The sequence below is a fragment of the Trichosurus vulpecula genome, chromosome 8 (genome assembly GCF_011100635.1).
Source record: "Trichosurus vulpecula isolate mTriVul1 chromosome 8, mTriVul1.pri, whole genome shotgun sequence".
NCBI lineage: Eukaryota > Metazoa > Chordata > Mammalia > Diprotodontia > Phalangeridae > Trichosurus > Trichosurus vulpecula.
The window spans coordinates 127,836,753-128,125,110 of NC_050580.1; the positions used below are offsets into that span (position 1 = coordinate 127,836,753).

At 38.7% G+C, this 288,358-nt stretch overlaps 1 protein-coding gene across 1 annotated transcript; it reads right to left on the minus strand.

Annotated features, from left to right (window-relative positions):
* Positions 1 to 13,601: 13,601 nt before the first annotated feature.
* AKAP13 (A-kinase anchoring protein 13) lies at positions 13,602 to 218,412 on the minus strand. Its single transcript, XM_036735444.1, has 33 exons — positions 218,332 to 218,412; positions 207,229 to 207,412; positions 181,164 to 181,356; positions 175,007 to 178,238; positions 170,812 to 170,933; positions 116,659 to 116,731; positions 110,920 to 111,059; positions 101,245 to 101,615; positions 92,857 to 93,052; positions 88,434 to 88,542; positions 77,818 to 77,860; positions 75,971 to 76,103; positions 67,076 to 67,250; positions 52,431 to 52,498; positions 50,818 to 50,884; positions 43,429 to 43,564; positions 41,884 to 41,996; positions 41,072 to 41,218; positions 39,632 to 39,882; positions 36,902 to 37,027; positions 36,666 to 36,783; positions 35,615 to 35,863; positions 32,731 to 32,807; positions 31,941 to 32,122; positions 31,741 to 31,823; positions 30,530 to 30,724; positions 29,618 to 29,782; positions 27,331 to 27,404; positions 26,765 to 26,809; positions 24,629 to 24,679; positions 23,309 to 23,758; positions 20,247 to 20,583; positions 13,602 to 19,321 (listed from the first exon to the last, which is right to left on the minus strand). The coding sequence occupies exons 2-33, from the start codon at positions 207,387 to 207,389 to the stop codon at positions 19,272 to 19,274; spliced, it is 7,932 nt and encodes a 2,643-aa protein (XP_036591339.1). The 5' UTR covers positions 207,390 to 207,412; positions 218,332 to 218,412; the 3' UTR covers positions 13,602 to 19,271.
* Positions 218,413 to 288,358: the final 69,946 nt, after the last annotated feature.

Genomic DNA, 288,358 nt, shown 5'->3' on the forward strand with positions numbered 1-288,358 from the left:
AGGTTAAATTTATCAAGTTCAGAGAGGGGGAGGTTGAGGTCTCCCATTATTATAGTTTTGCTGTCTATTTCTTCCTGTAACTCCCTTAACCTCTCCTCTAAGAATTTGCATTTCATACCACTTGGTGCATATATGTTAAACAATGATATTGCATCATTGTTTATGGTGCCTTTTAGCAGGATGTAGTGTCCTTCCTTATCTCTTTTAATTAGATCTATCTTTGCTTTTGCTTTGTCTGAGATTAGGATTGCTACCCCTGCTTTTTTTACTTTAGCTGAAGCACAATATATTCTACTCCAGCCTTTTACCTTTACCCTGTGTGTATCCCCGTTTCAAATGTGTTTCTTGTAAATAGCATATTGTAGGATTATGGTTTTTAATCCATTCTGCTATCTGCTTCTGTTTTATGGGAGAGTTCAACCCATTCACATTCACAGTTATGATTACTATGTGTGTCTTTTTCTCCATCCTATTTCCCCCCTGTTTATGCTTTTATTTCTCCCTTTCCCCTTCAACTCCTCAACAAAGTTTTGCTTTTGACCACTGCCTTCCTCAGTTTACCCTCCCTCTTGATTCCCCTCCCTTATTTTGCTGTTTTCCACTTGCTACTTCTTCCCTCCCTTCTGACCACCCCCCTCCCTTTTTTTCCCCTCCTACTGCCTGTAGGACAAGTTAGATTTCTATACTTATGAAGGTATAGAGAGTAAAGCTCAAATACTGCTCTTCTCCCTCCCTTCTTTCCCTCTACTACAATGTTTTTGTGCCTCTTCATGTGATATCATTTACTGTTTTCTACTACCTCCTTACCTCTTTTCCCAGAACCATCCCTTTATCTCTCTTAATTATATTTTTTATCATAATATTGGTTATTTTTTTACTGATATTCACAGTCTATGAATATCCCTTTCAATTGTCATAATTAGTATACTGTTCTCAAGATTGACATATATATGTGTGTGTGTGTGTGTGTGTGTGTATAAAATGTATATAAAACAAAATAATCCTATATAAGGATGTAATTAATTAGCCTTACTGATTAACTAGGGGTTCCCCCCGCCCCCCATTTACCTTTTTATGTCTCTCTTGAGTTTTGTATTTGGAGATCAAATTTTCCATTGAGCTCTGGCCTTTTCATCAGGAAGGTCTGGAATTCCCTTATTTCATTGGATGTCCATCTCCTTGCCTAGAAAATTATGCTCAGTTTTTCTGGGTGGTTGATCCTTGGTTGTAGTCCAAGCTCCTTTGCCTTTCAGAATATCATATTCCAATTTCTCCTGTCTTTTAATGTAGAAGCTGAAAGATCCTGCATGATCCTGACTGTAGTCCCTTGATATTTGAATTTTTTCTTTCTAGCTGCTTGCAGGATTTTCTCCTTGACCTGGTAGTTGTGAAATTTAGCTACAATATTTCTTGGAGTTTTCAATTTGGGATCTTTTTCAGGGGGTGATCTATGGATTCTTTCGATGACAATTTTACCCTCTGGTTCCAGGACCTCTGGGCAATTTTCCTTAAGGATTTCATGGAAGATACTGTCCAGGCTCTTTTTTTCATCATAGCTTTCATGTAGACCAGTAATTCTTAGATTGTCTCTCCTTGATCTATTTTCCAGGTTGGTTGTTTTTCCAATCAGATATTTCACATTTTCTTCTATTTTTTCATTTTTTAGATTTTGTTTGACTGATTCTTGATGTCTCATAGAGTCATTAGCTTCTACTTGCCCAATTCTAATTTTTAATGTTTGGTTTCTTCCTTTATCTTCTCTATCTCCTTTTCCATTTGGTTGATTTTACTTTTCAATGAGACATTTTCTCCAATTATATTCTGATTTTCCTTAACCAATTCCCTGATTTTACCTTTTAAAGATTTATTTTCCTCATTGAATTTTTTTTTTTGCCATTTTTTCTTTTACCTCCCTCATTAGGTTTTTAAAGTCCTCCTTGAGTTCTTCCAGTAATGCTTTTAGGTCTGGAGACCAGTTCACTTTCCCTTTTGAGGTTTCAGATGTGGGTGTAGTATCCATGCTGTCCTCTTCTGAATTGGCATTTTGATCATCCCTGTCTCCATAATATGAATCTATCATCTTTGAAAGCTTCTTGCTATTCTTTTTTCATGGTGTTTTTTTTTTCCTTCCTGGCTCTGCTTCTGGGGCTCAGGGGGCTCTGTGTTGGGATCTAGCTCTATGTGCTATGGCCTCTGGTTTCATGAGGTGTGGGAAAGGGCTGATCTGGCTGCTGGGGGGTCTCCTCTTCCCCAGGACTGTTCTACAGAATGGGTGGTCTCAGCTCTTGTCTGTGCTGGTATCTGTCCCTTCCCCTGGCTGTGCAAAGCCAAGTCTGGGGTCCTGGCGTTGATGTTAGTTAGCTCCACCCCCTGAGGCTCAGTTACTCTCTTTGTTCTGCTGAGGTGGGGCCTGCTGGGACACTTCTCTTCCTGCACTAGTCTCCTTCTGCCACCACAGGAAGGGCCCTCTCCCCCACTTCTGTCACTACTGAAGCCCCATTTCTGGCTCCTCTGTTTCTCCTGAGGTTTTATTCTCTGGGTTTATTCAAGGGAGGGATATGAGCTGTTTTACCTGTGCATCCTGGCTACCAGGAGTCCAAGAAGGTAAGTTTCAAACCTTTAGACTGTGGGTTGGAGGCTCCAGGCTAGTTGCTCCTGTGGCTGCAGGTTCTGTGCTCTTACAGACTCCCAATCTGGGCCGAGAGGCCTGGGGCTTGATCGCGGCTGTAGCCGGTACTTCCACCCTGGGCGTGTTCCTGCTCCTGATGTGGCGTGTCGCTCACCCAGCACTCTCCCAGAGGTGCAGGCTGGCTGGATTTCTCTGCTGTTCCTGGTTGATTTGGTCTGGTGCCAATCCGCATGCCCGGCACTCCTACCCCTCTAAGTCTACTAGTGGCTTCTAACTCTCTCAAATATGCTCAGATTCGCTTTTTAGATGTATCTGACAGAATTTGTGAGAAACCTCCAGCAGTTCCTTCCTTTCACAGCACCACCTTGGCTCTGCCCCCTTCTTTCTTCTTTCTACTTTGAGAAGCCTCTGAGTTTAATTTTCAGTGAAATTGCTGTCGCACACATCTGTAAAATGGGGGTGATAACAGTACCTACTTCCCAGGGTTGTTTTGAATTTCAAGGGAGATAATATTTGTAAAATGCTTTGCAAATCTTAAAATGCTATATAAATGGTAACCACCAGTATTACTGATAATCAGGGTTCGATAAACTCTACCTCTACTGTAACTTTTCTGGTACTTTCCCTCTTGTCCTACACTCTTCTTTGCTGACTTTGGACGACTGTGGAGGATGCAGATTTTTTTCTTCTATCCTACCTTATTCTCTAAAAACTGCAGTGTGTAGTATTTGGAGTCAGAAGAGCTGGGTTTGAATTCTGACTGCTATTTACTCCCTATGTGACCTTGGGCAAGTCACATCATGTTTTTGTGTCTCAGTTTTCTCATCTGCAAAATGGGGGGGGGGGGGTGGAGCAGGAGAGAAGGCTCAACTACATTGTCTCTAAGGTCACTTTCAGCTCCTAATCTATGACCTAAGAGGATACAAACCTTCTGGCAGTCTTTTTTTTTTTTTTTAAAAAGGATTTACTTCTAATGGGACAGGGAAACACACAGTGTTAAAATAACAAAAGGAAAGGTGACAAGAAGTATTAATTGTTTTCATTATTAGTAGTAGTAGTAGTTATTCCTGGACTTACAGATAATCATACCAGGAACTAGGCCTTAATCCTTTTCAGTATTCCTTCTTTTAATTTAATTCCTTCTGTATCTTGCCTTCTAATTCTCTGGGCCTGGTCCCCTCCTCCTGGTCTGACAAAGTTACTAGCTGTTTAGCCTTTCTTGAAGGAAATGAAAACAATCCTGCTGGCCTTCTGGCTAACTCCTAAATCACACAGTAGGAAAATGCCGCAATAATCTGGCCCAGGAGTGGGGAGCCTGAATCCAAACTGGATTCAAAGAACCACACTTGAGGACCTAGAGGGCCACATGTAGCCTCTAGGCCACAGGTTCCCCACCCCTGATCCAGCCTTTGGTTCCAGACATGGGAGCCCAGCCGGCAACAGTCCCCAATCCAGTAATTCCCCAACAAAAACTTTCCCTTCCCATCCAAGTTTTCCTCTGGGCTTCAGGCTTACAAAGCATTTATTTACAACTGCTTCTTTTAACTAATGGTTCTCACTGATTTCGGTCTCCTCAAAGCCCTAAACTTGTCTGGAACTGCAAAGACCCTTCCTAATCTGTACTCCAAGGCTTCGGGCCTTCTTGCACTAATTTTGCCATCATTTTCTTCTAATGTCTTGCATGATTTTACATTTATAATTGATATCACATTGCTTTTCTTCTCAATGGAGGGGGGAGGGATGGATAAGAGGGAGGGAGAGAATTTAGAACTGAAAGAATTTTAAATGAATATTAAAAATAGACGTATAATAAATGATAGTTTCCTTCTATCTTCCTGTAGTGATGACTCTGTTCCCTATAAATTGTCTCTTCTTGACATCTTGTCACTCTTGATGACTGGGTTTGTTTGAAGTGATGCTAGCTAACTGCTGCATTTCTGCTCTGACCCTTTGTGGGGAAGCCAACTCCCCACCTACTCCTTTAAACTTTAAAATTATTAAACAATTAATTAAATAATTAAACTTTAAAATTATTGATGCCTTCTAACATAGCCTAATATTCCCCTATACCTTTTCCCTCCCATATAACAAAAAACATTTTTTTAAAGAAAAAGAGGAATGAGAAATTAGTAAAACCAATCAATACATTTGAAAAAGTGAAAAATACTGTATATGTAATGCTTCCCCAACGTCGGCCTCCTGTTTCTGAAAAGAAGAGCTCCAGCCTTTCTACCCTACTGCTGCCCCTCTTCCTTAGTCTATCTTTCCACGATGTTCATTTGCAACTCACACCAGAATAACCTCTTTTGGGCATCAAAACTAGAGGCTCCTGGTGGACTTTCTAAGTAATCCCTCTTCCTGGAACTCCCTTGGTTCCCGACTGAGCCACACTGAGTACCATTACACCCATCATAGCTTTCTCTAGCTAGGGGTTTATTCCGTTCCCTTCCTTTTTACTCAGGTAGATGAGATAATACTTGTCTCCAATTACCTCCCTAGGGAATAGGTTTACTAGAACTACCCTCCAATATAGGTTTATTAGAAAAACAGAGTAATACAATTTCTCTTCCTAGTAAAGACAGAGTCTAGAAACTAAATCCCTTTTTTCCTAGTTCCTTACAAATTGCCCTATCCACTGAATAGAGTATATTTTCCATTCCTTTCTCTTTATCCCTCTCTCTGGCGAAATTGTGGCTATAGAGTAGGAAAGCAAAGAAGCTAGTAAATCAAACGGGAAAAAGCACGCCAAAGGCTCTAAATTAATCTAGGAAAGATCCATCAGCCCTGGGATCAGAGCTATAATATTGTACCTGGGGCAAAGGTGAGAAGTGGGCCCTCAGTTAGAAGGAGAAAACAGAGTGAGGAAGGCAGGCTCACCTTAGGGCCAAGAGCCCTTTGCTTTCTGCTTTAGCTATTTACCCTTGTAAAAAGGTACTCTGCTCTGCTGTTTTTACTGTCCTGAAGGGTTACTAGGGCTGTCAACATAGTCTAAAATCATAGCCCTCTCAATTGAGCATCTTGGAGGAAAGCCACAATGCTTCTACCCTGTAGGCCTCTGCTTGAGGTCACTGCAGTTCACTACTGCCTTTGGAGAGCAGTTTGAAAGTTAACTGGTCAAATTCCCACACCACCAGACCATTCTAGGCAATGGGACATCATTATCATTGTCTGTCCCTTAAACATTTCTCTTTTTCTCAAATTACAGACTTTGGCAACTTTTATTGTTTTTTTTCAAATAAAAATGCCATTTCTACTACTGGAAATGGGGTTGTGAGAGGAAGGGAACACCCCTCATTTTGTAAATGACACAATAATACATGACAGCTAGGTGTCAAAATGGATAGAGTGCTCACCCTGGAGTCAGGAAGACTCATCTTCCTGAGTTTAAATCTGGTCCCAGATACTTACTGGCAATGTGATCCTGGGCAAGTCACTTAACCCTGTTTACCACAGTTTCCTCATCTTTAAAATGAGCTGGAGAAGGAAATGGCAAACCACTCCAGAATCTTTGCCAAGAAAACCCCAAATGGAGTCACGAAGTGTCATATTCAACTAAACACCAAAATTAGTAAAACATGCAAGAAAGCCTTAAGCCCAGAAAACCAGATAGAGAAGGGATCTTATCATTCTGTCAGCAAGGACAGGCCTCAGTCCTTGAGATTCATTGATAAGAGAAGCAGCTGGAGTTCATGGGTAGGGGACTCACTTGTAAGGTCAGTGTAAAACTGGAAACTTTTGGGGTTGGAAGGCAGAATATAGAAGGGGATGTCTGCTGCAGGCCTGGCTTCTGCCATTTGGGACTAAAAGATGAAGAATCTGACTCAAGATGGTTTGGGTGAAGAGCAGTCTTCCAAAATCAAATCTACTTTGGCCAGAGATAAATGTTTTGCATTCCTTTATATCTTATACATTAGGCTGGGCGAGTTTCAATGGAAGCTATAAGGAAAGAGAAATTGAAAAGAGCAAGGAGAGTAAGAAATAGTAAGACAGACAGCTATCCAGAGAGCCCAAATGAGACAGTGAGTCGCACTTGCTAGTCAACATAAGGATAGCCAATCGGAGAAGGAAATGCTTAGGAGTACTCCCTTTACTCTTTCTGCTAATCTCACTCTTCCCCCTATTGGCACCAGTGTCCCCCAAGAGATTTCTGGTCATTTCAGTTGGAAAGGTGCTTATTCCCAAGGCCTGGTCCTGAGAAGCACCTGCTTCAAGGTATACAGCTGGGATGGAAAGCATCATGATGGGAGGGACCATCCTTTGCATTCAAGACTTTCTGTCCCACTAGTGATGGGGAGAAAGGTACGTTAGCATCCAGAGGATAGAGGCTCAGGGAGGTTACCCTAGCACCCTAAAAATTCCCAAGTGAGATTTAGGCATCATCAGATGTCAAAGTCAACCAGTAATCATTTATTAAGGGCTTACTATGTGCCAGGCACAAGAAAGGTAGAAACAAAACAACAGTACCTGTCTCCAAGAAGCTCACACACTAATTGGGCAAGACAAAATGTGAATGAAAAGGTACATTCACAATACACAGTACAAGGGAGATAACCTTAAAAGGGAAGGCTCACATGTTTGGGGGTTTGGGAAGGCATCATTTCAGTCTTGTAAGAAATTAGAGAATTCAGGGAGTGGGAGGTTAGGAGGGAAAGCATTCCAAGCATAGGGGTCAACCACTGCCAGGCAAAGAGACAGGAGATGAAGTGTCCTGTTCAAGCAGTAGCAAATATGCCTGGAATTCTACCAACAGTATTATTACTGGACCAACCTGGAGCACGTAGCAGAAAGTGAAGAGTAAGAAGATTGTCAAAGTAGTAAATGACCAGTTGTGAAGATCCTTAAATACCAAAGGACTTTATATTTGATTCTAGAGGCAACAGGGAGTTTATTGAATAGGAGATGACATGATCCAACCTGTTTTAGGTTAGTACCTTTGGCAGCTGTGTGAGGGTGGGATGGAGAGACCTGAGGCAGGGAGACCAATTGGAAGGCTGTTTGCACTAGTCCAGGAAAGAGGTGATGAAGGCCTGAACTAGGGAGGTGGCCATCTTCTAGAGATGTATAGGGGATGCTTTCAGAGAAGACTGGGAAGATTCCTGTGAACTGATGCAAAGTGAAGTGAGCAGAACTAGAACGATTTATACATTAGTTAAAGACAAATGACTCTTCAAGACTTAAGAACTCTAGTCAATGCGACGACCAATCACTCTTTCAAAGGACCCATGATGAACCACGCTAGCCACTTTGTGTGAGAGAAATGGAATGAGAGTACATGTTGGAACGTATCTTTTGGACATGGCCAATGCAGAAATCTGTTTTGACTATGTAAATATATTAAAGGATTATTGCTGTTGCTTGTTGTTTTTTCAATGGCGGGGGTGGGGAAGAAAATGGGAGAGAAAATAGATTTCTGTTCATTGAAAAAAACTTAATGAAAAAAATAGATGTACATGAGAGATGTGGAATTGGAAGTGACAAAGTCATTTCACCGGGCTTGAGCGGGCCCCATTGGTCAGTGGATTTAGAATCTATGTTTATGCTTCATTATCTTTTCCATTCAATTCAATAAGCATTTATTAATCGGTAAGCATTTGTTAAGCACAAATACAAATAGAACAATCTCTTCTTTCAAGCAGCTTATATTTTAATGAAGAAGACAAGTATAGGAGCATTTATTAAATACCAGGGGCTGTGGGTAATGAAAGTGAAGCAATCCTTGCTTTCGAGGAATTTAGGTTCTTCTGGGCAGAAGCTTGTATAAAGGTGTCAAGGCAAAATATAAACAAGGTAGTTTTTTTTGGGGGGGGGGAAGTTGGAACACTAAAGATTATGGGTATCTAGAAAAGCCTAATGTAGATAAGCGTTAAGCCACGAAAGGAGCTAGGGATTCCAAGAGGCCAACAGTGAGGAAGAAGAATACGGAGATCAGCCCATGCATAGGTGTGGAGGGAGGAGACTGAACACCATGTGTGAGCAAGAGCAAGTTGTCTAGTTTAGCTGGAACAAAGGATAAGGTAAAATCAGGCCAGAAAGGTAGGCTAGAGCCAGATTGTGAGTTCCTTTTAAATGACAAATCTAGGAGCTTGTATTTTATCTTAAGAGCAACAGAGCCACAGAAGCTTCCCAAAAATGGGACTAACCATACCTGTGCAATAGGAATCCTATCAGTACAGGGTGTTTGTAAAGTCTGGACACTTTGGAATTCTGGAAGTCTGGACATTGGAATATTAACAAAAAGCATCTTCCATATGATTTCCATTATTTGTGATGCAAAGGTTGATGAGCTTTGCAAGATTCACATGAACTCGATGCAATAATTCGATAACTCCACTTTGCCGTCAATTTTAGCACATTCACTCTTGGAATATGAATATGAAATCATATGATGTTATTTGAAGTGGAAGATGTTATTTGTTAATATTCCAATTAAATAAAATGTTGTTGAAAATTTCAATCATTTCATTTCCTGAAAATATGCATTTTTGCCTATGTGTCCAGATTTTAGGACACTATATTGCAGTGTGAGAAATGGTGGAAGCAGTTTTGTTTCCACAGAGTTGAAAGTATCTCCCCCTTTCCCCGGTTTTAGAGCACAGACCAGGCTTCTGATTGGGTTAAAGAGGCTTGTACGCATGCTTAAGGAGCTGTTTGATGGAGGCATGATGCAGGCAGTTCAGGGGGTTGCATCTGGCCTATGAAGAGCCAGGCAGGAGATTCCAGTTGGGAGCCAATAAAAGGACTGGCATGACTGGCATTTGTCTGAGTCCCTTGTACTTTCTCCTGTATTCTGTTCAGGGGACGTACCCATTTATTCAAGAGGAATAAATGTAAGATATAATTAAAACCTTCTTGGTCTTCCGAGTATTGCTTATTCCTAGACAATGTGAGTATGTTTCTAACAGTAGGAATCTCAATTTGGCAGCTGTGCGGAGAATGAATTGGAGAAGTGGGGAAGACTGTATAGACAGGGAGATCAGTTAGGAGGCTATTGCAATGATAGTTCAGGTGAAAGGTGATGGAGACTTGCACTGTGTACTAAGGTGGTGGCTAGAAGATGTTGTGAAGGTAGAATAGAACAAGGCTTGCCAACCAATTGGAAGTAGGGCATGAGACAGACTAAAGAGAAGATGTTATGTATAACCTATATTGAATTGCTTGCCTTCTCAAGGAGGGTGCAACTGGAAATATACAGGCAATGGGGTATAGAAATCTACCCCATATAGATGTTACTTCCAAGGTTGGCCAACCTGGATGACTGGAAGGGTGGTGGTGCCTGACAGAAATAGAGAAATTAGGAAAAGTGGCAGGTTTCAACAGAAAGAGAATGAGTTCCGTTTTGCATATCTTGGTTCCCTCTGGGGAAGACCAACCCCAAGGCATCTGTAGCCCGTTTTCTTCTAAGGAAAAGTTACTGACTCTTATTTCACTCTCCCCAAGATCTTCCGTGCAATACGGGAACCCGTGCAGGATAGTTTTGTGAGGCCCCATATTGCCTAAGGTATCTGACTGTATTTCAGTCCTGGTGGAGATGATCATTTTTCAGATTATCATTTAGAAAGAAGTATAGGGGACCCTGTCGCCAGGTTTGGAGCCTAGAGGCCAATCTCTATCAGTAGAGAGTCACAGGATTCCAAAGAACTAATATTATCCAAGCATCCAAAGTGTACTGAAATATTTTAAAAAGCTTAGCTGGAGAGATAAGCAACTGCCCCAGGAAAAATTGGGGCGGGGGGGGGGGGGGGGGGGGGGGGAGATGTAAAAGAAGTTAAAAGGCAGACCTGGAATTAAACTAATACCTCAGGAAGAACAATTTTAGGATGATGAGGCACGTAGACCTTCAGCTGATTCTCCCAAGGGGCTCTCAGGTCCCTAACCTACGACAAATTCAGATAATATTTCCTTGGAAAGATATCTCACCAGGCGCCAGGAGGAGGAGCAACAGCCCAAATTCTAGCCAGCTTCTATTTATAGCTGTGTTGAGCAAGGAATTACCATATGAAAGGAGGAGAGAGGCCAGCACTTGGGCCTGGGAGAAAGAGGCCAAGCCTGTAACTTAGACACAAAGCAACAGCAGCAGCTGGAGATTGGAGAATGAAGCCAGGCAGTGGGAGACCAAACTGGGGCAGAGGGTATCAGAGCAAAAGGGATTAGCCAGGTCACCTGTGAATGGTGCCATGCTCCTTCCTCCCAAGGCCATTTTCTTATTACCCAATGCAGATGACAACTGCCCCAGATGAATCCTCTTGTTCCTAAATGTAAGGGATTATACAGATGTGTTTTTATTTCACAGGGTTGTCCAGTAGATATAGTAGTTAAACCACTGGTTTCCAGGAAGCCTGGTCTCCCCAGATGCTAAAGCCTTTTCCTCTAAGTCAGGCGTTCTTCACCTGGGATCCACAGATCCCTTGTGGATAGATTTCAGGGGGGTATTTGTAAACTCGGATGGGAGAACAAAATTACAACTTTATTTCATCAACTTCTAACTGAAATTTAGAATTTCCTTCAATTATTTAAAAGATATTATTCTGCAAAGAGGCCGAATCAGGAGTCTGGAGACTAGAACTATGTTCCCAGTACTGCCACTTAATCATATGACCTTATACAAGTCATTTGATTACTTAACCTTTCTGGGGGGCTTGGAGATTATTTTCAAGGTCCTTTCTAGCTCTGAAATATGATTCTGGGTACTTGCACATGAATGTCATATTTAAACACTGAGAACAAGGAAACTAGCAGATTAGAATGAGAAACCAGTGCCATGTGGACAAGAGAAACAATGTGATGTTTTATACCTCAGTAGGTTTTCCAGCAGATATTTGGGATCCTGTGGAGTCACAAGAAAACAAGATTTTCTTTCCCCCAGAAAAATAGTTTTGAATAATGCTGATAGGAAAACAAAATCTTATCAGGGGGTAGAAGAGTGTTAAAAAGGCCTGACTTTGAGACTTTTAAAAATGTGTTATTATTTCATATTCAAATGCATAATATTTTATTCAGATATTAAAAACATATTTGTGATTTTGATTGAGGAGCTCCCTCTCACAATACCAAAGGCAACTCATCTACACCTGTCCCTTCTTTGGTCCTCTTGTCCATCCCTGACTTCCTAGAAGTTTGTCACAGAGAGTTTGCTGGATATTACCCGTGGAACACTGGCTATCGACCTGTCAGTTCTCATTCTTGAAATGTGACAAAGCCCATCTTCTCTAAAATAAAAATGTTAGGTCTGATAAAAAGATTGGTCAAAGGTTTAAAAAAAAATAACTGACTGGAATGTCTATTAACTGTGAGCATGACTGTAATACTTTGGGACCCTGCAGCCAGGATGTGCATTTCTGGCTTCAGAAATCTGCCAACAATCAATCCCCTTTGTAAGCCTGTGCTCGGTGGGCAGGAATCTATTTTTTGCTCTCTCTCTCAATTCTATAGATGGTCCAAATTTTACTGAATGGAAGCATGCTAGCAAAGGTCCTCTATACTGAAAGGCTTAAGAAAGAAGCCATCATTCATCTCCTCTCTCATTCATCTCCTAGCACAGGGGTTCTTAACCTAGGATCTGTGAACTTCACTGATCTCCTTGGTAATCCTAAGTATTTCATTTTATGCATTTAAAAATATTACTTGAAGAAGGTTTCACTATACCGTAAGAGAAGTTCAACGACACAAAATAGGTTAAGGAGCCCTGTCCCTGATGGGTTTTGTGGGAACTTGCCATTCCTTAGGACATACCTCCACACCTCCAAAATACCGCATGCAGCCTGCAGTGCGATTTTATGCAACCCACCTATGGGTTTTAATTTTCATGAGCAAAAAAATAAAATAATAATTTGCACGGAATGTGTATTAGATTTTTTAATTCCATCACTAATAAATAATCTTGTCGATGTTAATTTTCTTTGGTGTCACACGGAATTTTCAATTGATCTGTGGGATGCCTTCTGTCTGTAAGATGCAGACTAGTCAGTATGCACCTCCTTTATACTGTTGTGTTGCTGCTTTGTTGTTTTATGTTTGCTTTCGTGCTTCGCCTGCCATATTGATGATGCGCATTCCCCCACTTTCTATTAGTGCACTGTATTTTTATTCTGGGTGCAGCCCTGTTTCAACAATTCGGCTAGCAGCTGCTGTGCAGGTCTAAAACCGACAACAACCAGCTCACAGAATGCTGCAAGCCCAGGTTCTTTTGATCTACTTTGCTAAGGAAAGCAACGCTAAGGGGTTAACAATCTTACTTTAGTCCAGCATACAAATATCATTCACTTAGTTCAGGGGAAAAATCCAGCACCCTGAACTTCAGAGCAAATACAAACAAATTACAAACATCAACAGACAGACCTTGTCTGATTCAAATCTCAATGCATAGTTACCAGAGTTTAACAAAGTCCGAACATACGGGTTTACAAGCTGGAGGGCTCTTAACTACAGCTGCCCGGAATCTCCACATCAGCACACTGCCAAGGGTGAGAGCCATAAGCAAATAGCTCTGTCTTACCTTTTTATGCACTCTTTAGCCATCATCAAATGTCATCTGAGCAACCAGAACTTAAGCTCTTACCATTGGCTCTGGAGTTAGCAACTCCCCTTAGGACCCACATGACCTAAAATCATCACAAAAATGCGATGTAAACCCATGTGGTCTAAAAGTCTCTGTCACAAACATGTCACTCAAACCCATGCAAACTAGGCTTTCCCTTGAGGCAAGGTGGTCACCAAGGACTCCTAATTTAATCAAGGAAACAAAGGCCAAACTCTTCAAAGGCACTTGATTGATAAGTGCTAAGAGCCGATCTTGATTCCCAATACAAGCCCTCAAATAATTATTTTATTTTAATGTGGCCCTAAGATAACCTAAGGTTGGACAGCCCCTGCCTTAGGAGATCCTAGGGTTTCAAACTGCAAGAGACCTCCTCTTCTCTCTTCCCACACCTATCCCTCTCTCCTCAATAAGCAAGAATAATTCACCAGCAACAAGCAGACTCAAAAGAAAATTTTTATTTATTTATTTCTGAGGTGGGGGAGGGAGAACTTTACAAGAGTTTTTAAGCTGATAACTAGAAAGGAAGATAAATAAAAGCTTGTTACAAAGTCAGTGTACTTCAGCAAACCCCCAGAAGACACACTGAAAAAAAAAACCCCCAAAACTTTACATTTTTTACTGCTTTACTTTACAATAATTACAAATTAACATACAGCGAGTGGGTTTTAACCCGACTTTTTTTTTTAATAGAATCTAGCAAGGTAAATGCTTATATAAGCATTACAAAAAATAAACTGAAAGCAGAGGTATGAGGTGTATTACAGCTACCCTCTTGAACATTCGGTGGCATATGCTAGTGCACTCCATATCAGTAAAAGAAAACATAGGAAACCACAAGGCTAAACTTTAACCACAGACAAACTGAACTGGACATAGCCCTTTGTCAGTGCTTTATAACCACCATTACATAGTTGAAAAAAAGGCAGAGAATAGTAATAGTCACTACCACATAGCATCTTGGTATGGTATACCCACCTATTACCACATAGTGCCCACCTATTACAAAAAGATTAAAATTGGGCCCAAGATCTAGGAATGAAAGAATTTTAACAAGATTTTAAGGTATAAATTGATGTAGGGGTGGGCCTTTTTTTGAAGATGAAGATGATGAAAAATGCATTTTATGGGCTGGTTTTCAGTATTCAATTTTCTATAGAAGGCTTCTAATTTTTCCACAGCTGGAGAGGTTATAAGCCAGTTCAGTTTGCCTGTCCTTAGACTCAGCTACATTGATGGGGAAAAGAAGGAATCATGGCCTGTTCTTCTAGCAAGTGAAATAAGATCAGCACTTGGAAAAGTGCCTTTTTTTTTTTTAAATTTAAAGGCGGCATATTTTTTTTTTATTTTATAAACCTGGCCAGCAGGTGGCAGATTCCAGAGCTCTGGTTAACTAGGAATGTTATGCTACATTAAAAAACAAAAACAAAACCCTGAAACAAACACCTTACGATCCTTTCCACATAATGAACATAAATCAGAACAAATGTGCAGCCTTTGAAATAACTCGTTGAGAAACGGTGTATTTGATCAAATTCTACAACAGATTCCAAAATGGCCCTGCTAATTAAAGAAACCTCATACCTCCCTCACTTACTGTCACCCAACATTTTCCTTTATGTTAAAACTGTAATCTGAATGACTATTTCTGTGTTTACAGATTTCAAGGACTCTTAAGATTTAGGAGGTCAGACCATACAGATTGCAAACTGTTTCACTGGCACAGTGTATGGAATTTTGCCTTGGTGAAAATCTTTTTTTTTGGAAGGTGGCTTCTTGCTACATAGGAATGTAGAAAGGTTATTGAAGCTCACTAGAGAATAAAATAGAATTCTTTTAGTCTCTCCTTCCTCCAACCATTTGGTCCCTTCCCTGTTATCTTTCCACAACGTGCTCTGCAGTATTAATAATGGTTAGGTCTTGACTTGCCGCCTTCATCTACTAGGAAATGCAAAGTGTTTGGGGGATTAAAGATAACTTTTTAGGGGGCTTAAGTGCCCCCTTCTCAATCTAACTGCCTCTCCTTTTATTCACTTGTTTCATAGTATTTTTGCTCTAACACACATTAAGAATCCTTGGGAGGCAAGAGAAAGAATCTGAGGGGCCATAATCTAAAAGAAGATAAGATACAAAGTACTTCTACAGGTAATATAATCCCTGGAGCAAAGAATGTGCTCCTAGATCATCAGTCTTAACTCGTTTGATGGAGCACAGATTTAATTTTAATAACAAACAAAAACTACCTGGCCTTTATACCCTTCTTTAATACTATACTGAACTCCTGAAAAGGATCATGGATTGGGAGTGGGGTGTGGGGGTGGTGGGCAGGGAAGAAAGGACAGTTATCAAAGGGATAACTTGTCAGTGGTATTACCCCGAGACATGAAAGACAAAAAGTATGTAAGTTTACCTCTTCTTTCCTTTGGACTCAAACAGTGAATGGTTTTTTGAGACTGATTCTGTCCCCACAAGCTCACATAGGGGGCAGAGAGGGGTAAAAGTGTTGGCAAAAGTTGAATTGTCTGCAGCATTTCTGGCTTTGGCAGTTTCTAACCTTAATTTCAAAGAAAAAAATGATTATAAATCTGATTGTCTCATGATCAAGCTACTGACAAGAGATTTTAAAGTGCATATGGCATTATAAACTGTGATAAAAATTACCGAGATGATAATTTAATGTTTAACTGAAGGTAAAACCTGATTCCATGAAATCCACTTGATTCTGGAAAACTAGGCACTATTATCTGTAAGGTTACTATCCCAAATACTCTGACAATCTGATAACCAATCCCCCTTCGGCATCTTTGCTTTCTCCTAGTAGGGAAGTATTTCATCCTTTACCAGGGGCAAGGAAAACTGTAGAACCTCAAAACCAAGTCACCATAAAAACTAACCCTTGTCACAGCATAGGAAGCCAGATGGGGGTCAGTCCAACTTCCTTCCATTGTTTTTAACAACCAGGATCTGATCTCAAGGTCAATTTAACACCAAGTAAAAAAGAACATAAGCAGCAAATTCATTCTCTAAGCTCAGAGTGAAACCACTGAGAGTTCCATTTCAAAGGGCCTAAGAGATGACCAAGGCGCACAGAAGTGGATGCTCTGGGTAAGTGGACTTCCCTTAACACAGCAATTGGAATCATGTATGAAATTGGGTAACTCTGGGTAAAGTGCCGGGAGACTACATACCTGCGTCCTGGTTCTAAACCTATCTAACAAGAACCAAAATCAGTGGTTTTAAGTTTAAAAAAAAAAAAAGGCCCCATTGCCTAAATAAAAGAAATAAAATATTACAACTAGATGGGGACTTTCAAATCAAACTAGATCCAATTGTGCAGCAATGTATAATTTAAAAGCATTTCTGTTTAGAACAGTCCATTCGAGAAATTTGATCAGTACTAACACTTTTTTCGTTTTAAACCCAGATCTGCCTTGAGGAGTATGTGGGTGGGGGTGGGGGTATACGGACAGCTTACTATACATACACACCTTGATACAGAGGAGCTATAGAAATGTCAATTTCATTCAATATTGCACATACTGTAGTTGTATTTACATTGGGGCTGAAGCCGCCCAGTGGAGAACTGAGTTCTTTCTACTCTTCTGTCCTTCTCAGACCACACTATCCTATTTATGGGAGATCAAGATACTACGGGGCTAGGTAAACTGTTGGACTCATTTAGCTAGCAGGAAAAAAAAAAGAGACAAGTTCTGTAATAGTGGATTTGATAAGGGTTACTTTGTTGGGGCTCAAAAATCTCCCCTTAACAAATATTCTGTAACCTAAGGGTGCAAGGGGAATGAAGTACTTTGCTTTTTGGATTTTTTTTGGTGAATTCTTGTTGAAGAGATCACAGAACAGATTTGCTTTTATATCCCTGGGTCAGAAGGGCAGGAAAGCACAAGAAGTCAGAGTGAATAAACAGAGTTAAGAGGTGGCAAGTTTCTCGAATTCTTAACCCAAGAAACAAGATAGTCCTTTTTCTCTTCGTTTAGAAATGGAGAAGGGAGAGATGGGAAGGAAGAAGGAAAGGAGTACAAGTCTTCCCTTTTCCCTCTTCATTTTCATCTTCAGTTACTTGGCCTTAAAGGCAGCCCCAGGTGAAAGATTTACTCATTTTAAGTAGCACGCTGAGGAGTGAGAAGTGGTATCATCTCACTTTCTGCAATAGTGAGACAGAGTTCTAACCATTGGGATATTATGTATATCCTTAAAAAAAATAAAATAAATAAAACTAAACTAAAATTTTTTTAAACCAGACCTCTTTCAAAAAAACAGAAAGATAAATATCTCCAATCTGCAAGGCCAGCTTGCATTTCATTAACAAGCACCAAATAATAGTTTTGTTTAAAAAAGAAAAGAAAAAAAAAAGTACTTTCAAAGCCCCCATGCTCCTGAGGGAAAATGGGTGACAAGGACCTCACTTGAAGAACAGAATTATCTTGCAGGCCTCCTACATGACGGGACCACATACTTCGTGTGGAGCCTTCAAAGGCTACTGCTGTGGCTGATTTGGAGGGGAAAAAAAAAAGAAAAAAAAACATAGCCAATGAGCTGTCCTCAACAGAACAGCTAGTGGGAAAGCTTCAAGCAAATACAAATCAAAACACAGTGGAAAAAAAGCAGCAGGTATGATTATTTACTCCAAAGTAATAAGGAGACAACAGCCATTCATTTGTCCTCTACCTTCTTTTCCTCCTTTCTTTTTCATTCTTAACAATTTAAAATGTGCTGGAATCTCCTGAAGAACCCTGTGAAACATTGAGCTCAGAAACCACGTATTTTTTTTCTTTTTCTGTCAGCCCCTTTCTTATCTTTATTCATGAAATGCCAATACATGGGCTCACAAATGCCAATGTGTCTGTCTTTAGTTGCGAGGCCCAGAGCCCTCTGGTAGCCAGCTGATACTCATGGCGTGGGGCTGGGAGAGGAATACATACAGCTGGAACAAAGTACAGGTGGTGCCTGTCTTTGATGCTACTACACTTCATTGCAAAAGTCAGGCTTAGAGAGCAAGTGAGTGGCTGCTGATTTTGAATGCTGACAAGACAGTCATTATACTCTTTTGGAGCAAAAGACTGTCATCCGGTCCAGTTATACTTATTAGGATCGGAAACATTAGCTGCTTCGCTTGGAAGGTTCTCAGAAATAGTTTCAGGAGCTGTCAACCAGATTTGAATAATCAGTGACAAATAAACAAATGTCTTCTTGCTCAGAAAATTAAAGCTGACACAGGATGTGTTCCCTTGGTAGGTGAGAACTCTATGTGCCATCTGTGCAGACAAATGCTTTGGAAAGCCAACTGATGAGTTTTCATTTTTCTAAACCTCTCTGGAATATAAGGATGGAGGTGAATACCATCCTTTGGGGATCCCAGCAAACCGTTCATATCCAGGTGCTGCACAATACACCCCCCTTCAAATACAAGGCTCTTCCCCCTCTCTTTTCATACCATAGTCAGACCTCCCTCCTAAAATGAAGAAATGCATGCAAAACAGGAAGGATGCGCACAAGGAATGGGGAGAAAGGGCAAGCAAAGGGTGAGATATTTAATATCTACATGCTACCTGATAATCATCAGGTATCTTTCCCTTTGGGCTGAGCTAAGCTAACCCAACTTCTCTCTACATGGTATGCACAACTCACAGGTATATGTATATACACATGAAATCTATACATGTGTTCATACATACAGGACACACTGCAAGGACCAAATGGCATGCTCTGTTTGTCAGCTGTCTTCCCCAGACAAAATAAATTTAGAGGCATGTATGCTTCCATACTTCTAACATCCTCCTGACCTCCCAGGGTGCTGGTGATAGCTGTTTACACCCTGGGCAGAGTATGCCCACCCCCACCACCCTCAAGTCCTTGGTATTCACAAGTCACGGCCAAAGCAGACTGGGTCCCCTCCCTGCCCCCAAACTCAATTTATTTCCATCAGATCCAGGATCCAGGAGAGCACTGTCATGTGTTTCTTAACAACAAAGAGAAGGAAAGTTCCCATCGTGTAAAGCCCATGTGCTAGCAGTGGAGAAGGCAGAGCTGGTGATGATGGTGTGTCAGATTCCAATAGTTTCTATCTTGGTAGAATAAAAAATTCAACCATCAGCAGAAGATTTCTTCACCCTCTGCTGGCGTTTCAGGTGAATGGCCATCTGGAAAAAGGGCACCCAAAAAAGGAAAATTAATTGAAACGGAAAAGGAGGAAAAAAATCTGAAAATTTGCCTCTATTCACCACTACTACACTAAAATCTCTTATTAGTACAAGTATTTGAATGTACAGTTAAATTCTGTATTCCTAAAAAATGAGAAGTACACTTGTATTACCTCCCACCTCTTCCTATTTCATAAATGCAGTTCCTGAAGAAAGCTTTACTAGAGACTTCTCTCCAGTCTAGTGCAGTTTCTCACAAAAGCAATATCCTTTACCACTTACCACTTGTTAATTTTTGTTAAAACTAGGATATGTATGTATGTACATGTATATACACACACGCATACATACACACATAGGTATGGGCATGTATATGTGTGTGTGTCTATATAGCTATGTGAGCCAACACATAAAGTGTGATGAATCAAAATTACCTGGGCATTTCCTTCCTTCCTCATCTGCCTTCCCCGATGAAAGGAGAAATGAATTCCCCTTTTTAGGACCTCTGGAGCAGAGCTGTCCCTCTCTTTGACACTCCCCCCACAAAGTGTCTATTATAGCTACCATACATTTTGGAACTTTATTATATTCTATTGTCTTCTAAATGGCTGTATGTACGTAAGTCTTATCTCTCCAATTAGCCTCTAAGGCCCCTGAGGGTAAACACAAGGCACTCTATTTCTGGATTTCCTACAGTGTTTATAAGCTCACTTTGGGGTACACACAGTAGATGCTCAGAAACGCTTGTAGAATTTAAACACCCGGGTTAGCTCTCCATTGACCTCTGAGTTTAGCAGGCCAGGTAACAAGAGAAAACAAACTTTGCCTCCTCTGTTCTCTTCCTCTAATTTAACCAGTGGAAAAAAATAGGCCAAGGACAGCATAGATTTTTACTAGCAAAAGGACGCAGGGAGTTCTGACTCACCACCTGGCTGAGAACGGCCTCCCTTACTGCTCTTCTTCTTCTTCTCCTTCTTCTCCTTTGGCTTCGATAAACCAAAAAGGCGTGTGGAGGTGGAGGTGGAGACCGGGATTTGGCTCTGCCCCTCCGATACTTTACTTGCTTGGCTGGCGGAACTGAGTAAGTGGAATGGACCTTTGTCTTTGTGTGTCCGAGAGATGCTGTTCCTTTTGGGGGATATCGAAAGTTCTGAGTCCAAAGACCCTGACTGTGATATGGGAGACGCTGTTAGCTGGGAAGGCTCCTCCGGGTTGGGGAAGAAGGCTGGGATCCGCATCAATTTACCGTGTTGATGGGAAACCTGCACATGGCAAAATAATAATATTTTTAAATGAACACTCTAAGATAATCTTGGTACGAGATTTCAAGAAAAAATGACAAAGCCTCCCATTAAGTTGACCTAAAAATGGAGTGTTATTGATAGTATTCTAGTATACTGGGTTCACATGTAAAAGGAACTCCCAGTAAGAAAAAACTATCTACGAATGACGTAGCTGGTGGCACGGCGGAGAGAGCACTAGGCCCAGGATAAGGGAACCTGAGTTCAAATCTGGCCTCAGATACTTACTATCTGTGTGACCCTGGGCAACTCACCTAATCCCTGTTTGCCTCAGTTTACTCATCTGTAAAAGGGGATGATAATAGCCTCTACCTCCTAGGGTTGTTATGAGCATCCAAGTGCCTGGCACATATTAGTAAGTACTATAGTTAACGATTATTTTTATTCACACAGTTTTGCAACTTAGAGTTTTGTGGAGCACTTGGAGGCTACATGATTTTCCCAGGAGCACAGAGCTAGTACATTTCATAGTCAGTACTTGAACCCAGGGCTTCCTGACTACAAGGTCAGTTTTCCACCCATTATATACCATGCTGCTTCTTAGTGCAATACCTTCTCATACAAAAATGATATGTGTAATCTCCAAACCCCCACTTTGGCCTGGCTTTGGGGAAAAAAAGCCACACATGTGTATTTGCTAATTCTTAGGCAAATAGCCTGGCCCAGTCAACTGCCTAGTTCTAGATGGACTACAAATGTAAGGCAGCTGGTAGAGTTTTATACTGAAACTGGTAAAGGAAGTTGGACGTCCTAAGCTAGAGACCATAACTGACTTTGACTTCTCAGATGAACCTAAACACAGGGGTAACAAAGTAGAGGGACCCTCATCAGTGAATGTGGATGTCTTAAAATGTGTGTCTCTCCTCCCGGTGAAGGGACTTGTTAGCCACATGATTAAAAAAAAAATCACAAAAGAGGGCTAATAAGTCACATTCATCCACTCCCATCTGCTCCTCCATCAATCTTTGTGAAAAGGTTAGAAGCAGTCCACTGTTGTTATTATTCATAACAATGAAGTACATTTAGGGCTAGGTGAAGAGTCTGGCTCACTTGTTTAGGCATGGCACTAACTTATGCCCAGGCAAGTAAAACAATTTAATTTCATGGTAAAAGGTAGTAGGTTGTCAATCTGAAAACTCATTTACAGACAAGGCTGTAGATGAATAAAGAGAACAGGAAGGCTCATCGCCTGGATAGTGGCATCGGTCAAGAGGGCCCAGACTATGGTCCAGAATTTAATCTCTTGCCTATAGTTTTCTTAGTATTAAGGGTAATACCAGGGTTTTGGGGGTTTGTTTTAATTTGTGGTGGTAAAAAATGCAAATACATGAAGTGCATTTAATTTGTACCTTCTATGTTGCCACTAGAATTCTCCTTGATATAATATTAACGATGGTATTAGGGTTAAGGTAGATTTGCAAAAGAGCAAAGAAAGCAATATAGAAGAGTTCCAAGACCCCAAAACCACTGTACTTAGCCACAATAGCTTTTTTCTTTTTTAAAGAGCCATTTACTGGTTTGTCTTTTCTAATGTATTTGGAGGTCAGAACCATTAATCAAATCAAATGGCCACGTGAAATTGGATCTAACAAATCTGTAAACCTGCAAGTGAATGTGCTCTCCGCAGTCTCTACATGGACCACGAACAGAAGGTTCTAGAGACAATTTCAGAAGAACAAATCTTTTATAGAGACCAACATTTCTAAATAATTAGAAACCTTTCTACCAACGCAACAAAGACATAAAAGAGGATTGAACTGGCTTGTTAATGGCCAATTAGTAGCAAAGCAGGGGTCAGAATCAAGTAAATGTGGTTTTTTTTTCCAATTCCACCTAGCTATATCAATATGCATACTCCCGCCCAATCTCGCTGAGGCCTTTCCTTCCTGAAACAAACCTGACCCCACTTCTGATTCAACCAGTCACTTTAACAATGTTCTATCACTCACACTCACTACACAACAATAACTGATGTTTCTGTGTATCTTCTCTGATTGTTTTCCCTTCCCCATCAGGTGATACGCTACATAAAAGAGAAGGAGCATGTCTTATTTCCTCTGTAGTGCTTTTACTTAGTAGAGTTCCTGGAACGTGATGAGATTAATCTAGAAATACCGTTCGATCTAATTTTTAAAAAACTTGCTACACTTACATGAAAGTTTTATTGATGGCTCTTATTTTTATGGTCACTTTCCCATAAACTGTCTCCCTCAACTCCCCTCTTGTAATCAAAACCAACTAACAGAGAGACCACACGACAGCTTATGTGACATTTGCCATCCACAATCCCCTCCCTCTCCAGTGAGAAGAGGAAAGGGAGTTTTATCAGCTGGTCTCTGGAAACAAGGTTGCTGTAACTTCCGTTTTGGCAGAAATGCTGCTGCTACTTCAGACTGAGCTGATGGCTGGTAAGAAGGAAGAAAACAAAATAGAAACCCTTTTTTATGCAGGAAGTAAAACTTATCTGATTCCCAATCATTCCTAATAACAGCAAAAATGGTCCGTGATGTCACGGTTTTTTTTTTTTAAAAAAGGAAAAGAAAACTCCTTATTTTAATTGATCATGTCTTTCTGTGGATTGCAAACAAAATCAAGACTTCATGGACTGCACATAGCACCTAGCCAGGAAGAGAAAAGGAAGGCTTAGTTGCGGCACTCTCAGCTCCTGAGGGGAGCTCCAGATTACCTGGTTGGCATCATGCTCCACCTGCCTTTGGGTTAACCTCTCCATCTCCCTCTTCACTTGCTCTTGTTCCTTCTCGAGCTGCTTCTGGGCGGCTCGGAGCCGCTCCAGGTCAGACTGATATGCTGCTTTCTTTTGCTGGAGCTCTTCTCGATCCTTATCCAGGTCCTGCTGACCCCTCTGGACTTTGTCCTCCCACTGCGTCAGCCGTGTTTCCCGCTCCATCAGCTCTTTCTCACGGGCATCCCATTCTTTCTCCCGTCTGCGTTTCTCTTCCAGGTGCTGTGCCTGCTGCTTCTGCAGATTGGCCAGATCCTGTCGCTGCTTTTCTAGGCTCCTCTGCTTTTCTTGCTCAATCAGAGAGTTCGGTCTGGAAGAGCTTCGGGTTATTGCCCTCTCACTGAGCATCAACTTTTGGTCCTCAATGTAGCTATCCTGCTGTAACACCACACCCTGGAAGAAAAAGGGAGGAAAAATGAACTTATCCTGATGCAATACATCACGTTATGGTTTATTTAGTCTTTAGTTTTTTGTTGTCCACCCACCTATTACATCCATCCCTTTCAGTGGCTGCCTGTTAAGACTACATATTGTAAATACCCAAATTGGTACTAAGTTGGCACTGTAAATTTTCCACGCCATCACCTTTGACAATAATCACATAGGTGCATGTATGCCTTGCTGGGACAGCAAATTAATACGGAGCACCAAACCATGCTAAAAAACACACTTGTATGAAGCTCTTGTGTTGTCTGGTCAAATTTGTTATGAAGTAGTTCAGGTCACAGGCATTATTTGGGGGTAGGAGTTAGTAGTAACAGAAGACCAGAGTGAATGGATGGATACTGTAGTTTTTTTTCTTAGTGTATACTCTTAGAGGCAGCATTTAGTACTGCCTATTTTAAAGACTGACCACTCCCCTCCATCAAGTTAATGTGTAAAACTAGATAGAAGGTATACATATAGCACATGACAATTTAAAGATAACCAAGTAATTCCCAGGCTGAAATTAATATCTAATTTCCATCATTAAATGTAGGTTTCTATCACATAAGACTTTTGCAGATGTCATCCCAGAGTGTCTGTAGCCTCCCAATGAGGCTATATTTTTCATTATACTTGATTTATTTTCTTCCATTCCTTTTTACCACTTAAGGCTGATGGTGCTCAGTCCTCAGAGCTATTTTCCAGATAATTAACACTACTTACCTGTCTCAAAGCTGCTAAACTGAGTACGTTTTAAGCAAGCAATAAACCCAAGCCTAAAGCAAAACTGCAAAGCACCTAATAATGGACGGGATGATCTGTAAGTAAGGTACCTACCTGCAGAGCACTAAGAAGTTCATGCAGATGAACGATACTCTGGATAACTTGCTGCAGGGAAGACAAACAAAAATCAGAAACGCTGACTTTAAGAGTTTCTTGGTTCTCAGAACTCATCATAATACTGTGGTTATTTAAATGAGAAAACCATGTCCTTACAGTATTACGCAGTGCCTCTATATTTTGTGAAATCTCCTCAGATCTTGAGCATGAATTCTAATACAGACTTATTTTTCCTGGGAACACATTTCCATCTTTTATTTGACTTTACAACAGTTACCTGTGGGTGACTAATTTCTCCTTGTTCAACCTATGTTATAATAGTCAGTTCTGCTATCATGTATTTCAAAAAATATGAATTTGTTCCACGCAATTGATATATTAGGGAACATTTTGAGCATAACATGATTCTGAGGTTGCCTCCGCTCAATTTCCCCCTTCAGAAACATCATAATAAGTCACAAGTTGCATCTGTTCTGACACCACTTCTAAAAGCAAATTTCAGGTCTTTATCAAGGTAAAGGGCTGTATTTATTGCCTATCTCCCGGTATAGTAAGAGCTGTGAGCACAGCTAGGCTGGTCAACACTCCCTCACCCCTTCCATGGTCCCAAGGAGTTGCTGCCTGCCCAACTTGCTTATGTAGCTCAAAGAGCGGGTTCAAGCAGCAGCTTGGCTACAATTTACTGTAGTATTTATGTATTATTTTTTTCATCATTTAACATGTATCAAACTGCTGTTTTTATTAGATTCTCATCTTTTTCTTCTTAATGTGGCACTCACAAAGTTTTTGAGAGTTGTTTTCCTAACTTCATTTTCTCCATAAACTCTGGTTTTTATTGCACTATTTTGCATCGAGAGATGCTCTTTGTAATGTACCATTAGAGCAGAACTTCTGGTATACAGCTTACTCCTTAACTGCCCAGTGAATATACCCTGTACTTCTGTGTCTTATCTCAGTTGTGTCAAATGAATGTAAAAAGACAGGTTGATGAGAAGTTCTGTCTCTAGCAGACAGTCCCTCAGACAGTGAGTATAAGTGACCTATATATTCCAAGATTCATTCCATTTTGAAATAAAAAATTTAAAAGGGTTCCTCCTTCAGGCCCCTGCAGTTTTCATCTTTGTGGATGTACAGAAATCACCTACAGTACTCCTTACTGAGGAAAAGCCCATTTCTTTAAAATGGGGTTCACAAAATGGAAAACTCATCAAGTATTCCAGTAGAACATGCTTTAAGAACTTGAAACATACAGTATACTCCTCAAAAGCAAGCACATTCATGCGATGTAGTGGGAACAGCACTGGACTTGTAGGGAGGAGATCCGAATTTGAATCCCAGCTCTGCCACTTACTACGTTGTGACTCTAGGCTTCAGTTTCTGTACTGGGTGCTCTCCAAAGTCCTCCTCTGCACTGTCCCCAGCTCTAAATCCTGTAAAATACATCTCAATACTGTGCTGCTTCTCTTGAAGAGTCAAACGTTTATATGGAAAAATCAAGTCTGTAGAGTACCACTGCCTTGAAGGATCAAGAGAGCTTAGAGATCGTGATTAACCAGGATGAAAAGGAATAGTATCCAAATAAGAATTCTAACCTGAAAGTGGGGCTGCTTCATACTGATATGATTAATGAAAAAGAAGCATTAAAAGAACTCTTCCTTACTTCTCCCCCTTACCTTCAACATAGACACAAACCCTAAACAGGCTTTTTGTAGGATAAAAGGCTTAATTTAATTCAAACTCTATCTTAGATTTTCATTTCTAATAGCAGGCTAGCCTTTGGTCTGAGGAAAAACCATTAAATAAGCTTCATATACGTATCACTTAAAAAGATCTAATAACAAGTAACTGGCCTCTCTAGAACAGAGCTACCATTTTTCACCTTGGCTTCATGCTAGATGCCAATGGGGTATTACAGAGGCTAGGCTGAAAACAGGGAAGGGGTTGGTACAAAAGAGATAAAGTAAAATTAATTCATAGAATGACTACCTACATACTACAAATTTAAGAATTATAGCCAGGAATGTGTATTTATACATGGTAAATAAAACAACTAAAAAAAGAAGATACTTTTTAACGTAACAAAAAGGAAAAATGTATCCTGCTTCTAAAAAAAATAGTGCTGAATATCCTTACCTCGCTGTTTCTTTTCAACACAAATACCACATTGGCATTTCCACCCTATAAAAATATAAGAAAACAGAAAATGTACTTTTTTCCCCAAATGTACTTTTTTAATGAATTAGAGATAGAAAAATCCTGACCAACAGATTTTAAGGCTGATCAGATGATGGCTTTTACTTTCCTTTTGGCAAAGTGAGAATTACTATTGTCTCTATATGGGGAGAATACTTTCTGCTTAGAAGAAAATCTGGCATCACATCGAGGTTGAATTGAAACTGATCTGCAATGTTTAGAAGCGAGGGCTGCCACAGAAGATTTTAAATGTGCCTCTTCTTGATACACAGGTTCTGAGGAAAAACATAGGGCTTGGCACGGCTATCATCTGCGCCAAACCAGAAAAATGAGGGGACCAGAAAAATTATCTAAAAGCCGGGAGTAGTCAAAATGTTTATATTCAAAATGTATTTTACTCTTCAAAAAGGATTACTATTATGGTAAAAATAACTACAGCTTCTAAAATCCATCATTTCAAGGGGCAAAAGTCAAGGAAGAAATACAGTTTGGTTACATAAGAATACCTTTTTTAGACCACTGTCCGATTCTGTCCTCCGAAGATCTTGGCCATCATCTCCATCTTCCTTCTCACCACCACCTTAATAAATAAAATGACATTACTATCAAGGGGAATGAACTTGCCAATTCATGACAGGATGTAGAAAATATCAAAATGGAACTTTATCAATAACATGTAAGGGAAACCATTTAATGAAAGGTAGTCAATTTTAACATTATTCTTCCTAAAACCAATAAACTGGAAAGAGGAATTGAGGAACATATAAAAATACTAGCTCTTCCTCTCTAGCCCCTGACAGGCAGGAGACCTCCAAGAAAATCCCATTTATCCTGTGGCCAGATAGGACCTGACAAGAGGTACTAATTATGGTTAGGGATGGAGAGAGGGCAAGGGAGAGAAAAGGTTTTTTTAAACCTAGGTATATCTTAGATGAATATGTAATCCCCAAATATTCATGGTTCTCTCATCAGGCTGGAGTCTGAGCCTCACTCTCCCCTCTGTTACTCTTTAACTTAATATTTTAAAATGAGGCATCTCTTTCACAACTAAGTGTGCCATTTTATTTAGAAATATGAGAAGCTACAATTCCCCCAAAGGTACATCCTCCTCAAGGTATCAAAAATCATGTTGGCTTTAGGATACTTTGCAAATACCATGATATAAAATACTGATAGAGGTGGGCAGACTACTTCCTCTTTGATAGGTTTATGCTTGAATCAAATCAATGATGTTGCCTATATTTTTTTTTTTGCTCATGGGAACAAAAAAAGATGGGAATGTCTTAAGAGAAAGAAGTCCCAACAATATTCAGGAGTTGGCAAAGTACTTCCATCACATGCATCTTTGCAGCATTCCTAAAATCCAATCAGTGGTTCAAGCCACAGATGATAGAGATGGGGTGGATATATTGGTTGGAAAGCATGTACCTATTTGAGGTCAAGATAGTAACAGGACGGGTGGAAGATGAAGAGAACCGGGGTGGGGGTGGGGGGAAGAGGGAGGTAGAGAAATAAAGACAGAGGTGGAGGGAGGGGGAGAGGGAAGGAAGCAAGGAGGGAGTGAGGGAGGGGTCAGGACAAAGTAGGGGAATAGGCTTCATATACTAATCTCTGTCATCTAATCTGCATACAATTCAGATGCCTGAGATTTTAATCCAATATTAAGACCAGGATAAAAAGTGTCAGGGGAAGATACAACACAGAAATAAAAACCCATGTAATTGAAAGGACACATAGAGATAAGTGCATATGCACAGACATACATGTACATACTCTGTGTTTCTCTCCAGCATACACATGTACATACACACATACATACAGGCAGTCCCCAACTTATGACCAGGTTGTTGTGTTCTGAAAATTTCATTTGTAATTCAGCTGTTTAGGGCTCAGAACACAGCTTCCCACAGAAACAATGCTGAAGATGGTGGTTAGATTCCCAGACTAGCCCACAAAATCCTATTTAACCCGTAATGTAGCTGAACTATAGTGCTAACATAGTACTAGCCTGAATTCTGGGTCCTGGGAGCAGGGGGCCATGACAGTGCATTAGGAGGAGAAGGGCTTCCTCCCCCTTTCTCGGGTGCAGGACTGGCCCTAGGCAAAATTTTGAAATAGGCAAAGTTTGTTTTTGGCACCCTGCCATCTCTGTCTATACCCTCTCCTATCTCTTAAATGTCCCCTCTCTCCTCAGGCTCCCAGTGTTCAAATGCTACCTTAAGGCTCCCACTGTGGAATTTCCCCACCTCCCTAGGTCTGCCCCACAAAGCACTCTATTGCTCTATTGCTCTATAACTTTCTACCTTTCCTTCTTCCTCAAATCATAACTTATGCTCCTTCAGAAAGAGAACAGCTGGATCAAAGTAATTTATGCTACTATGTGAATGAAAGGCAGAAATGACCACCCCACCCCTCCTATTCAGAAATTTGTTCACCCAAATAAATATCTTTAATTGACAGAATTTCCACTTCTTGTAATAAAGTAAAATGAAAGAATATACAAGACACTTTATGGTAGAAGGGTCGTCCATTCTGTACTAGATCAGCAGCTCTAAACTGCCCCAGTTTTAATAGCTTTTCACCTTTTTCTGCTGCTGAGTTCTGAGTAGTATAATGATACTCTTTACAAGCATCAAGACTTTTGTTCCCATGTCACTAATAACAGGGGGTCCGGTCATGGGAAGGGAGCTATGGATGCAGAACAGGGCCCATTCCAACTGGTAAGAACTGTAAATTAGGTGTGTACTAGGTGGGGGACTGCCTGTATAGGAACACAAACTCAAACACACCTACCTTTTGAGGCATTCATCTGATGGCTGTCAAACCCTCCAAAGGTTTCTGCTCTCCTAGGTAAAGAAACTGGGCCAACTATTCCTCCTTCTTGCTCCAAGGTGCTGCTGACAGACTGTCCAAGTGAGCCCCCAAGGCTGCCACTCACCAGGCCCTGTAGCATCTCCACTAAAAAATGAAAAGGGACATGATAAATTTCATCACTGAGAGAGAAGTAAAACCACGGTAATTAATGAAGACAAGGGGCACAAAGAGGGGGTCTGATAGAGGGGTTTAAACAGACTGTTCTGCTTATACTCAAAGAATTTGCTGGACACTCCATACCTTCTCCATTCTCCACATCTGAATAGGCACTCCTTTTACAAGTCTGTCTCTTAGAATTCCCTCCCAGACTCAATTCAAATGCTACCTCTGCATGATGATTCTAAACCTGGGGGCCACGGATAAGTTGGCGGAGAGATTTCAGGGGTACATGAACTTGGATGGGAAAGAATAACATATTCATTTTTAGTAACTTCTAACTGAAACTTGGTATTTCCTTCAATTATGAATTTAAGCAACAAACGATTGAAGTATTAGACTTTACCGGACTGATGAGGGGGTAAGATTGAGAACTCTTGCTCTATATAAAGCCTGCTAGCACCTTCCCTACCAAAATTACTTTCTGTTTTGCAAATATATACATATACATGCATATATATATGCATATCAATATATTTGGTATCTGGTACTGAGTAGGTAACTGAGTAGGTACCTAACAAACACTTGTAGATTGATCTCTGGCCATGGGTTTTAGACCCTCCAGCCTAATTTATATGTAACTTAAGAAATTTGTGATAGAATACAGAACACAACATAAGCCATCAATGCCAGTGAGAATGAAGGGAAGGAGAATAATGAGTGTCTGTTACCTACCTTCATTTATTGCACTTTTCATGATGGGCCCTCCTTTGGGAACCTCTTCAGTGTTGGACCTGAACAGTACCCTGGAGCCATGAGTTGGTGAACTGTCTTCTGATAAAGGCGTACTGCAGTCTGTCATATCTCGGAAAATCATTTCCTTTTCCTCCAACAGAGTTAAGATCTGCTGATCTTTCTGTTGGAGTTGCTCTGCAGGGTGGACAAAGGGACCAATTCTGAGTAAAACCCGTATTTTGCAAACTGAAGTTTATTTGAGACGTGAGTGCCACCTGGTGGTACTTTGTGGAAAAGAAATGAACTAGTCAGGAACCTTAATCTATTCTTGAGCAACCAGGTCATCTTCAGTTACATGAAGTTGTAAGGTTGGAAGTCCATCCAGGCAGGTCACATAAGACTCCCCAGTTTCTCTTACATAAGGGTAAGCTTTTGACTATGGCCTTAGATGAAAACATAAATATTGCACAGGACTTTACTTTTTATTCTTTGCTTTTTGTACATCTCTTATTTTCTGATTTAAATAGGATGGCTTTATCTAAAACCTGTCTACATGGAGACTGTCACAAATGGTGCTTGGGTCTGTTTGACTCTGCACCCAATTTCCATCTGAAGCATCTTTCAAAGTCACTCAAGATATTGACTACCAATGTATAACCCTAGCACTGGCAGTAAACTACAAGTGATTCTGTTGAACGAGACTCTTTTATTCCCCCCGAAGCTTGCTCATTCTGGGTCTCTTGTGAGCCACCAATCCTGGCTAACCTCTCCATGACCTAAAACACCAAGACACTGACCACAGCATCAAATCCCACTACTGGTACTGCATGGATGGTGGTGTTTTCTGAACCAACAGTATTCCTTTGCTTTCCTTTCTTAGATCTGATTCAAGTATTTCTAATCCAGTTCCCCTTTCCATCACAGCTCCTTAACAACAATAAAAACCAAGAAACGTAGTGGCCCTGTCAGATAGAGGATACCAGCCCACTGCTGGCACAGTTCTTCAGAAGCCTTTCTTAATGTTTAAAGATCACGTTGCCTCCATCCTGGTTTCTCCATTTACTACTAAATGCACACCTCCCCACATTTAACTGCTGGCTGGGACATTACAGGCCAGTGACTGAACAGCTTCAGGCATCCATTGCATTCTTTTATGCCTTCGGAGGCCACACGGGACAAATGGTGGTCTTGACCACTCTCAATAGCTTTACCTTTTAATTCTCGGGCTTTCGCATCTAACAATTTCTTTTCTTCTTCATTTTCACTGGGGATTCCTTCATCTTCGTCTCTGTTCCTTTAAAAACAACAACAGGATCGTAAGCATCAGTTACCCTGGTTACTGCCAAGATGATCATAAAAGACCACAAAGCAGCATTATGAAGGACAGGAATGATACTATCTGATCTCTTACAGGGCATTGATAGTATCTTGAATGATTTGAATCCAACTGTTTCGCTCCTCCTTAGAGCTGGCGTGGACTTCAACCATCTCTGGATCCTTCATTCCCATACTGATTAGGAATAAGCCCTTCTCTTCGTGGGCTACTTCTCGTACAATCAACTTCTTTAATGAGATCACTGTTGATTTGTGGTCCTTGAAAAGGGGAGCAAAAAAAGGGGTAAGAAAAGGCATTCAAAGTACGACTTTTAGGTACAGTTGTGACTTAAAGTAAGACCTTATTGCTATCCTTAGTGTATTTATTTGGTTTCAGATACACACAAAATAGTTAGCATTTTCAAGAAAAGGTCTCTTACACATAAATTACAGTTTGACCAAACAGAAGAAAATCTTATCAATGGTGATATAATGTGGGATTAGAAAATTTTTAGTAATTTTTATATGACAAATCTTCCCAGGAAGATACACTGAACAATTTGCTGACTTTGGTCAGCAGTTTCATACGTGAACTTGATTTGTGTGGACAGGTGCGGAATAAATATTTCAGTGACAGGGCCCCCTCTATTCCCCAAGATGAAATTACCAAGCGCCCAAGACACAACACTAAAGTCAGGGACTGTAAAAGAATACTTTCAGATACATTTTTCACTAGAAAATTTGGTGAGTGTTTAAAAGCTAAATGAAAAGATCCATAAAATATGTCTGGGACAAATTAATTTGAAAGGGTGAGAAGCAATACAATGTGAACAGTCAATACCTAATGAGGTTGAAACAGCACATTAGAAAAAGTATTTTCAGCTTACCAGTGATGCAAAGACATACTTCTGGTCTTTTTCTTGAAGAAAAACCAGAATGTCAGTGAGTAGAACTGCCTGGACCTCTAAGATGAAGAGAAGGGAAAAAGAAAACAGCCATTTAAGAGCTGAGCATGGTCATTCTTCCATGTCTATGATGTATCATTTAGCAACATATTCCAGGGCTATGAATGATGACCTGAGATCATTAACGACTGAGCATTCTAGATCTAAGTTTCTCTAAGATACAGATTCAATACTTGCTTCCTTGGGACATATTTAAAAGATTTCGTTGGTTGGAAAGGCTCCAGGACTAGAGCAATTCTAGAAAGAGACACTGATAAGAGAATTCTAAAAAGGACTGTGATGGCATTCAACACATTTGAAATATCAGTAATGATCTACTAAATTCGTGTTGTTCTATACACTGCTCAAAGACAATATCTTACTAAGGTCTAGACTTTGGCAGCTGGGGAAAGGCGTGGGGCAGAGAAAGGGAATGCTGCCAAAAGGTGATGCATATGAATACCCAAGTCCAGTGAAAGGCATTCTGTTCTTTCACCCCTCTATGTGCAGTTAACAAGAATGAACAAAGCTCCTTCCAAGACTCCCGCAAATTGAACAAGATTGCAACGAGAATCACCATCCATTATATCCCTTGCCTCCACTCCAATACCCAGTAACTTAACCTCTGCACACTGTGAGCAGAGAATTCGCTTCTCCTTAGTTTAAAAAAAAGTGCATCTCAATCTCTCTAACTGGGACTGTACTTTTTGGGTGCAGTAGATTTCTAGAATAATTCCACAAATCCATTCTCAAATATTCATTCCATGGCAGGGCCAAAACCTTTAGACATTAGTTATCCAAAGTGGCCTAGTGGTTTGGCTCACTACAGACCATTATTGCTGGTAAAGGTAGAGAACTGCTTCTTTATGGAATAGAACTTAGGTAGCACATCCTCTCAAGATATAAATGACTCTTTCCCATGTCAGTATTATCCTACATGTCTGGAATCCTTTTTTCCTTTCCATGAAATTCAAATAGAAGCAGTAAAAAAAGAAGAGTCAAGACCTCTGGTTCCTAAACTCCTAGAGATCTAATTTTTCAGTCCAGAACACAGTAATTTTCCATGCGTAACATTAGTTACGACATAAATTGGTCTTTTTAAGAAACCAAGGTGCCAAAAAAATCTGAAATACAGGCCTCAACTCCACTGTGTCCTGAGGTTTATATCATCAGTGTCAATGGACTAGAAAAAAACAAACCCACCCTTTACTCTAGAGTACACAGTACTGGCTGTTCTTGGCATAAGTTGACTTGGGGAGGAGAATGACTACACATTGCTCTCTCCACTGGAAGTTTTTAGACCTGAAAACCTGTCGTCATCTTGCTATTGGCCTGGACATAACTGGAACTCCAGCAGCTGGGACTCCATTATTATTTTTTTTCCTCTTTAGCAAAGAAGAAATACCTTGTTTTAAAATGAGGAAGAATAAAGTCTTAGCTCCAAATGGCAACTCCAGGAAACTCTGAGATTTTAATAGTAGGGTGGGTATTTATAGGATAGCAAAGCTGCCTCCTAGATGGTCCTGAAGTACACAAACCCACACCAGAATGTCCTGGAAAGGACAGAGAACCAGGAGCAGGGAAACCTAGGTTCTAGTTTTGACTCTATGAACAATTTCCTGAGTGACCTTGGCGAATCTCTTACCCTCTCTGTGCCACAGTGGTACAATTACAACGAAGAGTTAGAGAAGACAGTCCCTTCCAGCTCTAAAATACAACTATTTCCTAATTCTAGGTTTTTTTTTCTCCCTGAGATCCTATCAGCAGAGCGTCCTAATGAATCGAAATGCTGTCAGGGAATCTATTACTGGCTTGATGACACTCTGTCTGTACAATTCTCCACAAAGAAATACTGATTGCCTTTGAAAATAAGAAAGGCACCAGCAACATCTGACATTTACAAAGCACTTCAAAACCTAAAGCACATTATCTCAATTGGACCTCACAACAGTCATTCAAGGTAGGTACTAGTTATCATCATCCCCACCTTACAGGTGAGACCACTGAAGCTCAGAGATACTAAGTCGCTGCCCAGGAGTCACACATGACCAATAAATGTCAGAGGCAGGATTTGAACCCAAGTCTTCTTGACTCTGACTCTATAAAGTTCAACTTTCAGTCACAACACTTTGGAACTTAAAAGTGCTCTGCAAATGTTGAGTTCTTTTATTATTACTGTTTAGTTATTTCCCACCGCTATGTCCACTGGAAAAATGCAGGTAAGGAGTTTCAGGAGTCCCTTTTTTATACTTGAGGTCAATGGATTTAGAGTTTCAGCCGGTCTATTTTATATTCTTTTTATTTTTAAGAAAATAAGTAAAAATCGAGTTTAATTTGCCTTAGCTATTTTCCCACTACACTTGCCACTTTGGCTAAAAAATGGGATATACCGACTGCTACTCCTGAAGCTTCTCTGAGCTAAGAGGCATACATTTCAAAGACTATATAAAAATCATCCACATAAAACTGTGATATATACACGTATTATTTAGTCTTTGAATATAGTCTCTCTCACACACACACACACACGATCAAGGGGAAAAAAAGGAAAAAAGTAGTCATCTCATAACATAATGACCTCCTATAGCTGAGAAAGCCAAAGACATTTTGGGGAGTAAAACAGCATAAGGTTACTACAAGTGAACTAAATCTGCTGCTTTGTTTTTCTCCGAATGCATTGGTGTCCATGCATGTCTACCAGATATGATCTACATCAAGGAAAAGAAGAAAAGACAGCAGAGGTCTCTAGAAAGGTGGGTTTGGGACGTCCCTCTCCTCTTAACACAATCCGGTTTTGTCAAACATACGAGCTTTCTGGACGTCTTACCTTTCAACCTCCCTGCTGAATTCCTCAGGAAAAGACTCCCATCTCGAACAAGCTTTTTTCGTTTCAAATCTTCCTTGGCAAACATCTGTCCACTCTTCATCCTCATGATCGACTTGCTGTCTGTCTTGGTGTAAATCTCATTGAGACGGACTTTCTTTTCATAATTTGCGACTTTGCTGTCCACTGCTCCAATCACATCTTTCACCAGGCTCAGGGATTGGGCCAGATCTTCCTGTTCTAAGTCATTTTCTTAGAAAGAGAAAAAAAAAGGAGGAGACTGATTTTCCTCCCTTCCTTTAGACTAAGTTAAAAAGGGGGAGAATCCTACCTTCTCAACCCACCATCCACACTCTGATACTGTTTTCTCTTTTTGCATTTGTGTTAACATAGAGTGATAATGATAATTATTTCACCTGAGGCAATCTAAGGCTCTTCTTATGCTTCAGTGAGTCACAAAACAATTAAAAGGTTTATATTACACTGAAAACAGTGAATTCTAAAATGGACTACATATAATAAATAATTTTAGGTGGCAAAAAAGGCCAGGTTTCATGTCCATATTTTTAAATTTATCTTTTAGCAAATCTTAAAATCATAACCTCCTTGAAGGTAAGAAAAGTGTCTTTATTTTTGTAACAGAGAGTAAATAACTGTAAGCATGTAATCAGTGATAGAGAACACGACAGCGCCTTCGAGCTTAGGATATAAACCTTTTAACTCTGTTGGAAAACATATTGGGGATCAATGACAGAAGATACCCCACAGGTTAATCACGTAGAGAGACAGAAGCTCTTCAGCTACCAAAAAAGCTCTGAATGAGAAAAAAGTGTATGAATATATGGTCTTTTTTTCTTTCTACCACCCACCTTCATACTCTAGGCAAACTTTTTAAGCATACCTAGCATTAAGTTATCTAGGACAAGACAAGACATAAGCTTCTCTTCTACAACCAGAGAGCTAAGTCACTATTTCAGTAGTTCATGGCTCTTACTGGACACCCTATACACAATGAACACAATCCTCAAGTACAAAAGACAAAGGAGAAAGTTACCTTTGGTACACTGTAATATTCTTTGTAACAAAACTGGATATTTGGTAATGCGCTGGGTTACAAGTAAAATGCATTCTGGGATACCCAACCTCCTGACAACTGCACTGCTCATCTTCTTCTGAAAAAGGAAAGAAAGCTATAGTGAAAACAATGACCAAAGATGGATTCTATTGCATGTTTTTGATCAATTGGATTTTATGCATTTGTGCCCATGTGAAGGAAAGGAAAGTACACACCTTTACAAAGGCCTGAAAACGTTTATCCTTAGTGTGAAGGTCTTTGAAATAGTTCACAGACTGGTTGTGCTGACCACAGAATTTGCCATACGTTTTCTTTAGGCGCTCTGCATTCTCACCTGAAAACTAAAAAGAGGAGAGGACAAATGTAGGTAAGGCACTGTAGTACACAACGCATGTTTCAACAACAGATATCAGAACAGAGAAGCACAATGCCTCCATCCCATAGACAGACATTGTAGTCCTCAGGTAAAAACCTTCCCATTTGCTTTTAGATATGGCTGTCTGAGAAAAAAGCTAGTTAGTTCTGCTGAAATATGGCAAACTATCAACAGCCATGGAAAGTCAACATACATTAACAGTAAACACTTAATTGATTTGGGAAACTACGACATTCACCAGGAGGAACTCTGGAGACATTCAGATTAAGCATTTAAACCAGTGAGTGTAGACATAACGCTAAAATAACTAATTCCTACTGACGAAAGCTTTGTTTATCCTGTCTATCTGAAGCCAACACTTTTAATGACTGTCCCAAATGTTTTTCTGAATTTGGACAGAATCAGATGCTCCGTTTGAAGACAGAAGCATGTGCTGGGCTAGTCTCTTGGAGGCAGGAGATCCAGATTTGGATCTAATACTTAATGGATGTGAAACCACAGGCAAATCACCTCCCTTCTCTGAACCTCAGTTTTCTTATCTGTAAAATGGGAATAAAATATTGCATTACCTACCTACTTCACAAAGGCTGTCATAAGGTAGCATCTGATAAATCTTTAAATTTGTAAATTGCTGTGAATATGAGCTATTAATAACAAAAGTTAACATAAGTTACTGTGTCACTTGTATCAGTCATGTTGCTTCCACAGTGTTCAGAACACTGCAGAAAAATTACATAACAGATTTCTACAACAAACTTTTCATAAAGGTAGAAGGTATGTTTTACAATCTCCATTTTACATATGGGTAAAGAGAGGCAAAAACAATTTAATCACTTTACTCAAAGTCACCTAAGGAAAAGAATTAAGAGTGAGTACTCCAGAGAGATAAAATAAGTAAAAGCACAGATTGGAAAGCATAAGGTGTACATGGGGGTCAAAGTGGGTAGACAAGTAACTGGAGAAGAGGGACAACCTGGCTATGGGAGGCTTAGGAAAAGGGAAGAGGGAAAGATAATTCCAAGATTTCAAAGCCTGCTTGGACACTAGTAAAAGTAGTAACAAAATTAGGGAATTGGGTAGAGTGAAAAAGTGTCTTAGGGAGATGGGAGAAGGAAATGAGCTCAGTTTTTTAGTTGAGTTTGAAACAACTGCTTGTTATCACCTGGAAATGTCTGACAATGAGAAAAGCAGAACTGAAGGTAAGGAGAAAGATTAGGTTGCTCAAGGTGTAGATGTGGACTTCTTTACAGAGGTGTAAGAACTGAAGTTAGGAGGGCAAGTGAAAGCTCAGAGAGAGAGGTCATGTTAAGAAGAAGAGTCAAAGACTGAATCTTGGTGAATATCCTGATAGTTAAGAGGGTAAGAGGGAAGGATGAAGAGTCAGCGAAGTGACAGAGGGAAGAACGGAGGTAAAAAGGAAACCAGGAGAACACTGTGAATAAAAACCAAGGAAGCCATGAAGGATGAGCAGGATTTCAACATGACATATGCATGGGAATATATAACAGTTGTTCAAGCATGTCCAACTCTTTGTGACCTCAATTTGGCAAAGATACTGGAGTGGTTTGCCATTTCCTTTTTCCTGTTCATTTTACAGATGAGGAAAGTGAAGCAAACAGGGTTAAGAGTTTCAAGGAGTCAATGGAGGGCAATGAATGATAAAATATCACTGGGTTTGGTGATCGGTAGTCTGTTAAGGACCTTTAAAAGCGAGGTTCCTATGGATTTGCAGGGTTGGAAGTTAGAGAACAAAGAGGAGGGATAAGCAAGAAAAAGGGCAGTTAGGTAAGAGCTCTTTCTTGAAAGGATATGACTGAAAAAGAGAGGAAGAAACAGAGGGCCCTGGGTGGGTCAAATGAAAACTTTTTTCCAACATGGGGAAACCTGTGACTAGGCAGATAGGGAGGAAGCAGTAGAGAGGCAGAAACTGAAGACAGGAGAACACAACTCCCTGTACACAGCTCATACTCAAGAAATGTCTACTCAATGACATAAGAAAGAGAGGTGACAGCTGAAGGGGGAAAAGACCCTGGAGGAGAGATTCCAATAAGATTGAAAGCGCACTGGCTACTAAATGAGCCATTCTCCATGATAAAAAGTCATGAGTATAGAACACGTAGAACGAGAAATACAGCTGGCTAAGTTCTAGGCATCCCTGTTAGGTGATGAGCATGTTCTTGCTCAAGCTGTACAAATATTTGTTTATGGAGAAGTACATGTTGAAGCAAGCCACTGAATGCATCCTGATGGCAAATAACTTGAAAGCATCAAACATGTTTTAGGCATTTTCCACATGAGGAAGAATGGGTGCTGAATTCACACTCTTAAAAATATTACCAGCAATATCATACACCTTGTGAGGCATTTTTGTAGACATTTTCTCACTTAGCTTTATGGTTGTGTATGTAAGGTTATAGGCAAATAAAGTTTTTGTGGTGGGGCAGAATGGGGAGTGAAAAACACCACTTAATTTTCCCCCAATTTCTACTTCCCTTTACTAGTCCCACATGACTAGCCTACTGAAGGTATGGGCCCTGAGGAGGAGCCTTATATACTTCCCACTACTTACCTGATTCACAAGGATATCTCCTATCCTTTTGATGAGAAAATTCTTTTCACTTTTTTCCACCAAGGATTCCTTCTTTCTTTCCAGAATTCTCTGAAAGAACTGGCTGTGGATACTGAGGAGCTCATCCAAACAAGGGAACAGCTTTTCCACCATTTGCTGCTCAAAGAGTAGGTCTGTCATCATTCCTCGGCTGTACACATCATTCATGATCTTCAGAGTGCGGAGGTGATGTAATTCTGTCTGCATCAACTCTAGGTAGGGGAAATCAATCTATTAGTCAATCAACAAACATTTAGTAATCACCTACTATGTGCCAGGCATACTATGCTAAGTGCTGGTAATGTCCTTTTGGGCGGGGGTGGGGTGGAGGGTGGAGTGTTGTTATAGTAATTAGGTTGGGACTTTGTTGTTTTCTCTTTTAGAATGCTAAAGTAATCAAGTACATATGTTGAGTCTTTGCCTTTCAAATGTAATGGCAAGCAAAGTGGACTTTTGTTGTCTTTTGTTTCTTTGATTGAATATGCTTAAGAAACAAGAAAGCCCCAGGCTCTAGAACCTTTTTGTTCAGGCCCTGAACAGGGTATAAGAGCTCAGAGGTTGGCATTTTGGGGCTCTCACTCACTGGAAGAGTGTTGTGTGATTTGATCAGATGAGATTCTGGGTAGCCGCTGGAGCCCCCCGGCTTTGAATACCCAGATGCTGGTGCCTCTCTCTCTGGTAACTATGTAATCCTTTGGTCTGGCAGCTAGAGGCCTGTCTGTTGATAACTGTGTGTTTGCTCTGTTTATATTGTCTCTGTTTGTATTTGCTCTGAAGTTCAGGGTGCTGGCTTTCCCCCCTGAACTAAGTGAATGATATATGTATGTCTGATTAAAGTGAGATTGTTAACCCCTTAAGGTTGTTTTCCTTAGAAAAGCAGATCAAAGAACCTGTGCTGGCAGCTCTTCTATGTGCTGGTCTTGTTGGGTCTTTCAACCCCACAACAGCCACTAACAACACTGTTGTTGGAGGTGTGTGTGGAAGGAACAGTTTTTCTGACTACTATTTGAACTCCAATTCAATCTTTTCAACTTAAGCCACATGGACCCCCTGTCTTCCTCACCTCTGTGTTCTCTGATCTCCCTTTTCGAACCGACAGTGGCTTCAGATGATAAGCCTGTACTGAACTAGAAGTCATTAGATATTCTCTCTATTGCTGGTTCTTAGCGTTAAGCAACCCCAGTTGTCTTGGCTGTTCCTGCAATCTCTCTCACTGTGGATTACTGTGTTTCCCGAGGTTCAGTGTTAACCTAAGTTGCTGAAGAATAGAAATTCCACTCCCAAAGCAGTTCTTTCCCTCTGTCTCTTGCATGAGAATAATAATGTGCTGTGAAGTTGCAGAAATATCACAAGGGTCTCTCAAATAAAATAAAAGTTGCATAGTATAATGAAGAGTCTCACCATAAATCACTTCTTGCCGCTTGACTATATCCTTCTTTTGTTGTTTCAAAAACTTGCTATCTACTACCCGGCTCCAGGATTCTGCCTCCAGCTGTTTGGAATCCATTTCAAAATCTCCCATGAGTTGTCCTTCATTCATATCAGTACCTACCCCACAAAACATTAAAATTCAATGACCACAATTAGTAGGCTAGGAATGTTTAAGAAGCCTATGCTTGTTTTCCCCCAATGTTAGGACTTCTTATCTCAAGCCCCTAACATTTTGGGTTTTCTTCATTGTTATAGAGAATTTTGGAATAAATTTCCTGGGACTAAAAGAGTATATTAATGCATTTCTTGGTTTAATTATAGTCATGGTGTAATCAGAACTTGATCCAAGGGAGGCAGCTTCATATAAGTGAACAGTAGTTAATCCATAATTTCCCTCCACTTATATTTAACTTTGTAAAATAGTAAAGAATAAAGGAAAGAGTCCTAGGTACTTCATATGTTGCTGGTAGCTGTTCTCAAATAGCTAAAACTATCTGAGGGAAGAAAAACATTTGCATTTTGTAGTATCCATAGGCTTAATTAATTACTTACATATGATGAATAGCTATCCAATAACTAGGAAGCTTCTGATCACCAGTGTAATACACATAGCTTAACATTTTATAGACACGGCTTCACAGGCCTCCTTGGAGTAAGGAGAAGGCAGGTTTCCTCTTTATCAACACTTAAGTCCACTCTCTGCTTTTGCAGAGTAGCTAACGGAACATGCTACTATGTCTCTGCAGATGAACAAACCATGAACGTAACTCATATCCTCTTACCCTCATCAGTGAGTGACTCTGTGGACTCATTGACCTTGCTGATTTTATTCAGAGAGTCTGTTGAATGGGACAGGAATTTCCAGGTGTTTGCCATGCTCTCATCATTGCCAACTCTGAGGATAAAAGGAAGCACATTATGTCAAATACTTTTGGAAAAACTGTAACTTGCTTTCAAAAGTGAGTACTCGAAAAATTAACTGTAAAATCATTTCAACTGGCCAAAAACGGCATCATGTCTCACTGAAGATGATAACTCACAAGTGACATTCACAGCAACATACAATGCCAGCTACAAACCAGAATGAAAAAAGTGACAAGACAGAAATGAGTCTTTCAACTATGTTCCACCCACAACTTTTAAGAGGCTCAAGAGTAATTTCCCCTCAGAGTAATACGAAATAATTCCTTTCCCTAAACTACATCAGAAATCATCTCTCTGCCTGGAACTCACCGTGAACCCGTTTCATCTTTGCTTTCCACTTCCCAACAACTAAATATTCTGAAACATTTGCTGTAAATGTGCCTCCTTTGTATTATTTCTAACCCAAACCAAATTACGGTCATCTGGAAAAGGCTCTATCTAAAGACATGTAAAAATAACTGCCCGACAAAGCAAATAAAACTTTAAGATTAGAACTTTGAAAAGAAGGCCTTTATGATGCTGAGACCACAAAGACTAGCTGGTTGCTTCTCCCTCACTCTTAAAAAGGCTGAGAAGACTACAAAGCATGGGTACATGAATAAGGGAAGTGGAGACTTAAAAAGAGGTTTTTTAATGCTTAAGTCAAGGAGTTGATCCAAGCCTAGGTTAGCCAAAATCATTACCCTGTGATGGATGTTTGAGCCCTGAATGTGAAATGGCTTATTTTCTTGGTGGGCAGACAGGTAAGCCCTACACATCACAACAACCACCATCATAATCAACCGTTTGCTAATTACTATGTAGCCAAGGCCTGAAATGTCAGTGGAGGCAAAGCCACCTCTGTAGAGGAGTGAGTGCAGCATTTTGTAAAGGGCCAAGCAAAGCGGGAAATTTGGCTGCAGGTAAGTTTTGAGATTTGGTGGTTACTAACTTGGAATCACACCTCTTCTCCCCCTCTCCCCCCACCCCCAATATTCATTTACAAAATGTAATTGATTTTTGTATGGATACTGCTTGGAAGAAAACTGCTAGTTATAAAAGTGAATTATTTTCAGATAAAATATGAATATGGCATTTCAGAATACTATCATACCATAGAATATAAAGCTCTCAGTTTTTTATTAGGCCTGGTTGCCCATATTTTATCCATTGTATCTTTTTAGAACACATGTTCATCAAAGGAAGTGGCTCTATTATCCTAGTACACCTAAAAAAACCAAAACTATAAACAAAACCAACCCTTGAGCAATTAAATAGCATCAATAACCTGGTATAATTTTTATTTCCCTCGTTACCACCACTCAGTAAACACAGCAAACACACACAACTTTAATCACAAAATTCATGGTAAAAACAGGGTGTGTCCACCAAGCTATCACTGATTACCAGAAATCTGAACTTACCCAGCAATATTCTGTATAGAGACACTTTTGGAAAGTGAGGCACACTGCTGCGACCGCCGGTTAGAGAACAATGGGGCCACAGAGGTCTCATCAGGCACAAGAATTGCAGAGCGAGGACGCTCTTTGGGTTGGGAGGCTGAAAGAAGAACGGGACACTGCCTCAGAAACATCATCTAAGCTCTGTACTAACTGACCAGAACTTTCTTTTCTAAATATTCCTTTTTAAATTTTGAGTTCCAAATTTTCTCCCTGCATCCAGCTCCTCCCCTCCCCATTGAGAAGGCAAGCAATATGATACCCATTATACACAGGAAGTCATGCAAAACTTTTCCATATTAGCCATGTTGCAAAAAAAAAAAAGCAAGAAAGATAAAGAACAGGAAGAAATATGCTTCAATCTACACTTAGGAGTTCATCGGTTCTCTCAGGGTGGATGGTATTTTTTCATCATGAGTCCTTTGGAATTGTCATGGATCATTATACTGATCTGAGTAGCTAAGTCTTTCAGTTGTTGACCAGAACAATTTAATGTCTACCAATGTCTTGCACACAGTAAGGGTGTTTTAAAACATTTGTTGAATGAATGATGATGACTCATATCAAACATCGAAGACAACCTAGCTGTATAGAGATTGCTAAGTTGTTCCCAAGTCAATAGTAATAAGTAGTAAACATTTTTCAAATATTCTATAAATTCATGTACTCTTGAAGCTGGAATGAACTTTAGTGCTACTAAGTCCAATCCTATCACTTTACAGATTAATCAATAAGCTTTTATTAGACACCTATTGTATGCCAGGCACATATTTTCCAAGCCATCTAGTCTTGAAATGTGGGAGTCATCTGTGATTTCTTCCTTACCTCTCACATACAATTAGCTGCAAAATCTTGTTGATTCTGTCTCCACCATGTCTCTCCTATCTACTTCTCTTTTCTACCACCACTATAACCACCCCAGCACCACCAGCTGGGCTATTATAATAGTCCCCTAACTGGTATCTTGCCTCCCAGTTTTTTACCTTTCCAATCCATCCTTCATAATGCTGCCTGAGTAATCTTAATAAAACTGATTATCCTCATCAAAAATCTGTAGTGGCACACTAGCATTTAAGAAATAAAACATAACACAGACTCCTTAATATGGTGTAAAAGACTACAATTAGTCTCTAGCCTACCTATCTCTACTGTTAACAGATAATGGTGCACCCTTCAGAGACTTACACTACAGACAAACTGTATCACAAATCATCTCCCATTCTCCATTCTCCCCTCTCACTTCCATTTGTTGACAGCTCTCCTTTCCTTCAAGGCCCAATTCAGATTCCAACTCATTTATGAATCCTTCTATGCGTCCCCTTCCTCCCTCAGCTGAAAATGACTTCCATAGCCTCACACAGTTTTTCTGGCTCTCTCTTCTTTGCTTATCACATTCTGCTGTACATTACAGTTATTTGTACATATGCCTCATCCCACCATTAGATTGTGCATTCCTTGAGTGTTGTGTCTATGTCTTATTTCATCCTTGTTTGCCCATAGCCTAGCACAGAGCTTGGGGACACAGTAGGCAGTTAGTTAATATTTCTCACAAGGATTCTGATTATAGAAGACCTTAAAAGCCAGAGGGAAGAATTTGGACTTGGTATGTTAGTACAGAAGGTCACTGAAGACATTTAAGCAGAGGAGTAACACGATAAAGAAGATTACTATGGCCTCCAGCAAGACAGATTCTCTATAGAGGATTTATGGAAGGACATGGACAAAAACCACACAGAATGAGAAAGCACAGATGGGCTGCTTTTTATTCTGCTAAGGACTGAGCAAACTAAGTGTGTATGGATTAGAGAAGTAGATGCAGGAATGGAGGATAGTTAGGATGATGTAGCAATAATCCAGGCACTAAATGAGGGCCTGGTTTAGGTGGTGGCAATAAGGATGGAAAGGACTCAAAAGATATGAGACATCTTAGAGGGAGATCTAGCATTACTGACTCTCCCTTTTACCAGTAACTAAATTTTATCTGGGTAAGCATATACGTGTCTATATGTCTGTTTTCAGTGCGTGTGCTGCAGTTTTTTCTAATTTTCACTCTCACAGGGAAGCAATTGTAAGATAGGTGTGTCTACTTGAAAAAGATCCTCTGAAGTAAGCTATAACGGGGATGAGAGAGAGAAAACCTGTGTACACTGTAAAGGGCCACCTGGGAAATTCGGGGTATTAAGGATATTCAGCTAAGAAACCCCAATTGCTTGGTAAGCCCTCAAAGTACCAGCAATACAGTCCGAATTTCTTGCAGGACTGGGGTTTCACAAAGGGAAATCCAGCAGGCCAATACTCAGAGAGAATCTCTAAGGCTGCAATCCTTGCTTTCGAAGCTCAGTGTGTGTGGAAGGAAAGCTTTAAGTAAAGGAAGAAACTAGGTATTTTTATTAAGACTGCCCAAGAGGACTTGAGAGAAGCCCAATTCTTAGTTCTGAGGCAGAGGTGTGTCAAAAGGATTCTTGCTGTCAGGTAAAGTGAGTAAACTAAGTAAGGTATTAAAGCAAAGAAAGTAGTTTTAATTTCAACTTTTCTCTTTCTCGGTCACTAAGGCTCTGTTCTGTTTGTCTCTGTCCGTTTGTACAAGGTTTTCTAAGATTTAGCTTGTTAAGTAATGGAACTGAAATAGCAGGGTGAGCCTCTTCCAGGAGTTAGTTTGGGGGTGGAATCAGAGAAGGGATTTCTCTGAGTAAAAAAACCAAGTTTTTCCTTTGTATGAAGCTCTAGTAGCAGTTTTATACTGATAAAGATACACCAAGCAGCCCGAAGATTGCAAGGGCTGATGAGGGAAACCTAAGAGAGATTTTTTGTGATGCCAAAGTTAGATGAATTTGGGTTTAATTAGATCCCAAAGCTAAAGTTTGTAGATGAGATTTCAGTGATCTGTTAAAATGTATATTAACACTGTAAAAGCTATATTTATTAGTAATACTGGTAAAGGGTATAAGAGAAATAGAGCTCTCTTAATTTGCAAATTATTAAGTGCTAACTCTCCAGATTCTAAAAGGTGAAGAGAAGCAGGACAAAAAGGAGGGTAAGATTTTTAATTTGGAAAACCGTGTTAAAGGTAGTCAAGCCTTTTGTAATCTGTTAATGGGGTTTCAGAGTAGCCAGAACCCCACTCTTATGTTTCAACAGAAACATAAGCCACCGCACGTCTCCTAAAAAGTTTTTGTAATCACTATAAACATCTTAATGGATTTTTTAAAGGATCTGTTCTACAAACTTCTTCCTATATTCGGACTAGGATTTGACAGTGCAAGTTTCTATCTCCTTTTGGGGGAATGAGAGATTTGGAGCTCTTTGATCTCCTAGAGAACACCTGAATTTTGTGATATTCAGATTAACGAAGAGAATCCCCTAGGCTGAAATTAACTCTATAACTTGGGGAAAGTAGGGCTTTAGTAAGACATTGGTTTAACAATAGTATGTGTAGTCTGGGACATGGTTGATATGTAGAGGAAAGTGGGATAGTCTGAGTTATGAGTTTGAAAGATTTGCAAAGAAATAAAGGTTTGAGGGAAAAAATAGATAAGGTTTGGGGACGAACGGGGGATGTACCCTGCACACAGCAGGTGGGCAGCAGCAAGCCCACATGCTTCAAGCCCCTCCTGTCTCTGGAGAGTTGCTCTGGGTGCCCTTGTGTCAGCTTTGTATGGCTTAAGCATCCTTCAGAAGGTCTGAGGAACTCTTACTTTGTTTTAAGTAAAAAGACTGAGAATGAAAACTGTGTAGCTTTATTTGAAAATCTATAGACAAAGTTATAGAGAGAAAGGAAGAGTGAAAATGGATGACGCCACATGTTTCAAGTCCTTCTTGTTATATACTATCACTTTAAAACCTCTGGTAGTAGATTAGCTGGAAACAGTGAATCCCACAATACAAAATGCTTGGAATAAATAACCCTTATGTAAAATATAGTACTAAATAACTGAAATTATAATTTGAGGTTCTATATGATAACATTTGGAAAACAGATCCAGGTGTAACTGAATTTATTCTAATCTCATTTTAAGTGAAACTTATAATTTATTATTATGGTATATCAGGAAACTTGTTAGCTATGTGGTTTTAAGCCATTACTCCAGTTATGTAATTTGTAATGTGTATAAAGATAATACCTAACACTAATTTGATAATTTACTGCATTAGAAAGATTGTTAGAAATGTTTAATTCTTTTGGGTTATGGATTTAATTGTTACAAGACTGATGTAAAAAAAAATAAGACATCAGTAGCAGCTTAGTAACTGAGTTAGGATATCAGTATTTTAAGATTTCAAGATTTAGCCCCATGCTTAAATGGTTAAAGCACAGTGTTTTGCCTTCAATTAAGAACTAGAAATTGCAAAGGAAAAAGTTTTTAGAAATCAGTCTGTAACCACCTATAGTCTAAGAGTAAGAGATAATCATATGGTTAATCATGTCCATTCACCTTTCAAGATAAATCTGTAGGAAGGCCTCATTAAATCTAACACTATGTAAATATGGATATGGTAAAGATATTGGTTACTGTGATTTGTGATTGTTATACAAAATCTTAAATGTTTCCTTGTACTATACAATTATTTAATTATTATTTATGTAACTCTGTGAAAACTTTTAAGGTTTCTGCCTGGGGAAACTGGCCACTCCCCACCAGGATTAAATCAAATTCCTTAGGTCTCTTTACCTGGGCCAAAAAGCATCAGAACAATTTAGAGTCTTAGGATATTTTAGCCCAGCATATTTTAAGCTAACTTGATGATAACAGGTGAGAATTTAAACTGTTTGTAAAACTTTATACGTATTTCCTAGTACAGGGCTGTCCAAAATGTGGCCAGGTGGGCCACAAGTGGCCCACGGTATGATTCATGTGGCCCACCTACAAGGAAAGAAATTTACATAAATGCTTTAGTAAAGGAAGCTGGGCTACTGAAGAGCTCTCACTAAAAAGGTAAATCAAAATATATTGTCTATTGTTTCAATAAAAACCTAAGGTTGGACAGCCCTGTCTTAGTATAAGCAGCTCAAAATTCCCCTGAGGGTGGGAATGGAGAGTAAGAATGCTCTTTATCTGATAAGTCTCAAAGGTAGAGGCAGGGATCCTAGGTCTTTTAAGGAAGCAGAGGAAAAGGTTATTCTGAGCCAGGAATTGTCTCCACATGTCTTTAAAAAAAAAGTGAAATAACTTATGGATCACAATCTTTTTCTTCTAAAGTGCTATGAGTATTGGGCCTTTGAAATTAAAATGTTACCATTAGCAATTATAAATCTGGATTTGATTTGGTTTAAGCCAATCTGTCCTGAAGGAAATAAGAACAGGCCTAAGAATTCTCTCCTCACTATTATTATTATTGTTGTTGTTATGGTAAATTACAACCTAATATGAAAATATATTTGTTATTTGACATTAAGAAATTTATTCACTATGGCCTGAAGAAAGTTCTGTTTACCTCGGTTTACCATTCTGTAAGGTGATAATAATAGAATCCCCCTCCCAGGATTATTGTGAAGATCACCTGATTGTAAAGGGCTTGGCATAGGGCAAATGCTATATGAATGCTAGCTGGTTTTATTATCTCTTTAGTTAGATGTAACTTCTTCATACTTGATAACTTTACATAGATTTTCAGATGTGACCAGCAGACAATGTCAATGGTGATGAGATAAATAATTTTCTATTCAAGGTAATTCGGAAGCATATTCACCTGAACTGGTAATGGGTTCATTTCAAGTTTTAAATATATACTATACATATATATATATACATAATACACATAATAACATTTTTTATTACACAATACATCAGCTATGTATATTGTTAGAAAAGCAATTCCTCTTATAATCTAGATGTTGTTAGATTAAGAATTGTACTTATTTTTAAAAGAAGAATGAATGTGTTAGGAAGCTGTTAGGTCATTCTATCAGTCCTGTTGACCGTGTGCTGTAATATTCCAAAGTATTGTAATTTAAGAAAATTATAAAGTTCTAAGTTTTGTCTATATTTAAAAGAGAATTTCACTTAAAATTACTTGGTTGTCCCTCATGAAAATTATGAGATTATTAACTAAGTTATCTGGAGTTACTGTTTTAATCAAGTATTTATGTAAGTATTTTAAAAGGAACTCCTACTGATTAAATGGGAATCCTTGCACAAAATGGGGGTGTGGTTTTCAATCCTGCTTATGTTAATATATATGTTAATTTGGAGGTTTGTTTTTTTTTCCCTAGGTGTTTAAGTGGTCTATCACATGTTTACTATCTATGTGAGATTCCAGAATATAATTATTTTCTTAATATCTAGTGATATATTTGAAGACAAAGGGAAGAAAAAAGATATTGAGTAAATATAATGAAAAGACTGGAGAAAGGAAAGGAAATAAGCATTTATGTACTACCTAGCATATGCTATGGCAGCTAGGTGGTATAGTGGATAGAGCTGCAGGGCCTGGAGTCTGGAAGACTCATCTTTGTGAGTTCAAATCTGGCTTCAGAAACTTGCTAGCTGTGTGAGCCTGGGCAAGTCACTTAACTCTGCTTGCCTCAGTTTTCTCATCTGTAAAATGAGCTGGAGAAAGAAATGGCGAACCACTCTAGTATCTCTGCCAAGAGACGGGAGCATGAAGAGTCAGATACAACTGAACACAACAGGCCAATCCAAAGAAAATTCTCTCTCAAACTAGGAAAATATCTTTTGCTATAAGTACTATGCAGTACTTATAGCATATATATACAAACACAAACACAAACACAAACACACACACACACACACACACACACACACACACACAGAGATAGTACATCAAGTACTAGCCAATGTATTTCTCTAACAGTTCACTCAAACTGCAGGGTTTTTGCTGGAGGTTAAAGCTTCTCCTGGATTCTGATAATGATTATGTAACTCTTTGAAGAATTTCAAAGTCTTGCTAACATTCAAAAGTTTAATGGTATTCTGAGAAATGCACAAAATGTCTAATGAATTGCCTTATGCTTTGTAAGAATTCCTGAAATAGCTTCTATAAATAGGCATGCTCCATGGGTTCCTGCACTATTAACACTGGGTCAGAGGTAAAAATTCATGGCAAGGGGTATCCACTGGAGGGTGGGAGAAACAGCCTGTAAAGGATATACAAATGCAGCCCAGCTAATACATGACATCACTTTGGAAATCCTGAGCACAGGGTTAGGAAGGAGGATCGAAGGATTTTAAAGGTAAGATGTGGCACACATAGTAGGAATGCAAAATCAAAACCCCCCCAAACTTGGTCGCTATAATAAATGAATGTTATTAATATAAGTAATAACTCAGGAACAGTTCATGAAAAAGACAAGGAAACATGAAGTAGGGGAGGGGCAAGCTATTTCTTACTTACGTTTATTCCTCATAATGACTGTGGGAAGCGATGAGGTGTCATGGGCCTGAAGGCTTCCTTTGGGTTGCTAGAAGAAGAAATAATGGAATTTAGTTTGACTAAAAGAGAAAGGAGAGAAAACTGTCCATCTGGGCTTTGCTGAACGGCAAGTTTCAAGGTGACTATCAACCAAATAGATTAATCCTTAAGAATCATTTTAAGGAATTCACAGTGACCATTTTCAGCAGTATGATACAACAAAAAGAACATAAGCAGCCAGCGATGGAAACAATACACCCGTCACACATCCCTGGGCAAAAAAGTGTGCTCACAACTAAAGAGAGTGTGCCTTTTTATCCCTGAGTATCAGTGTGGCAGCTAGGGGGTACAGTGGATAGAGTGCCAGGCCTGAAGTTAGGAAGATGGGAGTTCGAATCCAGCCTCAGACACTTACTAGTTGTGTGACCTTGGGCAAATCATTTACCTGTTTGCCTCAGTTTCCTCATCTGCAAAACGTGCCAGAGAAGGAAAGGGCCTTGGGTAACTTAACTTCTCTAGGACTCAGTTTCCTCATCCGTAAAATGAGGACATTGGACTACATGACCTCTAAGGTTCTTGACAACTCTGCATTTATGATTCTACGAGCCTTTTTCTTAGGTGTCTTCCATCTATGTGATCACATGCCAGGAAAACTTGATAGTAATTGCACCACAGGCAGGCCAAGCACTGATAAAATGCCTTAGCTACGAATCACCACATAGTGTTGCTGCTGCTGCTTGGGGGTGGGGAGAAGTGTATAGGTGACCGTATAGTGCTTTCCTACAAGGAGATAATAACATAAGGAAATATAATGCGGGTAAAGCCACAGGAAACATTATTTCCCAAACACCACCAAAACATACCACCTTGTACCAAATAAAATAAGCATACGTTAGCCTGTAAGAAGCAATATAACAGAGTGGATTGAGAGCTGGTGTTGGAACCAGGAGTATCCTTAACCTCCCAGTGATCCAGGAAACTCTCTAAGACTATAAATTGCAGAGAAGGTAATGACCTGCATTGGTAGAGGGAGTTTCCTACATCAATGAAATTCCTGGTCCTATTCATACATTTTTTTATAGGCCATGCAGAGTGCTAGTAGTTTTAGGTACTACCAGGTAATTGATATTTTTTTCTCTTCTTAATATGACCTAAACAATCGTACTCTAAGGAGAAGAGATCCCATTATAAACTAGAGGGATCCTAAACCACTCTCAAAAGTCCAAGGGACCTGATTTCTACTGGATCTCTCCTCTACCAGCGGTCAGGACAGCAGAGAAGCTGAGTATACAAACTAAAAACAAAACAAAAATCTATGTGAACCCTTCAGGCAGAAATATTAAACACAAGGATACGTATGTTTAAAATTCAAAGGTTTCTAGAACATTTTTTTTCTTTTTCAAAAGCTAAAACAATTCTGTTTAAGTCAGACAATCAATTAAAATAACTCATTTACCCTTTTGGGCAGTAATTTAAAAACAAGTGACGCTTCATCATATTTCCCCTCCTCCCCCCAAAGGAAAAAAAATAGCCTTCCTCCAAAACTATTTTTGTGATTTGACTGACCCCCTGTGTTTCAGTCACAAATGTCTTACCTTCATTTTTACCTTTGCACAAGAAGCCAGACTTTCTCTACAGCCTTTGTGGACAAAAGCACCGCAATCTGGAAGGAAAACAGGATCCAAGGTCACAAAGAATAAAAAAAAAAAAGCTCAGGTTCCCAGATCAATGCTTTCTATCACAAAGCTATTTTTATATATGTATATATGTGTGTGTATGTGTATATATATATGCATATATGTATATTCCTAAATGAAGTCTCCCACACTTTAGAGTGCTATCGTTTCAGCAATCCTCGAACTGTAGTTACAGATTGTATCCTTTGGATACACTGTCTCTTCCAGGAATTAGTCATATGACCTCACAAAGCTGTGAGAAACCAGAGCAGAAGGAACTCCTGAGCAACAAAGATTACAAGTCTGTAAGGTTACAGGCAAGAAGTTGAGGCGGGTCCAATTCTAAAGGCCAAAGATTCTGCGCTCAACTCAGATGTCTAGAGCATCAAATGGAGAGTCCCAAATAAAGAAGATGAAGACAAAGAATAAAACACCGTGTAATTTGCATGACTATGGCAGAGGCCTGGCAACCTACCTTCAGGTGTCCTTATGACTTTGCTTCTAGGCAAAGACCCAAAGAGGAGCCCTCAATGCACCAGACACTTTAAGGAAGTATGACTCAGAAAAGTGAGAGCTTCTTAATTAACAAAGAGTAGACAGACTGCCATTTACAATGGGAACGATTTTGATTTTTTGTTTTATTTCTCAGTCTCTCTTTACACATGAAGATTTCATTTCTGCTCCTCGGAGGAATCACCAGGTGTTGCTGTGGCTGTGATGCCATCAACAGCATTATGAAAAAAGGGCAGAAGGATAGGCAGACACAGCAGACACAGATAAAACTTCATCCCTGGGGACACACTACGTAAGTATCCCTCACAAAAGAGAAACATATTCAGGAAATAAGTAACAGACACTGATCATTAAGCAATGATTTCCAACTTATCTCAGAGGAACAAGTTTATTCACCAATTATGCTCAAGATGTTAAATGACCTTAGCAAGCTATTTTTTCTTGGGGGCAGGGACACATGAGATGGAGAAGGGAAAAACCATGCTTGCCAGATTCCAGCCCTAGAATCTGACCTCTTTTTGTCCCTGATGTTACTTCTGCAAATGTATCTGTAATACCAGCTTAATGTAGTACACAGATATGGGATTACAGATATGGCAAACTGAATTTTGGACTTGGCTCTTCTATTAACTATGCAACGGTAGGCAAATCACCCTTCCTAGACTTCAGTATTCTCATCTATAAAATAAGGGGTTTGATTAGATTCTCTCAGAGGTCCCTTTCACTTTAAAAACTCTGACTCTACCTTTTAGTCTTTTTTTGCTGGGTTTACACTAAGACAATGAATTATATCAGACAGTAAAATTATCAGGCAATCTCACTGAAGTGGGATACACAATGAATATTTAAAATGAGTTTTTAACTTCCTTTTCTGTTATCTGGATAAAACACTACAATAAAACGGTACTCTAAAGCTGAGGCGTCAAGCAGAGGCCTATAACATTCTTAAGGGCAGCCAGAACCAGATTAAAATGTAAATGGGATATAGTTAACAACATAAAAATACCATAAAACATAGATACTACATTTTAAAACTAGATCAATACGCAGCCCACGGGAACACTGCTGGAAGGATTAGTGGCCCCCATTTCTTTTTGGGTTGTCTTCTTCAAGGAATGTGGTAGACTCCGTAGCCATTACAATGACTGAGGTGACTTTGGGCTGAGACTGCCAATCTATTGATAGTGAGACAAAAGCCACCATAAATCCTCATACTTTTCAATGCTACTCTATTAGGTGTGGGTCACACCAGATAGGCTGGGAGGAGAACATGCTTTTGGAGGGCATTCTGCTTCTTCTAAGTCCTTCAGGGTCTCTTCAGATGCAGAATCACTGGTTCACAGACCAACCAGAATCTGAACAAGAATCCTTTTTAAAATACAGGGGTCATCTAGTCAAACGTCTTCATTTTACAGATGAGGAACTGAGGTGCACATACCCAATACAAAGCTATCTGGTCTTTGAAGACCTAAATTGAGAAGGAGTTCACCTTTCTTTCTGAGTTCCATTTTTGGATGATGTTTTTCCGAAATTTCTCCTTAGATGAAATTAAAATTTGCTATCTTGGCAATTGCTACACATTGCTTCTAGTTTTGCCCTTTGGTGTCATATGTGGAACTCATATAATTCCTCTTCCATATAACAACCCTTGACAATTTTCTCTTCGCCAGGATAAATATCTCCAGTTTTTTTTTTTTAAAAGATCCTCAGATGACACGAACCTGAGGCCCTTCCCCATTCTGGTTACCTCTTCTGAACACTCTCCAGCTTACTGACATCCTTACTGAAAGCCAGAACTGGACAAGCCACACTCCGGACATGGTCTAACCAGAGCAAAGTACAGTGGGACCATTACTGGAATACTATCTTAATGCAGCCCAAGATCCCATTAGGCCTCTTACTTAACATATCACATTGTGTTATCAAGCCTGCAGTCCACTTAAACCTCTCAAAATATCTTCTCCTTCCCTCCCTGCCCCCAAATCAGTAGAAGCAACTACTGTATTATTACATAAGTATCTTACTTGAATTTTGCTTCTGCTAAAGGGTTACAAAGGGTCATTTTTTTCATAGTGAAGTGGCCATACCAAACAAACAAACAAAATCCATCAAGGCAAAGGACTGAAGTGTTTCTTGGTGACCCAAACTCAAATTGAGCCAATCTGATCTGATATCTAATACTGAATAATTCTGGGACTTTCTAGTAAGAAATCTTTCAGAAGTCCTTCCTCAGCAGATTGAGGTGTTAGGATATAAAGAATGCATTTTGACTAACCAGTGAGGTAACTATGGTCTAATAATTTAAAGTGCACTGAAAATAGTTAAAAACTACATTTAAGGGAAAGTTGGCTGTACTTAAAGATTTCTGATTACCTTTCAGCTAAAGGGGATATACATATTAAAGAGGCTTTCCAGAGGAAATGTTTGTTCCTTTATTTATTTACTTCTTAAGTATACTGAAGAGACAAACAAAGTAATGATTTCTACATCAAGGGGGTGGGGGTGGGGAACAACCCACAGACAGGCACAGGACAGGCATGAGGTGGTTTGAACTTCCACCTCTGCAGGCAAAGCTAAGACAAATGACCCCAAACCTTCCAGTCTGTGGACTTCTTTAGTGGGTCAAAAGCAAAACCAATCAGATGGGTATGTATACCTTTATTTTTGCTGTCTTCTCCTTAAGAGACTTAATATGTTGATTGGAACCTAGGAGCTCCGTAGTGGACTCTGCTTATTAACATACTGTACTCCAAAACAATTCTTTGACCACTTTCTAGGTGAAAGATGGAAGAGATACAGACACTCATTCCCTAAGTTATGAACAACCATCTTGTGAATATCTTGTTTGCACAAATGACTGGGAAGGGAAAGGAATAAGCATTTATATACTGCCTACTCTGTGTGAGGAACTTTGCTAAGTGCTTTAAAAGTAACTTCTCATTTGATGGTTGGTTGCACACTACCCCTCCATCCACTCTCCAAAATTCTCTCTGCCTCCCTTTTCCCCCTACTCTTTAGGTCCTCTTAGTCTTGCAGCACACTGAGTAGATCAAAACCATCCAGATGGCTTAGGCAACATTTTCGTTCTATTAACAATTCCTTTCTTCCAACGGGCCTCATGCAGTGATGCTACTCATCCCCTTTTCTGTCTTCTATAGCTCAGTTCTTTTCACCCCAGATAAGCCCTCCCTAGTAGATATCCCATTAACCCCCTTTTTTGCCCCACTATCACTCTCAGATATATTAATTCTTGTTAATTGCACTGAATAAACTTAACCATAGCTGGTAATTGTAAGAGTAGTATCAATAATTCACGGAAAATTATATTTATAATAATTTACGGAAAAATTATGAGCTTCAAGGGAAATACAACATAATGAATGAGTGCCATCAACTTCTAAAATTATTGAAACGATCGATCTACAGTAGAAGCCTCCCCTTCCAAAAGCATCTTAGACCTTTAAGACAAATCTCTTCTCCCTCAAATTCTAATAGTTAAATAAATAAGCAATTGATAGTTTTCCTATTTTCTTTAATTACTGATATTTGCAATTTTTGCTGTTCTCTATTATGTCACACTACAAGTGTATAATATTTCAACTACATTATGAACTAGATAGACGTTTATGGGCTAACCTGGGGATTTAATCACTGTTTTAGCATTGTTTCTGTGGGAAAATAGATTCCAAGTTTCAAACAACCAATTTACAAATGGACATTTAGAACACAACCAGTTTCTAGGTTGGGGACTGCATGTACTTTCTTTCAGGGCTATTTCCAATGCTCTGCTGCAATCCATCTGGCAAAGCTGCTTTGTGAGGTAGAAAATTATCACTTTAACAGACAGTTCTGGCAACATTCAAAATCCCAAGTTAGGGGTATAAAGTAGCCTGATGAGTGTGAACTGTGACACCAACCGATTGAGTACAGAAAAGCAAAAAGGATGGTAAGAAGGTATTTTAAATAAACTGAAATATTTCTATGAAGTTGCTTTTCTAACTAAACTAAGATTCTCCCATTAAGGTGCCATTGAAATAAATTCACTGGCCTGTTGCTATACTGTGACCAGAAGCCTCAATTAAATAAATAGTGGAAATGGAGTCCGCTCAAAGACACTCAAGCACCCACTTGAAAAGCACTCAACTTGTTCCCAAGTTGTCCTGTGCCCAGCTTCGATGGGCAGTTTTAGTGCTCTGTGTGGGTGATGTAAAAATACCCACTTCACTGATATCAGGGTCACGTAGTTGAAATCTCTTACTCTTTTGGAAAAAAAAGACAATAGGCAAGAACAAAAGAATTAGAGGTAAGTCTAAACCATTTTCATATCCCTTGACGCAAACAAAGTGAGTTTTCAAAAGAGACCAAAGGAAAGTTGAGTGGCCAAAAATTTCAGATTTCCTAATAAAAGTGAGCATTATGTTTTTGTCTTTGAAAGGCCTTCTCAAGTAGTGTTTCAAAAGGGCGGTTTACAGGAACAGAGCAGGTCCCCACGGGACTTCTATAGGCTTTAAAGTAAACAGCCCAGCCCTCCATTCCTCTTACTTCCATTTCTCCATACAGAAATATAAGAGAGAACATACAGTAATTTTGACAACAAATTTTTAATCTTCCTGTCATAAAAAATGTAGTGAATATTATAGATCATGTGTTGCTGTTGTTCTCTAAAAAAACAGCTAAAACCAACTTAAGAGATCTGTTTAGGAAATAATCAACTTTATAAAGATCATACGAGACTTAGGTGAAGATGCACAAAAATTACATAGTGGAATCAACACTAAGGGGGTTCTCATGAGTCACACATTCAACGAGAAGTCTGAGGTGAGAAGAAGGGTTTTCCCATCCTTCAGGGGTCAATTTCTGACTGAGTCGGTTTAGATCACTGTTCTCTATAATGGGTGTGGTGAAAAGGTCCTTGCCACTGTTATTCCTGTTCATCAATTTGGGCATTAGAGTCTATCTTTAACACACTTTTTTTTTTTGGTTTCCCTTGCTTCTGGAGGACCTGGATAGTAAGCGAGGATGGAAATATACAACTTCCCCTCTCTTTCCTGTCATACTCAAAGAAATACAAATAAACAAAATGAATCCAATTCAGAATAAATATTGTAAAGCCAACAGAAATATATTTTCTACAAGGCTTCCTGCAATTCATTGTTTTAATATTATGGGAAGTGAGCAAGATTGCCCAAGTTTGGCTTGATATAGTGCAGATGCAGAGATATGAAAGAAGTTCCTGGTAGTGAGTGCAAATCGTTTCAGCTAAAGTACCCAGAAGAGCAGTCTTCTGCGTTGCATATGGAAAGAAATACTAAGATAGAATCCAAACAGCTCTCCTTGAATAATAAAATTTACTTTACTGTTTAGGTCAGAAATTTGAAGAGTCCTTCTAGACACCAATTTCCTAAATAACAAGCTTCCTTTCTTTGGAACCAATTAAATATATCTTGTTCTGATGCATAAGGAATAAATTCTCAATGCCAGGAATTCTCTTCCTAGGGAAAAAAAGGAAAACCCAACCAAAGTACAAGCCCCTCTTATATTTTCTGAATTTTAGCCAGTCAATTTTTAATCTAGAGAACCAATGGATCACAGAAGAACCCAGAAGCTGTTCATACAACATACAATAAATCAGCTGTAACCAGAGACCATTTTACTTCCGCTAAGGCAAACAACACAGAAACTACAGGGGAGAGTAAAAACAAAAACAACAACAACAAAAAACTACAGGGGAGAGTAAAAACAAAAACAACAACAAAAAAACAGAATGCAGCTAATCCACTGGTCTCAAGCCCATATCATGTTTTCCAAATGTAGAATATTTCAGAGCAGTGAGAAAGAACAGCTGATGTGACTCAAGGTAAGCTTTAAGCAGGGTAGAATTTAAGAAATGGATGAATTTTCCTAGGTCACCAAATTTTAAAGGAAGATTAGTCTTGACCCAAGCAAAGCTTCCTCCTTCAAGTCTGTTCTCTAGGTCTTTTGCCAAATTAAAATCTTACGGTATTCTGTTTTTTCCAATATGCATTATATTTTTGCTTCCTTTGTTCTTCATAGATAACTTCACAAGCCCTGGATTCTAATTTCTTAGTTCAAAGAACCTTGTTCCCTTCTGTATGGGTGTGTAGCCTGAGGCTCTTCTCTCTTTCTCTATACACCCTCTCTTTCACAGTACTCATCAGCTTTCGTGGTTTTAATTATTATCTTTATAAAGATGATTCACAGTTCTACTTATCTAGCCCTCAATTCTTTCCTGAGGTCTAGTCTTGCAACACTGAATACCTGCTGGACATAACCACCTTGATGTCCTACAGGCATCTCAAACTCAACATGTCCAAACTTTACTATGTTCCAAGAACCAACTCCTCTTCCTAGTTTCCCTATTTCTCTGGAGGGCACCAAGATCCTTCTGGACATCTGTGACTCTTTCCTCTCACCCAAGAACCTCACCATCTGGCCATAACTGTCAAGTTTGTTCAATTTTACCTCCATAGCATTCCTCATTTCTGCCCTCTTCTCTCCACTAACAGTCACTACACTAGTTCAGTTCTTCATTGGTTCTCATCTGTGATTAGCTTCTTAATTGAGATAGCTTTTTAATTGGCTCTCCTCCATGGAACATACTAACTTGACATTTCTAAAGCACAGGTGTGAAAATGTAAACCCTCTCCTTAAGAATCTTCAGTGATGCCCTATGGTCACTAGAATAAGAAAAAAACTCTTTGGTTTAGCAATTAAGGCTCTTCACAATCTGGCTTTCTATCTTTCTAGACTGATTTCACAAGATGAACCCCCCCCCCACCACCCCCATGCATTTTATACTTAAGCCAACCAACCTATATGCTGTTCCCTGGAAACAACATTCTCTCTCTCTTCTCTAAGCTTTTGTACAAGCTATCCTCCTTTCTTCCCCACAACCTCTCTTCCTCCAACATGAATACTCTTTCTCACATTTAAGAATCATTACTTTCTTTCAAGACATAGTTCAATTGACACTTTTCACATGAATCCTATATTGATGTACCTAATTGTGAATGTTTTCTCTTTCCCTGACCAAACTTCCTTTTATTTACTTCATATATATTTTGTACCTCCCTCCCTTTCTCTCTCTTCCCCTCTCCAAATCACATACATATGTGTATGTATGTAGGGGTATGTATATGTGTGTTTATGCATATGTATACATACATGCTCCTTATGGGTTGGGTCAGTTTTGTGTCTGTCCTTAGCACACAGCATAGTGCAAACAGTAGACATTTAATAAATACTTATTGAATTAAGAGTATCAGAGTTGGAGGCCATCTCCATGAACTTACAGCTGAACAAGAATGTCCTATACAATCTGGTCACCCAGAATTCACTTGCAGACCTTCTGCAGGGAGGGATTCTACGACCTCTTAAGGCAACCTATTCTATTCTGGGATGGTCCTGATTTCCTTAAGACAAACCCAGATTTACTTCTTTGAAATTTTCTTCCATTGTTCCTAGGTCTAACCTTAGGCTTTTAAAAATGTGACAACCCTTCAGACATCTGAATACAGTTATCTTGCCACTTCACGCCTTTCCTCTTTTCCAGCTCAAGACCCTTATTTCCTTCAACCAGCTCTTCCCTGGTAATGACTTGAGGTCTTTCACTCTTTAGGATATTCTCCACTTCGTTAACATCTTTCTTAAAACGTGGCACCCCAAACTGAATACAACATTCCAAGTGTGACCTGACTAGATAAGACAATGGAAGGCCCCATGTCCTGGATTCTGGTCCTCTCTTAATGAGGCCTACACAGTCTCTTGGCTAAGAGTTTCACAGTTTCAGTGGTGGAAGGTCCTTGTTTATCATTTAGTCCAATCCACACCCAAACAAGAATCTCCACAGTGATATGCCTGGTAGGTGATTTTTAGCCTTTATTTAAGAACTCCAATGAGGGGGGAAGGACAGGTCCTCTTCCAAAGCTGCCCATTACATGTCTGGATAGCACTAAGTGTTAGGAAGTTTTCCCTCCTATCAAATCTAATTCTTTGCCCTGAGACCAAATGAAGTCAGTCTAATTTCTCTTCATACTGGTGTTTCTTCAAATAGTTGAAGACAGCTATCATGTGCTCTTCCTAAAATTTCTCTTCTTTGGGCTTAACACCTCTCATTCCTTCAACTAATCCTCACATGACATGGCCTCAAGACCCTTTACCACCCTGGTTGTCTTCCTCTGAAAATCTCAGTTTATCAATACCAATCCTAAAATAAGATGCACACAATAGAATACAATACCCCAAATGTGGATCGATCAGGGAAGAGCACAATGGGACATTCACCTTCTTCTCCCTGTGAGTTGCTTATTGCAGTCTAAGGGAGCATTAGTTTTCCTGGCTGCCATTTATCATACTATTGACTCACACTGACTTGCAGTAAACCAAATCTCCAAAATCTTTTCAGATGTCTTTTACTTGTGAGTTTATTTTTTTAGACTCATGTATATGACCATATTGATATCTATTAGGTTTCTTTTCGGAGGTAACCCACCATTCTATTGGCATGATTCTGATTCTGTCATTCAGTGTTAGCTATTCCTTATTTGTGTTACCCATAAAACTGATAAGCACACCCTCTTTATATTCCTCCAAATCACTGATAAAATGTGACACAGCACAGAGCTGTGGGCATTCCAATTTCCTTTCAAGGTGACACTGAAGGGTTTCTATTCCAATATCTTCATTTTACAGATGGATAAACTACGGCTAAAAAGTTAAGTGACTTCCCCAAGGTTACACAGTGTCAGACCTGGGATTCAAGCCCAGGTTAGTTGACGCTAAGCCCTGTATTCTTTCCACTGTGTCACACAAGAGCATGAAAGGCTTTATCTAATGTGTAGCTAAAATTTAGGTAAACTATATGTATAGCAATACTTGATCTACTGGTTAAGCAATCTCATCCTCAAAGGAAATAAAGTCTTTCTTAAGCTGTTCTTGAAAAGCCTTGCCTACTTTCTTTGATAAATGCTTTCTTTTAAGGATATTTATTAGCCATCCTTTTAATAATGCATTCTGGTTGTACTTGATTCCTATTTACGTCTATCACGATCATTCCCACACAACCTAAGATTATGGTCTCAATTTGGCCCAGCAAAGATAAAAAGGGAAAAATAAATTATTTTTCATTAAAAAAAAAACACCTATTGCTTTTCTAAGAACTTATACTCATTTAAAGTAGCTAAAATCTTTGGGAAGAGAGATGCCATATGCAGCATTGTAATGCTGCCATCAAGATCAGACAAATGAGTTCAATGCATGAATTTAGCAAAGTCACAAAATGAGGCTATGCTAATTCAAAAGGGAAACTAATTTTTTTTTTAAATCCCAGAACAAATCATTTCCCCAGGAGGTAAACGGGTAATTAAAGGAAGAGTCAGTTTCTTGAGAATCTCAGGAAGATTTTGAGCACAATGAAAGGAATGAGGGGAAGTAACATAGAGTGAGTGGCCCATAATTACTCACATTTTCCACTTCCTGGCAGGATAACATAGACTATGCTCCATACAAACAAACTTACTGATTCTGTTCTTCAGAAAGCTAGAGAGAATCAGGCCAATTACTTCTGTCCCTTTGAGATTACTGTTTATGCTTCCTTTCTTTTCATGTTTTGGTCCCCTACCCCTTTTATTTTCTCCTTTCATTTTTACAAGAAGCACATTACACATTGCCATTCAGGGACCTTGCAGCCACTCTCATCATTGTTCCTAGGGAGCCTTGTGACTTTGAGTGACCTGCCAAGGATTGTACTCCAATGGATAACTATGTTTTATTTTCTGAACCACAGGTAACTTAACATAGAGATTCACGGAGGTTATTAAACTGCTATCTTTTGACTTGTCCGATGCCTTTTGGTTTCAATTTCAACATCCTGCACTCCATTTCCTTTCTCTGGTAAACCAGGGTAAATGAGGTGAACTGTTTTTAAATTTCTATTAAACTGTTTACTATAACAAACTATAAGCCAGAGAACAACTGGGAGAGGATGCATATGCTAACCTAAAATAAACAGATAAGGCTGGTAATAAAACATTTTTAATTCATGCAACTGTCTCCTTCCGGAGAAATTACTGAACCTTAGAATTCTCTCAGGTCACTTTTTTTTGGGGGGGGGGGGGCGCGGGGCAATCGAGGTTAAGTGACTTGACCAGGATCATACAGATAGTCTGTGGCTGGATTTGAACTCCAGTCCTCCTGACTCCAGAGATGGTGCTTAGATCACTTACGAAAATTGCATGCTTATGCATTTGTGACTAGTAATGTAAACATTTATTAGAAAAACCAAAGCTGATCAACAGCCTTATGTCATTAAAGTTATCACAAAAGAGATAGGGCATTACAAAATGATCTTTTTAAGATGTTAGCCTTAGGGGCAGCTAGGTAGTACAGCAGCTAGAGCACCAGCCCCAGAGTCAGGAGGATTGGAGTTCAAATTCAGCTGCAGAATAGCTACGTGACCCTGGGCAAGTCAACTCTGATTGACTCCAAAACCTTCCCCCAAAACAAACCAACCAACAAACAAAAACTAAAGCTTTAAAACACGATTTGCCTAGCTTTTCCCTACCAGAAGATTATAGGATTCAAAGCTAGAAGTAATCCTTGAGAAAGTCTAACATAGAGGAAAGGGTATGAGCCTTGGGGACAGAAGACCTTGTTTAAGTTCTGTTTCTGCTACTTACTAGCCATTTATCCTGGCTCTGTTTAGTGCTCTGCACTAAACCTCTCTGAGCCTGAGTATAAAATGAGGATGACAATTTCAGAGTTGGAAGGATCTCAAGAATCATATAATCTTACTCATTCCTGAAAAAGAATTTCTCCTCCATGTCCAGCAGTGCCCATCCACTTTTGCCTGAACACCTCCAAAGAGAGGGAGGTGACTAGTGCCTGAGGCAGATACTTTAGGTCAGTTCATATGGTCAGAAGGAAGTTTTAACTTGTGCAAGACCTAAATTTTTCTCTTTATGACTTTCATCCAGCTCTAAATTCTTTTCTCTGGTAACAAATAGAAAGAATCTAACACATTTTCCAGGTGACAGCTTTTCATATATTTGAAGAATGTTATGCCCCTCTGAGGTCTGGTCTTCTACAGGATAAATATCCCCAGTTCCTTAAACAATCTTTATAGGGCATGAACTTAAAGTATTATAATCATTACACGACCTGATAGGGTTGCCATAAGGAAAATAAACGGAAAACTAATTATTAGTATATAAATGTGTACTATTAATTCTTACTGTGATAACCATTATACAACCTGCACCAGTGGTTCCCAAGAGGGTGCTCTGGCATCTTTCGGTACCATGAAAATCTGCACAGGTTATTATGGATTCTCTTCTGGGAACTCTGCTACCCCTTGCTACAAAGAGCAAATGATCAACCCAGGAAAAAGATCATAGTTCTAAGAGCTAGAAGAGACCTAATAGTCATTTAATGTAATCCACTCATTTTACAGATGAGAAAACTGAAGTCTCTTTGGGCATGGGGCTCAAGTCATATTCCCAATTGGGACTGAACAGCTCAGAATTTCTATTTATGTTTTTTATAAGATAAATGTCCGAAAACCATTGAGAAACTAACATGGATTCAGGGTGCCTACATTCAAAAAGGTTTGGAAACCGGAGAAAGACATTACAGTACATCCCCTAGACTCTGACCAATTTTTTGTTACTATTTAATTAAACTGTATTTATTCAGCATATGGGCTAGAAAAGCCCCACAGAGTCTAACTTTTTTTACAAACAGTGAGATGTCCTGAAGCCTGGGAAAGAAGGTGGAAAAACTAAAGGGCTAAATGATGACTGTCTAAGAAAGTTCACCATTCACTGTATTTGACTGATCATTTAGCAGAAATTTACTTAGTATATCATACTGACATACAGTTTAAATACTTTAAGGTAATCTGATCTAGACCAATATCTGGTATTTCTTGGGGGTAAAGCAAAATCCACATATTTTTACTTAGAAATGATATATATCCAAAGTAAAGTCCATCTGTCGTCTTTAAATTAAATAATTAGTAATTCTGCCTGATAATAAGAGCTTTACATACATGACGTTATTTGATGATAACAATCTGGTGAGACAGGTAATACAAGTATTATTATCCAATAAAATAAGACAAGAGAAGGGACTTCCCCAAGGTCACAATGATATCACTGAACCAGATGATCCTTAGCTATAACCCTCTACAAGTCTGAGTAAGTGTTCAGATTAGAATTTTAACTAAGGCATTCTCATTTCAAATGTAAGCTTCTTTCCATGATGCCATATCTACTTTTTAAGAGCTCTAAACCAAGAACTAAGAAATCATGATAAAGCACATCAGTTACCTCTACCGATAAATAAACTGGTTCTTCTGAATGTGGACTGCTTTTTTTCTTGATTCAAAGATGGCTTCCTTCCATGGTCCCAACTTGTTATAGCATTTAAGTATCTCTTAAACTATGTGTTATAGCATAAAGTGAGCTGAGAAAGATAAGTGCAAAGAGGAGAGACGTAAGAAGAAATCAAGCCTAATGTATCTTGAAAGAGATTTGCCACAACCTCCCTCTCTGGATCTACAGAGAACGCACATCATAGTGCAAAAACGAAACCTGGTGGGATCCACCCCCACTCCTCCTTCTAAACAAGCTAAGAGTAGTCACTTCAAGAGCAACATCAGCATATTAACTCTCCTCAGTGCTGCTTTCAAGATGACTGTTGAACTTCTAGTGCTAACATGCAGCAGGTGGAAAAAAGTAACCTCTTGCCTTCTATTTTATTCCAATCCTAACCAGAACTTTTAATTCAGCTACCAGGGCATCTTATGTTCGTGCCAATGAATTAAGACCCCATTCCACCAAAATCACCAAAGGACCACACGTTGAAAACCAGTTTCAAGCCACTGGGTAAGGTCCAAAGGAACCAACTGTGTCTGGATAATGCTTCTTCGTATCTCTTACAGTTCCCAGCACCAGTAGACAGCACCTCAACAGGCATCTTTTAATGGACTCTCACTTCAATTGCTTGAGCCTTCACTGTGGCTAAATTTAAAGGTAAATTTAATTTGTCTGCAGCCACCCAAATCCCACTATCCTAGATAGCTACAATTTTAACCCTTAGTAAAAATAACAAAAAAGATTTGAAACCAACTTATACAGAAATTTCCAATAAGGCAAAAAAAAAAAAGCACATAAAGGGAAATGACTAAACATATGTATCCAAAGATCAGATGTTCCAGAAATCTTCAGCTCTGCACGTATTATCTATCTTATACTGTAGCATCTCCTTATCAAATAATGGATGTCTCCAACCATTGCTTACTCCAGACAACCAGCTTGATTTTTAACTCTAGTATTAGCTGGTGACCATATCAAGAGACAGAAAAAAGTAAATAGTAGACATTTCTCAGTTGTAAGTTCTACTGGAATCTGAGAGCTCTAAAATAAAATCTACCCTGGAGTCAGGAGTACCTGAGTTCAAATCCGGCCTCAGACACTTGACACATTTACTAGCTGTGTGACCTTGGGCAAGTCGCTTAACCCCAACTGCTCTGCTTTCCCCCCTGCAAAAAAAATAAAATAAAATCTATGTTGTCTTTTCCCAAGCTAGCCAGAAAAGTCTCTTTTTTCCTTTGGTAAAATTTTTTCAGGGGAAGAAAGGAAGACTTAATATCTTAGTGTATTACCTAAACACCTGGAATCACTCAACAGTCAATCTTAGCTTAAAGGTAGGTTTTAATACACAACTGGAAGCCAATGTGGTGCACACATGCTAGGGAAAGTATTATTAGAATTAACAAACCAGAGGAGACTGGTAGTTACAATTTGCTAATGGCAAATTAGTAGAAATGTGTACTTTTTCTTTTAAAGTTATTGAAGGAACAATTAGAATACATAGCTGCACCTAAGAAAATAAAGTATAAAGGGCTAAATCTTTATTTACATAATTTCTGAACAGATAAGAAACCAAAACAGGACACCTCTAAGAAGCCTTCCTCCCCAGGGGAAATCCCTTATGCAAGGACACTTCAGAAAGAGAAGAAAACTGCTTACTTGCACACGTGTAAGCATCTTTGTTGGTAAAAGCTTTCATACACTGGCTGCAATTGATTGGCCCCACAACAGGGATGGAAGCAAATGTATGTCCATTCAACGTCTTCTTGTCCTTCTCTTTCTCTTTGGAGTCTTTATCTTTCTCCTTAATCTTATCTTTGTCCTTCTCCTTCTCCTGCCAAAGGAAAGAGCCATTAGTTGTACATTAGGTGGCATTCTCAGTAACTTATACCTTACGATAACATATCATCACAAGTCTGGAAGGTATTTGTGGAGAGGTAAAAGGTAGCTTGGTGGTGCAGTGGACAGAATATCAGGCCTCAGACACTTATTAGCTGTGTGACCCTAGGCAAGTCACTTAACTCTGTCTGCCTCAATTTCCTAGCTGCCTGGCACACAGTAGGTGCTTAATAAGCATTTGTTGCTTAACTTATTCTACTTCAGCTACCGAACAGAGGGAAAGGCTTTACTTTCAAAGTAACAGCACAGAAGGTCAGCTTAAACATCCCATCTCTCGTGCACAGCACAGATTGCTACCATAAAGTTCTTGTACTCTACAAACCCTCTTCCCTCCTTCTAACCCATCCCTATCACTGTCTGCTGACTCCCTCCATCCTATGTCTCCTCATAGGCTCAAGGACCACCAGCTGTGCTATCAGTTGGCATTCTGAAGAATAAGGCACCTCCTATATCAGCATGCCTACACCAGGAGATTCCTACCTTTCTGCCTTACGGGTCCTGGGCATGAGAACTCCCAGTTGCAGTTTTCAAGGGGCAAATGTACTAGTCAGCTGCTACTCATCCAGCGAAGTGCCAAAGCTTATTTTTTCCCCCTCCTTAAAGCCCTCTGGCCAGAAAAGACCTGGGGTTAGGTCTACCTCATGAATCATAACCTAACCTTCATATGAATAAAAAATGCAAAATGGAGACTGATGCTAGAGTAGTACCTAATGAAAGGAGGGAAGAATAGGTAAGGCAATACCAAGAACATGTAAAGTATCAGTCTGATGTGACCTGCATCCTCTGCCCCTCCACCATCCCAATCACTCCCTACCAACTGGCAGGAAGTTCTACCAGAGATTCAATGGGAATAAGAGAAATTTTTAAATAAAGTATAAATATCTCAAGGACAACTTAGGAGGAGCTGTCATTTATATGTTAAAGTGAGTGAATTTAATTAGACTTATTTAACATTGTTGGGAGCAGGTTATAGGGTAGAAACAGGAGTTTTCATTTTGAGAGGAGATGAAGAGGTAAGCTTGGAGCATGAGGCAGAAGGCGTGGCCAAGTCAAGTGTGGGAATAGGAGTTATAGGCAATTAGAGGGTTCAGAAAAGTCCTATGTACCTGAATAGTCACTTAAAAGTATGTTAAGAGGATGCCTTAACAATGGTAGCTAGGTCGCAGGCCTGGAATCAGTAAGACTCATCTTCCTGAGTTCAAATCTGGCCTCAGACACTTACTAGCTGTGTGACCCTGGGCAAGTCACTTAATTTAACCCTATTGGCCTCGGTTTCCTCTTATGTGAAATGAGCTGGAGGAGGAAAAGGTAAACTACTCTGGTATCTTTGCCAAGAAAACCCCTAACGGGGTTCACAAAAAGTCAGACATGACTGAACAACAACAAAGAGGATGTTCAAAGGTGATATCACCTACCTAGTGGTTTTACATAGACCAACCTTTCCTTTTTAATTTTCCTTTCAACTGGGATTGGCCCCTTCCTTTGGAAAACAGGCCCAAGTTCTCTGGATCTGTCAAACGGGAGCTGCTGCTGTTCAGTCATATCCCAGTCTTTGTGACCCCTTTTGCGGTTTTTGTGGCAAAGATAACAGAATGGCTTGCCATTTCCCTCTCCAGCTCATTTTACAGATGGGGAACTGAGGCAAATAGGGACTTGGCCAGGGTCACACAGCCTGAGGTTAGATCTGAACTCAGGAAGATGTGTCTTCCTCATTCCAAGTCCAGTGCCTTATCCACTTCTTAAAGAGGCATTCTAAGTGAGTACAAGAAAAGGCCTTAGCCTAAAAGAGCCAGGGTCTCCCACTGCATCCTGGATCATCTCCAGTCATCCTGATGAATATCAGGCCACTGGACCCGGATGGGTCTGGAGGAGAAAGTGAGGCTGGTGACCTTGCAGAGCCTTCCCTCACTCAAATCAAAGTCAACTGCAAGTCATATCATCATTTCCCTGATGCCACAGTCCTCTTTGAAAACGAAGGAGAAACATGACAAGGTCCAAGTAGGGAAGGGAGACTTTCTTGCCCTTAGCATTCAATTGTAGTTGTAGGGAAAAAATGGAGGACAAGGAGATTAAATTTACTTCCTGAGTCTTAGGAGATTTTGGGCCATTCTCCAAACGTGCTGTTGATTACACTTGATATGGTCCCCATTTTTGATCCCTTGGTGGCCAGAATGAATGAATTCTTTGGCAGAGCAGGCAGTGCCTGGCCCAGGTGGCATGTAGCAAACTGAAGATGTGTATGGAATTGTTGCATCTGAACCTTTCACATAAGGTGCTATGTGGATTAGACTTGGAAAAGTTAAACTTGCAAAATTCTTTTGAGTTCCACTGAGGTTCAAAATAAAGACACAATTCCTTTCAATATAAAGACACAATAATCACATAACAAGGATCCGTTTTATGCATATGACTTCTTTGGCACTGATGCAATGGACTGTAAAGAAATCCACTAGATGCCAGGGCCAAATTCTCATTGAGAAATGGCTTTTATTAAAGTTGTACTAGTAAGGACATATATTTTCATTATAAGAAAAACTATCACTATGCTTTTGTGAATAATACTAGGTTTATGTTGCTGTCTTTTAGTTTTAATTGTGGCATATGACTGCCCTTTAAAAAATTTTCACTTGGAACCCCCTTAGTCCTTCCCTCCTTTTTTTTTCAGATCTCACTTATTGATAAAGATATTACAAAATGTCGGACATCATTAGGAGAGTTATTAATAACAAAACAATATTTTCTCCCTTTGCTTAAAACATGAAACAAATCTACACCTGGAGTATTTTGAATGGTGTTCTGTCCTTTCCACCTTAAGAATTTTCCTGGGAAGGGTCAGAAGAAAGGCAATTAAATGACTCATAGGAGTTGATGGTGCTTTACATGATCTTGAACTACAAGATTATGGATTTCGTCTGAAATGCTAAATACTGGGAGGCTACGTGACTAAGTTTTCATGATAACTTAGGATAACCTAGGAGGAAATATCTGATGGGTATTAGAGAAGAGAAATTAATAGAAAATAAACTTTTAACAGATTAATACAGGACAATAATCACTATAGTAATAGAAGTATAACCTTCTGAGGCTGACACCATGAAAGTCATCTGTACTCTAGAGACTAAATTTTCCTTGCTGCTATTGTTAGAGACAGAACACTCAACTAGATGAACCAATGATTTACCAATATATCACATTTCTTAGATAACAACTAAATTTGAGGGACTTGAGCTACATTGGTAGTTATATGGTAATTAATAGGAACTTAAAGATTATCTGTATGGTGCCATATGCTACAATAGAACTCCAAAGAGATGTATATGGACTTTCTTTTAACTTCTCCCCCCCACCCAAATTTACTGGAATTGTTGGGAGACTCTTTTTCTTTAGTATGGAGATTGTTGTATATATAAACCTAGGTACTGAAGTAGGTATTTTGCTAAAAGTGGATGTTAAAAACAACACATTTAAACACCAGAAAACTGGAGAAAGACTGTGAAGTATATGGTTTAGATAAATTTGTTTGCTGATTATTAGGGTATATTTAATATTTAATGGAAATTCAGTGACACTATGGAATAAAACTACACATAAGAATGCAATGTTAATTAAAAAAAAAAGATAAACTGCTTCAGTTACAAAACAGGAAACTGCTCTGAGGAGGAAAAAAAAGCAATTTCAACCTTACACATAAACGTAATAAAAATGAACAACTTTAGAAATGGTGTCACTTTAAAGAATTTCCCTCTTTTCCCAAAATTATACTTTTTAATGTTTCTCCAGATGCCAATATTGAAACAAAAAAGCATTCCCACATACTCTGTTCTCAAAAGCTATAGTGTATTTATAATTTAAAGAGTTGTAAGACATTTGCAATGGCAACTAGCTGTTCACATTCCTGTGATACAGCAGTGCTGTTCAAACTTTAAAAATTAGTTTCTTCACCGTCTGTTCTTCCCAATGCTCCCCAAAAAGGCTAGTTTTCTTCCAGGAATCGGAAAATCCAAGCTCCATGTCTTCCCTTTATGTGCTTGCTTATTAGATTTTTGTGTTTAAAAAAAAAGTCAGGCGCTTACCTCCCCATGTTTTGGTCCTATAAATCTCACTGTTATGAGAGGGACTTCATGAAACCGACCCCACTTTACCGACATAATTCTCCCCTAAGGACAGGAAATCTGCTCCCTAAGAAGGAGGAGCTCATGCCTACAGGGCGGAGAATATCTGCTTCAAGCTGCCATTAGAGAAAGTGTAAGAGGAAGCCAGAGACTGGTTGACAAAGACAGAGGGAGGGTTGATAACAGCCTGTTTCCTTGAAGACAATCTTAACTATTTGGATGCTGCTAGTAACAACGTTTAAAAATGATAAGGGAACTGAAACAAAACTAATTCTCTCCAAACATGTCTCAAGCTTGGAAAGACAACTGGGTCTGGGTTTTAAAACACTACTGTGCTGATAATCACTTTAAAAAAGTCTCTTTGAACCTAATGCTTCATTTTATAAAACCATTGATTCCCTTAGGAACACTCTTGGTGAATCATCTGGCTTTGGGAAAGGGGTAAACTTTTTTTTTTTCTAAGTGACTTTTCGTATGATTATTTAATTTTTTCAGCTGCCAAACCTCTATATTTTGAAATTTTAAAAAAAAATCTCTTCCCTAGGAAACAGTTAACAGTATTCGAAAAAGAGTTGAACAAAAGCCCACGAGGATGACAGTGGAGGAAGACAAATTTTTTCCTTTTTAAAAAACACAAATGATCATAATTATGAATAGGGAAAACTTAAAACCTCTTCCATTTGATTGTGATGAGCAATTCTGTCACACAGTGAACATAATAAATGAGAAAGCGAATGAGTGAACTTGTTACTACACTTAAATACTAGTTTACCAAGAGGTAGTGTGTTATACTGGGCAGAGTACTAGACTAACAGTCAAGAGATCTGGTTCTAGCCCTAGATCCTACATTAACTCACTGGGCAATATTGGATAAGTCATTTTAGATCTCTGAGATTTAATTTCTTCCTCTGTAAGATAAAGAGGTTGGACTGAATGATGTCTAAGGCTGCTTCTAGCATTGACAGTATGATTTTTACCATATCATTTTTCAAATACTCATCCTTCAGAATGACAACCTGATACCTACCTACCATCCATCCTTACCTGCCTTAATTTCTCTTTAGGAAAGCATGTGTTAGAAGAAATGAGTGACTTGCCTTAAAACTACCAAATGTTTCAGTGAGAGAGCTGGGATTGCAACTCTACTCCCAGGTGACTTGCTTGACCTCAACTAAAAATGTTTTTTCATAATTTTCATCTCTTTATCATTGGTGGGAGGGGAAAACTGATTTACCCAAAGTGAAATATGGTGAATGCAAAGATTTCTACGGTTTAAAAAACCAGCAACAAATGTTATAGGGCTTTTAAGTACTCTGAAATTGAATAAAAGCAGTCTGGAGGAAACTATACGTAGAATTCTTTCTCAAAGATAGCCTTCAGTGAACAGTGATACAGAAGCTGTAATTGGGTCTGCTTCCTGCTGTACTTCCTGTTTAGACTGCAATTTGCCTCTTTGAGATTTCATGCTTTTTCTAAAGACTTTTTTTTTTTTTTGCAGAGGGGGAAGGCAGGGCTATTGGGGTTAAGTGACTTGCCCAAGGTCACACAGCTGGTAAGTATGCCAAGTGTCTGAGGCCGGATTTGAACTCAGGTCCTCCTGACTCCAAGGCCGGTGCTCTACTCACTGTGCCACCTAGCTGACCCCTTCTAAAGACTTTTTATCAATTTTTGTTAATTCCCAAAGAAATATATCAGCAAATTAAGTTAGAGTAATAAATATGTGGTTACATATGAAAATATTTTTTTTAAAAGAGAAAACCAAATGATACTCTTCTAAGTAGAAATTCCCGAACAACCCCTAAAGATCTTTTTAAGCAATCTTAGTGAATACTATTTATGTTGATAAATTGTTTTAAGATGACTTTTAATATTCTTACTCATCACAAAAGGCTGTTAATACATGCTATTTTTTTTTTACTTATTTTACAGATGATGAAAGAAATCTCAAATAGACTAAAGATAAGGAAGACCACACAAGGCCATTTAAAAAGTGATTCAAATGAAGCGACCTTCCTTACATTCTAGAAAATTAGTGGCAGGCCCAGAAGTGGGATGTTTAGATACTGATTTTCTATTTCATTGCTTGAATTGGAAAAAGGCATGCTGTTTTTTTTTTTTTAATAATGTTGGAAATAAGAGTCACTACCGCTGGACAAACTTATTTAGAGAAATAACTTCTGAATGGGTGACCTCTGATCAAGATGCATAGAACCCAGATACTTATAAAAGCACAGTACTTACTTAGAATGCCCCCTATCTGCTCATCTATTCTTCCCACTACCAACTTCTGCTTGGGGAAAAAAGGCACCAGTGAGTTCCCTTGGCAGGCAGCACACCACTGACAACCCCTGAACCGGTCAATAAGTAACTACGGATCATTGTCTTGCAAATTTCTAAATTTACTTGGTGTACAGGGGACTATATAGAAGCCTGATAATACTGTGAAAGGGCCTGTAACCCTGAGCCAGATATTTCCTTTACAATTGTGTTTAAGACTTTCCATCGCTTGAGGCAGCCTGGCCTCTTTGATGACCACACTGTGAAGACACACACATCTCTAAGAGGAACAAGTCAATTGCACAATAGTGTTGTAACTTCCAGCAAGGCAACAGGTCAACCAATGTCTTATTTACTCAAATGGTTTCTGACAGAGATGATATAGACTGTGTTCTAGTGTAGTTCTTCGTCCTTCCCACCACTCTACCCTCTATTCTCAATCTACAATCTAACTACAATGCTTTTATGTAGATAACACAAGGCTTAACGGCAATGAGATTTTATCTTAAACGGAAACCAGGCTAAAGTACAAAGAGAACCGGGTTCTAGTCTTAGTTCTGCTACTGAATTAGCTGTAGAGGGCCAGGCTTGTCCCTTTGGCTCTCTAGAACTGTTTCCTCACTTATAAAATAAGGGAGTCATTAGAGTGGGGGAATCTCTCAAGTTCTTTTTAGCTCTAGAATCTGCCTTACATTGTTTGCTACTGTTCCACACATTTTAAGACTTTTTTTTTTTTACCAACTTCAAGGAGAAGGGCACCGTGACGAGAAAGAAGACACTCAATAGATAATTGTTAACTGACTGGAAAGTCACTGATCTCTCTTCACCTCCAGACCCCTTGGAAGGGCATTTTTGAGTTATATATTCAGGTCATTTGGCTATTAGGCTGAACAACAGGCCTTGTTCTCAGTTCTACTACCAGTTTTTCTATGAAAATCTATTCCCTTCTTTAGGCCTTACCCTTTTAAATGGAAAATTATAGCTAAGTATGTAAATAATATTTGATAATTCTGATTATCTAGGTTCTTTGCCCCGCCATTTCACCTGGTTTTCTAGGTGGTGTAGTAGATAAAGTACTAGGCCTAGAGTCAGGAAGACTCAGTCACTTTCTATTTGTATGACTCTGGACAAGTCATTTAACCTGTTTGCCTCAGTTTCCTCATCTGAAAAACGGGGGTCACAGCACCTACCTCCCACAGCTTTTGTGAGGATCAACTGAGATAATAATTATAAAGTGTTTAGCACAATGTCCAGCACATAGTAAGCACTTTATTAATGTTAGCTATTATCACCATCACCATCACCATCATTATTATCATTCATGTAGTCAGGAAAGAGGCATAAGGATGAAATTTCAATCATTTTCTTTTGTTCTTTATGAGCAAAAGATAGGCTATTCCTGGAGTACTGTATCTTTTCTTAGTAACTACTAAAAACAGGGCAGATGTGGTTGCTACATCTCCACAAATCCACCTGTTCAGGAGTATGAACCATTCAGTAGAGACTTAATGCATGCGTCCTTAAGTTAGTTCTTGCCTTCTGACTACAGTTTCATGTCACTGGGGGTCCCGTTTGTTTTGGAGGTCACTTCTCTCTCCAGGAAAGCTCAGATCAATAATTGAGCTGATTTAAGAACTTTTGCAAATAAATTTCCAAACTGGATTCTTTTGGGGGGAATCTGGAACAAGTGGAAGTGACAGAAATGCAGCAGAAATGTCAATAGTAACGTACCTTTCCCCACTGGTTATAGTAGCAGGGAAAATTGCAAGTAAATTAAATTACTCCTTATTTTTGGCTTTCAATATTTTGAAAACACTAAATTACTGGCATTGGCACTGTTTCCTTGGGAGCCAAGAGTAAAAGTAAAATAAATCACATTAAATGAGCCAGTTTTCATAGTCCTTGTGAATTCCTGAGGTATCACATTTCATGGGTGTAAATGCACAACTGAAGCACTGAATACCCTGCAGTGCTTACAAACTGCAGGAAATTGTCAAGTATCATTTTAAACCTGTGTCACTGATTTCATCACAATCCTTCTGACTCAACTCACGCACAAACCTATTCTGTTATCCATTTTGGAAAAAGAGCTTTCAGACAACATCTTTGAATTTTTTCCCATCCACATCCTTATATTACATAATCTGATTTAATTTGTATATTATAAGTATAATATTCTGATGCCTGTTTTAAGTGACCAGGTCACATGTCATCCCTGAGCAGGCCGATATAGAACACAAGGACAAATGAGACCAGATTCACTTACTTTGCTCTTCTTACTGCTGGACATTTTATTCTTGATGTAGCTGAAAGTGCGACTGACTTTTGTTACACTTTTCTCTTCAGGATATTTCTTGAAGGGGCTCTGTGGAGGAAACCTGAAGACCTGTTCAGTTACACTAAAAAAAAAAAAAAAAGTCCATTTTAAAAAGGGACATAATATGTGATGTGAACATCTAAATTTTTTTCCATATGATCCTATTCTGTCACTTATTATTTTAACCATACGTCAAATGATTCATAATCTTATATCAAAAAAGAAAAGGAAATAATCAGAGAGCAGAGAGGAGTTAGGGATATTTGCATAATATGTTTAAAAATTAAGATGGCACATATACTACAGTACCCTCTGCTGCTGACAAATGAATTCCTATTCTCTTAGGAGCAATTAATATTTTAGTACTACTGTACTACAATGGAATAACTATTGCATTTATGTGGTACAGGTTTTTCTTGTTTTCTTCTGCTTTCTTCTCTTTTCAATATGGCAATCATAGGTTCAGAGTCAAAAAATTAAACAAGTCATAAAACAAAGCTGTATTATTAAGTATCCTGGATTTTTCTTTGAGCTAATACTAATTAGGTACTAATTCTAAATATTATCTCTCAGATGAGTAAATGATAGTTTTTGTTGGGTTTTTATAGTTTATCCACAAGTATGATTACACATAAAATACCAAGTCTGGCTCCTTCTACTGGCTATGCTACAAGGAGTTAATTTTAGTTAACTATCAGCCAGAACTAAATCCAAAATCTGTAGTGAATGAATTAAGTCTTGATGATAAAGGCTGAACCAACTGTACAATAGATTATACAGTAAGCTTCTTGAGGGAAGGAATCAAAATCTGTATTACTGCTTTGTTTATAATGGCTGGTGCTGCTGACTGAAATTCTACGTGCAAGATTTTTTTCCCTCAGAGTGAGACAACAGCATGGTCCACGTCCAAAGAAATAAGGAATTAAAAGGCAGTTTTTACATGTAGCTGAAATTTTTATCTTTGGCATCATCACATCAGATCCATGTCTACCAATAAATGGACATTTTTACATCTCAGAGAAATTCACTTTGGTTATCCTCCAGTAGAGAATATGGAAAAAACAATACAAAGTAACAACTATTCTATTTTGAAGGGAAAAAAAAGTATAAGACCATTTGCCCAATATGTCCGAGGGGGAAAAAAAGCTGTCAGAGAAGATCAAATAGGAACACAAAGATTTTTATGTACCAGCAGTCTAGCAGTAAGTCATTAATGGAATCCTCTGTGAAAAGGAGATTCTTGCAAAAAAGTTATAGTTATGAAAATATTCTTAATTTTGTTGCATTCAAAACTATTAATCTCAGTAATTTAAAAATAAGGATTAAAAAGCAAGTGGAAAGAACAGAAATTTTCTATCTACTGAACAGTGCATACTGGTGTGTCATATCTGCCAGTGTATGGAAGCATAGCTATTAAAACTGAGAAATATACACATTACAAAGCAGTAGGACCACATATATTTACATACAATTATTACAGAACAAAAACCTGTCCGACAATTGCATGAATGCATGAATATTTCCTCACAACATCACAAAAGCAAAAGATAAAATTTTGAAGACACTCAGGTTCAAATGGCTCAGAGTAAATTTTTTTAAATAAAAAAAAGATTTAAGAAAAGGGGTAAATGTTGATGAGATTAACTTAATTATACTACTGTGAATTACCATCTAATAATACATGTGTCCTGATTAGACAGACAATTGCTTTGAGCTGCCAGTTCTTCACTGTGTGCCCCAAACTAATCTAATAACATCAGAGTTTCTGCAAACTTATTTCATGAAATATATAATACCTTTCAGTCAAATTAGCGCTGGTATTGTGGAAGGGTCGTGAATCTGAAAAAGACACAGGGAATAAGTTAGAATATAAGATTTCCTACAGTTAATATGACAGATAGAGCCAAAGCAATACTAGGAATTAGTATGCTGAAACTCAGTATCTGATGCCTTCTTGTTCTAAACGTGCAAGGGGATGGAACTAACCAAAGTAATTCAAGCTGATGGCAATGATGCGGCAATAATGAAGAGTGACTGCTGTGCATTGTCACCTGTGACAAATGAATGGCATGAAAAAAATACCTTATCAAGAAATGTTGTGATAACTTTACAATACAGACGTTAAAATATCTTCAGAAGCCATGAAAACTGTACCTTTTATTTTCTGTAACAAGAAGGATTTACTTCTCTGTTTTTATCGATATTGAGTTTCTTAAATGGCCATTTGCCAATATTACAACTTAATTAAAGTAGGAATTAAAGAAACATTTTCTAGTGATATCTATTTGCTTCTGCTCTGTTAATTTTGCCTTGGTAAGCCCTTATGTTGGAAATAACTTATCTTCTGAGCCTGTCAAGACCTGATAATTTTAGAAAACATGGACTGGAAAAAGAATTGGACTATAAGCCAGATGATCTGGTGGTTTTAGCCTTGCTCTGCCATCAATTAAGACATGTGACTATGGGGAAATCACAACCACTGAGTCTCAGTTGCCTCATCTATAAAATGGTTTTCCTTCCACCTTCAGAGGAGTAAACAAATTATTTTTCCCTTCTCTATAAATGAATCAGGCTACAGATCAAAGTAGGGCAAGGGAACTTCCTAAACTAACCAAATAAGAACACACAAAAATCACAGCAATTAAAATAAATATAAGCATTATTCCTATTAATGACATTTTCAGGGATGATAATGGCAGAAAGGCCATAGTCACACAATGGAAAGTATCATTTCAATGTTTAAATGTCTTGTTGTATCGATAATTTTTGTATATAATACACTTTAGTAGAGATAATATGCTGAGCCCACTTGTTGCAATAACACATAATAACACCTCTTAATTAGACTTCGAGTAAATTTTGCCAACTGATTCTTACCTCACTATGAATGAAATTACTTTTCAAAGATTACTTGGGGAAAATGACTACTAGAGTTTCGCCAGTCATAGTTCTAGTGTCTAACATGCTCTAGGAACTGGATGTAAAAAGAGAAATGTGGGAATGCGAAGAACCTGGACAAAAAACTTTTAAACCATTTCTAGACACACAAGAGGTTTTTGTGCACACATACCTCCTTCCTCCATGGAGGACCTTCCTATTTCAGTGATGCAAATCAGCATCAAACTATGTCATAGCTGGAAGTACAATGGTTGAAGAGAGATCTAGAGCCTACTCCTCCATTCCTCACCCCACCCCACCTCTGGCTTCACTGTCACCTCTCTGGCCCTCAGTTCCCTCGGTTATAAAATGAAGGGGGGGGTGGGGAAGGGGCAGACTGGATTACATCTAAGATCCTTTTCCAGTTCTACCGTCTTGTTGCCAGATAAGCTAAGTGTGCAACACTGTGGATTGGTTTATAATTTTATTTTGGAGGCATTAAGTAGCACTTAATATGCTGGTGGACCCTTTTTCTATTTCTGATAATGACATGATTGTGTGCCATAAAAGTATAGCTACTCTGGGGAAATCTTAGTTTCAAAAGATCTTGAAAATGAATGTTAACTAAATTCTCACAACTCCCTGTGCATGAGACATCTTTTTGATGTAGTGGGGAAGGATTTGCCTAAAGCTGTACAGTCATTAAGTGTGAAAGCTGGAATTCCAAACAGGGTCTAGAGAGGCAGAACAAAATGGTAATAGCAGGTATATAGCACTTCTAGCTTTACAAAGGGCTTTATATATATTTTCCCCATTAAGCCTCACAACAACTCTGTGAGGAAGGTACTATCAATGTTATTATCACAATTTTACAGATTAGGAAACTGAGACTTTCAGGGAATGTAAGTGATTTGCCCAAAATCACAATTGTTATTATTAAGTGTGAAAGTTAGGATTCCAAATAGAGTCTCCCCAAGTCTAGTGTTCTAGTGTCTAGCACAATAAGATGCTGTCTTTAGTAGAGAAGACTTATGGAATGACCACTGTTACCAACTCCTTTCATATATGCATCTTCACGAGCAATTTTTCAAACTCTAAACTCTCATTCACTAAACTCCCTAATTATAAGACTAAGTCAGTGATTATCGGAGAAAGAGAAACAAATTATCTTATAAGAAAGTTCTGTCGATAGAGAAATTTGGAAAAGTCTGGACGATATTTAAATAATGCTGAAATTTAGGGTGAAGGGCAAACAGATCATGTGACTCAAGGACATCAGTTATGAGAAACTGAAAGCCTTTTATTAAATTTCTTCAAGTCAGGAATGGGTCCTCCCAAAGAAAAGTAATTTTGGTATATTATAAACAAAATTTTGGCAATAGAGGAGATAACAATTTACACCTCTCTTCAACAATCTAAAATGAGACTCATATGGGCAGAGTGGATTCCTCCCAATTCACAAAGTCTGCTAACAATCTGAGGCCTTGTAAAATCTATCATAAACTAGGTACTATCAGGTAAAGATTTACCTATCTGTAAGCTACAGCTTACCCACAGGACTAAAAACAAAAACCAAACCAAACCAAAGGTTCGAGAGAGAAAAGAGCAGCAGGAGGAAAATAAAAATGTACATCTAGCAATTCATTGGTTTGATCCCAAAGGTAAGGTATTATTCTTGAAATGGTCTCATGATGGAAGGAAAAAAAAAGCCTATATTCTCACTATGGAAAAAATATGATAAGGGAATATTATTTTATATGGCTGAATAAACAACAACAACAATACCTTTGTGAGTTAGGATTTAGGATTGGAAATAAAACCCAAAGGATACTTAAAAGTTACTTCTTCCTCAATGTCTTTGGAGATGCTGGGGTTTAGGAAGGATCTTATTTCCCAGAACCTGGGAACGACATGAAATGCCATGAAATCAATGAGTTATGGGATGAGCACAAGGACTCTGTTTCATCTAATTCACAAAGTAAAGCATGAAAACAGGTGGCTTAGGTAAACCTCTGAGACTACATGCAAAGGACAGGGTAAAGGCTAGGAGAGCTCCTACTGTCTGCTAAGTAATACAACCTCTACAGCATTGACAAAGATGGCCAGTCCCTGCAGAAGAGCTGCTGCACATTAAAGCTGCTTACTTACTATGCAACTTCTCCTCTTCATCACTGGAAGAAGAGCCAAGAGAAAAGACAGTTTTAGACTTAAGGAGAAGTGGAGAGATGCTGATGGAGAAGGAAATCCGCCTTGCTGGCTGTATCTGCTCCTGGGCCTCTGAGGAGTGGGTTAACAGAAGATATTAGAGCATGTGTAAAAACATGCAAGCAAAGAAAGAGGTAACTAAAATGCACATCCAAAAAAAAAGTGCATGAAATCTGAAGTCCAGGTAGTTTCAAAAATGGAAGTGAAGGGCAAAGTGTGTGTGTATGTGTATGTTATGTTCTTTTTTTTTCTGAAATCCAAGACCAACCCTTTCTTAGGTAACATTATGAAGGGATGGACTCATATTGCCTGAGTTTTTTTTTTAATAGCTACACAGGGGTTCATAACCTGGGGGTCTATAAACTTTTTAAAAATTTTTTAATAGTTTGTAATGACACTTAAGATTTGAAGATCTTTCCCACCCATTAATAGGCCATGTCACCTCCTTACATCACAGGAAGCCTAAGTCACACGTGGTAGGAGGAACTTGCTGAGAGGAGAAGGAAAGTGTGTCACAGGAAATGCAGGGAGAGCAGTTAGAGCCGGGGGAGAGAGCCGACATGGCTGTGCTGTGAGTGACTGGGGCAAGGCCCCAGCAGGGGGCGGATGGCTTTGAGATGGAGTGGTTCTCTGCTGTGATACTGTGTACTGAATTCTTTGCTGCTGTGATGGATCAGGCTTACTGGTTTTGGGATCTGGTTCTCTGGTGTCTGAATAAATGGTTTACTTCTTCTGCGTTCTATACAGAGTCTCTTGTATGTTGCGATACAGAACTACATAAACATAATGACAGCTATTGTCTATATTGTGATTACTGCCTTGCTAATACATAGTTACATTTCAAAATAATTGGTTTCCTTTGTAATCCTATGTATTCTATGCAGTTAAAAACATTAGTCTGAGATAGAGGCTGTAGGTTTCACTAGATTGCCCAAACAAATCACTTGTTAGTTCACGATTTTAAAAGGTTAAGAACCTCTGAATTCCAGATCTCATTGCACATGGGGACATTTCTCTATTCTTCCATTTAAAATTCTGCCCAGCGGGGTGCTCTGTTATCCACTAGGCATTTGTAGGAGGGTGAGGAAGAAGTCAAGTCTTAAGGAAGAGAGATTTGTAAGGCTCTTTGGTGCCTAGTGAAGTTAGAAAATGTGACCGAAAATGCAAATCACACATAGGTTATATTAAAATTAAAAAGGAATTCTTATTTAATGGAACACTCAGCAGGCAGGACCAGCGTACTCATTTGTAGGCACATGGAGAGGTTAAAAAGCATTTTAAATAGTATTAATTTGAAAGAGGTTTGCTATATGGCACTCTTTAAATTGGACTTATCTCTTTCCTTCAGAAACTATTTATAAGGTCTATATGCATTTATTATATGTTTTCCATTCCTTTCCAAAAATGTATGTAGTTAGGCATAAATATATAATTTACATATACATACTACCGTTCTATATATACACGCATGTACATAAAGACATTTAATTTTATATATTCATGTAATATATATATATGCAAGTATATTTTGTTTATGCATGTATCAATACCTACATATATATACACACACACATATATAAAATCTTTCCTTAAAGAGTTTAAGGTGGGCAGCTAGGTGGTGCAGTGAGTAGAGCACCAGTCCTGGAGTTGGGAGGACCTGAGTTCAAATTTGACCTCAGACACTTAACACACTTACTAGCTGTGTGACCTTGGGCAACTCACTTAACCCCAATTGCCTTGCCTTTCCTCCTCCAAAAAAAAAAGTTTAAGAGCAAACACATTTATTTTTCGTTGCTTCTATCCACAGTTATCAAAGCCTACACCTTCCAATTCTTCATGTAACTAGGCTAAAATGGAATAATCTTATCATTGCATATACATGCATTTATAGATATAAAAGCAGAAAAAGAATGACATTAAATTTCTCATAAGATCTGATGTCTTTTTAAAAGGGCTCACTCTGATTTCTTGTCATAAAGGCTGCTATTTTTTTGTGTGTTTGTGTATGTGGGTGGCTGGCATATATTCTATATAAACAAGATGGTTAAGTTTTTGAGACAGATTTAACTGGATCAGCTAGCTTTCATAGCTTGATAATGGTGGTCCACACTATAGTTACCCACTAACGTACCCATCCATCAAAACACACAGGAGGAATTTTACAAGCACCCACCTACGATCAACTATATGAAAACAATCCCTCGATGCAAGCCCTGTGTGAAAACCATGCCTCATAAAAGGATAAACCAAAGATTATCAAAAAAGCAAGATAATGAGAGAGAATAAATCTGGTTAGGAAACAAACTGGAAAGATCTGTAGCAGCCGTAGTAGCAATTAATAATAACAATCACCAGCAGTAACGGAGACCTCTAAGTGCCTTACATGTTACCTTACCTGATGGTTGTGACAGCTGACAATCACACAGCGTATACCAAAATTCTTAAGACTTTTGGGACAACTTGTAGAACATTTTAAGGCTTGACAAGTGCTCTGTTTTCTCCTCAGATTCTCACAACAACCCTATGAGATAGGGGCTGTTATTCTTTTCCAAGTGATGGATAAAAAAACTGAGGGTAAGAGGTGAAGGAACTGGTCCAGGGTGGTCTGAGGCAAGATTTGAACCTGAGGCCAGTGCTTAATCCGCTTTGTTGCATCTTCTGAACGGATGACCAAGTATGATTGACAAGGTTCTCTTTTTAATGCTAAGCATGAGTGTGCGTAAGATCGCAGATCAAGAGATGGAAGAGAACTCAGAGTTCATCCTTTTACAGATGAGGAAACTGAGGCCCAGGGAGCTTACATAGCTTTCCCTAGGCCACACAAGTTATAAGTGTCAGGAGCAGGATTTGAACCCAGGTTGATTTGACTCAAAGGAAGGGCTCACAACACTGCCAGGGCCATAAAAAAAGTTACCAGCATATCTACTGCTTGGGAATGCATTCGCTGTGCTCAAGGATAAACAATGGGGAGTTTTATTATCACGGGCATAACCTGAAAGATCCCAGATGGAGGGCATGGGGCAGTAGTAAACAGGACTGCTAGACTTGGGAATCAGAACAGACCACAGTTAAATTCTTAACTCTGACAGGTACAAGTTCTGCTAGCTTGGTCAACCAACTCATTGAATGTCTTCGTTTTTCACTAATCTACACTCACTATGGACATCTCCATAGTGCCCTGGAAACCTCTTCATCCTGGAAGATCACTTCAGCCCTAGAACTCAGACCTCTTAAGGTACCTACACCCCTGTGGCCTCTCCCTCGGACAGAATGGCTCCTCCTGGAAATCCAATACAGAGAGTGTGCCCGGGCCAGTCATCTCACTGTTTCTCACTCTGGACTTCTATATCATGCCCCACAAACATGCTGGAAGACCCCACACCCCATATTCCCTGCCTCCTCCATCCCTGCCAGCCTTCCAACTTTCTTCTTATGTCTCCCCCACCCCCATTTGTAAGCTCCAGACTGTCTTTTTGATTGAATTTGCATTCCCAGGGCTTGGCTGGCACATAGTCAGTGTCTGATAAGTCTTTGTTGACTAACTTCTCAGTCTCAGTTTCCTTTTCTCAAAATGCAACACTGACCATCCATGCAGGGTTAGGAGGAAAATGTTTTCCAAATCTTAAAGCACTATATAGAAGGGTGAGTTGTTATTTTATTACCCTTCCCATGCCCAAGGTGAAACCTAAAAATTAATAACAGCTAACATTTATATAGTGCTTTAAGGTTTGCAAAGCACTTCGCACACAATGTCTCATTTGGCATCTGCCTGTCCAGGAATTTCTTTGAGTACTGAGAGACAAAAGCACTGTCTGATGAAAGAGAAAGAAATACTGAACACACTTCCTGAAGCAGTTTCTAGGTGGAAGCTCTCCAGGACATTATCCCACACAATTTAGGCAGCTTTGGTTCCAGAATGATTTCCTAGGAAATCTGTCTTTGGATAAACAAAATGAAATCATCCCGCTCTCCACAGAACAGCAGATTAAAGATCTGATTATGGGCTATCACTCTTTTCCTGTCTTTTATGGTTTCTTGGTAATCAGCCTGTTTTTTTCATGGCAAATCGTATAGAAATATTTTAGTCACCATATTTGCCCAGTATTTTCCTCTACATCAAGAACTTTTTGAAAGAGATCCTGGGCTTGAAATAATATGAGTCTGTGCTTTCCAGTCTGGCTGACTCTCTAACTAGACATTCCAGATAATAGCTCGGCTGAGACACACTAACTTTCAGAAGGGCTCAAGTGTTAACAGTTCTCAAAGAGCAGGGTGTGTGTCGGCCATTTTCTTCAGAAGGGAAGTAGACATGCTAAGGACAACAAATCAGAAGTCACTGATACAGGGGTAATTTTAGAAAGAATTCTGTTCCTAAACAATAGTGCTCATAATGAGACACAGTTGTTGGGAAAAAGCCTCTGGCCAACATTCTCATTTCTTTATAATTATTTAATGTGTGGTCAGAGAAAAATGAATCATACAGCATTGCAGCAATTAAGAAAATTATTTTTCACTGGGAATCAAGAGTCCAAATCATTCATACTGAATTTACTTGCAATAACCCATCCATCAAAACATCTGAAGTATCTATCGTTAACACTTAGTCCACTCAAGAACCCAATTTGCCCTCAGTCTTTAAAGGTAATTTAAAAATTTTAATTGTCACAAGCAGCTAGGTGGCACAGCGAAGAGATTGCTAGGCCTGGAATCAGGAAGACCTGAGTTCAAATCCAGCCTCAGACACTTATTGGCTACGTGGCCCTAGTCAAGTCACTTAACCCTATTTGTCTCAATTTCCTCATCTGTAAAATGAGCTGGAAAAGGACACTGCAAACTACTCTAGTATCTTTGCCAAGAAAACCCCCAAATGAGAGTTGGACACAACTGAACACCAAAACTATGTCACAAACACCCCCCCTAAAATATTATGATATGCCAAGAGATGCAGGTACAGAATGTTTAAGTGTTTTGGAAACGTGAGCTTCATGAGCCACTGGCAAACTAAAAAACAACAAAAAACTAATCTTTGGTCTTCTATTTTGGCCCATCACCCTTCAATTTGAGTTCTGTTGTTCTACTTAAAGTTTATTCTACTGAAAGTCAGAATTCTAACTGTCTCCACAAGGGCTTATCAATTTTTCAGATCAAAGCACAAAACATTGTAATAAGTCAGGAAAACAAGCCTGACAAGTAACTAAGTGTGTATATGTATGTGTGCTAAAGGGGAAAGGATGGAGGTGGGGGGGGATGAGAAGAGGGGAATGGGTTGGAGGGGTTAGGAGTGGAGGGATAGAGGAAGAGTACAGGAAGGGATGACCTATCATTTAATTATAGTAGCTAGTACAGGAATAATGACCAAAAAGAAACAGACTAGTCAAGACCTTTATGAGCTAATCATTCAAACCTGGGTAAAAGTGAGTAGTGTGGGCCACACGGCGGGAAGCAACTGTTGATAAAGTGATTAAAATCTTACTCGAAGCTCAGCTATTGATGGCGGTCTGCTACTCTTTCAATTCCCTTGGTGAGCCTGAGCAGAAAATTTCCCAGCAACAGGAAGAAAAGCTATATGTTGCCAGGAATTGCGGCACTCTGAGTGAGTCCGTTTTCTGGGAGTTAACTGTGTTATTTATAGTGGTTTGGTTAGCAACTGAAAACCTGGCCAAAAAATTGTTTTGCTTTTTTGGAAGAAAAATAATGAAGTGTTTCAGTTATGAAAGGAAGAAAGTGTCACATAATATAGGATAAAAGATCTTCTCCTTACTGGACATGTCCCAGTGTTGTTTCTGGTTGCTAAGGGGCCCTATCCATTAAGATCACATGCTTGTTAGTCATAGTGACAGCAAAGTGCTAAAAAATCTGACATACAGGGTTCTAACAATAAGGTTCTTTCTCCCTGGTTAAGCTCTAGCTATTCAAATCCACGAAAGCTGCTGTAAAATTATTCATTTATAACATTAGCTATGGTAAATGCCAAAATAAAGACCCCCTTCCCCCCCCCAGAAATTGTCTTTCTAATATAACTTGTGACATTATGTCTATACCTTTGAGTGGACATTTTTCGGTTTCTTGGATTTGCCACCAGAAACAGCAGGTCAAAAAGGTAAGACTAATGTCTGAGTTGTTATCTATTTGAAAATGAACAAAATGCCACCTCACTAGGAAATGTACTGCGGAAAGAAGGAACAGCTCTCCAACTGACTCATTCTTTTTCAAATTAATTTTCAGGTATTTATTGAGTGCCTGCTATAGGAAAGGCACCATGCTAAAAATGCTTCAGGGGACATATATGACATAGGTCTTGCTCTCAAAGAATTTACCATCTACTAAGGGAGTAAGACAAGAACAGAAATAACTATAAAGCATGTCAGCTAACATAAAGAGACTAGTTCTGTCACAGAAAGGTGAAGAAATTTTAATCCCTCACCAGTCTTGGTGCTACTTATTTCTTCCTTTTGGCTCAACTTGAGGAATTCCCCTCAGAAACCTGAAATTTCATTTACCTGGTACTCTCTCCACCTTTTATGGGATAAGTGGACACCATTCTGCATTGTAGAAAAATACCCCCTCTGGATTATCCATCTGTGAATTACTAAAACATAAGGGCCATGACTGTTTTGCTCTCACTAAAGGAATGCTGGAGTATACTAGTTTTACTCCAAGTATTATGTATGCACAAAGACTGTTCATTGTAAATGACTTTGAAAAAGGGATAGGAGACAGGGATTGGAGCTTTTACTTCACTAGTATGGGGAACTCCTGGATGAACAAGTACCTGCTACCAATGCAGGCCAGCACTTATCTGCAATTTAGAATCTGCGAGAAACAACCAGAGCAACTTGCCTCAAGTTACAGAGCCAGTATTTGCCACAGGTGGAGCTTGACAATTCATAATCTGCTATTCCATGCTTCCTCTCTTCAAAAAAGGGGGATAAAACTCAGCAGAGCTCCTCAAAGCTCAGGCTATCTTGTAGGTGATCTTAATACAATTTCATTGCTACTAAAATCCTGAAACTATACAGATCTAGACACAGAATTATTCTTATAATAACCACCTTCAAACACAACAATATAGAGATATCTTAACTGAGAAAAAACTATCTTAAAGCTTAATCACCAGCATTGGCTGCATTAGAATTAGAGGCAAGGGAATTCCTCAGTTTGGGTAGGAACTAGGCAGGCATGTATCTATAAAACAAGTGACACTTGAGAAAGTCAGCTCTTTTTAAAGAGAGAGTATCAGACAGAGAAAGGGAAAAACAAGAAGGTTTCAGAAGTTGATGCCATTATACTTTTAAAGAAACAAAAAGTGACTGAAAAACTGTATACTTACTGTCCAGTCCAGGATGACTAATTGTCATTAATGAGATGGATTTTGTCAGTGGAGAAGAAATGGCCGATGTACAATAATTAAACCCCTGTTGCTTGGATCTCTGGCGTGGCTGTGAAGCAGAGCACAACAGAATGTTCTGAGTACCAATGCTACCACCCTTGACAATTTCTGGTTCAAATGGGGCTACTCAAAATTATTATAGTCAGAATATACTATACCTGGAAAATGAAAATGTTTGAAAGGAAATAATTCTTAAATTTTTATTTATGTAAAAGGAAAAATAAAAATGTGATATTTAGAAATGTCCACTTTCTTTTCTCTCTCCTTTATCTGCTTTACCCTCTACTAGCCTATAATTTGCATAAGGAGTTATTTCTCATTTCTTAGAAAGAAGTTCTCTTAGGAAAAATCTTATTTCTCCTTTCCAATACCTAACGTAGTGTCTCAAAGCAGTAAACTGTTGAGTAGGAGTCAATCAATAATGAATGGCCAAGGAAAACACTGTACCCATTTTAACTCAGATGTAACCATGACATATTTTAAAAAAACTAACATATTTATTTATATGCTTTGATAGGCTATAAAGTAAAATTAACAAGCATTTACTAGGCACTTACTATAAGTCAAGGACGATGCTAAGTGCTGAGGGGCAAAAACAGCCCCTGCCCTGAAGGAACTAACAATCAAATGGGATGGTGGTGGTGGGGAGGTAACAAACAGACAGCTATGTACAAACAAGATATAGTAACAGATAAATTGGAGATAATCTCAGAGGGAATGTATTAAGATTAAGGAGGGAAGGCTTCTTGTATAAAGTAGGATTTTCATCTGAGAGTTGGAGCCTTACAGACTGTCATATGTTCTTAAAATATCTTATATGTGGAATAGGTTAAAGGCAAAGAACATCTTCATTTCATAGAAATTAAAAGTGAGGCACATGGAAGTTTAAAATGGCTTGAATCATCACAAAGTAAGCTGAATCGCAAAATAAAATCTGAATCTCTTAATTTCATCCGAAAATTAGGCTGTCCCATCATGAAATAAAGTTGACTATTTTGGTGAGTCTCCAACTCTCTGGCAGAATCAATGAACATTAGAATTGGAAAGTACCTCTGAAGTTGTCCAGTCCAAATTCTTACACTTAATGTAGGATTCTGTAGTATGACACCATAGACAAATTGTCATTCGGCCTCTGCTTATATTCCAGTAATGGAGAACTCACTGCTTTTTAAGACAGTCCATTCTATTGTTGGATGTTTCTAATTAAGGTAGGGTTCTTAGTCATTCTGGGCCAAAATCCGTCTCCTTGCAACTTCCTCCTATTAGCAATCTACTCAGTGCAACAGAAATAACAAAAATCCACTCTTTTCATTTCTCCTAAAAACAGAATACACCTCATCCTATTTATGTTATGAAGCCTACGACAAACTCAAACTATAGTTTAAATAATGCTCTGAAATTTGAGAGGTGATTTTAATGAAACAAAGTGAAACAAAGGTGTTATCAATACTGAACTTTTCTTAGAAGTGAGTCAACCAAATGCACAAGGAGAGGGTTTAAGTAGCATAAGCATCCTTTGATAGACAAGAAAAAGCTGTCTCCATTTGTAAATAGATTGGTAGAGAAGGCTACGCAAGCCAGTATCAATAATCCAATGTAATTTCAATTTTTTTTTTAACTAGGAGACCATGTCAGAAAGGGTTATACTTGAAGGATAACAGATATCCAGGGCTAACATAGTCCTTATTTGAAAAGAGATAGTCACTCATCAAATTCATAGAAACATCTGTCTTAGAAAAGGGATTGTAAGTAAAAGGGAGTCAAAATTTTCTAATTTCCCAACCCAATTATTTTCTTTCCCTTCATTTTTCTGTTTCTTATTCTCACTAGGTCAAGTAAATACAATAAACTGTTTCAAGTGCATCTACTCAGAACATAGCTTTTACAAATACAGCTTTCAAAAAAAAAATTAAGAGTGGGCCTGTAAAAGAACAGGCAGAATCTTGAAATTATTTTAAGTCTACAGATTGATTTTCAGTAGATCCACTCCAATTTCTCTAAGGTTCTGCACCTAACTGCATATTCTTTTTCTGAGGGCTGTATTTATGAAATGTAAATGCAGGACTAAAGAATTATGTGAATCCTTTGACGGTGGGCCTTTAAAAAATTTTTTAAAAAAAGAATCAAAAGTGCCACGCACAAAAATTCAGGCATGAAGAGAAAGAACAGGTATTATGACAGCCTATTATATGGCTTCTGATCTTACTACTCAGCCGAAACTTTTCTGTGCAAATGTGCCACTAATCTATAATAGTGAATCTGACGGTCCTTCCTCAGTCCTCAATCTTCTTGACCTCCCTACAGCATCTGGCACTGCTAAGCCCCTTCTCCTCTCTCTTCTCTGGGGTTCTGTGACTATTCTCTCCAGTTCTTCTCCGACATACCTAACGAAGGGTCTGTCCTGAATCTTCTTTTCTCCCTCTATACTTTCTTGGTGACCTTATTGGTTCCCATTTAATTATCATCTCTATGCAGATTAGCTCTCCTCAGCTCCAATCTCACATCACCAACTACCTGCTGAACATTTCAAACTCAACGTGTCTAAAATGGAACTCGCTATCTTTATCCTCTTTCACCTTCCCCTATTTCTGCTGAAGGCACCAATATCCCTCCAGGTTCTCAACCCCCTAATCTTGGCATCATTCTGGTCTCCTCACTTTCCCTCACTCCACACGTCCAACAGCTGCCAAATCACAAACTCAGCATGACTAAAACAGAAATCATTACACCCAACCCTGCTCCTCATCCCCCAACCCATACTGCTTCCTCATTTCGGCTGAGGACACCATTTTCAATTTCCTTCCTACAGCAGAGGCAGCCTCATTGTTTTCCTTGACTCTTCACTCTCCCTTACCCCACCCCCACATATGCAATCACCTGCCAAATCTTGCCATATCAACCTCCAGAGGAACTCTTGCATCTGCCCTCTTTTCACTATTCAAAAAATTATTTAGAGGCAGCTAGGTGGCACCATAGTGCACAGAGTGCTGCACCTGGAGTCCAGAAGACTCATCTTCCTGAGTTCAAATCTGCCTTCAGACACTTACTGGCTATGTGACCTTGGGCAAGTCACTTCATCTCACATTCTATATTCAAGCCAAACTGCCCTCTTTCTTGTTCCTGACAGATGACACTACGATTTCTATCTCTGTCCCTTTATACGTGCTATCCCTGTGGCTGGGATGAATTTTCTCTTCATCTCCAACTTGTAAAATCCCTTACTTCCTCCTGCAAGACTAGGAGAAGTCTTTCCCAATCCCTGCCCTTCCTGTTTATTTGTATATACTTTTATATGTACATACTGCTTCATCTGATATAAATTCCTTTAGAGAAGGGACTATTTCCTTTTTGTCTCTGTATCTTTGCCACCTGGCACCTAGTAGGTACTAAGTAAATGCTTGTAACTGAGTCTCTTATTTACATTAGTAATGTTTTATTGGTAGGGTGAGTGCCACAGACAGTCTCCATAATTCTTACACTAAAACAAAACTGTAGCTTTTCAAGCTGTGGAGAGTATAGTGGCATTAACTAAAAGCCAAGATGATCAAGAAAGGGGACTTTTTAAAAAAAAAAGACAACATCAAAAATTGTCTTTACATGTAATTGGGAAAAAAAATAATTAAAAAAGAGCTCCCAAGTCAGAAGCAAGTTGACACACATTTATTAAGCACTTACTATATTACAGGGGTATGCGAGAAGCTATGCACAGGTAAGATACACAGAGGATGAACTGGAGGTAATCTCAAAGGGAAGGTACCAGCATTCAGGGGGAAATGGAAAGGCTTCTTGCAGCAGGTAAGATTTCAGCCTAGACTTGAAGGAAGCCAGGGAAGCCAGGAGACGGAGAAGAGGATGGAGAGACTTTAGGTCCAGAACACAGCCAGTGAAAAAGTAGAGTCAGGAGATGGAAATACAAAGAGAGGCCTTGAACAAATGCTGTAGTACCTGTGTTTTTTTTTACCAGCTATTTGGGGGGAAAGTAATTATGGAATAATGAAAAACCAATAATGGTTTCTAAAGCGCTTGAAGGCAAAAGAAATTAGCTTCTGAGGTATAAAGAATTACTACCATATCTGGCAGTGAGGGAAGGCCTCCCAGAGCAAGAAGAAATAGCCTTAAAATCATAGCCACATTCCTAATTAAAGGAGACCATGACAGGCTACTCAACTCTATGTAAATCACAGCCTAGAGTTATCATAATTAGTAAGTTTTAATGTACTGGGTCCTATCCAGTAGAACAGAAAAAACTCTTATCCTCAGGCAGCAAGCCCCTTGTCTACTTTGATCACCACTATCAAGTCAGCTTTGGAGTAATAAAACACACATTCCTAAATTATCTCTGCAGAGCTAGAAAGAGTCTTACCTTATGGTCAAACATGCTGTGCTCTCTCTGGTCTAACTCTAGGTCCTCTTCGGTGAGTGACACCAAAGAGTCACCACGTTCCTCGCCACTGAAGGGACTTCGCCTCAGCTCTTTTGAGCTCGCGGAGTTGGCATCCAAAGCTGACGATGGCTTACTGTTGTCCCCAGCTCCTCCAGATAGGCCTTCTAAACTGAAACTTAAATGAGGGTCACAAAAGTTAATCTCTGAACTTCAAAAAAGAAGACATCTAAAATGAACGAGCTGTTTCAGGTGGCCACTACCAATTACCCTATCATTCTTTTGACGTCTGTTGGTATGTTAAACATGTAGCTAGACTGCAGAAGGTACCCCTCCAAAGCTCTGGATGGGTGCAAGACATCTCTCCACTCAAGTCTCTTAATTTCTTTTCTTCCTTTTCTAATCCATCCAAAGCCATAAATAAAGCACTTGAGAAGGGATGGTTGAATGAAGGAAGCCTAATTCACTAATTTTTTGTTCTGCCAATAGAATTTATCTTTTGGCTCATGAAGTAATAAGCATTGTAAAAGAAGTTCTGTGTGATTCAATGCATACCCTTTGATGGGATCTACTGCCCTGTTAGTAGGTAAGTTACCAAAGTGGACACCTGTGTCTGTAACCCTCAGGAGCCAAACATGGCAAGGTGACTTCGTATTCTAAATGTATAATACTTACAATCTAGAAATAACCTACTAATCTTTCAGACACAGCTCATCATTGAGAGGTTACAATCTATATCAATGAAGGGCATACACAGCAAAAATTTTTTTAAAAAAAATCAGAGCTATGCTGGAAATCAATATAGGTGATTTACACTCCACCTGACAAGCACTTGAACATAATAAACGCATTTTTGTGTTTCCTTCCCAAACAAAGACAGTATTGCTGAGGAATTTTTTAAAAAACCACACAGATTTGGCCAGCCAACACCAATGCTGTAGGCTTCCTGGGAACTGTTAGTTGCGGACAGACACATACCACCTTCAAAGCAAAAGCTGCTAATCACCTTTGGTAGAAAGTTATCACACTGGGGCTTTACTTTTGCATTTTACCATTGGCAAAGGAGAAGAAGGATATACTTAGGAGTTTTAATATTCTGAATAGGAGTCAGGAGCCAAATATTTTATCTTGGGAAGTCCAGGATAGTTTTTGTATCTAGAAAGTGTCTCATAGTTAGCTTATTCCAAACTTCTCTAGAATGGGGAGAAAAATATTTTTCCCCCTGGGGACTGACTAAACTAGAAAAACAAGAGAAACCCGCAAAAAATACAATGGAAACTTCATTAAGATAAATCACTATGTCTGATTTTGTAGTTAGTAACTGACCAAAAAGTTCTAGGTTAGAACTCATTGGATCTAGGTTTAATTTTGTCCAGGAGTACTTCTACTCAGGAACCAATATACTTAAACCGTATGTGTGTGTATATGTATGTATATGTTTACTTAGCTGAGAAGTATTTTTAAAATAAACCATTTATCTTGTTATATAGCCTCTACTATCTAGAACATGAACCAATTGATTTTCCTAAATACCAATATAATCATTACCAATGGCATTCTCAGTAATATTCAGAGAAATTTAAATAAGCTGAGAATAAAAGTGGAGATACTGAAGAATTCTGGTTCTTCACTGGATGGGAATTTTAAAAGCTTAGGAATCTGTGGTCACCAGAAAGTTTAATTATGAAGATATTTTGACAAATAGTTGGCTACTTATGAAGGAGAGAAATAGGTCAATGGACTAGAGGTAAGATTATATGAAATTAAATCCTCATAAAAGAAATCAATGAATTTGGGAACAAAATAGAATCACATTTCATTTCCTTTCTTGGCTCCTCTCATTGTTAATCTTTCAAACTCCTAAGGATCTTGGTGTTAGAACAAAGAAAAAAAAAGCATTCTACCATAGCCACACTGATAGATTTCTCTTAGGTAACACCAATTCTAAAGCCACTAAGGACACACAGATTGCATTTGACTAATGCTCCACTCCAGAGCCTTATACCTAAAACTAGGTCAGCAATGCCAGGAATAGAGGAACATACCCCCAAATGAATGCAAAATGTTCACAGAAAAAGCAGGCTTGCTTATACACATTCCAGCCATTGCAGAACTCCAAGCCAAAAGCCAAGACTTTGCCACACTTCACAGTGCCCCCATCTGGCTACTAGACATGTAATGATACCATACCTTCTACAATTAAAGTCAGCACTCAGGGCAGCAGAGTATTGTACACCAGAGGGACACCAGCTCATACTAGGGATATCAAAGACAGAAAAAGAGAAGTGGGGAAAGACCAAGGGTGTACAGACATTACTAAATTGCAAAAGGAAGGAGGATAGTTAGAGACAGGCTAACATTTAATTTTCAAAAAAGTTTGGGAAAGTTACATTATTTTAAAGATTTAGAAATGGGATAGACTGATAGACTTTGAGACTTAGCTTCTTTACTGATCGCCCAAAGAGACAGTGTTGGCAACAACTGTGTAAACACATACAAAGAAGTGTATCAACCTGAGCTATGGGGGAAGAGATTTCAGTTCTACAGCCATCACTTATGGCTAAGAAGCAGCCCAATGACACAAAATACGATTAGCGCTTGGTATGCTGCATCTCACAAGGCAGTCATATTGTTTTATAGGGTTTTATAAAGCTAAGACAGAATTTTTATTGTTGAGTAATAACTGACCATGCCACCACTCATTCTCATCAGTCTGACATGACATCTAAATCTCATGTAATATTTATAAGACTTTTAAAAAATTATGCCAATCTTTTCGTCAAAAGAAAAAAAGGAACCCTGTGTTTGAAATGTGCCTGCTAAGGCTCAAGGGTGTTTCTATGTCTTCCATGCAACCTTTCCCTAAAAATACTCTTTCTTTCTTTCACAAAGGTAAAAGAGAATCTGATAGTTAAGTTCCCATTCTGCTCCAAAGAGCAGGGACAGAAACATGCAGAATTCAAAGCAAACAGTAACAAGAATCAACGGCCAACTCAACAAATAAGTACTCAGTGAGAGGGCCAATTAATTCACAGTCTACCTGTCAAGTTTCCTTTAAAAGAGCAAACCTCAACAATTTTTTTTTTTACCTTGACGTTTCCAAGAGTAATTCAGGAAGCTGTTATTTTCAAAAAATAAACTGTTGCTGCCTGAGCTTTCAAAGGTCCTCTAAGTGACCTTCCTGTTTTGGAAGGTAGATAGTTATGGATAGCTCCCAAGTAATTGATCTTAAAGTTCATTTAAAGAAAGAATAGAGACATGAATATGACATATTCAGCCCAGACTTCTCACCTGAATCTAACAAAGGCAGGTGGGAAAGCTGGAAAATGCTAGGAGCTACTGTATAAGCTTCTAATCAAAAATGAATGACAGTGAATTTGTCTTGGGGAGTAATACTGAAGACAGGAAAAGGGTAGAGGCAGAAGAAGGCAATATTGGGAGGAAGAAGAGAGTAATTCTCCTCAAACTCTGTAAAATAATTAAACTGAAATACAGTATCTTTTAAATCAGATTAAATTTATAACAAAAAAAAAGCCTGAGACAACAAAAGTCTAAATTCTATCTAAAAGGGATTTTAAAAAATACCTAGACATAGGCTAACTTAGATAAAGGGCAGACCATAGATATCCATTATATAAGAATATGCAGGATCTAATATTTCCTCTATATACATAATAACTTAATCTCTGACATTACAAAGTGAATTTTCATCATCAAAACATGTTATCCCTGGAATTAGCTTATTCTTTTCAGGTACACCTCATCTAATGATAATAATACTCAATGACCTCAAAGGCTCCAGATATACAGATTTCAGAAAGCCTTGGCTATTTTAAACCTGAAAAAAATTATAATGCATGCCCTAACATGTCACATGTTACAAGCTGAACTTATATACAATGATTTCTTTGGTTTGTCTTTCTGCTATATACCAAATTCTTCCTCTCTTTCATGTCAACATATGATAGCTGGAGTTGCCACATTTGCAAAGACTATATTCATGGACCTGTCTCCTATGCTATAACCAAGTTCTTAATACACATTTAATGAGTGCATATTTATAGAGGGCTTCCCTGACTTACGAGTCAGACAGGACCAAAAGTATTTAAAATAGCACAAAAGTCTCTCAAAAAATAAACAAAAAAACAAACATCCCATGGGAAAAAAGGTCAAAGAAAAAGATGTGTGCTGATTAGCTCTAAGATAAACTACAAGAGAAATTACTATAACCCAAGGACAGTTTACTAGGAAATTTAAGCTTTACATATGAAAACAAACCTCATACATAAAACCTGGAATTAAAAGAAACTGTTGTTTGAAAAGCATGGGAAAACCTAAGTGTCAATCTCTAAAGATGACCTCAGCTGAGTTTTAGAACATTCCCTTAAAAATGTTGGCAAACAAGCTTATATACTAAGATCAATATAACCACTCCTTTTAGGGAGCTTAATGTTTACCAAACACTAGCGAGAAATTCAGTGAGTTTAAAAGTTAAAATGTTGTTACATCTCCCTTTTAATTCTGCAAAGCCAAATAAAGACTACCACCAACAAAATCCAAAGCAAAGCAAACCAAAACCTATTCCTCTATCCCTATTGCTGGAAATATGAGAAGGCTGAAAAAAAAAAAAAAAAACCTAAGACCCTGACAGTCTTTTCATTTTGCTTTCTTTTTACTGGGCTCCGGTGTTTGTTAAAGAAGGCAGGTGAAGAAGAAAGAACAAGAGAAGAAAAATGGACATGAAAAAACCACAGTGAAATAAAAACTCAAACAATGGTAGGCCTGGTGATTTCCTGGCAGAGAATTAAATGGAAAATTGGCCTAATGGGCTACCAGGAACAAACACAAGGTTGCCTATTCTCACAGGGTAGGTACTAGGTTTAACACCAATCTTCAAGCTATATATATCCTTTGGATTCAACAAGGGAAGCAAAGACCTCAATATAAAGTTATTTTCTATACTAATAACTCATAGTAAGAGATACACTTTTCATTTAGAAAAAAGATAAAATTAGAATGGAAAAAATTTTATGCTTAAAAAGCTATTTCACGCGGAGTGACCATCAGGAGTTATAAAGGAAAGGTTCTCTGTTCTCGTAAGAGGCGATTTGACTTTTAAACTCATTTCCTCTAAACCATAAGTAGAATGAGATGCTTGTTAGTACACACTCAAATGCAAAATGGTTAGTTAGTAAAGTTAGTGGACTCTGTACCTTCTCCTATGAATGGGAGGCCTCCTTACAACATCCCCAAGAACTCGCATTGAACTGAAAATGAATCATGTACAGAAGTCAGAGAATGAAGTGAAACAAAATGAATACAAATGCATGAAACATACACATACAAAACACAAACTGGGAAGGTAAACAACTCCAATAGAGAAGTAGTATATGAAACCTCAAAGGAAAAGGATGGGGATTGGGAAAGACATCCAAACCCCAGAAGCCTAACTTCTTTTTTTGAGAACTATTTCACTCTCTCCTCAGGAGGTACCTCTGAAAGGTAAATACATTCCAATAATACAAGATATGAAGTAGATAATAATCAATGAGGTATATTAAAATTCAAGGGTGAATGGTAAGAATGAAAAAATGCGTTCCACTGAGCTTTCCAATTTTTAAAAAGAATTAAAAATGCAAACTATAGCATGTGCATATAAATTTGTACCAATCAGGCAGCTAAGCTCATCATCTACTGATAGTTAGGACCCAATTCCTCTGTTGGAGGATTTTTTTTAAATGAACACATAATTTAATTATTTAGAAGTATTCTATCTTCTTACAAATTCAGGCATTCAGCTTCTACCAAATCACGTTTTGCAGATGTCTTAAAAATCCTCTTTGTTTAGCATTAGCCACGGCTTCCTTATTTTCTACTAGAGTATACTGTTCTTAGAAATCCTTTAACAGATTCTGTACCTTGAAAAAAAAAACCCTCTCAGTAAATGAGTTATGGACTTACCCTCAGTTACTCATAAATCTACTCTTATCTCTATGGTTTTTGTTGATTATCGAATAGATGTGATTATGTATATGCACACATGTACATGAATATAGATATGTGTATATTTATATATATGTGTGCTATGTGTGTATACACACATACACAATCTGGTTATAAGAAATTCCTACAGAACTGTGCATCACCAAAAGCTAGTAAGGGCACTAACATTCAGGAATCTGAGACTCATTTGGTTGTTGAAGTATATAGTGTTGGTACAATGCATTTAAAGAAAGACTAAATTAATTATTTTCTGTAAATATTTAGCTTTCTTCACAACTGAACAGAGTAAAATATAAAAATGAACATCATCATGTCTAAACATGGAAAACTAATTTATATAATAAAAATAATCTAGAACTATAACACTGAAATTACTACAGGTTGTTGCAATGTAAGAAGGATATTAAAAACCCTACAGAAAAACAAATAAAATGGTCAAGAAAATTGAAGGGCTACTATATGTGAAATACCTGCCCCCTTCCCCAATAGGATAAAATTTTTGGTTTTCAAAGGAGGGACTTGGAGGAGGAAGAGGGAATGATTATGATAAAGGTTCTGACTAGGATGGGCATGGCTTTCTTCAGGTCCTAGAGCTCCCCAAAGCTTAGGACAGATTAGGACATTTTGAAGGAAAAATTAAAGGAGATATCACTTCATACAATTCACAAAACATATCACACCTCCAATAGCTAACACTGGCTGAAATAGCAAATACTTTAAGAAGGATTCAAATATATATATATGAATAATAGATTCAGAAAATTTTTTCTAAGTTCATAGATAATTCATTCATATTAAAGTATGAGGGCAAGCAATGGATGTAAAAGGCAAAAATCCTTAGTTTGCTTAAGTTAATGTCATAGAAGAAAACTATGTCTTCCCATAGAATGATCTCTGAGAAGATAAAAAACATTAACCTTGATAGGTAACTTCTTATCTTAGAATCATAAAGTCATGGAACTTGAGACTTGAAAAAAATGTTCTTAATCAGCATATAAGTGTGTGTGTGTGTGTGTGTGTGTGTGTGTGTGTGTGTGTGTGTGTGTATAAGCAAGTTTCAGTAGGCAAGATATTGAGGATTTTTTTTTTTTTTTTGCAAAATTTAGGGTCAATCTCAAATGAACATAAACATTACTTGTCACACAAAATTTTCAAGAACTGCTAAGTGTAAAATATTAAAAATGGTAGTATCACAAGGCAGATAAGAAAAGAGGATCCTAACCGAGGGTCCTGCTTCTTCACTGACTACAGCTGTGTGGAGTGGACAGTCACTTCACCTGTCACAGAGTGAGTATCCTTATTTGTAAGATGGAGTAATAATGGGTTGGACTAGATGGCCATTAAAGTCCCTTCCAACTCTAAAATTCTGTGGGAAAGCCCTCTTGTTCCTCTCTCACATGAATGTAGAAAGGGATCAAATGAAAATGTTATGTGGGAACAACCTAAAAACGACCAAGCACCATAATAAATGTAAGCCACTGATGTTATATGAATAGATTAGCCACATAAACCGAAAGTTCTTGGAGATGCGATTCAGGAAACGAAAACTCCTTTACAGCTGGTACACACCGGTATATACAGCAGCAGGTAATCCTGAGCTACCAAAGAAGCAAAGGATCACAGACTTAGAACTGGAATGGATCTGAAAGACCATCTAGTCAAACCTGCACATTTCACAAAAGAAGAAAGTACGCCTTGAGACAGGTGAACTGATTTTCATCACACAAGCAAAGTGTCAGGGGCACAGTTTACTTTAACTGCTACAAACACTGTCAGTTGTGACATCTACTCCCATTAGTAAGTGGGGATATAGAGGACCTGGAAATTCAAGCTGTATCACAGTTCACCAGAACTATTAAAATGAAAAAAAAACTATAAAAAATCATTTGGCAAGATGGCATTATGAATCAAATCTGACTTCTCATAATCTACTCCATACCTGAAAAGAGTAGGCAGGACCTAATTTATGGAAGTCTCTCTGGTTATCTGATACCTTAATGATAAATACTAATCGGCTAAGACTAAATGCACTTACTTGGGGGTTTGGGGGTGCCTAGTAGTAACACTGACAAATTAGCCTTTACAAAAACTTATATGATATAAGAAACAGATGGTCATAATTTCCATCGGGCACTCTGAAAAGTCTGTGTTGGGGCTGCAAGTAGGTACGGGTTTTTGTGCGGTTTTTTTTTTAATTCCAAGTCTATGTAATTTTTTTCTTTCTTGCAATATATTTTATCACTTATTTAAAGTTCTTGGAAGAAACATGTCAGGAAGGTTAAACCACATTATCAACCAGATGCCCAAGGCAAAAATGTTCTAAACCAGTGAACAATGTGAAGAATGAGAGAAACACTGTTATCTCACCTTCGGTGATTCATCTCAGCATCACTGGCAGCATTTTTTCCTGGTCCCCAGCTGTGTCTCCGGAAAGGGGACAGAGAACGCATAGAGCTTCTCAGGACAGAGCAGTTTGTGGGCACTTCGGTGATGCTGTCCATCTCCTCTTCTTCCATTTCACCTGAGCCAGCAGGTTCACTCTCACTTTCCCGTCCCTCAATTCCTACCGTGTGGCTATAGAACCCATCGAGGCTCTGCCGATCCTTGGTCCTGTTTAGGTTCCGAATTTGGGGGAGGGAGATGTCACTGCCATGGGAAGAGTGCCGGTCCAGGGAGGCTGTGTCATCTGTGGAAGAGCTGGACCCAGTGATATCACAGACTGATTGCTCCTCTTCAGGCTGTAGTGGGACAGAAAGAATAATGATTAAAAGCACAGCAGAGTCTAGCAAATAACTTGGGGCAAAAACACTTAGACCACACACTAGATGGCTCTCAAAAAAAAAAAGCAGCTCAATATAAAACTCCAGTAGTCCTTCCAAAAGCATTCGTGGTCTTCTGGTGACCTAGATAACTCAACCCTAGATCACAAGCATACACATAAAGCAGAACATGCTCAACGCTACAGGGGCAGTATATATGCATTATGCTGGGGGAACAATGAGGAGAGAGAAGTTACTTCTGACTATAATGGATCAGCAAAGGCTTCATTAAAGAAGCAGCATCTGAGCTAGGTTAAGAAGGGTACTGAGAGTTTTGACAGAGACTCATCAGGAGGTGTACTGCAAGGATAAAAACAGCATGTCAAAGGTCTAAAGGCTACAAAAATAAAAAAATGTATTTGGGGGAAAAATCCAGTTTGGTTGAAATGATGAATGCATGAAGGAGAGTAACAGCCAGTTAAAGCTGGAAGGATGAATTGAAGCCAAAGCATGGAGGCCCTTGAATGTTTTATCAATAAATTTTTAGAACTGATTCCAAAAATGATAGAGTCATCAAATATTTTTGAGAAGGGCTTCACAGAAAAGGCTTATAATGAGCCGGAGGCATGAGTACCTCATTACAGTCTTCCAAACAATTAACAATTTTTGGCTTAACAAGAATCAGATTTGCACATCCTTAATCTAATTTCCTAGGCATGTGTTTTTTTAAAATCTCCCTTACAAGATTACAAGTGATCTTCTACACTGTTAATGAATCCCTGAAATACAGCAGTTTTCATAGTAAATGCTAAAAATAAGAGATTACAATTGTTTTTGCTTCTCCTGATCCTACACAAAGGGAAAAAACCCCTCCAACCATAAATAAAACTTCGGTTAAATATCTTTCAGCAGGGGGCGGAGCCAAGATGGCAGCTGGAAAGCAGGGACTTGCCTAGGGCTCTCCCTCAGGACACTCCAAACACGGATAAAAAATGGCTCTGAACAAATTCTAGAACTGCAGAACCCACAGAATAGCAGAGGGAAGCAGGGCTCCAGCCCAGCAAGCCTGGATACTCGCTAGGTAAGGTCTATTGCGCACGGAGCTAGAAGCAAAGCAGAGCCCAGCGTGGGCTTCCCCCATTCCAACCAGATGGGGAGCTGGGTGGAACAGGCCCTAGCTTACTGAATGACTGAGCTGTGGCAGTAACCAGACTTCTCAACCCACAAACACCAAAGACAACAGAGAAGGTTAGTGGGAAAAGCTGCGGGGAACAGTGAAAGGAGTTCGCAGTTCGGCCACCTCCCCTGGGGGCAGCTACAGAACTACAGCTGCAGTTGCTTCCAGCCCCAGGCCCTCCTGGTGGGAGGAATTAAGTGGTGGATCTGACCAGGAGTGCAGAGCCTGCTTAAGAGCTGAGTCAGGTCCTGGTTGGTGGTTCTTGGGGGAGGAGGAGCACTGGTGTGACAGGCACTGCTGTGAGAAATAGCTCTGAAAATAACAGCGCATCCCCTCAAGCTTGGAACAAAGTACTCTCTACTCTACAAGTAGTCATACCCCAACTAAAAACTTAAGGTCAAGTAGTTGGCTGGGAACATGGCCAGGCAGTGAAAACACACTCAGATTCAGACTCAGACGTTGGAATCTTTCTTTGGTAACAAAGAAGACCAAAACATACAGCCAGAAGAAGTCAACAAAGCCGAAGAGCCTACAACAAAAGCCTCCAAGAAAAACATAAACTGGTCTCAGGCCATGGAAGAGCTCGAAAAGGATTTGGAAAACCAAGTTAGAGAAGTAGAGGAAAAACTGGGAAGAGAAATGAGAAGGATGCAAGAAAATAATGAAAAACAAGTCAATGACTTGCTAAAGGAGACCCAAAAAAATACTGAAAAATATACTGAGGAAGACAACACCTTAAAAAATAGACTAACTCAAATGGCAAAAGAGCTCCAAAAAGCCAATAAGGAGAAGAACGCCTTGAAAGGCAGAATTAGCTGAATGGAAAAGGAGGTCCAAAAGACCACTGAAGAAAATACTACCTTAAAAATTAGATTGGAGCAAGTGGAAGCTAGGGACTTTATGAGAAATCGAGATATTATAAAATAGAACCAAAGGAATGAAAAATGGAAGACAATGTGAAATATCTCCTTGGAAAAACCACTGACCTGGAAAATAGATCCAGGAGAGATAATTTAAAAATTATTGGACTACCTGAAAGCCATGATCAAAAAAAGAGCCTAGATATCATCTTTCAAGAAATTATCAAGGAGACTGCCCTGATATTCTAGAACCAGAGGGTAAAATAGAAATTGAAAGAATCCACCGATTGCCTCCTGAAAAAGATCCCAAAAATAAAACTCCTAGGAATATTGTTGCCAAATTCCAGAGCTCCCAGATCAAGGAAAAAATACCGCAAGCAGCCAGAAAGAAACAATTTGAGTATTGTGGAAACACAATCAGAATAACACAAGATCTAGCAGCTTCTACATTAAGGGATCGAAGGGCTTGGAATATGATATTCCGTAGGTCAATGGAGCTAAGATTAAAACCAAGACTCACCTACCCAGCAAAACTGAGTATCATGCTCCAAGGCAAAATATGGATTTTCAATAAAATAGAAGACTTTCAAGCTTTCTCAGTGGAAAGATCAGAGCCGAATAGAAATTTTGACTTTCAAACACAAGAATCAAGAGAACCATGAAAAGGTAAACCAGAAAGAGAAATCATGAGGGACTTACTAACTGTTTTGTTTACATTCCTACATGGAAAGATGATGTGTATAATTCATGAGACCTCAGTATTGGGGTAGCTGAAGGGAATATATATATATATATATATATATATATATGTATGTAAGATAGACAGACAGAGGGCACAGGGTGAGTTGAATATGAAGGGATGATATCTAAAAAAAAAAAATCAAATTAAGGGATGAGAGAGGAATATATTGAGGAGGGAGAAAGGGAGAAACAGAAGGGGGTAAATTATCTCACATAAAAGTGGCAAGAAAAAGCAGTTCCAATGGAAGGGAAGAGGGGGCAGGTGAGAGGGAATGAGTGAATCTTGCTCTCATCAGATCTGACCTGAGGAGGAAATAACATACACACTCAATTGCGTATCTTACCCTGCTGGAAAGAAAGAGGAAGGAGATAAAAAAAAGGAGGGACGACAGAAGGGAGGGCAGATAGGGGGAGGAGGTAATCAAAAGCAAACACTTTTGAAAAGGGACAGAGTCAAGGGAGAAAATTGAATAAAGGGGGATATGATAGGAAGGAGCAAAATATAGTTAGTCTTTCACAACATGAGTACTGTGGAATGGTTTTGCATAATGATACATGTGTGGCCTATGTTGAATTGCTTGCCTTCTTAGGGAGGGTGGGTGCAGAGGGAAAAGGGGAAAGAATTTGGAACTCAAAGTTTTAAAAGATGATGTTCAAAAAAAAGTTTTTGTATGCAAGTAGGAAATAAGATATACAGGCAATGGGGCATAAACATCTATCTTGCCCTACAAGAAAGTAAGGGAAAAGAGGATGGGGGGGGAGTGGGGTGACAGAAGGGAGGACTGACTAGGGAATGGGGCAATCAGAATATATACCATCTTGGAGTGGGGGGGAGGGTAGAAATGGGGAGAAAATTTGTAATTCAAACTCCTGTGAAAATTAATGCTGAAAACTAAAAATATTAAATAAATAATGATTTAAACTCAGAAAAATTTAAATATCTTTCAGCATCTCAAAGCCAACTGAGATCAAATAAAGCATTGTGAAGTTCACATTATACACTTACTCTTGGTGCATATGATAATTTAGTTCTAATTTTCTTCAAAAGCTGTAACTAGAAACTAAGATGGTCCTTGGCTATAGAACATGCACCAATGTTAATAGCCCCAAAGGGATTCATTTTGTAGTTATGTTCCCAATGGCTATTATTAAAAATGCAGAACAGTTTATGATAGCACCTGCAGCTTATGTTAAAGAAAGAAATGGTCCCTGTGCTAAAGAGAAGTAGGAATAACTACTCCTTTTCCTCTCTTCCCTAAGGTGCTTTATTAAGTAAAACCATTACTTAGAACCGTCAGGCGAGTTAATGGATCTTTTGAGAAAGTAGCATGGATCTTTCACCAGCAGGCCACCTAGCGCCAAATAGGAATTACACACTCCGAGGGCTATGATCTGACATGCTGAGCCAGCTGAAAGACACGAGAAACCATAATTTGATGGGTGGGTGAATTCAATGAGATGATGAAGATAAATGCTAATATTGTGACCACATAGGCAATTATAAATATGGACACTGCTAGAGTGTACTAGTCTCTTCTTGCAAGTTAAGTGGAGAGGGAAAATGCCGGCTGGCACTTCTGTCCATCTTCAAAACAGTTTGATATAAATGCCAATCTAACCTCGCTTTAGTCAATAGTGCTAGATAGCCTCTGGGTTCCCTCCCTTCAGCACTAAAACTGTGATTTAGATTGTGAACAAAAGAAATGCTAGGTAGAATCTCTTTTGAAAACTGTTATTGTAAACTCCCCACCTTCTAAAAAAAACACCTAGAATTTCGCTAATTCACATGAAAGTTTCTCCCTCTCAGAAAGTCTGATAAAAAATTTTAAAAAGTACATTTCCCAAATTTCTTCAAACTAAACCTCCCAAGCAGTTTCATGAAAATAGTAATTGATAACTGTTACAGAAAAAAGGGAAGAAGATAAGATGGAAGGATAATTGAGTAGGTGGTGATAAATAGCTGACGGCTACTAAGGGGTCACTTTCAGTCTGATTCTAGGTATGATATGAAATGTGTGCGCGCGCGCGCACACACACACACACACACACACGGAGTCTTCTCCCCTTACTGAGCTCTAGTTCATATTTTAAGATGGACTGGGTGAATTTTCTTCCATAACCAGTTTTAATAACAAGGCATCCAAAAATATCTCTTACTAGCTTACTTGGGTTCCTGATACCAAAACCATCAAATTCACCTTCAAATCCAGCAGCTTTCAACGGTGACCTCAGGGGCGCTGTTCTCCTATCCCTTACTATCTCCCTACTGGTATCTAAACTAATCTCACATAATGACGATGCCTTGTATTTATGCAATAACTTTCTTTTTCAATCACTTAGTCTCTTGGAGCCTCAGTTTCCCTAACTATAAATGGGGACATATAGGTGTGTTATGTATGCACACATACATGTAGATACATGTGTGTAACATACATGGATAATAGCTGTAGACATGTGCATATACACATTCATCTAAAATTGTATGTACACACAAACATGACATTGACTTAATATGAGTATTGTACAAATGAAATATGTGAATGGTATTTCACTAAACTGCTCTGTGAGTGTAGAATAGTATTATTGTTGTTGTTAAGAAACTAAAAGAGCTTCAATCCTCCAATACTCCCATAACAAGGTCACGCAGTTAGCCAGAAATAAAAATAATAATGAGCTAATTTTTTATAGTTAACTTCACACTTTCTCTCACCCCACATATCTAATCAGTTGCCAAATTTTGCTTTTCTACCTTTATAACATCTTTCATCTGACCCCTTCTCTCCACTCAGACGGCTACCATATTAGTTGAGGCCTTCATCATGTTCTCGACTAGATTACTGCAGCAGCCTCTTAATGGGTCTCCCTGCCTCAGGGGATCTTATCTCCTTATGCTACTGAAACAGTTCTCCTTAAGCACTAACCTGACCGTAAGTTTCCCCTATCCAACCAACTCCAGTGGTTTCCTATTGGCTCTAGGAGAAACCCAGCCCCAGGCCTGGCATTCTATCTACTGTGCCCCACCTAACTGCCCCTAACATAGCATATCCAGACTGCTGGGAGAACTTCTGGGCACGACATTTTAGTAAGGGCACTGATAAACTGGCAAGCATCTAAAGGAGGTCATTCCAGAACAATAAAAAGCCTTAGGGATTAGAGTTATTTTGTTTGGCCCTAAAGGGTAGGAGTAGAAGTAATGAAGACTAGAAGATGCAAAGAGGTAGGAAGAAGCTTGAAGCCAGGAAAAAATGTGTAATTAGAGTTATCAAAAGTGGTATGAGCTGCTTCAGAATATAGTACCCTTGTCCTCTCTATGGGTCTTTAAGCAAATGACATGTTTCTACTTGTCATTCAGCCTTTGCTTTTGGTGTGACCACAGAGCAGATTCTATTAAGTCTTTTTCCAATATGGTTTAGACTAGGCAGCCTCTAAAGAACTTTCCATCACCACAATGAAGTACTGGACTTGTAGAGACAGTACCTGGGTCCTAGTTCTGCTCTAATCTGTGTGATTTTGGGCATATCGCTTAATTCTGAAAACCTCAATTTCCTCATTTTTAAACTGAAGAATTTTGGACTAGATGATTTCTGAATACCCTTTTCCAGCTTTAAATATTTGCAATAATTGTGCGAAAAGTTAAATATCTTGCTGACCTAAGTAAAAAAGAAAAACACTTCAATCCTAAAGGATTATGCTTGCCACTCAGGTTGATCGGGAATGAATGGTTAAAGTGAAAAAATCTGCCATACATCAGGGATTACTGTAAAACAAAAACAAAAACTAAACAAATACCACCCTCACTCTAATCTTTAAGGTCAGACTCACACAAATGTCTGTAGGAAGTGACCTAATGTGCCTTTCATGGTTCACAGAAGAGGATGTTGCAATGCCTCGTCTAGAGACTGTTCTTCAGGCAAGAAGGAAGATGACTGGATCATGGGAATAAGTCCTGCCAGAATCTTAGTGCTCATTGTTTAGACGAATTTAAAATGATTTCATCTCTGAAGAGGGCCTCTGAATAAGTAGCTGGTGATTTGTGTACTAGTGCACTGCCTTTACAAATCATTCAGGTTAAAACAAGGGTTACAAAGACAAAAGACAAACCAGAAGCCAGAAGTACAGAATACTTCCATTACTACTTAAACTTTTAAAATCTGAATGCCAGATAAAAGACCTATCATAAGAATGCTTCCTTTATGACTCGCATCCTATCCAATTTTGGGGTGACCTGGAAAAACAACAAAGGGATGGCTCATTTTGTACCTCTTCATATTATTTTGAATATAATGCCAAAAAGGGAGAGAGGGTCTACAAAATTTTAAATTTCGCCTATGTCATTTGATTCAACCTATGTAGAAAGTTCACATATTTTCACATTTTAAAAATTGCATCAGTTTATTTATCCCAATAAGCTTGCCAACAGCAGCAAATGCTATATAACTTCGGCAGCTGGCATAAAGGTTAATGAAAATCACATATGTATCTTCATCCAGGCCAAATGTACAGCTCGACAACCAGACTTCACTGTTAATCTATAGAGATTTGGGACTATGCAGAAACAAAAAGGCAATTTTAAAGAGCAGAACCCTGCAGTGGAAAGAGTACTAAGCTTAAAGTCAGAGGACTAGAGTACAAGTCTCAACTACATCACTTGTTCCCTATATGACCATAAGCAAGTCACTTAACATTACTCTTGAGCTTCAGTTTCTGACTATAAAGTAACACTATTTCACCAGGTTGCTATAAAGAAAGCACTATTAAATGAGTTATGATATTTTGGTGCCATGAATTGCAGACAGAATGAGAGTAGTTTCATTAAAAAACAATAAAAATCAGTCAAAATCAGCATCATTTCAGTGATGTACAGGGTGCTCCTAAAGTCTGGACACACAGGCAATTGACAGCAATGTGGAGTCATTGCATCGAGTTCACATGAATCTTGCAAAGCGTATCAACCTTTGCACCACAAATGATGGAAATCATATTGAAGATGTTATTTGTTAATATTCCAATTAAATAAAATTTTGTTGAAAATTTCATTCATTTCATTTCTTGAAAATATGCATTTTTGCCCATGTGTCCAGACTTAAGGAACACCCCGTATGTATCACTCAGAAAGGCATTCTCCTTAGGAATGAGAGTTCTTTTAGGAATTATTAGAGACCTTTCAAAGTCCCAGTATTTAGAAACTCAAAGCTATACTAGAAAAACACCAAGCCTTTGGATTTTGTTAAGTTTTCCTCTCCTCAAAAAGCAAGGGAGGAAAAAATTTCTGACATAAAAATTTTTGTTTCATAAGAGGAAAGTCAATTCTTGGGACAAGTCATTCCAGAAAATATTAATAATTATCCTGAAGTTTCCACTTCAAATCTTCTCCAGAACTCTTTAGAAATAGTGGGCTGAATCAAAGGAACAAAGTGGGGAGTAGGGTATAGGAAACAGGCTGTAAATATGGGAGCTGAACAAAACTAGGAGCAGAATAGACTGATGGGGAAAGTAAGTTCCCCAAAGGTCCAAATAAATTCTAGAACAGAACCTATGGAACTTGTTAAAGCCTTCCTTACTCCACAGTCTTCTTGACACATTGCCCAGAATAAGGATTAACTTAATAGCCCATATCAAGCAGTTATATTAGGCATCATAAAAGAGGGAGGCACCATTTCACATCTATTATGCACAGAGAAGCCAATTTTTTTTTATTTTTACACACACACACACACACACTCTCTCTCTCTCTCTCTCTCTCTCTCTCTCTCTCTCTCTCTCTCTCTCTCTCTCTCTCTGTACAAAACCAAAAACTACTGCCTTTTTCCTCCCATGGCTAGGGTTGCTATGTTCAGTGTGGGAAAGCCTTTGCTTAAGGTTCTCTCCTAACAAAACAAAATAGAACTCTTTTCAGCTAGATTCAGGCAAATGCAAGCAAACCACCCCTTTCATTAGATGAAGCCTCAAATTACATGTAAATACTGGTTTCATGATTCCTGTTAATACTGCACATGGGCTTTGCAGGGTAGCACTACCTTCTGCCTCTGCAATGGCAGACGGGCAAAGTTCCCCAGTGGTGATTCTGAAGGTTCCCATTAAGCAAGCGGGGTGAGGAAGGATGATATCACTAATGCCAGGAGGGAGCTCTGGGTCCAACCACATTCATCAGAAATGACACTAGAACCAATTTATAGTACATGACATCATTTAGTCTAGGCTGTGGTCTCTTCTTACCCACTGGAAAGAGTTCATTGTCATCTGACATGATTTAAGCAAAAGGAACTTCCATCTGTTTAAGGTTCAATGTATGTTTCAAAACCTGAAAGTGAGTAGCCATGAGTTTGTGCACAACAGAAGGGAGCAATGCCATTTGGCAAGCAATTTGAGCTTTAGTTTCTTCCTTTTAAGGGGAGTTTTCACATTCGAGTTTGGAGAAAGGGGCAAAAGAAGACTAAGTACAGTAGGGCTGAGCCAGTTACCAAAACGTGAGCAATCTTCACAAAGGGAGGGAACGCAAGTATACCTTTGTAAAGATAATGCTGTCGTCCATTTCATCACTGGGCGAAGGGAAGAGGTCAGAATCACTGCCAGATTGTCTTTTAAGTACATCCTGGGATGAGGCACACTCTCCACCCAGTCCAACTTCCAAGAAGTTCTCACATTCTGTAAAATAAATATTATGTATAATTTATTCAACACATCTTTTTGTTTTGAGTGGTAAAAATCAGGCTTTTTTTTGCATTCCAGCAGTCTGCCTGCACATGTTAGATATCCAGAAAGGCTATAAAGGAAATATAGGCAGAGTTGAAGCTTTCTGTTTTATAATCTTCTAGGCATCTGGACAGGAACTACAGCTGTTTCTGTTAATTCTCCCTGTTTACACCACTAGAGTCACTCTAGGACATTTAAGAGGCTACAGAAAACCTTTTGTCTATATTACCAAAGAGACAAATGTGACTTAAGACCTGTTAAACTTTTGAAAAACTACCTGCACACCAGTGCCTTCCTCCCCTGGAAGAGAGTAATCTCCTTGCATCCAAGGATAAAAATGGAATTATTACAGAGTTTAGCAATGAGTCGTGAACTGATTTGTATTAGTAATTCACATTTATACACTAATTTAAGATTTACAAAGACAATTATAAACTGATCCCTTGTTAGGATTCTCTGGATAAATGGAATATTAAAATGGAAGAATAAAGAAGAATCTTAAAAGTAAATTTTAATTGTAAAATATGATTACTAGTCTTTGTTAGCTAATAGAAGCATAGTGAATATTTCATTTTCCCTATGGTCTTACAGAAATAATACTTATGCCAAAGGAATAACAAGCAAATATGGAAAAATCTACTTGCCCCTTGAAAATGGTTGTCAAGCATTATGACTGGTCAAAGGATTTTGATAAATGGTCTACTGGCTTTTGATTTTGGTTAACAGACTGACAGATAAAGGAATGTCATAGGCATGTACCCGGATTTTAGCAACCTGTTTCAACAGTCTCTCTATGGACAAGACAGAGAAATGTAGGTTGAATGACAGTAAGGTTAGGTGTTTTCAGAGTTTGCTGCATAATTCCACAAAAAGGGAGTTAATGGATTGTTGTCGACTTAGTTATGGAGCTTTAAATAGAAGAAATGGCAAACTACAGATTATCTAGAAGTGAGTGACCAGGTTACTTTATAAGGGATCTAGGAATATGTCATATGCTATCTTGTAGAAGAGTGAGTAATCTCATTTTGTGGTGCTCCAGATGACAGAACTATCATCTAAAACAGAAAGAGCTGTTCCACAATAGAATGAGTTGCTTCACCTAGACTACTGCATTAGTCTCCTAATTTGTCTCTCCACATCATATCTAACCTTTCCTCACTGCAATACATCACTTGCAGAGTTGTCAATTCTTTGCTCAAGAAGATTCAGTGACTCCCAACTGCCACGGGATAACATACTACCAGCTCTACTTCCTCATGCTTATTATATATTATTCTCCATGAAATCTATGTTCCTGACAATTACTCATTGCATAAAACATTTGTTGTATAAAACATTTTATCACCTCCCTCTGTATTTTTATGCAGGCTACCTGCTTTTCCATCCCACGCTTCTTGGAAGGTCCCAGAGGGCAAGAGTTTTCTCATTTTGTATTTGTATACCCACAACTGGGGTGTAAGTGCCCGGCACATATTGGTAGTTTACAAATGCTTACTGATCAACAATTTTGCTCAATAGTTAACTTATTATCACTGATGTTCAAGCAAAAAATTTGATTTCTCAAGAGTGTTACTGAAGGGATGCCAACGTGGTGTTGAAATTAGGACTAGATACTGAAATAAGTTCCTTTTACATTTCAATTCAACAAACTTTTACTAAACCTGGCGTGTACAGTGTACTGAGTTAGATGAGGTACACATTTAAGTAAAACATGGCTTCCCCCATAAAGAAGATCTCACTCTTCTCACCACTAGAATTTACTTTATCTTGTGTATGTGTTGTACTCCTTCCAGAAGAATGTAAGTTCCATGAAGGCAAAGACTTCTGTTTTTGTCTTTGCACACCATGCACCTAGCACAGTGCTTTGCACAGAGTAGGTGCTTAATAAATGTCTTTTGAATTAAAATGATATGGCCTCTGCTTTCATGGACCTTATAGTCTAGGAGAGGGAAGTGATACATACAAAACTGCATAGATAAAGAGGAAGGCCTTAGAAAAGATGTTCATTTTCTATCTCCCTTCTGTGACGTGTCACAGGGAGGGGATAGAAAATTAATTCAGTTAAGTGATTACAGATCAACCTTGGGCTTTAGCATATAGCCTTGGGACTAGAATCTGTGCCCTGCTCTGCTCTGCCCTGCCCTTCCTTTCTTCCCCTCCCCAAACCACCTGCTTGCTATAAGCCTGTTGATGTCTGGAAAATACTGAGAGCTTGGGAAAAGCTAAAGGAAGCATGAACAGAGGCAAACTGAAAGAGAAGAATGAAATATGAAAGAGAATATTTCAAATTAGAACTAAAATTTCAGTTAAAAAAATTGAACCCCAAGTTCCCATCTAACTGCAAGCTATTTCTACATGATACCCCAAAAGGAACAGCTTTGCCTACTGTTGGCAGAAGGCTGACTGGAAACATTCATATTCAACAGATCATTCATGCCTCATAGGATCCAGACTGTGTACTGGATCAAGGCATATTAGTGGGTGTGGTCTTTCCACCCTTTTTCCCACTTGGAAAATCTGAACCTCTAGTCTGCAGTGCAGAGAAAATGAGAAGTGGGGGGGGAGCGGGGAGGGGGAGGGGGTAGAAAGGCCAAGAAAAAGAAAAAGCTGTAACAGCAACTATGCCTCGCTGCTCACAATCCTGCTGGCTGCCTAACAAACCACGTCCAAATTCCAGACTGAAACAAAAACCAGCTTAGTGACGTTCCAACGGAAAATTCACAAGGAAGTTCCAGATTCAAGGCTAGTAGAAGTTTCTCCCCCAGAAAATAAATCCAAGTAGGCATTAAAATGGACCATGAAGCCAAGTATGGGTCAAAAGGGGCACACTGAGTGGGACAGCACAATAGCAACAACCAAACTGAGAGGGTGGGAAAGAGGCAAAAGGAAAATCTACCCACACCCTAAATCACATAATAAAAGTTTCCAAAAATGAAAGAAAAGTTAACTAATCTTCCCTTCTTTTAAATGAGCACTCTTTCATGTCTGACACATAGAATCTGGAAATTTTCCAGTTATTGTGATCCAATATACATCTAGTATCACCAGTGAGACATGGCAGCGGAGAAAGCCATATTTGTGGCACTACCCTCAGGTAGGGAGACAGTTGTCCCACTTTACTGTGGACAGATTAGGCTATGGCTGGAATATGGCATTCAGTGCAGGGTGCCTCATTGTAAGAAGGACGCTGACAAAGATAGATAGTGTCCAAAGGAAGACAGCCAGGACAGGAAAGGTCCTTTATTTCCAATAAGGATTAACTGGAGAATGAGGAGTATTTAGTCTGAAGAAAAGTTTGCTTCTTGATCAGTCATAATCAGGTAACTAAGAGTTATCGAAAGAGGTAGAAAGAAGTTAGATTTATTCTGCATGGCCACAAAGCATAGAACTAAGGACGATGGGTGGAAGTTGTCAAAAAACAAACTTAGGTTTGATATAGGGAAAAATTTCCTAATAATCAGAGAGGTTCAAAAGTGGAATGGAGATTCTTAAGCAAAGGCTGCAAGACTACTTGTCAAGGAAAAACATAAGTGATTCTCAGGAATGGGCTGGTTTGACAAGACTGCCACTGAGATGCCTTTCAACTCTGAAATTTTGATTAATTTTATGATCATATGGATAGTACCTTGAGAGTGGCAACAGAAATGGTAATTCCCATTGCAGGACCACTATGTAACTATAACGACATCTTATATTTATCGTGCATTCAGTTATTTGATACCAGTGGTAGCGTGTCTTTTTCAAATTCTGTTGAGCAGATATGTTAAACTTATTGCCCACAAAACTCCCAAGTGAGGCCTGAACTTGATTAAAATTTAATTGGGAAATTAAATTTAGCCAAACAAATAAAAATACAGTACAGCATACATAAATGTTAATTTGTGGTTTTCTAAGTCAATATGCAGTCAGCAGGAATCATTTCTATTTTAGTTTGACATCACTTCTGTGGAGTCATTTGAGCCTGAATGATATTCACTAAAAACAAATTACAGTTGGGGAGAAGGGAAGGTGTAAACAATAGATGACAGATGGCTAAAAGTCACAATAATCCACTCTACTTGGGTGTTTGTCCATGAAGAAGAATACAAACTTTAACCCACAGAATTCAAGAAAAAATACCCTGGATTTATAATGGAGGGTGCCTAAGACCAGGCAACAAAATCCAGAAAAAAAAATTCACTTAAAATTTAGCTAAGCTGGAAGACAAATCTGAGAAAAAAATCAAGATTTGGTCCTATGAAGGATGATCAGCTTCCTTAAATACACGAATTAAACAAATGCTGAGATAATTCACAAAACTCAATTCTAGTGTTATGCATTATTTATCTATGCATATTCCCTCCAGAACCAGTATCATGTCTTTTATACAGTAATTGGTTAATCAGTATTTGTTGAAGGAATGCCTATATGGGAGGAATGTGCTTTATCCTTTGTACTGGGGCAGATTTTGCTGTTTTGTAACTAGAGGAGACAACTTCAAGGTTGGGGAGCCAGAAGGGAAGAGAAAGGAAGGGAACGAGAATTTATATAGCACTTACTATGTGCCAGGCACTGTGCTAAGGACATTACAGCGTTTATCCTCACAACAACCTTGAGAGGCAGCAGCTGTTATTTATTGACTGTACAGTTGAGGAAACTGAAGCAAACAGAGATTAATTGACTTGATCAGGGTTGCACAGCTAGTATGGGTCTGAGGCTGCATTTGAACTCAGGTCTTCCTGACTCCAGACTCAGAACTCTATCCACTGCATCACCTTAAGTACTTTTAGGATCATAACATTACCAAGTTGAAGACATTCACAAAGTCTCTGGAGATGGAGTATTTCAAGTAATCAATGCTCCCTTGTCCTTAAGAATGGCCCTCGCTAGTGGAGTTTCTCTGAGGACACTGTTTTGTAATTATTTTTATTTCAAGCTCACACTGCCCCTAATGAGTTAGGATAGTGACATCTCACAAATGGGGGGCACTGAATTTGAGGGATAGGGCCTACATCACGGAATGAGTCCATGGTTGAGTCGAGATTAGAAGCTAGCTTTCCTAACCATAAGTCATATGCTTAGTACACTAACATCTTGTGTCTCATATTAAAATACACTGTTGTAAGTCACTGGTCAGTTGCCAATATTTCAAATTATTAGGAGAAGGCTCAAGCTTAGACAGAGTCAGCATGGTTTTTAATCATTACATGGATTTATCTTTCTCTCTGCACCACCCCCCCACTAAAACTGTACACACCATGTATTTGTATCCCACAGCTGGCTTCAATAGCCTCTTAATGACTCACAAAAGACACGTGTGAAGTTTATTACTGTCGAAGTCAAGCTGAGTAATTATGTGTGCTCATCCTCAATTCCTCAAGCAGTGAGGATGAGCGCAAACACAACACCCCCAAATTACATAGGTGCACTCCTTTTTGTGGTAGGGATATGTAGAAGGAGAATATGATTCAGCATAAAATATTTTGCATTTAGAGAGATTTGGTTACCAAGTTATCTATTTCTTTGACTAGCTATTCAAGTTAAATCCATCCAACGTAGAAGTACTGCTTACCTGGGTTCTGTTTGGAAGCCAACAGTGATGGATCTGGGCATGGCTCTATCGTACACCAGCTTTCCCGGTTTATCTGACGGGAGAGAATGAGAGAAATTAAGCCCCAGGCAGTGAAGGAGATAACTATGCTGCTGCTTAAAATTCAACTCTTGACCAGTAACACCTTTCTTTTTGCTACAACCCAGAGTGAAATGATCTCAAGAAAATGAATTTCATTAAAATGATGTAATGTATGAAACTGATGAGCCTGTATTCAAGGAAGGCAAATATGACTACTGAGCCTCAGTAAAAGCCAAGCATATGAGCCAACAGGATGAAGCTGACATAGGAAGAGGGTCAAAATAGGAATGAACCAAACCACAGACTATGACAGCCAAACCCCAATTTAATGTCCTAAAGATCACTGCTAAAACATAAAGAAAAATAAAACAAAACAGAACAAAAACCTCCCAACAACCCACTGACTCATCTGCTCCCAAACAAAACCCCCAACATTTTGTCATACTGCTCTATCTCACTGTAGCTCAAACCCTTGCCCCTAAAAGATAAAAAGCATGGTCACTGAATGATGGAAAGAAATCAACACTTTTAATCTGTAAGCACTAAAAGCTACAAATAGCTCTAAATCGGAAGGAATAAACTCACTTATTTATTTTTTCATAATTAGAGCACTTATTAGTTGGAAAGCGTACTCACAAGACTTCTGGACTAAGTAACTACTGTGCTAATTAAGGGGAGGGAGCATTTTGTACTACTCACATTATACCTGTCTGTGGGACTGAACTACACATGCTAAGATAGAACAAGGCATCCAGAGGCCTTGGGTATGGCACTGTTGCCAACCCCTGACTGTGTAACAATGGGAAGATGCTGATTCAAAGCATATAATTAAACTCTTTACAATAATCTGCCAAAATCTCAAGAGCACATCATACCACCAGAAAAAGGTTTGTACACTATAGTCACCCCATCAGTAACAAAATGAAGACATTGGTACAGGTTTCACCAATGTTCCCTTTACTTCCTGTGTGTTGCAAATGTAAGTGGTTCAAAATAATACACTAGTCCTGGGGATATAGACAAGAATATAGGCCTCAGCAAAATTGAGTGCACACACACATAAAATGCACGTATGTGAAAGTAACCCCTATGTATCACAGGAGAATTTCTTTCTTAACCCAAAGCAGAAATGGTCAAGTTGGGGGCCAAAACTTCATCTGCCCACAAAGATATACAAAAGGACAACATGGATGCACACCTGCACGCAATCTAAGAGCCACACTTAGTACAGGCCAAGCTAGGATTCCATCTTGGGGACTGTTGTCAAAGCTAGCACTCTTTTCACCACATCATGAGCTTACAACTGTTTTGTCCCTAAACAGAAACTGCTGACAAAGTGCTACAAGGAATCTACAAAACTGACACTCTTCTCAAAAAAAATTTAAGACTTCACCTAGGTCGCAAAGCAGATAAAGAGTGCAGGGTCTGGAATCAAGAAGACTTGAGTTCAAATCTGGCCTCAGACACCAGCTGTGTTACCCTGGGCAAATCACTTAGCCTTTGTTTGCCACAGTTTCTTCATCCGCAAAATGAAGATAACAGCACTTACCTCTCGGCGTTATCGTGAGGACCAAGTGAGATATTATTTGAAATGTGTTTGACACAGGGCCTGGCACATAGTAGGTACTATATCAATGCTAGCTGTCATCACCATTTTTACTACAGGAGTTATGAGCCTTCTTTGTATCATGGACCTTGCTGGAAGCCTGGTAAGACCTTTTTCAAAATAATACTTTTAACAGCATAAAAAATATCTAGAAACACAAAGGAAAGCAATTATCCTAGAGTATTTACATATACTTATACATCTATTTATTATGAAATACGCCCATATTAGAGAGTAAACTTTTTTTCTCAGAAGAGCTAATATATTTTAAATGAAGACAAGATAAATATTATCTTACTTGATCCTCACAATAACCCTGAGAGGTAGGTGCTATTATTGTCACCTTCATTTTGCAGCTGAAGAAACGGAGGCAAACAGAGGTGAAGTGATTTGCCCAGTGTCACACGGCTAGTAAGTGTCCGAGGCCAGATGTGAACTCAGGTTTTCTTGACTTCAGACCCAGAAACTATCTCTCTCATCTACTGTAAAGTTAAATCTCAAAGTCACGTGAGTTTGGAGAATTCACAAGATGACCACCTTCCCCCTGCCCCTCCCACCAAGAGTCACCCAACTTAAAGAACATCACAAAACAACCCCTTTTTCTTGTCTCTTAAGTGCTTCCTGATTGTCTCCCAATCCCCTCCAGCCAACCCTCATTTTTCCCAATCTCATCCTCCAATAAGAAAACAGGCACCTTAACCCTTTCATCCTGCTTTTCACTACCTCAAAACTGAATATTAACTGGATAAAAAAACAAAAAAACAAAGTTCTGGGTCTTTGGCTCCTAAAAGCCTGGGTTCCAGCTTGTTATGCAACTAGCATGCTTTACATTTTAATAAACTGCTGTCTGGATGATACTGAGTTTCTTTATTTCAATGTAATAATGTATTCTTGAAAATTTGTGAACAATAGAGTAACAGCTAGCACAATGTCTTGTATGAAGTAGGGGACTCAAGACATTTGATGGATGAATTAATAGAAAATTAATTTTTAGAAAATCAGATCATCTTTTAGATGTATTGAGGAACCTTTCCGCACATGCTATAATAGAGCTTTCATACAGTTTTGTAAAGTGGATATTCCCTTTAATAGTTATTCTTTAATTATAATTTAAAGTTCTTGAATATCAAATTTTCTTTAACAACTACACTTGTATACCAATAAACTTAGCAATATTAATAGTGCAAATGTAATAATAATGAAATAATATTTATTTCCAGCAACATTAATTTTTTTAAAAAAGACTTATAATAACCAGGAGTGAAACTTCAACACAATTTTAGGGTTTTTTTTTTCTTTGTTTAAGTCACTGAATCTGTTATCTAGGAAAGGAGACTAAAGAAAGCTAATACTTTTCTTCCCTAGATGTAGTCTAGGAATTGGAACTATGCCAGCATACAACCAATACTTAAAATTCATTCCCCATCTATTTATCCATCCATCCAAACGTTTATTAAATGCCTACGACTACGTTAAGTACATTTACCAAAGGAGGTAAAGGAAATATAAGGGTAAGAAACACATGACCATTGCTCTAACGAAGCATATAATTTGGTAGGAAATGGGAAGGAAATCACAGGAGAATATTTGGGAACATCTGCTGGCATGCAAATTACTCAACAGGATTTAAAACAATACATGATTTATGGTAGGAGTTCCAAAGTAGAGTCTTCAATCATCTATACCACACACCAGAAAGGAAGAAGGGATCTTGCTCCATTCCGAGAGGACAAAAGACCCCAATCACTAAAGGTGTGTTACAAACTAAAGGTTTGTACTGGATCCTTGGTAGTCATACAAAGTAATCAAGGGTTCAGATGTGGAAATTTGGTCTGTATCAAGACTCAAGTAAAATTTTTTTTTCAGATTGAGTCAAATTTGAAGAAGAAGGGGGTTTTAAGACTGTAGTTCTGGGGAAACCCAGTGTTTCAAATTACTCCTAATTTATCTTGTGAGGTCAGTAGCATCATGCACATATATATACTTCCTCTGAAGAAGAGAGTATCCGCATATTACCAGTGCATAATTTCATTTGGCTCAATCACAGTAAGAGCAGGCAGCTCTAAAAAGAGGAACGGGAAACACTGGCCCCAAGGGGAAAATGTCCATCAAGAGTCATATTTTTAAAATTACTTTTGAGTGAGAAATATACTTTAAAAAATAATATGAGAATAGATACCTCAAAACATTAATCAAGAAGTACAATAAGTGCCATGGTGAAACACACACACAATGTGTATCACACATATATTTTGTGTATATATGTATTTCAGTTCTCTATGACAGCCAGTTGAAGGAGGGAGAAAAGAGAGAAGAAAAATGGGCAATGACAGAAAAGAAAGGAGTGAAAATACTGAGAGTGGATGAGAAGCATACAAATAGAAAAACAATAGAGGGAGAGGGATGCTGGGCAAGTATAGGAAGGAAGGGAGCAAAATAATGGAGAGGGAAGGAAAATGGGGGTAGAGACAGAAAGGACAAGTCAGTGGATTTTTCTTTTTTTGACACGAATTAGTTTTACATTTTGGTATTCACTAGTAGTGAATAAAAGACTTCAAAGTGTCATTAGTATCTAATGTCTTTTAAAATTAGTGGCTAGTAATGGTTCTTAGATAAGACTATTCTAACTTTTAAGCCAACATTTTCTAAACTCTGTTTTGGGGTCTTGAAATTCATAAATATAAGCAACAAGTGCTGGTTTAGACTCAGGTGTGGGGAACTAGTGGACTCGAGGCCACATGTGGCCCTCTAGGTCCTCAAATGCAGCCTTTGGACTGAATCTAAACTTCGCAGAACAAATCCCCTTAATAAAAGGCCCCACTTGAGCACCTACAGGGCTACATGTGGCCTTGAAGCCGCTGGCGTCCCACCCCTGGTAGAGCATTCAGGGGTATGGAGTACCTCCCGGGATTAAAAAAAAAATCATGGAAACTAAACCCATTTTCATAATAAAACATGCACCATAAAAAGTACTGTTGATATGCAATTTCATTATATTAAATTGGGCCACCTCTGACATGTACTGGCTGAGTGACTCTGGGTAAAAAAAAACCAACAAAACTCTGATAACTGCAGAAGCGTTGCAGATCCACATTTGTAGAGAAGTTTTTCTCACCAGGAGTTTTCTATAGGTCTACAGGTCTAGACCAAAAAATAATAATTTACATGTACTATTTCAGGGAGAAATAGAACAAGCACTGAAATCTCACAAAACTCTAGCTCATATCGTTTTAGGGAACACAGCTGGGGATATGCTGTCTTGAACCTCCAGAGGCTGCACTCTGAAGATGTGAGCAGATCAAAACCACTGATAAGAAGGTCAGATGAAACCAATCTATGTCTGGGGTGGAGATGGTGGAGGACAAAGGGCTTCCCCACCCTGATCTGAAAGATCAAAGAGGCTTCCTTGCTAACCCAGCAGGCTTCAACTTGAACAACAGCTAATAATACCTGATATTTATATAGCATTTTAAGGTTTGTAAAGCACTGTACATATGTTTGAACCTTACAACAACCCCATGGAGATAGGTAGGTGCTATAATCATCCCCATTTTACAGGTGAGGAAACTGAGGCTGAGAGCTAGTAAGTGACTTTCCAGGGTCACACAGCTAATAAGTATCTAAGGCAGAATTTGAACTCAGATCTTCCTGACTCCAAGACCCATACTCTACCTGGTGTAAGGATGTAAAATAGAGAGACCTGGACACCAATTCTTTTTGAGGCACAACTCTAGGTTCTCTGACATAGATGTGAGCAGATCAATGACACAGAACACTGGTGAGGAAAGAACTATGTCAACTATAAAGCTCTTCATAAGCAGGTAGTAGCATTATTAGAGGAAAAATACTCAGAATTTTATTATTTGACTTCATCTTGCTTTTCTTCATAAAAGTACTATACAGTGTGTGTGTGTGTGTGTGTGTGTGTGTGTGTGTGTAAAAGATAAACATAATTGTGTTTCGACTTTTTTCTTCTTTTCAAAATTCTGATGGGACATTAAGGCAATTAATTCATCATGGAAGCATGGGCTCATGCACTAAAACATCAGACTGGGGAGAAATGTGTATTTGAAGTACCAGAGTCTCTGGTATGAAGTCAAAATGCACTTCTCCTCAGGCTACATCTGTAGCACCACCACCACCTATGGCCTGAACATGGAAAGAATGGAGACCACTCTCTCCTCCACTGACCACAGATCCTCTTCGGTTTTCCCATCATCCCTAGAAGTTTCTAGAACAGTACTGCAGGGAGAGGAGGTACTGGATAAACACTGAGAGATAATCCCCACAAAAAGTAGCAGTGCTCTAGAAACCAGCGACAAGCCATGCTGTTAGGGGACACTTTCCATATCCCAGGCTAACTAACTCAAGGACTTTAACTGTAAAATGCCAGCGTAATTTCATACAGCATAGCAAAACAAAGGAAAAAATGTGCAAGGCAGTCCATGAGAAGAGGAGAGCTGCTCAGCTGCATTCTAGGCCACATGGGAACCATTAGTGGTGACCAGCTCTCATTTCCCTCTGTCAAATGCAAAGAACTCATCTCTGATAGATCTTTCTACTCCTTCCTATGACTCAGGGATTTGTGAGGAGAACCAGAAGAAACTTAGGGCTCACTGATTTCCCCCTTTAAAATAGTCTTCTCTTTTTCAGGAATGGCTAAATATCACTGTTTTATACTCCTAAGTCTTTAACCTTGCTTTCCTCCCTTCTGCCTCAGAGAGTACATGGTGGTGATACCTCTAATTGTAAAATACTCTCTACTCTCCACCCCCAATATTCATGTATACATACCCCTATCTATTTATATGTTGTACTCCCCAGTAGAATTTTATAAACTTGAGTGCTGGAACTGCCTCCCCTCCCCCTTTTATCCCTAGCAGATAGCATAGTAAGTTGAATATGGTACACCTTGTTGGACTGGATTTAGTGGAGGATTACCTTAAATCCTAAGAAAGTAAACATTTGAATTTAGATTCAGAAGGGGCTGTAGAAAATGGGAGCTTCTGAGAGAAAACTGTTGTTAAGCAGCAGGAGGCTGGCTCATGACTGGGTCTATAGGGCATCAGCTTCAATCATTCTAGATATTTTCCTTGGGGAGTTTTCCTTGGGGCTGGGTGTCAATATGTCTGAAACATAATGTAGCTTCCTAATAAGCCTCATTTTCCAGTTCTCTGGTTTTTTTGTTAAATGGAAACAGAAATCCTAGATAATTTACCTAAAAGGATTTGATTTCAGCTCCTTATGAGAAAAGTGAAAAGCAAAGCAAAAGGACAATGGGCATCTTCTGTGGATCCTGAGAAGGCATCCACTATTTAACAGGTTTGCAATCATTTGCTTTACTTGCCTTATCAGTAAAATCAAAGTTCTGAGCAATAATTGCCTTTTTTTGTTTCCTAGGAACTGTTATAAATTTATATCAAGGACTTCAATGGATCTGGGATTGAACTGATTTAGAGATTCTCCTCATCAGGGCAGATCATAACCTTTTCAAATAGCTGTACTTCTTAGACAATTTGCTTCAATTCAACAAGAATTTATTTCATAATAGGGGAAAGGGCACTGTGCTAGGGTACTATAGATACAAAGGTTAAAAAATAGAACAGTCCCTATCCTTCTCCCTAATCCCCTTCCCCCTGAAAATTATAATCCTAAAATGCACAAGCTAGAAGGAACCTTGCTGATCATTGGCTCTAAGCCTCAAGTTCATTAACTTGCCCAAAGTCACACAGCTGGTAAACTGACAGGAGGCTAGACCATCAGGTGCCAGTTAAAAGTTATCACTTTAAGTAATGCTACTTTTATTCTGGCTCTTTTAAATCCCCCTCAATACTTCAAGACAGATTATTAATATTTGGATAAGGTCCCAAGACAGGGATGGGGAACTTGTGGCCTCGAGGCCATATGTGGGTCTCTAGGTCCTCAAGTGTGTCCCTTTGACTTCAGTTAGGATTCTGTCAAAGGGCCGCATCTGAGGACCTAGAGGGCTAGATGTGGCCTTGAGGTTGCAAGTTCCCCACATCTGTCCCAGTTCCTCTGACATAAAAACCATGGCCTGGATATTTGTTGTTACCACTTTATTAATTATAATATGGTTCTTAGGCAATCCAAAGTAGCAGTAGAAAAAAATAGCAAAAACAAAAACATGTAGCCAAGAACAACTTAGTTCAGTAAATAATTTGCGATCATTTTTCTTTATACTTGTTAAAAATAAACACTTCTGTTTATTTGTTGAATGGTTCCATTGTTTATTTATCTGTTGTAAATTCTGATAGTATCCCGCACAAGAGGATACACAGCTGTGTGTCCCATGGTAGTTTTACATGAAGAAAAGCTTTATGTTTATATTTCTAAGAAACTGTGGAGGCTAGTCTCTTACTCCCACAAGTGTACCTTCTCTTAAGAGTCTTGTAAAGTCCTTTAGTTATTCACACACAAAGATGGCTCTTCATGTTATCTGCCCCCCCACCACCACCACCAAAAAAAAAAAAAACAAACTAGAAAGATTTAGGTGGGAGAAGCAGGGATACAGCAGATGCAAGATGAATCTAGTTAACTGTTGATTTAGTTTCCTAAGGCAAGTCTATTATGTGAGTAGCTTGAACTCTTATGAAAAGATATACATGAATGGAAAAGGAGGTGTGTTAGTCACATAGAAATAGTAATATCAGATGGATAGCCTCTGTGCTGACACTGGTATCCATGAAATACATTTTTTGGTCTATATTTTCTTTCTTTTTTTAAAAAAAAATATTTATTTTTAGTTTTCAGCATTTACTTCCACAAGTTTTAAATTTTCTCTACCTCCTTCCCCTCTCCCCGCCCCAAGATGGCGTGCAATCTGATATAGGCTCTACATATACATTCTTGTGAAACATATTTTCACATTAGTTATGTTGTATAAAAGAATTAGAACAAACAGGAGGAATCATGAGAAAGAAAAAAAAACAAAACAAATTTTTAAAAAGGGAACAAATAGTATGCTTTGATAGTATGCATTCAGACTCCATAGTTCTTTCTCTGGATGTGGATGGCAATTTTCATCATGAGTCTTCTGGAGTTGTCTTAGATCCTTGCATTGCTAAGAAGGGCTAAGTCTTTCAAAGTCGGTCATCACACAATGTGGCTATTATTGTGTACAATGTTCTCCTGGTTCTGCTCACTTCACTCAGCATCAGTTCATATAAGTCTTTCCAGGTTTTTCTGAAGTCGGCTTGCTCATCATTTCTTATAGCGCAACAGAATTCCCATACATTCATATATCACAACTTGTTCAGCCATTCCCCAATTGATTGGCATCCCCTCGATTTCCAGTTCTTGGCCACCACAAAAAGAGCTGCTATAAATATTTGTGTACATGTGGGTCCTTTTCACATTTTTATAATCTCTTTGGGATACAGCCCTAGAAGTGGTATTGCTGGGTCAAAGGGTATGCTCGTTTTTTATAGTCCTTTGGGCATAGTTCCAAATTGCTCTCCAGAATGGTTGGATCAGTTCACAAGTGGTATCCATGAAATAGTAAAGGAATCCAAGGGAGGCTTCCAGTATCATAAACAAATCCTCTATTCATGGACATGAATGGCTTGGAGTAAATAGGTATGGAAGAAATTAATCTATCTGTACCAGTACCAGATGATACCCATAGGAACACCAAAATTAGAACTAGAATGGACCTTAGGGCTAATCTACTCTGACCCTTCATTTTTATAAATTATCAGTAAAAGGCCCAAGATCACGTAAGTAGTAAAGGGGAGAAGCAGGATTCAAGCCCAGATCTTCAGACTCTAAATAAAGAATTTGTATTCATTACCCCATGCTGCCGTCTCCACTCACCAAGCTAATGGCTTCCTCCTAACCCCCACCACAAGCATATATACCACTGCTCTGTTTTTGTTCCAATTTCTCCTTCAGGCCTCCTAGAAATATGAAACTTGTGAAAACAAGATGCTCTAGGTAGATAAGTGGTGTTATTCCAGCCTTCCTGCATGCCTAAGAAAGGGATACTTTTCTCTGCTGCTGCTGCTCCCTTCTATCTGACCAATTCCTCAGGACTTGTCTCAATCACCATCATCCATGCCCAGAACCCCTAAACATGACTGCCCCCTAAGGCTCTGTCCTCACCTACTTTTCTCTCTTCATACTGGTGATCTCACCAGCCCCCAAGGGTCAAGATGATTATCTTTATACAGAGGACTTTCAAATCTATCTGTTTAGGCCTAATCTCTCTTCTGAGTTTCAGTCCTACGTCACAAGCTGACTATTTGGACATCTTCGGTTAGGCATTGCATAGGTATTTCAAACTCAGTATCTCTTAAAAAGATCTCACTGTCCCTTCTAACGTGGCCCCTCTCCGTATTTCTGCTTCCACTGAAATTTAGCACTATCATTCTGGTCACCTAGATTCATAACCTCAAAGTAATTCTTGACTTTCCCTCTCCCCTCCATTTCCTGTTTCTAATCATTTCTAATCAATCACTGAGTCTGGTTGATTCCATTTCAACAACATATAAGCCCCTTCTCTGCACTCATGACCACCATCTTGGTTCAGGCCTTCAACATCTCCCACCTAGAACACTGCAATAACCTTCTAATTAGACTCCTGGTTTCCACTCTTTCCTCTCTATTTCATTCTCCCCTCAACTGCCAAAGTCATCCTTCTGAAGCATTACTGTCACCATATCACAATCCTGCTCAAAAATCTTCGATCGCTACTAATTAGGTTCAGGATAAAATAAAAAGCTTCCAAACTTGTCATAAAATCCCTTGTACAATCTGATTGAGGCCTAATTTTCCTGGCTTATTTCACTTACTTCAGGAACTCTGCATCCCATTCTTGGTATTTCTTGAACTAAGCATTCAATCTTCTACTTCCACACCTTTGTATAGGCTGGAGAAGGCACTATCTCCTAACCTCGCCGGTAAGGATGCTTAGCTTCTATCAGGCCTTGGTAATTAGCATGCCACTGACTATGGGAAGCAATTCTTTCCATACCTGGTTTTTCATGATCTCTCCCTCATCACATTATTGTGTGTATACATGCTACATTCCCTCAGAAGAATGTGAGCTTCTTAAGGGTGGAGACTAGCTTTCATTTTGATTTTGTATCCCTAGTACCTGGAACACAGTGGCAGTGATGGGAACCTGACTTATGATTTCACTGGTATGGGGAACTCTGAGATGGGGAAGCTTCCTTCACCAATGAAGATTGGCACTTTATCTGCAACTTACAATCTTTAAGATCTGCACAGAGAACTGAAAAATGAAGTGAATGGCCTAGGGACAGAGAGCCAGTGTGTATCACAGGCAAGAGGTTGTATCTCTACCCACTACGCAATACCACTCTAACACATAGTAGACACTTCACAGATGCCTATGTAATTGAGCTGGACCTGCGTCCCTGATAGGCCAAGCTTTAACACTGTCTTAGCAGAGTAAAAACTGAGGCAACTTCGCTACAAGATTATTGACTAATAAACAAACCACACTTCCCATTCTACTTATCCCTGCCCTGCCCCCCAGGATGGGGCTCTCAATCTGGAGTCCCTGAACTTGTTTTTTAATATTCTGATAACTGAATTTCAGTCTAACTGGTTTCTTTTGCAACCCTACATATTTATTCTAGGCACTTAAAACATTCTGGAAAACATTCTGAGAGGGACTCCATAGGCTTCACTAGACTGTCAAAGGGGTCCAGGACACAAAAAAGGTTAAGAATTCCTGCTCCTGGCCAGCAGTGACAATCCATGGCTTCTTAGCCGAAATCCCAATGATAATAATTATAACACTAATAACTGATATCACACATCAGGTTTGTAAATTATCTTAAATACCTTATCTTATTGATCCTCACAATAATCCTCCGGAGTAAACAGTACAAGTAATAGTATCCTTATTTTAGAGATGAAGAAAGATTCTGAGAGAGAAATTAAGGGGCTCACCCAAGGACACTCTGCTAATCAGCATCTGGGCAAAGTTTGGACCCAAGCCTTACTGACACCAACTTTAGCATCCTATCTACTCCACCATGCCACCTTTAAAGAATCAGTCACTCATCTTCATTTTCAGTCTCCAGTACCCTAGGAATTCACCAAAGCAACTTATTCACAAATTTCTGTTTTAATTTGAAATTTCTGGCATTTGCTTAAGAACTAAAGTTTGAGACAGACAGACCTGATCTGTTCCAGTATAATCCTCTGAATAATTCTGAACATATTTTTGGTGCAAGACACAATACAGGATGCTTCATTAACCTTTATTAGCCTGGATCTTGTTCTTTTCCCTTAACATTCCCTGTTACAAAGAAGACATTTGTAATTACAAATTTAGACAAGGTCTGAAAAAATGCTTTCAGAGCCATGGAGAAAGGTCCAATAGAATACGGGGTAAATGCGCACTCTTGACAAGCTGGATCTTGCCATTCAAAAGGCATCTACCTGAAATTCAGAGCTGTTAAGAAAAAAAAAAACAACAAATTGTAGCACTATCCGGTACATCAAGCTACTCTTAAATTAAAAAAAGAAGTTTCACTGTACATGAAAGCAAGTTTTATTGCCATTTACTTTTTGCAGGCCTAAATTTTTAAGTGTGAAAATATCTTAAATTAAAATACAGATCCCCAAATGACTGATGTTCCTTGGATGATGGCACTAGATTTTGCATTGATCCCCACCTACTCGAACTACCACTTTTCTCCCTCCAGGCCATCACCTTTCACCACTTTTATTCCAATGCCTTTCTAATTTGTGGTCCTGCTTTCAGTGTCTTCCATCTCTAATCCATTCTCTATGCCAAGGGCCAAACTGATATTCAAAAATCACAAGTCTGACCACATCACTCTCCTCATTGAAGAAACTTCAACAGCTCCCTATTGCCTCTAGGCTAAAATATAAAATGGCTCTGGTATTAAACCCTTTCACAACCATGCTGTAGGAGCCTATCCTTCTAAACCAGGCTGCCAAACAATTTCAGGTGGCCAGTGAAAAGGATAGGGTTGCAACCTGCGCACACTCCTGTTTGTCATGTGGCCCGAGGCAACCAATCATTGTCAGTCTGTCTGTAGTCTGACCTATCTGTGGCCCCAAGAAGTTTAACCTATTTTAATTTTAGTCCCTACCTACTGTCAAGTTGTGCAGGTCTATTCTAGACTGATCACACACTATTCCCCCTCATACACTAAATGTTCCAGTCAGAGTGGTATATCTGAAGTTTATTGTGGACAATATTCCATTTCCTGCTGCCATGATGTTGAATAGGCAGTTCCTCAAGTCTCAAATGCTTTCCCTCCTCATTCTCTTGGAACCTCTCTCTTCCTCAGTTCAAGTGCCATCTCCTATGAGAGGCTTTTTTTGGGGGGGGGGATTCTCCCAGTAATTAGAGGCAACTAGGTGGGGCTCTAGAACTGGAAACAGAAAGAAATGAGCTCAAATCCTGCCTCGGACACTTATTAACTATACCGCTGTGGGAAAGTCACTTAACCTCTGTTTGCCTCAGTTTCCTCATCCTACCTCACAGGATGGTGGTGAGGATCCAATATGATAATAATCATAAAGTACTTAGTACAGTGCCTGACACGTATAGAAATATTAGCTACTAGAGACCTACCCCACAAAATCATGGTGGGTGTATTGATTTCCTTATTTATGAACATGTTATAATCCACTTAGTAGGGTGAGAGCTCCTTTTGAGGCCAAAAGCTGCCTCCCTTTTGTCTTTGTATGCCTTGTATTTTATACAGTGGTTGATGCACAGTACTGGTTTACTGAATGTTCACCTGCTTGATTTCACCAAGTACATGATAAAGTATAAAAAAAGAGCAGATGACGACACAGGGGGCCAGTACCCTTACTAACAGTTTCTCTTATATTAAGCATGGATTTTCTTTAAAGAACCTAAGTAGATCATAAAAACTTCAGTTAAGTAAAATGTAATTTCTCATTATAATCAATAACTCTCAGGTGACAAGAAGAAAAGCAGGAGAATCTTTGGTATATGACTACTGACTGCCAAGAAACAACATCAGAGTGCAAATGGCGGCCAAGCCTCCAACTGGAGGACAGATTCTGCGTGTACTCTGGATGGAAAGAATGTCAAGGCATGCATCAGCATTTTCAGCCACATCCTGCATGTATGGATGGCAGAATCAAGGGCATCATAGTTAAATGTGAAGAATAACCAGACGCTGCTCATGCTGATAAGTAAACTAAGCTGTTTAGGAGATGCGACTTGCACACAAGGAACACACCAATCCTCCTCTGCCCTATTTCAGAATTGCTGATGTGGTAGATAAATTTGCCCCAACCTCCGGTTTTCTCAATAACATCCTATATCTCTGGTGTTTACAAATTTACATATCTCAGATTCTCCTCAGTCACTCAGTTCTGCCTTTGCATTTAAGTTGTACATTTAACTTTTACCAAAGCTACTTCACACATAAAATGGTATTTTATTTTGGCCACCACCACACTGACGGGCTCCAACTATGGCCTATCCCAGTATTACTTTGCCCCCTTTTATCTAGAGAATCAACATAGCATAGTGAATAGCCCTGGAGTCAGGGAGATCTGAGTTAAAATAGAGTCTGGGTCTAGTTCACCTAATGTGTTCAATTGATTGTTCTATTTTTTAACCAGTACCATATTATTTTGATTAGTATTGCTTTATATTATAGTTTGAGGTCTGGTAGTACTAGACATACTTCATTCTTCTTGATTTTCATTATTCCCCTTGAGATGTTTGACATTGTTCTTATAAGTGAATTTTATTATTTTGTCCAGATCTAAAACAAAGTCCCTTGGTAGCCAGATTGACATGATACTCTATATAAAAATTAATTTAGGCAAGATTTCCAGTTTCATTATACTGGCATGGCCCAAGCATGTGCAATTAGTATTTGTCTAAAATCTTTAGTGTTTCCCTAATATATACTAAAGGGCAAGTATTCTTAATCTTTTTTTTTGTTTCATGGACTCCTTTAGTAGTCTGATGAAGTCTATGTATCCATTCCAAGAATAATGTTTTTAAATGCATAATAAAATACATAGAATTATAAAGGAAAATAAGTATGCTGAAATTAAGTTACCAAAATAGGATAGAAAACAGATTCATTAGTTCTTGGTTAAGAATCCCTGCCATAGGAGTAAGATATAAACATTTCAATCTGACATTTGACTTTCCACTCTCTAGCTCTGATATCCCTTTCCACACATCCCTACACCCCCACACACATAGTGTAGATTCTGGCCAAACTGGATTAGTTGATGACAAAGTCAGTATCCAACATTGGACCAAACTGAACATGGTGAAATAAACGTAAACCTTACACTGGGGTTCAAAAAATCAATTTCACAAACACAAAATAGAATAAGTTTGACTAGATGACAGTTCGTTTTGTTATAAGCATTTGACAGAAGCCCAATAAGAGATGATCACGTAATTAATACAGCAGCTAAAAAAGCTAATGTGGACTCAGGCTGCATTACAAGAAGAATAATATGGAAACTAAAGAGCTCGGAGTCCTACTGTACTCTGCCCAGATCTGATCCTATTGAAAGCACTGTGTCCTAGTTAATCACCACATTTTAAGAAATAGACTGATAAACTAGATAGCATCCAGAAGATGGCAACAAAAAGGCGAAGAGAAAAGAATAAGTGTGCATATAGTGCCTACTACGTACCAGGAACTATTCTTAAGGTAGGTGCACAATTGAGGAAACAGAGGCAAATAGGGTTAAGTGACTTGCCCAAGGTCACACAGCTAATAAGTATCTGAGGCCAAATTTGAACTCAGGAAGATGAGCCTTTCTGACTCTGGCCTGGTGCTCTATCTACCATCTCATGGTGGCCTTGGGAACACGCCAGGTGTATATCAAATTGAAGGAACTGAGGATGTTTCTGCAGAAATGAGACAAGTCTTCCACAGACTTGGCCCCTGGGGGCAGAAATAGAGAAAATGAGATTTAAAGTACTGGGTTCCTGCTGCTGGATGACTGCGTGTCAGGTATGTTATAGAAGGGAAGAATCCCTTCATCTGTAGGCTGGACTCAATGACTTCTGAGAATCCTTCCAACTCCAGAGGATCTGATTTTATCTCTAAAATGGGAGGAATAAAACTTGTACTACCTTCTTCACAGTCATAAGGTGAAATGAATGTTTTGCTAATCTTATAGGGCCAATGTAAACATGTATTCTTGTTGTTGTTATTATTATAAAAGACTAATGGAAAGTTAGTCTATAAAACATGGAACTGGGTCTCTTTCAGGTTCCAAATCCCCATGATTAGGCCAGAATTATATGTACATAGCTGAGCTATCAAACTTCAGAGATCCCAACAACTCTCTACTTCTCACCAATATCCATGTTCCCATCATTTTAAAAGCAGAATTGTTTGCATGCATATGGAGAGGGAACTGCATTTCATTTCTGGCACTTAGACAACTCCAGCTACTGTTTACATCTGAACATCCTAATAACAATGTTCATGGTTACACCCAGCCTTTCCAACTGCAGGCCATCTTTACTTCCTCTGTGACTGCCTCGGGTGATCCAGACAAGAGGCACAATGCTGAATAAAAGAAGGGCAAAAGAGCTTTTCATCCAGACATGAATGCCAACACTTGAGTCAATGGCTTTTAAGTGAATCTGATCTTAACTGAACCAGTGAGTGGCAATATGCTTGGGTGCCTTATGTCCTTACCTGACAAGCTTTCAAGCAGTGATATAACATTCCTTTAAGAGAAAGTATGCTTTCTTTTTAAGCAGGGCATGGCAGCTTGGCACAGGTATAAACTGTTGGACATACAAGCCAGGAAGACCCGCATCTTAATGCCACCTCAGACACTAGCTGTATGACCCTAATCAGGTCACTTAACCTCTCTAATAATCTACCTCACAGGGTCATTGTGTCAAATGCGGTGTTATATGTAGAACATTTTGAAAACCTTAAAATGGCATATAATATTAGCTATAAGCAAACATGTCCTTTCTCAGGAAAATGTCATTCAAATTATCAATAGAGGAAATGTAGCCCACCCAAAGTGATACAACGGATGGGTGGATTCTTCACTTTTGTAAAGTTTTCATCCAACCTAAACCAAACAGCTTCAATCTTTACAAGTAATCCAAATTACCATCTACAATACATACAATACATAAATAGATCACCAGCAATACCAAAAAAAGGCTTTTCAACTAAATGACCACACATAGGTGGTTCTTTCCTAAATATTTTGCATAATCATTCACATAGGCATGGTCCTGGAAGTAAAGATATCCACAAAATTAAAATAAAGTGAATCAAAGAGCAAAGAGCCTAATCTTTTTCTTTTAGATTTTTTGAAATGGAGGAATGGGGAGAAGGAGTGACTGCCTTCTGGCCACAAACTTTTAAACCAAGGGCATCTCAATCAGCAGTCAACCTTTGCTTACCCAAAGACAAGTGAGAAGGGAATTAACCACTGAAAGTCATCTTTTAAAGTTAGTTGAGGAGTGGTTTGGGAGAAGGGAGGAAAGAGAGAATGGTGATAAAACTAGCTCCTCTGCCAATTAAAATCAGCTGATATCCTATGCCGGTGCATGTGCTTCATTTTGCCACTTGCTGAAGCCAATCCTCAACCTACCCTAAATTGTTTCCACTATCCACCTTCTTTGCTCATTCTAAAAAATTGCTGAAGCCATGCCGCTATGCCAACTCAGTTCAGTACAAATTCCTATTAGCTAGGCTCAAATGGGCTCCTCCTAGTGCATGGCAATACCTTTAGTGCTTGACTGATTTTATTCAATTCTCTTTAGTGGCTATCAAAGTTGCATCTTTTTTCAAGACCTTAATGCCCCTTCCATTCACTTTTCTCTTAGCAGAAGTCCTTGCTTCCTACTTACTCGGGATAAAAACAGAGGCTATATCTTCTTAGTCTTCTTTGGAAGATCATCATCTATCTCTTACCTCCTTAGCGTGGATGTTCTCTCAGTCTCTACACTGAGCTTTCTTCTCTTTTTTCTCTACCTGTACTTTCTTGTAAATCTCATCAGATTCCAAAAGTTCACACATTCTTATGAAGATGCTCCCAAATCTACATATCTAACCCAATCTCTCTGCTGAACTATATCATCAACTGCCTGCTGGATTCCTCCTCTTGGATGTTCAGCAGGCATCTGGAATTTAAAATGGAGCTCATCCTGGTCCCTCCTACACTTATCACTCCAACAAATATTTATGTTTCTGCTAAATCAATCACCATCTTCCCAGTCATTGAAGTTCATAACTTTCAAGTCATCTGTGCCTTTTCCCTTCTTCCCATTTCCTGTATCTAATCAGTTGCTAGGTCTAGTTGAATCTAATCTCACAATATATCTAACATCCCCATCCGTATAAGCACTACACTCATCACTTCTTGCCTCGGCTATTGTAACAGCCTCTTAAAGATCTTCCTGATTTCAAGTTTTCCTCTTTCCAATCTATCCTTAAATAGGTACCAAACTAATATTTCTAAAACACAGATCTCACAAACACCTCCAGTGGTTCCCCACTGCCTGTAGAGAAACACACGGACTCCTCAGCCTCATAGCCAAGGTTCTCCACAATGTGGTCTCTACCTTTCTGTCTACAGTTATTTCATAATATTCCCCTTTATCGACTACCAAAGAAACTGCAATACTAGCAGCCATTCTTCTAACTCAATATTCTATTTCCCTCCCCTACATGCATTACCATTATTCCCCACGATCTGACTGGATCTTAGTTCTCACCTCCATGTCTTAGAATCGTCACTTTCCTTCAGAAGGCTCTGCTTAGGTGCTACCTCCTCCAGCAAAGCGTTCAATGATCTCCTTCATGCCTCTCTTCTCACTCCTAAATTTTTCTTTACTATACTTTTTTGTATAGGTGTTATGGTTCCTCTCCCCAACTAGACTTTAATCTGTTTCATGCAGGTAAAGTTTTATCTTGGCAAAAGTAAGGTCAAAGAAGAATGACAGAAGTACGTATTTTAGGATCAGGGAAAAGGGTTGGATGTTCAAGTAAAATCATCAACTTTCCTCGGACCAATCTGGAAAATCTTCATAAAAGACAGAAAGGAAACAGCTTGACGAGAGAAGGAGGACCATGATTCCAGATCTCACCACTTTGGAAAAGGCCCAACTCTACAGGCGGAATCACGGGACAAAGAGAATTTGACCAAATTGCCTGTCAAAAAGTAGGGACAAGCAAGGAGGTATAAGATAAGACAAGGAAATAGCCCCGTCTAAAGTATCTCAGTGAAGGTTTTGAAGTACAGGTTTAAGAAGATCTTGATCCTGATTCCTTTATGGTACTATTAGGAAAGGAGTAGCAGTATGATGTGAACAATGCACCAGTCTGAGAACAAACGAAATATTATGGCTAAATCCCCATTCAACTTCTCGCTTCTTATACATCGCTCTCTGGCATACATACCACTCACAAGCTAGATGAAACCTTCTGTTTATCACACGATGCTTGTGAATCTGTATGTATCATGTTAAAAATATTTTAGAATGAAGCTGTAACACAAAACTGTTTTTACAAGGGTGACATTTAAAGAATAAATTATGAACTAGAAGTGGGAGCAGGGACCTTTCCTTAAGAATTTAGGCAGGCTGCATATATGCTTGTATAAGTTTTGCTTTTTTTAAATACAGGATACTGAAACTATGGAGGATATAGAGGATAATTAAGGGAGGGAGGTGAGGAAAAGAGTAAAGGGATGAAGATCTAGATTCGACTTCATTAGATTACTACCAAAAACAAAAGAATTTATAAGAATACTAAACAAATTATGCTTCAAATTTTGCCACCAAAATTATTACATATGATACCCAAAGGCAAATGACAATCAAGAGCTCTGTCTCTGAATGCAATAAATTTATAACCAATCCATTCCAAAGACATTTGAAAAATATGTGTAACTGGGGAAGTATACACTTCATCACAATTACAATTAGTAATATTGCTTCCAGAGAAGGGAAGTGCCCTTTACTGAATAGATTCTTAGCTTTTATGTGACTAATTTTAAGACAGAACATAGATCATAAATTCTTCTCTTAAGACTCTTTTGTGCTTGGCCAGAATGAGCTGGCACTATATTTTTTTTAACATTATTTCACATGCACTGTTCCTTGGTGTATGTCTAGACTGAGGCACTTTGGCTTCACATCTAAAAAGAAAATAATTGAGGAAAGTAAAGTACTAAAAATGAGGTTCCATCAAAAGCATTACTCAGGCAGATGCAAAAGTATTAGCCGAGGTTTCAGAGAGGAAATCACATTTCACAGAAACTAAAGTGAATAAAGCCCTGGGAATGAGTACAATTGGCAAGACATAGGCTGATCTCAGCACAGGTCTGGTAAGTCAAAAAATAATTTGGCAAAGTTTATGGGAAAATAAATTATATTACTGTACCCTGTATCATAACCATTCTCCTATCCCCATATAATTCCATCCCTCCTCTCTAATGAATTGGCTGTTTCACTAACTCCTGGCTCTCCATGATTAGGCCTTCACCACAAGTCTTCCTTCATCTCTGTTTCCTTCAATAAATAAGCAAACAAAAACAAAAATCTAAGGCAGGCAATTAGGTTGAGCAACAAATTGAACTAATAGTCTTACTACGTTCCTAACCAGATATTCAATCAACATCTGCGCCTTCTTTCTCCCTCAAAGCAGACACAGTTTATACATAAGTTAAGGTATCAAAGTAACTTCTGGATTTTGTAAAGTCACTTGGCTGGTTTCCAATGTCCTTCCGCTGTTTTGCCAAGAACTGTTTAACTTCCAGAGTTCTTTTGGTGGAGCAGCATTCCCAGGCTGCCATCTTACCGGTTGGTGGAGTCCTTACTAATTTTAGATTCATGGATGCCTCCCTGAGCAATTAGCCATCCTGAAGTTTATCCCTACCCAAACTCTGAAACACCAAGCACAACACACACAGAGCAAACAAAGCCATCGATGAGTCCAAAGCTTGACCTGAAAGCCTGCCAAACCAAGCAGAAAGGCAGCTTTTGCTACCATCCCTCCAAAAAAGGAAGCCTGAAAATTGTATGAAAAGGGGACTATTTTGTTTTTCAGCTAGCAGAAAACTGCTTTAGGAAAAATAGAAATTTGGGGGGTGGGGAGGGGAAGGGGAGAAACACACTTTCATTGCATCATGCTGAAAATGGACATCTTGCTATGGGGGTGGGAAACTTGAAGTATATGAATCTCCTAGGCAAGAAGTGACTTTAAATCAATAAAAAAACTCACTTTCTCAAACTGCTCTAGTTTCTGATCAGAAAACCCATGCTAGTCATACCCCTAAAGTGGCCTTGGAAATTCATCACCTCTACTGAGTATCTTAGGTTTTCTACAGAAATAAGGTAAAAAGGAAGGGAATTAACTCAGAGAGGGACCACTTGCTATAGGAGCTTTGAGCATTGCATATACCTTACCTTCAACAGGACCACATCCACTGTCCTGTCCACCTTGGAGATGTCACATAAGCTGTAGCGCCTCTTATGTCGTTCATACATTTTTTCCAAATGGAGGAAAGACAAGGCAAAATGCAAGCAATACACTCCACCATTAATTCCAGGGGTACAGGCACCACCCCTATGGGGGTAAGCTTCAGATTTCTCACAAAAATGATGGGGGGAATCTTTGACCCAAAGTAGAATCCAGCTCAGCAGGAAAAATAAAACACAAAACAATACTCCAAGCCCCCAAACAAACAAAAAATAAAAACCTTACACAACAAACAAAATAAATAGAGAAAAAAAATCAAACAGCATTAGCTGACTGTTCACGTTCTGTAACAAATCACAAGGTAGGTCTGTTTTTACTTCATAGTAAACATATAAACACCTTGTAAGGGTATAAGTTGAGAAAAATCTTGGTTGAGAAAAAAGTGCCCGCAGTTTCCATTACAAGTGATCAATCTGCTTAAAAAATAAAAGCGAAAAAAGCTACACATGATGTCCAACACTTCTTTAAGAAGGGAAGAGAGAAAAAGCCCAATGCAAGCAATAAAAATGTAACACAGTTGCCAGTAACGTTTAAAAAAATCCTAAAATGTACAATACAAAATGAAAAAAGTTTTGAAATGATTTTCTCATTAAATCCAGTCGTGGTCTTTTAAAACGAAGATCATTCACTTCTGAACTAAAGAAAGAAACCAGGAGACTCTTCTTCTACTTCTAGCAAAGATTTCTTTTCAAGACTGTCTCTCGCTTGCTCACCAGGCTGTAGGGATTGGTTTTGATTTAAGTTTAAAATTTCTAATGACAGCACAGTCTAAAAGGAAAAAGGAAAAAAAAAAAAAGACCACTCCTTCTCCTCCTGCTCTCCTCCCACTCCCTTCTCCAGAGGACGTCACTACTTGCCCTTTTCAGCTCTGCACTGGCAATGCTGGAGGTTTGAGAACTTAATTGCAGTTGTGGGAACATGATTCATCTTTAGACAGAGAAGAGAAAAACAAGGTTTCCTTCTCCAAGCGGCTTCCTCCTCCTCAGGCAATACCCTTTGCATACAGCTCTGTCTGAAATCACAAGATGGGATGAGCCTGCTTTGACTCTTTTGAAATAGGATGATGAGGGGGAATCCATATTTCATATATTTATAAACTATTATGCAGAACTCATTCAACTTACTAAGCAAAGAAAAACATAACTACAAGTAGTGCAAGAGTCACCCACTCTAGGAATGAAAATGTATGATTTAATATGAGAAAAATGTCAGCCAAGTATTTCAGTGTGGGGGTCTACTAATTGCATAAGATGACATGCTGCTACCTGACTAAGTTTTCAAAGCAACATGGAGAGGTTTTGTGGGGAACAAAATGTCTTTAAAGAACAGAAACTTAGAGGCAGTAAAGCTGGGATGTATGTACTGATTGTGTATGATGAATAAGAGGGGTCTTGCAGCTGGACAAGCCTTTCACTCCAATCAATGCTTTCATTCACATGAGCTCAGCCCTGATGCTCTCTGCCACATGGTTTTCCTGTTTCCACACTGTTCCAGACTCCACTAGCCCCCACCCAATCCAACTTTCTCGGGGGATAAAATGATTCCAGAATCCCCTTCCCTCAAAACTTAAAATGGATCTGGGAATGGAATCAGAGTGCGGGGGAGGATGACTGAGGAGAACAAAGCTCAGAGAAAAGGGGAAAAATAATCCCCCCCTTTTAGCTAGAAGGTCTGCAAGTATCTTTTCTCTGTGGCTAAGACATAATATAAACTCAAGATTTCAGAAATAAGACTGATTTTAGACTTACAAAAGAAAACAAGAAACAAATTTAATGTCTAAATTTCTCACACTGAAAATACATGATTGGCTTTATCTTCATTTTCTACTATCAACATAAACATAATCACCACTCAAGGCCCAATTAAATAGATGGCTTCTCAAAAGGACACAAATATGGGTGGCAGCAAGTAGAAGCTATGAGAAAATTAAATGGAAATGAAAATTAAATTCTTATTTCCAAATAGTGGGAATAGGGACAGTAAGAAAGAAAGGGGCAGCTAGGTGGCGCAGTGAGTACAGCACCGGACCTGGCGTCAGGAGGACCTGAGTTCAGAGCCTGCCTCAGACATTTGACACACTTACTAGCTGTGCGACCTTGGGCAAGTCACTCAACCCCAATTGTCCTGCTTTTCCCTCTAAAAAAAAAAAAAGAAAAAAAAAGTTTACAAAGAGGCCAGGATAAATCAATGTGGTGTGGTAGATAGAGAACTGGATTTGGATGACGTGGGTTCAAATTCCACCTCTGCCACTCACTACCCGCGTGAGCTTGGGCAAGCCACTTCCCATATTGGAACCTCAGTTTCCTTATCTGTAAAATGAGGGGGTTGGATAAGTTTTACTCTAAGGCCCTCCCAGTCCTAAATTTAAGGTCTAATTATCACCTGTACCTCAGTACACAGGGAAAGGATTGGGGGGTGAGGTGGGGGTGAGTGGGCAGGGAGGTCTATCAGTAGATAAAGTTTCTTCTAAAGGGAACTGGGAGTCATTTGTCTTGAATAGAATCATAATTAGAGCATCATTTCAAGCTCTCCCATTCCCTCTTGTATAAATCTATGCAAAGCTGACTCTATCCTCTTCTTCAATGCCCCTCCCCTTGTCTTTAATTAGAATCAAATGTTTCCTTCTTCCTATGTTCCCAGGCATGTGTCCTGGGATCAGGAGATGCTATAATCACCAACAATTTCTTCCCACTCCCAATTCTCTGACCACTGACTTTGCTGCCCGCAATTTAACCAAAGTTGTAATTCCATTCAACAAGTACTTATTTAACACTTACACTAACACTGCACTACACATCATAGGGGGAATACATAATTTTTAAAAATTATTTGATCCCTGCCCTCAAGAAACTTACATATTAACAGGAAGCTATCAATCTTGAGAATATTTTTTGAACAGGCAGTTTAGTTGTTCAAAAACTGTCTGCTTTACATATCTGATGGTCTACTGGCTGCACTACAGGCTAAGAAATCTACGTTTCTATAGTCTTTAAATATGCATATGTGCATGACACGGAGGACCAGGGAAAAAGTCATGCAGTATACACCGTCTTCCTTGGTTATAATATACCGATAGCTCACATTTATGTGTTTTATATAGTATATCTTCATTTTTATAAAGTACTTTGTGTATAACAACATCCATATAATGTAAGTAATGTAAATATTCTTTCTATTTTAGAGACAAAGAGTCTCAGAGAAGTTAAGCGAGTTGCTAAAGGTCACCTAGCTATAGTTAAGTGGCAGAGCCAGCTAGCATGCTACTAGCTAAGGAACCAGAGGTGCCAGCCATGATTCAAACCGGCAGATTGTACAGGTCCAGATCTCTTTGGATTGTATCCCAGTGCCAAGCTGGTAGGAAAGTCTCCTTTGATTTCTTCCTTGCATATGATCCCAGAAGATAGAATTTAGCAGTTCTATCCATTTGCTGCTGATGTGACAATTCCAGAACTTTACTGAAAACATCTGGAACTGCTAAGTAGTTATTTGGTTAAGATTTTGAAACTTCCCAACCAATCATTTCACATCCAAAACCAAAGTGAGAGTAAGAGATTTCAGAGGGTTTTTTTTTTGGAGGGGCGGGGAAAGGGAGAGTTTGTCCTCCTTTAATCTTAATTATCCAGACTTTATGCTACATTTATTTTGCACAATCTTTCTCCCTCCTCCCCTCCTCCTTTCTCCTCATCTTCATTCCTGGGTATGACTACTGGCTGGAAACAGTCAACCTTGTTCTCAGTTTCAAATGGAATCACCAAATATAGTTAAAGAATGATGGAAAATTAGTTGTGAAAATGCTTAAGCACATCTGGTTTGCTACAGATTGAGATATAGAAAATAGAGTACTAGCTTCAAGTGGCTAGGGTAAAACCTTACAAAACCAAATTTTCATCTAATTACTCATTCAAAAGATACAATGCCTTGTTTAACTTGTTTAGAAACTCATCTAGGTCACCTTTGATGGGCCTAGCCCATTTGGGTTCATCACATACAAAATCTGTATCCAAGGTGCCTTGGTCAGTCACGGAACCTGAATTAGGTTGCCACCTAGTGTTCATGCCAAAGAGTGACAGAGAAACCCACAAGAAGTAAGTGTTTTAGAGACAATCCACTGCTGTCGCATTTTATTCCTGAGTTGCAAAAAGTAAATACAAAAATAGGGAGTATGTGATGATGGCTGCTTGGTGAGCTTACAAAATAAAAATAATCACTTTATCCTTTAACTGCCAAAACTGTGAACTTACAGAATATAGTGTAGTACAAAAGCAGTGGTTCAGGAAATGAGAGCTCTATTCTACAGCAGGTCCACCGTTAGACACATGTGACCTTGGACAAGTCTGTTTAACTGCTCTGGGCCTCAGGTTACTACTCTGCAAAAGGAGGGGGCTGGTCTGGATGATTTCTAAGCCCTTTCAGTAAGAATTTTCTAAGTCTCCATGACAAGTTTATCTTTAAAAAAAAGTTTCAAGGGGAAGGAGACCTTCAATCTTAGAGCCTCCTATATACAAATAAAGGTAGGGGAAAGATTAAGTCTGGAAAACTCCAACTCTGAGAAGGATGCAGTATTTTCTTCTGCAACTATCTCCATCTACACAAGAACATAACCACTACAAAGTTCCTTTGAAAATGGAAGGGATAGGGATTTATGTGGTCTATTATCCCCATTTGGCACCCTTTATTAATAGAAAAACAGCGATTCTCAATCCTGTTAAAAGTAAATACCTTGTAGGTATTTTTATCTTCATTTTACAGATGAAGAGACCAAGGATCAGAATAGGTAAGTTACCTGCCCATGATCACACTGCTATTAAGATGTGGAAAGACAATCCAAACCCAGTTCTTTCTGAATTATATTCAAGCACTGAGTGTGTGATCCAATGCACCAAGCTATGAGATAAGACTTTTAAAATTTTGTTTTGGTTTTTTAACAATGCAGTTGGGTTTAAAAGACTTGCCCAGGGTCACAAAGCTTGTAAGTATCTGAGGCCACATTTGAACTCAGCTCCTCCTAATTCCACGGCTGACTCTACCCACTGCTCCACCTAGCAGTCCCAGAATCTGATAGATTTAATGAAAATTTATTCTGATTCACAGAATTACAGAGATTGGCGGATGGTGAGTTCTCTTTCTATTGGGAGATTTTTAATTAGTAGGATTGACCACTTGTCAGGGATGTTATAGAGCGAATTCTTGTTCATGTCTGGGTTGGACTCTAAGTCTTTTCCAAATCTGAGCTTCTATGATTCTATGACTCATCCATAGTTCTATAACTTTTGGAAGTAAAATAAACCAAATTCTGGAGTAGCGGTTCTTAGTGAGGTCTATAAATTTTAAAATAAAAAAATTATAACTATTTCAATAATTTCCTTAAAACTCTCTATATTTTATCCATTTAAAGACATTATTCTGAGAATGGATCCACATCCAAAAACAAAGCTAAGAGCAAGAGATTTCAGAGGGATTTTTTTTGGGGGGGTGGATTGTCCTTGATGGGGGAGTACTATCATGGATTTGTATTGAGCTTATGTTTCAGTAAGAGAAATGAAAAAATCAACACCCCCCACTTGTTTCACCTAAAAAGTTACATTTCCCCCAGTTATACCTTTGTGCAATCAAATTTTTGAACCTAATTTTAGGATATGACATTTAGACTATCATAGAATTTATTGTTTTTTCTTTTATTTTGAGAATTAAAATAGACCTCAGCAACCAACTACTCTAACCTCTACCTGTAAGGAAACTCCACTTAGGATATACAGGGAGTCATCCAGCTTCTTCTTGAGGACCTCTAATGAAGAGGAAACTACAATCCCTTAAGAGTCACCCCATTACACTTCAGGGATAGATCAAATTGTTTCTAAGTTTTTCCAAACATCAAACCTAAATTTCTATCTTCACAACTTTGACTCATTACACTTGGTTCTATCATCTGAAGCCAAACAAAAAAAGTAATCTCTTTTCCACATAGCAGGCCTTTGAGCACTTGAAAACACCTATGATAGCTTCCTGAGGCTCCTTTTATATACATACATGCATACACATACATACATACATACATATATATATACACACACACACACACACACACACACATACATTCTCATCCTCTCTCTCTTTCTTTCTCCCCCCTGCCTTTTCCTCTCTTCCCCCATTTATTATTTTCAATTCTCTTTTCTTTGTTTTTACACTGTACAAAAACATTGATGTCTTTGGGTAAAGCAGAAGATTTGGAACATTCTCAAACAGTGACTTTTAGACAATTAGACAATCTGTATTGAGTATATGTTTCAACAGAAACTAACAAACGAAAAATCAAACCATCTCCCCAACTACAGTCAGTCAACAAGCATTTATTAAGTAACCTAGCATAGGTGCCAGATACTGTTTAAGTCCTGAGGATATCAAACAAAAAAACAAACAAACAAAAAATCTAAGGCAAAGAGAAGTCACTCCTCTCAAGGAACTCACAGGTTAACGGCAAACGAAACATGCAATTAATTATGTACAAACAAGATTGGAGATAATCCACAGAGCGAAGGCACTAGAATTGAAGATTGGGAAGCAGGATTTTAGCTAAGAACTGAAAAAAGCCAGAGAAACCAGGAGGCAGATGTTTTTAGCAAGGAGATAGAGTGTCTTGTGCACTGATAGAAAGGAGGTGCGTGTTACTGAATATGAGGGTCTGCAACAGGGTAGGGGCAGTGTCAGAAGAAAAGGACTGTATTCTAGATATATCGTAAAGGTGAAAGCAACAAGCCTTAACAACATTTTGGATATACGGAATGAGACAGTAAGGAGTTGAAGATGACACCTATGTTGCCAACTGGGGGACTGGAAGGACGCTGGTTCCCTTAACAGTGACAGGAAGTTTAGAAGGCAGGAGGGAGTTTTTGGGGAAGGATAATGAGTTCGGTTTTGGACATGTGGAATTAAAAAAAATTTTTTTGGTTATTTGCTTCTTAACCTTTGAAATAAAACAAGCATTTCCATAACATAATATAATTTCTAAAAGATGAATGCACCTAAAACTGCAAATCTATTATGTACAACTTGCAATTCTTTTTAAATATACAACAGTTATCATGTACAATTTTTTCCTTTTTTTCTTCCCCTTCCCCCCTTCCCCTCGCTCTACAGATTGCTACCATTAGACACAAATGTGCATTTGTGTATGGGTTTATGTATGTATGTATGTCAAATCATTCTATACACACGCCTATTAAACATCCAGTTCAAGACGTCTGATAGGCAGTTGGAGACAGAAGAGTGGAAGTAGCAGAGAAGTTAAGGTTGGGTAAGTAGATATGAGAAATGTTAACGTTAGCCTACAGATGATAATTAAATCCATGATAACTGATTAATTCATCAAGTAGTATTGTGTTCCTCCTTCGTTTTTGAAAAGGAGCATAACATCAGGAAAATGATGACATGACTTGCAGTTGACTGCAAGGACTGTGCAAAGTCACCAGCTTCACTTTCCCCTCCAGAGCCATCTGGGTCCAGCAGCCTGATATTCACCAGGACAACTGGAGATGGCCCAGGATGCAGTGGCAAACCCTGGCCATTTTAAGCTAAGGCCTTTTCAGGTGCTCACTTTGAATAGGCCTCTTTAAGAAGTGAGTCAAGCGATGTCCCCTTTAATGAGAAAAAATAGGGAAAAAAATCACACTGGGAGGAGAAGACCCTCAGGGTTGCTAGTCAAAAGAGAAAGTTACCACTGACATTCACTCTGAGCCAGGAGAGCCAAAATTATATCCGTTAAGTGGAGCTTGGTGAGGGTATAGAGGAAGAAGAAAAGAGGGCCTAGAAGAGAACCCTGTAGGACACCCACAGTTAGTGGGCATGACTTGAAGATCCAGCAATGGAGACTGAGAAAAGAGAAGTATGAGAAGCAGGACAGCGCTATGCTGAAACTACAGAGAAGAGAGTATCAAGGAGAAGAGGGTGATTTACATTGTCAAGATCTGCAGAGAGGTCAAGAGGACCGAGAAAAGGCCAATTGGATTTGGCAATTAAGAGATCACAGGTAACTTTGGAGAAAGGAGTTTTGGTGTAATGACGATGTCAGACTAGAGAGAGTTCAGAAGACAGCAAAAGATATTGTGAAATAAAGATGATAAAAAGGCAAAAAAGCAAAGAAGAAGAAGAAGAGAGTAAAAGGAGACATCTTTTGTAGATTGCTGTCTCAAGAAATTCAGCCATAACAGCAGAAGAGATGAGACAGCAGTAGGGACGGGAGGATCCAGAGAGGATTTTTTGAGGATGAGGAAGACACAGGGATGCTTGTAGGCAGTAGGCAAGTGGCCAATAGATAGGGAAATATTGAAAATAAGTGGGAGGGCAGAATGAGAAAGGGGGCATTCTGCTAGAGAAGATGGGATGGCTTGATCAGACAGGGTGGCAAGGAGTAGGGACAACTTTTCAAGTGAGACAAGAGTGAAAGAGGAGATAGCAGCAGAAGGCATCTGACTGATATGAGATGAGGAGGAGGGAAGAAAAGGGAGCTCTGGACAAATGGGCTTCATTTGAGGGGTGGGGGTGGGGTGGGGGAGGGAATATGAGGCATGGAGCTCCTGGAAGTAAAAAGAGGTTACTGAAGTTTACTGAATTGAGGAATGACATGGTCAGACCCATGCTTTAGAAAGATCAATCTGATAGCTTAAGTGGGACAGACATGAGGCAGGAAAACCAAGCACAAGGCATATAATTGTTATCTGAGGGAGAAATGGGCTTCTTCAGGAGGAATTCTTCACATTAAAGGTCTTCAAACAAAGGCTAAATGGTCTTTGAGGGCTTTTCCAACTAGGAGATTCGATGATTTTGTCACACTTTATTCTGATTCCATTATGTAGTTTTTGACTCTGTTGATTTGTAAGGATCTTCGAGGAATAAGAAACAACAAAAAAAACCTATAAAATTTAATAGGGTTAGACCATTGAGAAGCTGTGTGTTCACTGGAAAGAATTAAATACAGTAAAACTCGGCCCTTTGAAAATACCTTAATAGGTTTTTTTGTGTGTGCCTGTACAGTTTTTAATGAATGACTGATATGCTAAACATCCACAACTGAGGGAATGACAGTGGAAAATCACAAAGAACATCACAGAATGCAAAAATAGTTTTAAAAGCTAGGTCTTGTTTTGACTTTACTAACCAGAAAAGAATATAAATCTACAACAAGTGGCATTTAGGAATTGTGCTTTTTATTTTTAGAGTTATTTTTCCCCTCCTGACATGGGTCTCAAACGGACTGAAGAAGCAAGGAGTTTATATGAAGTGGTCAACCTGGTTGGCACCATGGAAAAGGTTTTATAAATAACTAAAGGAAATAGGGTGGACAAAAAATGTTTTGGCAAGGAAATGGAAAAAGTAGTAACCAAGCATGTAAGGCACTCCCCTTTTCCATACCATCTCTATAAAAGTGAAAACAAGTTTTATTTAGTAAAACAAAAACAGCAACTATAGAGCAAACAAAAGAAAATGCATTTATATGTACATAATTTACTAGTGCAGTTTGTTGCCTCAAGTAGCAAGATGGTCAAGGCAAGTTTATATGAACTAGGAAAATATTAGCCAAATCGATTCACAAGTATCTATATGGAACATCTGTTACGTACTTGATAATGGACTGGACAATATGTGAATGCAAAGATGTATAAGATGTCTGCCTTAAGGAGATTATAATTTGTTGAAGAACATGTGATGTGTATACAAATAGCTGTTTTATAAGACTGACAACATATAACGAGTGGCATTCAAATGGTACAAAAACAATGATATGGAAATTTAGAGTAGAAAGAGAACATTTCTGGCTGAGTTTTAAGGAAAAAAGCTTCATGGAAGAAGTAACTCTTGAACTAAATCTCATAGGATAAATTGAGATTTTGATACATGAAGTTGTAGAAGGGGCAGCTAAGTGGGAAGACTTGTCTTTGTGAGTTCAAATGTGGCCATAGACACTTACTAGCTGTGTGACCCTGGGCAGGTCATTTAACTCTGTTTGCTTCAGTTTTCTCATTTGTAAAATTAACTGGAGAAGGAAATGGCAAATCACTCCAGTATCTTTGCCCAGAAAACCCCAAATGAGGTCACAGAGAGTTGGACACGACTAAAAGTGAATGAACAACAAAAGTGCAGAAGGACAAGACTCCAGATGGAGGGTTTCTTAAGTACCTGTAAAGTTCTGTGCCAAGTGCTAGAGGTGGTCAGAGAGAACTTCAAAGCAGTCTTTGCCCTAAAGGGTCCTATACCCTTCTTGGGGGATTAATCACTTAAGTAAAAAGTCCTCCATAATCTAGAATCACCTTCTCTATTCAATATTAGCCGCCCCCTCCCCCCCCGCAGTGTACTCCTGCTATGCCAATCATGCTAATCTCTTCATTATCTCATTTTGGATTTTCACCTCTGTTCTGCCTCTTATTTAGCTCTTTATAAAATTTATAAAAGAAGGGAGTTGGACAAGTGGCCTTAAAGGACGCCTGTAGAGCTAAAATGGTATTTTTTTTCTTCCTACCTTCATGCTGTGATATTACTTTCTCTCCTTCTCCTCCTTTCCACATATCCAAAGACCCAAACACCCATTAATGCTCATATCAAGCCCTAACTCCTCCATAAAACTTTATCCAACCATGCTAGCTCTGAGGCTCGATTTGAATTCAGGTCTTCTGACTCCAGGCCCACCACTGTATCCACTGTGCCACCTAACAGCTTCTCTAATGTCTCACTACTAAGATATTAAAATAAGAAAAATAATCACTAAGTGGGGCTTAACTCAACCCTATGTAAAGCTTGAGTCACTAAAGAAAATGTCAAAAGCCAGAAGGATCGAGATCCTGACTAAATGAGAAAAATGCTTGTGCAAAAATAACCTTTGGTGAACTCTGAATCCCATATGGAATGACACAATTTATTCAATTAGGAAATTACTCAACTTTATCTTTTTTTATTCTTCACTGACTGCACAAGTGAGAAGAATAGCACCAAAAAAAGAGTCATTCAGAGAGTGCAAGCCAAAATATGATTCAGCTTCCTATGGAAGGTTCTCCTTATCCACCCTATGAAAATACAATCCATATTGCCCTTTTCCCCACGCCCTCCCAACACACACACCCATGTCCCTACACCCACCCCAGCCAGGCATGTCTACTAAATAATGTTAAAACATGTTTTGTCCAAATAAAACTCCCATCTCGAAAGACAACACAATTGCAAAACAGCCTCTGCAGAAAGATACCAACCCTCAGGCCTCACTGCCAGGTCAAATTTGTGATTCATTGTTCACTAAGGAAGGGAACTATCTTTCTTTTTCTTATTTGTATCCCCAGCACTTAGCACAGTGCCTGGCACAAAGTAAGCATTTAATAAGTGTTTATTATATTGTATTATAACTGAAGATACTGCCTAGTGTGTTCCGCTCATCCAAAAAATACTTTATACACCTATGTCTACTGGTAACTGGAATCCAGCTAAAATAGATAAAAAATTCACAGTCCCTTCTAGGAGCCTGTATATATAGCTCTCTTCGATTTACCATAAATTGAAACATGAAGGAATTGTTCTGTTAAGTTAAAAATTTTATTTAAAAAGTTCAGTAGGTAAAAGGTCTGACCCCCTTTAAAAATAATCTTCAAAGGAAATGACATCTGTCAAAAAATCAAATTGTAAAAGGTTAAAAATTGAAGGAGCTACATATCATTTAATTGGTCACCTTTAGTACTATAACCAGACCCATACTAAAGTGTTCTCATCTGAGTATAGAGATGGCCCGAGGATCTCAAAGGTTATGTATGAAAAGCTATAGCAGGCCCCACACAAAGATGGAAGGAGTTTCAGCATGTCCCAAGTGAGAGAATATATTTATTATTTGAGGACCACCTTCAAAGAGACTCATCTTTTCACCAGGTTGGATCTAGAGTGATAAATTATGTAAATTCTAAAGAGGTAAAGATCTGCTTCTGTGAAATGAGTATACACATATTAAATTACAGATTCTTGAAGTACTGAAATGAATTACAAGCAGAATAAATGTTCACACAGTAACATTCCCCGACTTACCTAGGGATAGCTTTGATTTTAATTAGGGGAAAACAGGCAGGGGTTCTATGCTAAGCAGCAGGCCACCATGTTATGCAATGTTGAACTCTATGGCTAAAGATTGGCAAAAGATAATTTCTGTTTCCTTAAAGAGGACAGTTATCCTTAGAAGATGGAGAACCATAATTAACTCACTACAAAATTCTTTTGTATTTAATTTTAAATGGAGAGCTATTTCTTGGGCAATGTTGAAAGGGTTTCAGCAGGCCCAAAGGGCAAACCATCATAGAGCAGAGCTCAAAGACCAGAACATCAAGATGGCTCCAGGAGCCAACACTGAGAATAATTCAGGATGGCAAAATGTTAAACCTTAGAAGACAGCACAAAGCAGTACATGATGAAATGCCAAAGGAGGGGTGAGTATAACAATAACAGAGACAAGATGATATGTTAGAAAGGTCACTGAATTTAGAGACAAAAGATCTGGGTTCAAGTCTCAGTTCCATTGCTATCTATGTGGCCTCGGATAAGCCAACTTGTCTGAATCAGTTTACTTATCTGCAAACTAGGGTGGGGTTAATAATAGTTATGCTTCCTACCTTACAAAGTTTTGAACACAGGGGTGTCTATTCAATGTCTGACAGGCAATATGAAGTCTTACCACTTAACAGGCACCAATTTTCATCAGTTGCTTGAACCAGGGTGGGAAATTCTGTATGTTCCCATTACAAATCTTATTTTTGGCTTAAGAAAAGTTTGAGCTTATCTAGATTATGTACTTGGGGGGACCTGACAACATACTTATTACAAATGATTATTCTCTTTCCTTATATTTACCCACAAGTTGTTGTCCTAAAGGCTTTGTGAGTATTCAGACTATCCATTTTTGGCAAAGAAATAATTCTTCTCACTCCAAAGCTAAAAACCATGAAAAAACATTCCTAGTGCCACTTCATAACACAAGAATGGTCAATCATTAAAGAATAATCTGCACAGGAGAATTTTAACAATTTCACCAAAGATAAATTTATTTATTTAAAAAATTACACATGGTACTAGCTCTCAGTATGGTATGTGAAGGACATCACTTTTAGCATTATCAGATAACCCATGGGAACTTTTTAAGTAGCACAATCATGAATAGGGAATGCTAGGAGGGGAGCCTTGAGATGTGGGTTCTAATCTGGACGGTATGTGTTATCAGGAATAAATCACTATTTCTGTACTTTAACTTCCCTATCTTTAAAATCACCAGAATCCCTATATTCAGCTTTCCTCAGGAGAATGTTGCATTAACAAATGAAATGCTATCAAGTGCTAAAGCTTTCTGGAAGGAAGAAACAACTGGTGATCACTGGTGATCATTACTGGTGATAATTCAAAATGAGATGGACATAAAATCTAACTTTATTATACCATCTAAAAAGAAACGGTTTAATTAACCAGGATACATGGTTTGCAGGAAAAGTGAGATCACGATGATAAGATATGATTAGAGCTAAAATGCTCTTTAGAGGTCCTCTTGTCCAAACAACCCCCTCATTTCAGAGAAGAAGAAAGTAAGTCCCAAAGCTGTTAATGAACTTAACTAAGGTCACCTAAGTGAGCAACAGATCTGGAATTTAAACCCAGGTCCTCTGACCTTCCAAATCAAGCCACTCTTCCTCTACATCATGCAAACTACGTATTCATTAATGCAATGCTTCAGCTTGGAAAGAGTTGTTAGCACAATTTCTCCACTGACTGTATATGAATAGAATAAAAGACCTTAGGGCAAGTCACTTAAACTCTCTGTGCCTTGGTTTATTTATCTGTGAAATGAAGTGGGCAAGTCAAGTCAGAAAAGCATTTATTAAGTATATATTATGCCAGGAGCTGTGCTAAGCACTAGGGACTGGACTAGTTGGGATCCAGGGTCCTTTCATAACTCTATGATCCTGATAAGTCTTTTAAAACACTGTGTATTCATATAATCTATTTATTTGGACTGATTTTACCCTTACCTAGATGGAATTGGTGGGAAATATAAAGCATTACTTTTCAAAAAGGAAAAAAAAAAAACTGGATTAGCATTCCCTCCTTTTTATGTCTCAACACCCTTCCCCCATCCTCTGCTATATCTTCCTTTTCAGATCTAAGCTGAGAATATAAATAAATATCCATGTCTTACGGGAACAACTGCTGGGCAAGTCCATCAACTTGGGTACTTTCACAGCTGTTGTCATTTAATGCCTTTGCTGTCCTGTCAGTTACAGGAGGTAGAAAAAAAAATACACCACAATTTAGGCCTGGTGATCCTCTCCTACTCCACCCCACGCCTTCCAACATTAAAGTCATTGTTCTGGGCCCTTTCTTTGCTACTCCTTCCTTCTTCCTCTTCCAGGCTCCCTTCTGCCAGCATCCAGGCAGCTTATACAACAGTGCTTCAGCTGGCCACCTTTAGGATCTGCCGTTCTAGGTATAATGTGACTAGTAACTGGAAACCCAGTAGGGACAGTTCACACGGAAAAACGGAAGGAAGGACTGGCTAAGATAAAACTATTGACTTAAAAGTACAGAATTACTTCATTTTATAAAAAATACCCCAGGGTGATATACTAGGGAACAGACAATGGGAAAATCTCAATCTAACATAAAACAATTGTTTAAAAAACACCCTAAGATCAAAATTGCTGGTCATTAAAGTCTCAAGAATAATGGCTTGGGTTGGTCCCTTCCCCCTCTCCTATCTCTAGGGACAGCTAAAAGCACAGCTACTCATAATCTGAAGCCAAATCAAAAAAGTGGGTAGCAGGAAGGGAGACAACAACATACAGTAACCATGACTTGAAGCAACAGATGTCAGCCATCTGCATTAACTGGAGCGGGTGTGTGATAAGCATCTCTAATGCTTTATAAGAGCCTCACAGCCCTCCAAACGCAGGATGGGGGCAGGGATTTCTTAAGAGTCTACCAGGCCAGAGCTTTGATTTGAAAAGTTAAAAAAACAAAATCAAACCAAACTCTGATTTTGACATTGACTATATAATATACGCCTATCTGAAACAACAATATTTCTTCTAACAGCTTTCAAATATTCCTTTTAATAGCTTCAGCTGTGATACCAACTACATTACAGTTCAGTGTCAAACACAACAGTATTTAAGGTCTCTTCCTGACTTAAGGATGCAAGAACAGTCCAGACAGAAGAAAAACAATTCATTGAGCTTGATGAGAAGCAGACCTTGCACCAAGTTTCAGTACTAATGGGACAAGGGGGGCACAATTTCTCTTTTCTGCCTTTAAATTATCCTATTAAGAATATCAAACCTCTCCCAGAAAGGAATCACTACCCATCTGCTACATATGATACTGGCTAGTCCAGGAAGTGCTTCACAATGAAGTAATGATATCTCTTTTCTGGGGCAGGAATGAAGAATTGAGGAGCCTGACTATCCCATGTAGTGAAAACAAAAGCATCCAACAAAACAGGGGAAAACATCTTTACAAAGCTCCATTCTGACATCAAGAGAAGTCAATATAGGCAATGCTTGACTATCTAAGCCAAGCCAATTAGAGAGAAGTCACGCTAAGGATATTAAAGTCACTGATACTTGGTTCTAAAACACACCATACTGGCATCTTTATTAATGAAGAGAATTCCAATGGCACGTTTAATTTCCAAACTTTTTTAACACCGGAAGAAATACTACAGGAAGCAGAAGAATTCATTCCAGTACGTAGATTTCCTTTCTCTCTCACACTCTGTGTAGTGCCTTTAACTCAAATACGGCACAGGTACTCTCTCCATGGTTTCCTACAAGGAAAGATGGACTACAGCTCCCCAAGGAGCCCACTTAGCTAACAAGGAGAATTCTTTCTTTTAAGAATGCAGATAATAGCAGCACTTATTTCACAGTGTTGTTGTGATGATCAAATAAGGTTACACACATAAAGTGCTTTGTAAACCTTAAAACACTGTATCAATGCTAGCTATTATGTTCTGTTTGATGGTACACAGCATAGGTCAGTGACGCCTTCTCTGTCTCAGTTCTCAGTTCACTGTCTCAGTCTCTCTGTTCTCAGTTCACTGGTTTGGTTAAGCCCTGGGAGTTTAGCTCTTTCTTCAATGGACCCAGGATCCTGGCCACCCTTGGGAGACCCAAACCTGGTACAGCACTAAGACCTCTTCCTCTAATGTCCCCAATGAATCCATTTTTGTTCAACTAAATTAAATGGTCCCAGCACTGAAGAGAATCCAACTTTTTCCACCTCTTTGCTTCTATTATCAACTTGATAAAAAGGAACTTCTTTCTTAGATTTGTTAATTTGTTAAAAATAATTTGTTAATTTGTTAATTAATATACACTGGGAATTTTTTCATTGGGGGTGGGGATGGAGATGAGGCTATTAGGTGGTTTGGGGAGGAGTTGGACTTGTGACTTCCTGGGTGAAGAGAACTCCTTGTAAAGGGAATAAATGCGAATTTGCTTATGTTAACAACATTTATTTTATTCCTTGCATTCACACAAGACAACATTATAATTAGTTATGGTCCCCAGCTATACACACGGTGAAAAACAGGAGTCAACAAGGCCTGGGGTTGAAAAGTACTGTGGTTAATTCATATCTCCAAGAACAATAAGGGATCATTTGACTTATTATTTCTAATGATCATTTATTAAAAATCAAATCCTGCCAGAAAGAAAATAACCAATGAAAAACATTTTCTGTGAAATGTCAAAACTGTTAGTTTATTTTTAAGAGGCTCATATGGTCCTCTGCAGAGGGTATCAAATGGGGAGCCAGATCCTAGCTGGGTGAAGCAGCTGGTGACTACTCCTCTTTAAGAATCAGCCTTCCATTGTAATGTTGCCAGAAAAACAGCCTCATAGGAGTCTAGGGATCCTGAATGACTCATGTACACTCCACTCCAAGCCCAGTTATAACCAAAGACTGTCCCAGGAGGTGACAATTTTTATGAAATTGCATGCAGTGAGATACAGAGCAAGTTCATACAAGGAAGAAAAGAAGTCATGAAAGAGGTTTTGGCATGTTGAGAGACCCCTCGCTTCTCCAATTTATGCAAATTTAACGAAAAGAGTAATTGCTTTCAGCAAAAGCAGTTGTAACCATATGGCAAACTGCGAAGGGGAAGCCCCCCTGCTAAACTAGCATTGTTTTTAAACTTTTAAATAAAATTCACAGACTCATTGATCTAGAGAGGGTAGGAACTTCAGAAGTCATGAAACCTTTGTGTAAAAGATGAAGGAGCTAAGGTTCTGGGAGATTCAATGACCAGCCCACAGTCACACAGTAGGGGAAGACTTGGAATTCGAGGACAGCAATTTGGGTTCCAGAAACAGTGCTCTTTCCACTAGGTTCCACTATGTTGTTCTCTTTCCCAGGTACATCCCATCTTTTCAGTGCCAAAATAGAAGCACAGAAAGAAAAGCAATTAATAAAGGAACTATTGCGTAATGGAAAGAATACTGGACCAACAGTCCAGAATCTGACCAGAATTCTAGTACCTGATCTGCACTTCCCCCTCCCCCCCACCACCGTGAACCTCACTTAGGCAGCTAGGAGGTGCTGTGTACTGAGTGCAGGACTTGAGGACTTGGGATTCGAGAACATCTGAGTTCGAATCCTGCCTACATCCCTTACTTCCCGCGTGCCCTGGGCAATCACTTCATCTTAGCCTCCATTTCCTCATTTGTAAAATGGGGATAATAAAAAGCGCATAATTCCTCTAAGGTTGTTGTTAGGATCAAATGAGATAACATTGAAAGAGCTTTGCAAAACTTAAAGGTGCTGCTATGTATTATCATGATCACTTTCATGATATGAAGAAAAGGTTATTAGATTAAATTGTCTCTAAGGACATAGTAATCTATTAAATTTCATGATTTTACAAGCAAATGAGTAATATCATACCTAACAGCACCTTCGGAGGCTACACACTGATTTTAATGATGTATTATCATTGCTCAAAACAGAATCTTACATACAGAGAGCACTTAGTAAATGCTTGTTAAATGGAACTGAGGAAGAAAGCCTGAAACATTTTTTTGGAGTCAGACCTTGTATGCTTTTGAACCAACTCGATCTGCAGCCATGATGATTCTCCCCTTCCTCAATCATTGGTCAGTGGGCTCTAAAGAGTGATTAAACTTCCAAAGAGACCAATCCTGTTAACCATTCCATAAGATCACTCCAGATGTATGCATACAGGTTCAATGCCATGATCACTCTGGAGATGCCCTTCCCATCCTGCTTTCTTTTTTCTGAAAGTTTTAAACCCAGAAAATCATAGGAATTGATGAAGCACGCACTCCTAAGGAAATGTTCTGACTTGAAGCAAGACACCATTATCACTAAATAATTACCATTACAAGCATCCCTTGTTGACAGCACTCTGCTAAATACTGAAGACTGTAATATGAATTCTTTTTTTATATAAGCACTCAGACAACTTTGGGACTTAGCTCTTGGAATACAGACAAAGTGTTTATATATCTCTGAATAAAAAGAGGCTAAGAAGGAAAACAAGCACTGTTTTAGAAGGACAGAGAAACAAAGGATGGGGGAAAAAGACATTTCTGTGGGGGAATCTGGCAGGGAAGCTTTGTTTTGTTTTAAACTCCAACTTCCATGAAGAGAGTTTTAATGATGCCGGATAAAGAGCCAAACATTTTGGACCGATTCATACCACAGGAATGGAAATATTGAAACAGAAGTACTGCTCTTTTTTATCCTTAATTCCAGATTTAAAAAAAGTAGTATATTTCATGCACTCTCAAATGCTTCCCAACTTATTTCTCTTGATGATGTTACTTTCCCTTCTGCTCAGTAACAGGAAGATTTAGAGGTGGCTGTGGTGCAGGGGATAAGTTTTGGATCTACCTTCTTAAGGGCCCTAGGCTCGAATAGGTACCGATGACCTGTGTGACACTGGACAAGTCCCTCAGCCTCTCTGAACCTCAGTGTCCTCAAATGAGTAGGATGGCTCTATGGGTCCCTTCCAGGTCTGAATCTATAATCCCAAACACCACACCTTTACTGGGGCTACTTAGGTTTCGCAGACAGTTTTAAGATGCACTCTACTTTTCTGACTTCTGACTACATCAAAATGTCTCAGCACCTCTACAAATGTTAAGATCTCTGAACTGGCTACTTAATTGTTAATGCTATATGCAGGGTTTAAAGGTCCTCAGGAAAGTCACTGAATCTACTAGCCACATGGCTCCCCAGGGGATATTTATTCAATAGATGTGGATTCTTGGAAGCGCCATATTTGAAAGAACTATGAGAAAGTTGGCTCCTTCCACCAACTCACTTTATAAATCTCATAAATTCTATCACATGTTGTTTTACCTTCCACTTATTTATGTACACGTACGACAGTAAGTTACTTGAGTGAAGGGAACTGTATCTTAACAAATATTTTTATCCCTTCCTATTTTCCTCTTATTCCCCACATCCATATGAAAAGTACATACTAGGGGGCAGAGCCAAGATGGTGGCTGGAAAACAGGGACTCAGGTAAGCTCTCCCCCAAATCCCTCCAAACACCTGTACAAAATGGCTCTGAACAAATTCTAGAGCAATGGAACCCATGAAATAACAGAGGGAAGCAGGTCTCGAACTCAGGACTGCCTGGATGGTCACTGGGAAGGGTCTATCGCACGGTGCTGAGAGAAGAGGGCAGTCCAGTGTGGACTGCACCAGGAATAAATAGGCCAGGAATAGACCAGGGGGAGCAGGCCTTAGGACCATAAATCACTGAGCTGCAGCAGTTACCAGACTTCTCAACACACGAACACCAAAGACAATTTAGCAAGTCAGTGGGAAAACTGCTGGATGTCGGTGAGAGAAATGAGGAGTCCAGCCGCAGCCAGGGGGGTGAAAAGTGGTGCGGAAGCAGCAATAGGAAGCTCCTGTGGCTGCTTCCAGAGCTTCAGGGGAAGCTGCTTCTGGCCTTAGGCCCACACGCTGGGAGGAATCAAGCGGTGTATGAGAGTGGGAGTGCAGGGAGTGCTTTGCTGGTGCAGAGGCAGGGTTCTCTTGCTTTGCCCTGCTTGGATCTGGGTCGTGGATCTGGCTGGCAGCTCTTGGGGGAAGAGGAGCATGGGTGTTGTTGTGTAGAAGCAGCTCTGAAAACAGCACCACAAGACCCCTAAAGCTTAGGACAAAGCACTCTTCACTCTGAAGGCCCTCATACCCTGACAAAAAACTTAAGGTTCAAGTAGTTGGCTGTGAACACGAAGAAGGAGCATAAAAGGACTCAGACTATGGAATCTTTTTTTGGTGACAAAGAAGATCAAGACATACAACCAGAAGTCAGCAAAGTCAAAAAGCCTACATCAAAAGCCTCCACGAAAAATATGAATTGGTCTCAGGCCAGGGAAGAGCTCAAAAAGGATTGGGAAAAGCAAGTTAGAGAAGTAGAGGAAAAACTGGGGAGAGAAATGAGAATGATGCAAGAAAATCATGAAAAACAAGTCAATGACTTGCTAAAGGAGAACAAAAAAAAATACTGAAGAAAATAACACCTTAAAAAATGGACTAACTCACATGGCAAAGGGGCTCCAAAAAGCCAATGAGGAGAAGAATGCCTTGAAAGGCAGAATTAGCCAAATGGAAAAGGAGGTCCAAAAGACCACTGAAGAAAATACTACCTTAAAAATCAGAATGGAGCAAGTGGAAGCTAGTGACTTTATGAGAAATCAAGAAATTATAAAACAGAACCAAATGAATGAAAAAATGGAAGACAATGTGAAATATCTCATTGGAAAAACCACTGACCTGGAGAAGAGATCCAGGAGAGATAATTTAAAAATTACTGGACTACCTGAAAGCCATGATCAAAAAAAGAGCCTAGATATCATCTTTCAAGAAATTATCAAGGAGGACTGCCCTGATATTCTAGAACCAGAGGGTAAAATAGAAATTGAAGGAATCCACTGATCGCCTCCTGAAAAAGATCCCAAAAAGAAAACTCCTGGGAATGTTGCAGCCAAATTCCAGAGTTTCCAAGTCCAGGAGATACTATTGCAAGCAGCCAGAAACAAACAATTTGAGTATTGTGGAAACACAAGATCTAGTAGCTTCTACATTAAGGGATCGAAGGGCTTGGAATATGATATTCCAGAGGTCAAAGAAGCTGGGATTAAAACCAAGAATCACCTACCCAGCAAAACTGAGTGTAATACTCCAGAGCAAAATATAAACTTTAGAGGACTTTCAAGCTTTCTCAGTGAAAAGATCAAAGCCGAAGAGAAAATGTGACTTTCCAATACAAGAATCAAAAGAAGCATAAAAAGGTAAACAGGAAAGAGAAATCATAAGGGACTTAATAAAGCTGAACTGTTTTGTTTACATTCCTACATGGAAAGATGATATCTGTAACTCATGAAACCTTTCTCACTATTACGGTAGTTGAAGAGAATATACCCATATATAGAAAAAGGGCACAGGGCGAGTTGAATATGAAGGGATGATATTCAAAAATAAACAAAAAAACAAACAAATAAATACAATTAAGGGGTGAGAAAGGACGCTATTGGGAGGAGAAAGGGAGAGACTGAATGGGGTAAATTATCTCATGTAAAAGTGGTGGGAAAAAGCAGTTCTTTTGGAAGGGAAGAGGGAGCAGGTAAAAGGGAATGAGTGAATCTTGCTCTCATCAGATTTGACTTAAGGAGGGAATAACATACACACTCAATTGGGTATCTTACCCTATAGGAAAGTAGGGGAGAAGGGGATAAGAGAAGAGGGATGACAGAATGGAGGGCAGATCAGGGAGGAGGTAATCAAAAGCAAACACTTTTGAAAAGGGACAGGGCCAAGGGAGAAAACTGAATAAAGGGGGACAGTATAGGTTGGAGGAAAATAGTTTTTTACAACATAACTGCTATGAAACTGCTTTGCATAATGATACATGTGTGGCCTATGTTGAATTGCTTGCCTTCTCAAGGAGGGTGGGTCAGGAAGGAAGGGAAAGAACTGGGAACTCAAAGGTCTAAAATCAAATGCTCCAAAAAGAGTTATTTTTACATGAAACTGGGAAATAAGATATACAAGCAATGGGGTATAGAAATCTATCTTGCCCTACAAGAAAGTAAGGGAAAAGGAGGTAAGGGAGTTGGGTGACAGAAAGGAGGGGAGACTGGAGAAAGGGACAATCAGATTATATGCCATCTTGGGGTAGGGGGGAGGGTGGAAATGGGGAGAAAATTTGTAACTCAAAATCTTGTGGAAATCAATGTTGAAAACGAAAAATATTAAATAATAAAAAATGTGAAAAAACAAAAAGAAAATTGCAACTGGACAATCCCATTCACTGGATGCTTTGAGAACATTCACTGTAACACTTCACTTATTTACGACAAAAAGAATGCCCAGGTATTAGGGGCAGTAAAGTTCTCTACCATGAAAAATATATTCACTTACACAAATAAATATTTAAAATGTCCCTTAAAAATTAAATTAAATTAAAAAATTAAAAAAGAAAAGTACATACTAAATTATTCAAGAACATTTATTAAACAACAATTATGTGTTTAGGGGTGAGGAAAATGTAAAGTTTAGATAAGATATGGTCTCTCTACTTGGCAAAGTAGGATCTGGCAGGTGATGAATCACCAACAAATTACTAAGCATGATACATAATACTGTATTGCAATGGAGAGTTGTAAAACTATACAGTATATGAGGTTCTGGGGGAAGATTACGTTTAGGGGTCATATAACTAAAATTCAATAATACCTGCTGAATAGTAAATAAATAGGCCATACATGACATTTCATCTCTTTGCCTCATGCCTGAAATGTTCTCTCTCTCACCTTTAGCTAGGTACCATGAAACAAGAGTTTGGGACTTAGAGTTAGGAATATCTGAGTTCAAGTCCAGCCTCAGACATTTACAAACTGTGTGACCCTGGGAGACTCATAACATTTGTCTGCCTCAATTTCCTTAACAATAGGACCTACATCACAGAATTGTTGCATGTATTGATGAAATGATATTTGTAAAGCACTTAGCACAGTGCCTGGGCTATTGTAGGTGCTTAATAAATGCTTGTTCCCTTCTCTCTTCGCATAATCCCCCTTTTCTCTTGGAACCATTATCTCCTTTTTTAAGGATTATCTCCAGTGCAACCTCTTTCAAGAGTCCTTCTATGATAGTTTAGTTTTTAATGCCCTCCACAATCACTGCGGAATTATTTCAGATAGATCTGGTATGTGCTTGATGCTGATGCCTCTATGAGAATGATAAACCTATCAGTAACATGCTATATTAACTTATTAGAAGGTAAGCAGAGAGGGCAGGAGCGATCTCATTTCTGTTTTTCTATTCGCAGTATCTAGCAAAGTACTGGAGACACAGTAGACGCTTAATAAATGTTGGATAAGTGAATGAACCAATAAATTCATGAATGGTGAAACGAAAATTACCAGTTATGGGAGGGGGCGGAGCCAAGATGGCAGCAGGAAAGCAGGGACTTGCTTAAGCTCCCCCTCCAAATCCCTCCAAACACCTGTAAAAAATGGCTCTGAACAAAAGAGCTGCAGAATCCACGAAATAGCAGAGGGAAACAGATCTCCAGCCCAGGAGAGCCTGGATGGTCACTGGGAAGGGTCTATCACATGGTGCTGAGAGCAGAGGGCAGGCCAGCATGGGCCACACTGGGACAGACCAGACCTGGGATCAGCCAGCTGGAACAGGCTTTGGGGCCATGAAACAGTGAGCTGTGGCAGTTACCAGACTTCTCAACCCACAAACACCAAAGAGCATGTTAGGGGGAAACTGTGGGATAGAGTTCAGAGCACTCCAGCTGCCAGCTCTGGGGGTGGAGAAGGTCATGCAGCGGTGGCAGTAGCAGCAGGAAGCTCCTGAGGCTGCCTCCAGAGTGCCACCATCAGTGGCTTCCAGAGTCCCTGGATCACATGGTGGGATGAATCTAGCAGCAGATCAAAGAGGGAATGCAAGGAGTGCTTTGTGGGCACAAAGGCAGATTCTCTTGTGCCCTGCTTGGATCTGTATTGCGGTCCTGGTTGGTGGTTCTTGGGGGAGGAGGAGCGCTGCTGTGACAGAGCCTGGGGTGATGGTGGAGTAGAAGTAGTTCTGAAGCTTGGGACAATGTACTCTCTACTCTACAAGCAGTCATATCCTGACAAAAACTCAAGGGTCAAGTAGTTGGCTGGGAACATGAACAGAGTGAAAAACGAACTCAGACTCAAACTCAGATTCAAACTCGAACTCTAGATTCCTTTTTTGGTGACAAAGAAGATCAAGACATACAGCCAGAACAAATCAACAAAGTCAAAGACTCTACATCAAAAGCCTCCAGGAAAGATGAACTGGGCTCAGGCCATGGGAGAGCTCAAAAAGGATTGGGAAAAGCAAGTAAGAGAAGTAGAGGGAAAATTGGGAAGAGAAACGAGAAGGATGCAAGAAAACAATGAAAAACAAGTCAATGACTTGATTAAGGAGACCCAAAAAAATACTGAAGAAAGTAACACCTTAAAGAATAGACTAACCCAAATGGCAAAAGAGCTCCAAAAAGCTAATGAGGAGAAGAACACCTTGAAAGGCAGAACTAGCCAAATGGAAAAGGAGGTCCAAAAGACCACTGAAGAAAATACTACCTTAAAAATTAGATTGGAGCAAGTGGAAGCTAGTGACTTTATGAGAAATCAAGATATTATAAAACAGAACCAAAGGAATGAAAAAATGGAAGATAATGTGAAATATCTCACTGGAAAAACTACTGATCTGGAGAAGAGATCCAGGAGAGATAATTTAAAAATTATTGGACTACATGAAAGCCATGATAAAAAAAAAGAGCCTAGATATAATCTTTCAAGAAATTATCAAGGAGAACTGCCCTAATATTCTAGAACCAGAGGGTAAAACAGAAATTGAAAGAATCTACCGATCGCCTCCTGAAAAAAATCCCAGAAAAATAACTCCTAGGAATATTGTCGCCAAATTCCAGAGTTTCCAGATCAAGGAGAAAATGCTGCAAGCAGCCAGAAACAAACAACTTGAGTATTGTGGAAACACAAGATCTAGTAGCTTCTACATTAAGGGATCGAAGGGCTTGGAATATGATATTCCAGAGGTCAAAGGAGCTGGGATTAAAACCAAGAATCACCTACCCAGCAAAACTGAGTATAATGCTCCAAGGCAAAATATGGATTTTCAATAAAATAGAGGACTTTCAAGCTTTCTCAGTGAAAAGACCAGAGCTGAATAAAAAATTTGACTTTAAGATACAAGAATCAAGAGAAGCATGAAAAGGTAAACAAGAAAGAGAATTCATAAAGGACTTACTAAAGTTGAACTGTTATGTTCACATTCCTACATGGAAAGATGATGTGTGTAATTCAGGAGACCTTTCTCAGTGTTAGGGGAGTTGAAGGGAATATAGACAGAGGGCACAGGATGAGTTGAATATGAAGGGATGATATCTTTAAAAAATGAAATAAATTTAAGAGGTGAGAGAGGAATATATTGAGAGAGGGAAAAAGGGAGAGACAGAATGGGGTAAATTATTTCACATAAAAGTGGCAAGAAAAAGCAGTTCTGTTGGAAGGAAAGAAGGGGCAGGTGAGGGGGAATGAGTGAATCTTACTCTTGTCGGATTCAACTTGAGGAGTGAATAACATACACACTGAATTGGGTATCTTACTCCACAGGAAAGTAAGAGGAAGGGGATAAAAAAGGGGGTATGATAGAAAGGAGGGAAGATCAGGAGAAGAAGTAATCAAAAGCAAACACATTTGAAAAGGGACAGGGTCAAGGGAGAAAACTGAATAAAGGGTGACAGGATAGGATGGAAGGAAATAGAGTTAGCCTTTCACAACATGAGCACTGTGGAAGTGTTTTGTATAATGATACATGTGTGATCTATGTTGAATTGCTTGTCTTCCTAGGGAGGGTGGGTGGGGAAGAGAAGAGAATTTGGAACTCCAAGTTTTAAAAGCAGATGCTTAAAAAAATATATATATATTTTTTTGCTTGCAGGTGGGAAAGAAGATATATAGGGAATGGGGCATAGAAATCTATCCTGCCCTACAAGAAAGTAAGGGGAAATGGGATGGGGGGGAATGGGGTGAAAGAGGGGAGGGCTGACTGGGAAATGAGGCAACCAGAATATATGTCATTTTGGAATGGGGGGGAGGGTAGAAACGGGGAGAATATTTGTTAACTCAAAATCTTGTGGTAATCAATGTTGAAAACTAAAACATTAAATAAAATATATACAGGAAAAAAAGAAAATTACCAGTTATGGAAAAGATGAGCAGACAGACGTAGTAAGGAACATCTAGACAAAATGGATAAAGTACCATACTTAGAGAAAGGAAAACCTAGCTTCAAATGCTTACAAGCCAGGTGATCTTGGTCAAGATACGTAACTTCTGTGTCTCAGTTTTGTTTTGCTTTTATTTTCCCCATCAATAAAATGAGGGATTGGATTTGATGGCTTCTGAGATGACTTCTAGTCCTCAATTTATTATCCTAGGAACACATGTTTTCTACCTACTTCCTTTTCCTTCTCTGCTTCCTGAAATCTGCTCACCCCTTTTGATTTGGTCAGTTGTAACAATATAAGAAAAATGGACAAAACTGTGCATAGGTCTCCAAATAAAGTGTGGCCCACAGTCTCGCATTCTCCGACATGGCAGTCTACCAGGAAGACATCAAGGAGGATCTCTGAGGGAGACTTATCAAAAGGCCTTGCAAGGAATGAGTCATTGAGAATCAAAGACCTATCACACCCCTTAGGACCTAAAGATCTTTCTTGGAAATGGAATGAGTATTTTTCTTTAGCTTCTCTTCCATGAAGGAGCTTCCTCTTTCCAAAAGCAAAAAACAATAGTCATGCATGCATTAGAGAAGCATGTGGGTAGGCTACATAGTAAGACTAACTACAATGTTTCTGAACAACTTAATACATATTGGCATTTATTCTTCTGGAGTACTATCTGGTACTGGCATCTCAGGAGCAATGGAATTCTAGACTATGGAGTATACATTTGTTTTGGAATGTAGCTATTTCCATACACAACAAAAATGCAACATTTACCTTTAAGTATGGGAAACCACTTGAAGAAAACACTGAACAAATCTTAACTGGTTTGCTTTCTTCTCTTTCCAGGGGTAGGGGTAGAAAGGAGTTCATAGAAAAGAACGGATAAGGGGGACCAGTTTTCTCAGCATCAATATGCCCAACAGCAGATCGTTTTTTAAAAAGTAAACAATCCAAATGTCTTAATATCCACTTAATACATCTCATTTCAGTACGTTACATAGCAGTAGTGAGCAAGAGCAAGAAAAGGGGCGGGGGGGGAGAGCAATAGATAACGGGGTGGGGGTGTTTGGGAAAGAAATCTGGCTCAGGATATTGGTTTATCAGTTTCTTTCAAATTTTAACCATGAACCATCTATAGAAAGCCACTGGCTAATCTACAGTATTAAATGTTGATCTTTTCTAGTTTAAAATTTCACTAGCAAGAATATTATTATGTATACTGAGATAATAATGAAAAAAAGAGGAAAAGAATGGGAAAAATGTACAAAAAGATGGTTATAACACAAATATGAAAATTTGGTTCTTAGCCCCAGGAAAAATAAACTTTGGATGGATATGCATCCAAACGTTTATGATTCTAAGTATATTTCTGTAGTCCTATAAAAGAAAAAAGAAAGTATTTGTAGAAAAATGAAAAATATGTGTAAACATCAAGAACATATAGCATAATAATTTGTTCAAATTTTTCAAGAAAAAATTAAAGTTATCATCCTTTAAAAGAATGTGTAATTCTTAACAATTTTTCTAACTTTTCTAGCTGGTGTTAAACATGCTAACACCCCTCAATTTCTTTCCATCACACTTAGAAATATAGGCTTCAAATAATAAAAACTAAAAATATGTATGGACATATTCTGTAATCTGATTTCCTCATACTGGTGTTGCGGTTTTACAAATGGTGGTTCTATTTATCTGGTGTTCTTGGAGAAACTTCTTTCCTGGATTCTTATATTCTAGGAATTTAAGAACAGGAGCAGTGTGGTATAGTGAGAAAGCTCTGGATTTCGAATCAGGAAGACATAAGTTAAGCCCTATATCTGGTATAAACTGGATGTGTCAGTTCTCCAAAAGGCTCTCTCTGGCTTTAAGTGAAGACCAAGTGCCAATCTGCACTGGTAGGAAGAGTTTCCTTTATCAGTGAAATTCTAGGTAGGGTCCAAAAGAAATTGACAACAACAAAAATAACAGCAGAAGCCATTATGTAATTCCCTGGGAGCTCTCCTACTTCTTGGAGGACTTGAGATACAGGAAAGCACACATTAATTAAAAACAAACAAACAAAAAATAAGTTTCTTCGTGATTGTCCCTAGTACAAAGTTTGAGACCTAAACACTGGGTGGGTTAGAGGCCCCCTTCTCTTGAGAGCCAAATGAATGTTGGGAGGGACATATTGAAAATACAATGAAAACCCAACAGTTCCCTTTTCTAGGGAGATATCTGTGACACAAAATCTTTCAGGGGGTCAGGAGTAGACATGCAATAAATTTCACTACCCATTTCACATATTCTCACCCTCATAAAAAGAACATAAAAAAGTACTTGGAAATCATTTTAAGTTACAAGCCCAAAGAAAAAACTTATGGATGAGGATATTAATAAGAAATATTCCAAGGCCTACATTACACTTGCCACAGCCCTTAAAAACCACTTATTAATCAAGTTATAAAGTGAATTAAGGTAACCCAGCCATTTTGCTGTTTGGCTGTGAAATTTCAACATCAGGCATGTTATCTGATTAAAGATGATTTGCTAATGGGCTTTTGAAAAATAAAGATTTTCCCAGTAACCTAATATTCAACATGTAGATTTTTATAGTTTAGCTTTAATATATTTGTTCCTTTTTGATTGGTTGCTAGTGCTGTGGTTAATGTGACAAGTTTCACCCAAGTATGTTCCATGCAGCTAATAAGCTTAGTCACAGAGCATGTGCAAAATGCATTAGCGATGCCTCAAGCTAATGAAAATTATGAGAATGAAACTCTATTAACTTGACTTAAAAATTTTAAAAATCTATTTAAAAAAACTTGAATCTCCATAAATCAAGTATAGCAATGTTGGCTTGCATTATTAGATAATTCTAGAGCCTTATCTTTAATAAAGTGTATAGCAAGAGGGCTCCTTGCTATTTCAACAAGTAAAACAGATCAAAGTAAGAATAGATTCCAAAAGATTTTATTTTCTGGTTTCATACTTTCAATGGCATCTTCTGATTCTAAACCCAACATCTATCTTCTAATTGCTCCCTATTATCACTCCTTAGGAAACAAAGGGCAGCTTTAAAAAACCAGGTCCTATAAAAAGACAGCAACTTAGCAAAACATACTAGAAAGAGCAGTGGCCTGTAAATCTTGAAACTTAGATTTTTATCTCAGGTATCATTTAATCAGCTGTGTGACCTTGTGCAAATCACTGCCTTTCTGTATTTAAGTTTCCACATTTATAAAACCAAAGGGTAAGGTAATCTCAAAGGTCTCTCCCAGCTCTAAATACTATGATTCTAATAATACTGAAGCACTATTTAAATAAAACAACCTATATTTGTCTCCAAAAGGACCACGTGTGGTTGGTTATATGTCTTTGTTTTCTTAGAACACTAGCTTTAAAGAGCAGCAACTGTGTCATTGTTATATTTTAGGCACATATATAATACACACAGTAGATCCAACAATAATATGCAACAAGAACAAAAAATGATGAGGGCGGCATCTTAACTAAAGTGACAGAACTAGGTGTACATAATTGGTTGAAGAAAATACAGAGCAAGCAGCAAGAAAAACAAATAACCCCCCAAATTGAAACTTGACTTAGGTAAGAGGAAAAAGTGATGATTTAAGTATGTTTACTACCAACATTATCAATCACTGAATAACAGCAAATAACAGCAACATCATGGTAAAACTAACCAGTTTCAACAATAATATGGTGGTTTATTTATTTGTTATATTTTAATGTATATTTTTCTCTCAAAATTTGTAAAGTTTACCTCAAGCAAAGAAATTTAGCTCAAGATCCTCTAGTTAGAAACCCAGAGGATTTAACATTTACACATGTTCTCCTTAAGTGCATATGCAAACATTAACTTTGGCATTACCTTTGTAATTTTTTCATGAACCTTAATTCATAGTATTAATGACCTTAAAAAGGGCTAACTTCCAGTTTTACACACTAAACACTTTAAGAAAACAAATAAAAATAACTTCCAATACCTACTATAAATTTAGCTCATTTTAAATTCTAGAGAGTGCATTTCAACAATAAACAAGTAGATCTCTTTGAAACCTATGTTTGTCTCCCCAAGAACATACAACAAGGAGACCACCCTGAAGAAACCAAATGAAGTAAGAAGCCCTTCCTGTTCATTCCTCAGCTAGTTGGTGTAAATTAGCCACCATCATGGCTTCTCAAGCCAGTTGGAAAGTCCAAGAATTTCAGCTTCTTTCTGTGCATCACATTTGGACAGGGTGATTCTATGAAGTAATAAGTGGCCTCTTATTCCTAAGGCCAACACATGGAGAGAGCATGTGCCAGAAAGAGTGGATTATATTATATTAAACCAATGCCACTCCACCCACAAGTTCAGCTGACTCTCCTCACACTGTAAGGGCAGAAGAATTCCTAAAAGCGGAAGTGATCTTTTCGTTATTCTAATCAGTTCCTTCATTTTATGGATAAAGAACCTGACTCTAGATAAGTAAACTAGAACAAGGTCCCATAGCTAGCAAATAACATAACTATTACTTTTTTCTTCAAAACTTCTCTCCACATACACATCTATGACCACTCCCCACTCACATGCAGTTTCATTCCTCTAATGCCTGCATCCAAAATAGACATCCATATATTCCATTCTGCTAATTTTCTGAAAATATGGCAATATGAAGAGTTTAAAAAAAATCTGCTTTGAGGGAAAAAATATGTTAAGGTTGCATGCACATAAACAGCACAGTATCCTTTCAATGCACAGCAACCAGGATAAGCTGGTTGTGGTTTGGCAGAGCAACAGGGAAGAAAAGACTGTCAGATATTATCTTACTGCAGCAGGGTGGTGAATGCAGAAAGCCTCAACTATTCAGAATCTTCCTTCTTCGAGTCTCACTAACATTTGCTGTCTCAATCAACACAATATGCAGACAGACACAAAACAGATGCCAGGGGTATATCCTAATGCATGGTACAGAACTTAGCATGTAGACAACAGCCTTAGGGGCCTGGATGAAAATTCAAGGAAAGTGATCAGTGGGCAACCAGTCAACATCCCAAGTTCCCCTCTCATCTGTGCTCAACCCTGAGAGAGTCATGTGACTTCCCTTGTCCCATTCTTTCTTCTGTAAAAATGAGACATAATATTCCACCACAGACAGCAAGTTGCCTTTTACCAACACCAAAAATTCGAAGCAAAAATCTGGGGTGTTCTTTTCCTTTGTTTTTCCTTTCTGTTTCTTTAAAGTGAGCCAGAAAACAATTAAGATGACTGTCTTTGTCAGAAAGCAAGCATACCAGGGCAAAATGTCAGTCTGAATTTAGCCACCTTTGCTCACCATCTAAAGAGTTTAGGTGGGATGTATAAGAGAGGCACAGAATTCAAGAATGTTAGGGTCCTCCCCCAACCCCTACACTGAGATGCTTCTGAAAACACACACACACACACTTATGTATGCACACATAAACATAGGCTCAGGGTGTATCCTTTCTTTTCTAGGGCAAAAGCCACTTTTGTCCGGAATAATTCCCTCTGTAAAAGCAGACACCCATGGATTAGTCATGAGTATTATTTATAATGAGGGGTAGGTCAGAAGAGTCAGCACCTTTACACCACAATACTATAATGAAGTAAAGCTTGTCTACCAGGGCATATATACCTGAGATAGTCTAGGAAAGTATAGTTCCCCTATTAGCTTATTGTGGTAACTTGAGGAGTAAAATTCACTCAAACACCTACAGGTGAAATCGAGAATCAAGTGGCATCTCTAGCTCAAGATGATGATGCTTTTAGGGGAGCACTGTTTAGCTTAGTTTCAAGATTTCAATCTTCCCTGAACAGAAGGGCCTCAGCCTTGAAGAACACAACAAATGCTCCTACCTCAAAATTTCCTTAGCTTTACAAAAGTTTTTTCCCAAATCCCAGGGCTTCAGAGTAAGAAAAGCATCAATGATTTGAAAAGCAAACAAATCACCACGACCACCATCTACAAAGCCTTTCAATTTGCCGTTACTAAAAATGGTCCCTTCTTTATTTCAGAGTTAACATTATTTTTTGAATCTTAAATATCATTTTGGCTGTTATCAAAGGTTTCTACATAGGCACAGGGGAGTTAGAAGTTAAACTAAGTTAATCCAATAAGATTATGTGCCTTCCAGGCCAGACTAGTTTCTAACACCTCTCATTTCATCAAACTTAGAACTATGACATATTTGAAGAAACAAAAATAGCACAGGGAAAAAGTGCTTTCCTACAAAATCTCTGAAGAATTCTTGTTGTGAAGGATATGGGTCATAAAAGCTTAACTCTACACTGTGTCTACACTAACAATGGAATAAAAGAATGCAGATAATACAGATCAATCCATTACTGCTGTCTATTTACATATACAAAATATACGACATGTCTCAGCAAGTGACAATTCACGTCCTAACTTCACAAAGCCAAAAGACTGTACAAAACGGACACAATTATAATTTCACTGCTTAGTAAAGTAAGTTTGAGAGGCACATATAGCATGCTTTCTTCTTAAGATATACCCAAAAAAGAAAACACTGTCCATAGGAAAAATAGATCTAATGAAGATACGAATCAGAATCAGCAGACCAGGCTAATAATTAGCCAAACTAATATTCTGTTCCTATAGAGCCTTGTCAATGCCACTTACCATCTGTGTATTTATCCTGTGCTTTGTCTTGTGCTTAGCTACATCCATTTCTTCAGAAATTGAGTCCTCCCTGGAATTATCCAGAAAATCCACTTCATCTTCTGCTTTCAAGTCTGGCATTTCTGAAGAGACACAAGGGGTTTGTAAAGTGCATTTGAAAATCTGATTCCTTTGCCTTTCTGTTTACACAACAGGCTGTTGCTTTCATTTGATTTGTTTTTACTTTTGTTTTAAACAGAAAAGTATTCTTTCAGCAACTGGTTTTGTTTCTGAAGCTACTAGGTCACTCCTTTTCCACACAGTTGTGGAGCTGTTCCTGACCAAAACAAACCATGGGAATGAAACCTGCTCATGGAGAAAAGTTAATAAGGGTATGGAAACAGTACTAGCTAAAGGTATAGACACATGAACAGTGTCCAATGAAGGGCTGGGCATATAGTAGGCACTTAAACATTGGCTAAGTAATTGTCAAACTTCCGTTTTTACTGCTGACTTGTCATGAAAAATAAGGCCCTTCTCATTTGGTTCGAGAAAAGGGATGGATCAATCAATCAACCAACGCGTATTTACTAAGCCCCATGCTATCTGCTAAGTACTGTGCTAGATGCTAGGGATACAAACAGATACATTCCTTAAGTGAGGTAACCATGCCGACCACCACTTGGAAAGGCAACGGACATTCACACGATAGTGAGCAAAGGCTCACCATAGTGCTGATGAACTATCTGGGGTGGGTTGAGCCTCTTCTACTCCATGATGGCTCTGTAACTTACTATAAAACAGATCAATCCGTTACTGCCGTCTATTTACATATAGGAAATATATAAGACATGCCTTAGCAAATGACTATTCACGCCCTAACTCTGCAAAGCCAAAAGGCTACAAAATGAACACAATTATAATTTCACTGCTTAATAAGGTAAGTTTGAGAGGCACAGAAAGCATGCTTTCTTCTTAAGATATACCCATTTACCTATTTTTTCTTTACCACTGAAGAATTGCTTAGTTGCCTTCAAGTTAACAGTCAAAGTTACAGGAATACTGTATTTACTGAAGGAAAAAAAAAGCAGTATCATTTGAAACAAGAGACCATGTTCAACAGGGCATACTGTTGTAGTTCACAAACAGTGGTGGTTACTATTACCATTTATCACTATTTGGGTCAGACAAATACAGGAAGGAAGTGATCAAATGATACCCTAGAAAAATTTAGGATTCTGACACTTTGTTACAGGGGACTGTAAACGGACAGAACTGAACTTGATATTCCGAACATGAACAAATGACTATTAGAAGAGACAGCACGCTAGAGGCCTATAATTTTATGTGGAAAACTCTTGTTTGTTAATTCAGCATAAAAACCTTACTGAAGTCACTATGGTAGAGGGAGATAGGATTCTTTATACAAAGGACATGGAGATTGTTTTTAGCTGAAAATTTTCAAGATTTCATTTTGTCAATTTACTGTAGCAATTTATAAAAGTGCTACACTGAAATGAAGGCAAACAACATTAGTGTATGTACAAATAAGCATCTAATATATACATTATACACTCATAAAGACACATGTGCATGAGAAAATTTCATACAGCTTACTAAGTATTAGATAATGAAACATACATTGCATCTTTCATCTAGGGAAGCAAAGTCTCTTGGAGTTTAAATGTCATAGATCAAATAAAATGAAAACATATACAGTCCTATTGCTGTCTCGACCAGCAATAACCTTTCAAAAATGTTCAACCCTGACACTGCTTTACAAAATCATGGGTGGTTGGTTGTATGCAGGGTTTTGTGTGTGTTTTTTTAGGGGGGACGGGCTTTTTTGGTTTAATTAAGTACAACTTTACTTGGCTACACCCATCAACTAAAAACATGTATCTTGGCAAGTAGCCACCAGTCATGACTATGAACAGATAGTGAGTATATACCAAGACCTAAACTGTAAGACAGATCTAGGTCAGCAATAAACCACTCAATTTCCCAAAGCACAACCTAGGCGAATGTTAATACCTCTTTTCTAAAGCTGGAAATTTTGTGGGCTTTTCCTTCTTGTTTTTCCTCATTTGAGTAAGTTTCTATTTGGTCTCCTAAAGAACAGCATGACAACACAAACAATACATACAGCAGTTAAAGAGAACATGAACCTTTTAACTTTGCCATACTTTAATCTGCCCAGGATAACTAACTATGACCTTTTAATAAATGTCTAACAATCCCCTTCCCTGTTAGGTCACATTTAGCTGCCTGACTTCAGAAATAACATGTGATTGGTTAACAGTTCCCTATTCCAAGAAGGAAGTGGCAATTCCCTCATTACTGAATATTTCTTTCTACAGTTAAGGCTGGAACAGAACTAAGGATATACCTTCCCTACCGGCAGAGCAAGACTCTACCCTTACATATTCATACATCTACTTTTGCTACTTAAAGCTTTCTCTTAAGATAGCTGCTTGGGCTCTTCCCTCTATTTCTGAGTGGTTAACAACATAACTTTGAATGTTCTGTTAGTCCTTAATTATTGCCTAAACCTCCCAGATTTTCTCTCTCTAATTTCTACATACAATGCAACATGTGAAAAACCAATGTAGCTCGCCCACTCTTCCTTTTAAATCTCAGCCACTGAGCTGGAAAAAGCAGTAATTCCATCCCATGTGTCCCAAGAAGCAGCATTCGAAAGAAATGAACACTCAGGCATCAGCTTACAGCCCCTCCTGTTCTAGTGAAATGTCAACTGGCCAAAGCCCCCAAAATAGACTCCTCTTATTTTTTTTTTTAAAGACAGCTTCTGATTCATATTAGAAGTCCTGAAATAACAGCCAACAACTTTCCATCTCTAAATATCTGAAACCCTCCCCAAAACTTTCAAAACCTGAAACCTCTAAAATGTCTGGAACATACATATTCAGTTACAAAACTGAAAACCAGAAAGGAGAAAACCTTCCCTTGAGGGAAAGCAGCTGTAAAGTATTACTACAGTAATGAACACAGCTAATGCCTGACATGACATTGGCTCTTTCTTCTACCGTTCTACCTCTACCCACCCCATTTTTGTGTGTGCCATTTTCAACATCCCAGGGGGGAAACATAGCAAAACACTTCTTACCTAATCCTTAAGAGCAAAAATAAATAACGTCTAGCCAGCACAAAGGTAGCTCTTCCCTTCTGTGCCCCAGCAACAGGCGATCAGGCAAAGTCCAGACCAAACTGGCCTTATGATCTCAAGAGGTAAAACTGTCCTCTGCTTCCACTTTCGTCCCAACTCACAAAAAACATGAGGTTATGCTGGAATGGCCCCTTTCCACTGAACGGTGGTTTCTATTTACTGTTTCTGGACATGGTTACCCATCGATTGAAGAGGTAGTCGTATGAGCAATCTCCTCCTCACTGCAGCTGCTTCACTGAGATAAGTGGATACAAGGTTTGTTCTCTGACAGCACACTGAAAGGACGGGGCTTAGCGGAAATCCTGTGCAGGGAACCCCCTCCGCCCAACCCCCGTCCCCACATGCTGTATAAGGCTCTGAATTCCAGGACTGTTGTATTAAGTCAATAGACAATGTGACTGGAGGCTTTCTTCACAGGCAGGAAGAGGAGGCTGTTTTTCACTCTCTGCTCTCCTACAATGACCTAATGCTACCATTTAGGAAGCTGGACTGCTAGTTTGGAAGGACACTTAACAGCTGTGGCTTACTATTATAAAGAAAGCTTCTCCATGACCCTGGCTATTTTCTCTGAATCTACACTGACAATGAATGAGGGAAACGAACAAATCAGCTTCAGATACATGAGGACGCTGTTCCCAACACTCTCCTTGCAGTCTCACACGAAACACTCCAAACACAAGTCCAACCTAATATTTGCTTTGGCAAGAGTGGTTAAATCATGTGAATAAAACTTCTGTAGAAGCCCCAATTTGGGCTCATTTCTTTTGGCATCCAAACATTTTTTTCCAGGTTTAGAAAATTTCAGAGCTTATGTGTATACCAGGCATAAGAACTGACAGGTGATGGGAGGCAAACCATTCAAAGTTTAAAGCAATTCAGCTAAAACAAAATCTCTTATATAACAAATACGACTGCATGGGTGTTGATTATTAAATCCTAAAGAAGTAATTTTACATAATAGCAAAAAAAAATTCATGACACTTGACTGACACATTTGGAAAAAACTGCTCCTCATTTCAGTTTGCTTACCTGCCACAGGTTCAGGCTCTTGGGAGTGTCCAGGTACCTTTCCCTGCTCTTCTCCTTTGGTTGTCCATGCTTCTGAGCTTACAACTGATTCTCCTTTAGTAGGTCCACCTCCTGGAGTCATCCATGGCCCTTCCTCAGCAGCACCTTTCTGTAGCTCCTCAGTAACAGGGTTTGGCTCAGGAGCATCGCACTGTGGAGGGCTACTGCTCTCTCCCATGGTGACCACCCCACCTGCAGCTCTCACTTTTTCAAGAATAGTATCCACCAAATGGTTGGCAGCCTTCTCTATCAGGTTTTCTCTCTCCAGTGAATCTGTGGCATTGGCCTGAGTAGGCAGACTCTGAAATGGAACATCTTGGGAGCCTGTCTTTTGTTCAGCCCCATCCCCATCAAGCAAGGCTTCCTTGGTTTTGTCCACACAAGATGTGGTGTCACCCTCACCTGCCAAGGGCACCGTGTCCCCAGTGACATCGTTCTCACAGGGCAGCAGCTCTTCGGCAATAGGCTGCAGTAACACCCTTGGCACCATGCTGTCTACCTCTGCTTCCTTCAGATGCCTTACTATGGAGACGGTTTCATCTGCCTCCCCTTGCTCCTTACTAGCAGGCAGCATTTCTGTGATTACAGTTTCCTTCTCCAGGATCTCCCCTTCTGGTGGAGCTCCTGGTAGGCCCAAGATTATATCATTCTCTTGGTCTGCCATGTTTTTCTGTACCAGAACATCCTTGTGGTCATTAGATATCTCCTTTGTCCCCAACACAGAAGGATCCTGGGCAGCCTCCTCTCTGGAACCCACAGTTACATTTCCACTCTCTTCACAAGAGGAGGAGTCCCTTTTAGACTGAATCTCCTTTACTTCAGGTTTTGCAGCCACTGTCTGTTCCCTGTCACAAGCCCCAGGTCCATCTTGTTCTGGGTCAGCTTCAGTTTTGTTTGTCCCTGCCGGCAATGGCAAGCTGCACTCTCCAGAGCCAAATGTCTTCTGCCTGTCTGCAGACAAACCAGCTTCTAATGGCACCTGGCCCTGTACAGCTGTGCTTTGCTCAGCTCGCAGTGAAACTTTTGCAGCCACTTCCTTGTTTTGTTCAGGTTCTGTATTGAGAATGGCAGAGGGTGTGCCCACTGAATTATTATTGTGTATAAGTATTTTGCCCTCAGCGCATGAGACTAAGACAGGTTGATCACCAAGCTCTGATGTCTCTTCTCCAGGAGGTGGCGTCTCCTCTTTAGGCAAGGAAATTGAACAAAGCAGATCGTCTTTAGTTATACAACAAGTGGCTGCTTCATTTTCTTTATCTTGTTCCTGAGCTACAGTACTTTCTAGCCCCACTGGTTCCTTGTCTGCCCTGGACAAAACAGAATCAGCAGGCAAAGCAGTCATCCTTTCACTGGGTGTAGAAGAGTCTGATTCTAACACATCCACTGTCTTGTCATTAAGACCTTCACCCCCACTGTCCCCTTCTACAGAACTGGAATTTCCCATACTTAGCTGAGGATCAGGAGTGGGGAAAAAAGATGGCAGGCTCACCGAGCTGTCTTCTGTCGGCAGTTTGTTGGGCACACAGAGCTCCAGTGCTGGGCCACAGCAATATTCTTCTGCCTTTTTTTCAGGAGTTGCTGTTCCCTTTTCTTGCTGGGGGGGAACAAAAGAAATCACATCATCTTCAGTTGCTGACTTAACCAAGGGCCTGTCTGGCTGAGTAAAATTATCTTCAGATGTCATTGCCTGATCCAGTGTAAAACTTTCTTTTGCTTCGACCAAGTCTGGATGAGGAGGTGAAACTGATTTATGTTTGGATGGTGAAGGAGTGTCCAGTTTTAAATCTTGGGCTAGGTTATCTTTATTTAAAATTGCTGTAGAACAGGGGACTTCATGTCCCTGGTTATCTCCTTCAGGATCAGAGACTCCCTCACTCAAACATGATTCCTTCATCTGAACCTCAACAGGTGCATTTGGTGAATTCCTCTTAGTGTCCTTGGAATGAACGGGTTTACCATCCTTGCTCTCTGCTTCCATGTCTCCACAAGGAGTCACTGAATTCTGTTGACGTACAGAATCAAAACTAAATTTGTCCTCTTCCGTCGTACAGCAGATGGTTGATTCAATTTCCTGATCTTGGTCTTGAGCTAAGCTGCCTTTTGATGTTTCGTTCAAAATTGGCTCATTTTCTGGGCTAGTAAAAGTTGAATCAGAAGGTGAACGTGTCTCACACATGCTTGTTAAAGAAGAATCCATTTCCAACTCTTCCAACACCTCCTCTTGATTAGTGGCCTCTTTTACTAAAGATGAAATGGTCAGGGAGTGTTGATCCCCAACCGCCTGGTTCTCTGCTACAGGATCTGAGTTCTCTTTGCTACTTCTGCTTGAAGTTTCAGTTCCTGGCACAGTTTCTTTTGTAATGATTTCTTCTTTACCAATTGTAGATGAAGGCTGAAGATGTTCATTGCTGTCTAAGGAACTTGGAGAGCCAATGCCATTTAAAACACCGGGCTCCTCCACAGGGTCACTGTATCTTTCTATATCCGGGGTTCCAGGTTTGCTGTCACTGGAGCTCTTATTAAGTCTATTGGTTTTACTTTCCTGCATTTCAGACACACTCTGGAGAGTGGCCTTGGGGCTTGTGAGATCACATTTCACCTTTTCTGTTGCTTCTGGAATTGCACACTCTGCTTCTGAATTGGTGACCCCTTCAGGCTCAGGGACATTTTGGTCTTGGCTCTGCTCACTGATATGTACTTCCCCTGTGGCACCATCTCCACTGTTCATATGTTCATGGTCCAAAACAGTTCCAGGAGATGTCATTCCAGTTTCCTCTTTTATATTTCCACAGGATGGAAGGTCTTCTGTGTTATTCGCGCTAGCAGGTGTACTCTGTAGGTATCTGTCTTTCTCTGATACAATCTCAGAGACTACAAATAGTCCTGGCTCCAACTCTCCCCCTTTCCTCTCCAGGCCTTTATCTTTTCTCCTACAGGAACAATCTGTGTTCCCTTTGCTCATCAGGCTTGATAGATCATCTGACTTTTCATCCAACCTAACTGGGTCCCCTTTGTGGTCAGGGTTGTCCATGCCTCCAAGTCCAAGTGAAGAAGATTGCTGCTGGTCTCCTAAGGGAGCCTCAATGCAGGAAAGATGCTGGCCATCAACATTCAGGATACTGTGGGCAGGTGGAGGGTCCTGTGATGTTATCATTAAGGGGATACGGTCCTCTGTCTGTCTGAGGTTTGTTTTCTGCAAAGGCAAAAGAAAATGTCAGTAATATAAACTTCAACATATTACATATGTTATAAGAGAATGCAAGCAACAATCACATCTGAGAGAACCCACTACTTTGTAAAGTGACTGAAGTCTATCTAAAACTCAGTCTTAATTTATACTTACTCTTACTTTTCTCTCCCACACCTGCAGAGTCACCAGGATTTTGAAAGTTACTCATGATACTCAAGACTACTGTTTCCAGGAATTAAATATGAACTTATTTTAAAGAGTAGGATTAAATTTTAACCCCAAAGTCTTGGACAAATGTATATCTGAATACCGGTTCAGATGAACACTTGGGTAAAATGCTCTTTAGGCCTCTTCTCCAAGGGATACATCTCCCAACTTCCTTTATCCATTCTAAACACAAACAAATTCATGACAGTTTGCCAAACTTCCCCTAGTCCTAAGGTGCAGCCAAACTCCCAGATGCCCCAAATATTTATTGAAGTATTATACCACCCTTTAATCTTACAAATAAACTCCACCCTATCCATCTTCCAGCAGAGTGGGTTGACCCAAGTCTTTCTTAAAGGCTATGAAGTCTTAAAAAATTCCTGTTCATAAAACAACTTTAACTGTAGGCTAATAATGTTAGCCCTGGCAGTAGCTGCCAAATCTCTTTCACTTTTCTGGTGGGAGAAAAGTATCTCCCTGTTAGCTAATATGGTAAATTTCAAATATAGAAACTTACGTATTTCCTGTTCAACTCCTGAGCCTCACCCATCCTCAAATGAAAGTAGTGTGAATGTGTCACAATGGACTGAACTAGAAATCAGACACTTATGTTCTGCTCTTAGCTCAACATCAGGTCCAATCCACAACTTCATACTTATCTAACTGCCTCAATTTCCCTACTCATAAAACTGGGGTTTCACAGTTTTTAATAAAAGTTAGCCAACACATAATCATAAAACATGTTTTGAATATTAAAGTATTAATGATAAAGTGGTCTTCTTTGGGAACCTCAGTGTTATGGCTTTCTAACTTCCCTTCCCTTCAAAAGGATATGGACATGAATCAGTCTTAGGTTCTACCACGAGAGTCACAGTCCCTCAAGTGGTAGCAGTCCATTCTCATTATTAGGTCAAAAAAAAAAAAAAACCAAAAAAACCCAAAAGTACATAATGGTTAAGTTGGCTTCAGGGCAACAATAACCTATCAAATGTCTGGAAAAAAAACAACGGGTGACTGAACTGACTCAAGAATGGTGAACTTTTCTACATTATGCAAAAAGCATAAGGAAGGTGGTTGTCCCAACCCGCCCCTCACTTTGCCTGCCTTAACCACACTAGACATCCCTCTGGCACTTTCAAGAGCACAGCTTCAACTGGACTATCAACTGTCTTGTGGAAAGAGACCTAAAAGAAGATGCCTGGCTTCCAGGGAGCACATACAAGCAAAAACAAAAGTGATTCTTGTTCTGGGATAAGCCTGATTCTGAAAGGGCAGAGGTGGAGACACTATACGTCCATGGAATGAAGTCACCGGGCCTAATGGGCTGAACGATGATGCCTGTTCCAAAGGAAGCCTCTGGTATTTCAATGGCCCTGAATAAACCTAAATTAAATAATCGCAAAGCTGCTTCCAAAATCAAATCAAATTAATGCTCAATAAAATCTGGATGGAAAACAAACCTAAACTTAGCTTTTCAGATCATTTATGAAAACTATAACTAGTGTGTTGTATTATTTGGCTTCCTAACAGCAATTTTCATTGAGAAGACACATATATGATAAAAAGCAGTTGGTTTTAAGTGATTTTTCAGTTTTACAAATACAACTTAATAAAGTCACAAAATAAAAATTCAAAATGGTCTAATTTAGTGTAAAAATTTATCAATTATCTCAGAAAATATATTGTATATTTTGTCCAAAGTCAAACCAATGTACCAATATATTTCCTTTATATAGCTCTGAGCTCTGCTATGACTAATGCCATATATCTAGTCATTGCTTGGGTTGCTTGGCAAAGCCCAATCAGAACCAAAACGTTATTATATCTGGGACATAAGAATAAGGCCCAGAAACTTATCATACATAAATAAATATAAGAGTCATTTGCAAGGACTGATTACTTGACATAGTTTCTAGTTTCAAAAACTTCAGGATCCAATTTAAACTTCCTATATTTGGCATTGAAAACTCTATACAACTTGACCCCTTCCTACCTTTTTCATCCTTTTACACAAGCTCCCCTCCACAAGCTCTAAGATCCAGCAATGCCTGAGTACTAAAAGTTCCTCCAACATGACACTCCATCTCAATTACTGTGCTTGCTTTTGCACTGGCTGATCTCAATACTGGGATACTTCCCCCGCCCCCTCACTTCCATCTCTTAGTTTTCCTGGCTTCTTTCAAGACTTAGCTCAAATCCACCTTCAGCAGGCAGCATTCCTCGTTCCTCCACCTGATTAGGCCTTTCTTTCTCAGCCTGCTTTCTGTCTACTGGATTCAAATCTGCCTCAGACACTTTACTAGTCCTGTGATCCAGAGCAAATGGCTACATCTCTCTCTGTCTCAATTTCTCATCTGTAAAATAGGGGGATGACAATAGCACTGATCTCACAGGAGTGTAATGAGAGAATGTATGTAAAGTGCTTTGCAAACCTTAAAGCATTATGCCAATGCTAGCTATTATCATATATCTCATACATCGAGATATGATATTATCACATCATATACCTTGTTATTTACATGCTATCTTCCAGGTAGAAGAAAAATTCCTTGAGGGTAGGGAATGTTTTTGCCTTTCTTTGTATTCCTATTACTTAATGCAGAGACCAGCATATAGTAGGTGCTTAATAAATGCTTGCTGACTGACTGAATGCCCTAAATCTAATAAAAGTTAGTTTTACTAAAGAGTCAAAGGCTTGAGGTATGGATTGTTTCTCCTCACCATAAGCTGCTGCTGGATGTTCATGAGTTTAAAAATATGTCCTGTCCGACTGTCTCTGGGGTGTAGGGATTCCTCATCTGATTCAGATGTCAACGTATAAATGTCCAACTCTCGGTGATGTCTCACGGAGCAGTCTCCATAAGGTATTTCATAGGACAGACTGCTCCAGGAGTCAGGTTCTCCAGCATTCTCCCTGAAAGCAAATAATCTCAGGTTAATACATAAATTATAGCTGACAGGCAGTAGGCTTAGAGCTACATCTGTGGATCTTGGCTTAAATTACAGATCTAACTGATTATGTTTTGCAAAAGCAGCTCCATAGGGACCTGATGTTACATGCTTTACTAACATGCAAGCATATACATCGATTCCCACCCCTCACCCACTGTAGCAAGAGGCCACAAACAGGTTAACTGGGGGCAAAAAAATCAGGAACCATTCCCAGAGAAGACCAAGATCAGAAGCAGCTTTAGGTTCTCGAAATGGTTAATATTCTGCTAACTAATGAGTAATGAGGAAGTACAAGGAGGTGACTTTTAGTTTGGTTGCCCATAGAAACATGGCTTACAAGAATGACTCTTCTGTGTATTATTTGATAACTTAGGCTGATTTCAAATGACAGAGGAGGCAGGGGTTCCAGTGCATGTAGGGGATATTTGAGGAGTAGGAAGCACCCTCCTCTTCCTCCTCCTCCTCCTCTTCTCCCCTCCCCCTGCACACACAAATTCCCAATGTCAACTAAACAGAGAAATACTATTGACTATTCTGCTCTTGTCAACATGACCATCCAACATTGTTTTATACATAGAAACTGTTTCCAAGCAACTCAAAGTGCTTTCAATTATATTTTAAAATATCCTAATATTTCAAGATAATGTAGTTATAAATACATCACACAGAGCCATCTTTGTGACACAGCAAAGGCACGGTGGAATATAACAAGAAACGTCCACGATGGCATCCAAAGATCCTTCCTTCCCACTCCTCTCTGGAGTTAATATTCTCCTTTTCCAAAAGTTAAGAATCACGTAATCAATGAACAAACATTTACATAGTGCACTCATTGAGCTAGGTGCTGGGAATATACAGATGAAAATACAAGTCTCTGAAAACAAGAAGCTGACGGTACATTCCAAAGGGGGGAAACCACCCCTTCAGTCATCCAGGCCCTCAACCAAATATGTCATCTTCCAACTCCCCACTCTCCATCACCACCCCATTCCCCCCAGCATATGCAATAAGTTCCTGATTCCTATGGTTTCTTCCTCTGTAACTTCTCTCTTCTGACAATGTGACCACCTTGGTACAGGCCCTCCTGACTTTAAACCGAGATTACTGTAATAGACTGTTAGTCAATTCCCCTGCTTCAAGTCCCTCCATATTCCAGAATATCCCTCAGTTTTTAAATCAATCACCCTAAAGCACAGGTTGGACCACATCACCCCTCTACTCCAGTGGCTCCCCATTACCTCCAGTATCAAATCTTAAAAATCATCGGGCTTTCAAAGCTCTTCATAACCTATCCCCTTCCTACACCCTACGCCCATTCATATACTTTAAAAACAGTGACACTGGTCTCCTTGCTGTTCTTTATATAAGATACTCCTCCCAACTTGAAGCATTCTCAATGGCTGTTCCCCTATGTCTGGAACTCTCTCCCTCCTTTATCTGCATCTCCTGGCTCTCCTTTCTTCCTTTAAGCCTCAGCCAAAGTCCAACTTTCTACAAGATACCCGCCCAGTTCCTCCTTTATCTTAGTGTAATCTTAGTGCCTTCTCTCTGAGATTATATCCAATTTATCCTGTATATCTCTTGTTTGCACAGAGTTGTCTGCATCTCGTCTCCCGAATTAGACCAGGAGCTCCTTAAGAGAAAAGACGACTTTTTAGCTTTTCTTTGTATCCCTAGTACATAGCACTGTGCCTGGCACGTGGAGTAGAGGGAGAAAAACTTGAGGTACAAAACTATGAAAAAGATAAAGAAAGTTATAGGCATAGTAATCATCATGAGTTACTCAATTAGTCTGTCAGGTTTAAATGCTACACAACCTAAATTTCAGGCCTTTTGTTTTGATGAGTTTTCTAGTACTGGTTCCACCCTTCACTCCAACCTTTGAGATTGCTGCTTGTTCATATTAATTCACTCCCCAAACTAGAAAGATTTCTGCTTCTCACCTTACCCAGCTCCCTAGGAAGACAGGGGCCCTTCCAATATAGATCCTAATCTTACCACCTCAGCTCTCCACATGCTCTCAATTGATGATTTAATCCAGACCAATGCTGATTATTATTACTTTTAATGTTTTAAAAACAATTTTATTGATTTTTTTATTCCTACATCACCTACACATTCCCCTGCATTCTTCTCCCAGAGAGCCTTCTCGAAAAGCAAAGATTTTTTTTTAAGAAAAAAAAAAGGGGGGGGGGGGGATCAGCAAAACTGATTATTGAAAAAACACTGACAATATATGTGTCCCCACCTTTTATGCAGATGATTATTAGCTTCATCCCTAACACTGTCCCAAGGTTCTTCAACCTGTTTCTAGCGGTCTGCTGATTATTTAAAAATCTAAGTGTCCAAACAGGGCTTGAAAACTTTAAAAAGCTAACAATGAAGTCATCTTCTCTTGCGTTCCTATCTCCTCCAATTTCAGGCAACTCCTTAGTCTGGCTTCTTTTTCTTTATGTCACTACATTTTCCGTTGCCCAAGCTTGAAGTTTTGAAAGCATCTGTGATTCCTCCTTTCCCCCTCTATATCCAAGTGCTGTTGTTCAGTCCTTTCAGTCATGTCTGACTCTTCCTGACTCCATTTGGGGTTTTCTGGGCTCAGATACTGAGGCAAATAGGGTGAAGTGACTTGTCTAGGGTCACCTAGCTAGTAAGTGTCTGAGTCCAGATCTGAACTTGGGAAGATGAGTCTTCCTGACTCGAAGCCCAGCTCTCTTAACCACTGCGCCACTTAGCTGCCCTGTACAACCAATAGTCCTGTTAATTTAATATCTACAAACACTCTTACACCCACTTCCTCCTTTTCATTACCACTGGCATTAACCCCATTCAGTTGCTAATTAGTCTGGGCTACTGCAGAAACTTCCTACATGATCTCTCAACTCTAGTCAAATTTTCCCCTTCAAATTTATTCTAAATGCATGTAGCATGGTACAAAGCTTTCCACAATCACAAGTCGAGATGCCATCACTCCCTGGCCAAGCAACTGAATGAAAACCACTCTCTACAGAATAAAGTCCAAACTCTTCAAGATGGGATTCAAGGCCACCTATGATCTGACCCCAAACTACCTTTCCAGCTTTATATCTATAACTTTTCCACACTAGTCATTCTTCAAATACGTCTTGTGGTTTCTGCTTTTATTTATAGCACTCTCTTTGTTTGGAATGCCCATCCCTCTCCCCACCCCCTCCAAACAAACAAAACACCTCCACAAAAATCTGATTCCTCTTTTAAGACCCAGCTCACATGGTACAAAGTCATCTATGATCACTCCTCACCATACAACAAACCGAAGCGACCTCACCTCTCTCTGACCTCTCCCAGTATTTTGACTATATCTTTCGGAGGGCATTCATCCTGTATACTGCCAGGTACTAATCTAGTTACTTGAATACTTATCATATACCTTTTTTAGAGAAGTACCAGTACCTCCCACTCCCTGCCATATGGTGTCTTACAGAACCTGACCTGTAGTGAACACATTCATATTTTTTAAAAAAACAAATGACTATGTGGACTGGGGAAGAGGAGGGTACTGAACAGAGAGAGGGGCAAGATGGGGAACATACACAACTTTCTAGTTCCTCATGAGTGAAGATTTTGTGGTCTGGCTTCAAATTATGATGTTCTCATGATATCTTAAATCCCTACATTCATATGTAAGTTTGTGGAAAAAAAATCACAAGTCATATATAAATTTTTAGATTTTCATTCCTTTGGCTTCCTGATGACCCTGCTCTGAATCACAAAGACACAAAAGGGAGTCAACTTATAGAAAAACAGACTAAGCTGATTAAGGTTTTTGCTTAGAATGTTAAATTCTCTTGTTATCTGAACCCAAGAAGGGGGACAGTGGTATGGATAAACCAAAAATAATTATACTGTTCTTTGCTTAAACAAATATTAACAATTCTTTGCATTCCCTAAGCACATGAGAAAAGCTAGTCTTAGGAAAGAAGGGGCGGGGGAGAAGCAAGGCTAGAAGCACAGGACTGAGCAGGGAAGGAGCTACTGAACTTTTATGGTTCAGCTCTTTCCTTTAAGGCTGGTAAATGCCTAAGAAAGGCAGCCTGGTGTTGCAGTAGATAGAAAGCCAGGCCTAGAGTCAGGAAGACCTGAGTTAAAATCCTGCCTCAGACACTTACTAGCTATGTGACCCTGGACAAGTCACTTGACTCTGTTTGCCTCAGTTTCCTCATCCATCAAACGAGCTGGAGAAGGAAACAGCAAACCACTCCAGTATATCTGTCAAGAAAACCCCAAATGGAAGGTCACGAAGCATCAGACACAACGGGAACAACTGAACAACTGCCCAAGAACATCCAGGACAGGGAGCGCTGCTCATTCTTTTTCTGAACATCTCCAGAAACAGCAACTCTAAAAGATCTCTTGGTAGCTTACCCATATTTGAAAGGCAGAGTAGTGTGATGGAATATATACTAGATTTGAACTCTCTAAGGGCCTGGGTTCAAATCCTAGCTCTGTCGCTTTGTGACTTTGGAAAAAACGTTTAACTTTTTTGGGGAGGAGGGCACGGGGCTCTATCTCCTCATATTCAAAATGAAGGGTTTGGACAAGAAGGCCTCTTGGGTCCCCTGCAGCTCTAAGCCAGTGATCCTATGAAATCCTGACTCTGACACTTACGGAGAAGTAACCACCTCTCTGAGCCTCAGTTTCTTTATATATCAAAAGAAGATAATAATCAGAAAACCACCTGCTCTCCTTGCTCCACAGGGTAGTAGTTCACCAGGAAACTGGAATACCATTTTTCTACATGATGCCTTCTTGATTTCCCAATCGGTGATGCCCTCCCTCACTAATCCATCTGTGTACGTTATGCTGGTTTTGTATTTATTCTGCACGTGCCTCTGTGTATGCGTTGTCTTTCCCAAAAGAATGTAAGCTGCTTGACAGCAGAGATTGCCAAAGTCGAGCACAGTACCTGGGCACACAGCAAGAACTTAATCAGCGCGTGTGGAATAACTGAATGTGAGAGTTGTGAGGAAAGCGCTACAAGGATCCTAGGATCCTAGATTTCAAACCAGAAGGATCCTCAGAGGCCAGAGTCCAGCCTCCCTGATTTTATAGAGGAGAAAAATAAAGGCGGAAGGGTGAAATGTCTTGTAAGTATGACAAAGCTATCAAGTGTCTGAGTGGGGATTTGTACCCAGATCTTCCTGGCTTTAGGTCTGGTGCCCTAGGTCAGTGCACTATACTGCCTCTCAAAATAAAATGTTTATTATTATGGTCTATCACCCCAAGAAGAAAGAAGTTGTTTCTACATCTATTCAGATTCACTCCTGTTTAGTTAAAGCCCATGTACAGACATAGAAACAACTACTCAGCAGGATTCTTATTTTTAAAAAAATCTTCATGTGTTTGAAGATAATCAGTACTTGGCTTTATAGTTAATTTGGGTTATAAGTCATATGAGCATTTAAAGCACTACGCAAATGTGAGTTCTTTAAATATGCACGATGAGAAAGAGCTCGATGTCTTGGTTAAAGAATCAGTCAGAACACCTGGGTTCAAATCCTGCCTCTGACTATCACATATTGGCCCTGTGGAACACACAAGCCTCTTAACCCTTCAGTGCTCAAGGCAACTCTGCAAGTGTGTAAGTTGCAGAGAAGACGCTGAGCTGCACTGGCAGTGTTTTCACCTGGTAGTTCCTTATACAAATGAAATCACAGGTCTAATCCCCAGCCCTTTTGCTAACTGGCATGTAAACTGAACTGCAGCTGAATTAAGTCTACTTACAAGACAGACACAAATCACACACCCTGGCAGAACAAGACGTTTATACTCATGATCACACCCTTAACCCAGGGTTTATGGAGCCAACAATTAATCTGGGTGTAATTTCACATTATTAAACAGTGTTAGAGCAAAAGGGCATTTAGAGTCAATGTATCTTAGGAACAGGGCAGGATGGATTTCAGTGGCCTTTTTCATTTTTCAGCCTTTACTCCAAAAAGAGGCCAATAAAATAGGCACTAGGAAAAAGTCATTACTAACTGCAATGATTATTTATTCAATATGGACAATTTCACACACACATGTATACATATATTGAATATATTTATGCACATGTATATGTGGATATATATACATATATGTAAATGTATTCGATATAAATAATTTTGTATATACATAATTTCAGCAGTTTTCTCAAACTTACTGAGGCCCCCTAGGGGCCTTTTAAATAGTTATGAACTAGACCATAATTTAAAGAATTTTCCTGAGGTGTTAAAACCTGACATCCTATTTTTGGCCTTTTAGAACTATTAAGAATCTCTTCTATAAGATCCCATTGTTTGTTTAAAGCATTCTTAGGATCCCATGAAATGAGCTCCCAAGGCACTTTTGATAGTTTAGTTTAAGCACAGGTTTCATACAACAAAAGAACAAAGAACTGATACTTCTTGGCTTATAACTTAAAGAAAGCCTCAGCGAGACACACGCTTTGATATAGGCAGGCCAAAGCATTAAGGGGTTACTGTCACTTGATGACAGTATAGAACAGGAAGGCTTAGGAGAAGGGGAGGAGGGCTGCCCAACATTCCTCTACAAATCGAAGGAATGTAATGCTCCAAGAGAAATAATCTAGAACAAACATCCTTTGATGAAAAGTTCCAAAGTCTACTCCCAGCCTGAATTAGTCAACAGAATAATATCCAGAGAAGCACCTAGCAATTATCAGATGACCTCATAGGCCGTGAAGGACAAAAACTTTTCTCTGCCCACCTCCCTGCGGCATATTGATTTTACAGAACAAGGATATCGTAACTGAGGCTACCAATTGGAGAAAGTGAAGGCTATACAATACGGTGTTCACATATCCAGACATGCCATACATTAAAGAGTGCTAGGGGGTGCCATAGTGCACGGAGCACTAGGCCTGGAGTCAGAAAGCACTGAGTTCAAAATTCGACCTCAGACACATACTAGTTGTGCAACCCTGAGCAAGTCACTTAACCTCTGCCTCAGTTTCCTCAACTGTAAAATGGGGACAATAACAGCACCTACCTCCCAGGGTTGCTGTGAGGATCAAATCAGATAATACTTATTAAAATGCACTTAGCACAGTGGCTGGAAAATAGTAGGTGCTATGTACATGCTTATTCCCTTATCTGACTTCCCTACAATGTGTCCCGAAAGTCTTAGTGCAGTTTTAGCTATTAAATTTTAAACTTAAAAAAAAGTTTTAACAACTCAAAATTGCATTAAGACTTCTGGAATACTCTAAATAATTTTAAGAAATCTTTATTTATCACACATTTCATGATTATTGGGGTTTTTTGGTCTTGTTCCTTTGTAATTCTTTTAATATTCTATATAACTAGGTTCTTTTTTTATCAGCATACAAAATTCACAATAGTCCAGTCCTGAGGATATATTTCTTCCTTAGGGTAAGTGATTCTAAGTTACTCCAATTCACCAAAACGCAACTGAATATCGGTTAATAATAATGAGACAGACTAGAAATACTAGAGGTGGAAAGACTATTTAAGAGGCAATAATTTAAGTCTGAGAGAGTTCCCTCCTCTCTCTGTTTCCCCTTCACAAAAGCCCCCACCTCCTTCACTAAAGGTCACAAAGTAAAAACTGAACAACTTAAACAGTAAACTGCTAGAGAGAACATCTAGCAGCCAGCTGATGATGCAAAACTCTATTTTGGGAGATAAGAGTGAGGGATATATGGGAGCAATCTCATGGAGATGATACTTAAATATATGCAAGCAAATGAGAATTCCAAGAATATATATGTAAAACATAAAATCAAATCCAATACAGAGGAGGAAGAGCCGTTATATAGGTAGAAAAAGAAAGAGCAAAAAGTAGTGCCACGGAAGCCAAGGAAAGTGCTTGTCCAGGATGGGGAAGTGGTCAATTATATTAAAAGCTACAGAGAGACCCGAGCGATGAGAACTGAGAAAATGCCACTGGACTTGTCAACATTTCTTAACAAACTTAGCAGGAAAGAGAGCACTCCGAAGAAAAAGTATGTTGAAGCAGGCAGCTTCCCTCAAATGATAAGGTCAATAGTGGGAATGAAAAGAATTTAGAAATGAGATTGTTGGTGGTGAACAAAGTATAAACAAATTTTTTTTTCTGAGAATTTAGCAGTGATAGGGAAGAAAGAAGATGACAGAAGGGGATAGCCATATCAAATGAAGGTGCGTGTGTGTGCGTGCGCGTGTATGTGTGTGCGTACTCGTGTTTAAAGGATGGGGTAGACCCAGGCATGTTGTAAACAGCAGGCAAAAACTCAGTAGATAGAGAAATAATGAAGATGAAAGAGAGAGGAATGATAACAAATTAGACAAGCTGGTAAAGGAAATGAGGACAGGATCAAGGGCACAGGTGAAGGATTGGCTTAGGCAAGGGATGTGAAAGAATCATATGGGGCTTGAGGAGAACAGAGGTCTGAGAGAAGTAGGACAAAAGAATCCAACAAGGAAGAGATTCAATCAAAGAAGAATAAAAATTTTGCTGTGCAACAATGATGGCCCAGGCAAAGTCTGTGCCGGATCCACCTATAATGAACACTAGGGAACTAAGCCACTGTGCAGATCACAAGGACTTGAAGAGAGGTATGCTTTGCTCTTCCTAGACCACCAACCTTTAAACCTGTCATTAATCACCACAGCATGCTCTGTTTTATCCATCTTAAATATTTATAAATACACTATAAATATATACCATATAAATAACTTATATTTGTATCTGAAAATCTGTATAGCTGATAGCTACAGTTGCACAGGTATAAATTTATAAGTAACCGTTCCTTGGCTATATGTTTATGATTATAGAATGTGTAATCTCAGTGGGATGTAGTGGAGAGAAGAGTGTACTTGAAAGGAGGCCTAGGAATTCAAGTCCCAGGCCTGAAGCTTACTACCTGTATGACTTTGGAACCATCACAATCTCTGTGAATCACAATTCCTTCATCCATAAAACGAGGATACTGAAACTATGATAGACTGAGCTCTTCTCAGCAATACAATGATCTAAGACAACTCCAAAAGACTCACAATGGAAAATGCTATCCACGTCCAGAGAAAGAACTACGGAGTCTCAACACAGACCAAAGCATACTATTTTCACTTTTTTTGTTTTTTGTGTCTTTTCCCTTTTGTTCTGGTTTTTCTTTCACAACATGACTAATATGGAAATATATTTAACATGATTGCACATATATAACCTATATCAGATTGTTTGCCATCTCAGAGAGGCAGGGAGAAAAAAATCTGGAACTCAAAATCTTGTAAAAAATGAATGTTGAAAACCAACTTGACACGTAATTGGGAAAAAATACTATTTGACTAAAAAATGAGAATATTGGATTAGATGGGTCTTTAAGGGCCCCTCTTCTAGTTCTAAATATTATGACTCTAAGGTCAAAGCAGGAACTATGTTTTATTGGTTTGGTAACTCCCTATGATGATGTCTTTTAGAGGTGGAACTCATAAAGCTGACAGTGAAACTCAGTTAAAAGGAAAACTTGACCCATACTTGACCAAAATCAAATCCTCAATCTGTTGAAGCTGATACAAAGTTTTAAAAAATAGTGCAGAATAATGCAACACAAAGGCAATAAGTGGCCCAAGGATAATAATGGGATACTGATACAAAGGGAAATGGACATAAAATTTCCTCTAGCCATTTTCTTTGACTTTTTCATTGAACTAAAAAACTCTACAATTTAGCCCTAAATGACTGAACATAAATCTATCTCTTTTCCCCTCCCCCTGAAAAACTCTATTCCACAACTACATTTAGACATGATAATAAAGGGAGGATACTGGAATGATTTCATGATACTCTTACTACTAAGCAGAATTGTGGAGACCAACACAAATCATAAACTACAGTTCAATTTCTAGGGTTAAAATCAGTTGGCTAAAAGGGAAAATATGAATCAATAAGATAAACGAGTTGTTCTATTTATAGATAGCAAGGTCATAACTGTTTTACTCATTGCTTATCGTAATGGGAAAATCAAATCACAATAAAGATATCATTTTGGAAAGTAATTACTGTAAGTCATGGAATGAATTTGAGTGATGAGAGAAGAAACTTTAGTTGCCCACTCTTCAAGCATCACATTGTTCAATTTAAGATTGATTAAGTTATGATGAGACAAAGTCATACAACAGATGAAGAAATATTAAATGCCATATGGAAAAATGACACGGATGCTTTCCTGATACTTCTTTGGAGCACCAGGCTGCTATCCTGGCATAAATAAGCAACATTTGGCAATTTTTCTGATGCAACACTGTTCAATGAAAATATCTTTCACCTTAAACATGTAGATCGGGAATCTCATACATACAAACACACATGTAAATGAGAAAGATGGGGGAGGAGAGGAGAGGGGGTGCTGCTTTCCATTTCTCAAAGATTTGAGATTTTGAGATGGGGAGAAGAGAGAGAATGTTGCCAAGGTGGCTACCTGAATTAGAAACAGACTGGACAGATCCCACATACCTACTCCTCCTTTCCCCCTCAAAAAGAAGTTTACACCAAGCCAACCACGATCAAGAAATCTAATGAAAAAAAATATAGTGACTTATGCCCCTTTAGAATTGGGAGGGGAAAAGAAGCCAGGCAGAATCCCCAAGGTAACAGGAAAACTGGACCCTTCAACAAAGCAAATATTGTCACAGAAACAGGATCCATGAACATATGCAGAAAGAGCAGAGGGGTCCCCTGAGAAAGTCGCAGTGTTGACCAGCACAGTGTAGGAGCCCTTAGACCAAGAGCCCAGGCCCAAGAGTCTGGGAGTCCCAAACACTCTCTCTTGAAATACCAGGAAGGACCTTGAAGATACAGTGCTCAGAATCTCAAAGGTCAGGGTTGGGGAGGAGGGTCTAATCTGAGAGGGAAGAGGTCAGCTCTGGAACCCAAGTGTCCCCAGGCAAGGCCAGCCACCATATCCCAAAGTGCAGCATGGCTAGAGTCTTGGAAAAAAAGCCCCAGTCTGGGTACTAAAGGTAGAAAACAAAATTTTTAAAAAAGCAAAAAATACCATCTAGTATGAAAAAAAAAATTTAAACAAATCTAGAGATTTCCCCCTAAAGGAGGAACAAGCAGATTCATAACAGCTGAAAGCAGACTCAAAGGAAAAAAAAAACAAGCAAAAACAGATTTTCCACAAGGACTATATGATACATGGAAGAAATGAAGCAAGGGATTAAACATTAAAATGGAATCTCTGGAGAAAAGAAAAGGAAGGAAAATAAGTAGTGCAGAAGACCAAGTGATAAACTTTACCTAAAAAATGGCCTCCCTAAAAACCTCAATAGACCAAACAGAAATTGATGGCTCCATGAGACAGCAAGAAGTATAATAAAAACAAAAGATTGAAAACACAGAAGAGAAGGTTAAACATATGACATTGAAAACAAATGAGCTAGAAAACAGGTCAAGGAGGAATATTTTAAGATAATTTGGACTCCCTGACATCCATGATATAAAAGCCTAGAAATCATAAATGAATTCTGCCAAGGATTATGAGAAGCTGTTGCAACAATTTGGCTGGCAGCCGCTGTGGGAGTGAAAAACCAACACGAGCCCAACAACAAGAATGCTGCAAGCCCAGGTTCTTTTGATCTGCTTTACTAAGGAAAGCAACGTTAAGGGGTTAACAATCTTTAATTCAACATACAAATTTCATTCACTCAACTCAGGGAGAAAAGCCAGCACCCTGAGCTTCAGAGCAAATAAACACAAATCAACAGACAGATTTCTGTCTGACAAAATCACAATATACGGTTACCAGAGAAGCATCAACGTCTGGGTTTTCTTCAAAGCCAGGGAGCTCATAACAATGGCTCGCCTAGAGTCACACATCACTCCTGCTGTGGCTCAGAGCTCCAAAAGAGAAAGCCAACCTCTGGATTTATATATCTTGTTCAGGGTCAAAGGTGAGTCACACATGCGACTCACCCACATGACCTAAAATCACCACAAAAATGCGACTTAAACCCATGTGGTCTAAAAGTCTCTGATGTCACAAACATGTCACTCAAACCTATGTAAACTGGGCTTTCCCTTGAGGCAAGGAGGTCATCAAGGACTCCTAATTTAACTAAGGAAACAAAGGCCAAACTCTTCAAGGGCACTTGGTTGACTAAGTGCTAAGAGCCCATCTTGATTCCCAGTACAGAAGCAGAGGACAAAGTAAAAATAGAAAGATTCCACTAATCATCTCCTAAGAGGAAAAAACCACTGCAAGCATACAGATAAAAGCAGATCTAGTTCCAAGGAACTAAAGTCAGGATCACAGTTGCAACTTTCAAAGAGAGAACATCTTGGAATACCAAATTTCAAAAAGACAAAACAATAAATTACCCTGCAAAACCAAATATAATCCTAAGGGGACAGGGAGGAAGGGGAAGGAAGGAGCGACAGAAGAAATGGTTCTTCAGTGGAATGGCAGATTTTCAAGCATTTCTGGTGAAAAGACCAGAGCTGAACAGGAATTTTTAAATACAGGGTCAGGAGCCAAAAGAATCTAGAAAAGCAAATTTATCTGAGCAATCAGAAGGAGTTATGTGATGATTTAGTGCTGATAGTCTCAGAGAGTGAAGAAATTGGTGTTCTTTCAAAACCTTTTTGTCTTCACAAGGAACTGAGGTGATTAAATAAGAAAACCAGAGGCCCTGGGGTGGATTGATTTTGTTCTGAGGGTCTGAAGAGGGGAAAAAGAAGAAAGTGTAAAAGTAGGAAGGCAGTGATGTAGGGAAGAAGAGGATGGAACTTGCTATTTCTCATAACAGGGGTACCCAAAAAGAGCATACAACTATGGAGGAAAGGCTGGGGCAGGGAGCTGCATCAGATTAATATCACTCTTAGAACAGACTAAAGAGGACTGGATACAAACACACACAGAGTTTGGTGTAGAAAACACACCAAATTCAACAAGAAAATAAGTAGGGATAGGGAATGAGACAGAGTTAAAGAGTGAGGTTAATACAAGTCACACAGACTTCCTGATTCTGAAGGAAGGATTAAAGGGGAAGGAAGAATAAAGTCAGGTATTAGAATCTAAAAGGGTGTTTTAGATCACGTCGTAGCCACTGGGGAAGAGCTGGACAAATTGTGCTACAGGAATGAAATGGAATATTACTGCAGCATATAAAATGACACAACATGAAAGAGATAATTGCATGGAATCCTGAGTAGTATTAACTAATCAAGTTTTAATTACATAAGCAGAACCAGAAGAACAATTTCTACAAGGACAGCAACACTGTAAAGAACCACTCTGAAAGACTTAGGAACTATCATCAATACCATGACCAACCATGTTTCTGGAGGACCTATACGAAATATAGTATTCATTTCCCAACACAGAAGTGATAAACACACTTGGGGAAGGTATACAGGGAGCTATGCTCAAGGTATAGGTACTCAAGAACCTAAATGAAGCTAGAGATGTGTTCATTGCTACGAAGGATGAAGTTCTCATCTCTTCTTTCTTATAGAAAATCAGGCAAACCAGGGATTGGAAGGAATGGTGCTGACAACAGCAACTGGCTTGAAGATATACAAGGTACATATGGCTTTGAAATCACAGGATTTTAGGATATGGCAGCTGGAGGGGATTTTTAAAAGTATGTGGTCTAACCCTCCCACTTTAGAGATAGGAAAACAGAGTCATAAAGGTAAAATAGCTTGCCGAAGGTTACAAAAGTAGCCAGTGTGGTATGGTAGAAGAAACACTGGACAGTGAGATCTGGGTTCCAGTCCCTACTCTGATATCAGTTAACTATGTTACTCAGGGTAAGTAACTTAACATCTTGATACCAACAGTTTTTTTAATGTTAAAAATTGAGAGTTGAGCCAGTTGAATTCTAAGATTCATTCTAGCTCCCACAGTTCTACAATCTGAGAAGTTCAAATCCGATCACGCAAGAGAGTTGGGGAGGGAATAAGCATTTACACAGCCCCTACAATATACCAGGTACTGTGTTAAGTGCTTTACAAATAGTACCTCATTTGAGCCTCGAAACAACCCTTAAACGTAGTTGCTATTATTATCCCCATTTTACAGCTGAGGAAACTGAGGCTGAGACGGGTTAAGTGACTGACTCAGGGTCTGAGACCAAATCTAAACTCCTGTTTTCCTGACTTCAAGCCCAGCACTTTATGCAGAGTGCCACCTAGCTGCCTCTGAATGCATCTGCTCAGTGAGCATCTTTGTCAAAGATCTTGACTATGCAACATTTTAAAATGAAATAAATAACTTGTGCTACACTCAGAAACAATGATGAAATCTAACTCGCACTAGGCTGGCTTATGATATATGCCTTTAATCTATCTTTAGGTAAAAAAAATATTAGGAAAGACATAGTCTGAGACCCAAGTATACAAAATGAAAGTCTTGGGTCAAAGACTAGCACACAAAAGGTCTAATAGTAATAAAACCATCTCACATTTTGTTAAGCATGTTGTCATATACAAAGCACTTTCCCCTACATTATCTTAATCCTCACAACAACAAAGGTGGTAGGTGAAGCAGGAATTCTTCATTTTGTGGTTAAGAAAGGTGGGGCTCAGAAAAATTGAGTGGTTTACCTAAGGTCACAAAGTGAGTAAGTAGTGGGACTAGAAACAAGAGCTTCTTAGTCCTTCCAAACAAAAATAATAATTCTGCATGATACTTTAATTACGAAATCTGGTAATTCACAAGGAACCTCACAGGTTTTTGGATGGGTTAATGAATTGTACCATTAGCTAAAATGCAGTCATTCTAAAGAATATAGCTAATAGTACCTACAACCAAGCATTGAAAGATTAAGAAAAAGAAAAATTTTCACCCTAACAGTCATTCCATATAACCAAATCCACCAGTCACTAACAGTCCCTAACTTTGTTAAAGACCACAAGAGCCCTATATGGCAAAGGTACACAGGGAACTTTGGCTCATCTTATATAAAGGTCAAAATCATAAGCTTAATGCTTACAAGGAGTAAGATTCTATTACAACTATGCAAAGAACAAAAATAAATATTTCTCAGCATATGGAATGGCAAGTCACATTTATCTAATCTTTTTGAAGCCTACAAAAACTCTTTCCTCTCACTAATCTAAGTAAGAAAGGTAAGGCAAATGCTATTATCATCATGCTAAAGCTAAGAAAACAGAGGCTCAGAAAGGTTTAGTGCCCTGCCACTGGTCACACAGCTAGTAGTGATCAGAGCCAGGATAGGAATCCAGGTCTCTTGGCTCTCAGGTCCATAGCCCATCCTATTATATACTACAAAAGGGCTAAATCTGGGAGTCAGGAGTCCTGGGTTCACATCCTAGCTCAGGTTCTTCTCAGTTGAGTGACCACTATCAAGTCATTTAACTTTTGTAAGCCTCAGTTTCTTCTACCTTAAAACAGGAAATAACATCACTTGTACTACTCTCTTCACAAGGTTACTAAGGAGCAAGAGTTTTGGACACCTGACAGCACTACATCAATTCTGGCCATTTAATTAACACTATCTCTCTTCTGTGTGAATACTGATGTCTAATGTAGCACAGAAATTTCCAGTCATACATTATCTCTATGATACTGTTACTAAATCATACGAAATAAATTGAAATTAATTGCTGAAATACATCCTACTTTTAAAGCAATGATACTAGAGATTCAGAACAACCAAATGGGTTTGCTTGCTATAAGTAGAAGGCCTTAATTCTAACCCTAAATTTTCAGTATTTCTTGAAGCTCTCACATCAGTGAGGGTGCCTGTCAAACCAATGGCAGAGAAGAAAAAACAAACAAAACAACCTTTTTCTAGCCTTCCTAACACTAGATGGCAGAGAGGAAGTTCAATCCCTTTGTCATACAGATAAAGGAAAGGGTAAAATTAATAGCTTGAGAACCATGATGGAGAGTTAATGGATATGTGGAGGAGAAAGTACTCACACACGGCTTCCAAAGCACCAAGAATACCGTACACCCATCCTGCATCACGCCGCTGTATTAAACCAAGAGAAAAGCAGCATGGTCCTCAGGAGTAAACACCTTGCCCCAATTCTATTTCTGACAAGGACTACTGTAACCAGTTCCTTATTTCATGAATTTTGCAACATCTTCAAAGAAACTACAATTGCACCAACAGGCCATACTTCAATGACCACTAAAAAAGGAGACACAATTCCAATGAAGATGAAGCGGAAAGAGTGCCACGAGGTAGACAGGGCTGTCTAATCTCTAAACAAAGGAAATAATCCTGCAAGTACACATTTACCTCTCAGTTTCGTGGCTATTTGTAAGTAACATATTGCTAGTTCAAAGTAATCACAGACATATTTGCATAAACTTCTATTCATTAGGCTTTTGGGCACTGATATATCCACTGTTTTCTGTTCTCCTCAATGTGATATTTCTTTTGGAAGACATACTCCTTACTTAGCAACAGGGGTTTAGACTGGGGGAGGGGGGAGACAAGGGGTTGTAAAATGGAAATTAAAATGTTGACAAAAAAAGTTTAGGGTTTTCTGATTTGTAGTTGTTTTGATAAACAACTGAAAAAATGACCAAAAATAAGATATAAGCAAAAAGTATACGGTTTAGTGGGCAGGAGGCTAGTGATTCTGACTTTTAGGAAGCACTGAGATGTGAATGTCAGAGCTACGTACTCAATGGGAGCCTTAAGAGTGGAAAAGTTATGTGCCCAAGGGGAGAAAAGGTTCTAAGATAAAAGGCAAGGTCTGATTGAGTTGAGCCTCTGTACCAGGTAGAGTCTTCTCATTGGATTCACTATCATGACTGGGGATGAAATTAATCTGGAAATATAAATTTAGTGGCTAGGTGGTAACTGAGAAAGGAAATCATCAAACAATACTAAATTCTACTACGTTATTTCTTTACCCTTCCCCTCACCTCTTTATTGAACGGAGAATGCAATAGGATTCTAAAGGTATAAACAATGGAATGAGGATTATTTTATCTGTTTTTTTCTAATCCAAACTGAGTCGAATCAATGGTGTCAAAATCTTGCTATTAACTGAGAAGAGAATTGAAATAAAATTAATTGAGATGATAAGGTATATGTAAGAGACATATCAGCAACACATTCCACAAAGCTTCCCCCTTCCAACCCTTCTGTAGTCCTAGCAGCAAGACTATGGAATAAATGATCTGTTTAAGATAAACTTCACCATGGTAACACAAATGCAATATTTTTATACAATAAACTCATGTTAGACAAACAACCTCAAAAGTATTAACTCTTTGAAATAGTAAGCCTAAACTTTCCTTAATTTCATACTATCATTTCTTATTTCTCCTTGGTTTTGAATTGTAATTTCTATCCTAATAATTTTGATAAAAACATTGTTGTTCCTTATCTTGGTAGGGATGCAGATGAAGACAGGAACCAGCTAGAATTGTAATTTCATTAGTACAGAGAAGTCTCTGTTAAGTAAACTTCCTCTAGCAACGTAGGCTGGATTCTTCTCTACAATCTAGTCTCATAAAGACTGGTCGGTAGGCAATAACAGGTTAAGTGACTTTATCAGGGTAACACAGCCAGTATGTATCAGAGAGGGGCCTTGAACCTGGTCTTCCCAGCATCAAAATGGGCACTCTAGTAACTATACTAGTAGTCAAAATCAAACAGAAACACAGGGGTTACTACACCATACAAAAGGTTCGCTGTAGTTCACATATTGACTTAGTCTTAAAATGTAACATTATCTATGTTTTATTGTATTTTTATTTGTGTAAAGTATTTCCCAATTACATTTCATTTTGGTTCAGACTGCACTTGAGAGTACTGTGGGCCATATGCTGCCTGCTAGCCATGCGCTCAACACCTCTGAACTATACCATGGATTCCTAAGAGATTCTCACGCTAAAGCAACAGAAAAGGTTAATGATAATAACAACTACTAACACATGTATACAGTGCTTTAAGGTTTGCAAAAATGCTTTAAACATATTATCTCATTATCTGCCCAACAACCCACAGATGTGGGTCCTATTATCATTCCCATTTTATAAATGAGGAAAGGCACAGGTTGAATGACTTCTAGCTAGCAAGTGTCTGAGGGCAAGGCTCGAATTCAGATTTTTCTGACTCCAAGTCCAACACTCTATGTACTACCAGACTTAGCTGCTGCAGTAACAAAAGGCCATTAGTATCTTTCTATGGTTTCTATGGTTATGTGTTTAAATTAAATGCATGAGTTACTTATGCATTTAAAAGGGAGGAGCAGCTAGGAGGCACAGTGAATAGAGCACTGGGCTTGGAATCCAGATGATTCACTTGCATGAGTTCAAATCCGGCTTCAAACATTAGCTGTGTGACCCTAGGCAAGTCACTTAACCCTGTTTGCCTCAGATCCTCATCTGTAAAAATGTGTTGCAGAAGGAAATAGGAAAGAAATGGCAAAGCACTCCAGTATCTTTACCAAGAAAGCCCCAAAATGGGGTCACAAAGAGTCAGACATGACTGAACAACCCAACAACAAATTTAAAACGGAAAGAAGGTAGTTATGGTCTTATTCTGTCATATACACCTATCCATTCCCAGGCTTTGATCTCACATTCACTTTGTCCTGGAGCTGCACTGAAGGAAAATCCTGTGTTTTCAATGTCACATACTGTTGCCATAGGAAACAACAAAACAGATTAAGCCATGTCATGTCACTACTCTTTGAAGCAAAACTGAGATCTAAGTGACAGACTGAATGGTTGTGGGCTTGAAAGATTTCTACTCACCCTGATGGAGGTACTATAATGACTCCAATAACAGCCCAATAAATCAATCAACCAAGCATTTATTAAGTAGCGACAACATGCCAGGTGTTATACTAAATGCTAGGGAGATACAAAGACAAAAAGTGAAACAGGCCCGCCCTTACCCTCAAAGATCTTCTGTCTGAATGAGGCGGGGCGGTACAGGAGGGACAGAAATACACACACACATATACATATATGTGTTATCTCTAGATAGACACCCACATATGTATATGTGTGCATGTTTGTGTGTGCATTTCATTACACAGATATCCCAATTATGTCAGACATTGCAATACACAGTAACGTAATGTCAGAGATCAATACTTCGTATACATATCTATGTATGCATGCACATGCTTCGTGTACTAGGTAGTGCTAAACTAAGTATTTTTTAATATCACTTAAAGTGACTCTAGAAGAAATCCAGAGAGTTCAGGAGGCACAGGCAAGGAGGGAGGTCATTCTAGCCAGAACATCTGGTGCAAGAATATTTACCCTAGTACCATTTGTTCCGCTTGTGCAATAAATAAACTGATCTACATACATGCAGCTTAGAGGTGAAGACCACAAGCTGTGAGTACAACAATTTCACGAGTGCCTCAGCGTTTTCAAGTGTCAGTACTAAAGACTTCACTATAAGGATGGTCAATCTTACATCAAATTTCACAGGAACTCTAACAAGTATATCCATAGAAAGAATAAATTTTTCCTGGGATGGGGCTGTAGATAAAAGGAAAAGTTTTAACTTAATTATGTAAGTTTAAAATATAACCAAAATATAGTCCTCTACAACACCATACCCTAAAGCCATTTTCTTTTCCATTCATCTTATTATTCCCTAGGCATCTCTGCATCCCTCTGCTTATAAAATGAGGTCTGTGAGGAGGGCAGAAGTGCTATGCTAGTGTGCCCCAGAGTAGAGAAATGCTGAATAACTGCTGTGGCAACACTAAAGAGTTAAAGCTCTTAAAATAATAACTTCAGCTGTATGATGGCAAGTGCAATGTGAATGACATTTTATGATCACAAATTATAAACATCATAATACACATAATACACAGCCTGTATCACTGATACATAGACAATGCTATATAATATGTCAGAGAGTCACACTTCATTTCCCAAGGCAGTTGCTATCATCAAAGGGGGATGTCAAAATGCTACCTAAAGTTTATTTTTAATTATCTAGAACATTACTAAAGTAGAAGAATTAATACAGTAATCAGGGATGCAAAGAGTAGGAAGGTAAAATGACATTGAAAAAAAATAGTGCAATGAGAATGTGCTGTCCTAGATATCAAGGCCTTAGAGAAACTAGAATAAGTTCCTTTCAAACTAACTTTTCAAACACTGAGGGTGGGGGAAGGGAATAGGAGAGAAGGGAGAGAGAAGAAAGAGGAAGAGTGAAAGAGAGAGAAGTGGGTTAAGGGAGGCTTGCAAATTTAGACTTTCTATATATCTACTTGTTAAAATCCTTCTAATGACCTGGAGGAACAGTTTAAGTGCTGAGTGAATTTTTCTTCATCAAATTTTCTTAAGAGTTCTTTGTGAGCATCTCTCCTTTGTCTATAGCACATTCTACCTTCAGTCAGTTGTCTTATACATGTCATTACCCCTTGTCTAGTGGGCTACAGCATACTTACAGGCAGGAAATATCATATTTTTCATCTATACCTAGTATAGTGCTTAATAGCTGTTGGCCAAATTGAAATATGTACTTATGCACAAGATCCCATGAAAAGAAAAATTAAAAAGTATTAAATTATGTGTTGTCCATACTCTACAGAAACAATGTTGTTGAAAAAGGAAAAAATTCCTCTATCATAACCTGATAGTGTTTCCAAAAGAAGAAATACAAAAGGGATAAGGAAGAGAAACCAGAGCCTCTGAAATACTATTTTAATATTAATGGGAAGGCAATCCAAGAATCATAAAGTGAGCCTTTGGCAAGAGCAAGTACAATAAAGCTCCCATAGACTCCTAGTCAAATGGCTAAGGAACTCAAGATTTCTGTTGGCTACAAGTTTTCCACCCTTCCTTTATCATGGGGGTCTCCTCCAAGGCCAGGGAAGTTATCCAAAAATCATATATCATCAACTAGCACTCCTTGAAAATATTCAACACACCTACATAAAAGCCAGTTCCTACTGAATGTGCTTATGTAACAGCTAATATACGGGAAGTCTTGCTTTTTCAGTTTATTGACAGAGTTAATACCTACTTGACTTTGCTTCACATCTGAACTCCATCTATTTACTTTGTCTGCTGAGAATCCCTTTGAAATCTAAACATTTAATCACATGCCCTATTCCAGGGAAAAGGATAAAGTCAGTTACCATCTAAGAGACTATTCCCAGCATGGAATGAAGTACAGAGAAGAGCTGAAAAGATGAGGGGTGGGAGGAAGGGAGAGGGATTGGGAACACTCATTGCCCCAGGAAACAAAAGACCTGGGCACTAATTCCACTTTCTCCCTCTTATATCTTGGAGAGTCACGCAAGCCCCCTGGGTTTCACCTGAACCCTTCCACTCTAAACTATGTAATTCTGCAATTCTGTTCTTGTCACATGGGACACCCAGCTGAAGACAAAGTAATGGAACCCGTAACACCACAAGATCCCTTCTAGCAATCATGATAACAACAACCTCATCTATATGGAGCGTGCTCCTTAGAGTAAACCTATCGGGCATGTGATTCCAGTATTCTTATCCCTGCTTGACAGGTGAGAAACCTTGACAGAAAGAAGAGATAGATATGAAGTCTGAAGAGAAGATCACAATCAATCCTGACACAAAGGCATGATATGGTAGTGATGGGGAGCGTCAGTTCTCCAAATGTCTGCAGGCACTGTCTCTCATGCTATGTGCCCAAAGTAATAACTTCCTGACTCACCTCAATGATGATTTCACTCTTCAAAAATGGTGGGGTCAACAAAGGCAAGCTCTACACTGGACATTACTCTCACTATCAGAGAGGAACAGGTTGGCGAAGAAGAAGCATCGGAAAGGGACCATGCATGGCTAGAGTTCTTCTGGAATAAGAAGGGGACAGTCTGACATGTACCTTAAATTTTGGCAGAGCAGACTTCAAAGGGTTCCAAGGAAGATTACATCAGTATTGTACGGACTAAACAGCAATAGGGGAAGTCTGCTCAGGACGGATGAAAAGGTTGTAAGAATTCTGAAGGTAGAAAAAGAAACACTTTTTTCAAAGCTTCAGGATTTTTCTGAAGAAGCCCGTATGTACATAAAAGGAAACTCACCAACTTAGCCTTTTAAAAGATATAGAGAAAGAAATGGAAGGAGAGTAACAAGGGATGAATATAACCACGTGACCAAGCCTATAAGACTAGAGTGGTAAAACTCTGAATGAACTGAGGCCAAGAGGAGCTAAAGAAAACAAGCACTGGAAATCGAGGGGATGCCCATCAACTGGGAAATGGCTGTACAAGTTGTGGTGTATGACTGTAATGGAATACTTGAAGGAGAAAAACTTTCTAAGCTTGGTTAAATTAAAGAAATATTTATCACCACTCTACTTACTATGTGTTAAAATCAGAATCCTTGGTAAGCTCTGCAGCCCTATAAAAAGAGGTGTAGACTGGCAATTAGAAGGCACAAGTTCTGCCACTGACTAGCTTTGTGCTCATGGGTAAGTGACTTAACCATTTACAAAATTAGGAGATAAGCTCTGCTGATTTCAAAGTGTTTCCAGTTTTAATATCCTATGATTCTACCTTAGTCATACTTGGGAAGAGCAAATGAAAAAGTATCACCATATTCTTTCCCCTTCAAATACTAATCATCAGGAAAAGGCATTGCATTTGACCCAGTTTGCCTCAGTTTCCTCATCTGTAAAATGAAGTGGAAAAGAAATGACAAGCCACTCCAGTATCTTTGCCTTGCAGAGATCAGAATAATTATTCAAGGGGACTTCATCTGAATCTCAGTTTCCTCACTTGTAAAATGAGAGTCCTAGACTAGATAATCACTTAAGATTATTCTAGTTCTAAATCTTGCATGATCCTCAGTCTACCTCTCGTTCTTCCAACTTCTCTTTATCTCTAAATGTTGACATCAAAGTTTCTTAATCTGGGCTCTGTGAATTTATTTTTAAAAATTCTGCATGCCGATATAATTCTTTGCAATTCTAATGTATTTTATTTTATTCATGTAAAATATTATTCCAAGAAGGGGTTCAATGGACTGCCAAAGGGATCTATGACACAAAAAAGGTTAAAACCCCCTATTTTATAGGTTCCCTTTGCAGCTACAGTAGTAGCTAAAATGAAATCACCCTTCAGAGCAGCAGATGAAATCAGAGTCAGGCATTGCTAGTGTAGTAGCAATTCGATTTGAAGATCTTTCCCACCAATTAATAGGCCATGTGACCTAAGTCATATGTGGTAGGAGGAGCTTCCTGACAGGAAAAGGAAGTTATGTCAAAGGAAATGCTGGGAGGAAGGGGGGGAGGGGGAGGGAGAGGAAGGGAGGGGGGAGGGAGGAAGGGAAAGGGAGGGGGAGGGGGAGAGGAGAGAGGAGGGGGAGGGGGGAGAGAGAAAGAGAGAGAGAGAGAGGGAGAGAGAAAGAGAGAGAGAGAGAGAGAGAGAGAGAGAGAGAGAGAGAGAGGGAGAGAGAGAGAAGGGGGAGGGAGAGGGAGGGAGGGGAGACAGAGAGGGAGGGAGAGGGGAAGGGGGAGAGGAGAGAGAGTGTGTGTGAGTGTGAGTGGGGGGGAGAGAGGGAGGGAGGGGGAGGGAGGAGGGAGAGAGAGAGGGAGGAAGGGAGAGGGAGGGGGAGAGGAGAGAGGAGGGGGAGGGGGGAGAGAGAAAGAGAGAGAGAGAGAGGGAGAGAGAAAGAGAGAGAGGGAGAGAGAAAGAGAGAGAGAGAGAGAGAGAGAGAGAGAGAGAGAGAGAGAGAGAGAGAGAAGGGGGAGGGAGAGGGAGGGAGGGGAGACAGAGAGAGAGGGAGGGAGAGGGGAAGGGGGAGAGGAGAGAGAGAGAGAGAAAGAGTAGTGTGAGTTATTTTCCATTAACTCCAACCCTATTCTTAATATTTCTGAATATTATTTTTTTCTTTGAGAAGAACCACCTAGTAAACGTATGGGGTAAGAAGGGAAAAGAAAGAGGTGCCAGAAAAAAGGAGCAAATGGTGGTGGCAGTGGTATAAATGGGAAAGAGGATTGGGCACAGCATCCTCTGACCCCAGGGTCTAAGAAGATCAATGATTTGAGCTGGAGTTTACAGTCTGATGAAGTTCAGGATGGAAGTTCTAAAGCCAAGGGCAAGACTCGTGGGAGCAGGCTTGAGAAGGAGCAGGGTCCCTGAGAGGTCTCTGTGGTTGGCAGGGAACAACACTGGATCTTTTACACCCTCTGGCACCCATTCCCATCCCCCACCAAATACATAAATATATGAGTACGGAATCCAATGCAGCAACACTTGAAACAAAAACTATCGTACGACCTCTTATTTCCTTAAAGTTGTGTTGCAATATCGGTCTTGTGACATAACTTTCAAGCACAAAAAGGACCTCTTGTAATAACTTTATTCCCCCATTTGGATTAGAGCACAATACTAACTCTACCAGCCAGTCCTTGGTGGAACTGGTATTATCTAGTGCATGTTCTCAACTACACAACCAAACTGAAGGAATCCCATTTGAAATGCACAGCTCTTTCTTCCACAAGGATAACTGTTTAAACTTCTAGCACCTTGCTTGCCCCTCCCGGCCCCCCATGCAGACAGCAGGCCTATTTCAATTATTCTAAATAAGGAGCCTTAACATTAGCCAGATGGGAATTGTATGGCCACTGACATCTCCGTGAACTAGAACACTGTGTCAACAGGGCCCAGGTATCCATACACACACACACATTCATGAGACTAACACAGCAACCTCCCACCAACCATGCAACACTAGCCAAAGACATTTTCCAACATCAACCATTCTTAGTGGTTCTACTAGAAAACTTATGAAGTAGTTACAAGTTCCTGGGCACAAGCACAGAAAAGAATTTGATTCTGAAAACTCTCTGTACCTTCCCCTTCCCTTCCCTCTCCTCACCCCCAAATAAAACACCAACAAAGTTATACTCAAGGAGAGGACAAGGCCTAAGAACGGGGGAACACTAATCTAAAGAACAAGGAACTGTTCTGTCAAAAACACCTATGGAAGAATGAGTATACTTGGGTTTAGTTGGCTCTGTGTAAAGAAAAAAATCACCACCAGATTACTGTGGCAGGACACAAAACTAATCAAATATATTGTTATTTAGGAAACTGTGCCTGTAATTTCTGCCTTTACTAGTATTCCATTGAAATACGAGTCTATTCTTCTTCAACTAGTTCAATTTTTGTTAATTTTTTTTGAAATTTAAAAAAATCTTCCTAAATCTATTAACTTTTAGAATAACTAAAAAAAAAAACACTTAAAAAAGAAGACTGGAGAAAAACAGAAGACAAACATGTACACAGAAGGCATTACTTACTGCAAGTTTCCAAGACAACTCTGTTGACTTTTACTGTATTTGTAGGAGAGACCTCTGCTCTCTATTTTAACCACACAAGTTACAATTCAAAGCAATTGCTTGTGGTTAATGTACATTTTCCATACATAATTATGGTATTAAAGTATCAACTTCTAATTTAAAGAAACAACATCTTGAAGAAACAAACGCAAGTTTCAAGTCTTAGAATCTCTACAAATTGCCTAATGTTACCAAAAATCCCTGACTCATTACACATTTTCAGTAACGAATGAGAACAAAAAGCTATGCAAGGGGCATGCCCCACCCCCAACTAATAAAACAAGAGTTCAGAGAAAGAAAATAGGGAGAAAGAATGAGAATTAGGGTGGGAAAAAAAAAACAACCCTAGATTTCCTACCAGCCTTAATATTCTTACAGATAAGATAGTAAGGACAAGTTTGCGATGATCCAGAAGAACATATAGGTTTTGTTCTCAATTAATGGCAAAGTATAAATGACGGGAAGATACCAACCAATGTGTTAATATGAATGGCAGTGTGAAGATAGGAGTTGATGGTTGAGAGGAAGAGAATAAACAGAAAAAAGCTTACTCTGTCAAAAGTCGATGAAGCTTCTGATAGCCCCGCTCTAAAGCCAGGCTTGCTGGAGTCTCTCCTTCATTGTTGTGTATGCTGAGAGCTCCTCTGCCACCTGGCTTCTGTAACAGAAACCAAGTTAACCTCAGCAGTCCCAGTCTCACGGCAAAATGCATTAATGTTTCCCGTGGGCCACCATCTACAAAGAAAGAGAAAGAGCAGTGGGTTAAATAAATATCACCTCCCAAATTCATGAACAAAACCCCAGGTATTTGGCTTAAGTGCCTCACACACAATTTTACCATGGCTGACGTGAAATGGGCTCCTACACAAAACTTTGCAAAGTTAGGTACTGAAGTCACAAAAAGAGGGAAAAGTTCTCCTGAAATATTCACCTGTCCATAGGGAACGCTATCATTTCAGTTCAATAACCTAACTCCCAATTTGTTTAATCATTTGGTGCAACTGGTCTCCGCATCTTTAGGGGTGACTCCCACCTGCTGCCACCTGCCCCCCAATCCCACTAAAAGGCTCAATTACTAAATAGTGTGGCTGCAGCCCAACAAAATGAGAAGCCAAGGGGGAAAAGGATTTAAGGCTTAGAGAGGTGTATTCTTGGGGGTGTAATTACACTTAAAAAGAACACCCAGTCAGGAGCTGGCAAGTTATATATTAAAAACAGGTTCTACTTGTTAAAGTACAAACAGGTATTTTCTTCCCACATTAAGTGTGAATCAAATTGCTGGCACTGCCAGCTTTTGTGTTTAATGAGAGAAAGAAATGCTTCTCCAGGCCTAACAAGAGAGGCTAACTGTAAGGTACGACAAACTTAGAATTGGACAAAGGAAGGAAAAACTTGTTCATTTCATCATTAGGGACTTCCCAAGTGCCTCTGCCTTTATGGAATATCATCTTTGAACCTGTTTTGTAGGTTCAACTAAGAGATAAGACTCTTTCTGGCAGTGCTAAATGAGTTATTTTCTTATGTTTAAGACATCATTACTTGGTCTCTGACAGAAACATTCAAAATTGTGGGCTACTAGAAGGACAATAAATGCCTCAATCAGCTGCTTTTAAGCATTTTTTGTCTCATGAATTCCTAGTGGCAATCAAGTGAAGCCTATAGGTCCCTTCTCAAAATGTTTTTAAATGCATAAAATAAAATGCACAGGATTACAAAGAAAACCAATTATATTGGAAAAAAGTTATCAAAACCAGGCTTGCTTAAGCAGAACTTGCCCTGCCCCACCCACTCTCCACAAAACCCCTGAACAGCCCTGATCTTGGAGATGCTCTGACCCTGGAATTCCTGGAGCTACTCTGAAGCATGAACCAAGGAGTTCCAGTGTGCACACTGCATAATCATATACCAAGTCCTAGGAACAGCCTCTTGTAATACCATCAAGCAGTTGCTTTTTCTTGTCATGGCCTGAAAAACATTATGCCTGAGGCTCACTGGCTACATTCTTGGTTAAACTCTAACTGCCCTTTTCCCACTCCCACTTTAGAGGTGCTAGGTCCCCAGTGAGAGGATGGGTAGGCTGCTTCCCTTCCTGTCCCTGTCTCCCACTTCTTTGAGTTTCTCCAGTCAACCACATGCATTCTCTTTTGGAGTTACCCATAAATACCCTGAACAAAAAGGCTTAATGGCCTAATGCTTTCAATATTGTCTGGCTTATCTACTTCTTCTTCAAAGTTCTAGCAATAGTCCCTGCCACAAAATTGAGTATCTATGTACTCAATTTTGAGATGATTTATCTAAGATAAGCTAAAATTAGAAAGAAGAATCACAGAATTTCCAAATTGTACTGGTATAATTTGTTTAAATAAAATATTCCACAAGATTTTTTGGAATTTGAAGCACTTTGTAACTTGAAGAAAAAAAAAACTAATTTAAAAGGAAATAAATTCTTTCTACCTCTGATGATAGTGACTTGGTTTTTATTAATACTATACGCAACAAAAATCCGCATGATTTAAAAAACAATAATGTTTTGAGTTTATTGAAGGTAATTTCTCTAAAGAATAATTTTGAGAAACAACAAAAATCACCACTGAAATTTGTCTTTTGTCTCTTCCTGAAACATTTTTCCTCCTTCGCTTCCTTTCTTCCCTCCCTCTAGTAGATTCCCAATCCCACTACAGAAAGACATATTTCTGTTTATAACCTGGACCAGTTTACCCTTCCTCAGGTACCCTGGTTCCCTCCCCCTTCCAAACCTCCACTCATATGGCCTGTATCGATACTGGACTTCAAATAGGGACACCTGATCTGCTTCAGCTCTCCCTACAATTCAGAAATCCCAAGTTCAAGCAATCCACAAGCCTCAACCTCCTTAGTAGCAGTGATGACAGGTATGTGTCACCCTGCCCAATCCAGAAACAATTTTCTAAAAGAAATCCCTTTGAAATTGGTGGCTAAGTGAAAAGTACTCAGAAAATACTATGAGTAATAACTACCATGATACTTGTTTAGTTCAGTTGGCATAGCTAACACTGAAGTAACCAATGTGAATTAAATGACCAGGATTCAGCAGAAATGTCATCATGAAGCTGGAATAACCATGAAATACATAAACAAACCTTTTTATAGCTATGTTTGGCAAAGGTCAATATGAATTAAGTAGGGATTGCCAAAGAAGAGAAATCAGATAAGGAGATATTTCTAATTAAGTAAGGCTAAAAATTAACACTTATATCATCAACTTATAACTCGATGTGATATAGAAATTCTCATTTCAAATGTGAGAGGTATACCCATATATAACTTGAGATATGGCACATCAGGCAAGCATGACTCAAATAAGATCCCTAGCCTAAGAGGGCAAAAGGGCCTGTTATAGCTCAAACACTAGAATGATTTTTCAGTTAGCCTTGGAGTAGAGATTACTTTATTTCAGGCCAAGGAGAAATATATAATTATTTGTTAATAGTAGATGAGCCAGCTGGCAGTGTTTACTTTTTTTTTTAATGATTCAACCTTTTGGGTTATTGTTCTTATCACCCCAACTTTGCCTTTTTAACTATGACATATGAAGATAAAAACTGATCACCAGAGCAGACAAGGCTAATAGATTTTCCACAGAAAACTGCCAAACTCACTTAAAATTCACCAACAGTCCTCCCCCCCACACACATAAATTCACCCCGTCGTCACGAGGATTAAGGTTTGGGATGCTATTAACCAGAAACAAATAACCAGCAATGACTCGAAAGATAAATTCTGAAAGCCAAGATATACAGAATGCACATGCTGTTCTTTGTACTTCTCTTGGTCTGTTTGATCCCGGATCCTGTCTTGTCTTTTCCTTTTCTCTTTGTGGCCAGCATTACCCCCTAAAGATCAGGTCATCTGTTGGGATTAAACAATACCATGGCCAAATGAGAATGAAACATTCCCCACATGATGTTTGTGCTACTAAGCAGGCTCTGATCTCCCTGTAAAGCAAGTCTTCAAAGGAAGCATTCTACAGGATCATATCAAGCTCACCACTGCTGTGAACGGCCCTTCTCCATGAAAAGTGCCAGCCTAACTCAACTGGTCACTATTGTCACAAAGGAAAACTAATAAAGCTGTATCACGAACAGTTCAGTGAGACATGGGAATGCCAATCGCTGTAGGTTTTCTTGCTCCACCATTTATTTCTGGATTGAATATTTATCATGAATGTATTTCTTTCTTGAAATGCAGAGCAAGCTACTATAGAACATCCTTTTTAACACAGCTAGAGATTAAGAAATATGTATAAGGCTTTTAATAGCATTCTTTGATAGCTTTTAAAAACATTCAATAACAAGAAGAAAAAATCCCATTTTATTTGTCCACCCTGGTTCTGCTTTCTCAACATGTGAAGCCCAAAGCTGTTCTTTTCTTTGCATAGCAGGCTATTCTATCCCTGGACAGGCCAGGATATCTAACATTCACATAGCTCCTGTCTCTCTATAGAATTGTTGGGATCAGTGATGTTTGTGAAACATGAGACTTTCAATCTGAAACAACCACTCTGCTGTACTTCCCTGACATTTCAGGGAAGATGGGATTGCCAACTGTCACATCAGGCAAAACAGAAATTCAACCCTCTTCACCATGAAATCAAATTCACAGCAGATTAAGATAAGAAAATGCTAAAACACAATGCACAACTTTAATATTACCATTACCATGTTTCATAGTTTTAAAAGAACTTTCACATATATTTTATATTTAATCCTTACACCAATCCTGAAACGTTTCTCAGCATTTTATTTCTTCTATTTTAAAGGTAAGGAAAATAAGGTTCTGAAGAGTTCAGTGGTCGTGTGCTAGGATCCTGGGATCATCCATTTAAAACTAAAAGAAGCCATACAAACCAACCCCCTCATTTACAAATGAGGAAACTGAGGCCAGGACAGGGTAAAAGACTTGGAGTCATGAAAAGCTGAGTTCAAATTTTGCCTCTGTTACTAGCTGTGTGACCCTGGGCAAGTCACGACCTCTCTCAACCTCAGTTTCCACTTGTGCAGTGTATAGAGCACTAAGCTTGGAGTCAGGAAGACTTAAGTTCAAATCCAGTCTCAGACACTTACAAGCTTTGTTTCTCCCCAACTGTAAAATGTGGATAATAATAGCACCTACCTTCCAGGGCTGTTGTGAGGATCAAATGAGATAATTAGCAAACTGCCTGACACACAGTAGGCACTATATAAATGTTAACTACTATTATTAAAATGGACATTGTAATATCACTTCTTCAGAGGGCTACTGTAAATATTAAATGTAAAGCACTTTATAAATCTTAAAGCACTATATAAATTTTAGCTATCAATATCTTTATTTTTATAGAAAGTAATGGAAATTTCTTTGTGGTAAACAAGGTTATGGATTACAATAAATATTTCTTTTCAAGATGATGGGAGAATGGGTGAAGATTTACATACCCTAAGGCTAGAGATAAATTTCAGATGAATAAGTGATATTAGATTGCTTTATGTTAACACATAATTTAATGAAAAATTCCTTCTCTGAAATGGATATAGCACTGTCATATACTAACTTTATGCATTTTGAGAGTCACATTCAACATCAGTTAAGCACAAATGAATGTTAAGAGCTATGTATGGTTACTATACAAAAGACACATTAAGTTGACCTCTACAAGGCTGGAATACATGAACTCTAGCAAGAATTCAATTTTATCACCTAGTCCTACACACACCAATGCACGTACTAAAACTGGCTCAAGGTTTTTAGGAACCCAGATAACCTGAAACCTAGCAAGTCACCAAGGCTGGGTGGTGAAGTGTAAAGATTTTAAAAAGAGGACTACTCTACTTATTTCTCTTTTAGAACTAGCTGAAAAGATGCACAGTGTCTAATTTATCTGTTTTCTTCAGCTGCTACAACTGAGCTTTATATATAATAGGTGAATAAAAATGCCCTTTTAAATAAAGTGATTCTGCAGAAGGGAAGTTAGAGAGGAATTTCATTTCTCACCCTTACCAGAAGTGTATATTTTAGGCCAAATTCTATATGAAATCACCTGTTCCATCAAAAGTAACAACCAGACATAGATACCTGAATAGCTTCAACAGTTCCTTAGAAAAATTAATGTATTTTCTTAATCAGAAACAGCTGCCTTACTAGGGTGACAATAAATCAGGTAGGTAAGTTCTAGCCTAGAATCAAAAATCAGGTAGGGTACTAGCAGTTCCCAAAAGGCATTCCAAGTCCAAAATTCTACGTCAAACAGCCTTATGCTGGAGTAGCTGCCAGCCTTTTAAAAGCTAAAGACCTTATATTTCAAGAATAAAAAGGTCATCCTTAGAGGGCGGTAGTAAATACCCTTAAGAGGATTAGGGACTGAAACATAGGAAAAGAGGACCCTTTGGCTTGTAGATAAAAGAAAGCTCAACAAAGAAAGTTCTGATCTCAGGCAAAACTAAATGAGTAAAAAAAAAAAGCAAAAATACGACAAAGAACACTTTGAAGGTTAATACTCATGAGGTCCTAGAATCAGATTGACGCACTCTACTTCCAAGAAAGAGAAAAATTTGAAAGAACAAGATAAAGGGAAGGAGAAAGAGGAAAAAGTAAGGACGGGGAAGAGAAAGAGTCATCTCAAATTAGATAAGTTCCACTGGTGTAATGAGGGAGGAAAGAATGAAAGAGAGTAAGGACAAAAAGTGGAAAAAAACAACCTTTAAATCCATTTTATCTGCATCTTGGAGAACTTATCCAGTCCAAACATGAACTAGCTATACTTCTAATTTCCCCAATAAGGAATAAATCAAACTTGGGTTGGCTCCAATTTTACTGCTGAATTGGTAGCATTTTACAATTACAAAATTTTAAAAATAGGGGCTACCTCAGGGAACTACATTTTTTAAAAAAAATGTATGTAACTACCCTTTTGAGGGTCACAACTGCCTAATGAAGTCATTCTAAAACAAAAACCTTGTAACTTCATAAGGGAGACAATTCCCAAGTCTTCTGAGACACTCCATTCCAAAGGACACTTCTAAATCACTTGGTTTTCTTTCCTTGCATACAACTCAGCTGGGGTCAAAAATCTTAACAAATCTAATAACAAAACAGCAAATAAGAATACTTAACAGCTAGAATAAAGGCTGATCTAGAACCAACTCCTTATGTAGAGGAGGAAAACAGGCCACATTCAATGACTAAGATTACAAAGCTAGTTAACAGTAGAACCCAAGGTTTAGAATTTAAAGCTCGACTGGAGCCTGAAGATCATCTCTAGAGGCAGTGAGGTTGTACAGTGGATAAAGAGTGCTGAGCCTGGAGTGCATATAAAAATAGATTTTATGCACATCAGCATTGAGAAAAAGAAGAAACACAGAATCTCAGAGTTAAGAGAGACTTTATAACACCATCTAATCTAACCCATACCTGAACAAGGATCCCCTCTACAACAATTCTAATAAGTAGTCATCCAGCCTTTGCTTGAACACTTCCTGTAAGGAAAAATCCAATGCATCACTGTAAAGGTACAGATAGATCTTGATTATGTCATCCGCCATGCTGGCTGTCCATCCTAGTTTCATGTCATCTAACATATCTAACTACCATCCATCTATATACTCTTATACAAATCCTTGCTGAAAACACAAAACCACTTAGGGTCAAGGAAAAATCTGTGGGCAATTCTACTACTCAACATTAACCCTATAATTATTCAGAATCCAGTCAATCAACTTGTCGCAAATATAACCAACTACACCATCATCTAGCCCACATTTCTCCATCTTATCCACAAGAGCACATGTGCGTTCATTCATCAAATAGTTTGCTAACATCTGCAACCTGTGTCTGCACCATTTCCCTAAGCAGTCAATTTAATAATCCTATCAAAAGATGAAAGAGGTTACTAGGTTAGCAAAATTCCTAAAACATCAGTAAAGGCCAACATGGCCACATCAAGATCACTGCTTCCTTTTTAAGATACTTGTTAGGTCATCATTTTATTAACACATTATAGAACTGGGCCAGGAATCCATATCAAACTTCTAAATTTACAGAATCTATTCCCCTTTTTGGGACAGAGGAGGAATTGAGACATTTGAGTTTTCCCAGTCCTGTAACATCTCTCTCTTTATAAATACTCTTTTCAAGATCATTGACGGTGGCTCAAAAATCACTTTACTTTTTTCAGTAACCTGGGATGTTGTTCTTTTGACCTAATGGCTTCAACTCATTTAAGACAATTCACTGCTCTTTCTACTATTTTTTTCTTTATCTTGTGTTTGAAGTTCTTATTATTATTTCTTTCTTACTGCAAAAATCATTCTACTTGTCAGGGAAAAAACTAAGAACTGAGTAGTTATGCTTTTTCTTCAGTATTTTTTGGGTCTCCTTTAGCAAGTTGTTGACTTGTTTTTCATGATTTTCTTGCATCACTCTCATTTCTCTTCCCAATTTTTCCTCTATTTCTCTTACCTGATTTTGCAAATCCTTTTTGAGCTCTTCCATGGCCTGAAACCAATTCACATTTTTCTTGGAGGCTTTTGATGTAGGATCTTTGACTTTGTTGACTTCTTCTGGCTGTATGTTTTGATCTTCTTTGTCGCTAAAAAAAGTAGTCTGAGTCCTTTTACGCTGCTTGTTCATTTTCCCAGCCAATTACTTGAGTTTTGAGCTTTTGGTCAGGGATGACTGCTTTCAGGGTGGAGAGTGTTTTGTCCCAAGCTTCAGGGGTTTTGCATTGCTATTTTCAGAGCTACCTCTGTTCTGAAGTGGTATGATGCTCCTCTCCTGGCCTGTACTCTGGTCTGTGAGGGATCTCAAGCACTCCTCTCTGCCATGCAACTACCAGGAGGACTCCCTCTCCACAGTCACCACAAGCTCTGCCACACCTGTGCTCCTCCTCCCCCAAGAACTGCCAACCAGGACTGTGACCCAGATCCAAGCAGGGCAAAGTAAGAGAACCCTGCCTCTGTGCCAGCAAAGTGCTCCCTGCACTCCCGCTTTGCTCTGCTGCTTGATTCCTCCCACCGTTTGGGTCAGGAGCTCTGGAAGCAGCTGCCGCTGGACCTCTGGAAGCAGCTGCAGGAGCTTCCTGCTGCTGCCGCTGCACCACCTCCACCACCCTCAGAGCTGGGGCCGGACCTCTACTCCTCTCACCCAGATCCAGTAGTTTTCCCCTGACCTGCTGCTCCATTGTCTTTGTTAAGTCTGGTAACTGTTACAGCTCAGTTATTCAGGGCCCTGAGGCCTGCTCTCCCCAGTCCACTCCTGGCCTGGTCTGTCCTGGCATGGCCCATGCTGGGCTGCTCTCTGCTCCCAGCACAGTGCGATAGACCCTTCCCAGTAACCATCCAGGCCATCTTGGGCTGGAGACTTGTTTACCTCTGTTATTTCATGGGTTTTGTAGCTCTAGAATCTGTTTAGAGTCATTTTTACGGGTGTTTGGAGGGGTTTGGGGAAGAGCTTAAGCAAGTCCCTGTTTTCAAGCAGCCATCTTGGCTCTGCCCCATCACAGTTCTGCTTTTTGCTATATGTTTCATCATCTCATTCATACCTAACTCTTCTTAGATCTTGCTTTTATTCCTAAAACAGATTTTTTTAAACGTACATTTTGTGGTCCTTGATATTCATGGACAGCCTCAAAATATTCTGAGCATCAGTCTTCTTGACACTATTCTTGCAAGGCTATCCAACTTTTTTTTTCCTAACTTTCCAGTATGTGCCTTTGTTTCCACCCTCTATTACAGTATGTCCTTTGAAATCAAACTTAGGCAATGAGTTCCCTGTACACCCACATTCATCTCTTTGGACAGTTCTTTTTCTCTTTCAACACTGTTATTTCAATTTGTCATTTTCAGAATTCCATTCTTAAGCAATTCCCACTCTTACTGGTCGGACTTCCTCAGTATAATTCTTAAGCCAAAGGGTTCTACCTATCCTTTCTTTGAACTCTGGAAATGTAAGGTGCATGTCAGATCATGTCCAGCTTTCTTCTCCTTTTTTATAATGAAATAGAAGGTATGATTATATACCCACTATGAAAAACTTTTAGAGTTCATCTCATCTAGTTCAACCCCTTTATTCAACACATGAGGAACTGGTCCAGTGTGGTGAAATGACCTACTTAGGTTGACAGAACCACATCAAGTTAGCAACAAAGCCAAGACTAGCCTAAGGCACTTGCCTCCTAGTCCAGGGGCTGTATCCACTATACTGGACTATAGCTTTAATGAGCAAATTACTCCATAGTCACAGCAACAAGCAGAAACCCTGAATATGTACAAATATATAGATTCACTACTAATGTAAGTTTTATTCCAATAGAGAGACTTACAAACTAAATGATGATTAATAATCTTAACAGGTAAATTATGCTGATCCTTCATGCAAAAAGTTACTAATGACCTTCTTTTAAACATCAATGTCAAACCTAACAGCCTTCTTTTAATCCTCATCCTACTTGAACTTTTTGTGGAGTCTGAAACTGCTGACTACCTCTTTCTTCTGGAAACACTCCCTTTCTTTTCATTTTATGATACTGTCTTCTCTCCTCTCTATCTACAAGGTCCTTCTGTCTTCCTTGACAGCTCTACTTTAGCCCCCCATTATTAAGAAGGGGTATATGGTGCTTGGCCCTTTGCCTCTGTCATTTTATATTGTGTCTCTTGAAAATTTTACCTGTTATGCCTTCAAGTAGCTCCTCTATGTAGATGATTCTAAAATCTCGGCCTTCAGCCCTGACCTCCTTGCTGAGCTTCAGTTTAGTATCTTAAAGTCACTTGCCATTAAAAAATCTTTTACCTCTACATTAGTACTAGGAATCTCAAGCTCAACATGTCTGTATCTGTCTACCTATCTATCTACCCATCCATCCATCCATCCATCCATCCATCTACAAGAGTCCTCAGATTGAATTGTTCCTAGACAAGTTACTTAATATCTCTCAGTCTCAGTTTCCTCATCTCTAAAATGGGGATGATAATATTTATATTATACACCTTTCAGGGTTGCCGTAGTGAAAGCACTTTTTAAACCAACAGGAGCTCCCTAATGTCTCTATGATAAAATCTAAACCCTTCCACTTGGCATTTAAAGCCCCTTCACAATCTGGCCCTAGCCTATTTTTCCAGGCTGATTAAACATTTCTCTCTTATACACTCTAAAAGCCCAGCAAGAAGGGAATGGTTATATAAACTGTGCTAAGTAATGGAATGGAATACTTTCTTGCAATAAAGACCAATACACAGCTACTACACAAATAAATTTGAGAAAACAACCAAAAATAATGCAAAGACAAAATTTAAAAAAAAATTAAGTTCCAAACCAGAAGAACAAAGTACAAACTAACAATGCTCATTCTCAGAGGAAAAGTAAATAAAAATGGAAAAATAAAAAATCCTGATGAGGACATAAGAGTGGTCAGAAAAATTACTATGCACTGAAATCAATTAATTTAAATGCAAACAACTATTAAGCAAGTTTAGTTGATTATTAATGTTTATAACAATAAAGCAAGATATTAAGGTAACACCTTAGACAGGGAGGTTATTAAACAAATTATCCCAATTTTAGATGCAGCATGATCATACAAGGCAAGTTTTGAGGTAGACTTGCACACATAATCACATGCCCTGCTTGATCCTATTAGTCCTCACCATTCAAAGCTGGGTCTGTTCCCAGCACGTTCCATTCTTCTGGCAGTTTGAGGTGTCGGAATGCCAGTGCTACCTTCTCATCTAGAGTATTCACATCCCCAGAGGGTGGTCCTGATCGATCCAGAAACCTGGTGAAGTTCAGAGCCTGTTGGTTGCCAGCACTAGTTGCCAGGAACTGGGCTGCATCATATACTTCATCCTGAATGAAGCGAAAATCTTCCTCAGCCACCACAAAAACAGGGAGTCCCTCTTTGGAAGCACAGAGCAGGACCTTCACTGTCTCACAGCAGTCATGACCTGCCCAAAACACACCAGATCCAAAAAACAGCATTAGAAGGCTTATGGACAAGAGGACTCTTAACACATGACATACAGGTTATGCCATTATATTAATTTTCTCTCGTAAAAGCTAAATGAGAAAACAGAGCATGGCAAAACACTTAACAGACCAACAGTCAAATATCTGTTGGGTTTTGAAAGGCTGTGGACAAATAATTCATTTATCAGTCTTGTATAAGTTTTGCAGATTGCTTTACTTAGTATCACCTAATTTCAACAGGGACAATAATAATTAAAATCATAACGATGAGAATGAAATAACAGGGACGATACTAACACTAATCCATAAACATTTAAGAACAATATTTTTAAGAGATGTTACCAAAGGAAATACAATCTCCAAGTTTCAAAAAGTGAAAACCTTTCAAAATGGAGCTATCTAGTGGGAAAATATCAAAGTCAGTAGGAAAAAGGATGAGGTACATCCCCATCATCCTATCTGCTACCATGCTTGCTAGGAGCATACTTTTAATGAGTTTACATAATGTGAGCTTGCAGTCTAATACATTTATTCCACTAAATACAATAATCAATTTATCTATGTCATAGTTCAAATTACGTTAAATATTTAAAATAGCACAACAGTATCTGGTCCCAGGAACAAGTCTATCTCAATTGTATCAAAAAGGAAATGTGGTTAGTGTTACATAATAATAGCAACTAGCATTTATAATGAATTTTAAGGTTTGCAAAGTACTTTAAATGCATTATCACAATTGACCCTCACAGCAGCTCTGGGAGGGAGATGTCATTATCATGCCCATTTTACACATAACAAAACTGATGCCGAGATAGCTTAAATAACTCACCCATGGTCACACAATTACTCAAGAGTCTATTAAAGGATTTAAGGCCTTGGAGTTTTCTTGATCCTAAGTCTAATACTCTACCCACCACGCAACACTGCCTCTCACTAGATAAGGTGTAGAAAGTGATAGAAAAGTACATAGTAATGTTCAAATAGGTTACTACTATCATCATCGTTATTAATGGCATTGAGTAAATCATTGTTATCATCATCAGCCTTGAATAAGGGCATCAAAACAAAAGGCCTTGTTCATAAATAATCTGTTTCAAATAGCATTTCTCTTCATTCTTACCTACTTAAATACATGGACCCCTAGGAAATAATTAATTTTTACAGAACAATGAATTATGGGATCATATGACCAAGCACAGTTCAAAACTCTGTCATGTCAACATTCAGGATAACCAGGTAAGCTGACAGTAAAGTCACCAGCATCTCTCATATCAGGTCTTAATTGCAATGGATGTCTTACGCAATGTCAGAGTGCTTCTAGACTTTCAACCTCAGAATCAAGGTAAAATGCTCCCCAATTTCAGGGAGAATTCTAAAATTCTCTCTATCAAGAGAGAATTCAAAAATTTTCAGTAACTGATCTCAATTTACTGCAAGCTCTTGCACTGTCATCCTTAGTTATTCCTTCATAAAATAACTTCTTTCTAAAAATGATGAGACTATATGAAAAGGTCAGAAAAACCAAAACCAAGCCCTTTTGGACTAAATCAACTTGTAGCTATAAGTCTCTCATGCATCTGATGATCACTACCCATCCTGCCGAGAGTGAGACCTGTCCCTTTTTGTGGGCTGTAAGACAGATTATCCACGTCATTGCTCCAGACCAGGGGATTCTAGTGATACAAAATAAATTTTACATTGTAACGAAATATAAAAAAGAAATTGAAATACATGTTTCAGTGCAAACACAAGTGCAAATAAAAAAAAGTTATTTTTTCCACCTAAGTTTTTTTTACAGTGGTTTCCATGACCCTTTTATTCCAACAGCAGAGGAACACATCTAGAATACTGTTGAGTCTGTTAAGCAACAGCTATGTATTGTGAGAGCTATAAAAATAGCAGAGAATTGCTGCGAAGTTCTTGCTTACTAAAAAATGAACCCCTTGCTGTGAGAAATAAGTACATCTATAAAATAATGGAATTAATTTCCAGAAGTAACACACGAAAACCAATGGCATTACTTTATAGTCAGTCTTCTGACAAGAGTAAAAAATAACTTGACTGTGTGCTTTGACACTTCTCAATTTAACAGTTTAAAAATGTTCATCTATTTGAAGGAAGTCTGGAGTATAGACATTCACACCTGAATGACACTCCTGAATTCACACACACAACCATAATTCAGGTTTAAAGAGATGCAGAGAGAGTGAACTCAAAGGTTAGCAAAACCCACTACAGAGAATGATACTAGAAGCAATCGGAGAAGAATTACTTAATGAGCAGCATGCCTTAGTTATTTTCTATAATTTATGGTAACAAATGACCTCAGGTAAAAATAATTTATCAGGAAATTCATAATATGGAGAGGTAGTAGAGCTTCTATCAACTCTTCTCTCCTTACTTTGCATCCCAAGTTCTAACTTACGGCAGAACTTTAGTGATACCAACGAATGCAATGACAGAATGACGACCTATGAAGGTAAAGAGTGAATGAAGGGCAATAAGATGGTGACACATCTGTTTCTACCATCATCAAAATAAGAAAATACGCATCTCATCCAATCATTCGCCAGAAAGGTGGGCATAACTGCAAGGGATGACATAGCAATACAAAACTGATTAGAGGACAGGGGCCTCTATGCACTGGGAGAAAGACTAAGAATATAGACAGCAGTAGTCAAGCCTCTTTTGGTATAGTTTACCAAGAAAACTGCTTAGTCTCAGGGATATCTGCTCAGGAGAAAACACATATACTATAGCAGTAAAAGGGGAGAAAGTCAAATAGTGAAGAAATCCCAAACAAACTACCTAAAATAAAAGGCCAGAATGACACGAACACAAAAAAGATAATAGAGAATTGATTGAGTATAAACTCGGTTCTCAAATAGATGGGCCAACAATGAGACTGACGAAGATATAAGGAAGAATCAGAAAGAATTTTTTTAAAGGCAATACATCACAATTCCTCAGACATCATCAAACAAAAGCAAGAAACTTCAGAATATTTTAAAAGAAAAGTAAAGTTACCAAGTTTGAAATCTGATCAGATATCAGAACTCTCAAAGAAATTTTAAAAAAATTTGAATTCAATTCAATAAATATTTATTATGCACCTGTCATGTGCCAGGCACTGTGCTAGGTGCTGGGGGGATACAAAAAGAGGCAATATATAGGAGAAACAGAAAAAAATTAAAAGAAGGAAACCAGTGGATTAAGAAGGGCCTTAGGGAAGACTTCGTGTAAAAGGTATAATTTCAGTTGGAACTTAAAGGAAGCCAGAGAGGTCATTAGTCAGAGTGGAAGAGGGATAGCATTCCATGCATGGGAGATAGCAAGATAAAATGCCTAGAGCTGAGAGATAGTGTCTTCGTTGTGGAATAACCATAAGGCCAGTGTCACTGCATCCAAGAGTAAAGCATAAGACTGGAAAAGTAGGAGGGGGCTAGGTTAGGAAAGGCTGGAATGCCAGAGAGTTTTGTACTTGCTCCTGGAAGCAAAAGGAAGCCAATGGAGTTTACTGAGTGAGTGGGTGTGGGTGCATGTACCTCATGTACCTGTGTGTATAGGATCAGAACTATGTTTTAGGAAAATCTTTTTAGTGGCTAAATGGAGAATGGACTTGAGTGGGAAGAGACCTGAGGCAGGCAGACCCACCAGGATATACTGCAGTCAGGCATGAGGTGGTAAGTGCCTGCACCAGAGTAGTGTCAGTGTCAGAGAAGAGACATATTTAAGAGATGTTGCAGAGGTGGTATCAGCAGGCCTTGCCAGCAGCTTGGATTAGAGGGGTGAGAGACAGTGAGAGAATACTGGATGACTTCTAGGTTGTGAGCTTGAGGGACTAGCAGGATGATGTCCTCTACAGTAACAGGGAAGTTAGGAGGTGGGGAAGGTTTCGGGGGAAAAAGATAATGAGTTCTATTTTGGACATATTGAGCTTAAGATGTCTAGTGGACATTCAGGTTGAGATGCCTGAAAGGCAGGTGGAGATCAGCAGAGACTGAGTCAGGACAGATAGATCTGAGAAACACCAGTACAGATGGGGTAATTAGATCCATGGGAGATGATGAGATCACCAAGTAAAGTAGTTCAGAGAGGGAAGAGAACAGTGCCCAGGAGCAAACCCTGAGTCAGGACACCTAAGGTTAGAGAGCATGATCTGGAGAAGGATTCAGCAAAGAAGACTGAGAATGAGTAATCAGATAGGTAGGAGGAAAAACAAGGAGTGTGGTGAGAGAGAAGAGAGTACAGAAGAGGAGAGCGTGATCAACGGTGTCAAAAGCTGCAGAGGTCAAGGAGAATGAGGCTAGAGAAATGGTCTTTGGATTTGGCTACTAAGATAATTACTAACTTGGGAGGGAGCAGTTTCAGTGAAATGATAAGGCTGCAAGCCAGATCATAAGAAATTAAGAAGAGGAAAGAAGGAGGCACAGAGAAGATAACTTAGAAGACCTGGGAGACGATGTCTCCCAAGTAGTAGGGGCTCTGAAAAAGTTTGTGATACATCTGGAACTCCAAAGCATAGAAGGAAAAGATTATTTGGCAGGAGAAAAAAAAAATAAAAGCCAACATCTATCAAAAGAACTCATGAATTCTATACAAGTAAAATGACTGACCCTGAAGACTAGATTCTCAGACATCATTTAAGGATACTATATTTTCCAAAAGAGAGAAAAAGATTAATTAAAAAGCCTAAGTGCCACATTTTCAGAAATAATACAAATTCCCTGAAAGTTTTTAAAACAAGTAGAATACTGATTAATGAAATCTCAATTTTACTTTTTAAAAAAGGCAAACAGCATTTTTCACAATGAAAAATCACTTACTAAACAGGTTCTATCTTCTGATCCAGTGATATGACTACCAGCACATATACGGCCCAAAGGGTAAAAAACACAGATAAAGGTCATTCATACACACACACACACACACACACACACACACACACACACACACACACACACAATTTACTGCAGATTTTGGGAGCTTAGAAAAAAACTGAAAATTAAGATGATATATACTGACTTGGGAATATTTCAATCAACTGCAGCAAATGAATATAACTGAATATTACTACTCCACAAGAAACATAAATATGTAGAGTTCCGACATGCAGGGAGACTTGTACAAACTGATGGAGAAGGAAGTCAACAGAATCAAGAGAACACTACATATAAAGAGAGCAGCTAGTTGGCACAGTGGATAGAGTGCTGGGCCTAGAGTCAGGAAGACTTGAGTTCAAATCCAGCCTGACACAATTAACTATCTGTGTGACCCTGGGCAAGTCATTTAACCTTGTTTGCCTCAGTTTCCTCACCTGTAAAATGAGCTGGAGAAGGCAAAGGCAAACGCCTCCAGGATCTCTGCCAAGAAAATCCCAAACAGGGTCACAAAGAGTCGACGTGACTGAAAAACCACTGAACAATAACAGTAACAACACCGTAACAGCCGCGTTACAGGAAAACAATGCTAAAAGTTATGAGAATTCAAACCAATGAAATGGTCCGGCTGGACTGCAGGGCTCTGACAGTGAAACGTGACTTCAGAATGGAGAGGGAGTAAGCTACAGGGATGAAATAAAGCATGTAATGTCGTGCACGGCCAATCTGTCTTAACTTGTTTGCCCCTTTATTACAAGAGGAAGGTTTTGGAAAATAACAATAATGCTTTTAAAAATCAATAAATAAAACTTTTAACAATTAGAACTGATGTGTAGCAATTAGTAACCACGAGGTCTCATTTATTAACAATGCTGTCTCATTTACAAAGGAGGAAAAGAATAATTTTTTTATAAACTCAGTATTTGGGGGTATAGATATGAATAAAATTCGTTTTTGAGACAAGAGAAAAATTAACTCCCATAAATGTCACCATCCCATGGGTAAGAAGAGATATTAAAGGGACTATGCAATCAAAACAGCACCATGCATTATTCAAATGAAACATATAATGAATTTGGCTGTCAAATCTTACACCTATAATTCCTTACAAGAGATGTTAATCAAAATATCTATATCCCATCTGATCCAAATAGTCCTTATTCTTTTTAACCAGTCTTCCCCTTCCCACACTTCAACAATGTTTTGTAAGTGAATGCTAATTCATCTAACCTTAAGACAGGGAACAATGAAACTTGTATGAGAGTCCTACTACCATTAAGAAAAAAAAAGTGTCAGGGGCAGCTAGGTGGCGCAGTGAGTAGAGCACCAGCCCTGGAATCAGGAGGACCTGAGTTCAAATTCGGCCTCAGACACTTGACACACTTACTAGCTGTGTGACCTTGGGCAAATCACTTAACCCCAATTGTCCTGCCTTCCCCCCTCCAAAAAAAGAAAAAGAAAAAAAAAGTTATTACCTCTTTCATTTACAAAAGGGATCACACTATAGTAACAATCACTAGCTTTATATTAAGCATTCCAGGCAGACCAAAAGGCCAATGTAAAAGAATATTTCAATCAAAAATAGAACGCAGCAAAGAAAAAATTTTTAAAGAAAAATCCCTCTGCATTTCCTGGCAAATGCTTGCTGATTGCTAAAATGATGGTTTCCTTTGAGGCAAAGTGTGTATCTGTGAAAAGAGGGAGTTAAGGAGTGTTTATTTTATTAATGTATGGATTAGTGAGGTTAGAGAATTGAAACAACAACAACTCAGAAGCAAATATCTGGGAAAATATCATTCAGGATTTCCTTTCAGATATGGGTTCACATTCTGAGGGAAAACTTTGCTGTTGTTCAGTCATTTTTCCAGTTGGTTCTGACTCTTCCTGTCCCTATTTAGGGTTTTCTTTACAAAGATACTGCAGCGGTTTGCCATTTCCTTTTCCAGTTCATTTTACAAATAAGGAAACAGAGGCAAACAGGGTCAAGTGACTTGACCAGGGTCACACCGCTGGCAAGTGTCTCAGGCCACATCTGAACTCTGGTCCTCCTGACTGCAGATCCACTGTTTTATCCACTTCAGCCACCTAGATGCTGAAGGAAAACTTAAAAATGATCAAAAGTCAATGTGGCCATAATTCTGTAACTCATTTGGTATAATCATAGCCCTGCATTGTTGTTTTTGTTTTTAAAGGAAAAACTCAAAACGACACTTAAGATACTACCTTACACCTACCAGAGGGAGGGAGGGAGGGAGGGAGGGAAGGAAGGAAGGAAGGAAGGAAGGAAGGAAGGAAGGAAGGAAGGAAGGAAGGAAGGAAGGAAGGAAGGAAGGAAGGAGAAGGAGAAGGAGAAGGAGAAGGAGAAGGAGAAGGAGAAGGAGAAGGAGAAGGAAAGAAAAGAAAGAAGTAAAATTCAACTTCAACAAGGCTGTGGGGAAACACGCTTTCTCATTCACTCTTGTATTTATAAGTATAAATATTCTGGACAGAAATACGAAAATATGCAACAAGAATCATAAAGCCTATCAGACCTTTCAGACTCAGACATTCCATAGGCAGGACTTTATATCCCAAAAATGTTAACATAAAGGAAAAGGGGATACCTATTTGTTGCTCTATATGTAAAATTTTAAAATTGCAAATAATCCAATAACTGTCCAAAAAACTGGAGAATGGATAAATAATGATATATTAGCTTAGCCTTAAGTTTGAGGACTGAACTAAATTTTCTTTAAATTCACAGACTATCATTTTTCCATCTTGGATCCCAGCACTCAGTTTAGTGTCTTGGACATAACAGGGTACTTAATAAATATAGAAGTGAAGTTTATGCAACATATAAAGAACATAAGAATAGAAATAACTGCCTCTATGTGGCAGATAACAACAATTCGTTTTAAAAAAAAAAACAAAAAACAAGACCCCAAACTGAAGATACACCAGAAATGATAAATGAATCAGAGTTTTTAGGAAATAGTAAGTCTGGGTTCATTAATCTACCAAGCAACAAGCATTTATTAAGTGCTACTGTGTGCTAGGAATTACACTAAGCACTCTAGAATAGTTATCCCTTCTACATCATGACTTTCCCCATTGAGGTTTCAGTATATCAAGAACGTAAGAAGTTAAATGGGAATTTTTCAGGAGTTCTGTGGAAGATGCAAACAACATGCGAAGGCCAGCAGAGGATACATAAAAAGCTCAGAAACTCAGAAATGCATAAAATATATGTAGAGTATTGTATAATATCAACCCAAATTTTACCATGAGTTACTGTAAATACCCCATAAAAGAAAAAGAAAAAATTTAGACATCTTCTCTGGTATGAACAGAGGGCCAAAAAATTTTAGGTGGATTTTCCAGAATGCGGAGGCACCGTACCTCTAACTCCCTTGATGTGGAAGGGATAACAGTACAAAAAAAATGCAGAAAGTTTTTGCCCTCATGCATTTTCTGGATAAGAGGAAAAGAGATTAAAGGAAGCCTAGAGAGGAGCAGATAAGTTCACTGACCTCCGTCAAAACAAACTACTAACTAGGAGTCCTGGGGACAAAAAGAAGAAAACTAAAGTACTGAAAAGGTATATAAAGGAACAATATCTAATGTTTTTGCTCTCTTTTGAACCTATGCAAGAATATGTTCTAGTTTCTCTGCAAATAGTTAACCTTTTGAAAAGGAGTGAAAACAAATCTGGTAATCACTAAAAGGGGATATTAAAATCTATGGCAAAGACCTAACTTAGTTGAATACATTTATCCAAAATCTGACAGCAGTATCTGTCACTGGGCATGTTCAGCAGGATAATATGAGTTTCCTACAGTCCCCTTATCACTAAGCAAAGCACCCATGGAGACAAAATATTATGGTAGATAAACAAAGCCACTAGACACATGAGACATCAATTACTTCATTTCCTATAAATGAACTAAAAGTGGAACACATACCATCTGAGTCCATAACAATGAGAATTCAAAATCAATTCAAACTGCATTAGGTTTTAGCACCTATAAAAAATATTCTTGGATCATACATTTGATTAATCCAAGGAGAATACCACACTAACATTACCTTCAGAAGATCTGCATACATTAGGCTATGGAAACAAAGTGAAATAAATTCTATCTTTTATTCCCTCAAAATTACTGATTGACCCCTGCCTCCTGCCTCCCAAAAAACACAAAGGAAAACTTGAATATGAGTCTTGCTTCTGAAATGACTGCATGGGAGAATGGGAAAGTCTAAATTTTCAGATCATGAACTCAAATCTTTATATAGCAGAATGAATTTTTAAAAAGCACTTATCAATAGTGCCAAAAATTCTTCCCTGTGCTAAGCTCTGAGCATAGAAAGGCAATACAGTCCTTGTGTTCAAGGAGTTCACCTTATAACTGCGGAGACAATACACAAAAGATTTCAACTGCAAAGGATAGAGGCTTAAGCCCTCAAGTCCTTATGGTTCCTTGGCAAAGTAGACAGTAATGCCTCTTCCTTGATGTTATTTCCACATAAATTCCACACAGACATAATTTGTTATGTATTTTGAGAAGTTGCCCAAATATATGATACATGCATAAATCCTTATTTCCAGAGGTAAAGTTAACAAGGGGAGGGGAGGAGAGATCAGAAGATAAATAAAAGGCAGGCAGCATTAATAACAGTCTTATAATAACTCGCATTTCTATGGCACATTTTGGCTTAAAAGCATGTTTGAGGTTTTCTCCAGAGCCAGTTTTTGTTGGCAAACTAATTTTAAAAATATTGACACAGCATGGTCCTCATATTAGCGCATGAAGGACTCCATGTTCTGCCCAGGTTTCCAGAGTGATAAAATACGTGGGCATTTCCATGTAAATACTGCAAACAGCCCAATGAATAATAGATTAATGATTATAGGGCAAGAGCAAACTTAGACCTCCAAGACTCCAAATATCCATTGGAGTACTGGAGTTCAAAGTTTGCTTTTTTCCATAAAATAGGTTTATTGCCTACTTTCAAGGCTATAACTCAGCTTCCTTCCACTCTCATTCCCAAAGCAATTAAACCACTTTTCTACAGAGATTCAATATTATTTTTTTAAAAAAAAGTTAAGAAGAGAGAAACAGATGCTGTCGAAAATGGCCATTACAAAAGCACAGGTATTTCATGGTACAGATGACGAAATAACTAGTGGAAATTTACTGCTTTCTGATTAAGACTGGTTAGACGCCTAAACTTTCTTTCAAATTGTCGTATTCGTATGTCATCCTTGCACATCTGTAGAAAAAAAAAGAGAGCTGATACTGACAGACCTAGCACACCAATGGCCTTTTATTGTAGCTTGGCTTATCAAGACCTGACCAGCAGTTATTATTTTTTCTACTTATTTAAAACACGAAAACAATTTATCACAGGGCTGTATTTTTCAGCCTCAGAAAGCACTATTTGTATTAGATTTCCCTAGCACTTTTATTTTAATAGGCATAAAAAGAAAGACAAAAAGATAAACAGGAAACCTGGGACCAAGTGGGACCACGTAATGCCCACAAGTAAGCTTGGCTATTATTCAGAATTTAATTACTAGAAGTATAGGGGGAAAATGTAAGTTTACTTAAAATTTTTTTTCACAAAAATGCCACTTAGGAACTCTCAATCTGTCCTACTTTTCATTCTAAAAACATATTTGCTTAGTCTAACAAACACCTAAGTGTTATTCTATTTCATTTAATATTAAATACTAAGTTCCCTAGTCATTTGCCAACAGTCTGCTCACAATTGTATACACTGTTTACTAGTTACATTGAGGTCTTTTACAATGAATCGATTTTTTAGACCTGTAACAAACATTTATCTACATGAAGGGGCGGGGAGGAGGAAGCAGCAGCTAGTTAAAACTGAATGTGAGGATTTATATAGGGTGTTCCTAAAGTCTGGACACACAGGAAATGGGGAGTTATTGCATTGAGTTCCCATGAATCTTGCAAAGCACATCAACCTTTCCATCACTAATGAAATGAAGATGTTATTTGTTAATATTCTAATTAAATAAAATGTTTAAAATTTCATTAATTTCATTTCTTGAAAATGTGGATTTTTGCCTGTGTCCAGACTTTGGAAAACCATGTATTTATGAACTTCTTAATATTTTTGTTATTCTAATTAAAAAGAAATGGGATCAGGGTATTTTACTTCTACCTACAGTATCAGTGAAGTAATAATAGCAATGAATTCATCTGGGCAAAACAAATGTGTTCTCATTTCAGCTTCTGTTTCATAGTAAATTATATTTTTGAATCAGACATGCAACAAGCTATTTCTGACCTCATCATTTATTATACAACTTGTTTACCAATTTAATCACTGAGTCCAATTCCTAAGGTTAGCCAAATATATTTTGTAAAAGAAAAATGGCTGGGTTTTTCCACTACACCTCTTAAATGGTAATGAAAACGAGAATGATTTCATATTAAAAACTAAAAGAAGTCTATTTTATTTCTTTCTAAATTAAACATCCATTTCATTCATCAGAAGCAGAAAAGAAAGGAAGGGCAAGAGCAAAAGACATGAATACAAAATCTTGTTTTAAGAGCTTGGGTTTTTGTTTTGATTTTTTCTTCCTGTAATTAAACATGTATCTCTACTCCTTCCTGTGGGGCTAGAAGGGTGGGGGGCAGAATGGAATGGGACTTTGTAACAAATGGTTAAGCCTGGGGCGGAGCCAAGATGGCAGCTGGAAAACAGGGACTTGCCTAAAGCTCTCACCCAGGACCCTTCAAACACCTATAAAAATGCTCTGAACAAATTCTAGAACCCACGAAATAGCAGAGCAAAGCAGGGTTCCAGCCCAGGACAGCCTGGATGGTCTCTGGGTAAGGTCTATCACACGGATCTGGGAGCAGAGCGGAGCGGAGCAGAGCCCAGCCAGGTGGAACAGGAATCATTGAGCTGTGGCAGTTAACCAGACTTCTCAACCCACAAACACCAAAGACAACAAAGAAGGTTAGTATGAAAAGATGAGGGGACAGAGTGTAAGGAGTTCTCGGTTCAGCCACTGCCCCTGGGGGCAGCGAAGGTGGTGCAGCTACAGAACTACAGCCGCAGTTGCTTCAGGCCCCAGGCCCACTTGGTGGGAGGAATTAAATGGCAGATCTGAGCAGGAGTGCAGAGCTGGCTTAAGATCTGAGTCCTGGTCTGGGTTGGCGGTTCTTGGGGGAAGAGTAGCCCTGGTGTGGCAGAGCCTGCTATGTAGAAATAGCTCTGAAAACAACAGCACAGCCCCTCAAGCTTGGAACAAAGTACTGTCTACTCTACAACTAGTCATACCCCAACGAAAAACTCAAGGGTCAAGTAAATTGGCTGGGAACATAGCCAGGCAGCGAAAATGGACTCAGATTCAGACTCAAATGTTGGAATCTTTCTTTGGTGACAAAGAAAACCAAAACATACAGCCAGAAGAAGTCAACAAAGTCAAACAGCCTACATCAAAAGCCTCCAAGAAAAACATGAACTGATCTCAGGCCATGGAAGAGCTCAAAAAGGATTTGGAAAAGCAAGTTAGAGAAGTAGAGAAAAAATTGGCAAGAGAAATGAGAAGGATGCAGGAAAACCATGAAAAACAAGTCAATAACTTGCTAAAGAAGACTCAAAGAAATACTGAAGAAAATAACACTTTAAAAAATAGACTAACTGAAATGGCAAAAGAGCTCCAAAAAGCCAATGAGGAGAAGAATGCCTTGAAAGGCAGAATTAGCCAAATGGAAAAGGAGGTCCAAAAGACCACTGAAGAAAATACCACCTTAAATATTAGAGTGGAGCAAGCGGAAGCTAGTGACTTTATAAGAAATCAAGATATTATATATAAAACAGAACCAAAGGAATGAAAAAATGGAAGATAATGTGAAATATCTCACTGGAAAAACTACTGATCTGGAAAATAGATCCAGGAGAGATAATTTAAAAATTATTGGACTACCTGAAAGTCATGATCAAAAAAAGAGCCTAGATATCATCTTTCAAGAAATTATCAAGGAGAACTGCCCTGATATTCTAGAGCCAGAGGGTAAAATAGAAATTGAAAGAATCCACCGATCACCTCCTGAAAAAGATCCCAGAAAGAAAACTCCTAGGTATATTGTCACCAAATTCCAGAGCTCCCAGATCAAGGAGAAAATACTGAAAGCAGCCAGAAAGAAACAATTTGAGTATTGTGGAAACACAATCAGGGCTAACACAAGATCTAGCAGCTTCTACATTAAGGGACTGAAGGGCTTGGCATATGATATCCCGGAGGTCAAAGAAGCTAGGATTAAAACCAAGAATCACCTACCCAGCAAAACTGAGTATCATGCTCCAACACAAAATATAGACTTTCAATAAAATAGAGGACTTTCAAGTTTTCTCAGTGAAAATACCAGAGCTGAACAGAAAATCTGACTTTCAAACACAAGAATCAAGAGAAGCATGAAAAGGTAAACAAGAAAGAGAAATCATAAGGGACTTACTAAGGTTGAACTGTTTTGTTTACAATCCTACATGGAAAGATGATGTGTATAATTCATGAGACCTCAGTGTTAGGGTAGCTGAAGGGAATATACATATCATATATACGTATATACATACACACACACATATGGAGGGAGTGGGAGAGGGGGAGGTAAGGAGGGCACGGGGTGAGTTGAATATGGAAGGATGATATCTAAAAAAAAAATTCAAATTAAGGGATGAGAGAGGAATATATTGAGAGGAGGAGAAAGGGAGAGATAGAATGGGGTAAATTATCTCGCATAAAAGAGGCAAGAAAAAGCAGTTCTGTTGGGAGGTAAGAGGGGGTAGGTGAGGGGGAATGAGTGAATCTTGCTCTTATCGGATTTGACCTGAGGAGGGAATAACATATACACTCAAGTGGGTATCTTACCCCACAGGAAAGAAGGAGGAAGGAGATAAAAAAGGGGGGGATGATAGAAGGGAGGGCAGACGGGGGGGGAGGTAATCAAAAGCAAACACTTTGGAAAAGGGACAGGGTCAAGGGAGAAAAATGAATAAAGGGGGATAGGACAGGAAGGAGCAAAATATAGTTAGTCTTTCACAACATGAGTATTGTGGAAGGGTTTTACATAATGATACACATGTGACCTATGTTGAATTGCTTGCCTTCTTAGGAAGGGTGGGTGGAGAGAGAAGAGGGGAGGGAATTTGGAACTCAAAATTTTAAAAGCAGATGTCCAAAAGAAAAAGTTTTTGCATGCAACTGGGAAATAAGATATACAGGCAATAGGGTATAGAAATCTATCTTGCCCTATAAGAAAGTAAAGGAAACGGGGATGGGGGGAGTGGGGTGACAGAAGGGAGGGCTGACTGGGGAATGGGACATTAAGAATATATGCCATCTTGGAGTGGGGGGAGGGCAGAAATAGGGAGACAATTTGTAATTCAAACTCTTGTGAAAATTAATGCTGAAAACTAAAAATATTAAATAAATAAATAAATAATGTTAAAAACAAAAACAAATGGTTAAGCCTAATAAATCTCCCTATTAGCTACATCCAAAAATATATATCTTATTCCATACAGTAACCCATCATCACTCTGCTAGAAAGTAAATAGTATTCTTCATCATTGGCCTTCTGGAATCATCAATGATCCGCTGCACTCATCAGTGGGGTACTTTAAGAAGAAAACTGAAGGTGACTCCAAGGTTGAAAACTCAAGAGTCTGGAATAAGGCAGGTAACCTCAACAAAAACATGGAAGTTAGGAAGTCACATATGGTTGGAGGGGACGGTAATGAGCTCTATTTTGGACACAAGTTTCACATCTATAGGCTATACAGGTGGAGATGAGCAAAAGTAGATCAAGTTCAAGAAAGACACGAAAGGGCTGTCTATGAGAAGATTTGGGCATTACCAACATAGAGATCAAAAGCGTGTGTAAAGGGCAGTGTTTGCTGGATTTACCCAGGTATTCCCTAGTGTCTCAAAAAGAAAATTCTGTATTTTCTTTCTCATTTCAGAAACTTTTAGTTGCTAGTTTGGGGGAAAAACCTTTAGTTAAGTTGGAGCTTCTTTACTCTGATTACTAATTATGTATTTTAAGACCGAATATTCAATAAATGCTCAACTTAAAAACTAAACCAAAATTATCTAGTTTTACACCCTAATAGAACGTGTTACACATAACTGACTACTCTGGAGCCAAAGAAATCACTGAAAATATACAAAGACAATAATTGGCCTGGGAAAGAATACTGACTGTGATGTGCTCCTAGCTACCACTGTCATTCCTAGACAGAAGCAGATAAAATTAATATAGGAAGTCATAAGAGGAAAATGTGGTAGGCAGTATATAAATTTGAGAAAGGTAATAGTGAATGAATAATCTTGTGTTATCACCCACACAGCACAATCTATGCCTGCCTATTCTACTAATGTGGCTCAAAACTCAGTTGTGAACAACTTAACCTGACCCCATCTCCCAAAGGGAAGAAACATCAGGGGGGTTAAATATGGCCTCCCCGTTCTATATTACATATATATCGAACATAGTGATGGTATCTTCTATTAGTACATGCTGAATGAGGATCATACTCTATCTTGCATGTACTTTTGGAATATGAACTCTTTGAAACCAAGAAATGCATTTCTGCCTTTCTTTTTATACCTAGCACAGGGACTCACATGTAGCAAAAGCTTAATAAAAACTTGCTGACTGATTGACAAATGTAGAAAGGATCTCAGAAGCCATCTATTCCAAACTTGGATGTTAAAGATGAGAAAATTAAGGCCCATGGAAGTTAAATAACTTGTCCATAGGTAGTGTTAGAGATAGGATTTGAACCCAAGTCCTGATTTGAGAGCCAATACTCTTTCCGTTTAAAATCCCAGTGTGGCTTTTCAAAGCAAAATACCAGCTTAGAGAGAACAGATATGATGATTTAAATGGTGGCTTGGATAATAAAAGCAGCTTCCACTTCCACAGAGCTTTAAGATTTAGAATGTATTTTCCTTACAAAGGCCCTATGAGGAAAATAAAACAAGGATTACTACGTGGTAAATTACATTCAGATGAAGGGGAGTCCCAAAAGTGGCTTCCAAATAGAATAAACAAAGCATCTATTTCTCTCTCTCTGTCTCTCTCTCTCTCTCTCTCTCTCTCTCTGTCTCACACACACACACACGCCGCGCTTGAGAGGTCTCAATCTCTGTGGGTCTCTGTGGCACTTATTTACATTGTGTGTATGTTCCTTACCTCTGCAATTTATTTTAATTTTCTCATATTTATTTTACTATCCATAGCACCTCACACAGTGCATAACATGAAGTAAGTGCACCAAAATCTGACGACTGAGTGATCAGTTGTGCAATGTCAGCCTTAATCAAGGGGCTCAAGAGACATTACCTCTCTGCCTCAACACACACTTCCTGTGTAGTGCATCTTATAAGCTCTTGTGCTTTTCATCTTGCACCCTCATGGTTTTGCTAATATTTTACTGATAATATTCAGGAGCACAGAAGTAGGATGGCATAGTAGAAATGCTCCAAGACCCTGGAAGACCTGGCTTTGAAATCCTATTCTATCCTTTAAGCAATGTGAACATCTACAGTTTTCCAATTCAAAGAAGCCCTCACAACTCCTATGTTACACACCTAAGAATGTAGAAGCATTAGCACTTGCCCAGGTTAAGTCTAGGTGTCTCAATCCTAGAAACGTCAACAGGCTGATGACTAAAAGGCTTGAAAGCACATTACATCCTAGTATTTCCAGGACCTTTCCCAAAACAAACAAATAAATATATTGTTTTACACTAAAAACAACAAAATATAGGCAGTTCTTAATTACTGGCAGAAGCAGTTAACAAGCATTTATTAAGTGCCTACTATGCGCCAGGCACTGTCCTAAGCTCAAAGGATACCAAGAAATACAAACATATGGTCTCTTCCCCTCAAGGAGATCATATTCTAATGGGGAGACAACATGCAAACACCTACATACATATGCAAGATAGATGTAATATAAATGGGAGGTGATCTCAGAGTGAAAGCACTCATGGAGTATTGGGAGTGGAGGGGACTATCTTGCAGGAGGTAGGATGTGAGCTTCTAAATGGTAAGATTAAAAAGTATTATTATGGGGCATCTAAGTGGCACTGTGGATAGAGCATGGGCCCTGGAGTCAGGAAGACCTGAGTTTAAATCCAGCCTCAGACACTTGACACTTACTAGCTGTGTGACCCTGGGCAAGTCACTTAACCCCAACTGCTTCGCCCCCCCCCCAAAAGTAATATCACTTTGATATGCTGTCATTCATTCAAGTGGCATTTATTAAGTGCCTCCTTCTATGTAGGATTTCACTGTATCTCATGAATTCTGGAATGTGAATCTTTAATTTTTCTTTTCCTAAGTGGAGCTTAGTCTTATAAGCCTCAAATGAATAACACAGATAAAATTATAAATTATAAATGAAAAATGTCATGCTTACCAGATCTGAAGATGACACAAAGTTAGAAGGATGGGTAACAAGTTGGAAGACAGTATCCAAATCTAAAAAGAACCTGACAGTCTAGGTGAATAGACTGGATTTATTAAGACAGAACTTCATAGGAATAACTGCAGTCTTACATTTGAGATGAAAAAACCACCACCTTTATAAGATAGGTGAAGAATGCATGGCTAGACAGTTCACTTGAAAAAGTTAGGAGGGGTTTTAGTGAACTGAAAACCCAAAATGTTAAGGTAAAAATGTGTCTCAGAGGCCAGAAAAGCTACTGTAATCTTAAACTGCATAAAGAAATAAACAGTGCTCAAGATGAAGAAGGTAGAAGTTGTGCTATGTTATGACCTTGTTAGATCACACTTGCAGCATATTCTTTTCTAGGTGCCACATTTTATAAGAAGGGCACTGAAAAACTGGAGAAAATCCATAAAAGGGCAACCAAGGGGATGAAGGGTTTTGAAATAATGCCATGTGATACGCAATTAAGGAACTTGGGGTTAAGAGTAGGTGGAATGCAGAAAATTTGCTGTGGAAAAGAGAGATAAGAGATATTCATGGACTTGGATGGGGCTGGGATGGCAGTTATATTCAAGTATTCCAAGTCCTACCATATAGAAATTATATTTGTTCTTCTTGGCCACAAAGGGCAGAACTAGGAATAATACATAGAAGCTATAAAGAAGAACTTAGGATGGATGAAAGAGAAAACTTCCTAATAATTGGAATTATTCAAAATTATAATGGGCTGACTTTTGAATTAGTGGCTTTACCTTCATTGAAAGTTTTAATGGAAATCTGAAAGACTGACCCTTTATTGGAAATGGGATATAAGAGATTTTTTTTTCAAGAATATATTGGAGATTAATGGAAAGAGGGCCAAGATGCTGGAATGAAGGCAGCGATTCAGCTGAACTCTCCCAACATTCCCCTTCAAACAACTTTAAAATAATCCCTCAAATCAAATTCTGGAGCAGGAGAGCCAACTAAAGGTCAGTGTGAGACATTTTTTCAGCCTAAGACAACTTAGGAGGTTGGCAGGAGAGGCGTGTGACACTGGGGCTGGGGCTAGCCCAGAATGCAAATAGCGTAGCACTAGCAATACCCTTAAAGATGACCATGACAGTGGCAGCAGCAGCTCTGGCAGCTCTCAGCCCAGAGACCTTCTGAGTCATAGTTACAGGGCAGAGACAAACACTTCTGGTCAGTCACATGAGAGCAAGTAACCTGGTCACAGTTCCAGAGCCGAGAGGAGCCCCAGTGCTTGAAGCTGCAGGGAAACAGGGGCCCTTCCTGGGTATATATGGGAGCACAGACCATGTGAGCAATGACCATACTTTGCCAGGATCATACCATCATGGAAGCACCAAAAACATGCAGACCCCCGGAACTAGCTCTGAAAACAGCAGCACAAAGAAGCCTGAAGCTTGGGAAAGTGCCTTCCTATCCTCCATGGGACCAGAGCTCATTTTAACATAAAGTTCAAAGTGAAAAAATAGGTGAGAAGACAGAGAGAAACAAAGAGAGGAGAGGAAGAGAGAAAAAGGAAGGGGAGGGGGGAGGGACGAAGGGAGGGAGAGGGGGAAAGAGAGAGAGAGAGAAATTTGACCATAAAAAGCTACTCCAGTGGCAGAAAAGACCAAGATGTAAACTCAAAAGAAGACAACGATGTGGGGGGAGAGGAGAAGCTACAAACAAAGCCTTAAAGACAAATGCTAATTAGACCCAAGCCCAACAAGAATTCCTGAAAGATTTTTAAAGACAGAGATAAGAAAGACAGAGGAAAAAATGAGGAAAAAAATGAAAGTGATCCAAAAAAATTTATTAAAAGAGAATTAAAAGCTTGATAAAAGGCAAAAAGAAATACTGAAGAAACTAACACCTCAAAAAAAAAAAAAAAAGAACTGACCTAATGGGAGAAAAGACAAAAATTCACTGAAGAAAAGAACTCCTTAAAAGTCAGAATTGGTCAAATAGAAAAAAGAGGTACAAAAACTCCTTGAAGAAAATAATTCCTTAAAAATTTGAATTGGGCAAGTATAAGTTAATGATTCCGTGAGACATCAAGAAACAACAAAACAAAATCAAAAGAATGAAAAACTGTAAGAAAATGTGAAATACTTCATCAGAAAAACAACTGACCTGAAAAATAGATCCAGAAGAGATAAGAATTACTAAATTACTTGAAAGCCATGATCTAAAAAAGAGCCTACATGTCATATTTCAAGAAATTATCAAGGAAAACTGCCCCAATATCTTAGATCCAGAGGATAAAATAGAAATTCAAAGAATCTAATCACCTTCTGAAAAAGATCCCAAAATGAAAACTCCCAAGGAATATTATAGCCAAATTCCAGAGCAGTCAAAAAGAAACCATTCAAATACTGTGGAGCCACAGTCAGCATCATACAAGACTTAGCAGCTTCCATGTTAAAGGAGCAGACGACTTAGAATATGATACTCCAGAAGGCGAAGGAGCTAGAATTACAACTAAGAATCGCCTACTCAGCAAAACTGAGTATAATCCAAACGGCTACAAAACTGTGCACATACCCTTTGACCCAACAGATATTACTACTAATCTGTACTCCATGAGATGAAAGAAAAAGAAAAGGACCTATTTGTACAAAAATTATTTATAGCAACTCTCTCTGTCGCGGCAAAGAAGTGGAAAGGGATGCTTATCTATTGGGGAATGGCTGAACAAGTTGTGACATATGCTTATGGTGGAGTACTATCGTGCTAAAAGAAATGATGGGGGGGTGGTTTCAGAAAAAAAACTCACCCCACATACCCAATCCCTTACCAAATCTTGTCTCTACCTTTTACAACACATCCTATATATGCCCCCTTCTCTCCACTTATAGCAACCCTGTGGCTATATTTAGATATTACATTAACAAACACCTACCCTTTCAATGATTCATAGGATTTAGAAAGAGATAGGACTTTAGAGGTTATGTAGTCCAACCCTTTATTTTGAAGTTGAAGAAAAATGAGGTTAAGTGACTGGTCCGAAGTCACAGAGGTAGTACCAGGGTGGGGATTGGAATCAAGTCCCCCTGACTGCAGACCCAGTGCTCCTTCTACAACACTACACTATTATATAATCATTATTTAAAACTTAAGTAAGTAGCTTAATCACTGTGCTTTTCTGTGACTAAGCCCTAAAGGGGAATGTGAGTTTTGAATGAGTCTGGAGAGTAAAACAAAGGAGGATAAGTTAACAGTGTAGCATTTCAGAAGTAGGAAGAATTAATATTGTCAAGTAAGGGGCACTGGACAGCCAGAAGGCAGCTGTCTTCAAGAACAGAAATAGGAAACTAGAAGATAAGTGAGGAACAGGGATACAAAAAGGTGAGGTGGTGCCCAAGGTAAACTTCAAATAAAAAATGTATCTACATATATTATCTACATACCTGCCCATCATTTACCACCCTTCTTCCCAAGGGCTGTGAGAAGCTATCATTTAGCTTCTATTAACATCCAATTTACAAATTTCCTTTAGATTAAAAAAGCCAGCGCATTGCAAACTAAGCAAGTTCACGCTGACTTCAAGGAAGAGTGTCCCCTGCCACTTGTTTGCCTTTTGGCCGCATGTTACATGCAGTCAATGGTGAGGTGGCTAGTGGTGAGGGAAAGGAGTCATGCTCCCTGTGCAGCTAGATTCCTAGCCAACATTAAGGCGGAGGGAGCTCAAAAACGTGCTGTTTTATTCCCAAAGGAACGCAAAATGTGCTCTGGTGAAGCAGCTTTTCCTCTCACTTTAAATTTAAAAGTGAGTAAGGTGGAAAGAAGAGAAATTGGAATATATTTCTGGAATCACTCTCCATTTTTCTTCTTGGTGGGTAGGGAGGAAGGGATGGAGAAAATCTTTGCAACGAACTCATTGAGGGGTGTTAGTTTTAAAACCAGAAAAGTATTTGTTTCATTACTTGAATCAGTAAGGGCACCCTGGGGGGAAGACAGTAGGCAGCATGGGCCAGGTAGGTCAAATCAACATCGGAAACCGATATGATTTTATCAGCAGAAATAGCGTTAAAGAAGAAACATTAACAGCTTTGCTGCTGCACTCTAAGGACCATGGGACTTTTCCATCTAACTTGATTTGAAACCTTCCAGGTGTTGTCCCCTCATTGGAATGTGAGGCACCTAAGAGCAAGGACTTTTCTATTTGGATTCTTGGCTTAGTACAGTGTTTTGCACACAGTAAAGGCTTAATAAATGTTTTATTCATTCCTTAATGCACTACAAATGTATATTATTTCAATGACATGTTTTTAAATAAATTTATTATTTATTTTGAACATTCATTTTTTTAAATTTTGAGTTCTGAGTTCTCTTCCACCTGTCAGCCCCTCCCCCAGCCATTGAGAAGAAAAAAAATGTGATATTGGTTATACATTTGAAACCATGCAAAACATATTTCCATATTACCATACCAAAAAAAGGAAGAAAAATAAAGAAAGAGAAAAAAATTATGCTTCAATCTGTGATATTATGGTTTTAAAAGGTCTTTTGTTGTTTTGCTTTCTTTTGTTGGGGGGGGTGAAGTGGAGGGAAGAATAGCCTGGAAACCTGTCACTTAACAACTGTTTCCAAGTGAAAATGTTTTCTGAATTTCTTTTTTTTTTTGAGGGGGGAAGGCAGGTCAATTGGGGTTAAGTGAGTTGCCCAAGGTCACACAGCTAGTAAGTGTGTCAAGTGTCTGAGGCCACATTTGAATTCAGGTCCTCCTGACTCCAGGGCTGGTGCTCTATTCACTGTGCCACCTAGCTGCCCCATGTTTTCTGAATTTCAAAGAACCGATTTACACAGAAACTTTTCAAATTCAAACCCTTTTATATGTTTGCACCTGCCAAATTTACAATCCATTATCATGGTGGTCACCAAAGTAGTAACCAGTCTAGAGTACCTGATTCAGGAGTCAGTGTTAAGAGAAGTATAAGAGGGAAATCTGACTATTAATATTTATGTACGTAGGAAGAGTATTTTTTGAATTTGATTTTCTAGGACAAGGAGATTATAAACATTTCTAAAGATCCTTCCTTCAACATTCCTTTCTCAATTTACACTACTACGTATCTCCATCTCAAATGCTAAAAAGAACATGATGGGTTTACTGATGTGTGTGTGTGTGTGTGTGTGTGTGTGTGTATGTGCATGTGTATGTGTGTGAGAGAGAGACAGACAGACAGACAGGCAGGCAGAGACAGAGAGGCAGGTAGGCAGAGAGAATAGAGGACAGGTTGCAAGACAGAACAATTAGAACAGTGAGCAGATTATATATCTTTTTTCATCTAATGTACATCAGCTTAAACTGGAATGACCATAGCACAATTAAAGATTTTTAGATCTAGAAGAGGTCTCAGAGATTATCTAGTCTAACCTTTTTTTTTTCAGTTTACAGAAGAGGAAACTAAGGTCCACAGAATTAAATGACTTGTCTAAGGTTATATGGTCAATTTACTGGTATCAGGACTAGAACTCAGCTCTCTTGACTCTTGGAACCTCTGTCTCTATACCGTGTGCTATTCTACTATGCCGATGACTTTGTGTCATCAATGTTAATAAAAACCCTACTGCACATAACAGTTGTTCAAAAGAAAGGCCATTTGTAAGATGGACTCCAGACAATGTAGTAAAGAACAGAACCTCAGCTTTCCGTAACTTCCACCTTCTTGCTCCTCCTGATACAAACTATATAAGGGCCTGAGTTTGAAGTCTATCCTTTAACATGTAGGTGTCATGCACAACCCCCAATTCAATCATCTCAAAATGAGGCTTTGTTCCTATTTTCTTCTTTTGTGCTTACAAATTCAGAAAAATATAAGTTTTCATTCTAGAATTTATCCAGAGGCCAACTCGGTTTCTGCTCCCATACGGTTTTTATAAAGGGCCGTGACTAATTCTGGATAAAGTACAGTAAAATATCTCTATCACTAACACTTAATAAATATTTAGTAATGCTGATACTGCACGACACCTCTTTGAGAACACAGTTCAAAGTCATGAAATGGCATGGTATGGTAAATACATCAAGGGAAAGATGGCTGTAGATGGGGCTCTAAATTACAAAGGAATTTAGGTGATCACCTTTTGAAAAGCAATCAGTAACCACTCTGAACTGCTAGCTCCATTTTTAGGTAAAGTTCTTAGACACTCACCCTAATTTTAGGTATTACTTGCTTCCTACATTCCATGGAGTCATTTTTGCCAAGTTGCTCTGAAATTACTCTATACTTTGGCTTCGTTTTGTTCACAGACAGTAAGTATAAAATTAATTTTTCAGATATTTAGGACTACCTTATTTAGACCACCTAAAGCAGATACTGGTAGTAACCCCACACTCAAACGAATAAAGAGTTTATGCCCACCCATATCAGTAAGTAGACATCACCATGACAGAAAAGGGACAATATGAAAAAGGTAAGGAATGATAAATGAAATTGAGCTTTTCTTCTTTTCCCCTAAAGGAAAATAATTCATCATTTAGTAAACTTTTTGCATTATTATCATGGCAACCAGACAATTCTGAGCTGAAATTTCAATCATAGAAAGAAGCTCATCCCCAAGTTCCAATAATGGCCAACACTGTTTTCTGAGCCTACCCATTACACTAATATTACTTAAATAACTTTTGGCAAAGGTCCCTACTATGTAATTGCTCACTTTCTAAACCCTTTTAAATGATAAATATTCACTCATTAGGCTGACCTTCTAAAAGTGAGAAGTGAAATATCTGTGTTATCATTGAATCCTTATTCCACCAGGAATTACTAAAATTAATTGGTTTAAAAAAAAAACGAACCAAAATCTAATAGTACTCCTTGATTCACTCTCCCCACTCCTGTATGTCAGGGGATAAAAATAAAAGTGGTCCAAGTAATTTACTCTCAAATACTTGTTACTGACAAGACTTCCTTTAAAGGTTCCTTTTAGAGTACTCACCGGGAGCAATTGTCTCCAAGGTATCAGGATTCACTTTCCTGGTGCTTGTATAGTGGTGGAGAGTGGAGCCAGAAAATACCAAGTAAAAAACTACATCATCTTCGACTTTATCCTCTTCAGCAAGCAGCACTGTGACAACACAGTCACCCTAAGGGAAAAGAAGACAGCATGAATAATTCACTTTAGCAGGAGTCTAAACATTAGTCCTTCACTTCATAAATTATCAGAGCTTGAGGAGACCAAAGACTATGTGAAGCCAGTTGCCTATTTCACATCCTTTGCTTGCTCCTTTGAGATCCTTGTATGTGCTTGGTGAATGGGGATGAGAGCCACAAGAAGGGGGAGATCTGAAAATAAAGCATATATGTAAAAGGTTCCCAAGGAACTGTGGTTTAAACTCAGCATATTTTCTTCCTTTTTTAATATTTCAACTTATTTTGTAATTTGTCAAATCACACTGACGCACGGATAACCTCCTCTTATAGGAAGCAAAAGAGTAGGAGAGATACCACTAATAGTTGGGCATGGAGATGATTTTTTTCAAAGTTTGTATAGAGGGGAAAGGCGTACATAAGAGGATGTTTATTCCTCCATTAATTCAAGTTTCCCATTCAAGAGCAAAGAGGCAGCTAATCTTGTTTCTCTTTCCATCACCCACCTATGGCCAGACAGAAGTGATCACCAAAGAACACCTCACAATATCCTTAAACCCTGCCATTACAATGCCAAATCTTTGTTTCTTATTTAATTACTACATGCTATTGCTGCATCACCTCTACCACCCTAGTACAGTGCCCTATAATGAATTTAAGTTAAACATCTTCTCAAATAAACTGACCATGTAATAATAATTTGGCCTAAATAGTTTTCCAGTCTAAGTCACAAATTCTTCAGGACCAGAAGAAGAATCAAAACGCTATCCTATATAAAGAAGACCCAATCACCATTTGCTACTTAATAAAGGTAATGTAATTGTTATTGTAATCATTTTGAAAATATTATAAGGCTACAAATTCTAATTATACAGCAATGACAAAATGACTCATGTGACTTATAATAGATTTTATTTCACCTTTTAGGGGGTGGGGTAGGAGGGATGGTTCTTTTTGTTCATCCATTTTCAAAGAGGACCAATGATGTCACAAGGTGATGTCTAAACTTGCACATGAACTGGATTTAAGTGAGGCTGAATTGCACAAAGTTGTCAGTCTCACTCTCCTTTCCAGAGTCGTCAAAGTCCAGAGGCAAGACAAAAGTCAAGATGACTGGAGATGGCCTGGGATACAAGGGATGACGTTGGTGTCTTCAATATCTAACCAAGTCTAAGTGTTACACAGTGCCTGCTTCAACCACATAAATGGCTGTTGGAACAAAGTGTTCTCATCCACCCATTTCACCAGAGGAAGTTTTCACATGCTTAGGATAGACATCTCCCTAATTCACTGACGGGTTTGAGGCCTGTCAGTTACCCTCAACCTGGTTTAGCCCAATGGTTTTACTGGGGTGAGGCCAATGTGCATGCTACAGCTTCTTGGAGCTACAGGGGGAAGTTGGTGAGGGATGGTGCTAAAGGTCAGAAAGAAGCCAGGCCACAATGTGAAATCACTAAGTCATATATTAGAGCAATGATCTCTAAACTTTTTTGATCCTGTATATCAGTAAAAAATTTGCATACGTGTACCCTCAACATATGTACATTTAAATACGTATTATAATTTACATGTGATATAAATCATATGTTTATAATGTATACTATAAATGCTGGAGGCAATTAGGTAGTTTAATGGATAGAGTACTAGACCTGGAGTCAGGATGGCCTGAGTTCAAATCCGGCCTCAGACACTTACTAACTGTGTGACACTGGGCAAGTCACAACCGCAGTTTGCCTTAATCCACTAGAAAAGGAAACGGCAAACTACTCAAGTGTCTTTACCAAGAAAACCTCGTGAATGATATAGTTCGCAGGGTAACAAAGAATCAGATACAACTAAATGAACAACAATTGCAAATGCAATCTGTGTACTACTGCAGTTATAAATATGTACATTATAAATATTACACAAAAATGGATGAGATAAAAATGAAATCATATTTGATCACAGAATCAATAAGAAGCTGCTGTAGTTGACAGTTCTATGAAAGATGGACTGGACAGAAGAGAGATTTAGGCAGGGAGGCCAATCAGTGTGCTATTTCAGTTTTCCAGATGACTCGGGATGAGATCCTAAACTGCAATGGCTCTGGGCATAAAGAGAAAAGGACAAATGCAGCATACTATTATTGATAAACATAACTCACTGGATATGTGGAGTGAAGAAAAGTTAGGAATCATGGATAATGCCAATGTTGAGAACCTGGGTAAGGGGAAGGATGATGCCCTCAGCAAAATAAGGAAGTAAGTAAGAGGAGTGAGCTTGGGGGGAAAGGGAATGAATTTTGTTTCAGACATATTGCGTTTGAGGGACCTAACAGACCATCCAGCTCAAAATGTCCCACATTGTTTGTGATGCCAGAATGGAGTTTAAGAGAGAGGTTAGGGGTAGATGTGGAGACCGGGGAAGTCAGACAATAATTAAACCCATGGGGGCTAATAAAGTCTCCAAGTGGAAGAGGAGAAGGAGAGGGGCGGGTTCTGAGCAGAGCTTTATAGAAGACTCAGAGTCAGAGGGTGCGACATAGAAGACAATCCAGAAAGTAAGACTAAGAAGTGGTAAGAAAGGTGTGTCACAACAGAAGGAGGGAAGGGTAAGCATCCAGGAGGAAAGGGATGATCAACAGTGTCAAAAGAGACCAAGAAAAATGAAGACTGAGAAGAGAGTATCAGATTTAACAATTAAGAAATCAAAGATAACTGTGTAGCAAGCAGTTTTAGTTGAGTGAGTCGTCAGTGACAAAGATGAGGTTGTGAACCTAGGATACTTAAAAGATGGTGGCCCCTTTACTAGAAATAAAAGAAATTCGTATGAAGGTTGGGTTTGGGGGAAGAAGACAATGTAACAACCAACTCACCCATCCCTACTTATCCTATGCAGCTCACTCTTTCCCATTAAAAAATACAAAGGGAATGTGTGAGGGCAGGAGGGAGAGCTAGTTATTCAATGGTTATTGCCCACAAGTGGAATAAGGAAAGGGTACAGCTGTATCAGAGACAAGCCCACGATTAGAGATAGGGGAAGGGGATGCGATCCATCTTCTCAATTCTTCTGGGCATCAAGCCACAGCATCCACTTTGGAGACTGTTTTATTAGATAACAAAGAATAATATAATATTCTACTGAACCCAAAGCCCATTCTACATTCTAACCCAGAATCTATTAACAGAAATGCCACAGTCAGCATATTTTACAATCTTCAAGTCAAAGCTTATTGGTATAATGTCAGAGAGATAACAGTAAAACATAACACGAGAAATAAAGTAACTCATATTTCCTTCAAAGGATAGGTGATTAATTAGGACTGTGCACTGCCAGTTTCAAAAGTCCTCCAGCAAAGGAGAATATCCTTTCTCAATCAGAATTCCAAGTGACTTAAGTCACTATTCAATTTAGTTTTATGTTTTAATTGGTCTTGTAAATAGTCGATTTCTAGCAGGTGGGGAATAATTTATACTGAGAAGTAGTAGCGAACATTTATGTACTTCTTACCAAATGCCAGCCACTGGGCTAAGTGTTTCACAATTATGTCATTTAATTCTCACAACAACCCTATAAGGGAGATGTTATTGTTATCCCCATTTTATAGATAAGAGGAAACAGGCAAACATTGTTATTATTTGCCCAGAATCACACAGATAGTAAGCGTATAAGGCCAAATTTGAATTCAGGTCTTCCTAACTTCAGGCCTGTCACTCTGTCCACAGTGCCACCTAGTTGCCCCCAGGTAGGCTGGTCAATTTTTAAAGGTTATTTACTTAGAATACTTGCTGCACAGCACTATAGCAAAGAGAAGGATGCACACAGAATGAGATAAGGCAAGAAGCAAAAGGGAAAGGACGGTATTATGATCTGATCATAGGGCCAAGAAAACTTTACAAGATAAAACCGAATAAATAAATCTGGGTGTCATTTTTAGACGCTGTTAGGATGAGATCTGTTTCTACAATGAAAGATACATTAATTTGCATACTGCCTGCTTTCTGCAGTAGTAAATAAATAGGGGGGAAACAGATGCTTATCTATTGGGAAATAGATAACTTATAGTAATGTATATAATGGAATACTACATAGTAAGACATGATGAGCATGAGTTCAGAGAAGCCTGCTCAGACTTAAATTTACTGACACAAAGTGGAATCAGGAAAACAATATGCATAATAATTTCAATAATGGAAAGGAAAAGAGTAAAAATAGCTAAATCAAATGCTACTTAATCATAATGATGAAGCTTTGCCCTGAAGAAAAAAAAGATGAGAAAATGTATCTCCCTCCCTTCTCTGTAGAGATAGAGGACTATTCATGTGGAAAGGTGTATTTACTGTCAGGTTCAGCTAATGTGTTGGTTAGATTTACTGAACTGTTTTTTCTCTTTTTTGTCTGTTATAGGGGCTGGCTTTTTGGGTAGGGAAAGGGGAGAGGTGTGTTCAGAAATAAAGGGGATATTAAAACAAAACATATGAATAAAATCATCATTTTTTCTAAAAATTGTACTTTGGTGTTTAGAAATGCTTTCTGACCTAAGACAAAGAAAAGGTAACTTGATATTTGTGACTATTTATTCTAACTCATTGTAATGTCAGATTCATTACTAAAAAGTACTTTGCTAGATTATCAGATAATTCTGAAGTAACATTCTAAACAATGCAAAAAGGTGAATCTCAAAAAAACCGAAGTTTACATTTTCTGTATACAATTTTTTTTTTTAATCAGGGAAAAGAGCTAGAATTTAAAGTATGGCTGCATGCTTTCTTGATTTAGGAACCAAATGTTCTGTTCCATCAAACAGGTCAAGTTTGGAAATAGTTATCTTTAATCTTCCTAACTCTCCCTCTTTGCTATAATTCAATTTCTTTTATTTTCCATCTGTTCTTCAAAGAACTTAATAATTCACGTTTTCAGAGTTCACAGCTTTGATTTAAGACCACCTTTGTTTAAAGTTTTAAAAAGACTACTACTTAATTTAAACTGGCTTCATTTCTAGGTAGAATACTCATAAAGTGGCCTACTCTATTCTAATTCATTTCGATGATCATTTATTATAAACAATCTATATCTTCCTCAAACAGAGGTGCGAAAGCCCAATACCTTATTTACATGTGTACCCGAAAGAACATTGGTTCCTCTCTCAGCTCAGGAATTTGTTAACTGATCTAAAACACATCTAAAGAAGTGTTTGTTGATTGACTGACTTTGGGTCAGTCACTTCCCATCTCTCTAGACGTCATTTTCATCGTGTGTAAAATAAGAGAAATTCTGACTTACAGGAGCTCTCTGGCTCCTTCCAGGTCTCACAACTCAGAAATTCTAATCCTATGCCATTTGCCCATAACTTACAAACAGGAAAAGAGTCAGCTGCAAAAGAATTACTCCCTTCTGCCTTGGTAATGACATTTAATTAACAGATTTAACACATTAACTGACAACTCAACTGATAAACCAGATGGTCATAAGAAGTTTCACACCTTACCTATCGTTCCTTTATAAAGTAAGCCCAGAGGAACATTTCTATTTGGTGAGATCCAGTAAAAGTAAAAAAAAAAGGCTTTCCAACTGCTCAGGATAATGCAAAATTCGTCATTCCACCTGCCATTTCCAGGGTCTCTTTCTTCTCCTCTCTTCTCTTTTCTTTTGTCTATTTCTGTCTCTCTTTCAACTGCTAGTAGAACACATGGGGAAAAAAATACTACAATCCCCCAAACCCCCACAATTTTTAAAGGGGAAAAGGGGGGAAGGGAGGTACTTCTGAAACATCATTTATAATGAACCTAATTCATGTTGGAAAAAAATAAGTTGCAAAAACATTTCAAACAAATTGAACTGTGTTTACTTTTGAAAATAAAAGTTCATAAATGATATCTATTTGATAGAAGGGGTTTAATCATCCCTTTCATATCAAGTTGGAAGGGAGCTAATAGCTATTTGGTAAAACAACAAAGAAACAAAGCACTGCTTGGGCATAGCAACAATAAATTAACCTCAGGCTGTGATATATACATGAAGAGGCACTTAGTATTCTCAAAATGCACTAGCAAGTAACATTTTTTGCTCTGGTGAAATTGCCTATTTCTTCAAGTTCTATGCATTCTGTTAAGATGCAGTTCAAGAATAAAATAAAAAAAAAACCACACAAAAGGTGACAGACATATTCAAAAGCATGTTCAGTGTCTTCCTGACCTGAATTCTGTATGGATCTGAACTTGATCTTGGAACTTATACCTCGATCACCATTCTATTCTATGGTAGTAGTGATTGTACAAGTATCCTATATTCACAACGGTACTGGGGAACCCTTGATTGAACAAGTTTACTCTGTAAAGTGTCAAACTAGCACTGTCAGATTCTTCTACTGAACCTGTGAGGGTTTTGAGCATCCACCTGAAGGACCACAGTAAAGATGGACTCCAAAGAGGTCACATTTTACTCACCAATGGTCACAGACAGCCAGGATTCAAAACCAGGTTTTTTGCTTTTTTTTTTTTTTAACTGAAAATTTTGCATTTGTTTTAATCTACAACTCTAATGTTAAAAAAGAGCAGCTATCAACTTTACAATTTAAAACGATGTTGCACCTGCCTCAAAACAATTCTCTGAAGAAGTTAAAGAACCACCTCTATGTTACATATAAGGAAACAGAAGCTAAGAGAAGTTAAATGATCTGCTCACGGTCATACAAATTCCATCCAAACCTGGTCTCCAACCCAGGGTTCCTGACTGCAGCATCAATACGCTTTCCACTGTATCCTGCTCCCTTTGAGGCTTACACACTGACTATCTGATGTGTTTCCCCTTTCTTTGCAGAAAAGGGGGACAGGAGGGCCTCTGGTTGTGGAACACTTCTAATAATGTCAGCCTTCCAATGTTCTTGATGCTCTTCAAAGAGAGAAGAGAGGGTCACTGGATGTACAGTTGAAAGTTCCCAAAGTCCCACCCTCCACTCAGTAATCCTGCAGGTGCCAGATAATGCAAGGAACTGTAGGAAGGGGCATGTGCTTGGCACCCCTCCTTAGTACTTGGGGGGGGGGGGCTTTCCTCCACAGAAACAATGTTATTAAAGGTGGCTGGACTCGACGGTACCTTTCCTTCTTCAGTTCATCTACATGATGGTTTAAAGAACTTTCTCTGGAGAGACATGGAAACTAAGCCCTCCCTTAAGTGCTGTTTCTAGAAGGAAATGTTCTAAGTTCCAAAGAACCCAACTTAAACGTTGCATTCCCAAATTTCATTTGTAAGCAGAGCTGCTTGTATCCTAGTCCTTTAAGGTGTCAGTAAGATACACATCTCTAAAACACACACACACACACACACACACACACACCCCTATAAGTACAAATTAGGAAATATTTTACATTCCGTTTACTCCTACAGCAACCTTCTTATCAGAATCATGGAATATCTATGGAATTATTGCTTCAAATAATAAGCTTTCACTGCTCACATTTAATTTCTTGACAGAAATTAAGCTTCTTAGAACTCAGTTTCAGGAACAGTTTAAGGCAAACTAGTCAAGTCTTTACACTTACCACCTTATCAAAAAAAAAATTTTTTTTTTTATATTAAGGTCGTCCTTAAAAGAAAAAAAAAAAACATCAAACTGAACACATACTGTGGAACTTGTGACAAATCAGACTTGTATTTTCTACAGTATTATCCATTAGGTATTTCCTGATTTTGGAGGATATGGTAAAATGGCTTTCCTGAGAGAGGAGGAAGAGATCACTTCTAGATGTTTTCTGTGTCCGAACACTCTACTTCCTTAACTCCACTTTCTGTCTTCTTTCAAATCCCAGCAAAAATTCCATTTTTAAACAGCTATTATCCCACTTTCTATATGCTACAGCTGCCTTTCCCTATCCCTCTTAATTCTATTTTCTTCCATCTGTTGATCTCCATTTTTTTCCTGTATGTAACCTGTTTGTACATAGTTGTTTGTATGTTGTCATTCCTATTAGTCTGTGACCTCCTTGAGAACAGATTCTGTTTCGCCTTTCTTTCTATCCCCAGTGCTAAAAACAGTGCCTGGCACAAAAAGGCCCTTATTAAATGTATACTGACAGAATGGAAAGAGCACTGGATCTGGAGTCGGACAAAATGGATTTAAATCCCAACATGACTACATACTAGCTCTATGATCTTGGGCAAGTCACTTCCTCTTTTTAGGTCTCAGGATTAAATTAGATGATCTATCTCTAGGGTCCCTTTCAGCCCAATTTCTTAATTTTGGTTAGGTCTGAAGACTCATGACAATTTTCAGAACTGCCTTCAAGATAAATTCCTCTAAGTGGCCAGCATCAACATCTCTTACCCACAAGGCAAAGTAGAACGAATCATAAATACTTTTCATAGATTTGGTTTTTCTTTTTTTAATGCAAAGACATATCATGATATGCCCAAACTATTAAATAAAAGGGATCATAGAAACCACAATCAGTTCCAAAAGCTATGAGAATGAAAATATGCTTCTCTTGAAGTAGGCCTCATTTTAAAAATCACTGGTACTAAGCAACAAAAATTCTTACTTTGCATTTTAATGATGTGACACCTATCTCACTGCAACAGTGCCAAGCACAGAAACTTTTAGGACATGGCCATAAAAAGATTGAGCAAATGAGGTGCAAAAAGAGACTCAAGTGCTTTGAGTTTTTGTACTGTTTTGCTTTGCTTATTTTAAATCATTTATCTTTGAGAGATACTGGGTTAAAGGTTTCTCCTGTTTTATGAAAGAACAGGCCCCATGGAATGGATGAGTCAGTATGTTGGTTAACTTAACAGGTCTATCATGTTTCTAACTACAACAACAGAACGGCTTGTTAACTAGGTCAATTTTCAGGACATTTTGCACTAGAATTTAGTCTAAGTCTGCTTATAAAGTGACTACAGCAAAGCTCAAGTCTTCCAAAGATCTAAGCACAAAGGGCAGAAAAAGTTAACCTTACAAAGTCCTATTTTAACTCCTCTTCATTCAGAAATATGACCTTCTGCCTTAAGAGTCCAGCATTTAAACACCCATGAGTGAATTCTTGTTCTAACTGAAAACTCTACAATCAGCTTATATAGTCATCAAACATTCAATTTATTAAAATTTGCAAATTTTTTGGATAGCCATAAACAGTTTATCTTTCAATTTATATAAATTTGGTTAAAAGATTCCTAGGATTAAGAAAATAAAATAACTACATACCTCCCCTTTCATAAAATTAGCACAGGAGGTTTTCACAGTCCTTTCAACTAATAAAATTCCCCATTAAAATGGTGGCAAGATTAATCTTCAACGTACATACGGGGAAATGGAGGGACAGAGGATAAGCTTATCCAACATCATGTGATTAACTCTTATAGCACTTGTAGCAATGTGCCTTTCTATGAACTCAAACAAGTGGTAATAATTAAGCTATAGGTCTCCAAACAGACTCACTGCTCTCATTTTAAATCCTAAACACTATCTCATTATGGCAATCTGCTTCATATTCTTTTTTAAATCCTAAACATGAATCCAGAGGCCACTGAAACGTCTCATCCACCTGCCCCTTTCTGAAACAACTAAGAAATAGGAGACAGCTGTGGCAGTTTCACAGTCTAAAATGCAAGGTGACCTTTGTCATACTCAGCAAAGGCTCACATTGCACCAAGCAATGAACATGGGATCACAGGCTTTATAGCTGGAGGGGCTCTAGAAATCACCAAGTCCAACCCCTCAATTCACAGATGAGGAAATAGTCCAGAGGGAGGATCAAAAATTTGGAGCTGGACCCAGTACCCCAGGAATCTTCTAGTCCAAACTCTTTATGTTATCAGTAAGGTAATTAAAGCCAAAGATACTGAGTAACCTGTCCAAGGTCATACAGCTAGTAAGCAGACTTGAATTAGGTCTTCTGATTACCTGTGGTATAACATACTGCCGCCCTCAGGGGTGTCTTAATTTAAAGCTATATGAATGTCACAAACAAATTTCTAAAAACAGTCATCTAAATTCATATCCTCACTATCCACTCTTAAAACTTATACAATTTTGACTTCATTCCCCACTACTCCACTGAAAAGCCTCTAGCAGACTCCTCATCAACTAAATCCAACGGCCCTTTTCCCCCATCCCTGATATTTGACCCTTTAAGACATGTCCTTCTCTCCCTAGGATTCCTTAACACTCCCCTCCCATGGTCTGTCTGTACACCTTTCAGATTCCTCTTACCTCTCTGGCTGGCTTCTTCCCCATCCCAGGCCCCAAGGTTCTTTCTTAGGCTCTCTTTTCTCCCACCCTTACCCCCATCCCTCAGCTTTATCATGTCTACACAAGATACCCCTAGAGCTGTATATCCAACCCATCACCCTAGGCAAAATTAGTCTCTCTCTCCTCAAATTTCATAGTACTTTTCCTAATCCTCTTTGCATTTTTCTTATTTTCCCCAGTAACATGATTAACTATATATGTATGACTATATACATATATCTATAATCTTCCCTCTCTTTAGGCTATTATAAATTCCTTGAAAACAGGACCTTCCAATGCCTTGAACACAGAAGATGCTTAATAACTAGTTTCTTGTAAGTAAAGAGATCAACAATCATTTGAGAGCTTACAACATATACTGCCTACACTGTTCAAGAGAGTGAGCATATAAAGCAACAGAAGTCAAAGTCCTTATCCTTAAAACAATCCTAACAAATCCAACAAGCATTTATGTGCCTATAAATACTGAGGGGGGGAAGTGTCAGGTTTCAAAAACACAAAATATAAGCAGACAAGTATATATGCACATATAGATGTATGTAAAAACATACTTTGAAAAAAGAGAGAACACTTATCATTAAGGGCATCAAGAAGCTTGGCTGGAAAGACAGGACATACATACAGGATATCCCAAAAGTCTTGGGGAAGTTTTAGTTCTAAGCTTAAATTTAACTTTTGGGACACCTAATGTTTTTAAAAGGAATACTTGGCACAGACAAAAAGTGCAATCAAAATTCACCAAAAAGAATGATCACTGATGGTTAGGGATTTTAGAAGGTACAGGGGCTCAAACTGAACTCTGAAGAAACAGCAAGAGTTAAGAAACTTGACTAAGAATGGTAGGAATAAGTAAAATAAAGCTTGTTTAATGCACAAGAGACCAATTTGGCTGTGTTTGGGAAGGGCATAGGGAATATTGCAGAATTGATTGTTTTAAAAAGTTAAGTTCAGATAGGTAAGGAGGGAGACAGACAACTACTGAAGGTCTTGGATGTTGTATTTTATCCTTTTGGCAAATGAGGAGTCACTGCAGGTTTTTGAAAGGGGCATGATGTGTGAAAAGCTATATTTTAAGGATTATTCACATGAAGGAGGGGGGGAAGAGACTTTTTTTTCTATTATTGTTTTTATTCTTTTTTTTAAGTTTACAACACTCAGTTCTACAAGTGTTTGAGTTCCAAATTTCCCCCCCCCTCCCTCTTTTCCCTCCTCCCCAAGACGGTATGTAATCTGATATGGGTTCCACATATACCTTCACGTTAAACTTCTTTTCCCAATAATTAAATTGTAAAGAAGAAATATAACTAATGAAATGAACCATGAGAAAGATGTAACAAAACCAAAGATAAAACAAAATAAAAATTTTAAAAAGAGAGCAAATAGTTTGCTTCAATCTGCATTCAGATTCCATAATTCTTTCTCTGGATGTGGACAGCCTTTTCCATTGTGAGTCTTTTGGAGATGTCTTAGAACTTTGCATTGTTGAGAAGAGCCAAGTCTATCAAGGTTAGTCATCACAGAAGCAATGTGTCTGTGGTTGTGTACAATGTTCTCCTGGTTCTGCTCCCTTCACTCATCATCGGATCATACAAGACTCTCCAGGTTCTTATGAAGTCCATCTGGTCCTCATTTCTTATAGCACAATAGTATTCCACTACATTCATATACCACAATTTGTATAGCCATTCCCCAATTAATTTGTATCTCCTAGACTTCCAATTCTTTGCCACCACAAAAACGGGCTGCTATAAATATTTCTGTACATATGGGTCCTTTTCCCCCTTGTATGATCTCTTTGGGAAACAGCCCTAGAATTGGTATTGCTGGGCCAAAGAGTATGTACATTTTTATAGCCCTTTGCCCATAGTTCCAAATTGCTAGAAGAGACTTTTTTACTGGGGAGAAAACAGAACTCTGTTTCATACATGTTGAGTTTCAAGCCGATGGCAAGACATTCACAAGGTGATATTCAGCAATGAAGCTAAGGAGAGAAATCAGTGGAGGATATAGAAATGCACAGTCATATCCAAATGTAGTTAAAATGTGAAATCATAAACAAAAATAAGATTTCCAAGGGGGAAAAGAGGCTAAAAGACAAGGGCTGATGCCCTCACTTAAGAGGCAGACAAACCAGTAAAATAGGCAAAGACAAAGGAGCCAGAGAGCAAGGAGAATCAGGATGCCCAGTGCTATGGCAGTCAAGGAGTAAGAAAGAAGATTGAGTGAGGAAAAGACAGGTCAACAATGTTGAATGCCATGGAAAAATCAGGAAGAATACTTTAAAAATAACCTTTTAGTGAACCTGCTGCAAGGTACATTAAGCCAGACCAATGAGGCAGATGCATTAAGCTAGCTCAGAAGGAAACAACAGCAAAAATTATCTAGTCTCCTTTATTGGGGGGGGGGGGGCAGGGCGGGTTGATTCAGCCAGTAGCAGTCCTGCATTCTCTCTCTATACTAGGCATGCACATAAGCAAGTGCTCATATGTCTGAATATGACCTCCCTTCCCCCCAGTAATGAAACCACCAATACAAAGTACTGCCAAAGAGGAGTGAAGAGCAGCTCTCTACTTCTCATCTGCCCTTCCAAAAAGGCACGACCAAAATAATACCACTAACTTCTCACAATTTGGAGTAACTACACAAAAGACTACACTCAATTAGCACAAAGTCTGAGTTAAATTTTTCTTAAAGATTTGATGTTTTCTTAGTTTGGCTTATGAAATATTGCTTAGAGTTGATCTTTTAATGGACATATAAAAATGACAATAAATCTACCAGTTACAAGTAAATGAATGGGGTGTAGGAGGTTCAGGGAAGACTAGAATCTCTGGTGTAAGAACTGCAAAGCCCTCTTCAGGGTAGCTTTCCGCCCTCTGGTGTCTACCCGATTCACCCAACTCTACCACCTGCGGCTCCAAAGAGCAGCAGCATGCACAGTGGCCACCCCCAGTGGCAGACAGACTAAACCAGGTTGAGGGAACCAAAAGTGCCTCAAATCCATCACTGAGTTAGAGGTGATGTCTGCCCAAAGCATGTGAAGACTTCCCCTGGCAAAATGGCAGAAAGGGTGGATGAGAACAATTTAATCCAACAGCCAGGAAGGCAGCTGAAGCAGATACCGTGGAGCACTGAGAGCCTGGTTAGATGTTGAAGACACCCAGGTCATCTACTGCATTCCGAATCACTGCCAGTCATCTTGACTTTTTTCCTTGCCACTGGACTCCAATGACTTGGGAAGAAAGAGTGAGGCTGACAACTGCCTCACTTAAATCTAATTTATGTACAACTAAAAATGACATGTAAATGAATTCTTTAAAAGTCTGAAAAGATTCTATTAATTTTTTTTTAGCAATATTAGTTTCCTTAGGTTATTTTTCATCAAATTTACACTGACAAAGTTAAACCCAAACCACCCAAATTAAAAATTCTGAATTAATAATATTAAGATGGATCCTTTCCTTTCTACTCTATTACCCTAATTTAAATCCCTATCATGTTTAAACGACTGCCAATAGAGTCACACTAATCTCCCAGTCTCCAGTCTATCTCTTCTTCCTCCAGTCCATCACTCATACTGCTACCAAATTACTTTTCTGAAAATACCAGTTTCCTCATTTAATGGAGGCAACACAGAATGACAGAAACAGCACTGGGTTTGGAGCCATGCCTAGTTCATGAGTAACCTTGAGAAGATCACTCAATTTCCCTGGGCAATTTCCTCATCTGTAAAATGAGGGGATTGGATTAGCTGGCTCTGAGGCCTACGATCCTCCATTCACATCACTTCTTTGTTCTCAGTAAGAAATATCTACAGAAAAAAAAATCTCAGTTCCTTAGTCTGTCAGTACAAGCTCTCCACAATACTGTCCAACCTACTCTTTTCTTCGACCCTCAATCACCCGAAGAAGCTCCTACTCCGGTCCTGCTCGAAACCACCCAGTGGAATGAATGATCTCCCTTTCCTCTAAATTTAGCCCTTTCTAATTTAATGACTGGTGTAATTAGTTACATTTTCATGTTTTAATTCTCCAAGTGGACTGTAAGATTCTTGTAAAGAGGATGTGGGTTGCATATATTTTTGTACCTTGAAAAATATCCTTGTTAATATTATTTATGAAACGTGGCATAACAATGAAGTGTGAGAGCCAGTTTTGGCTCTCAATAATACTTGGATTCAAAAATCTGCCTGTGACACATGCTAGCTGTGTGGCTATGGACAAGTCACTTAAGCCGTTCTCCTCATGCGACAAGAGAGAGATTGTAATACTTGTGGATGAGATGGCACAACATGTATTTTGCAAACTTTAAGGTTTTCATAAAAATTTCTAGTATTAGTATTATTCTACCCATCCCCATTTTTTTTGGACTAGAACTATGCTTTCATTGGTATAGGCTTTTCCCAGTGAGGGTTTTAACTAAGGCACATCTGTACCTGTTCATTAACTCACAGCATTGGGGCAGTGAGAAATTTAAATGACTTATGGCAGTTATGAGTTCACTCCAAGGCCAGTTCTCTGTATACTATGCAACCCTGTCAGCAGGTTGACAATTATTTATTAAGTGCCTAAATATTGCTAAATATTGGGTATACAAAAAAAAAAGCAAAAGATAGTCCCTGTTCTCCATCCCAGTCTAACTGGGTAAACAGCAGGCAAACAGCTATGGCACCAACAAGATAAATTGAAGATAATCCAGTAGAGGGAAGACATTAACTTTAAAGGGAATATATAGTCTCTCATCATTATCATCACTATATCAAAATACTTTTTTCTGGGTCAGCTAGGTGGCGCAGTGAGTAGAGCATCGGCCCTGGAGTCAGGAGGACCTGAGTTCAAATCCAACCTAAGACGTTTGACACTTATTACCTGTATGACCTTGGGCAAGTCACTTAACTCCAATTGCCCTGCCTTGCCCCCTCCAAAAAAAGAGCAGAAAAATGTATTTTTTCACTTCTATTCCTGCTTTTTTTTAGCTTATTTTTTTTCACATGTGTGGACAATGCTGATCCACTTCAAATTGTTTAGTATAATAAAATACTATGATGTCATGAAAAACATACTGCACTTGCAGAAGACCAGGATTCAAATCCTGATCTCTTCACTATGTAACTTGGACATGCCACCCATTCTTTAGGCCTCAGGTTTTTTTCTTTTTTTTTCCACTTCGAAAGTGAAGCAGCTGAAATATATTATCTATAAAGTCCATTCCATTTCTAAATTCTGTGATCCTGTAATTGGGTTCTTATTCTGAGGTCAGTGGAGGGGGTTCATGAACTTATATGGGAAAGAGAAATGTCTTTTTTGCAATAAAATTGGTTTAATTAGTAATCTTATGGATTTAATATGACCTTTAAAACATTTCTGAGAAGGGGTCAATCAATAGGCTTCAGATGACTGACAAATTGATCCATAACATAAAACAGATTAAGAACCCAAAACTAGCCCAAACCAGGAAGGGGTACACGGTGAGTCTCAAGAATTCTGATACTTCATTAAAGCCATTATTCAATATTTGTCTAACGTTATACCTAAAGGAACATAGCCCTTGTTCTTAAGGTGCTTAAAGTATAACCTTCAGATAGCCATCTGTGAAGATAAACGAGAAAGTAGAGATAAAGAAAGCAAATACGGACACACCCAAAGCCAACATTTTTTAATAAAAATCTAAGGCTTCTATTCTTTCAGGGGCACTGTTAGTGCTGTTTCCTCATGGGAAGGCAAACAATCTTGTTACCTTAGGCCAGGGCTCCCCAACCAGCAAACCAAGCTCTGATGGGAGAAGGTTAAGTCAAGTGTTCTCCAAAGCAGCTGCCCCAGAGACCACACCCCACCCCACTTCCAGCAGCATCTGGGGATTTCTCCCAGGGGAGGCCTCAACAGTTCCCTCTCTTCTGTCTCAGCCCCGTTCAGTGATGTTCACTTGGCAATCATTAAGACATTGGAAGAAATTAGTGAGGACTAGTCTCCTAGTTCTGGCAAATCTACTAATGCCTTCTACCAGAAACTTCAGGTCTCAAAGGGGAAGGGCTTCCTTAAGAATCATATTTTCGATAGGACCAAATTTTTGTTATTTAGTGCTGGGCACTAGAATCAATCCCTTAATTGGTATCATACCACACCCAGACAAGTCTAGGTGTTTAAGACCGCATACCTAGAATACCTTAAACTGCCTCTTATCTGGCCTCCCAGCCTCAGATCCCCCTCTCCAATACACTATATGCCAGAGAACACAATAATAAAGAACACTGGCCTGAGTCAGAAAAATCAGGGTTCCCCTACCAGCTTTGCCATTTGCCAGCCTTATCCTTAGACGAGTTATAACTTTACACTCTTCAGTTTCTTTATATATAAAATTGCATTGCAAGGATCAAATAATGTGAAAATGTGGTTTGAAACTGAAGTCACTTTACTAACATATCCATCTTCTGAAAAGAATACCTTCAACATGTTATTTCCTGGCTCAAAATTCTTCAATGGCCTCTCACTACCACCTTCAGGATAAAGTCCATACTCTTTAGACTGGCTTTAAGACTCTATTTATATTTTTTCTCTCTAAAGACACAAACATAGACACAGACACAGACATACACACACAGAATCAAATACTGTATGACTAAGAATTATAAAAGTGGTTTAGTAAATCTTAAAGACTTCTTTATAGTTGGCATTGACAAAAATTTTCAATCTAAAATTTAAAACTATTAAAATTTTAAATCATTTTTAATCTGCCCTAATTTGAGGCTGCATTTTTAAGCTGAAAATTTTTAAGCATCTTAGCCCTAAAAACTCTCCATTTTCAATACCTAAGACAATCGTTTTACTTGGCAAAAGGAATACAGCGTCTCTATGACTTCAATATCTATACTGTCGTCCATTTTCCTATTTTGCAAGGAACTCATTCTCAGTCCTCTTTCCGACTTACTCCCTTATGACCAGCAGAGGGAGCTCAAAACATTCTGTTCGGGTTTTTGTCATGGGTGGCTTTTTTGTTTTTGTTTTTGTTTTTTTTAAAGAGCATTTCTCTTTAATAAGGAATCATTTGTAGGAGACTTTAGAACTGGGGTAAGAGATCAAATTTCCAAAGTCTGGTAACCATACAAAACAAGGTCTCATTAAAGGGTACATTTCCCCCCCAAACACAGGTGCTTTCTATACTTGAGAAATAAACAAAATCCATGATTTAAAGCTTTTCTTCCATCTAAATGTACTACCCAGCCTCAAGGCATTGCTTGTAAAAGAAAAAGGCTGCTAAATTTGTCGGCATGTGTTGGCTTTACCATTAGCTGCAAAACAACCTCTCCCACTCACAGATATTTCACAACTATCTCAAGATACTGTAACTATTTCAGTCTATTTAAAGAGACATTCTCTCTTTTCCATCCAGAATACCAGATGTTCATCAAGAGGCCCATAAATTACACTTTCTATAGGAATGGCCATCTAGTAACCAGAACTCCATGCTAATAAGGACTCAGGCTCACATACGATATGCATCAGTCAATCAAGCATTTATTGAGCACCACATACGTGTCAGACCCTAGAAAGAACACAAAGAAAAGAAGCATAGCAAACTGATCTCCAGGTGTGTTGCTGAGTGTCGTTAATGTTTGTGTCACAGCTAAAGAATCAGGTTCGGCCTGGGAGGAGAAAGCCCAGAATGTGAGGACCAGGCAGATGTGTCGTTCGGGATTCTTTTTCTCCTCACTTTCCCATCTTAGCCCTTACCTGTCCGGTCGGCTATCAGGCAGGTTGACCTAGCTGGCTGACTAGTCACTAAGGTTCAGCTCCAAGCTCAATGGCGCACTGCCTTTCCCTATTCCATCAAAAGGGAAGGCAAAATCTCAGCTCTCAAGAGACCAGTAAGAGCATTTTATCACCTAATCATCTTCCCCTGCCAAGGATAATAAGTAACTTCTTGGGGTTAAGGTAAATAACATTCCTAGCCTCATTCCCCACTCATATGTAGATTCAAAGTCCGAAGTCAAAGGGTGAGTCAGGCAGGTAAGGACCAAGATGAATTCCTTGTCAATGGAAGGTATTTCTTCATGAGGTGTTTTGTTTTGGGAGGAATAGGGAAGAGAGGGGGGAATATTGACCAAACTTAAAACTCAATCCCCACCATACCTAGAGATGTGTAAGTTAATTCTCCATTCCATTATCCTCACATATGGTGGGAGTAGGGGGAGGGGGGAAGAAAAGAGAACATAATAAAACAAGTCAACTGGAAGATCAGAAAACAGAAGAAATGCAAAAGAAGTGATTTTTTTAAACTTTAAAATATGGAAGGGAGAGGGACAGGGAGAGGGAGAGATCTAAAAGGGCACTACATAAAGCAATGATAAAAGAGAAATATTAGATATCTCCTCCATTTGGCCCAGGACTGGATAAGATGATGGCCAGAAGTACGTAGTCCTCTGCATAGGGATGGAGGAGACAGGGCAAGGAAAAGGCTTTGCTATTAAGCTAGCCCAATCTGCAATATATGTGGCCTGAAGCCAGGGGAATCTCAGCACTAGCCCATCACAGCCATAACAAGGCTTCCAAGGTTTCCAAATATTCACTGCACAAGGAAACCAATATTGCTCCACCTGGGCCACGGACCAGGAGGCCACCCAGGAGATCCCAGAAGTCCTGGAACTAGCTTGATGTTCAATTTTCAGTAATATAGCAGGGAATCAAAGAAACTAGGATGAGACATAAGGTACTCCTGGGTCCTCAAGCAGGCCTGAAGCCAGGGAAAAAAGCCAATTCCAAATATGCCAGGAGGAGACGGCAGAAATGGGCCAAGGCCAATATTCATGATGGCTAGGAGATGGAGGCAGAAGTAAGGAACTCTGAGAGAAGGCAGGGCCTAGTCACAGCCATCCCATCCAAAAGTAAAGCTAAGTAGCAAGAGCAAAATCCAGACTAATAGAGGAAAGGACCAAATATGGCATACAAAGGTATGGTAGAGAATAGAGCCTGGCTCAAGCACAAAGTCTCAATCCATCAATTAAAGCTAGAGATGTACATGAACTTAGAAGAAAACTGAATACAATGAAGACATGTGATGGGTTAAGAAAAGCCCAAGAGGTAAACCTAGAAGGAAGGTGTCACTTTGCAATAATTACATATAAAACCTGCAGGAAGAAATGATTTGACACAAAAGAAAAGAGAAGGAAAAAAGGGGAGACTTCCAGAGTAGATGAAATTAGAAATTAAAAAATAAATTTTGTTGTTGTTCAGTTGTGTCCAACTCTTTATGAACCCATTTAGGGTTTTCTTGGCAAAAATACTGGAGTGGTTTGTCATTTCCTTCTCCGGCTCATTCTACAGATGAGGAAACTGAGGCAAAGTGGATTAAGTGTCTTGAGGACAGATGTGAACTCAGGAAATTAAGTCTTCCTGACTCCCAGCCCTGATTTCTACCCACTACCTAAAAAATAAAATTAGAGCTTTGGGGGGAGGAAATGGAAGGAGAATTAGAAGCATAAGACAGTAAAAAACATGTCCCAAAGAATGCACACCCTGAAGCAGATTAGAGCAAAGAGAAATTGCTAATTCAATGAGACAAGAAATTTTAAGATACATACATCAGACTGAAAAATTAAAACATGTAACAGGACTAAAATTTAAAATATGTAAAGTATCTACTATACAAAACGCCAACATGGAAAACTGTCTGAACAGAGAAAATTTAAGTCAATGGACTCCTGGAGAACACTAACCAAAGAGCAACGTGAAGACAGAAAGATTCCACCAGTAACTGCCTCAAAAAAGCCTCATACTGAATTCAATGTCACTGCTAAAATCAAGAGCTTATAGGTCAAAGAAGTACTGCAAGTAGCCAGAAAGAGGCAATTCAAGTACCAAGAAACTTCAGTAAAGATCACACCAGACTATAATGTGACTTAATATAAGGGACTGACAATCTAGGAATGCAATATTTCAAAAAGCAGAAATAACTTATCCTGGGGAAAAAAACACACAGCATAATCCTATATGGAAGAAGAGGGGATTTAATTAAAAGAACCGAAAGAACGGAGGACTTTCAAGTATTTCTAGAAAAGACCAGAGCTGGTGGGAATCTTTGAAACGCAAACAAAGAAGAAAAGAGAAAGCCTAGAAAGATAATTGTTTGAGGAAAGAAAAAAGACTAAAAGGAGACTTGTTAATAAGACTCTCCAATGGGGAAATAAAAAGACAAGTTTAGCACCTAGAGGAAGTTTTAATGATTTTAAAAAGGAAGGGAAATAGGAGAAAAAAAGAATATTCTAGAAAAGATATGAGGCAGGAGGAGAAAGAAGTTACTGTCTCTCATAATTGGGGGTTCCCCATGAGAGGGTGGGTGAGGAGCAGGCATCCTATACATCTCACTCGGATGAATCTGGGAAAGGAGAGGTGAAAGGAGAATTCAGTATAGAAATACATTAAATGTAAAGAGGGTGGGGGGAAGGGCTTGAAAAAGGAAAAGGGGTTTCCAAAAAATGGCAAAGTTTTAAAGGAAATAGTCACAAGCAACGCAGACTTTGATTTTGGAGGGCTAGTCAGAAAGCAAGGATTAAAAGGAGAGAAAGTATAAGAGTAAGTGATTGATATCTGGGCTGGATAAAGAGAGGAAAAGTGGAAGAATAGGACCAGACATTTCAATTATGGATCACTGGACCCATTTTTTTTCTTTCTGCACCCTTTTTGTCTTTGTAAAGAGAGCAACAGAGAACAAAAAAAAGGAAATATTATTAAGAGAATGTGATGGAGGCGAAAACACAATTGTCATAACCATAAATGAGAATAGGATAAACTGATCATAAAATAAAAGATAACAAAATCCAACCATATGCTGTTTATAGGAAACAAACCAAAGATTTATACAGGGTTAGAATAAAGGGTCAGAACAGAATTTATTATGGCTTAAAGAACTTTAAAAAGCTGGAATGATCATTATGATTTTAGAAAAGAAAAACTGGTTAAAAGAGATACACAGAGAAACTAATATATGCTTAAAAGCACCATAAATAATACAATACATATATATCCCATAAATGCACCAAATGGTGTAAAATTAAAATATTTAAAAGGAAAACCTCATCAAATTGCAGGAAGAAATAAACAGAAAAATTATAATTGTAGGGGATTTAAATGTGCGCCTTTTCAGACCCAAACAAATCTAACAAAAAAGATAAACAAAGACCCGAATGAATTTTAGAAAAGTCAGATTTGCTAGTTCTCTGGTAATTGCTGATTGGAAATAGAAAGGAATATATGGATTTCTCAGATATATGAAGAACCTTTACAAACACTGCCCATGTGCTACATCATTAAAAGCTCAAATATAGAAAATGAGGTGGGAATTTAGGTGATATAAAAAGTAATCAATAAAAATCTTCAAAAAAAAGTACTCAAAACATAGAGATGACGTTTTACTGTATTCTTTAAGCTTTGTACTCTCATTTCTAATCCTAGATAGTATCTTTTCAGATATTTTTCACATTCCTACTCTGGTACTCACCTTTGCACTGGAATCATGAAGTATTAAAGTACCTATTGTTTAATTGGGGGTTTTATAAAGGTCCTCAAAGAATTTCTCTATATCCTTTTCCTTTGCAATAAATGGTGGCAGATAAGCTACGATCAGCTTCATGGTAGTCATTTCCCAAATGTTCATCATAAGCACAGCACTATGAGATAACCAAGTATCCCATCAAATGATGTTTCTTGTTGCCTCTGGGGACATGATAATATCAACTCTGCCAACTCCTGCATTTGCCTGTCTAAGGAAAACCTACACACAAGCATTCTTTTCAGACTGAACTTGTTTTCTTTATATATAGAATGTCAGAATTGATGTGATTTAGTCCCTCTACTAGCAGCTCGATTAGTAGCAATTGTAGTCCCTGAGAAAGGATCACACATTTAAACTACCAACAGTTCACATTTACAGATGATCATAAAACTCATTCTTAACACCTTCTGGCTTTCTGTTTTTTTTAAAGCCACTTTGCAATTATCATAGCAGAAGTGGAAAAGTGCCACATAGGACTAAGATCCAGTTTATATATTCTTTTGTATCACTTCTGATGAAGTTGGCTATACTCAAGCTACACTGGTCCTCAAAAAGCAGGTCTGTCACTAGGACTGTACTCAGAAGTCTGTCCAACATAGTAGAACCCACCAGAGATTATCTGTACAGGCTTCAAGAACCTAAGGTTACCAATATATATCATAATAAGGCTTTGAAGAGTTAGCTGTTCCAAAAATTTGTTGGAAAAAGTACTAAGTGTATAAATAAAATTAAACTTATTAATGTTATAAGCTGTTTCATGCTGTTTAAGTATCAAAGTTAAAATTTATTATCTACACAACTTTAAAATGAACATACACAAATATACAAAGATCTAGTACACAAGAATAATATTGCATCACAATTTATTACTGAAACATTTCACAGATGATACATTCCATATAAATGAAATTTCCAGATGACTGAAGAGCAGCCCGGCATAATGGAAGTAACAGTAGAGCAGCCAAGACACCTGGGTTCAAGTCCTAGCTCATTCAGTTACTAAGCTATATGACTACTCTGAACCTCAGTTTTCTCTTCTCTGAAATGGAGATAATACTTGCAATATGTACCTAATAGTGCTGTCAAAAAATCAAAGATATATACATTAGTTTGTAAATCTTAAACTACTGCATGAATGTAAGCTATTATAAACAAGGCATCAAAACTTTAAAAACATTTATGTTTTTTCTGATTATTATCTAAAATGTGCTATAATATATAAATGTTATATAAATGTTATACAAAATGCTATAAATGTTATATAAACCTACCTCCTAAATAAGGGTGCCATGTATCAGACATAATATAAGCTTTTCTTGGTAGTTCAGGATAGTCATTACCACCACAAATTATCTACATGTGTTATAATAAATGTAAGGATGCCCTGAGACAGTATAGGGCTATGTGACCCACACTGATAAACTGAATCTATTTATTCTATTGCTTCTGCTTGTCAAGTTCCCTCACTATTAGCTGTCACAGGGTGTTATTTGGCTTTTAGCAATCTCCCTCCATTTAACACAGGTACAGGACAGAGCGCTGGATTTGGGAGTCTAGAGATCAGTTTTCTAATCCTGACTCTTATATTCATGATCCTACGTGACCTTCTGCAATATCACAGAGTAGTAAAAAGTGCAATGGATTTGAAATCTGAACACCTGAATTCCTGACACCGGGTACTTACTACTATTTGGTGGTCACCTTATTTCACCTCTCAGGGCCTCACAAACAATCTCAGTTTCTAAGTACACAGTGCCTAGTACAGAATAAGTCCTTTTAAAATCTGTCTACCCATCTGTAAAAATTCTCACTTTAGACTGAAATTTTGGATCAAGTTTTTGCCAGCTCTAAATAAAGTAGTTACTAGCTACTTCTGGTTTACTATCTACTATACCTCAAGGAAAAACTAGACAACCAAATTTTTAAATAATTAGTCTTTAAGTTCATACATAATTCTAAGTCACATTCTTAATCTGAGCGCTGCAGAGAACTCCAATAGAATAAAATACACAAGCTTTATGGCAATGATTTTCCATGGAGGATTTATTCATTTTGGAGAGTTAGAATTATGTTCTAGCTACTCAGGTAATTGCCAGAAGTTTACTTCATACTGCTATATGAATGTAGTCATCACCACATTATGCTATATGTGTGTGTGTGTCTGTGTGTGTGTATACACACACATATATACACATACTACATACATACATATATGTATGTGTGTATGTATGTATGACAACAGCTAGCATTTATAAAGTGCTTTAGGGTTTGCAAAAGACTATGTTATCTCATCTGAGTTCATCTTTGGTAGGTGTTATTTTTATTGCGAGGTAGGTATATTATTCTTCTTCTGCAGTTAAAGAAACTGAGGCTAAGAAAGGCTAAATGATTTGCTCCTATCAGGGGCACCCAATTTTTGTCTCACATTATATTAGGTATGATCTATTCACTTTCATGGGCAGGAGCCACAGAAATTCTCTAACACATTTCCCTCTGTCACTAACTTACTCACCCTGATGCAATATGCAGGCTCCAAACTGGGGATCACCCTGTGTTCTGGGCCACATCATTTTTCACGTGCCAGAATAAAAGGGGGGAAGGGGAGGACTTAGGCATGCCCTATTAAAAAATTCTAGAGCCAAGAGAGATGAAGCCCTGTCAACCATATATGTGACTGTGTGTGTTGGGGGAAAGATGAACATAAAATGATGGCTTTCATGGGAATTTCAGAAATGGAGGGAGTGGCACTGAGAACTACTGATATCACAGCTTCTCAGGATCTGCAGGTCTTATCTGGGGCCCCAAAGGAAAACTTATCAATTGTTTATATGGGTATTCTAGGAGCACGGGGCTAAAAGGAAAGATAAACTAAATACACTGTCTGTTGGACCTATAGGATCATTTTAATGTAAGGTATGCTACCAGCAGAAATTCTGAATAGAGGGGAAGGCATAGAAGAAATTAATACTAAGTCAGAGAAGGGTTATCCTTAACTTAAGCCAATTTAATAAGACTACAGCAAAGGCAAGAAACAAGTCTTCGATGGACTATGCACTGCTTGAACCAAAAAAGGAAGGTCCCGCTATTTCAGATAATTTTAAATGGCCAAATAGAACTCACATTTCCTTCTGTGGACATAAGAGAAAGAGATACAGCTGTGAATTCCAACCCAGTCACCAGATGCAATATCTCAGTCAGGGTCAGCACTTAACCCAAACATGCTGCTTTCAAAAAGGGTTCTATGATGCTTATAGGTCAACCTTCATTTCTTGGGGGGGGGGCGCTGCTGGAGACTCAAGGATTACTATTTTCAAATTAATGCTTGTAGGGTCACTGACTGTAGACTGGAAGAGAAAGTAGAAGTTAAATGTCTCTTTTACTACAAATGGGTAGTCTGACATTATTCCAGAATGTAAGACAGAAATGCCAGAGAATTCAAAGTCCAGGAGTATCAAACTCAAAAAGAAATGGGGGTGGGGTTGGGGGAGGCACTAAACTGCACATATGGATCCTTGCAGACCACATTTTGACTTAGGTTTTAAAATGTAATATTATTGATGTCTTATTGTATTTTTAATCTGTTAAATATTTCTCATTTACATTATCACCTGGTTCTGGTAGCACCTGGGAATGTCTGATACCTCCAATCTAATCAAAGGGACTACTGTACTGCTAAAGTTTACCTGAACCTTTAAGTACAATGGTATTGCTACATGGCTGATAGACTCTACAAATCCCTAACCGTCTGATTCATTCAGAACATGACTTTAAGAGACATCAACCCAGGGATCTCTGACCCACAGACAAGTAGCTCAGCTGGCATAGGATGTTTTACACAGACAGAATAAAGCATCTGTCCTGTTTAATTAAAAGAGGTAGATAACAGCTATTGTGACATACTTTACACCATTGCTCCTTTTTCTTGTTTTATTTTGGGGTGAAACTCATTATATTATCAAGAGTCAATCGCATGACTTTAATGAAGAGACAGGTCCTCCCCCAGCAAAATTATCTTTGAGACACAATGAAGTGAGACGTACACTAGATAGAGCACTCCAGTCCTCAGCCTTTTGACTTATAAATTTTAGTGGTCTTTCCCTTCAAGTCTTCAGTAAGGGGCTTCAATTTGGGAAATCTCGTTGTGCTTTCCTAGAATAGTTGGAGAAGGAAACTTCTGAGCACCAGGCCAGACTTCTTCCTAGAAAGAGGCTGGTACTTGAAACTCACTTCACGGCACTAGCAGGGATGAACGTTGTTATTTTAAACCAAGGAACTGAGTTTCCTCAAAGTACAACTGACATAGCAACCAGTGTGTCCCTGCTTATTTTTTTAATATGCCCAGAGCAGTCTCAGTCAAGTTCTGCATTTAATTATGCAGGTACCCCAAACAGCAGTTTCAGCAGTTTGTCCACAATCACATCCCAGGCCCAATCTACATGAATCACTTGAATCATGACAAGTTCCACTTCTAGCTACAAAGGGGATCTAGTGTAATTATTTCACTAAATCACAAGAGGAAGACCCATAAAACATTCTAACTGGCACAAAAATATTAAGATTATGGAGGGCTCTTTGTTCCACAATCACTCTCCTGCAGCTGCGAGCACAGTCTGCCAAAGGCTCATAGACTCTCCTCCACACTTGAATCATATTTTGCCTCTAGAATGTAATGATGCTCCACTTCAGTAATCGAAGCTCAGAGAAGCCACAGGCCTGAACCTATGAAATATCTTCCTTGTTTAACTCTACCAACTTTCTCTCACAATAGCTGCTCTTATGACGTAGTAAATTTTGCTGAAGGATCCAGTCAATTAGTAACATAAAAATGTGAACCAGGAGAGAGCCAGGGTGCGATTTTTTGCATCCATTACCAGATAGACTTAGTAATCTTTTCCAGTTCACACCCACAGGTCGGTCAACTGTAGCCTAGAGGAAACAACTATCAGAGGATGTAAAGAGAGATAATGAAGGCCAGTACTGAGGAATGAAAATGGAACTCAGTGACTCAGTCAAGGTGTGGCAGAAGCTGCAGAAGGCATTGTGCCCAGCCAAGAAGGGAAACCAGAGATAGATCTAAGGTGCAGATTAGAATGTCATTCAAGCAAAGATGGGAGGGAGGGGAGTGAAGTCTTTCTATTTCAATAGGTCCCTCAAGGAAGCTCTAAGATATGACCCAACTTGTTATGGCTTTAATCAATGCTGCCATTTCCGAAGCTACCCAATGAGGCTACTCCTTTCTAACCAGCACCCAGCACAATGACCAGCATGGGGTAGGAGGCCCTGCTGTTTGATGAGGTGCTGATGAGGCAGCACCCTTCAAGTGCAGTAAAACTGCCAGCAAGAGGAGGGTGCCACATGCAGATAAAGTCTCTCAGAGACCACAGAGGGGAATAGTGAAAGAAATGAGGGAGGGTTGTCAATGAAACATTTTTAAAATACACAGAAGATAAAAGAGTAAGTTGAAAAGAAATGGTCACTATCAAGGCAGTTCTACAGTGTCATGCTGGATTTGATACATATTTTTTAAAAATAAACTGTACTCAGTAGTTCATAACTCATATACAATCTTTTTTTCTGTTCTTAGCTGCATATGGAAATGTTTGTGCTTGTTAAATTCATAATAATTACTTTAAAGACCTTATGATATTGAACTTATGATACTAGAAGGTACAGTGGAAAGAACACTGTACCTTGGAGTCAGGAGGGCCCAGGTTACAATCTTAGGTTTCCCATTTCCTACTTGTGTGACCCTGAGCAAGTTGCATCATATCATTGGGTCTCAACTCTCTTACCTATAAAATGAAGGAGTTGGACTACATGTGAAGGCCCCTTACGGTTCTAAATCTATGACCATGTAATGACTTAACCATCTTTCTTCCTCCCTCATATAAACTCTTTCTTAAACTTCCCTGATTCTGTCAAGAGCACCAAATCCCCCACTAACTGATACTCAAAACTTCAGAATCATCTTTTACTCTTTCTTTCCTTCATCTAGTCAGCCACCCAGTCCCGTTCAGTCTTCTTTGAAAAAAGACCTTTCTCCAGTCCCTACTGCCACCAACGTAGTAATAATAATAGCAGTGGTGAGAATAAGCCCTGGAATTTATAATCTAATTTGCAATTGTATTACAAAGCCTAAAATGCTCTCTCCTCAGACCTGCCTCACAGAAACCCTAGCCTCTTTCAAAGCTCAGGTGAGTGCCAATCCTTGCCTGAGGCAGTTCCTGATCCCCTCTGCAGGAAGGTAAGGCCTCCTTCATCTCAAATACCCTGTATATCTTTTATATTTACTTATATAAATATATGTTGGTTCCTCCAAAACATGTAAGCCTCTTGAGGGAAGGGACTGCTTTATTTTTGTCTTTGTAATTCCAGTGCCTAACACTAGGTCTGGTACACAATAGGTGCTTAAGAAATGATGAATGATTGATTGGTGGATCACCTCAAGGTTCACTAAATGCTTTTAAAACAACCACCTTTGTGAGACAAGTACAGTAATCTTCATATTATAGACATAGATACTTCCTGAGATAACATAGCAAATCAGTATTGTGGATGAGATACAAAGCAGAAGCACTCACCTTTTACCTAAAATTTAACCTACTGTAATAGTTTCCTATCCACCCTAAACACTTCCAACCAGATGCTATTCCTAAAACACCAATGTTTTTGTTATACTGTACATATAACAAGGAGTTACTGGAGTAACAGGGAATACCGAAATTCAGCCTAGTATCAAACCACTTTATCACCTGGCTTTGTCTTACCTATCCAATCTTTGTTTTTTCTATTGTTTCTTCAAAGAGATCTGCAGCAACAATCTTGCTAGCAGCTACTGTGGTTGTGTAAAACCAATAACACCAGCACACAGAGGGCTGCTAACACAGGTTCTTTTGATCTGCTTTACTAAGGAAAGCAACTTTAAGGGGTTAACAATCTCATTTTAATCACACATATAAATATCATTCACTTAGTTCAGGAGGAAAAGCCAGCACCCTGAACTTCGGAGCACATACAAACAAATTACAAACATATACAATACGAGCACACCAAATCACAATTCATAGGTACCAAAGAACCAATGGGTCTGGGTTGGCAAAGCCAGGGGGCAGTCACAATGGCTAGCCCAGTGTCCCACACCACTCTTCCAATAAGTGAAAGCTCCCAAACCAAACATCTGGGTTTCTTCAAAGCCAGGGGGCTCTTAACAACGGCTGCCCAGAGTCTCCACATCAACACTCCTCCAGTGAGTGAGAGCCCCAGACAAAAGGCTAACCTTTGAGTTTTTATATTCTGTTCAGGGCCTGAAGGATTGGCACCTAATCAGCAAAAGGGTGTGAGCCTGGAGCTTAGCACCTAGTTAGAAAAAGGGTGTGGCCCTAGGGCTTTGAGCCTAGTAAGGCTTAATCAAAGGCATTTGATTACTTTAGCATTTCTAAAAGAGAAAAAAGTTAAAAAAAAAAAAGTCCCACCTTAATTACCAATACAAGACCAAAGTTCATTCCTGGCACTAAATCTTTATTCATGCTGGGTTTAACTTTTCTTGTCCAATCCTGATATACTTCCTCCCCTCTCTGCTTTCTGGCAAGTCTTATTGATCTTTAATGAATTCATAAGAATTCATGAGCTTTAGGGCTAGAAGGGATCTTAAGAGATCATTCAAGTTCAAATCCATCCTTTTATGGATGAAGAAACTGAGGCCCATAAAAGTTAGTGACTCACTCAAGGTTACGCAGATTATAACTGGCAGAGCCAGAATCTAAGTCCAGATCCTCTAACTATATAAATCAGGTCCTCTGCTCCCCAATACCATTTCTTATTCTCTTTCATTATTATACTGTGCCCCAAAAAAACTCTTCTTGAGAGATGTTGTAGATCAGGACTTCTTAATCTTTTTTCACATCAAGCTCCCCCCATTGGCCTGTGGGCCCCTCCTCAGAATCATATTTTCAAGTGGATAAAATAAAACACATATGAATACAAAGTAAACAAATTATACTGATATACAATTATCTTTTTTTAAGTTCACAAACTATAGGTTAAGAACTTTGGTTGTGCAGGGAATACTTATACAGGGAACAGGTTAGACAAGACATCTTGGGATCCTAATACCTCTGAGTAAAATTTTAGCATTCTGTGGCCAACAGAGAACATATAGTTCTCTTCTTCCTCTGAATACCCCCAATTCAACAACACAACAATGCTGTATTAACTTTTTACATGTATACATACTGTCATCCCTAACAGTATTATTAGCTTCTCTAGGGCAGGAAGTCTCATACTTCCTTTGCTTCTCCAGAATACTTAAATGAATAGCCAGAATCTTGGTAAATGTTTAATAAATAAAGGAAGGAAAGAAGGAAAGAGTCAATGTCACTCTTCCTGAGACTCTAGGGCTTGTATTTATTTCTATCAACATGAACTAAATGCTGATTAAATCTGAAGTTTTGATTATTCAATTGTTCAAAAAACATGGGTGGTGTTTTTGTTAAACATCCTGTAGACAACCATTAAGCAGACTCTGACCTATACCCTGGGTTGCTCAGAAAATGCTTAGGATGGACAATGTAATGCCAAAGCAAAATGTGTTAACTTCGAAGCAAGTTTTGGGGAGCCAGCGATGAAAAAAGAAAAACAGAAAAAGACTAGTTCTTGGTCTGTAAAACTATAAAACTCCAGATGAATAATAGGAAATTTCTCAACATGCCACCAAGTGAAAAAGAAGCCAATGGGTTGTTGTTGAGTCCATCTGAAGACATGTCTGACTCTTCATGACCCCATTTGGGGTTTTCTTGGCAAAGATGCTGGAGTAGTTTGCCACTGCCTTCTTCAGTTCATTTTACAGATGAGGAAACTAAGGCAAACAGGGTTAAGTGACTTGTCCAGGGTCACACAGCTAGGAAATGTCTGAGGCCAGATATGAACTCAGGAATTCTATCCACTGTGCCACCTACCTTCCAAAGGGTAAGAAACAGTGAGAATTCATATAAATATAATCTATTAAAAGCAATACTGGGGATAAAAACCACCCTGCTCTAGTTATACTGCAAAAACTGATTAAAATTTGAAAAGGATAAAAACTATCTTACATCTTCATTCAGACCTGGGATCAATATAAGAATGAACAATATTATTTATTGATAATGGTAATACACTAAATTAATATTTTTTCTCCGAAGATGCCTATTTGGTGAAGGGGGTAGGAACCAAATAATTACCAAACATTTAAGCTTTTGCCAGCAGTTTAAAAAGTAATTATTAAATTTTTTCTTTCAGACAGGAAACAGGAATATTTAAAATGAATGAAAGATAATTGTGTTGTCTTTTTACAAGTAAAGATGAAATAAAGAGCTGATGTTTAGTTTGAGTCACTGTTTGCAAAAGTCAAGTACCAAAAAAATCTTCTTCCCCCTGGCATATGTAACAAAGAGAGCCTTTCTAAGAAACTACCAAAGCAAAGAGTGGAAATTCAATCCTTAATTTGAAAGAACTGGAGAAACTTGATTTCCATAGGACATAGACCATTTAAATATGCACTTCAAATCTAATGTACTACACTCCCCGATGCTTGCTGCTCCTATTGCTCTACTTTCGCTACTCTGCCATTTTAGTTCAAAGTTTTAAAAGCATTATAGTAGAACATGAAATATTGAAAACATGTGTCTAAAATCAACTACAAGTAGAAAACAATACAAATCTATATTCTAAAAATATGAATTTAAATTGCACAATTTTTAAAAATGTGGCTAGCAAATGAAAAAGGAAGGCAAGTTGCCTACAGCATGTGCAGAGTTGGGGAGTGGAAAGGACTTTGACTTAGGAACCATGGAACCTGGGTCCTACTTTAGGTTCTCTCTGAACTTCAGCAAGTCAGTCCCTTTACCTTAATAAATGCTTACTGCTGCAAGGTACTTTTCCATTCTAAAATTCTAAAGTTCCTGACTTTCTGAGTATACCCCTAAGTCAAGCTACTGAAGTAACAATCCTCAGTTCTGTGCTAAAGGATAGGCACCAGACATACAGTCAACCTGATGGCTGAGATTGCCAATTTCTCCGGATACATGGCTCAATCCACAAATTTTCTAAAAGGCAATAACAGACTTCTCCCACTGTATTTAAGAGGAAAGAGATGGAGGATCAGTTACTTGAAACTTCCTCATCTCTACAGCACACTACAGACACATTCTGAAATGGAACACCCTGTCTTTCATAAACTAAGTGCTGACAGTCACTCTGATCTGATTGCTACTTAACCCAGAAGCTGTTCAAATATTGGCTTTAATTATGTCACACCATGCTTAAGTTCCATCAAGCTATATTGAGGAACACTTGACTTTCTTATCTCCTCTGGCATAAAAGTTACCCAGTCCCATGACTGCAGCTGTGCACTGTGACTACTGGAAAGAACCAAGTTTGACAATGTTAGAAAAGAATCCATTAGGGCTTACTGTTAACAAGCGGGCAGGTGATTCACTTGAAAGATCACAGGAAAGATAAAGCTATCTCAGGGGAGCTAACTTTAAACACTGAACCAGATACACGAGACCATCAGCTCAGCTTCTCTAGGGAATCTCATACCAAAGCATAGAATGAGGAGACGCTAATGTTTTTCATATTGAATGCATGCTTTTTCTGAAGTGAGGGATGGTGCCAAACTCTGGTGTTGGCATACATTTCTGGGTTTTTAGCTTCCACCAAGTCAAACGATCTCCCAGAAATTCAAACTGAGATAAAAGTTTTGTGAATAAAAATAAGATGTCCATAACTTTTGGTCATTTTGGTCCATCTCTTCCACCTGCTTAACCAGAAGTTCAAAACTAATTTTAAACACCCGACTGACTTCCTTTCAGTTCTCTACAAAGTAGGCTCAAGGCCAGTTGGAACATTCATGGGACATTACCTGTACCATTTTAACATTCACTGAGGTTGAATTATTTTGAGTCAATTAAGTTAATGAAGTTGCTGCACACATGATTTTACTGTCCTCCCTCCCAAGCTACCTTGTATTTAACTACTTTGGACATACTTGCATTGATTAATTTTATATTATGATGTATACTTCTGTAATGACTGTCTTCCCAATTAAAATGTAAGTATTCCTTGCAAGGAGGGATTATTGCATTCTTTGTACTTCTATTCTTAGTACCAGGAACAATGTGTGGAACATGCTAAACGCTTGTTGATTGATTTTCAAATGTGGTGATGAGAAAGTAAGTCAGTCAGCCTAATAAGGGAGACAACATGCAAATAATTATATACAAACAAGCTGCATACAGGATAAACTGAAAATAATTCACAGATGATAGGTACTAGAATTAAGGAGGACCAGGAAAGACTTTCTATAAAAGGTGGGATTTTAGCTGGGACTTGAAGGAAGCCAGGACGCAGAGATAAGGAAGGAAAACATTCCAGGCATGGGGCACAGCCAATGAAAAATGTCTCGAGTCCGGAAGTGGAGTGTCTTTTTAGAGGAACAGCAGTCAAGAGGAACCAGTTCAAGAAACCAGTATCGCTGGAGAGTAGGTGGTAGTGTGGGAAGGTTTAAGGAGACTGGAAAGGTTTTGATTGCCAGTCTCACTATTATATTCATAAGAGGATTTCTAAGTCACATGGCCAAGGTGTCTCTACATAGGCAGCTAGGTGGTATTGTGCTTAGAATGCTGAACTTGGCATCCAGAAGACATGAGTTCAAATTCTGTTTCAGTCACTTAGTAGCTGTGTGAGCTCAGCGAGTGATTTAAGCTTTCTCACCTTCAGTTTATTCATCTATAAGATGGAGATAATATCTCCTACCTCATAAGGTTATTGTGGAATCACACACATAAAGAGCACCTTGCAAACCTTAATAGAAATGTGAGCTATCATCATCAACATCATCATCGCCATACTCTGTTGCACACAGAAAACACAAAAATTCTGAGTGAAATAAATTTAATTCTGATCAAGTGCACTTATTTGTTCTCTCTCTCAAATCTTAAATCAATTCAATGAATGAGCTGGTCTAGTCTTGTAAATCATTTGGTAGGAAACTGAACTCTACCTCCTACAAGAGGAAATGAATCCTCAATTATAAGGAAATCAAAATAGTTAGAGTCAAAAGAAAATGCTTCTTTATCCTTTAAAAAAAATACATCCAGCATCTAAGGTATTCCAATTTATTATTTCTCTGTATTCATTAGTCAGTGAAGTCACTAAAATGCATTCAAGAATGAATCAAATAGAAGAAATTATGCTGTAAAAGGTTGGGAAGAGGGTTGTCATAGACACAGAATAGCGAAGAATCATATAATTTTACAATTCATAGGTAATTTGTAGTTAATTCATCTACTTAAAATAATTAGCTAAAGTATAATATAAAATTTTAATTTAATCAAGGATACAAAAGAGACACCAATGTCTTGAAAACATAATAAATCTGAGTGTGCCTATCACCTACATGTGTGCCTGACATCTGTTAAGATGCTGGTTACTGTTACATAGGTTGCCATTAATCACATTAGAGCACTGCTTTGGAAAGGACTTACATATATGAAAAGTTATAGCAGCTCTTTTTGTGGTGGCAAAGATTTGGAAATTAAAGAGATGCCCATCAATTGAGGGGAATGGCAAAACAAGTTGTGGTATATGATTTTGATAGACTACTAATGTACAATAAGAAATGTGGGCAGAATGGTTCCAAAAAAACCTGGGAAGACTTATATGAACTGATGCGAAGCGAAATGAGCAGAATGCAAAGAACATCATACATAGTAAGAGCAATACTGTAATCACGCTTAACTGTGAAGAAGGTGGTTACTCTGATCAACAAAATGATCGAAGACAATCCCAAAAGACTCATAACGAAAAATGTTATCCACCTCCAGAGAGAGAACTGATGAATTCTGAGTGCAGATTGAAATACATATTTTTAAATTTTCCTTGCTACATGGCTAATATGGAAATGTGTCTTGCATGATTTCACATGGATAGCTGATATATTACTTGCCTTCTCAATAGGTGGGGGGAAGGGACTGGAGGGAAGAAGATAATTTGGAACTCGAAAAGAATTTTTAAATATGTCTAAAATAAAAAAAAATTAAAAAGAAAATGTACGATCAGAAAAGAAGTTAGTCACATTCTAAAAAAGTAAGGGGAAAAGATGGACAGTCAAAATGCTTTATTTGCGCCCACACAACATTAAATAACCTAGTGGAAGACCAAAAAAAAAAAGCACTTGCCTTGAGTCTTGAGAAGAATTTTGGCTCACATCTGTCATTAGCTTTGAAGAAATTGTAATTTGGGAAATAAGCTGATTTTGAGGCTTCCTGATACAGTTTTGGTATTATAGAAAACAATTTAAGAGATGCCTTTCTCTTCCAGCTGTCTATTACAGCAATATTCTTCTGTGTGTGTTATTTTGTAGACCCTCCAATCCAAATTAACTACATGGGTGGAATCTGTAGCTATTTGGCTACAGAGTGAATACTCATTGTTAACCAAGACCTATCTATATAAGACCACTGTGGGTACTGTTCATTAATGATAAAAATGATGTAATTTCAGAAACTGTAGGTTTTTAAGACCTACAGAAAGAGAAATAACCTTAAAGTCACTTATTTGGAGTTAGAAGTGACCTCAGAGGCCTTCTAATCCAACTCTCTCATTTCATAAAGGGAACAGAGACTGAGCGAGGTTGAGTGACAGGCTCACAGTCACCTGGGTAATAAGTATCAAAGTGAGTAGCTGAACACAGGTCCTCTGACTTCAGTACCAGCGCTCTTGCCAAGATGCAAGTTCCAGATCTGACACTACCTGTCTAACCCTGAACATCTTATAACCTCTCTGGGACCTAATTTCTCTTCTGTAATAAAGAAATTAGATGTCAAATTCCCTTCAAAATCTAGAATTCTATGATCCTACTAGATTCACAATCAATCAATAAACGTGCCACCTACAACGTGCCAGGTGCTGAGGATACAAACAAAAGGCAAAAGAGTCCCTGGTTTCAAGGAATTCAATCTAATGGGGGAAGACAAGTGAACAACTACATACAAACTAGACAGATACGAGGGTAAGTTAGAAATAATCAACAGAAGGAAGGCAAAACAAGTATGGGGGACTGGGAAAGGCTACTTCCAGAAGGTGTGATTTTATCTGGGACTTGAAGGAGTGAGTCCAGGCAAGCCAGCAGCGAGAGAATTTCAGGTACTGAAAATATTCAATTTGAAGAGGACATATCTTGTTAAGAACAGTGGGGAGGCTAGGTATCACTGATCACAAGGTTCCAAAGTACTGGGTGAATCCGGCATAAGACTAGAAAGAACTGCATTCAGCTCAACAGATATACTCTAAGTGTTGCTAATCTAGGTCAAATAAGTGGTCTAAAAAGACAACTGGCTTACACATAATAATGCATGACTGCAAAGATGAGGTACACATAAGATGAATTTGGTTAGTAAAGCTATTATCAGATTTGCAACAGAAAAGATACAATTTGCATTCTATCATACCTCCTTTCTCACTCATGTGGAACCTTAAATAGTAACCCTATCTTTTCTCCAAGATACTCATGGCCCTGTGCACATTCTGTTCCTTATCTGTACAGCACTCAAGTGAAATGATACGCATGCTACTGTTTTACAAAAAAGGAAGGTAAGGATAGTGCAAGTGACTCATCTAGGCTTACGAATTTCATAGGACCTCCTAATGCTTAATCAAACAATCTCTCTATTTAACATCCTGCCTTCCATCTCCCACTGCAATTCCCAATGTTTAGATTGACAGCTGTTGCCTGATACAATTCCAAAAGTGTGAGGGGCTTGTACCTTTTACACCATCTTCCTCCTAGTAGGAAGCCTGAAAACTTAGCTTCCTTTTCAGCTGTCAGTCTGTAGGAGGATTTATTTACTGTTGCTAAGTGTCAGGTTGCTAGGCCTGTAGGTGGCAATTTGTTTTTAAAATACCATCTCTCCTATGCTGGCCTAGCTCTTTAACCTATCAGGCAGGTCTCTTTTTTTAAGGTCATGCCTTCATCTTCATCTGAATTGCATGAAGCTTGAAAGTCAAAAGGAGTAAGTACTATGTAAATAAAAATATCGGGGATGATTTGATTTACTGATGGTGCAGGCTGTGTGTTCCACCGGGATGAGAGCTAACAATGTTGGATGCAAAAGATCCAGTCTCTATTTCTGGCTCACCTTCCCACTGGCTTAATGGCTAAGTAAGTTATTTACCTCCCTGGGAAGATCTCCAAAAGGAGGATTACACCCAAAACTTTTACCTAATTTACCAGGATATTGTGGGGCTTTACAAAGTACCTAATAAATATGTGGAAAATGTGATGATGAAAGCTCCAATATGATAACATTATTATGACAATCATTCTAGTTAATACTCTCATTTTAAATAGCATAGGTAACATTTATATGCCCAGCTGGAAGCGTACACATTATCTATGAGTTTTGGTTTAGTTTTTTTTTTTCCTAAAAATGATATGGCAAAGTCCTAATCTTTAGGGAAGTCATCTGGGTGAGGAGGAAACGAAAACTGGGTAGTGGGAAATGTATGATTATTAGAAACTTAAATGAAAGAATAACAAATACTGACAATGGGTGCTTTTTTGCCACCAAGATATGCCACAACAATAGGCTATAGCCAAGCTTAGAGAACCTTTTTATATTACTTTGTGCTTTGATCAGGAGCTTAATGGACCCAAGTCAGCTGACCTAAAGAAAACCGTACCTCATTCCAAAGAATTTCCTTTGGAGTTACAGCAGTTTCAAGTTTCATCCTACTTTAGGCTGAAAAGGTGACTGAAAGGGACTATTTTTTCTCCCATGTGATAGATAGCCCAACATACCTGTGTCTAATCATAAAAAAAAAAAAGTTCTGGTTCTCACCCTTTGGACTCAGATAATATCCAGCTCAAAGGTTCATAGGAAGATTTCATTAATGATGTAAGGAATCAGATCTATTTTAAGTTAGTCTAGAAGCAAGGAGGTCTCAGAGTGAAGATAACTACACATTTCTTCTTCAATGGCCATTCCCAACATAAACACAAACATGACAAATTATATGACCACAGAAAAATTAGCTACTATTTTGATTTCAAAGAATATAAAAGTTCATCACAAAGAAGAAAAAAAGTCTCCCAGGAAAACACACAAATCAAATGCCAGGATCTTTTCCTATTTCTCCTGCAATATCCGTAAACCACTTCTTCTTTGTGTTTTTTCCTGATCCTTCCTATTAACATTTTTCCCCTTTGCCCTTTTCTTTCTATATCTTCCCTCTCAGAGAACTCATCCTGGCTCACAACTTCACATGCAGATGATTTCCAAAGTTCTTCTTTGACTCCTAAAGCTCTGCCCTCTTCCCCAACCCCAAGGCCCTTACATCCAAATACATATTAAACATTTCCCTTTGAATTTAACATCATCAGTAGAAACCCTTCACATACACTGTCACACATTCATCAACATATTAATTAGTTTTGCTGAATTGTTCTTTTTTGTTCTTTTTTATTCTATTACTAGGGATGTCTCTCTGGGTAGAGGTATATATTGGGAAATGAAGGAGATATGAGAACAAAAGGTAACAATAAAAACAATTTTTAAAAATATTACATCATCCCTTGCATGTTAACCTCTCTAAAACCATATTCAGCATTTCCTTCTGAAAACTCTCCTAACTATTTTTTTCTAACTGTTACAGTCTAGGAAAACAGGTTTTCCTGGCCTAGTCTTTCTCAGCCAGTCTCTGCCCTAAACATTTTCAAACTTTCTCCTGCCTGGCACCATCCCTCCCATTTCTGAAACCTAGCAGACCATAAACAATCATCTCCGATTCAACCTCTCTGATTGGCACCTCCTTTCCTGTGTCACAGCAGGTAGCAGACCAACCAGTCCCAGATAAATGAGAACCTAGCCCTCCCTATATGACAATCAGAACTCTTCAGTATCCCTGAGTGGCCCAGATCCAACTTGATGATTAAGTGACCACTAAACAAGGAGTCACCCTTTAAAATGGCAAAAGCTCAGTCTAGTGATGTGTAAAATTGGAGCCTCTCACAAGACCATCCTGGATACCCTCCTCTGGACATGGGCTCAAGGTGATCTGGCATTGTATGCCTCTCCTGACATTTCACATTCAGCTTTGTCATTTGCTGAGCTTGCTGAGATCTTTTTCAGGCCATGCATCAACTGTGCTTCTCTTTGGAGAGCAAATATTGACCTTGTCTTTTCCTTTGATTCCCAGATCCATGTTCCCAGCCTGAGAGATTTTCCATCTCCCAAAGAGAGATAGATAGATAGATAGATAGATAGATATAGATAGATAGGTAGATAGACAGACAGATAATTTATTAGGCATTTACTATGCTCCAGGCACTGTGCCAGATTCTAGGGATACAAACATAAGCAAGCAAAATAGCCCCTAACTTTGAGGAACTTACATTCTAAGGGGGAAGACAACCAATAGGGAGAAGCAAAAAAATGGAGAGGGGAGGAGAAAATAAAGTGTATAGATGATAAGGAAGTGTCCTGGGAGCCTGATGTAGGCAAAATAAGGTAAAAGCTCGGAGGGTCAGAGTGGAAATAGGGCACTGTGGAGGAGGTGGCTAGGGTGTCATCATCTTTAACATGTCTTTCTCTATCACTCCTTATATGTGATCCATGGTTAACTCCTACCTATTCTTCCTTTAAAATGGCTCTGACATAGAGAATTGAGTCAAATTTACAGTTAAAGAGTCATTCTCCAAATAACAAAAGGTCAAGGAATAGAAAGGTTTCAGAGGAAGAAATCCAAGCTATCAACAATCATATGATCTAAATAATTAAACAAATACAAATTAAAACAACTCTGAGGTGCCAACTTATACCCATCAGATAAGCAAAGGCAACCAAAAAAACAAAATGACAGCTGCTAGGAACTAGATCCAACAAGCTAGTTTTAACTGTACATACTCTCTGACTCAGTGATACCACTAATAGGTCTATGACCCAGAGACATCAAAGAAAGAGGAAAAAGACCCATATATACAAAATATTTATATCAGTTCCTTTTAGGGTGGAAAAGAATTGGGAAATGACTGAAAATTATGATACATGCATGTGATAGAATACTACTGTGCTGTAAGAAATGACAAAGGGGATACTTTCAGAGAAACCTAGGAAGACTTGGATGAACAGTTAGATGTAAGGTGAAATAAAGAGAACCAAGGAAATTTATGTAGTAATATTAATACTGTAAAGGCAAACAGCTATGAAAGCCTTAGGAACTCTGACCAACGCAATGACCAATCACAATTTCAAAGAATTTATGATGAAACATGCTTCCTACTTCTAGAGAGAGGTGATGGGCTCAGAGGGAAGATTTAGGGTTTTTTTTTTCCTTTAGGATATGGTTAATGAGAGAATTGCTTGACTATACATATTTGTAATGGGTTTTGTTTTACGTGTTTTCTCAATAGGACTCAAGGGAGAAGAGGGAAAGAATTCAGAACAGAAAATAAATTTGAGTTTAAAAAGTTTAGAGCAGAAACACCCAGATAGCAACTAATCTCTTTTCTTAGATTTTATTGTTTGAGTCAAAAATGTTGCTTCCCATACCTTAGCTGCATTGATAGTTGTGTTTGACAAAACTCTGCAATTGGCAAACTCTCTCCTCATCTAGCTCAAATAAAAAGTTCAATTTTTAAGACAAACAACCATTTCTCATTAGGTACACAGTCAAATTCCATTATTTCAGGGCTACATGTAGGGGGAAAAAAGATTTCCCTTCATCATTATTTTCATAAACTTTTTACAAAAGAAAACAAAAAGTCTCTTGCCTTTAGATCCACATCTTCCATCTTTCATTTCAATTGCTAACTATGACTACTATGGTCCTTTGCATTAATATGGTCCTTTATCACCAAACATTGTTATTTTCTGTTTAAGTTTGTGGCTCTAACTTTCAAAAGCTGCCACCATACGTATCTCCTAGGTCTCTACTTTGTTTGCCAGAAGCTTTCCTCCTGTAATGAGAATATTCCCTCTCTATTCCCAAATAATTACAGGAATAGATCAATTTTACAGAAAATTTCTAGCTTTCCTACAATTTTGCTCCCCCCTGCAAATGCAGCAAAAGTTGAAGTTTTTAGTCAAATAGATGTCTCTGTCCAATAATAAAGGAGATATTTTCTAAACTGACCTTTCAAATAGATATTTTGTCCATAGCAGCCAACTCACACTTAAAGAGCTCTTCAGAACCAATTTATAATGCATTTATATCCCAACCAGAACAAAACATTTAAGAAGAAAATTTAATAAAGCTTTAAAACACATTAAATGTAATTTCATGACTAACAATCAATGAGTTGGAACTCTACTGTTAATTAGTTATATGATATTGGCAAAGTGTTCTTAGGTCTCAATTTCCTTGTCTGTAGAATAAGACGACTGGCCTACATCATCTCTAAGGACTTTTCTAGTGCTAAAATTCTATGAATTCATAACATCTGGATTATTACAGTAGTTACCTAACTGGCTCCTGACTCCAATCACTCTCTCTAAATCACCCTTTACACTAATCAAACATCATTTTCATCAAGTCATCCATCAAGTGAAAACTGTCAATAACTTCCCACTACCTATACAACTAGGCCAGATTCCTGTGCCTGGAATTTAAAATGCTTCAAGACCCAGCACATTGTTATCCATTCTTATCACCTATGCTTCCTCACCATAAACCCTTATTCCAGCCAAACCAAATTCTTGCTGTGTTCCATATTCCTACTATGTTTATTTGCTTTTCTATGTTGCGCCTTTTACCTGGAATGTTCTTCCTCCTTTTCTCATCTAAATCCTCCCCCAAAGCATCTTTTGACTCACTTCAAATTCCCCTTGGCTCACCTTTCATGGGGAGTATCTGTACCACTCAATCTTATATTTCACCAGGGACAGCACTCACTCTTGCCACTGTGAATTTCACCAATCTAATAGCAGGAAAAAGCATATACTTTTCCCTGCCTTGACCTTGTTAGCTTCTTCCCAACTCTTACCAATATTGTCACACCATCTAGTGGTGAAAGATCATTTTACTTTGACAATAACCATATACAGGCAAGTGGGGGAGGGAGAGGGAAGGAATTCTGCTTTTTTACAGAAATACAGCAGTAAAACTAACTACCTAACAATACCTTCACAATGTTATTCAACTGTTTAACATACGTATTTCTGGTACCCCCGGAGATAAGCTCCAGTGGGCCCTAGATATTTTAAGGCAGTCCTATTTATGGAGTGCTCAATTTATTCCTGTTGAATTCAATTTAATTGAATTTGAGTCATATTATTTGTGTACATGGTAAAAAACACAAATTTAAACACTTAATGATCAATAAGACCTTTATATACTATAAAATAATTATTTCAAAAGATTATTAATTGAAATGTGTCTCTGCATGAAATTAAAAGCACTCATAACACTTTTATAGATAATAAAAAATTAAAAGAAAACTTTTGTTTTACTTACATATAACGGAGCTTGTTGTGGATTAAGTTTCATGACCCAGAACACTGAAATAAATAACAAATGAGGTAAATTAGAATAAAACATTATTGACAAAAAGAATACTAAAACAAATACAAATGAAGGCAGTCAAGTTTAAAACCATAAATCTGAGGGTGGTTTTGATGCTTTTTTTTATTTATAAACTTAGAGAAAGACCGGTACAGTGAAGGGAAAGGGTGGTGGAACAAAGACAAAAGAACAAAACTTGCCTGCAAAAAGCTTACATTCTATTAGAGAGATGAGACACGAAATGGCCAGTATAGAAGTAAAGTAAGTATAATACAAAGTGAGGAATAAAAGGGACAAAGAACAAACATCAAAGTGCTACAGGAAAACGCATTTGTAAAAAGAAAGTAATTGGGCTAGATGATTCCCTTCAGTTTAAATCCTAGGATACCAAGATTCTATTTGCTGGATAAGATTTATGTCTGTGGAATCAAAGTTTAACCAAGAGAAGCAAAGGTTAAGCAAATTGGGAACAGGAATGATCATTCTGGGATGGTGATTCAGTTATTAAGAATATAAAAGCAAAATGTCTGGGTTTTGAACAATATTAATTAGGGTATGTCTCTACATGGTAAGCACTTCACAGACATGTCAACTTAATGATTTTTAGCTGGTGAGCAAGGGCTTTTGAGGTTCTAAATATTCTTCTCTAGTAGAATCTTAAGGGACTCCAAAGGTAGAAAAAAGGCTGCTGTTTCCTTTTCCACATTAACCACTGAGGCAAGGGTCTGTGTTTCTCACAAGAAGTCCTTGAAAAATATCCCAGTATTAGATGCAATAATCCCACCAGAATATAAAACCTTTCAAAGGGATCTGAGTATTTGCAACAGAAGCAATTTGTATCATTTGCCTATTTGAGGTATGAAAAGAGAAACAGCTCCAAAATATTGGTAGAAAACTCACACTGATGGCAGGAAGACCTGGATTCGAATGTCAACAGAAATACTAGATGCGTGACCACAAGCAAGTCATTTAACCTCGGTTTCTCCATCTGTATAATGAGGATAGTAACATATATATACTTCTTCCCCCACAGGGTTTGTTAGGAGAAAAGCACGTTTAAGATTTTGAGGTGTTAAGTGAGTTGACATTAATATGCACTCCACGTTCCTGTCAAACGGGACTAGGTGCTATCTGACCATTTTATTCTCCCCTCCCTCTCTTTCCTTCATCCATTAGACTTGTTGGAGTTTTCTTCACTCAAGGCCCTGATCAGGTGAAGTCTTTTCAGAGCCTACTCAAGTGAAATGAATGCCATTCTCCTCAAATTTTTTAAATACTTTGTCTATACTATACTTATTCGTGAACCAGTTGCATGACCTCTGAACTCCCTAATGACAGCTCATACTCTCCTAGAGGCTCTATCATCTTAGAACTGAGCCCCACTCCTTATAATAAGTGTTCCCTCTCACTCTGCTTTATCATGGGTTTCCTTGCCTAGTAAACGACTTCGTCCATCCACTCTTCCAATTCTTTTGCACCTGATATGCTATTTAGCTATTGCTAAAATCCCTATTGTAAAGCTATGCTTAAAATAAGTAAGGCAGCTAGCTAACACAGAGGACAAAGAGCTGGTCTTGGTGTCATGAAGAACCAAGTTCAAATCCAGCCTCTAACACATACTAGCTGCACAACCTGGGCAAGTCATTTAACCTAGGTCAGTCTGAGTTTCCTTACAGCCCCTCTGCCTCCCAAAGCTGTTGTGAGGATCAAATGAGAAAATGTTTGGGAAAGCACTCTGCAAACCCTAAAGCACTATATAAATGCTAGCTGCTATCATTATTATTATTAAACTCAGATGAAATTAAGTGAAGGAAATTCGGGAGCAGACTCCAAGCTTAGGGTATTAATGTACCTGCTACCAACTGAAACAAAAACAGAAAGAACCTGAGTGTTACCCTAGCCACCAAGCACTTGTTTGATTTAAAAGTAAAGCACATCATGCCTGCTGGTTTTTTAATCAGCTTTTGAAGTCCTGTTCAGACTTGCCAGGGCTGCACGGATGAAAGAACATGTAACTTTATAGGAGGGGAAAAACAACTGCCTCAACTACTGAACCATTCACATTATCACATCACAAGCAGGAGAAATCTGTGAAGATGCCCAAAGGAATTAGCATGTTTATAATATTTAAGATTAAAGAGAGTTTATAAGAAAGAGTCAGAGACTACTCACTATCACATAGAGAATACCAGCCCCTACCTACAGTGAATGGGGTCACCTGGTTGGATGAACAACACAGATGAAGCCAAAATATCTATCTTAGCCACAAAGTAACTTAGTTGAAAAAAAATAGCCATTAAACACAATAAAACAGCTTATCCAATAATAAAGCTTAACCGAAACTCAAAAAACTGGACCCAATTTTCTATGTGGATTAAATAAGATTACAAAAGTTCTATCTCACTTTGGTCAAGAGGGCAGCACAATCATAAGCTGGTTTTCTGACAATGATCATGAGTAAAATGGTCTGAAGTAATAAAGGTAACACTTCTGAATCTATTAATTCTTTTTCCTCTCCTTCATTCAGGTTCTATGATGAAAGACAACTCCTGGTAACAGGATCAGACCCAACAATCTGCCTGCCCTCCCAAACAATATGTTATATCGCAGGTCTTTAGAAACCTTCATAAAACAGCCCTTTAAGCCTAAAAGAAGCTGAAGGACTAAGATAACCTAAACACCACTGATGTACTACTGGAAATCCTGCTATGCATATAAACCTGGTTCACTAATAAATGAGTCATAGGAGGAAATAATTGTAAGTAATAATTGTTTCGGCAGTTAAAGAGCCCTAACTAAAAGAGCCTTCACCAAGTGCTGTAAACTGCATCAGGTTTTAATTTGATTATTTTTGCTAACTAGGTGCTAAACTTGCTTCTGAACTGCAGGATGATTGCAAATGCCATCTGGAGTTTCAAAATTCAGGGTCCTGTGGCAACACCTGGATTGTCCCC

What these genes read in the sequence shown, in the direction of transcription:
- AKAP13 (XM_036735444.1), bottom strand. Translation starts at nt 207,389, where the DNA reads ATGCATTTTGCCGTGAGACTGGGACTGCTGAGGTTAACTTGGTTTCTG. An exon ending in TTCAGCAGGGAGGTTGAAAG is followed by an intron (nt 32,808 to 35,614) that starts GTAAGACGTCCA and finishes TCTTCATCTTAG; the next exon opens with AGGTCCAGGCAGTTCTACTC. An exon ending in GAAAGCCCGAGAATTAAAAG is followed by an intron (nt 30,725 to 31,740) that starts GTAAAGCTATTG and finishes TCCACCCTGCAG; the next exon opens with AGCAACTCCAACAGAAAGAT.